General features: G+C 37.9%; 2 protein-coding genes across 2 annotated transcripts; both read right to left on the minus strand.

Moving 5' to 3' along the window:
* Positions 1-40,549: 40,549 nt before the first annotated feature.
* On the minus strand, positions 40,550-83,705 carry LOC149828797 (TOM1-like protein 9). The gene is made up of 10 exons (XM_090017733.1): positions 83,389-83,705; positions 69,497-69,575; positions 66,487-66,585; positions 66,281-66,394; positions 65,818-65,978; positions 47,139-47,220; positions 46,871-46,956; positions 45,777-45,962; positions 41,125-41,843; positions 40,550-41,020 (listed from the first exon to the last, which is right to left on the minus strand). Exons 1-10 carry the CDS (start codon positions 83,487-83,489, stop codon positions 40,686-40,688), a joined length of 1,962 nt encoding a protein of 653 aa, XP_089873859.1. The 5' UTR covers positions 83,490-83,705; the 3' UTR covers positions 40,550-40,685.
* An 18,300-nt stretch (positions 83,706-102,005) lies between these two features.
* Positions 102,006-187,887, minus strand: LOC149828798 (D-amino-acid transaminase, chloroplastic-like). The gene is made up of 5 exons (XM_090017734.1): positions 187,632-187,887; positions 186,855-186,910; positions 135,735-135,913; positions 103,465-104,138; positions 102,006-102,452 (listed from the first exon to the last, which is right to left on the minus strand). The coding sequence occupies exons 1-5, from the start codon at positions 187,813-187,815 to the stop codon at positions 102,358-102,360; spliced, it is 1,188 nt and encodes a 395-aa protein (XP_089873860.1). The 5' UTR covers positions 187,816-187,887; the 3' UTR covers positions 102,006-102,357.
* Positions 187,888-288,358: the final 100,471 nt, after the last annotated feature.

Consider the following 288,358-nt stretch of genomic DNA (forward strand, 5'->3'; position numbering starts at 1 on the left):
TCGGATCTTCGATAATCCGATACGATCATTAAATATCGAATCACGAACCTTAATTTGAAAATTTAATAATCAATTTTCAGTCAAGGATATTTTTATTATTGTATGTGTTATTTGTAATTGGATATCGAATATTTTGTTTGTATCTTCAATATCGGATTCATAATATCATGTTTGGATTTTCGATATTCCATTTGGATCATAGATGTTGGATCACAAAATTTGATATTTAATAATTGTTAGGTCAAATGGATTTGTATCTCTGGTTTTGGACCCTCATTATGAGGATCAAATTTGATATTGGATCCAAGATGAATGAAGCGGATCAACGAAGTTTAAATCAGACTTTTTGTGAAGAAATTGCTATAGCGGATCCATATCAATTAGGGTCCATACATATATATATATATAGGTATAATATCATATACATATATTTGAAAAAAATAATAATAATAATATAATAGTAATATAATAATAATCATATACTAAAGATATATATATATGTATAATTTTAATGTGTGGATCCATAGTTGGAATCCATATGGATCCAACATGCGGATCCACACCGCAAGAGAACTACGGATCCACCTTACTGCTGGATCCCGGGTCTCGGACCCGGACCCAAGCCAAGCCCCCGAGCATGCTACGTGAAAAAAAAAAACAAACCTTGATCAGATCCGGACCCGACCCAAACCCGTTAGGGTTAAAGCTGAGAGGCAAGAGTGCTTCTCCCCTCTCATGCACCGCACTCTCCTTTTACAAAAAAAATAGGGAAAACCCTTTTTCGGGTTTCCTGAAATACACCCCCTGTGTCTTAAAAACACGCAGGGGAGAGGAGGCCTCACCTCGCAGCCCCTCTCCTCCTCCCTCACTTTCTCTTTCTCCTCCTGCACTCTCTACCTCCCTATTTCTTCCTTTTCTCTCAGTCTACCTGCGTGCAGCAACCTCGACCATCGCCGACGCCGGTCAATGCTGCCGGCGACCTTGCACGATAGCCGAACCTGCCTCTCCTCTCGTCTCCCTGTTCCTCTCGATCGTGCTCGATAGTGGAGCCGTGAACGCCGGCGAAACCTCCCTCTCGCAGCATCAACCACCATCACGCTGGAAAAAGGTAGGTCTTACTGATATTTTTACTTGTTTTGGGTATTGGGTGTGTTCGAGCAGTCGATGTGGGTTTGCCGAAAATCCCAGACCTTCAATTTGGGGATTTCAGACTTCGATTAGTAGGGTTTTTTTTACAGTTGGCAGGGTACCTTGTGTGAAGCTTGCAGTGTGCACTCTGTCCAACTTTTCCTTCTCCCTTTTTGATTGTTCTGGGATTCGTTCGTTGCTTATGTTGTTTACCTGGATGTAGGGAGGACGAATCAGCTGAACTGGCCTATCTAGGACACAACCATATTCTTCAGGTTTAGCCTGGCTATCCAAAAATATGGACCCAATTAAGTTTTGCGTTGTTATTGGACGTAGCAGTTCTATTCCATTCCAAAAATCAATTGACCTTGCCGAGGGCTGTGGTAATGCAGCTACTTAATGTGTCAATTCTGAAAACTGAAAAAAAAATATGTATGTTAGGGTTAACTTGTGAAATAGCTGGCGATAATGATGTTTGAAAAAAAAAAAAACTTAATACACTTATGGTGTCAGAAATGGCAGGGCAAAATACGAGGCACCTGGTAGGCATTTGTTAAATAGATTTTCTCATAGCTTTTGTGCCTGGATACACAGGGAACCATAATGCCTCCCATGTTGACATGGGTACAGATCTGGGTGGTACCATGGAGAATTTTTTTTTTAGACAGCAACCAAATGGATACATGCACATAGGGTGCAGAGTGCAAATCAACTACTTATGTTATATTAATATCATAGGATTGTCAATCACTAGTTCATACTTTTCAGGTGGCAATACAGGATTATATTTATGAGCTTTGAGATATGAACTTTGTTCATAAATATTTCTTTACACTGCTCTTTTACATGTACACGTTTCAGTTATGTCAACATGCTCTAGTTGAACAAAGTTTCCATGCATAACTCATACTGGTGTGTATCTCCATGTCCACGTGCCATATGTTTTCTTCAATAACATGAAATTTTGTGTTGCTGACCAACTTTTTGACAAGATCTGTGGAGATTGTTTTCCAAGTATGTTTCATGAGTTGTGTCTGCAGGATGCCCCACTTGCATTTACTGTCTACGGCATTTATTTAACGAATCTCTTGGATGTCATGAACCACTGATGGTATCTTTTTAAAAAAAAAAAAAGGGGGTTTGGCTGAGCTAATCCTACCAAGCATAGCCTCTAGGGCTTCAGTTGCAACCAAATTTGAATGACGATTAGTCTTAATGATATTGGTGTTAACACCGCTTGTAATACGGTGGTTAACTCTCATTTAATTTCCTTTAGAATTATAACAGTCGTTCTGTTCTGTTGACCCTGGTGGTCATACACTGAAGTCAGGAATCTGTTTACTGCTTTCAAAATGTTTTGCTATTATTTGATGTGCACTAGAAACCGTTGTATTCTATTATTTAATCTGGTTAGCAATTGACATTGTATCCAATTAGATGGTAGAAAGTAGAATGTTGATAACAATAGTTACTTGCTCTAGAATGCATCAAAATTTGTGTCCAATCTTCAATTGTATCCATATTGTATTTGTGCAGTGCACTCACAGTTGGTATGCATGTTGCTGCATACATTACTGTGCACCCACAGAAATATGTATACATTTTCTGTTGTGACATTAGTGAAGAATGAACTCCGCCTTGGATATGTTCTGCTGCACACACATAGAAAATTTAATGTGTGATTCCCATTGCTGTCATGACTATACATGTGCCCATACCCTACACATGGGAGCCGAACCCTTTCTTAGGAAGTTGACCCCTAGTGCATCATGTCATACCTGGAAGACCAGAGAGTCGACCCTGGCATAACATGAGTCAGTCCTTGGTTGCCGTGTTCGGGCATTATGCTTATAGCAAAAATCGAGTGATATTATACATCAGTGAAAAATTGTGTCTAGATTTTTACTGTCATTAAGAATTGTGATTCACTTTGAAAATGGCATATGAACCTTCTACTAGTAGTTGTAAATATATGATGCTACCTATTTGTGAAACACTATGTTTTATTTGTAACTTGATATACAAATGGTATGATGTGCAATTTGTTTATATATGAAATTATGGCATGTAAGCTGCTGACATTCAAATATGGAAATGTCTGAGTTTGACTGTTTTCTGTAAGAGAGTTGTGAGACATATTAAAGAAATGTCAATGTTTGTTGCATGCAGTCAAGTTATGTGAATTGTTTTTTTTTCTTGTCCACTGTGAAGTCAAAATAAATGATAGGGAGTTTGGGAATCTTGCCTAATTGGGCAATATGAATTGGGTACCTAATGCATGTACTTTGGTTAATGAGCTTGCACTCAATGTTAATAACATTAGTGAGAAAATTCAAGGTTTATTTCTGTGAGCCTGACTGGTTTAAAGATACCAGGGCATTTGTGTCCGATTGGTTTAAAGGTACCAAAGCGCTTTGGGTAATAACCATAACATTGATGAGAAACTTAAATTTAATTTCTATGGCCTGACTGGTTTAAAGGTACCGAGGCTTGTGTGCTTGACTGGTTTAAAGGCACCGGAGCACTCTGAGTGGGTTTAAGCAATCAATATGGAGAAAAGATTTGGATGATTCATGCACCTTGGTAAAATGACTAAGGTTGGAATTTTACTGTTATGATAGTAGAAGGAAGTTGGGAAAATACCCCATACTTCGGAAAAATAATTAAATGAAAAGATTAACTCACTCAGATTCGGGCTTACCTTGGAGAGGGTAGGTGGTACAAAACTCCGGGGACATGTTTATTTGTTCGAGCGTAAAGCGACTCATTGGTCCCCAGTCCTCGGAGTTGGGGGACTCGGACTACCAATATGTCCTAGGTGGTAGCTCTTTGCTCTTCTGCAGAAGTTAGGGATGCATCCTGTTTTGGTTTTGGCCTTTGGGAGGTTCTCTCGGTCACTGACCGCTCCCTTGGGATTTCAGTCTCAGTTAGAATGTTCGGGTTAATAAAACAACTTTGAATAATATACCCCCGAACGTTCTCTTCTGTGATGGTTGCCTCGGCCCGTGTGTACCCGCGGGATAAGAAAAGATAAACATCAATAAGAACATTTTAGGTATCACAGTGAGTGGTGTACTAGGGAGACATGTTTATATTCTTCCAGTATGTTCTGAGCTTGTGATGAAATGACATCCTGAAATGTGTAGATATGAGATAATCAAATTCATATTGGGATTGCTACATGAATGTTATGCATGACTGTTATTGTTGTTGCAGAATATGATTTAATTGTTTAATGCCTTACTTGCTTAATTGTTGTCTTTGCGTAAAATGCTGTAATTGCTTAATTATAATTGCTGCATAATTTGTATGCCTGATTAGATACATGTCTGTTACTGCTGTTACATAACCTTCTTTATGTGAGTCTTAATAGGCTGAAAGATCACACACGACACTCACATCACATACTTGACACATGATATACCTGCAAGAAAAAAAATTACAGTTTTTCCTACTTAGACGTGGTAGTCTAATTCCAATCAATTTACTATTTTTCAGGTAAAGAATAGGGTTTATGAGCGGTTGCGGGATGAGGCATCGGATCGAGATTTTTGAATTTATTGTTCTAGGGATAGTTTGAGTTCCTTTTATGATTTTAACTCTGATGGTTTTCATTGATAAATGGAATGAAATAAATGTATTGGGTTTTCTCTCTACCGTAATGTCTCGAAATACTTAACCCCATATTATTTCTTGTTTCTGCTATTATAAAAAAAAATCCTCTTAAATTTGGGTTAAAATTTTGGGGCCTTACAGAAACTGCAAGAGACGAGAGAGAGACTGCGAGTTAAATTGAGAAATTAGGGTCCCTGGCCCTAATTAGGGTCGGGGCCCTGATTTAATAACATCTAACTTTTGGTCAAATGGGGGCTTTGACTCCTATTTGACCAACAAAAAGAGGCGCATACGCCTCACATTGAGGCGCATTTCGCCCCGAGGCGTACGCCTCAAGGCATGCGAGGCTTACGCCTCGAGGCTTTTACGCTTTATACCAGCGCTTCAAGGCACAAAGGCCCTCGCCTTGAGGCGAGGCACGCTTTTTGCGCCTTTAGGCGCGTTTTTAATAACACTGGTTCATGTGTTTTCATTTATGTTATTTTGATCATATGTGATTTGTGTTTCTCGTTGAAGATTGCTTGAAAGTTGCAATAGAAGTCTTTTATGTTACAGAGTGATTCTATTGTTCACAAATATCCAGTTTTATTGGCTATTATAGAACTCGGATTTTTCTGTCAAAACTCGGATTCCCGAATCCTGAGTTGTAAAAAATGTCTCCAAAGAATCAATCGTATCAGGCTCGATACTGTTCAGTTTTTGGTGTTCTTTAGCTTCCCGGAAAGCTAAGACATTTTTCTACAACTTTGTAGTTGATGCCATTTCGTGAATCAGCCGTTTGAGTCCCTGAAAGTGTTGTCAAAGTCTCGGACTGACAGGACTCCATTGTCACCAATTTGGTTAAGAACACTTCTAGTGGTGTTTGGTATTTTTTCGTTATTTGGAGATTCCCTGCATGAAAATCCGATTTGTTTGATTCTGTGGAAAGCTAGAACCTAGATCTACAATTTTTATGTTTTGAGTTTTAATTGAATCTTCGTTTAAGTACCTCAAAAATATAAATCTTTGCTGCTATCGAATAGTAGAAAATTTAGTTCTGATATTAATAACTCACACAATTTTTCAGAATTCAAAAATTCGTAGAGCCTTATAGAAAACTCAGAAAATTCTGAATTTTAGCTTGTTGGAAAGGTCTGGATCTGACTTTTGACTTCTCAGTTGGTAGTTTTCGCAAACTCCACTGCTTGCAGGGTCGAAAACCCTGTCGAACAAACTGTCCGTAGAATTCGGAAGTTTGTCATAACCTTGTTCGTCAGTTCCCGTTTCGAGTCCGTAGAACAGACACTGTTGACCTGAATCCAGTGTTTTCGGATTTGTTAGAAAGTTGTGCGAGTCGGGCACAACTTTTATTTGGACCGCCTCTGTCAAAACAGAGTACACGGGTCCCAAAAATCCATTTTCCCGAATCCTGTTCAGACTCATTGTCGTATAAGCTTCCGTACATGACGAGATCTATTTGGATCGTGGATCGGTGTTCACTGAGTCTACATCGTGTTATTGCATCATTTTGGTATCAGAGCGAAGGTTGCCGAATTTTTTAGTTCGACACGATTCCTAGTGTAGTGGGAAGGTCAAAAAAAATTTTAGGATCCTTGCGCCATGTCTGGGCGAACATGCTATAGGAGTCCTAGCAAGTACAACTCTGAAAATGAAATCTGTGACCTTAGGTATGGAACTCAAAATCTGCGGCATAAAATCAAAGATCTAAGTCATAGGATGGAAGATTTTACCAGGGAACGGGAGAGAGCCTCTCAGCGAAGCCAGTGCGGTTCTCGATGAATGCGTAAAACACTTTCTTATGACTCTGATAATGAATTTGAGTCAGAACGGGATAAGAAAATGAGGTTTTTGCAAAGTCAATTACTTGTTGAACAAACTCGGATGGCAAGAATAAAATCTAGATTTTATGAACTGGAATTAGAGGAAGAGCTTCATCACAGATCGGATTTGCTTCGATCCTTGAGGGCGTATGGGTGGTCCGACTCCGTTCGTGGGTCAGACCCACATCAGTACTCGTATGCGGGTAGAAAGATGGATCCGCCTAGGCGATCGAATCGGGAGTCTAGTACTCCAAATCTGAAGGTCTATTATGTGAATTTTTCACAAAGAGAATCGAGCTGAGTCCTCATTCGCCTGTCTCATCCTTTAGGCCTCGACCCAACCCCACCTCATTTAAATCTGATAATTCTAGGGTTAGGTTTGAGGAAATCTCGTGTGTAAGTTGCGAGGATGAAGAAAGTTTTGATTCTTCTGACTTAGGATCTCAATAATTCGAAGAAGTCATAATAGAAAATGAGGATTGGGATAGCAAAGAAGAGTCACAATGCGAAGAAATTAATCGCACTCTTGTTATTTTTACAAAGGATCTTCACGAGTAGCCTTTTTGTGAAATGGTTGATGGACCGATATTCGATGAGGAAACCGAGAAGGAAACCTCACCTGAACTTGAGGATGTTCCTATGAGTGTGTTCATTTTTGATCCAGTCTTTTAAGAGATAAATGCAAAACCTACCCTCGTTAGAGAGACCGATGAGTTGTCTGATCTGTCTTCGCTTTCTGACATAGAAGATCATGAAGAGTTGTCTCACGTCATTTTTGACAACCCTTTATTCATGGAGAATCCTAAAGGTTGTTCAAGCTGGTTTGAGGACAACTTTATCTTTGATAATCCGCTCTATAGCGATGCTGATGAAAACATCAAAGATGAAGAAGCGTTTGCGTGTGAGGATGTCATCGATGACTTCACACTTATCATTAATAATCCTATTTTTGAGGTCAATGTCGAAATTGAAAGGCTCAATTTTAGTATTAGAGAGTCTGTGGAAATTCATGTCAATGAATCCTTAGAAATTGAAAATTCTTTCAGTGAACCATTAGAAAGTTTTGTGCCTCGTGTAAACCCTAGATGCGATATGGGTAAAGCTGAAAAGACAATCATGCATACCCCAAATTTATTTTGGAAACATCAGGATTTAGTTGATAATGTTGATTCTGTATCCTTCATAAATCCTCCTAGTAAGTTTGAATTATTGCTACATTGTCTTGCTTGTGACTTGCCTTATAATTGCCAAAATTTTAGTGAAAATTTTGAAATATTGAAAAACATGATAAATAAGCAAATTTTATATGTGGTTGACCCAAATTTTGTTATTATCTGCAACATGTTGATGCAAGGTAAGATTATTAAATATAATGTCTTAGATGCTTTTGAGATTCAATTCCATTGTTCTGCTTTGACTTTATCTGAATTACATTTTATAGAGCATATTGCATTACATTTCATTAAATATTCTTGTTATTCTTATATAAAATTTCCTGCCTTGTTTAGTTCTCTTTTATTTGCCTTAACAAATTCTGTGTTAATTACATTTTGAATGTGTGCAGGGATTATAGAGTGATGTTTGAGCAGAAACAGGCTCCGAGGACGAAGCCTTTTGACCCAGGAGGGAATGATGCAGAGCATCCTGAAGATCTGAGCATTGAAGACGAATTTGATCCATATCCGATTCTCAAGATCCAATCCAGGATGCGATCCAAGGCAGATCCAATCATGCAGGACTATCAGGGTCCAATTGGATCTCTGTCAACCCAGACCCATTTTGATTATCATGCTATAATATCTGAGTTATTTTGCATCTTTCTCAGAGATTGTAATTTTATGTTTCGATTCCATTTTGTCATATTACGGAATCACATTAAATTTGTTTTTATTTTTTATTTTTATTTTTTAAGTACCAGATTCTACAAATCCGGATAGTTCTGGTACCCCGTAGGATTGTTTTGTGGTACTAGAGGGTGTATGAGGAACGTGGGTAATTTTTTTTTTTTATTTGCATTTTCTAATGTGTTTTTGGTGCAGGATCCAATTCGTTGTACGATCCGGATCTTGATCTGGATCTCGATCCATCTCAGTGGAGCCCTAGTTGGCACCACTTTGGGGTAGACCAATTTGGGCATGGTTCAAATTCAGTTTTGACTATTTCAAGTCAAAAATAGTTGTTGGCCCTTGTTAATGCTGATGGCCAAAAATAGGCTAGTCAAGCTCGTTTTTGGAGCTTGGCTTGGGAAGGCCATTTGGCTCTTTAATGAGGCCCTTTCCCAAACCTCAAGCCTTTTAATGTGTGGAGGTCGACCAAAGGGGGAAGGAGCTTCTTCATTTTCGTTTTTGGTGTGTGGCTGGTTCTAAAGAGAGAAAACATTTTGTTTTGGTGGCTGGTTTTGAGAAAAAAAACTCTCTTGGTGAAGGTGGAACCGAAAGTCATTTTTTTGTGTGTGAAGTTGATCTTGTCAAGATCGACCTTGCGAGTTGATGCAAATGTTCGTGGTTCGAGTTGGTGGCTGATTCAAGTGGCTGTTCGTGAATCGTCATTCCGGTGTTGGTTGCTTCCCAGCGACATCCATTGTCTTCTTCATCCGGATATTATTCACTGGTTCATGTGTTTTCATTTATGTTATTTTGATCATATGTGATTTGTATTTCTCGTTGAAGATTGCTTGAAAGTTGCAATAGATTATGTGTTGTTTTTCTAGTGAATGAATAAAAGTCTTTTATGTTACGGAGTGATTCTATTGTTCACAAATATCCAGTTTTATTTGTTATTATATAACTCAGATTTTTCTGTCAAAACTCGGATTGCCGAATCCTGAGTTGTCAAAAACGTCTCTAAAGAATCGATCGTATCGGGCTCGATACTGATTGGTTTTTGGTGTTCTTTAGCTTCTCGGAAAGCTAAGGCATTTTTCTACAACTTTGTAGCTGAGGTCATTTCGTGAATCAGCCGTTTGAGTCCCTGAAAAGTGTTGTCAAAGTATCGGACTGACAAGACTCCATTGTCACTAATTTGGTTCAGAACACTCCTAGTGGTGTTTGGTATTTTTTCGTTATCTGGAGATTCTCTGCATGAAAATCCAATTTGTTTGATTCTGTGAAAAGCTAGAACTTAGATCTACAATTTTTATGTTTTAAGTTTTAATTGAATCTTCGTTTAAGTACCTCAAAAATATCAATCGAATACTAGAAAATTTAGTTTTGTTATTAATAACTTACACCATTTTCCAGAATTCAAAAATTCGTAGAGCCTTATAGAAAACTCAGAAAATTCTGAATTTTAGTTTGTTGGAAAGGCCTGGATCTGACTTTCGACTTCTCAGTTGGTAGTTTTCGCAAACTTCACTGTTTGCAAGGTCGAAAACCCTGTCGAACAGACTGTCTGCAAAATCCGGAAGTCTGTCATAACCTTGTTCATCAGTTCCCGTTTCGAGTCCGTAGAACAGACACCGTTGACCCGAATCCAGTGTTTTTGGATTTGTTGGAAAGTTGTGCGAGTCGTGCACAACTTTTATTTGAACCGCCTCTGTCGAAACAGAATACTCGGGTCCCGAAAATCCATTTTCCTGAGTCCTGTTCAGACTCATTGTCGTATAAGCTTCCGCACGTGACGAGATCCATTTGGATCGTGGATTGGTGTTCACTGAGTCCACATCGTGTTATTGCATCAGAAATCCTTTACATAGTGCTCTATTTGGGAACCACATTTGAGTTGGATATAGGAGGGGGAGATGGGGATTCATTGAATCCCCCATACACCATGCTGTATGGTAGCCCGGATTTTAGGGATTGAAGTGGAAATGATAGTTGAGATGGCCTTCCATCTCATTTCAACTTAATCCTCAAAAGGATATAGTTGATAAGTCCACTCTCATCACCCGTTTTCCTCTCTCACTCTCATCACCCCTCTTATCCCTGCTCCTACACTGGCTCCCAAACAAAGCCTAATGATGTCACTAATGACCGTGTTATCAGGCATAAAATGCTAAGCAGAGTTTAAACCTGAGGTGAAGATCTAGGGCCTGTAAGGCTATATCATCTTGTAGAGTGGTTTAACTTGTACAGTTGCACTTTCATATGTTTTCCAAATTTTTAAAATTTTGAAGGAAATGATCTAAAATTGCCTTCTGATTGTTGACCTGATCATTGAGGTTGGGGATTCTAAAAGCCACACAATTTGCAACAGAGCATACTTTATTGAATGCCACTACGTGAAGCATGGGCAAGTGGACAGCAAAGGGTAGTAGGGTACTTATTCCTCCTAAACAATACAATTTGCAAAGGCATGATTTTTCAATGCCACTGTGTGAAGCAATAGGGAAATGAATACTGAAGGCTGATTTCCCACCTAGACCTCTAACCACTGTGAAATTTACCCTGAGAGGTTTGTAACATCATTTCTTCACTCTTGTAGACACTGGATCGTTTGTTGCTGTTGCATTGGGTGCCCAATATCATGATGGGTTATACTTCTAACATAAAAGGATCCATCTAATCTCCGCCATCAGTAAGTCAAAACATCACCAAATTTAAAGACTACAAGTTACATCACCAACTTTCAGCACTGGTCGGGGGCTTCAACTCTATATGTTACATACAAAATGCATTGGTCATAGTCAATTCAGTCAAATGAGCAATAGTGCATATTTTGGCAGCCAATAAAGTTGCAATGGGCTTTGTGAAAGAAAGTATCAGTCTACTCAAAATATTTTGGCAGCCAATATAGTTGAAGACCCACTAAGTCCTGCATAAAACAATGGTAACAACAAAATTATGTTTAATTGTTAGTTGCACTTAGGAAACTAGGTAACACACTGCATTACCATTTGGAATTGAAAGGGACATGACTGACGTAGATTGGTTCAATTTGATATTCTCCGTGCTGCAGTATTTTCTGTCTAATGACTCTAAATCACATTTAAACAGCTCACTATGATAACAGTGGAATAGATTGTTCGACCTTGTTCTCTGGATCTTGGTTGTGAGGAAGACACATATCTGGAGTAATCATAGACGAGCAGAACAAAAATTATGATGATGTTCACTTGCTGACAACGAGGGCAGTGTCACCTTTATTGCACAGCAATTAGTGGATGCTTCACTGATTAGAATGGTATCTGTGAGCCTGAACTGACATGTATGATTCTAAGCTGGTCATCTGGACCTCGTATTAGTATACATTTTTTCTTTTTGTTTGGTTCCATGGAGATCTTAAGCCAGGGGACATTGAGTTGTGCCGATATTGAGTTATAAACTGTTGGCAAACTGTGCAAAAAAAGGCTAGGGAATAGTTTTGTTATATTGGGCCATGGGCGTCAAGTATTATTACCTGCTCGAGCATCATCTTGAATGATGATTACTGTTTTCTTACACATGATTTAAACATTTTCACTTGCATGCTCAAGCTTTGAACACATTTGCATCTCTATTTTTTGGGGCATTTAATCCTGTTCACATTGCTAGGCTTCTAGTTTTTTTCATCTTATATTGTCTGAGCAATTGTGCCACCACAAGATTTTGAAAGCTCATCGTTTTCATGTTTGCAGGGCTTGCAATGCCTTTATGACCACCAATGGACAGCTATTACACTAACTTTTTACTGGAAGCTCAGTTCCTGAAAGCCTTAAAATGGAAACTTTGGAGAAATTCTGGATGCTTCTTTGGCTTTGTTTTCTTTTCCAGCTGATGTTTCTGATTGTGTATTAGAAAAAAAAAAAAATTGATGCTCTCTCTCTCTCTCTCTCAAATACACACACACACACACACACACTCGCTCGCGTATAAGTTTTTCCATTCCAGAGTAGGTACACTATAAAAGGCATGTATGAAATTGTTTCATGAACTTGATACCAATTTGAAAAAAGGTCCAGACTCCAGAAAACCTAAAACATGCATCTTCTGTATCAGACTATACAAGGACCTGCAAAGCATATCCATCTCTACCCCATTCACGGTGGGAGACAAGGTCGAATATAGCTCTCTCTACTCTCAGAATTCACTGGAGTAAATGAACTGACTTTGTTTGATAGTTTACTGATTTGCAAGATAAAAATGGAAAACCTCCTGTGCATCATCATCTAGCTCTGCTCAAAACACAAGTTATGGGCAGATCTTCAACCTTGAATTTGAAAGCTAGCATCATTGCTTAAATTTCAGCGAGCTTATCCTAATTTTCTTTTCATACTTATCCAACGACAAGAAAAAAATAACATGGGGTAACACGAGAGAGAGAGAGAGAGAGAGAGAGAGAGAGAGAGAGAGAGCATAAGGATATTAGGAACAAAATAAGCAGTTTGCAAAAATAAGATTTAAAGGATCTAATGGCTTCATAGACATTTTAATAAAATGGATTCTTTTGAATCTTGTCATGTATGCAAAGTGGACGTTCTAAAGGTATATTAGAAAGAAAATACAAAAAATGATTGTACTATAAGGATAATTTGACCAGACTTTTTAAAAATCTTACAATTTTTTATATTCTTTTGATATTCAAAATTATAAATATTTGACATCGTTAGGACCCTTTTACCCACTGCAACTGCGAATTTAGGCCTTATTGTAATACAATTGTATTGCTTGCCCTTAAAATTTTAATTCGAATTTTTAGCAAAAAATTTAAATTTTTCTTTTTAACTTTAAACATCAAAAAATGATGTTTTCATGAGGAGGTTGAAAGGTTTTGCATAAAATCAAAGAATTATTTATGAAAACCAAAATAATTTATATTTCTAAAAGTAGTCATTTACAAAATGTAATAAGATGGATAAAAAGGATAGGGTTGCATTTATACAAGCACTTAGGATCAAAATTAAACAAAATTCTAAGTCTAGCTCTTGATTCTCGATCTTGTTTCTCGACACCACTTATGCATCTTGCCATCTACTGTGCAGCATATCAATCACTTGAAATCTATTTAAAGGGCCAGACTTGTGAAAACTTGGTAGGTATGTACCAATTATAGGTAATTACATAACATTAAAATATACGTTTTCATATAAGACATCATAGTTCATCAAGACATTATATAATTTAATATAATTTATCAAAACATGTAATAGTTTAACAAGAAACAATATCGACATGTTTTAAGGTTAACAACCATGAAGAAACATGTAGCTTTATTCAGAATATAACTCTACATTATTAGGGCATATTTTTTATTTCAAAATCGTGTGAATAAGGTCTTTGTTTCTCTTGATTACAGTCTCTTCGAATACACGGAGAAGCGACTACCATCAATAGTCGTGACATTCTAGGGGTATATTATTTATGAGTTGTACTTTACTCGAGTGTTGGACTGAGCAAGACCCAAAGCAGGTAGTCTCTGATCGAGAGAAAAATCCACCATGACATAACATTCAGTATATGATGCATCCTGGACTAGCTATAGTAGTTGAGAATGTCATCTATGACACATTGATAGTTTCGGTCTTCTAACCTCTGAGTGACTAAAGACCATTGAAATAATTTGCTCTCATAAAATATAATATTGTAATATTGTGTATTTTTTCATAGTTTTAAATTTTGAAAATTTAAAATTTTGGCTAATTGTTTTATAAAGTTGATAAAAATATTAGAAAATATTCTCATAGGTAACGTCAGCTGGGTCTGGGTGTGGCCCAAGGCTCATTGACAAGACCAAAATGAGGTGAATAATATTCGAGAAACTTCTTGTTTTTAACCTTTAAAATCAAGCAAAAATTAAGAAACATTTCAGGTTAAATTCATGCAAAATTTGAATGCAAAAATCTGATAAGTATACAGTTAGATGTGTTTTATAATATTGAACACATTGGTGTTTTTCTGAAATGGGGTTACGGTTGGACCAAAAATCGTGTTTTTCAAAAATGACCCACCTTTATTTTTATCATTTTTTGGATTGGATAAGATCGAATCCGATCTATTTAATCTAAGTTGATATGGATCTGGACCTAGTCTAAGATCTATGTTAACTAGGATCTGGTTCAGGTTGGGATTCATATCAATTTGGATCTTGAATCTGAATCTAGATCCAGATCTAAAATCCAAGAGTAACCAATTTAAAGCTTTAAAATTAATTTAAAGGTTTCATTAAGAGTGATTTTACTTTGAGAGGATTTTTAGGAGGGGGCAACACCCTTTAGAATATTCTAAAAATATAAGTATTTAATAATTAAATATTAAATAATTAATAAAAATATTAATTAATAAATTTTCAAAATTTTATTTACTGGATAAGGTATAATTCTGCATTTGGTAGAACTCTACCAAGTAAGGTGTTCTAGAGGGAGCATCACTCTTTAGATGACCTCAAATTAGTTAATAAATAAAAAATAAAATATAGGAGATAAGAAGATAACAAGGAGTAGTTAGAGAGAGATAGCGTTTTACATTTTGTAGAACTCTATCCTCTATAGAAAGAGGACTCTAGAGGGGGTGTCACCATCAAGAGGATCCTATTAAAATATAGAAAACAAATATAAGAAAGAATAAAAAAAATAAATTCTAGAAAGTTTATTTAAGGTTTGGATTTTCATCCAATATTCTAAAGAGAGGGAGAGAGAGAGAGAGAGAGAGAGAGAGAGGGAAAAGAAAGAAAAGAGAGAGAGAGAGAGAGTGGAAGGAAGAAGAAGAAAGGAGGAAGATCCGTCATTTCCACCCAATATCCGATGATTTTTACGATCTATTTTTATTTCTAAACTAAGGTACGGGTTTTTCTCTAAGTTTTTACGGGAAGAAATAGGTAAAAACTTGATTCATGTATGGGTTTGTAGAAAAAAGAAAAATCTAGAATTAAATACAATATATATATATATATATATATATATATATATATATATATATATATATATATATATTGGTTGAATCCTTGGTGGAAATCAATTTTCCTAAGCGTGTAATCTGGAAATACATTTGAAAATGTTTTCAGATTTGTTGGTACTTATGTTTTTAAATTTTTTGAGAAAAATAATTAAGGCAGCATGTAAATAGATTTCTTTTGAAATCTGTTGGCTGATTTATGGAATCATATTTCTTATTGTTCATGGATGTTTTCAGGATTATAATAATGTTGTTTCTTGGACTGTCATTGTTTTCAATTCGTTGGACTGAAAAATCTGACTTTACCATGCTCATATATAGACTGATTTTTCACTTATTATATTTCTCTAACTCATAACTAATTTAACATGTTATTTTAAAGATTGTTATTAAACCCAGTTGTTAGATTAAAAATCAAATTCAGCATGTCATGTCATGGACTATTATTAATGTTTTTATATTCTGGTCGACTGTCACAAATTTGATGTCATGAAACTCTGTTTTTTATGCTACCGTGTGATTGTTATCAGATTTGTGTTAACTAGTTTAGCAACCTGATATATCTATTTTATCTTTAAAAAAGTCACTGAACTTATTCTCATTTCTAGCCTGCTGTCATGAACATGTGATTATCATTAGTTTGACTTCACATTAAAAAAAAATTGAATTTCTGTTTTGACCCGATGGGCTATTATTAGCCCTGGTATTACGTTTTCAAAACTGGTTTTTATAAGGCTGTTAGCAGGCTGAGTTCATGGCTTGCAAAAAAATAATCAAGTTTGATATTGACTCACGGTTGACTGTTAATTATTTGGTCTTATTTTCTAGCCAACTGCCGTATGCCCTGTCATCAGTTGAATTCGCAATTTAACAACTGTTTGATATTATTTTTATGTATAGTTAATTGTGTTACTGATATGTATAACCATCTACTTTACTGCTATACACATTAAAACAAGTTTGTTGTTGTTCACAACAAAACTGTTTCATGCAAACTGTTTTGCTATGACGGCTAGCAAATCTAATTTGCAGAATGGTTACCAAACTCTTTCATTTTTTTGCTTATCAAACTGGTTATTGTTATGCATAACAAAATTATTAGTTGTTATATAAAAGTGTTTTCAATGTTATGCATGCTAATTGTGGTTGTCTTGTCTTTTAATGGTGTTGTTGTATGTATTATAAACTCTATTTTGTCTATGTTGTTTTTGGGATGCCTGGCTGGATGCGGTCTGTTTTCAGCTGTATTTTGCAGCAGATAGGGGCAATAGTGTTGTACCCTGTGTGCAGCCACATGGTGCTAATTCACAGCACCTTGATGTGCACATTGGTAGCTGCAGCATGTAGCTTGCCTTAACACAACAATGACATGCAGTTGATCACATGCCATGTTGCTGGATGAGATAAAATGTATATACATATGTTGAATATTAATTGTGTATGCTAGCAAATGATCATGTCATACGTATTGCAAATTATGAAATTCATTTTGATGTTGGCATGAATATGATCATGTGCATGAATTAAATCATGTTAATGAATGTTGCAAACATCTATTTACATGAGTATGTAAATTGATTTATATATGCATTCTTGTTGTGTGATTGAATGTGCATTGTGAACATATTTTTGGACAAGTGTGCATATTCATTAAATTTTTTGCATAAAATGCATATATCACTTGAGATGCTTATGTAGTCAGTTGTGAACCACTATAGGTCATGTGGGCCCAGAGCATGTGTTGCTTCAAAAAATTATTTTTATGCACTAAATTTTTTTTCTCTTGAATTATTGGCTTTCCAAAATTATTGCACTGTTAAAATGTGATGGGCCAGGGCCCGATTTGGGTTTTGCATATTGATTTGCAAAACAGTTATTGTGTAAATAACTTGAATTTGTTAAAAAGTTAAAAAATACAAACAATGTAATTAATTTTCTTCTGAGATGTCCCTTCTACAGTGTGGGAATCTTGGATGACAATTTTGGGAAAATCGTGAGAATACTAAAACTCTGTGTAAGATTGTGCCCCTGAACCCGATGTGGTGGTTCACCTTTCAGCCATAGTTTTAGGAAAACTTTAGTTACTTTGTCTGAGGGTAGTATTGTTGATACAATTGTTGTTATTGGTATACCAAGAAAGTGGTGTCGGTGGATGTTGATTTTCCTTATGTCCCGACATTAGATGTTTATTTTCAATGTTTCGATAGATGGTGTTGATTCCTGATATCGATTGAAAAACAAGTGTGAAACCTAGTAATAAATTACAAATTGTGTGTTAAGCTATAACTAGGAACCTAACTTGGACTTCGAGAATTGTTGTGCAAATTTTAAGTATCCACGAGTTTAATGAAAAGTGAAACTAAAATTGTGTGTATTTAATAGGGATATGCATACAAAAGAAACTTTTATAATAACTTAATAAGTTATTCATGCATGTGTATTGAATAATGCATCTTTATTATTTTACATTAGTTCATGCATTCATACTTATTCTATCTCGTATAAAAATTATTATTGCATGATACTTGTTTTAAATGCTTGAATGATAAATTGATTGTGAAATTATTGTTGTTATATTCTTCTAAATTTATGCATGAATTTTGTTTATGTCATTTCATTTTTCTTTGAATTTTTAAAGGAATTCGTACAAAGAACTCTGGTTTTACCCTGTATTTCAAAATATTTTTTAGGACTGGGAGCTCAGTGATGGGGTGACTACTAAATGGAGACTGCGAGTTTGTGTGACGTGATTCTGATGTTCTTGACAGAGTGGCTTTATATTACAGACTATTTATTTATTTATGTTCTTATGACATTCATTTTATTGGTTAATAAAGTTGATTATTCCTTCGTTGATTCAATGCACTATCTCTTGTGGTTTGGTAATTTTTAAATCTATGAGACACCAGATCCTTGGGTTTGGTTTCCTCAATTGTTTTAAAAGAAAAGAAAAAAAAATCACTTTTCACAAGGATAAGTTGGGGTTGTTACAAATATTTTCACTCGAGGATTGTACCACCTACCTTTCTAGGTATACTACAAATCAGTATGTGTTATAAGGTTCTTATTATGTTGTTTTATTATTACATGTGCTTCATATCATTAGGCAATTCAGGTTTCAATAACCATAATACCCTTTCAGAGTAATCATGATTCATTTGTAGGTACTCAACCCATTCAGATGTTGCTCGGGCGCTTTTAGCTCATACGAGCACTTCGCCTGTGAAGGTGAACATAACATTATAAGTGTGTGTATTCATGCATCCTTCATGGTACGATGTCACTTTCACACCACATGGGTTCATATCAACCCAAGCTCATGTATGAGCCAACATAAGTACATGCATGCCTATGTTATGTCACATGTCATAACACCACATGCCCAATGACACTATACAAGTTCTTTGAACTCCTGGCTTCAACATGAGCCAACAAACGTGCAAATCATGCATCATTTCATGTGTCAAAAAGAAAAGACATAAGACCATGTTTCACCTGTCCTAACAGGTTTCATGAACCCTGAGCTCCATCAGGAGCTATGCATACATTATGTATCATAGTTATTTAATATTTTAACAGGTGAGCATAGCTAATAGGTCACTTATGGCCCATAGCTCTACTATTTGAGTTTAAACAATTCACTATATCATTATGTGTCATTTCTAAAAGTATATCATCATATGCATTAACATTGTAATACAATTATATGTGAATTATAATCTTTTTCATAAAATGACATACATGAATCCAATCAAATTTTTTTTTATTAATGTATCTTTAAAGTTGGTAAAGACTGTGGAAGCTCGTGAACATGAGAAAGCGCGTAAATAATTTAAAATCTCATAAATATCTCAAAAGTTTATAAATATTTAAAAAACTTATAAAAACTCATGATTTATTCAAAAAGCTTACAAATAAATTTTTTGGCATTTTTTACATTATATATTCTCATAAATATATATATATATATAGATATATATAGATATATAGATATATATAACTAGCATATTTATATACATATAAAAATGAGTATATATATATTCTATAATTATCTAAAAACTAATGTAAGGACCTTACCTCGAGACTTGTGTAGGTTTTCGAGGAGCAAAAAAAGGTTGTCGTGAAGGTGGATGAGGCAGTTTGCGAGCCTTTTTTTGTCTTTCTTTTTTCCTATTTCCTTCGTGGAAGAGAGTGGTGACACCCGAGTGGTGCCACTACTCGGGGTGGTGTCATTGTCACCGAGAAGCAAGAATCGAGAGACTGGGAGAGAGCGAGAGATTAGAGAGACAGAGAGAGAGAATTAAAGAAAGATCGAGAAACTGAGAGAAGAACATAACTTAAGAGAAGGCAGGGAACTGAGAGAGAGAGAGAGAGAGAAAGGACAATTGAGGCCTCCTCCTCCCTCTGCTCTATTTATAGTGGAAGGCGGACGGGGAGAGGTGACCCCCACCGCTTGCCTACAGCGGGTGGCAGAGGAAGTAACCCTCCCCCCCCCCCCCCCCCCCACCTCCTTTACTTTCTATGAGGTGCAGGAGGCAGCGAACGGTGGCCTCCCCTTCATCATCTGTAAAATGGGGGAGGGAATGAACCCCCATCTGTTGGATTTGAATTAGGAAAATCATCTTTCTTGATCCCTAAATTTGCTCATGCTAAATCATTGAAAAGATCAAAACAAATAAAGCATAATGTGTAAGCGTACCCAAATCTATTATTGCACTGGTAGATCTTGATGGGGTTTGATCTTTCAAAACCTCTATTGGTGGCATTTTTTTCTTCTCTAAGCCTAATGAGAGAGGGGCAATTTTCTTTCTTGACAAGGAGGAAAAAGAGAACATCCACTATATATGGTTTTGGGGATCATAACCTAATTGTAACCACCCTATAGTCTTCTTTCCAATTCAATTTATCATAAAATCAAAAAATGACATATGAGGGCACATATGGTATCTACACATTATTATAACCATACTTTATAAGATGTCATATGGCCCAATCGTATAAGATCACTTTAAATGGATCTTCACCTTAGATAATTTATAATGAGTGATTAATTACATATGTAAGCCCACATAAAATATCTAACAATCTCCCACTTGGGCCACATATGTTACCATACAATCACGCATTATATAATAACCTTATGAGCTCAAAAACACTGCCTTACTAGATGACATCTCTAACAATCTGGTCCATTTATCATGTCAACATAGAACCAAAGCGATCTTCATTACATTCATCATAAATAGACCTATCAATGATCACATATATTGACATAACCAACGACATAGATCAAGTATGGATGTGAAGCATAAAAATTACATGTAATGTGATCTAAACATGCCTATTTTCAACTAGTCCTGCCTTATTTTTTAGTGAGGTCACAATAAATGAGTACAGAATGAAACTGAAAACTGAGTTTTATACTGCAGTAATAAAATGAAACTTTATTTTATTTCAGAACATCCAAATACAAACTCCCACTAAACCAATATATCATTAAATGATATAACACCCATTTAAGCAGTACCTGCGTAAAAGACCTTGGGTGGTAAACCTTTGGTAAGCGGATTTGCAATTATGGAGTTTGTGTCAATATGTTTAATAGATATTTAAACATTTTTCACTCTCTTTAACAACAAGGAACTTAATATCTATATGTTTTGACTTTGATGAGCTCCTATTGTTGTTGGAATATAGTACTGCCAAATTATTGTCACAAAACAACTTTAATGGTCTTTCAATGTTATCTAAAATCTGCAACCTAGTGACAAAATTGTGCAACTATATTCCATGATTGGATGCCTCATAACAGAATACAAACTCTGTCGCCATAGCGAAAGATACAATGAGTGTCTACTTAGCACTCCTCCAAGAAATAACTCCTCCATCCAACAGATAAATATAACTCGATGTGGATCTATGACTGTCTTGGCACCCAACAAAGTCAGAATCAGAATACCCAATGATCTCTAACTGATTTGACTTTCTGTATGTGAGCATGTAATCTTTTATTCTTTGAAAGTACTGTATAACCCGTTGGACTACTTTTCAATGATTAATTCTTGGGTTACTCAAATATCTGCCTAACATCCCAATAATGTATACTATATTCGGATATGTACACACTTGAGCATACATAAGACTCCCTGCAACAGATGCATATGGAATATTTTTCATATCCTTAACTTCAAACTGGTGTTTGGGGCACTGAGTGAAACTAAACTTGTCTCCCTTAGCAACAGGGGCGTGATCTGATTTACAACCCTTCATGTCAAATCTATCAAGAATCCTTTTGATATAGCTCTTTTGTGATAATCTAAGAATACCTCGAGAATGATCTTGATGTACATGAATTTTTAATACAAAAGTCATGTCATAAAGATCTTTTAATTCAATTTTCTTTGTCAGAAATCTCTTGGTTTCATACAATAAGCCTATATCATTTTTGGCAAGTAGTATGTCATCAACATATAAAATTAGGAAAATGTATTTACCTCCACTAAATTTATGATATATGCATTCATCAACCACATTCATCTCAAAACCAAATGAGAGGACAACTTGATGAAATTTATGATATCATTAACGGGAAGCCTGCTTAAGTTCATAAATGAATTTCTTTAATTTGCAAACCATTTTCTTTATATCACCTAAGATAAAATATTCTGGTTGCACCATATATATTGTCTCATCAATGTCACTATTAAGGAATGCAGTCTTTATAACCATCTCATGTAGTTTCAAATCAAAATATGTCACAAGTGCCATCATTATTCTGGAAGAGTCTTTCATAAAAACTAAAGAGAAAGTATCTGTATAGTCAATGCCTACCATTTGAGTAAACTTTTTTGCAATAAGATGTGCCTTATATCTTTTCAAATCACCCTTCAAATCCTTCTTGGTTTTAAATATTCATTTGCAACCAATGAGTTTCATACCTTTAGGTAATGAGATAAGATCCCATACATCATTTTCTTTCATAGATTTAAACTCTTCATGCATAACATCTATTCACTTTTGAGAGTTAGAACTCTGTATAGCTTGATAGAAGTTGATTGGATCATCTTCCTTTAAGCCAGTATCACTCTTATGTTCTTGGAGAAAAACAATATAATCATATAAAATTTCCCTTCTCCTCTCTCTAGTGGATTTTCTCAATATCACTTATTCTTGAGTTACTTGAGGACTTATTCACAGGGTCATAAAATTTATAACCCCAAGACCTTTTAGAATATCCAAAAAAATAGCAGATAACCAATCTTGAGTCCAGTTTATTTTCATGTGGCCTATATGTCCTTGCCTCAGCTGGACATCCCCATATATGAAAATGCTTCATAATAAGCCTTTTGTATGTCCACATTTCATATGGGGTTTTGGTTATTTCTTTAATTGGTACTTTGTTCAGTATATAAGTTGCAATCTTTAGTGCCTCTCCCCAAAGGGATTCTGGTAAAGTAGAATGACAAATCATACTCCTTACCATATCCTTTAATGTCATGTTTCGTCTCTCAGCAATACCATTCTTGCAAGAACTGTCTAGCATGGTGTATTGTGAAACGATACCATATTCCTCTAGAAATTTAGCAAATGGTCTTGGACTTTGTTCACCAAATCCATCATATCTACCACAGTATTCACCATCACAGTAAGATCTAACAGCTTTAATCCTTTTGTTAAGTTGAGTTTCAACTTCAACCTTAAATGATTTGAACACATCTAGTGACTGAGACTTTTTATGAATCAAATATAAGTAGCTATAGCGTGAATAATCATCTATGAATATAATAAAATATTATTGATCATTCTAAGAAGTTGTAGGGAATAACCCATAAATATCTGTATGAATAAGTTCTAAGAAGTTTGTTCTTTTGTTGGCACCAGTTTTTTTATGTTTGTTCATTTTCCTTTTATGCACTCAACACAAACCTCAAAGTCAATGAAATTAAGAGAATCAAGAATTTCACTTGTCGCAAGCCTTTTTATTCTTTGTTTAGAAATGTGACCTAAGCACTTGTGCCATAAGATAGCAGAATTCTCATTGGCTAATTTTTATTTTGTACCTCATGAACTTGCATGCAAGGTTTTATGATATGAGGCAACCGTATCAAGTAAATATAGGTTACCAACCACAGATAAAGAACCGGTTCCAATAAGATTTGTATTAAGAAACAACTTAAATTAACTATTTTTAAATAAACAAGAACAACCAAATTTGTATAATGCAAAAATAGAAACCAAATTTTGTCTAAATAACAGTACAATGTATGTTTCTTTCAAATCTAAATAACTAGTCTTTAATAATAACCTAAAAATCTCTATTGCCTCAACTTGAACTGATATGTCATCGCCCCACATAGATAAATCTTTCAACATCAATTGGTGTTCGACAACTTAGGCAACCCTGCATAGACACACTTATGTGAGTGGTAGCACCAGAATCCATCCACCAAGTGTGCTTGAGTATAAAAGTTAAATTAACCTCAAAACAAACAAAAGTAAGTAGGTACCTTTCTTTTCATGCCAAGCATGATATTTGGTACAATCCTTCTTCATGTGACCCTCACTCTTGTAAAAGAAACAACTGAACTTTATATCCTAAGGTTTCTTCTATTATTTTTTTTATTGAGGGTCTATTGCAACTTCCTTATCCTTTTTTCTTTTTTTATATTTGTCCTTAGAGATAACTGCCAAGTGAGCACTTTCTATCTTTTATTTTCTTATTCTTTCCTCTTCTTACATACAATGAGAAATGAGCTCATTTAGAGTTTATTTATCCTTTTGGCAGTTATAACTGACCTTATATTGACTGTATTGTGCAGGAAGAGATATCAGAACTAAAGTCCTCAGACAACTCTAACTTTAGTGTCTTTAGTTTTGAAGCAAGATGTGACATTTTTATAATGTACTCTCTTATGTTCCATTTACCTTTATACCTTATTGAAACAAGACTCAAAAGGAGAGTGTTTGTCTCAGCCTTTTCATTTTTAGCAAAACGTTTTTCAATTTCTCAAGAAACTTCTTGGCATTAACCTCTTCAGACATAGCGCCCTTGAAGGTTTTCAGAATTGCACATTTCATGATCATATGATCCTACTTCTCATGGTTCCTTTTATCCTCAGCGAAACTCCTATATGTGAGAGTAGGTGGTTGATTCTCTTGAAGTGCAAGATCCAAATTCATACACCCGAGAACAATCATAACGTTCTCTTTTCAGTTTTTAAAGTTTGTCCCATTCAAAACATGGATTGAATTGATATTTATAGATATTGTAGAAGTAAAAGAATTTACTGAATCAAGAACAAAACAAATCATAACAAACTCACAATCAATATACATATTCACATACATTAATTGACATATTTAAATTATGGTGAACCCCATCACAAGATACACAACACAACATTGACATTTAGTCTTTGGACAAAAATGTCAACTTGTAAGTGGCACTGTTATTATAGTAATCAAACATGAACAATTAATCATGTCAAACAACAACCTTTTCTTTGAACTGACTAATTGTTTACATGAAAAACTTGATAATCATCTCATATTTATTATTGAATGTATATTTAAACTCAACCAAATAGTAATTTCTCTTTGGGTTGATCTCTATTCGCATGAATTTCAAATATACAAACATCTTAATATTTCAAACAAGTCAATCTTCATAAAAGAGGTTACTTTGGTAGCATGTTGTTTCAATCAACTCATTTTAGAATATTATACCTTTATACTAAAGTTTGAATATTATATATAAAAGCATGCATATGTATATAAAAAAATAATAATAAAAAACATAATCCAAATCTGGTAAAAAATATCTGATGTCAACCCTCCAAAGTGACTCAAATGGCATACATGATGGCTTGGACACAATAAAAAATTAATTAAATTTTTTTTTAGTCCAAAACACATACGTCAAGGGTCTAGGGCCATCGGGTCAGGTCAGACCAGACCCAACCCGCAGGCTAGGTTAGACCTGACCCGACCCAGGTTAGACCTAACCTGTCCTGGGCCTGTCCCCGCAAAACCCGACGAGTGGCCGAACCTGCCCCCGCCCGCTGTTGGATCTCGGTCGCCCTTGTCGAATGTTGGGCCAGTGTTCAACCTATCAAGGGCGATCTGATGAGGGCCAAACAACCCTCCCAATTGCAGGGGAAGGGTTGATCGACCCTCCTCTAGCCATGCATAGTCTGACAACGTGGGGAGGGTCGTTCGGCTCTGCTTCGCCTATTGTAAACACCTCAAAATTTTTAAGTTTGTTTCAGATATCTCCTTTCACAGATGCCAAACCCCTGCAGGGTAGTGTCGAGTCTCACCCCTAAGTTTATCCCGGTTTAGAGATCAGTCTACCCTCATTTTGTAAATAAAATTACTATTTTACTCCTGAGTCACCCTTAGCTCTTTGTCAGTCAAACCTAGCCAAGCTCATTCTAAGTTTAGAGAAGTTAGAATATCAGTCATTTCTAGCTCGACTAAGCTCACGACAAGTTGTGTTAGTTCATTCTGACTAAATTTAGTTCATTCTAGGCGAAATGAGCTCATTTTTAGCTCGAATTTTAGTCAAACGATCCTTGAGTTAGTCAAACCTGGTAGATCCAATCCCCATGAGTCTGATGTGAGTTTATTAGGAGTTTGAATAGTTCCGTTCAGAGTCACTCTCTATATTCCGGGACCTTCATTCTAGCTCATTTCAACTCATTTTAGCTCGTTTGAGCTCAATTCAATCCAAATTGAGCTAACCCCAGCTGGTTGAGCTAGTTTCTTAGCTTCGAATTTAGTTCACCTTAGTATAATTGGCTTCTAATTCAGTTCACTCCAATCCTATTCAGTTCAAATTAGTTTAGACTAGTCTAGTACCGTGTTTCTACCCCTGCAGGGCAAAAATAAAAAATTTAAAAAATTACTCAGGACACTATTTGTATCAAAATTTTAAACTGGGACAAGTCCCAATTTAGACTTGAATCAATTCCTTCATCTGATATTTTATCAATATCCAAGATCCAATCCATTTTAACTCGGATAGTAGATTCAATGTTGGATCTGGTGTCTAATTTTCATCCCAGACCTGGATCTTTCGTCTGATTTATTCTATAATTTATATCCAGAGTCCAAATTATTCATTAAACTTGGAATATCCCATCAGATATCCAGTATCCAATTAATCATTTCAGATCCATTTCCATTTGGATTCACCTTTTGACCCAATCAGAAGGATAATTGAATCGATTTCTGAACAGAGACTCACATCCACTTCATTGTCTGATATCTGAGACCCGATTTCATTTCTTGGATTCTAATCCAGATCCAAGATCCAATTTCATTTCTGGGCTTGACCCAATATTAAATCCAAGATCCAAATGTCAGCATAAGCTTAGATTTTTCACATTCAATTTATTTCATATTCAGGATTCGATTACCAATTTGAATCAATTCCTTCAATCGAGATCCAGATTCAATTTTTATTCAAAACTTTGGATCCAGATCCTTTTTAAAACTCAATTTTTATTATAATTTCAAAATCAATTCTTGGATTTCAAATTTAATAATTTATAAATTCTTTTGAAAATACCCTGGATCCGATTTATAATTCAATTTGGATTTTGAAATACCAAACTCGATCCAGATCCAAGTTTAAAATCCAATCTTTTTTCAATTTTTAAAATTAATTCTCGAATTTCAAATTCAAATTCATTATTTTTATAAAATCTTTTGAAAATTAAGTTGGATCCAATCTTTAATTCAATTTAGATTTTGAAAAAAATCCAAATGGATCTTAGATCCAAATGAAATCCATTATTTGATTTTCAAATCTCCCTTTAATTTCATCTTTTATTTTCACTTTTTTTCTCAAACCTTTCATTTTTTTATCTTTAAATCAAAAAGAAAAAAATATTTCTTTCCTAAAGGGGGCGCCACTTGGCATTTTTCTCTCAAATTCAAAATTGATTTTTACTTCGAACTTTTCTTTAGTTTAAACACTTTATTTTTAACTTGTTTTTAAAACCACCCTTGAAAAGGGTGCCACATGTCCTCTTTTGGCAAAAATACCCATTAGGCCCATTTAGAATTTTTCAAAAAGACCCACATGGGCACCCACTTGCAAAGGGGTGCCATGTGTCAAAGTTTTGGCAAAGTTCCAACTTTGCCCATTTAAAAAAATGGGAAATTCCCACATGCCCCTTGAGATATTTTCTAAAATTTTATGCCTAAACTACCCCCAATCTCAACTATAAATTGACCCCTTAAGGGGGTCTATTTTCATAACTTGAAATTTTTTTTAGAACTCCCGTGAAAGGTAAGAGTTCTCCTCCTCTCTCTCTCCTCTCTCCTTGGAGTTGGCACCACCTTTGGAGCTCTTCCTCTCCTTCTTCCCCATTAGGTGCAAGGTAATTTTCTTCTTCTTTGTTCTGATTTTATTTACGTTATATAATTTTGATTTTCATTCTAGCCATTAGAATTATGAGATTTGATCTTCAATAGATCAAATCTCATTTTCAATTAACTAAATCAATTTCAATTTATGCCCCCAATGCTTTCAATTTGTTTTTTAGATATTTTGATTCTATTTTTGCATCATTTTTATCATCATACATGATCCAAAATGATAGATCTCATGCTTGATCAATAGATCAATTGATTAATGAGGTTCTATCCCATTCAATCATATTTAGATGATATTTTTAATTTTGTTTCGATTTTAATTCCATCAATTCGCATATAATTAGGCATCATTTTAATCTGATTTTTTAACTATATCTTCATTCATATGTTTTCGAAATCTCCACCAAAAATCAGATCAATCTAAGTTGATTGGCCCCTTTTAAAAATCGAGATTCAGACCCTATCATTTTACTTCATCTGGATTTGACCCGAAATAACACCAACTTACCGGAGTGATTTTTCCCTAACTAGAGATGATCTCTTCTATTCGTAAAAAGTGATGTATTTGGCATTGAATCTAGTTTGTTTGCCAAATTTTAGCAATTTATATGGTGTTTTCATACCTGATTTTGGTCAAAAACCATGACCCTATCACACTATATCATTTTAATAGCCCAGATTTTACTCCATTTTGTCAGAGTCAGATCTCCCTAATAGAAGATAATTTTTTAGATCTATAAAAAGGAACTTTTTCATCTACATGTTTGATTCATTTTTGTAAAATTTCAGTAATTTTTATGGTAGATTTCTATTTCTTTTGTATTTAAAACCAAGACTCTTTCTGTTTGCAATCTCAGTCATTGTTGAGATCCAGGATCGACTTGTTGCATTCATGTCTCCCTAATGGGAAATCATTTTTCAGATCTGTAAAAAAAAGTTTCCTTCTTAAAATGTCTAGTTTATGCATGCTAATTTTCATAAATTTTTATTTTCTTTTCATAGGCCATTTAGATAAAAAAATCAAAACCCTATCATTTTTCTTTGTCAGGCTTTACACAGTTTTTGGGTCAACTTGATTGGATCGGATCTCCCCAATGGAAGATCATTTTAAGATCTGTAAAAAGGATTTTTCTCCTCTGCATGTCTAGTTTATCTCTGTAAATTTTTATCAATTTCTATGGATATTTCATATTTGATTCTGATAAAAAATCAGAACCCTTACATTTTGTCTCATTAAGCATTACTTAAATCTTATCTCATTTTGTTTAGATTGGCTCTCTCTAATAAAAAAGGATTTTTCTCAATTTTATGTCTAGTTTATTCATGTTAAATTTCATAAACTTTCATATTAATTTAATATTCTAATTTTGCCAAAAACCGGGACTGGTTATAGAACCTCATAGCCGAATGGTGTTCGACAATTCACCCGATGCCGTCAGTGGCCTGCGGCCACCAAAAGGGTGTGCCACCTCTTTCGGTTGTTCGTCGGTCTCATTAGCTCTCCAACGACGTCGTCGACTGTGACAATAAATTTTTTTTTATAAACAATCTCTAATGCCGACAGTCAAATGTAAAAAACTGAATCCGATGGGATTTTGGTGACCCAAAAGAAATATATAGCGACAAAATCAAATATTTTAATGATTTAACAAGAACAGGAGACTTTGATACCAATTGTTGGATTTGATTTAGGAAAATCATCTTTTTTTATCCCTAAATTTGTTCATGCTAAATCATTGAAAAGATCAAAATAAATAAAGCATAATGCAGAAGTATACCTGAATCCATCGTTGCACCGGTAGATTTTGATGGGGTTTGATCTTCCAAAACCTTTATTGGTGGCCTTTCCTTCTTCTCTAAACCTAATGAGAGAGTGAGAGTTTTTTTTTCTTGATGGAGAGAAAAAAGAGAACAGTCACTAATATATGGTTTTGGGGACCATAACCTAATTGTAACCACCGTATAGTCTTCTTTCCAATTCAGCCCATCATGAAATCGCAAATTGACATATGAGGGCATAAGGTATCTATGCAGTATTATAACCATACTTTATAAGATGTCATATGGCCCAACCGTATAAGATTACTTTAAATGGGCTATCACATTAGATATTTTATAATGAGTGATTAATTGCATATATCGGCTCGGATAAAATATCTAACACCATCCCGTTAGGTACAACATAGGGTCGTCCAGTGGGTCAGGTTGTGGCTCAGACCACGACAGTGACCGTGGCCCTAGCTACGACAATGACCTGCGTGACACCGTGTCGACGACATAGTGGTGGGCCTTGTTGTCTAGGGTGCCATCATGCTGGTGGCATGGTGGTGGTCGACGTGCCACTGCGCCAGCGGCACAATGGTGATGGCACAGTGGTGACGGTGATGACCCACTGAAATATACGGTGGAGGAGGGCATCAGGTTGGAGTGGGAGAAGGAAAAAAAACTTTTAAAACTTAGCGGATGATTTTATTTTTGTATGGTTTGAAATAAAATAAAAAAAAGGTTTTGGGTTTGGATTGGGTGTGGGTCCGATTGGATCCCAACCCAATCAAAGTGTTTTGGGACCTTGTGTTGGATTTGGTGAGACCCATTCGGGTCTCATCAAATCCAAACCCAATTCCTTATATATATATACACATTGGATTCATTTAGGTCCTAAATGGACCCAAAATCCTTTCTTATTTAAATGGGATCTGTTTGGGACTTTAAATGGATCCATACTTTTATTTTCTTTAGTAGGGTCCATTTGGGTCTTCCAAATGGATTCAAACGTTATTTTGCTCAGTGAGTTCTATTTGGGTCTCAAAATAGATCCAAAATACTTTTTTTAGAGGGTGATTTATTTGGGTTTTAGGTGAATTCAAACAATTGTTTTACTGTAATGAGATCCATTTGGGTCTCAAATGGGTCTAGAAACTTTATTCACTTAGAGGGATCCAATTGGGTCCCAAGTGGATCCAATATTTTATTTTCTTAGCAAAATCCATTTGGATTTCCAAATGGATCCAAAATACTTTTTATTTAGTAGGATCCATTAGAGTTTCCAAATGTATCCAAAATACCCTTTTCTTAGTGAGATTCATTTGGGTCTTGCAAATAGATTCAAATCTCTCCTATGCCTGGTTTAAACCCTTTTATGGGTCTAAACCTTACTCAAATCCATTTGGGTTGACCCAACTCATTCAGAGATCCAAATGGTGTAGGTCGAAGTCTCGTAAACCAATACAAATTTGTTTGAGTTCAGACCCCCTCCTAGGTCCAAACTCAATGGTTCAAACTCAGATTCGGTGACAAACCCGATCACATGGATTGATCAATTTGGATATCCATTGAGATCCAGTTCTAGGTGCTCTATTCAAAACCTCGTAAATCTCTAATTGAATGCTTAAATAAAGGGAGCAAATAATAAACCACTAATTTACTAGTGTACACTATTTTCAAATGGTAAATTCCCCAATAATATATTAAAATATTTGCAAAAAATCTCAGATATTGCATCCTACCCCTCTTAAAAGAATTTCATTCTCAAAATTTTACTCAAGGATTTTTTGAATAATTCGAGGTATGTTGCCCTCATACTGGATTTTGGTTCCTATGTGTGCTACAGTCAGCTTTCTAACCTAGCACACTAGCTGATAGCAAATTGAAGACTTCATTTGCCTTGGATGTACCCCTTCCCACAACATTGGATGCAAAAATCTCTGTCAAGTACATATTTAGTTGTCGTACTCAAATTCCAAAATTTTGCTAACTCTCATCCCTCTGATTACCACAATCAAGTAATTTAGGTAAAGCAAACTCAAATACTGCAGGAAGTCTAGAAAGGTCTAGTTCCTACAATCTTCATAATTGTAGGCTCTATCAACTTAGGAGATGTCAACATCATTAACTACTGTGCATGTGCTTAATCTAATAATAAAATCACATAAACTAATTTTGTAGTCAAATGAGAGTCAAGTATCAGTTGAATGTTCAATGATCTATTTAATCAGATATCCACGTTATACATCAATCGGGTACACATATTTGATATATTTTGCTCATAATGCATCCCTTTGCACAGTAACTAAGTAGGTGTGATGTATCATTCACTAACATGTTTAACTTATTTAATCATAATTACAAAGTGACTACGTAGGTGTGATGTGTCATTCACTAACATGTTTAACATGTTCAATCATAATTGCAAAGTGACTAGGTGGGCGTGATATATCATTTACCTATATTCATTTCACTCATATCCTTCTATTATAATCTATAATCGATAAGGGTATGGTTCTCATATCTGCAACGATAGCCAAATCCATAGCTTACCAAACAAACTATCTTAACAAGCTCATATGATTAACATAATCCATCATAACCATTTCATTTAACTTGATTATCTTGATAGAGATTGTTCTCTAGAGAGCAGTTTCTCAACGGGTTACCTGTCCTTGGAACTTATCAAGTGCATTTTATCATCATACATGCATAAACACAGTTGACCATACATAGGGTTGATGACTACCAATTCGGGCACAAGCATGCATAATTTCAATTAACATAAGATTATTGACCACCACTTTGGGGCACACATTTCAATTCAGATGACAAATCACAAAGTCATGAGCCACATGTCTAGGCTCGAACATTCAATCGATCTCAAAAGATCTATCACATATTTCATCATGAATCATTCATGCAATCATACATTTAGTATAACCAACAAGGTTTCATGAACCATAGCTCAATGCTGAGCTTAGACATTTATCGCATGCAATCATAACTCTATATCATCTAGCAACATATCATAACATTGGATTTTATAATATTCATACGTTCGTAAACTGAACCTCGAAGCATGTGCATGAATATCCAAAACATGCATATTCGATACGTCAAATCAATTATATTTCATAACATGCGTATATAATTCCAAACATATGTATTTCATAATACGAAACACCTGAACCTTAACACATGTAAATATATACCTATATTTATAAAACCACGCATGTGAACATATATACATATTTTATTTATAAAACAACGCATGTAAGCATCTATTTTACTTAATTTAAATCATGCATTAGAATCACACAACTACCAAAATTAGTGTAAATTTACCCTATAAGAAGAAAACAATAAACCTTTCGAATAAATAATGTTCTCAGTTTCTAAATCCATGCCTTTGCGTAGATATTTTCTTCTCCACTTATGTTTTTTTGCAACAGTTTTAGGAGCTTTTGCATCACCTTTTCTTTGTTTAGCGTATAATTGTGTATCATAACACTTCATGCATCGTATCGTTGTGGTTTCGGTATCTTGGCTGAGAAACAATTACCTCTATATAAATGACATACAACCAACAAAGCAATGTACCCTTCAGGTACTGACACCTAAGGCAAAAAGCTCACAATATCCCTTTGGTACGAGCTATAAGGACCAAACATCTTAATGTTCGTGTACACTCAAGTACGGACAATAAGGTAACACAGCACATACAATGACACAAAGATTAACTTAAGATACCCGCTCAGTACCACGGACTAACATCCAACATAAATCATATACACCTAGGTCAACACTTGATAACATGAACTTATGCTCATCAATACTGATAATCCCTTTGATGTTGTGGATCTTGCTCCTTGTTCTCGGAACATGTCAAGCTATCATAAATGAATTATACTTGTGAATTAGTTCAAGGTGAAGAGTCGTACTAGAATAAAAAGCAATGTGTCTACAGTATAGATTAAAAAACATAGATTGGTCATAACCTTTTCCTTATATTTTAACAATGGTACTTGTCCAAAAACCCAATATTACTTGTTCAACTATGCAAAATAAAACTAACTATTAGGAGTATATTAGCTTGACTCCTACCTTACTTATATATAGTATGGTTTGTTGTTGCGGCATTGGTTGAACCTTCTCAAAATGTCGGGACAGATCTACATTGGGTAGTTTAAAAAATGTTGAACCAAATCCACATTGTTTTGTAGGTTTTGGAAATCCTTGGAGCTTGAGGCTTTGTCAGCGCAGGTCTCTGTCGATGTTCACCTCCTGTCATCGGGCCTCTTTCCTACGATACTCTTTGATGAAATGACCCATATTTCTACAATAGAGGCAAGCGGCTCTCTCACGAGGGCACAAATGTCTTCCATGGTGACAATGGCATTTTAAGCAATATCAACCTTGCTTCGACTGGGGTTGAACTCCCCTGACCATCTGTCTCTGCTGCTTTGCAGCCTTATTGCGATACTCAAGGGCGTAATGGATCATCTTTTCCTAATCGAGACAGCCTCTCGTGTCACGGGAACATGGATACTGCTTATGGTCATGGTTGCACTTCTGGCATATCTGATTCGGCTATTGTTGTAGGAGTCGATCCACTGCTTGTGGTTTTTTCTTCTTGGTAGGAGGGGTGACCCATTCTCGAATTATCTATTGCATGAGGTTTGCATTCTTTGTATTTGTGTTGCTTGCCACTACATGACTCAAGTCAGGTCTTTCAAAGCATCAATGTCATTGTAGTTGTCTCTCCATATCATCTACTTGAATGAGGGATCTGGATAAAACTAGATCCTATGAGCGAGTTCGTTTAAGAGAAAAAAATCTTATCTAAGTTCTTTGGATTTTCTCTAAGTTTTTCAATTGATGACTTGTAGAGTGTTATATATCACACAAAAATTTTTATAGTGATTTGTGAACAATTAAATACCATAAGAGAAAAAAAATTCAAGCTAGAATCATACTTATCGAGACTTGAACCAAAAGTTCTAGACCAAGACTTTCATACCAATTATGTAGCACCATGAAAATCTTAATTAGCAAAAAATTAAAAATTTTATTTTTAACTTTAAACAGTGAAAAACAATATTGGGGTTGAAAGGTTCTGGAGCGGGTTACAAGTATGAATCAACAGCGTAAAATCAGAGAACCATTCACGAATCATTTATAAAAACCAAAATAATTTATATTTCTAAAAATAGTCATTTATAAAATGCAGTAAGATGAATAAAAAGGACATAGTTACAATTACACAAGCACTTAAGATAAAAAATACAATATAATCATAAATCTAGCCTTGGATCCTTAGAGGTCCTGGTTCTCGACGTTGCCCTTGCATCTCGCCATGCATTATACAACATATCAATACCTAAAATCCCTTTAAAGGGTCAGACTCATGAAGGTCGGGTAGGTATACACCAATTCTAGGTAATTACATAACATTAAAATATACATTTTCATAAAAGATTTCATAGCTCATAGATACAATTTAACATAATTTATCAAGGCATAGAATAATTTAACAGGAACCAGTACAATATGTTTCAAGGATAACAACTATAAAAAATATGCAGCTTTATTCAGAATATAACCATGCATCATTAGAGCATATTTTTTAATTCAAAACTATGTGAATAAGGTCTTTGTTTCTCTTGATTATAGTCCTTTCAGGTAAAAGGAAAAACAACCACCTTAAATAGTCAAAACATTTTAGGAATATATTATTCATGATTTGTACTTTACCTGGGTATCAAACTAAGCAAGACCCAAAGCAGGCAGTCTGTGACTGAAAGAAAAACCCGTTATGGTGTAACATTCGATATAGGATGCATCTTGGACTATCTGCAGTAGTTGAAAATCTATCACTTAGGACACATTGATAGCCCCGATCTCCTAATCTCTGAGTGACTAAAGACCATTGGGATGCCTTGCTCCTATAAAATATAATATTGTCACTTGAGGCATGTACCATCTACCTCTCCAGTTAAACCACAAATCTGAATGGTTACAAGATACTTATTATGGGATTTTGTTATTACATGTGCCTTATATCATTAGGCAATTCAAGGCTCAATAACCCTAGTACCCTTAAGGGTAATCATGATTAATTTGTAGGTATCCAACCCATTCAGATGTTGCTCGGATGTTTTTAGCTCATACAAGCACTTAGCCTATGAAGGCGAACATAACCTTATAATTGTGTGTGTATTCATGTATCCCTCATGATACGGTATCCCTTTCATGCCTCATGGGTTCGTATCAACCTAAGATCGTGTATGAGCTAACATAAGTATATGCATGCCTATATTATATCACATGTCATACACATCACATGCTCAATGGCATTATACAAGTTCTTTGAAACTCCCAGCTCTAACATGAGCCAACATACGTGTAAATCGTGTGTCATTTCATGTGTTGAAAAAAAATGACATAAAATCATGTTTCACCTATCTTGATAGGTTTCATGAACCCTGAGCTCCACCAGGAGCTATGCATACATCATGTATCATAGTTATTTAATATTTTAACATGTGATCATAGCTAGCAAGGCTCTTGTGACCTATAACTCTACTATTTGAGTTTAAACAATTCACTATATGCATGCATCATTACGTGTCAATTCTAAAAGCATATTGTTACATGCATTGACATTGTAATACAATTATATGTGAATTATAATCTACCTCATAAAATGACATGTGAATCCAATCATAAGAAAATTTATACATGTATCTTTAAAGTTCATAAAGCCTGCGAAAGCTACCTCGAGACACATGTAGGTTTTCAAGGAGCAGAAAAAGGTTGTTGTGAAGGTGGTGGAAGCATGATTTTTGAAACAGCTATGATAGGGGCAGTGATCTGGTGGCTGCGATCGTAGGGCCCACCCGATCTGGTAGAGGTGGCAGTTCGCAGGCCTCCTTTTTTTTTTCCTTTTTACTGCTTCCTTCATGGCACAGTTAGAGTGGGGTGGCACTGGGGTGATGTCGCTGCTCAGGCAAGGTGGTGGCACTGCGGCAGTGCCGCTGTCACCTGAAAGACAGAACCGAGAGATTGAAAGAGAGAGAGAGATTAGAGAGACAAAGAGATATTGAGAGAGAGAGAATTGATAGAGAACTAAGAGAGAGAGAGAGAGAATGAGCATGAAAAACGTTGAACGCTCATATTTTTTGCTTTGGATGTGGTTCCCTCTCTACCCACTTCTGCACACTAAGCCATGCTTCCAAATTACCAAGATGACCCAATTCATAGTTTTTTATTGGCTTTTGTTATTGTGCTACAACAATAGAAGATGATGTGGGTGTAGACCCCTTCATTGTCTTCTTCTTGTTGGTCATATTCTATTAATAAATAGATCCAAATTTACCTATAATAACCAGACGTAGAATATTGAACAAGCATTACAAAAAACAAACAAACTATTTGTGTTTCAAAAAGCATTGCAAAAAAAGAAAACATTGTGCTTACTGGAAAGATTGAAAACACGTTTCATTTTAAAAACAAAAACAAAAGGGAACACTATTTGATTTAGTCGTTAAACAAAAGAGAGCTTTGTTTGAGTTAGCTATTAAACAAAAGAGAACATTGTGCTTATCAAAAAAATATGTCATCGATGGTTCAAAAGTGATGAAGTGTCTCCTATGAATAGTTGACAAAAATAATTGTCAAAAATAGTTGTCGAAAGGGAAGCAAGTTGGGAACCATTGGAGACAAAAGACAATAAAAAACCTAGATTATATAAAAATAATCAGGTTGGGAACCACGACAGGTTTATATATGATTCGAGAAAATATTTTACAAAAAATAAAAAATATCACATATTTGTCATAATTGCACAAATATTTAAGTGTGATATAAGGCGATTTACAAATTACTTTATGCAAGATCATGTAGTATATGTGAATAAGATATTTGTGAATTTAGTGATAAGTAGAGTTTTTTTGATAAATTTATGTGATTCCTGAAAGTATATAGGAAAATGTAGGATATTTGCAAATTTAATGGTAAGTAGAGTTTCGCAGATAAATTTATGCGATTTTGAAAAGTATATGGAAAACAATAGGATATTTGCAAATTTAGTGTAAGTGAAGTTTCACACATAAATTTATGTGATTTCGTGAAAGATATGCGAAAACATAAGATATTTGCAATTTTGGTGGTTTCAGTTTCACCAAAAAATCACAAATAAATTTAAGCGAGTTTGTGAGGTTTACATAAAAAACCTGTGATTCTGGATTTAAGTGGGAGTTTGACCTAGCCAACGGATGGTACAATTTTATCGCAATAAGGCCTCAATTTGTAGTTATGAAAGGTAAAAGGGTCCTAATGATGTTGAATATTTATAGTTTTGGACATCGAAAGAATATAAAAAATTGTAGGGTTTGTAGAAAATCGGGTCAAATTACCCGTACAATAGTCATTTTTCGAAGAAAAATAATCAGCACAGCCTGGACTTGCTTTTACTCGCCTATGACTTCAGAAAATTTCATCCTTGATCTTTCTTACAAGCTTTTGCCTGAGAGATATTGTACAAAAGATTGAAGCAAAGGCGTAGCTAGTTAAAACAAATTTTTTTTTTTTAAAAGCCCAATCCTAGCCCAGCCCTGATTCCATATGAAATAGATTTTTATCCATTTTTGTAGTCCAGCCCAGTCCTAGCCCAGCCCTGACTGCAGCAAATAGTTTGATTCGTCCATATGAAATAGATTTTTATTAATAATTATAGCCATTTTTTATTTTATCTCAAAAAAAAAATTCGGGGGCGCTGCACCCCGAACCCCCGACTATCACACAATTTTTTTTTTTTTGCTACACCCCTGTTTGCCCCCCCCTCACATGAATCCTAGCTACGCCACTGGATTGAAACATCATTATTTAGCATGGACTGATCCAAAGCTCGAAGTTCCTCAACTATGGCAGCCAAGGACTATTTAGGCGACCAGAATTTCATTTAGAAAATTCTCTATGGACATGTCAACTAGTTCTTGTGAACTGATGTAAGTGCAATGTGTCCTTACATAAAAAAAAGTGTGATCCAAGGTACCATCCTTAGCAAACATGGGCCATTTAGGCACTCAATGTGGTCAGGTAAAAAAAGTCACTAAATCTGACAACGTTTGGAAGTGAGAAACAATCTCATAGGAAAAGAAAATTTTACATATGAAAACTTCTCTATATAAAAAAAATCTCTCGTTTGTCACATGAGAAAACCAAGTTGAAAAAATATGATAAATGTGATAATATTGTGTATCCACTTGTCAAAACTCAAAATGCTTGTTGAGACATTCATAAACAAGTGGTAGGCAACAACCCTTCTTCATCATCCTAATCAGATGGATAATATTATCATCTGATCATAAAAATCAGCTACATGTTTTGAAAGTCCAGTCCATCCATCGCTAATGGCAGGGAGGATTCAATAATGGTTTCCATAAGCTTGACCAATAATTCATTATTGATCCATTTGAAGCAGTTAGAGAAAGAGTATACAATGGCAATCTCCACGGATGGAATTCGTAATTGCAGAACCTAAGGTGAGCATCAACAAACCGTGGAAGCAACTCATGGATAAAAGGGCCAACAAACCCAATCTTTATGCAAGTTCCCCACCACAGCTACATATTGATGAAAATGACACTGTTATTGCAAGAGAGAGAGAAATGGAGGAGATGAAGATAGACAAAGGCAGCGGAGTGGCAGCTGACGGAATGAGATGCTTTGAGGGTGAGGGGTTGCCATAATGCAAAAAGAAAAATTTTGATAGGAAAATTTCCTCAAACCCCTTTGGTGGAGAAACTTTTCCTATCAAAATTCTGAGTTTTCAGAAAATTTCTCTCGTTTGGAACAGATAAAAAAAGTTTCCATTTTTTCTTTCCTATTTTTACACTTGCTGCTTCCAAACATGTTGGTATTGCCATTTTCCTTCCAAATCCGAATCTGATTAGTCAGAATTTCAATAAATCCTCCATCTAAACCAAATCCGACCTGTTATATATATATATATATATATATATATATATATATATATATATATATATATCAGGGACACCGTAAGTACATGGCTTTCTGGTTTCTAAGAGGCTCACAGAAACAGTTGAAGCACGTATACTTGCTACTGTAGTTTATACCTGGAGTGGACATGGCCATAGTGACAAATCTCGCGAAAATATAGCGAGAAATTACCCGAAAGTCAAAAACAACAATTCCTCACAAATTTTGTCAGAAATATAAAATATTGTGTTTTAAGCACGATATTTAAGTTTTTATGGGCTATTTTTCATAGAAAAATCGTGTGTTTTTATTTTTATATTGCCAAAAAATGCGAGATTTACATTTTTCTTTTGTGAGTTTTTAGCTGCCAAGATTTTGGTGTTTTTTTAATTTTGTCATGGGCCAGACTCGGGTCAGGTCCTCAAGAGGTCAGCATGATTGGGGGAATGGGCATGGTCCGTTCAGGCCAAGGCCCCCATAACTTTGGCCTGTTTACTTGTAATCCAGCATCCATTCAGTTAAATTGAGGCTACAATGGCACATTCCAGGCCAAGAGCAGGAAAGATACCCCAGTCTATGGGCCTGTAATATGACCAAACCATGGAATATCACCCACTAAACGTACAAAATTCAGTTACTACTAAATCTACTATTTGGTAAGATCTGAAAACGTCCACCAAATTACAGATCGATAATATCTAACAAAGTTTGTTTGATGTTAAATTTAAGAATTTCGGTATAGAACTGAGAATTGTCAACTTGTACCTTGTTTCCTTTAAGATCCACTTTGACTGTACCGAACTACATACATAAGCAGCGATCCATGGACCAAAGTTTAACCAAGATTGGTAGTGTAGCACTGGCAATTCCGTGATTGCAAGAGGCTGAACCAAGCTCGACCTGACTAACTCACCGCCAAGTCTCAACTTTGATCGCGAGGGGAGATGACGGTATTACAGCAACGCATGTTTTGAACCAAACATGCACGTACGCCAACTTGAACAAATGAAGAAAAACTCACACTTATTTTACAGAGATTCATCATCACAGTAACATAGATGGAAAAAGAATGTACATGATTATAATAAGAAAATCAAAATAAGAATGAGAGCCAAAATAAAGCATTAGAGCTATGAATGAGAAGCTACATCATTCAAAACCATTACAAGGTTCCTACTGCACTAACAGAAGTAGAAGGCTTGGACTTTGTTTTTGCTATGTCTACAAGATCTCCGAAAAGTTTGTCCTCAGGCTTAGATGGCTTCTTGGGCTGCAAATAAGCTTCAGATGTCTGGTAAGGACTCGTATATCTGTTATCTTGGAGGGAAAGGCCATGTGTCTTTTGAGATATATCTTCTGTTGCAAAGGAGTAGGCATCCCTTCTCTGATCGAGAAACTGCACCTCTGGCTGCTGGGCATAAGCAAAGCCCAGAGGCTGAGGAGTCTGCATGGGCTGGATTTCCCAGGGTGCCGGTGGAAGTCTCGGTGGGGTTTCCCCTGCAAAATAGGAACCAAAATAATTCAAAATCTGTAGACGAAAATCATCGGATTTGTAGGATAGCAGAACTAAAAGTTGAAAAGAGATGAAAAAAATGTCATACCATAAACGAGATTCTGCTGCTGTTGATTCAAGTTTGCAACTTGACCGCCCCAGGCAGGATGGATTTGATTTGTGTGCATGCCCTGCAAGTAAGCTGCCTGTTCATATTGAGGTGGTCCCATGCTTGGGATGCTTCCACGGGGATATAGTACAGGCTGCATCTGCAGCTGCTGTTGTTGAGGTGCTCCCATGGCAGGAACAACTCCATTTGCATACAGTGCAGGCTGCATCTGCTGCTGCAACTGTTGGGGTACTCCCGAGGCCGGGACACCTCCGTTTGAGTACAGCACATGCTGCATCTGCTGCTGAGGCTCTCCAATGTTTGGAATGCTTTCATTTGAATATAATATGGGATGTATTTGCTGCTGCTGTTGTGGTGTTGGTTGTGGCAGACTCTGAATATGGGAGGTAGACCTTGATGTTGGTAGAGTCATCTGAGAATTGAGAGAATCGGCAGGTGAATTTTGAGAAAATGGGTCTGAAAGAACTATCAAGTTCTGCTCCTGCAGCCGTGGTTGCGGCTGAGACCCACTGACAGATGGTTCACCAACAGGAACTAGAGCTAGAAGATTATTGCTGGTTGGTGACCGGTATTCGTCACCGCTAAGAAGGTCCAGCTTAGGATCAACTCTAGTGGTAGGAGCTGTGACAGTTGCTGGCGGTGCAAGTAGCAGTAGTTGCTGCAAAGGAGGCTGATTTGCAGTACTGCTCGATGTGGACCTACATAGAATGACATCACTTTCAAAACTCCAGCATGCCACATCTAATGAAAATAATTAAATCATTAATGATAAAAAAAAGCATTTCAAAATGGTATGCAACTTTTGGAAAAATAAAAGATAAAATTGATCTTTGAAAATTTTCAGAAAGCACCACAGTTTTTGTTTATGTACATCAAAAAAGAATCTTCTTAAAATTAACTGCATTTACTACTAACTTATCTTAGATTAGTACAAAGATATTACCATTTTACCCTCCAAAAAAATTTAAAGTATATGCCAACCTAGGTTTGTGATGCTTATGAATTAGGTGGGTTTTGATTTCATAACTTCCTCCAATTTTGAATTTGTTGCCTTTTATTTATGCTTATTATGTATTGACATCTAGATCACCATCATCTTCACGCCACAACAAATTGTTCGACTTATAGAAAAGAGAGTTCAATATTTGGAGAAAGAGAGAGAAAAAAATAATCAATAAATTTTTAAAGGTCAAATTTGAGATGCTAAAACTTCCATGAGTTATTTGATCAACCATAACAAATTTTAGGTGGGTTCTCAAAATATTCAAAACATCAGGTAAATTTTTCAGTTTTGTTAAAAACTTAGGTGCCCGTTTGAAAATTAGTGTGAAAGAAACTCGCTATTATCTCACAGAAGTCTCCAGTTCAACTCTCCAAAGCATGTCAGGTCAGAACTTCTAAAATAGGACAAATACTGTTTGCCTGCGACAAAATTTGCTAGCTTGCTAGATTTATTTCCTATTTAGACCATAAGATCGTTTGTCACTATATTCATCAACTCAACCATTTACTGTTGATGAGAACTAGTATGATTTCACCAGTAAATTATTCTTTATAACCCAAAAACTACTGGTTTTAGTGGGACATAAGGGCAGCAAATGAATCCTAAATCACTCCAAGCTGACAGGGTGAGCTGGTGTATGTTACAGTTACGTCTTGATATGAGTTACATATGAACTATTATAAGGCTAATCAAGTTATCAACCAACACTACTGGATTTTCTTTTGACCTAATCCTGAATACCACAGATTCTTGAAAACAGAAAGTCAGTGTCACCTATTATTATGGCATTCTCGTAAATGAGCCGAGGGCTTTGGCTCGTTAAGGGTAAACCCCTGCTCTGGCTCGGGTTGTGAGATCGTCAATAGCCAAGCCCGAGTTCGTCACAAGCCAAGCTCCAATCATGAACTGGCTCATTTTCCAAAAAAAAAGTTTTAAGTATTTTTTTTATTTTGTTTATATATATACATAAAAGAGCCTACTGAGTGAGCCAAACAAGGAGCTGCTCGTCTCGTTTCCTAGCCCTAATTATGCATCAACAGATCGTTAGACTTCACTCGGAGTTTGAATCAAACATGTAGTGCCATATATGATCCAAAAGCCATGTTACCTTGACACTTCTAGAGGGCCAACATGTCAGTGTCTGACAATTGGACATCGCCATGGACACCAACACTCCTAGCTACTTTATGGACACTTCACTTTTCAACATATAAGTGTTCAAGAAAACAAAACGGACACTTGATTTCGCAAGTCCAACACCTTTTGAGTGTCTTAGACACAAAGAGCCCGATATCGAACACTTTGTGTCAACGTTGTTTAAACACTATTTTCTCTCCATATATTTTATTGCAGCCTAACTACACGAAAATGAGTAAACATGCCTCTTTACCATACAAAAAGCTCTCTCTTTCTATCTCACAGTTGATGGAGTCAAGGTAGTTGGTAAAAAACTTTCGCTGTTACAGCAGTCAAGCCTCTATCAGTCCCATTTGATGCATTGCATGGTGAACATAGAGAGAAGAAAGAAACGAGGATGTCTCATTTTTTTTTGAAATAGTTCTTTTATTATTTACTTAATTATATATATATATATAGCCGCGTCCACATATCTAACTTTTCAAAATACTCCGTGTCTGACACTTTGCACCCATGTCCGAAAGCAACACCCGTGTCAATGTCCAAGTAACATAATCCAAAGGCATCTACAGTATCAAATAATTCAAGTTAGTCAACTTTAGCTGATGCAATAACTCCTGAACCTTGTTGAGCCTCAAAAATAGCATAACATGTTGAGTGATTCCTATGCTTTCGGCGACCTATCTTTTCATGCAATCTGGATCAGACAGTAATCGGGATAGGTTAGATCCATATCCAAGTACATGACTGCATTGAATAACCAAGATATGTTAAAACAAATCAAGTTATCAACTCAGACTTGATAGAGAAAATTTGAATTTTGTGATTTTTGCAAGGTTGTAAGTATTGTATCATTACCCGTATTGGTTGGACCCAAAATAAGATATGTATCATATCATAAAAAATCATAAATTTTTAATACAAATATTCCAAAAATTCCAAAAAAATCATGAAAAATAAAAAAAAATAGAAAAAATCATAACACATGAAACAATGATGAATTGCACAAAATAAAACCATAAAATCACATATGAAGCATTTATGTCTCTATGAACTGCATGAGACATCATCAAACATCAACTATCTCACAAGAACAATACAAAATATTAAATATTTTGCAATTAAGAACATGCTACAAGACTCATACTTTCATATTACATAAACAAAAATATTATGACAATAGTTGCACTCGGTTTTCACTCATTACTTGAGTGCCTTATTGCTACGCCAGATCATCTTATGCCATCTTTGTTGGAAGAGTGTGGAGCCTAATTTCTACCTTAATATAAATACCTAATTTCTGTGGATCCAACTTCGTGGTAAGTTGATAGGAGGTTGCAGAGAGGCAGCACCCCCTATCTGTAATGTGAGGGTTCGGGGGCATGAGCGCCCCCCCCCCCCTCGAGACAAAATTTCTTTGGAGGGTATTTTGTAATTTTACTTAGAATAGATAAATTTTACCTAAACCCACTTTCTTGAGCAGAAAAATGGTGGAAATGCACTCTTACTTGAGAAAACAACAAAAGCCCTTTCCTTTGCACACAGATCAGCCCCCAAATTGCTCTTATGACCCATAGGTGCATGGATACCCCCTCTCATGGCTTCCACACAAATGAGGAAGTTGGCCCTCAAGAGGTCTTTAAAACCCAAAAAATAAAAAACAAGTTTCAAATCTTTTTAAAGTGCATCGAACGTCTGTATCGTACGATACGGCATGATATAGGGTTGTATCGTACGATACACACTCGTATCGCGATATGAGTGTACATCATATCGTTATTTTCCAAAGTAACGATACGTATCATATTGTACGGTACAGTACTTACAACATTGGATTTTTTACTTGAATATGGGTGGTTTGACTTGCAAGGCAGGTCACAAACTTCACACTCTGTCAATTGCACCATGCTCAGCTCATTAATCAACCTAAACTTCCACATTTTTATCTATGTAGTTAAAATCTTGCCTAGGCTATGTAGGTGCAAGCCTGCCGCCTAAGAACACCTAGATGCATAGGTGAGTAACAAGGTGAGGGCACACCAAGGTTAATTTTTTATAATGTTTAAACATTATAATCGTTTTTTGCCTATATATCTTGAAACATTTAAGCTTTTAAGTATTTTTTATATTATTATTTTAAATAATTATATTGTTTTGTAATTTTTTAGACACAACCGAACAAATATTTGTTTAAATGGATTTGAATTTTAGAAATGTAATCATGTTTTAATTGTTTAGCTTTATTCATTAATTATGTGTTTGTTTTAGTTTTAGTTTAAAATTCTCTTCTTCTTTTTTCATCCCAACTAGGTCGACTGGTCCCACCTAGGCTTTTGACTACTCAGATTTTTATAATGACTAAAGAATTGCAACTAAACTACATATAAGATACTCCAACTAAATTGTTGCAGAAAACAGAATTGAAAGTAAAAAACATTCTTATAAGAGGAAAACTGAAAAAGCCCAGGAGATTCAAGGATTATCATATTACCCATGACCCACATTTGTTGAACTAGTTTGAGTAGCATCTGAACCACCACGAACATCTAAAAGGACTGGAGGAGGTTTTTTCTTCTCTGAATGAACTGCAATACCTGAAGCAATTGCATCATGCTTAGAGAGTAGCCTTTGCAAATCATCGTTCAGTGATAAGCCTCGAGAAAGCAATTCCTCATCCCTGTAAATGGAAACAAATAACATCAACAAGAGTGTAGGAGCCACAATGGGACCATCTGAAAGAGGGAGAAAGTGTTGTCATTGTGGACAAAAACCCACAGCCACAAAAGAAATAGTTTTGAAAAGAATGTCTACAATTATCAAGAAATTGCAGTTTCACAACTATGTCACATAGGTGCAGATGCGGGTGCGGGTGCGGGTGCGGGTACGGGTGCGGGTACGGATGCGGATGCGGATGCGGATGCGGATGCGGATGCGGATGCGGATGCGGATGCGGCACTTTAAAAAAACTTGGGTGCGGGGAGTATATATATATAATTTTTAACAGTTTTAAGTTAACACTGTATTTGTGTGCATTTATGTATTTATACATATAATATAGATAAAAATGGACTTGTATAGGGTTAACTGAATCTACTTTTGGATAGAAATGGACCTCAATGTGGTTGACTTCACCTAACATAAGGAAGCTATGTCCAAGTGTCACACCCGCCTGGGTGCAGGTGCGACGTGGGTGCGGTGCCCTGTTAGAAGAGTCCGTGTGACATAGTTTCACAATCATGTTTATAATTGATATTTATCAGTCACAAAACCTTTTTTTAGGCTAGGCCAAGGGAAACCACCCTCCCACCTCGCCCTTGACCCACCCACCACCCCCCACCTCCCACCCCCAACCAAAAAACGAAAAAGAAAAATCCCCGATTGCTCATTGACAGGCCTCTGGTTGGTAAAAAGTTCGACCTTGCAGGAAGGGACACCCCCTGTGAGTTTCGAATCATGGTCATCCCATGTAAGGTGACAAACTAAGGTTGTCCCTAGCCAAGAAGGCGGAGCCCTTGTGGGATTTATCAGGAATCACAATTGTCAAGCCTATCGTTAACAAATTAAAGAAAAGGTTAAAATCCTTACGAAGTAGTATTGACAAGCTGAACAACTCTCTGCTTATAAGAACGGCACTGTTCAACAAGGTCTATAATTACCTCTTGTTTGAGACCCTGCAAGTGAAAATAAAATTTCAGCATTCTGCAAAGTTGACAAGTGAATTTTCATAATTCATTAAATGTTGACATGATTACTGCACATCTTTCCAGTGTCAACTGTTAAATACTATTCAGTTCAGAAAACATCTTGTCTGAAGCATCTAAGAAATATACCGCCACACATTCTACCATATTACCTCCTTGTTTCCTGGCTCCAGAGCATTTAGCATCTCGGCAAGAACATCCATGATACCACTGGCATTCTGGATTTCACTCAGGCTACCAAAGAAAGAAAGAAAGAAGATGACAAAAGGAGGAAAAAAAAGAACTCATATGGTTCAATCACACACATAACAATCCACTTGTCAACTGATTCGCTATCAATCTAGATGACGATGAAGCAAGATGTGCATGATGAAATGGAACTAGCTTGACAACATCAATTCAAATTTATATAAAAAATAAATGTAAAGTATCTCCAAAACATATTTCTTGTAATATTATCATATGATATTACTAGAAGGAAATTAAAGTTACAGAAAAAAATCACTTTTCAGTTAAAAAAATTCTCTTCTACAAAAGAATAATTTTCTTGAGAAAGAGCACACAGTTTTCATTCTATACCAAAAAGAGCTTGCTGATATTATCATAAGATTGATACCTATGCATAAGTGTGTGCATGTGGTTGTCAGTGGCTTAACGCCCAGGGCATTTAGTGGACACTAAATAGATATCGATAAATTTTTTGTCCCCCCCCACACACACACACATATATAGGCAGTATATTTTCTTCTCCAGATTGAATTTTGAGATTTACCTTGTTATTTTTACAGTTACAGTAGTTATTATTTAAAATACACAGGTATAATGGTTCATAAAAAGTATCTTAAGACTCCCCATTTTCCTGTTCTTTGCTCTCTCTCTCATATGTGTGCATGTCACAGCTGGTGCAAACACATGGGCAATTAAACAGTACTAGATATTTAATGGCCTGCCCATATGGCCAGGCCTAGATAAATCATGTTCACACTAATCTTTTATGACAAATAAATAAATAAAGGCACACAAATATGTATACGTTTAAAACACATTATAACTTATTTTTAGAATATACAACTAAATAACTAAAGAAAATAAATACCCTTTTATATGGCTTAATATATATTTAAATTAAAAGATAATGACCCATCCATATGGATGGGCCTAGATTATGTTATTTTTTTATGCTAAATAAGATGAATAAACACAGAAAAAATCTATGCATTTCAAACACATTTTGTTGATAACATTACGCATGGGGCTGGCCAACCCCATGCTAAGTTTTTTTTAATGGCCTATGAGAAAGGAGAGAGGAGTGATTTATGGATAAATTTTAGGGGGGAGAGTGTAATGCCAGTGAAAAAAAAATCGTGTCTGACTCTTGTCAGACACGTGCCCTGCACGTGTCGGACACGTGTCGGGGGTCCGGGCCACTTTGTCGGGCCCGGATCCAGGTCCGAACCGGACCCGGGTTCTCGAATCCTCGAGAACCTGCGTCTTTTAAAAGACGCAGGCGTCTCGGGCGAGGGTTCAAAACCCTCGCCACTTCTCTCTCACCTGCTCCGTCTCTCTCGCAGCTGCCACCGGCGACTGGAGACGCCGCCGAGCAGCTTCGTCTGGCAACCTCTCAGTTCGGCGACCTTCGAGCAACTCCGTCTGACAGACCTCCCGGCGACATTCGAGCCGATGCCGGCAACTCGCTGCCGACCCTCCACCTTTGCTGCTGCCGGCGATCGAAGTCCTCGGCATCCCTTCACCCATTGGCGATCTTCGGTTGCCGACGATCAACGCAGGCGGCCACCACCTCTTCGCTTCCTCCCCTTCCGCCGCCAACTAGCGTCGCCACCATTGTCTCCTCTCTTCACCAGCCTCCTGTCGCCGGTGAGCCTGAGAGTTTCGTCGGCGATCTTCTGCAGCCGACATCCTCGGCCATCGACGGCGACCTTCGACAGCCGACATCCTCAGCCACCGACGACGTCTTAGCTCTGGCTTCCCTGCTCGCCACCCTCCACCTCCCGACTGGCAGTCGGTTGCATCAGAACTCCCCTCCTCTTCGTCCCGTGTGCTGCAGGAGGCCAACCACCTATTCGTCTCCTGTTTCCCTGACGCCCTCGTATCCTCGACGGCACCTGCATCATCGTTGTTGACCCGAGAACTCCTTCGACTCCCCTCGTTGCGGTCTTCCGAGGTATAAACCTCTTCTCCCCTCTCTTCTTCTGTGTTGGTTTGGTCGACAGGGGGCTGAGCCCCTGTCGACACCTCTAGTCGGCAGGGGGGTTAACCCCTCCCCTGCCTCCTTTTTGTTTGGAGTCTGTCGACAGGGGGCTCCACCCCCTGCCTCCTTCTGTCTCGACAGGGGGCTCTGTCCCCCTGTCCTTGTGCCTGCCGGCAGGGGGCGAGGCCCCCCTGTCGTTGCTCTTGTTTTTCGGCAGGGGGCTTCTCCCCCTGCCTTATGTTGTTGTCGCGGCAGGGGGCGGAGCCCCCCTGCTCGCCTGTTGTTTCTCGGCAGGGGGTTCTGTCCCCCTGCCTCCTGCGTTGTGCCAGCAGGGGGCGAAGCCCCCCTGCTTTCCTGTTTTTGAGCAGGGGCTTGCCCCCTGCATCTCTGTTGTTTTCCGGCAAGGGGCTTTGCCCCCTTGCCTTGTTCTTGCTGCCGGCAGGGGGCTGCGCCCCTGTCTCGTGTTCTGACAGGGGGTGTCCCCCCCCCTGCCTTGTTGTGGCAGACGTGGCAGGGAGCTTCTGCTCCCTCCCCTGCCTTTCTTTGTGCTAGCAAACAGGGAGCTCCTGCTCCCTGCTCCCTGCTGTTATTGCCAAGCAGGGTTGAGGCCCCTGCCTTTGGCACCCTTGTCTACAGGATGCAGAGTTCCTGCATCTGTCTTCTGCAGGCAGGGAGCCTTGCTGCGCTTGTTGCTTCTCGTTTATTTTACGGCTTATACTAACGTTCTAAGCTCTCCAGGTTGAACGGTGGATCCAGCTCGCCCTCTGTGGCTCGAGCTCTTGTTTGCCTACGCTGCATGCGTACAAGGACCCGCAACCCCTTAAGGTAGGGGATTCTTGCGTGAAAGGACAATGAATTGATAAATGCTAAAATAAGAAAAGATAACTAAAAGAGAATGATATATGTATATGTTAAAATGTAAACTGTAATATATATATATATATATATATATATATATATATTATTTAATATTATTATATTTTATTTTATTATTTCTTTTTCTATTTTTCTTTATTTTCTTTTTTAACATCTAGTTCAATAAAAACTAGATATTTGATCCAGTCAAGTTCCTGTTGGAACTTGACTGTGCAAATAGCTGTTGGACCGTAGTCCAACAGCTATAATAAATGTTGTTGGACTATAGTCCAACAGCTATAATAATAAATGTTGTTGGACTGTAGTCCAACAGCTATATTAAGAGACGTTGGAATCCAACGTCTCTTTTGGAGAGCTCAAAATAAGCTCTCCTCTCCCACTTTTTTGTATATATAGGGGTGAACCCCTTCAATGTAAATAACCATGCTTCTTAAGCATTTTGTTCATGAATAAAGTATTATTTATTTTTTGAGTGTTCTTCCTTTTATACCCTTTCAAGGGTCATGCTTGTAGTGTCTCCAATAGACACTTGTTTGTGAGTTATTTGTGCATTTGTTGAAGACCACAATTTCATTACATGGTATCAGAGCTACGAAATCCTTAGATCTTGAAGTGCTTCCGCCTCGATTTCTGTGCCACATTTACAAAAGGTGTTTCATCACCTTGTTCTTGGCTCAACAAGATTTGTTTGAAGAAAGGCGAACTTGTGCTACAAAAAAAAATTGGTTTTGTATCCTCTCTTATTCTTTTGTCTACTCTTTTTTCTTTTCTTTTTATTTTTCTCTCTCTCTCCTCCTATTTATTCCTCTCTTAACCTTGTAAAAGATGGATGACAATGATAAGATCACCATCATTCCTATGAAGCTAAATGATACTAACTATGTAATGTGGGCTTCGATTATGAAGCACCACATTTGGGGAAAAGGTTTATGGGGTATAGTGGATGGTTCCGATTTGGAACTTAAACTATCTCTTACCAAGAAAGAGGGTGATAAAGAGGTTCCTCTGACGGAAGAACAGAAGAGTAAGGCGTTAGCCACTTATGAAAAGAAATGGAAAGAATGGAGGATAGGGCATGCAAAAATTATGTCATGGCTCATCAATAGCATAGACATTAAAAAATGCTCTAGTCTAGCTAAGTTTGAGCATGCTGATAAGGCTTGGGAATACCTCAAAAACATGTATTCCCTTAAAGATATTGCACATGTATGCAATTTACAAGATAAAGTTCGGACAATGACTCAAAAAGATAAAACTATTCGAGAATATTATAATGAGTTGTCCAAACTTTGGGAAGAGTTGGCTCTTCATGAGCCCAAATGGCATTGTGCCGAAGACATCGAGCTTCGCCAAAAGCAACTCGATATGGAACATTTCTATCAATTTGTGAATGGTCTAAGGCCGGAGTTTGAATCCACCAAATCGGCCCTTTTACATCGTGGAAAAATTCCTTCTATTGTTGATACTATAGAAGAGCTCACTATGGAGGAAAATAGACTTAGAAAAAGTACTCCAAAAGTTGATGATGACTCCGTTTTAGCTGTATCTATACCGGGGAATCATACTCGTACTTACAAGCCGCCTCATTTTGGAAGGCAAAACGACGACTTTGATAAAAGAAAAGTTATGTGTCATCATTGTCATGAACCGGGGCACTATAGGCCTCAATCTCCAAAGTTAAAAAGAAAAGAAGAAAAAAGAGTTGTATCTGTTGAATCTGAGTCAAAAGATCAAAATGCACTTGTGTCTATGACTCAACTGATGGAAATCCTTCAACCTCTTCTCAAAAGGGTATCCTCCTCAACCGAAGCCTCAACTGGAGCGGCAGTTGCATCTTTCTCCGGTCCAGGTAACTTTCCTTGGCTTTTAGATTCTGGTGCTTCTTTTCATATGACCCCAAATGTTAATAGTCTATCCGAATGTCTTAAAAGTAATTCAAGTGTGTCAAAGGTTTTTACAGCCGATGGCACATCTCTCGAAGTAAAAGGAATAGGATGTTTTGAAAATCTTCAAAAATCCAAAAGATTTTTTATCCCAGAAGTTAGATATATCCCTAAACCTAATTTGAATCTCTTATCTGTCTCGCAAATATCTGATTATGGATGTAATATCTCATTCTCTTCTAATGGTTGTTGGGTACAGGATCGCCAGTCAGGGAAGGTGATTGGGGAAGGCCATAGAGAAGGAGGACTTTATCACATGGACTTTTTGGAATTACCCAAGAATGCATTTTGTTATAATATTCAGAAATTAGAATTGGATTTATGGCACAAAAGGCTTGGCCATCCTCATATGTCTAAAATTCAATATTTTCCAAGTTTGGAAAAATTTTGTAATTCTGAAAATTTTTCTTGTAAAGACTGCATTCTTGGCAAAATGAAAAGGTTACCATTTCTTAGTAGAACTTTTGTTTCTTCACGACCACTTGAGTTAATACATTCGGATGTTTGGGGCCCCGCACCAGTTATTTCCAAAGGTGGTTATACATATTATGTCATTTTTGTTGATGACTTTTCTAGACATACTTGGATTTATTTTCTTAAACATAAATCTGATGTCTTTGCTAACTGCCAAATATTTCATAAAATGGTTAAAAATAAGTTTCAAAATGATATTTCTATTTTTCGCACTGATTCAGGGAGAGAATTTATGTCCAACGAATTCAAAGATTATCTCAATTTACATGGTATTACACATCAAAGATCATGTTCACACACTCCACAACAGAATGGCCTAGCCGAACGCAAACATCGGCACATTATGGAAACTACTAGGACATTGCTAATTGCAAATCAAGTTCCAAAAAGTTTTTGGGCTGAAGCGGTCCTAACTGCCACCTACCTCATTAATAGGATGTCATCTTCCTCATTAAAGAATACAACTCCAATAGAAAAGCTTGTTAACTTAACTCCAGATTATTCTAGATTAAGAGTCTTTGGATGCAAATGTTTTGTTTTCACCAACAGAAATGACAAACTCTCTCCTCGTGCAATCCCATGTGCCTTTTTAGGATATGTTGATAATAAAAAAGGCTACAGGTGTTTCGATTTTCAAAATGACAAATTATATGTGTCAAGAAATGTATCTTTTTTGGAAAAAGAAAGCTTCTTTGAATTTGAAAAATCCAAGGATGTCATTGAATACTCGTTTTTAATTGATCCAACTTCAAAATCCAATGAATGTGATGTTGGATGTGACCTTGACAATGATCAAAGTCCTATTGTTGTTGAAAATGATGATAATGAAGAGCAAATCCATAGGGATGTTAGTCTACAATATTCAAGACGTAGAGAGCAAAATCTTTCATGTGCATTACAAAAATACTTTGAAGTCTCACCTAGAAGAACGTCTAGAATCTCTAAACCTCCAGAAAAATTTGTGTCTTATGAATCTTTTTCACCCACGTATAGGGCCGTCATTACATTAATACAATCATATGTTGAACCATCATCCTATTCTCAAGCAAAAAATCATATAGAATGGATAGAAGCCATGAAAATAGAATTGGATGCACTAGAAAAGGCCAATACTTGGACGATACAAGATATTCCTCCGGGTAAGAAACCTATAGGTTGTAGGTGGGTATACAAAGTCAAAACCAAAAGTGATGGGACCCTGGAAAGATATAAGGCCCGTTTAGTAGCAAAAGGATATGCCCAAGAGTATGGCATCGATTATGAAGAAACATTTGCTCCTGTGGCCCGTATGACCACTGTTAGAACTTTAATAGCCTTGGCCTCCATTAGAACATGGCCTATCTTTCAATTAGATGTCAAAAATGCTTTCCTGAATGGGAATCTCGTTGAAGAAGTATACATGGAAGCCCCACCTGGTATTAGTATCCCTAAGGGTAAAGCTCTTCGTCTAGAAAAAACTCTTTATGGTCTTAAACAGGCTTCAAAAGCCTGATATGACCGATTTAGTCATGTTATGTTTGATATTGGTTTTTAACCTTGTTTAACTGACACTGCTTTGTTTGTTAAGAAATCTGATGCAGGCATTATTATTCTTCTTCTCTATGTGGACGATATGATTATCACCGGAGGCGACAAACAGGGAGTTGCAAATATCAAATCTCTTCTTAAAACTCAATTTGAAATGACTGACTTAGGTTTATTAAGATACTTTTTAGGCATTGAAGTTGCTTATTCCCCTCGGGGGTATTTGATATCTCAATCTAAATTTGCTCTTGATATCGTTTCCAGGTCTGGAATTACAGATGATAAGAAAGTAGACACTCTAGAAGTTGTCAATGTTAAAATGAAAATTGATGATGGAGAACTTCTTGATGATCCTACTCCTTATAGACAGCTTGTTGGAGCTCTTTCTTATCTTTCCATTACTAGGCCAGATATAACTCATGCGGTTCATACAGTCAGTCAGTTTCAGCTGAAATAAAATGGGGATCTTCGAAACACGAGCTTAGATTAACAAGAGCAAGTGTCAAGAATGACACTAAAGCATAACCCTTAAAAAGGGTATAACTAGAAACAAAATAAAAATAAAAATGTATTCTTTATTTATATGAAAAACCAATTGCTTAAGAAGCATTGGAGTAAAATAAAGAGGGGTTGCACCCCTTTATATACACAGCTGAAAGAGGACTCAATAAAGCTGTTGGGCACAGTCCAACAGCTCTATTTAGAGTTGTTGGAATGTGTCAGTCCAACAGCTCTATTGCTAGTCAAGTCTGGACAGGACTTGACTAGCAACAGTCATTCTAGTTCAAACTGAACTAGATGACATAAAGACAAAAATAAAAATAAAGGAAAAAAATTACAGAAAAGAAAGAAATGAAAAATGTATTTATATATATATATAATAATATAATATTATTATATATACATATATGTACAGTTTTACATTTTAACACTCCCCCTCAAACTTACGGTACAATGAGCGAAAGTTTGTCTAAGAGAAAGTGAAATCGGGGAGCAGCGAGAGGCTTTGTAAAGAAGTCTGCTAACTGATATTCTGAAGTGACATATGGCAGATCAATTATCCCGTGTAGATATTCCTCTCTGACGTAGTGACAATCCATTTCGATGTGTTTGGTGCGTTCGTGGAATGTTCTGTTACTGGCAATGTAGATCGCACTTTTGTTGTCACAACACATTTATGAAGTCTTTGTTGCTTCAACTCCCATGTCAGCAAGCAGTCGTCGGAGCCAAACTACTTCCATGGTCGTGGTTGCCATGGCTCTGTATTCAGCTTCGGTGGATGAGAGAGATACCTTCTGCTGCTTTTTACACCTCCACGAGATTAATGATTCTCCTAAAAAGACACAAAAGCCAGTGGTTGAGTGTCTGTTATTGGGATCACCTCCCCAATCAGCATCAGTATATGCAATTAAATCAAGAGAAGAGGAGAAAGATAAGAAAAGTCCTCGTGAAAGAGAGGACTTGATGTATCTGATAATACGCATGACTGCTCCCATATGAACAGAAGTAGGAGCATGTTGAAATTGACTTGCTGTATGAACAGCATGTGCTATATCTGGTCTGGTAATGGATAGATAGGAAAGTGCCCCGACAAGCTGTCTGTAAGGAGTAGGGTCTGCAAGAAGTTCTCCATCATCAATTTTCATTTTAACATTAACTTCTGGAATGTCGACTTTCTTATCATCAGTAATACCAGACCTGAAAACAATATCAAAAGCAAATTTAGTTTGAGATAATAAATATCCTCTAGGAGAATAAGCAACTTCAATGCCTAAAAAATATCTCAACAAGCCCAAATCAGTCATTTCAAAATGAGATTTAAGAAGTGTTTTGATTGTTTTAACTCCCTGTTTATTGCTTCCGGTGATGATCATATCATCCACATAGAGAAGAAGCACAATGATCCCTGCATCAGAATTCTTAATAAACAAAGCAGTGTCAGTTAAACAGAATTGAAAACCAATATCAATCATAACACGACTAAACCTATCATACCAAGCTTTTGGTGCTTGTTTAAGTCCATAAAGAGCTTTTTCTAAGCGAAGGACTTTACCCTTAGGAATACTTAGACCAGGAGGGGGTTCCATATATACTTCTTCAACTAGCTTTCCATTTAAAAAAGCATTTTTGACATCCATTTGAAAAATAGACCATTTTTTATAGAAGCTAAGGCAATTAAGGTTCGGACAGTAGTCATACGAGCCACCGGAGCAAAGGTTTCTTCATAATCAATCCCATATTCTTGGGCATAACCTTTGGCTACTAAACGGGCTTTATATCTTTCAAGAGTACAATCACTCTTGGTTTTAATTTTATAAACCCATCGACATCCTATAGTTTTCTTCCCTGGAGGAAGATCTAGAATATTCCATGTAGAAGCCTTTTCAAGTGCATCTAATTCAGCTTTCATGGCTTCTATCCATTTGATATCATTTTTTGCTTGAAAATATGTGGATGGTTCTTCATATGAGTGAATTAATGCAATAACTGCCCTATATGTGGGTGAGAAAGACTCGTATGATACAAACTTTCCTGGAGGCCTCGAGATTCGGGTTGATTGTCTAGTTGGAATGTTAGAATATTTCTCAAGTGCACATGGAGGATTAGACTCTTGTCGCCTGGAATATTGAATACTAGTATCTCTATGAACTTCTTCATTTTCAACATTAAGATCAATAATTCTTTGATCATCATCAAAGTTACAGTCAAGGTCATATTCATCAGATGTTGATGTTAGATCTAGCAAAAAGGAGTACTCAGTGACGTCTTTTAATTTTCTAAAATCAAAGAAGCTCTCATTTTCAAGAAAAGAAACATTTCTAGACACATATAGTTTATTATTTTTGAAGTCAAAACATCTATAACCTTTCTGGTTTTCAGCATATCCTAAAAAGGCACAGAGAATCGCACGAGGGGAAAGTTTATCATTTTTGTCAGTAAATATGAAACATTTGCACCCAAATATTCTTAGTCTATAGTAGTCTGGAGAAATGTTCATAAGTTTTTCAATGGCAGTGATATTTTGTAACGAAGAAGATGGCATCCTATTAATGAGATATGTGGCAATTAAGGCAGCTTCTGCCCAAAAGTCTTTCGGGACTTGATTTGCTATTAATAAAGTCCTAGTGGTTTCTATAATATGGCGATGTTTTCGTTCTGCCAGTCCATTTTGTTGAGGTGTATAAGGACAAGATCTTTGATGTGTGATGCCATGCAATTTAAGATAATTTTGAAAATCTGTGGATAAAAACTCTCCCCCTGAATCTGTGCGAAAAATAGTAATATCATTTTGAAACTTGTTTTTAACCATATTATGAAAAGTTTGAAAGTATGAAAATACTTCAGACTTATGTTTGAGAAAGTACATCCACGTATGTCGGGAGAAATCATCGACAAAAATAACATAGTAAACAAATCCTCCTTTAGAAATTACTGGTGCAGGACCCCAAACATCCGAGTGTATTAATTCAAGTGATCTTGAAGAGAAAAAAGTTCTGTTCTGAAATGGTAATCTTTTCATTTTGCCGAGAATACAATCTTTATAATCAAATGATTCAGAGTTACAAAATTTCCCTAGATTTGGAAAATGTTGGATTTTGGCTATATGTGGGTGACCAAGTCTCTTATGCCACAGTTCCAACTCTATTTTTTGAATATTATAACAAAAAGCTTTCTTCGGCATTTCCAAAAAATCCATGTAATAGAATCCTTCTCTATGGCCTTCCCCAATCAGCTTGCCTGACTGGCGATCCTGTACCCAACAACCATGAGAAGAAAAAGAAATATTACACCCATAATCAGAAATTTGAGATACAGATAAAAGATTTAAATTTAATTTGGGAACATGTCTAATTTCTGGAATAAAAAAAATTTTGTTTTATAATTTTTTTCAAAATTTCCTATTCCTTCTATTTCAAGAGAAGTCCCATCAGCAGTAAAGACCTTTGACACACTTGTTTTATTTTTAACACATTTGGATAGACTTTGATTATTTGGGGTCATATGAAAAGATGCACCAGAGTCAAGAAGCCAAGAAATTTTACCTAGATCAGAAAAAGATGAGGTTGCTGCGCCGGTTGAAGCTTCAGATGAGGAAGAGGCACCTTTGATGAGAGGCTGAAGAATCTCCATTAGTTGGGCCAGGGAAACTGGTGCATCCTGATCTTTAGGCTCCGATACAGCAATTGCAGCTCTTTTTTCTCTCAGCTCCTTAAGTTTGGGACATTGTGGCCTGTAGTGTCTCGGTTCATGACAGTGATGACAAATAACTTTCTTCTTATCATAGTCACCATTTTGTCGGTGAAAGTGAGGAGGCCTATATGATCGAACATGATTCCCTGGTCTAGACACGGCTAAAACAGAATCATCTTCAGTTTTTAAAGAACCTTTTCGGAGACGATTTTCTTCCATTGTTAACTCTTCAATAGTTTCAACAATAGAAGGAATTTTTCCCCGGTGAAGTAGGGCCGATTTAGTGGTTTCAAATTCCGGCCTTAATCCATTGATAAACTGGTAAAAATGTTCGGCATCGAGTTGTTTCTGACGAAGCTCGATGTCTTCGGCACAATGCCACTTTGGTTCTAAAAGGGAAAGTTCTTCCCAAAGTTCGAACAACCCATTGTAATATTCACGAATAGTTTTGTCTCCTTGTGTCATCATTCGAACTTTTTCTTGGAGGTTGCACACGTGTGCAATATCTTTAAGGGAATACATATTCTTAAGGTATTCCCATGCCTTATCGGCATGATCAAATTTGGCAAGACTTGAGCATTTTTTAATGTCAACGCTATTGATAAGCCATGACATTATCTTCGCATGAGATATTCTCCATTCTTTCCATTTCTTCTCGTATGAGGCAATAGCCTTGATTTTCTCTTCTTCCGATAGAGGGACCTCTTTATCTCCCTCCTTTTTAGTAAGAGATAGCTTAGGTTCCGAATCGGAACCATCCACAATCCCCCATAAGCCTTTTCCCCATATATGGTGCTTCATGATTGAAGCCCATGTTACATTGTTCGTATCGCTTAGTTTCATAGGCATGATGGTGACTTTATATGTATATATAATAATATTATATTATTATATATATATAAATACATTTTTCATTTTAACATCAGCATGCTCCCACCTCCGTGCACATGGGAGCGATTTTGAGTATTATTAGATACTTAAAACCTCTCTTTCACGAGGACTCTTCTTGTCTGCTTCATCTTCATTAAATTTAATTGCATATACTGATGCTGACTGGGGAGGTGATCCCAATAATAGACACTCAACTACTGGTTTTTGTGTGTTCCTAGGTGAAACCTTAATTTCGTGGAGGTGCAAGAAGCAACAGAAAGTATCTCTTTCCTCCACCGAAGTTGAATACAGAGCCATGGCAACCACCACTATGGAGGTTGCTTGGCTCAGACGATTGCTAGAGAATATGGGAGCTAAAGCAACGCAAGCTTCAAAGATGTGTTGTGACAACAAAAGTGCGATCTACATTGCAAGCAACCGGACATTCCATGAGCGCACTAAACACATTGAGATGGACTGTCACTATGTCAGAGAGGAATACTTATATGGAACCATTGATCTTCCATATGTTACATCAGAATATCAATTAGCAGACTTCTTCACCAAGCCTCTCGCTGCTCCCAAATTTCACTTCCTCTTAGACAAACTTTCGCTCATTGTACCGTAAGTTTGAGGGGGAGTGTTAAAATGTAAACTGTAATATATATATATATATATATATATATATATATATATATATATATTATATTATTATATTTTATTTTATTATTTTCTTTTTCTATTTTTCTTTATTTTCTTTTTTAACATCTAGTTCAATAAAAACTAGATATTTGATCCAGTCAAGTTCCTGTTGGAACTTGATTGTGCAAATAGTTGTTGGACTGTAGTCCAACAGCTATAATAAATGTTGTTGGACTACAGTCCAACAGCTATAATAATAAATGTTGGACTGTAGTCCAACAGCTATATTAAGAGACATTGGAATCCAACGTCTCTTTTGGAGAGCTCAAAATAAGCTCTCCTCTCCCACTTTTTTGTATATATAGGGGTGAACCCCTTCAATGTAAATAACCATGCTTCTTAAGCATTTTGTTCATGAATAAAGTATTATTTATTTTTCAAGTGTTCTTCCTTTTATACCCTTTCAAGGGTCATGCTTGTAGTGTCTCCAATAGACACTTGTTTGTGAGTTATTTGTGCATTTGTTGAAGACCACCATTTCATTACAGTATACGTATACTATATATATGTATGTCTTTACCTTCAAGGACGCGGTTTCGCGATCCTTGTCCTCTTTACTTTCTCGCACTTTCCTTTCTGTCGCCGTCGCGCTATATGTGCCTAGGCTTTCCATTCATGTCTTTTAACTCAAGAACGCGGTTTCGCGATCCTTATCCTCTTTACTTTCCCGCACTTTACTTTCTTGTTGCCTCGCGCTTTGCGCCCTGGCATTTACTTGCTTATGTCTGCTTTGTTCTCCAGGATGCAAATCTTGGTCCTCCTTTACGTTCTTGCACTTTACTTCCTGCATTTACTTGTTGCCCCGCGTTTTATGCGCCATGGCCTTGCTTCTGCTTTACTTTTTGTACTTTACTTTCTTGTGCTGTCGTGCTTGCTCTTGCACTTACCTTTTGTATGTGTCCGTCTTTACCTTGTTGTCGCACTTCGTGCATATGCCTTGCTCATGCATGTATTATATCTTTGTCGTATGCTCTTTTACTTGCTTACGCTTATCGATCTATCAAGGTGCAACCCCATGCCTCGTGAGTCGTCATTTACACCTGCGTAGTCAGTATAGGATCTCGTACCAAACGAGTTGCTTGCGTAGTTGCCTGCTTGTGCGTTACGATGATCGATGTATGACCTCATACCTCGTGTGTAGCCCTAGCGTTCTACCCTCGCGGTGCAGCTTCGCCCAACGAGTCTTGCCCCTCGATTTGCTTTTGTATTAGTATGTGCACGGGTTTATCCCTTGTCAGCTTGCACTCCCTGAGTGCAGCTTCGGGTGTATGGTGTATCTCGTTTCACTTGTCTTATAAGGTCACGACACATACTTATGCACTTCGGTTCTCCAAAGATGATGGTCTTAGGTACGAACCTACTTTCAAGGATGTATAGCTTTGTAAAGCAGTGATAGCGGCCGGATCTCCCAAATCGATGTATTTGGGAGAGGTGTGTTACAACCTCAGTTCGCCTATCCGATACGACTCAAATGGCCTTGTTTAGAAGTATGTGCACGAGTAGGGTGGGGATCCTAGCGAGGTACTTGCGCCATCGCTAGATCGACGTTACCTCGCCTCTGATGTGAGACCTAGTTTCTAGGCTTTCTGGTTCAACCAAGATTATAGCGCCTTCCTTCCTTCGTGAAGGTATTGTTGGATCTCTTACAAAGGATCCATATTTCTCCTCTTGTAGTTGTACCCTTAGTCACGTACGATATGTTTGGACTACGAAGAGCAGGACGAAAGGTCTATAGTAACCTCTAAGCGTGTATTGACACATTAAGCTAAATCCTGTTATGTTGATATTTGCCTAATAGGCAAATTGTTTGCGATTGTCTAAAGGACCCGAGCACGATCAGTTGGAACCTGAATGAGTTCACTGTGGGCTTCTGTAAAGCAGAAGTGTTGGGATTTCCTGCGAGAGATCCATACCCCTCTCATCGTGGTTGTACTTTTGAACATGTACGTTGCGTAGTACGATGAGTAGGATGAGAGGTCTATGTCTGCCTCGAACATGCAATGGCATGTGTTTGAGATCACAAGAGTGATGTTTTTACCCTCACTATGGATTGACCCTGATCATCATAATTGTACATTTGAATAGGTACGATGCATACTGCGGTGAGTAGGATGAGAATTGTGTGGTTGTCTCGAACGCGCAATGGCGCGTATAACTCACCTAAATAATAATCATGCGCCTTCACAGGCAAGATGCTCGATTGGGTTGAAAGACCAGAGCATGTAGAGTGGGACGGCGGTTAAGAAACCCTCCATCGTGCTCATTCGGGACGGTTCATCAAGAGAGAGGATGGATGGTACAAAACTCCGATGGACAGTCATTAATGACAATCTCGGGCAAAGATCCGACTTTCCCCAGTCATCGGAGGTTAGGGGAAATCCTTCAGGCCACTTCTGCAGAAGTTCGGATGTGCATCCATTGGGCCTTTGTTTGCCTTTGGGGATTTACTCTCTTGGTCACAGACCGTCCCCTTAGGAGCGGACTCGGTCAGTCATTCGGGGTATAATAATATACATAGCATAATGGACCCCCGAATCGATCTCGACTGTTTCTACGTTTTGCCTTGTGAGTACCCACAACGGCCTGCTCAATAATGAGACAAGATATAACTTATACACATGATCATGAGATATGCATGTTGTGACGTGCATTGCTTGCTTGCTTGTTAGCTCGGTAGTTCGGTATGCTACTTGTTGAGCTAGGTACGCCTGCCGAGGCGTTACCCTGGTTGGTTAAACTGCTTGCGCAGTTCTGCTAAGGAATGACTAGCTTCTCATACTAGTCAATTACTTATACTAGTAGTGTTATGCTAGTTATTACCTTTGTAATATAGTTGCTACCGTATGATTGCTTATCATATGTAGCTTATGAATTGCTTGTGATGCAATAGCTTGTGCCTTACGATTAATGTAGCTACTTGTCGATAGACTGAGCCATCCAATGGTACTTGTATGTTTTGCGAGCATCCTTATGAATGTTCGTCTTATTCAATTGCTTTGCTTGCCTAGTGGATAAAGTTAGTTACTCTTCACCTATTATATCTGTGGGAATGCTATAGTTGTTTGTTTAGCACTATAATCCTTATTACTCTTGTACGTAGTTGTTTGCCTTACTAGAGTCTTGCTTACTCTACAGCATATTTGGTTAGATCTGTTAGTCTTGCTTGTTCCTGCTTGAGCTAGCGTTTATCTTACTTATTGCAGCTTTTGTTCTTTCTTGTCCTTTGCACCCCTACTAGTCTGTTGTGAGACTGACCTATTTCATGGGCAGGTGCTGGACAGGTTGAGACAGTTTGCGATGGCACGATGACGCGATGCATTCAAAGCAATGCCCTTTCCTGACGTTGCGCTCCTGGGGACCCTTTTTGATAGATGTGGTATAAAGTTTCTTTGAAAACATCTCTTTTGATTAGAACTCTGGATTTCTAAAACTGCATTACCAAAACTTGGTTCTTCATTTCATTTCAATAAAATATATATTTGAACTGCAAATCGGTTTGTAAGAGGAAGTCTGCATTTATGTTGTAATGCGCCCAAGGTCTAGAGACTTGCCGTTTTGAATCTGATCTTCCGCTGAACTTTTGTTTTAAACTCTGATAAATGATTGATTTCAAAGCTTTCAACCTTTTCCATAAAAGGTTAAGTCCACGATTTTGGGGCATTACAGAGAAAGAGAGAGTTGTATATATGCTAGTTCAAGAGTTTTTGAAAAATTACAAGATGCCATGTAAGACCTTTTTTTGGAAAAATATATAAGGGCAAACAAATTTTTAATGGCATTGTCAGAAAACATGGCAAATATGTCAATTTAGAAAAAGTAATGAAGCATCCCATTTTTGACACCTACTACCCTTACTTTTGCTTTTATAATATTTAGGATATATGAAGATTTGTCATTTATCCCAATCCAAAATCTTTATCGGATATTAGACTATGCAGAACCATTGATTGCAAACAGTACACATAAAGATGTTCCAATAAGGATGACCAACCATAAAGTTTAAGCATTACAAACAGGTCTACTAGCCTTTTTCTTTTTGTCTCAATCAGAAGTAAAAATTCATTAGCTTTTCAACACCAAGCCATGCAGTGAAGGCAACAAACTTTTGAGCAATCAAATCTATAAAACATATACAATAAAAAGAAAAGAAATACACTGTACAAGCATTTTTATGCCAGAAAGTGCTTTTATAACCAAATAGGAACTCTCTCCTTTGCTTCTTCCAAATCAATTCATTGGTAATGCAATTTTATGTAGTCAAAAGTGCCGACTAGTCCTCCTAGTCGGCCTAGGCGCAAGTAAAACACCTAGACTTTGCAATTCTTAAGTGGGTACCTTAACAGGTACTAATTTTGCCGACTAGTCGTCGACTAGGATGCCTAGTCAGCGACTAAGCTACCCTCACTTAGGCAGAAGAGCAGTTCGGTCATTTTTTATTATTATAATCTTTTTAGCATATGAAGGAAGGGGGTTAATTTTAAATGATTATGTTATATATATATATATATATATATATATATATATATATATATATATATATATGTGCGTGTGTGTCAATTTGTTTCTGATGATTTTTTCTGTTAAAGGCTGAAAGTGATATATATATATGTGTGTGTGTGTGTGTGTGTGTGTGTGTGTAAAATATTTTATAAAAGCCTGAAGGCAAAAATTTTTTGTATATATATATACTGATTATGCTATGAACAAAATAAGTGTGTGTTACAAACAATTTTCCTGTGAAAGGGTGAAACCATATTTTGTTGATTATACTGAATATGTCATGAATATTTGAATATATATATATATGTGTGTGTGTGTTTTGGTTAGATATATTTTGTGAAAGCATGTATGATTGTATACTTGTCTGATGAAAACATCTTATTACCAAAATAACTAAACATATTTTTGTGTATATTTTGTGCATTTTTTTTTTAATCGGGTACCAACTAGTCTGACTAGTCCCACCTAGTTCCTGACTAGTCTTTTTAGGATCCTACCGACTAGGCACCGCCTAGCACTTTTGACTACATAGAATGCATTACACAATCAAATAATTTGGTATAGCTTCCAACCAGGCCTCCATTCCTCACTTCTTCCAAGCTGTTGCAGTACCAATGGAATGGGCCCACTCTTTTTATCATAAAAGGAGGTAAAAAGAAAGAAATATCATCTAAATATCCCAACACAACCCAAAAAAATTTCCCCTTTTTTTGTAGCAAGCTTGGGAATGGTGGAGATCAAACCAAAGAATCGCTGATTATGATAGTGACACTTCCTATAGATATTTTCTCCTTTTCCTCGAGCTATGTTTCGGAAAAGAATATAAGAAAAACACAAAATAAAGGGCAATTTTCATTGAAAAAGTGAATAAAAAAGAAACATGTTAAAAATAAAAATGAGCCAACATAATCTGAGCAAAATGGCAGTATATTAATCCATTAAAACTAAAAAAAATCACAAAAAATACCATGTTGTCATACTATAAATTCTTAAGGATTGCAAAAAAATTTATTAGTAATGTTTTCAGAGCGATAATAGATTTTTGAGTTTTCTTCATTCAGAAAACGCCATACTGTCTAGAGACTAGATCTCATTCAGATACCTACTGCTATTCCCAAACAATAAAGTTTTTGTTTTTTTTTTTTGAGGCCAGGATCAAGGTTTAGGTTGAGCAATGGTCATGAACAAAACCTCCATAATAATATGTTCCATACTAGCAACATCAAGTCAATAACATATTAACAAAGAAAGGCACTAATTTTTATCTTGTATTTTCTATAAACAAAAAGTCGGGTAATTTGGGCTCAAATTCTCTTTGATTCATATAGGCCATCATTTGGATTATATTTCCAAAGAATATAAATAACCAGTTTCTGAGTATTGACTTAATAACAGAAAGCCGCAGAAGGAAACCAAGCATTTAGGTGGAGCCATGGTAAAACATATAAAGAACATGCAAGCCACTTTAATTAAATGGAATTATGAATAAAAAACGTATCCAGTCCCAATATATGTGAAACATAAAGCACACGCTATATATACCTCAAACTTGGAAAGTCTGAACCCATTGATGATGCAGGGGCTTCTCGCTGGTAATCTGGGCTGGCCAAGGATTGAGGATAATTTGATAAAGGCTGTGTCTGAGGAGGAGTGAATATGGGAGCAGCTCTCTCAGATCTCTGGGGAAACACAGCACCCGCTCTCTGGTACAGAGACAATTTGCAAACTGTGAACGGATCAAAATGCAATATGATACTCTACCCAGTACACACAAATGATGCAATTACATTCATAAATTTATCATAGATTAATCGATTGATCAAATGATTGCCCAAAACAATGCAGCAGCCAGATCAAACTTAGGCTAGTAGCAGCAGCTATCAAATATCATACAGAATGAAAAACAACTAAAATTTAAGCTGATTAACATTACTTCCAGGCATGCTAAATCAACTTCTTAGCGAATCTCTAAAGTTCTGCACCAGAAAAGATAATGATGTCTTACCAACAACTCTTGGTACACAGCATAGTATTGCGGGTATCTTGCCCTTGGCCCACCAAAAGCTTCTTGCCAGATGTCAATAAGAGTCAATATCTTTTCCCTGACATGCACATCAGGCTGCAAATAAACACAAATTGCTTAGAAGCAAGAAATGGATGGGCAGGAGAGAGAGAGAGAGAGAGAACCACATGGTCAAAAAGCAACATTACCTTCTTTTTAACAATCTTCACCATTTCATGGAGGACATCCTTCTCTGCAACATGCATGTGGACAATGTCACCACAATTCTTTATCAATGTCTCAAGAAGCTGCAATAACAAAGTAATAAGTCAACAGTAGAAAAAGTAGGGATATAACTTGTCAATAGGTGCTCTAGTCGAGAACTTTCCCAACCAGAAAAATAAAAGCCAGCTAAAAAGACCTGTTTCTGCCTTTTATTGTTTTTTCAGAAAGAATCCCTTGTTTATTGGAGTAACCAATAAAGCAAAACATACAAATGTTCAAGACCAAAACTTCAAGAGAAAATTACCTATGCACTATATAACAATGAGCACTGGTAGAATTTTCTGAACAGGGATAGAGAGATGAGAGGAACTAGTAGAACTTAAGAATCAATTTTTTTAACAAAACAACGGAGGCAATCATGACAACAGCTGAAGGAAAAGAATACAGTCTGCTACTCATCCTTTGGGAAACTTTCAGTACCTCCATTCGTAAGATGGTTCTTTGTCAAGACCCCTAACCATGGGCAATCACCTATGCTTGGTTGGTCATGAACCATAGCCACAAACTACAAGTGATCTATAAAAAAGAGGTCATATTTAGTTGGATATTACTCATTTATGTCTTCAAATTGAAGGTTTGGTTCATGGCAGAAGATTGTTTCCAGTCTTGAGGAAGCTATTCGCTTTAGAATGGCCTGAACAAGAGGACATTCCGTCTTGCGTGTACCACATAGGGAGCAAATATTGAAATAAGGGATGTAGTCAGAGCAAAGAACAGTACTTAGTGCAGAAGCATTGGTATCTTCCATCGTCTCATGGAAAGCTTAACCAGCCCTCAGAAGAAATTGGTGCTCACTCAATATGAGGTTGTATTCACTTTTCAAAAATATGTGCTCATATTCAGAGGGAGTGACACTTGTCCAACATTAAAAGGCTGTGTTACACCAGTTGGATCAGCTTTCATATAGGAGGAATGGGGTTCTCCCCAGACTAACTACTATGCTAACCATTTTATTGTTGGTCTGTTACACATATCCATTTCATCTCTTACTATAAATAAAGTATTGGTATTTCGACCTTTCAAAAATAAAAAGGGCCACCATATGGACATCTTCAGTTCACATGCTACTGAAGATTTCGTCTTGATTAATAATTTAAGAACTCATAAAAAAATTTAAATGTGTTAATGCAAAAGGAAAACTGTTAATCGGTAACATATTTGTTAATCAGCATACATCTCCAGCAAGGGTCTGAATCCCACTGGAGCAGCCCCCTAGCTTGATTATCAAAAGTAAAAAGGCTCCACCAAGGGGCAGCACTCAACATCTTAGGATCATTGAATCAGGTCCAGATGTGCAGTCAACACAGTTAGTAACTCAGTTATCTAATGGTGACAGTTAATAGACTAAGTTCATGAAGCAGACAGGAAACATCTTCAAATCACATGGTGACGAGCACAGCAGTTGCCTCATTTAGCAAAAAACCCTACATCAAGTGCTCATGAGTAGCTTGCTCGGCTTGTACATGTTTTCTAGTAAAAAAATCAAGGTTGAGCCAAGTTTTCCAACCTGGTTGACAAGTCAGCAGAACCCAAGCTTGCATGGGCTTACATCAACTTGGCTCCAACTCAATTATGCTTGAGAAAGAAGTAAAATGCACATGCTTGCAATTTCAACAAAATATTTGACATAAAAAAAGGTGCTGGAGTAGTGACACTCTCTGGTGTTAGCATGTGATGTGATAACAGGATTAATTCCCATTCCTCTCTCCATCTCTCTTCCTACATATGTTTATACATACATAATACACATGCTCGTATGTGTGCACACACACACACACATATGCACACATGCTTGTTTATTTATTATTCATTTATTTAAAAATGTTACCAGAGTCGAGTTCAAGCTTTGCTAGAGTTCAACTGAAATGAGCATGGTTGTCCAAGCTCGGCCTAAGATCAAGTTCGAGCCTAGCACAAGCACTAGTGACAGAAGTTTGAGCAGCTCGGGCTCAAGTTTGGCTAAGCTTGCATACACCCCTAAGATTATCATCAGTATTGAACTGAGTTTTTGGTTAATACTAATGCAATCAGAGGCAGTGGCATGCCCAGGTATTAGGCCTTGCCTGGTATCCTGGTTCACTTGGGCCCACCAACACTTTGACTGGAACTACACTACAATGAGAAAAAGCAACACACACACACAAAAAAAGACAACTCCTAGGTTGACTAGATCTGTTGTCTAAGCCACACCTGGCTTCTAGTGGCTAGTCAAGCATCGCCCAGTAATAGTCAGCGCTTCATCAACTAGACAAAGCCGCATCACACTTTCCATTACATAGTGCTGATAACTATCAAACTTTTAGACTTTGGCTAGGTTCACGCTCTTTACTACATAGGCTTAATAACATGGTCGTGTTTTAAACTATTTAGAGTTTGGTTAGGCCAGTGGAAGCAGCTAAATGACGAATTTTTACAACCTTGAGCTATTTAAAATATCATTTAAGAAGGTTGCAATGACCAAACGCTCAAGATAGCTGAAATTTCTTTAGACTTCTTTTACAACAGGATTGCACCTCTTGCTTTTGGAAAAATAAAGGGTGTGATCCTCTAATCATCTGGCTGCATTGGGATGTCCAATCACAACTTACAAATATAAGTTGTAAACTGAATTTTGTAACGTAGGATTGCCTTGACCATAATCAATAGGATTGACTTTCCACAGTCATGCATAAAGAAAGAAAAGAGCAAAGGATAATTAGAACATAATAATTTGTAGAGTTCTATTTCAAGTATCACCCATGTACACCTGACTTCTACCTTCAACACATACTGTCAACAAGCAAGGAACTTCATCAGAATTATTGGTACACGTCACAACTAAGTTACAATATCAGGGCATCTTTAACTGCTTGAGTCTAGAAAACAGGTAACCAAGTACCAGATTAGAATTATTGATAGGAGTGAAAACTGAAGACAAGCTTAAGATCTACTTACCGTGAGAGCAAGAAGCTGGATTTTAGGGTTTTTATTTCCAAGGCGTCTCTTAGCTCCTTTCACAACATCCTTTGCCTGCCTGTTCTTATAAGTAAAATATATCAGCATATTTAACAGTGTCATAAATAACTTCAGCAGGCAGAAGAGTATTTATCTTTTTTGGTAGGCAATTCTACTTTAGCAACATTAGACAACTAGCAACAAAGAAAGGCATCACTTTTACTTTTTTAAACCCAAAAGCAAAAATTTTGAACATCCAAACTTGACCATAAAATATATGACAAAAATAGAATTAACTACAAGAAACATGGATAAGTTAACGAAGGAAGATAAGGTGAGAAGAAACTTCCAAACTTGACCATCAAATATATGACAAAAATAGAATTAACCACAAGTCAAGGATAAGTTAACAAAGGGACAACAAAGGTGAGAGGAATAGATGATTGCCTGGGCAAACTAACATGTCTGGAAACATCTAATACTAAGATGCACAATTATCTAAATAGTTCAGACTCTGGGGCTTCCCATATTACAAAGTAACTTATTATCTATGTCACATGGATACTTCATTTTGGCCCCGTGTCACATCCCCTATATATACCAACATATTGGAAACTTCATAAAATGGTTACAACCCGGTACCCGCAGCCATATCCATGTGACATAAGTTATTATGTTTCCAGAAAAAAGCCAGAAAAGACGCAAGTATACTAACATACAGAAACAGTATAAAGCAGCTAAGAAAAGATGAATGGAAAGTTTCCACCAAGGTTGTAAGTATTGTATTGTTACCCGTATTGGTCGATCCCAAAATAAGATATGTATTGTATAGTAAAAAAATCATAATTTTTTAATAAAAAAATTCCAAATATTTCAAAAAAAAACATGAAAAACAGAAAAAATAGCAAAAATTCTAAAAAAAATCACAACACATGAAACAATGATGAACTACACAAAATATAATCGTGAAATCACATATGAAACATTTATGTTTCTATGAGCTGCATAAGACATCATCAAACATCAAGTATCTAACAAAAACATGAAAAATATTAAATATTTTTTATGCTATGCTAGGGCGATTGGATCAGAAGTAGGGAGCTCATCTTCGTCATTCCAAGGATGTACATGCCCCATTTCTACCTCACTCGTATCTTTTTCTAGGGGTTTTTTCAAACTAATGAGTAATTGTTGGCATTGCCATTTGACGGCATCCGGCAAATTCCTTGACATGCAGGGGGTAACATTGAGATGTGTCCCGGCTAAATGATGCTTCAACCGAAAGATACTGAAATGAAGTGAATAACAATCACAATGAAATGCCACCAAAGGGCTACAAGAGATTGCAAACACACAAATACCACTATTGGGTTAAATACAATCTCACAAAGGATTCACACAAAAAAACAATCTCACAAGAGCACAATGAAAATAAATATTTTCTTATAGCACCACAAATATGCTTGTGAAAAGCATATCTTTACATGAGGTAGTAAGGCACTATTTATAAAACCACACATACAATATAGTGAGGCAGTCCAATAGTCGTTGGACTGCCTCCCAAGAGTCATCTTTTGACTAAAATACAAAAAAACAGAAAAAATAAATAAAATAAAAAAGACTATACAGTCTCTATTGGACTATATTTATTACAGGATAGGAAAAGACCAAAATGCCCCGGATGTACGTATATTGTATAAATATACATATATTAGACATATACAATGTATTTTAACACTCCTCAAACTTACGGTGAGATCACCGAAAGTTTGTTAAGAAAAAACAAAAATAATGGTAGAAGAAGAGCTTTGGTAAAGAAGTCCGTAATTTGAAACTCGGACTGAACATATGGTAAAATAATTGTCCCCTTGAAGTATTCTTCTTAAACATAGTAGCAATCTATCTCGATATGCTTCATTCTTTCATGAAATGTGTGATTGTTGGCACTCTTGTTATCGCAGCACAATTTTAAAGGTTCTGAAACATCAACACTCATATCAGAAAGTAAGGATCTTATTCACATGACCTCGGTTGTTGTTGTAGTCATCGCCCTATATTCAATTTTCATGGAAGATAAAGTCACTTTCTGCTGCTTTTTACATCTCCAAGAAATGAGAAAATCACTTACAAACACACAAAAACCTGTGGTTGAGTGTCGGTTATTGGGATCTCCTCCCCAATCAGAATCACTATAAGCAATAAGATTTAAGATGAAAAAGATGATAAGAATAGACCTTTAGATATAGTCTTCTTGATGTATCGAACTATTCTTAACATTGCACTCATGTGAACTGATATAGGCGCATGCTAAAACTGACTAGCAGTATGTTATCCAATCTAGTAATAGATAAATACATTAGTGATCCGATAAGTTGCCTATAAGGAGTTGGATCATCTAATAAGACTCTGTCTTCAACTCGTATTTTAGCATTTATTACTTTGAGTATCAACATATTTTGTATTTGTGATTCCCGAACACGCAACAATATCAGCTGCAAACTTTATTTGAGACAAAATATATCTTCTTGGTGAATATGTTAATTTCATACCTAAAAAATATCTCAAAACCCCAAGCTCAGTCATATCAAAGGATTTCTTAAGCATAATTTCAATTTCTTTCTGATCATTTTTAGTGATGATCATATCATCAACATATAAGAGCAAAATGATGTGTGAAATACCGATATATCTTATAAAAAGAGCAGTGTCAGTATAACAGGATTTAAATCCAAAATTTATCATAGTTCTACTAAATCGATCATACCATGCTTTAAGGGCTTGTTTAAGCCCATATAAAGTCTTTCAAAGATGAAGAACCATACCATTTTCAATAGTTAGACTAGGGGAAGAATCCATATAAATTTCTTCATTTAAATTTTCATTTAAGAAAACATCCTTAACATCTAACTGATATATAGGTCATTTTTTAATTGATGATACTGCAACTAGAGTCCTAAATGTGGTCATGCGAGATAATGGGGCAAAGGTTTCCTCATAATCTATATCATATTCCTAGGAATACCCTTTCGCAACTAATCTTATTTTATATCTTTCTAAAGATCCATCACTCTTTGTTTTGACTTTAAATACTCATCTACATCCTATTGTCTTCTTTTCATTAGGTAAATGTTGGACTTCCCAAGTATGGGCCTTATGTAAAGCATCTAATTATATTTTCATAGCTTCGACACATTCTTTTATATCTTTGGCCTCTCTATAGTTGGATGGTTCGTGATATGAGTGAATTGCTAGAACACATGCCCTATAATTTGGAGAAAATGATTTATATGAAACAAACCTACTTGGAATTCTAGGTATTCGCTCAGATCTTATAACACTAGGTTCTTCTACATTGAGTGATCGACTATATTTTTCAAAAGTACATGGATGCTCCCTATTGTCACCTCTAGAGTATTGTATAAGGTTATGAGTCGATTTTCTTTCTTTTCTTGGTACATTGTTTTGCTCAATATTATCACTAACTTCATCATCATTATTGAACTTAGGCAATAAGTCAAACAAAAAGGCATACTCGGATTATTCCTTAGGTTTTTCAAGATCAAATCATTTTTCTTCTTTAAGAAATACAGCATTTCTAGATACATAAAGCTTATTATTTTTTAATCACAACATCGATAACCTTTTTTATTATCGGCATATCCAATAAAAACTATCCTATGGATCTTCTAACATTAGAGGAATCTATATCTTGATTTTGAGAATATCTTTCTAAAGTGCATGGAGGATGGTCATCGGTGCCTTTAGTATAGATTTGAATTTCATTATGAGGTAGGTCTATATTATCAAGACCCTCATTCGCATTCCTATGTGCACCATGAGTGTCCTCATTGTCACTCATGCACATCATAAATGTCATCACAACTGAGATGCTCATGGCAAGGTAAAAAAGAAATGAATAATCATAATGCTTTTGGATTTTATCTTTACAAAATTCATTTTCATTTTCAAGAAAAGTGACATTTCTTGAGACATATAGCTTGTTCTTTTTAATTTCATAACATTTGCGTAAGCATGATAAGTCAAAATATATTTTGGGCATGTTAGTAAATTATGTGAAATCATAGTGTGATCATATGCATATCTTACGTGTTCCTTCATAATATTTTGTATCTTTAAAGTTATTATATTATTGCATATACATGAATTTTGATCTCTTTGTGAATATCTATGAATAGTTGTACTTGTGTATACTCTTGGTTTTTCATATCATTTTTTTAAAAATCTCTGTGTTTTTTGCCATCTTTAATGTTGTATGTCATTGTCGTCTCATAGTAGACTTGCTTATATTGACCATGCATATAATTGCATATGATGGTATCATTTGATATTTTGCTGTGTATATGATTGCACTATACTCATTCTAAAGTTTTCATCTACCTTTATTGGATTTGATTTGAAATTTTGTTTTTTCAAATTGGTTCTTATAAAGGAACTCACTTATTTGAAAACTGATTTTCGTTAGTTTGTATTGCCTCCTTATGGCAGTTGTTTTGTCCATCACAGATTTTTATATGATACCTCATTTATTTTTAGCCTTGTTAAACCCAGAGTTACCAGTCGAGGAAGCGGGAGCGGGAAGCGATACGGGAAGCGGGAGCGGGAAGCGAGGCACTTTAAAAAATTTAGGAAGCGGGGAAGCGTGGGACCACTTAGAAGAAAATTCCGAACCGTCTCGGAAACGACCTAGGAAGCGAACCGGAAGCGACCTAGGAAGCGAACCGGAAGCGAGGGGAAGCGAAAAAAATGAAAAAAATGGGAAAGCGAGGGGGAAGCGAGGGGGAAGCGAGGGGGAAGCGTGGGGGAAGCGTGGGGGAAACGTGGGGGAAGCGTGGGGGAAGCGCGCTTCCCATTTATGGGAAGCGCGTTTCCCATAAAAGGGGGACGCGCTTCCCATAAAAGGGAAGCGCGCTTCCCAAAAAAGGGGGACGCTTCCCCTCACGCTTCGGAAGCGCGACGTTTCGCGCTTCGGGGAAGCGCGCTTCCCCTTTTGCCTAGGCGCTTCCGGTAACTCTGGTTAAACCAGAGTTGTTTATTGGGGTGACTTGTGTGTACCTTAATTTTTTGTCAGTTTAGATTGTCGGTTTATAGTTTGGCTAGAACTAACCGTTGTTTGATCTCTGGTTTTGTGGGTGTGTTCTATCACTCATTTGTTTATTCAGTTATTGTTATTATGGATGCTTATAATTATGTTTATATGTAATGGCTATCTATTTTGAAACCATGGTGTTTCGAAAGATTATTAAAATTGTTAATCTTATTCTTCTTGATGACATTAGTTTGTTTTCATTACAAGCTCGCTTACCTCATGTATTTCTCCTATTGTACCTTTCATTTAAGTGTCATTATATGTAGATAAGAGATGTTTGTTCACACCTTCGTGTGTGTTTTTAACCCATTGTTGGCATTGTGATTATACTCTTGATCTAGTCGCTATTACACTTGATTTTTTAGTGTCATTATATGTAGACAAAAAATATTTATTCACATCTTCGTGTGTGATTTTAGCCTATTGTTGACATTGTGATTATGCTCTTGTTCTAGTCGTTGATACACTTGTTTTGAATGTCATTATATGTAAACAAGATATGTTTATACACACCGTGTGTGTCTTTGGCCATTTAGTAGCATTATGTCTATGCTCTTGTTCTAGTCGCTGATACATTTGATTTTTTAGATTTGGAGGTCAAGTGAAGCGATTGCTTATGGTGGTCGAACTATAGTTGAGATTTGCAAAATATCATTTCTTGATATTTGTGGGATTTTTAAATCTTTTCATATCTTTCACAAATTGGTGTTGATTTGCATATATCATTTCCTTTGTTAAATGGGATTATTTAAAATCTTTTATGAATTTTTAAACTTTTACTACTTGTTTTTCCTTGTATGGAAAAATGCTTATCGATAAAATTTCATGCATTTCATTGATAATATATATATATATATATATATATATATATATATATGTTTTAAAATTGTTATTTGGTCCTTTGTACTTAAACTCATTCTAGGATGTATGAATGAATTTTAATGGGTTGTGATTAAGGGATTGCTCTCATTCATTAGTATGTGCATTATTAAATATATTGCATATATATATATATATATATATGTTTTCAATTGATTATTTTGTTCACATTTTTTTATGCATAAATTTAATTAACTCCTCTTTTCTTGAGGGTTATTTTTTGAAGTGTAATACTTTATATGCTTGTTGGTTTTAGTATAAATTGATGAGTTTTTCTATTTAAAGTGTTTTTCTAAAAAAATGGGATATTATTAATACATGATTGTTTATCTCTTCTTGATAAGTAAAATGTTCTTTAAGTGATTAAATTCTCTTGTACTCAATATTTATGTTTTCTTGAAAAATATGTTGATTATGGGTTTGTGCTTGTCTAAAATTGTTTTTATAAATATTATATTTGAGGTATGCTCCTCTTATCTTGCTTGAATTGCTACTAATGTTTTTAAAAATCTTAAAATTATTACTTTGTTCTACTTAGTGTTATTCTTGTTCAAAATATACATACTAGTTTTTTTTTTTTAAACGATATAACTATTTGGTTAGGATATCTTCTTTTTGTGTAGTTAGAATCTATATTTTGTTATCTCTGCAGGCTCATGAACGCGGAAATAAGAAGGAGGTGGAACGTTCATCTAGAGCCTAGGCTTTTTGAATGACTACCAGAACTAACCTATACGAGCGCGGGAGAATAGAGAGGGGGAATGATACTGGGATGCTATCGGATCTTCTTTGGGAAGATGGAACCATGTCAACGAACACCTACGCCTTCCTATGAAAAGGGCGCTACTTCCATTCAAGTCAAGCGCAAGCCCCACGGAGATTTAGTTATAATAAGTGGGGCTTGCATACAAAGGGCTTGGGACGGAAGTAGGGTGAACAACATTTTGTTGTACTACTAACACATCACCAATGAAGATATTCAAAGACATATTTGCAAAATTCTTTGATATGTCATAAAGAGGAGACTCTCAATGAAGACACTTGAAGACTTAGATCCTTCCCATTTATTTTTTTATATTTCCAAACTTTCAGTATATCACACCGTAAGTTTGAGGGGGAGTGTTAAGTTGTATATATATGTGTGTGTATTACCATACATATATATTTGTTTCATATTTTACATATATATTCATATATATATATATATATATATATATATATATATATATGTATATGTTTTTTATTTATAATGATGTAATAAGTAATACCCTCTAGGGGTATTTTTGTTATTTCACAACATTGTAATAGGTTGTTCCCATTAGGGATACTTTAGTTCTTTTACTTTATTTTGTTCTTTTTATTCTTTTTGTCCTTTTCTGTTTTTATAAGGACTATTTGGTCAAAGACCAAATAGAGTTGTTGGGTTCTCTTTGGACTAGTCAATAGAGTTGTCGGTAAAGTCAAACAGCTCTATTTGAGACTATCTCTTGTGTATAAATAGGAGTGAACCCCCCTTCTTGTTCTTTGATGCTCTTTTAAAGCATTCTAACTCACTTTGTGAGTATATTATGAATAAAATGTTATTTATTTTATTTTTGCTTTTGTGTTTTAATGCATGGTATTGCCCTTAGTAGTTGCTTGTATTGCCTATGTTGGCACCTTGAATTATCCCATGGTGGACTTGTGAATGTACACATTCTGTTTGTGCTATTGTAAGTCCTTTGTGGCTCTTGCTTTTGTTTTTCCGCATATTTCGCGACAGACCTTGCAACCATAATCAGAAATTTCAGAAACCGAAAGAAGGTTTAGATCAAGTTTTGGAATAAGTCTAACATAACTTTGCAAAAATTTCATATACTTTTAACTTTTAAAGGAGTACCATCAACCGTTGACACACGAAAAATATGAATTAGGGCAATCAAATAGTAAAGACTCATTATGTGTCATATGAAAAGAGACTCCCGAATCCAAAATACAAGACTTACCTGAAGGAGAAGAGGAAGAGACGGCGGTACAGGATGTGGAGGGAGTGGCTTTTAGGATTTGTAAAACGGCCTCTGCAATTTGAGTAATCGTCGAATCATTGAAGTTTTTTTCTTGTTTCTTCATGTATTGAAGACTTTTTACTCACCGCGGCCACTTTTTTGAGTTTGGGACAATCCGGCCTTATATGCCCGGTTCTTTACAATAGTGACAACTAATTTTACTACCCTATATCCTCCCCAAGTGTATCCACCCCTATTATATCCTTCTCCATTGTATTTTTTCTCAAAGTGAGGAGGTTTATAAGTCTTTACAAAGCTTTCAGGTCTTGATACGGCAAGCACCTCAACACTAGACTTGTGCATTCCAAGCAGTGTTATTAAAAGAGCGCCTCAAGGTGCAAAAAGCATGTCTCGCCTCAAGGCGAGGGCCTTTGTGCCTTGAGGCGCAGGTATAAAGTGTAAAGGCCCCAAGGGGTACGCCTCAGGGTGAGGCGCGCCTCGAGGTGAGGTGTATGCACCTCATTTTTTTGGTCAAATGGGGGTCAAAGCCCCCATTTGACCAAATTTTAGGATTGCTAATCAGGGCCCCCGACCCTAATTAGGGTCGGGGGGGCTCATTCTCTCCTTCATTTGCTCTCTCTCGTCTCTCCCTCATTTGCTCTCTCTCGTCTGCTCTCTCTCATCTCTCCCTGGTCTCTCTGCTCTCTCTCATCTCTCCCTGGTCTCTCTGCTCTCTCCCACCTCTCGTCTCGGTCTCTCCCACCTCTCTCTGTCTCGTCATCAATCTAACCCGAACTTTCGAAAGTTGGCCTTTCAGGGTTGGTCTCGATGTTGCATGAGAGTTGTAATGAATTGTAGCCCTAAAAAGAACATTTTTTCACCTCATTTCAATTTATCCTCTTTCTGTTGTTATGTTTGTTTTTCACATATACTAGTTCTTTATGTATGATGTATGGTTTTTAGTTATTTGAGGTTATGCTTATTTCCTCCCTTGATCTATGATGTATCTACATGATTCTGGAACCACTCCACTCATTCTTTTTGTTTTGTCTGCTGACTATATATCTAATCCACTTGAACATTTATGAGTAGTTTTTTGTCCGAGTTTATGAAACTTTTCAGCTTCAGGTTGACAAGTTCTTCTATAGCCTTAAAGGTGATTGGTATGTTGAATGCTCGTATACTGTTTCAAATTTTCTACAATGTAGAACTTCTACTGGCTGTAAGCATTCCTCATAACCATGAGTCATTTTGATCATATTTTTCTTGAAATTAGTTATAAGGCACTTGTTCTGCAGTTCATGAAGGATCATGTAGCTTTCCACTATGACTTGTACAGGTCCTCTTGAAAGCTGGATACCTGAACTTGTATTGCTCATAGAATTGCTTTTGATTTCTGTCCTGAAGAGGAGCTTGAGGCTTAAGTTTCTTTGGTTTGCCCTTCATTGAGGCAAAGAGAGGAAAACTTTAGGTGATCAATGCAAATAACTAATATTATGAAATTAGCAAACTCTGCAGATGTCAACATAACATGGTTATTGAATAGGAAAAAGAATTTCTTATTTTTTCATTCAATGGAAAGATGATAGACTTGAACCAACACCACACACCAGCAACCTGTAAGGATGGTTCCCTCAAGAAACCATCTTCCTAAATGTCCTATGTCCTTCCAATAAGAAGACGAGTCACTAGCTCGGTCCCCTTGGTAAATGAGCCAAGCCCAAACATGATCTTTTTATTATTTTTTGGCTATTATTGTATAAGTATAAAGCGTAATTCCTTCATCAATAAAGTATTTTTTATTTAATTATAATTTTAGATATTTTTTATAATTTTTTTAGTTTTCAAAAAAAAAATTGAGGCTTACGCTCGCCTTAGATTTTGGTGGAGCGCCTCGCTACGTCTCAACGCTTTTCACAACACTGATTCCAAGTCTAGTTTCTTCTTGACATATTTAAGCAAGAGCATCACTAATAGAAGAAGCCGAGGTCTTATGAAGTAAAGAGGACCTAACTTGCTCAAAATTCTAGTCGAAGACCACATAGGAAAGAGAAAATATTTTCTCTTTCAAATTGTTATTTTCTCATCACAATAGCCGAACCTTCCTATTTTGGTTTTAACATAACCAACTCATCCCAAATAGGAAATAAGAAACCATAGAAATCTCTTACACTCTTATCCCTTACGTACCTTGTCTTGGAGATAATATAGCCTAGCCATATACTTTTGAATGAATGTGCTCTTTAAGAAAATCCATGCACCGCATGCCTTTTTTAAACTTGATGATGTTGGTGGCAATCTTGAACTCCATGGTATTCATAAACCATAAGAGTATTTGAGCGTTATTAGCCTCCTAATCTTCCATTTTGTCTTGATATTCTTGCAAAGTCTTCTCATTTTCTTCTTCGGAGAGAACTTTGATTTGATCTTTTTCTCTTCTCGTTAACTTTAGTTGGGGTTCATTAGTGGTTCCACTAACAAAACCCCAAAGCTTTTTACCCTTGATGTAGTTTTCCATTGCAATAGCCCACATCAAATAGTTGCTTTCGTTGAGCTTGTAGGAGATACGAAAGTGGATTCTCTTTCACCCATATTGAAGAAATAAGCTTGAAGTTGAAGAACCAAGCTTGAAGACGACCACGACAAAAAGAGTACACCCAAGATTATTTTCACCACTATAAGAGCTCAAGGCTCTGATACCATGAAATGAAATGAATAACAATCACAATGAAATGCCACCAAGGGGCTACAAGAGATCACAAATACACAAAGACCATTATTGGGTCAAATACAATCTCACAAAGGAGTCGCACAAGAACACAATCACATAAGAGCACAATGAAAATAAATATTTTCTTATAGCACCACAAATATGCTTGTGAAAAGCATATCTTTACATGAGGTAGTGGGGCTCTATTTATAAAGCCACGTATACAATAGAGGGAGGCAGTCCAATAGTCGTCGGACTGCCCCCAACAGTCATTCCAATGACTAGTTGGACTGCCTCCTAATAGTCATCTTTTGACTAAAATACAAAAAACAGAAAAAAATAAATAAAATAAAAAAGACTATACAGTCCCTATTGGATTGTATTTATTACAAGAAAGAAAAATACCAAAATGCCCTTGATATACGTATATTGTATAAATATATGTATTACAATATACGTATATCATATATATACAATGTATTTTAATAGATACCACCCAAAAAATATTATGGCAATTGTTGCACTCGATTTTCACTCATTACTTGAGTGCCCTATTTTCATGTCAGATCATTTGATGCCATCTTCCCACAAAAAAGCTCAATAAGAACCAAATAATAGGGTTTTTTTATCTTAACCCACTTCCTTGAGTGAAAATTTGTGGACATGGACTCTTAATTGAGCAAACCACAAAAGTCATCTCCCTTGCACACAGATTGACCACCAAATCGCTATCACGACTCCTAGGGTGCATGGATACCCCTCTAATGGACTCTACACAAATGAGGGAATCGACCCTCAAGAGGACTTTAAAACCCAAAAAATAAAAATTACGATTTGGCCCTTTTTAAGGTGCACCGAAGGTGTATCGTACAATACGGTATGATACATGGTTTTATTGTATGATACATACGATACACACTCGTATCGTGTGTATCGTATCGTTATTTTCCATAGTAATGATATGTATCATATCGTACCGTACGATATGGTACAATACTTACAACATTGGTTTTCCCTACCAACAAACGAACTACACATATCAAAACAACAGTTAGCTTTGATCTCCTCATACAAGAAACAAAAATCGCATAATTGAAGGAACAAAAAGACACATGTTCAATCAAAGCTATCATATTCACCAAACAGTTTTTTCCAGCCAAAAACTATGAAGGAAACCTCAAGTTCAACTTGACACAAATAATCAACAATCAAGAAACCAACCTAGTACCATGTGGAGAAAATCCTAGACCAAAAGCTTATTTAACCTTATCACTCTTTGTAGTTTGATGGTTACTTCTGGCTTACCACTTGTCATAAAACATTTTGTTAGATTATTTATGATTTTCTGTTATATATCATCATTTATTAACATTATGACTTAACTGCTCTCAAAAACACAATGAATAATTTTTTTTTGTCTACTATTTTTTACAAGTTCCTATTTTCTATAACATGGCCCTCTATTATTCTATTATTTTGGCAATAATTTCCAATAAGAGACCTACGTTGACAATCACAGCATGATACAGAACATTGGTAAGTTACTGGTGAAATTAGATTTGATAGAGGCAAGACCAAGGTCAAACCAGAAAGTGCCACAATTTAGACCTACTAGTTTATGGACATGCACCTCTTAGAACTATGTTAGACAATGGCCGATGACAGTGCAACCAAAAAGAGGTACTAGGATCTAGACACATGACTCGTGTACACAAATCAGAAGAAAAGAAATTAGTGGTGAAGATAAAGGCGCTTGACATGATATAGATTACCAATGTTACCATCCTACTTTAGGGATGACAGATTTATTTTGGTAAATTTATAATACAGAGTGACCCTATGGATGTAAATGATTCGGATTCGGATCGGATGTGGCCAATACCATATTCGACTAATCGGATGTTGACTAAATGGATTTGAATTCGGATTTGGACTCAGATGGTGAAAAGCTCATATCAAATCATGTTTTTACATGTAATTGGAATAGAATATCAGTCAAATTCAGGTATTTTTCAGATTTGGTAGCAAAAAAAATCTAAACCATATCTGCATCCAGTTATAATAGGATGTGGTTTTGGCTTACGGTCGGATATTGGATAAAATCCAATTCATTGACATTCCTAAGTAACCTGAATAAAACATGCATCTTTGAAAGATAAAACTAAAATCCAGGTGGTCTCACTTCTAACACACAAAAATCATAGTGCCTCCCACAGCACTAGTTCTATCCTTGGTGATCTCCTAAGCTTCTCAGAAATAGAAATATCTTTTGAGCAAAGATTTTGATTAAGGTTTTTGAAGTTGACAATGCAGGACTTGAAATCAGCCCAAATATTGTTCTTGCATCCCAAAGTGTACCCCTATAGACGTCCCGTACTCTGGGGAGGAAAAGGATACAGAGAAAAATATGCACAAAGATGAAACTATGTACTTCGCGTTATGGGAAGCTTTTTGTCAGTCCACAGAAAATACTTCAATACACAAACGCAAAATTGAAAAAGGTAGAATGCTCAATATTCTAAACTTTCTGTGTAATCACAATATTCCTCTTCACCCAAACATCATTCCATAAAACCTTACAGTGCCTAAAGTTGTTAATGATCATCCAAGAGTTTATTCCACTGGCGGAATAAAAGCATTATTATATGGTATAATGCTTATTATCGGTATCGAAAACTACATTTCCATCCAACCATCGATGTCCAAGAATAAACTGTCTGTTATCTAGACCTTCTCTTCTCATTTCCTTACAAGTAATCAGGTCAAGGCATGTACTTATCATACCAAGACGCTAAACAGCACGAAATGACGACTAACTACTGTGGTGAAAAAGCATTGAAGCCCAGAAAACAATTTCCCACCGCCGAAACAATCAGAATAACTAAAATAATCAGTTTGTAGGTCTATTTCAACAAAAGCTTCTCAACCACGTATAAAACGATAAATTTCCAACAAATAGAAAAAAGTCGCTGGAAAAAATTCAGCACGAATACACACAACCAAGCCATCAATTACGCAATAGAACAACGCCGAATTCAACCGCATCGAGACACCAAGCAATCGAACTTCATATCAAAATTCAACCCAACCACGATAAAAATCGACACAAAACAACCAAAAATCGATAGCAAAATTCATCAAATAAGATAAGATGGAATCGGAACGGGAAAAAATCGAAGAAAGGAAAGAGAGAAAAGGGCGGGAAAGGTACCCGGGGTCGTGATTGATGATATCGCAGATCTCGATGTTCATGGCCCAATCGGGGCCGATGAGCATGTCGCTCGTCGCCCTCTCCACCAACGAATTCACCATGTCGCCCCCGATCGAATTTCTCCACCGAAATCAAGGGAACGGCGACGAGACCACCCTAGATGCCGTCGGGAAACTTTTCCGGTGAAGGAAAACCGATGGCCCGACGATTCTAGGGTGTAAGATAAACCCCTAGAAGACCGACTCACCGGAAAACTTGCGCCCGAGAGAGAGAGAGAGAGAGAGTTCAATTGGTGATAATAAAAAGGAAAGAAGGGTGGGTAGTGGATGACTGTGAATCTTTTGAATGGGGAAGGCTTTTCTTGCCTTTTTTTTCTTAATTTTTTTTCATTTTTATTTGGAACTTCTTCGCGTGCGGCGCCGCCGACCAACTACGCTGAACCGCCTATCAAAAGCGATGGCCTGTCAGGCTGTCACACGCGTGCACACGTGTCCACTATCTCTCCTTCTTTCACCTAATTTCTGGATATACTGAGATAAGTTAGGCTATATTACACTATGGAAACATAAAACAAAGTTCTCATTTTTATCTGAGTTTCTTGGATAAGCTGTTTTTCCCGTAAAAGGAAGGTATGTTGGGAAACTGAGTTATTAAGCATAATGCTGGAAGAGAGCTCCGCGGCAGCCTTTCCGCGGAGGTCGTTTCTGGGGAAAATGTTAAAAACGAGCTTCTCTTTTCTGAGGAAAAGAGGAGCTCGTGTTTGCGTCACGGTGGTTGGCTCCAGGAAAATGCACGGGGTTGCGTGCGTTACCACGGAAAGCCTCTTTTTTCGTGACAGGAAAAGAGCCCAAAGAGTAAGAAATACTACCCTTTATTAAAAAAGTACCTTTTTGCAGAGTTCATGCCTGATGGTGGGGACTGGGGAGCAGTTTGGTTAGGTTGGAACGAACCTGACCCGTTTGGGTAGGGATCAGTTAGGTTAGGGTTTTATGGGTTTTATTATATATAGTGATAAGATATGCACCCATTCGGGGCGATCCAGTCACAGCGGGCCTGAGGAGAAGGTTGCTGATCCCTTTGTCCCAGGTTTGACTCTCACCGGGTATGCTTGGCAAGAACAACAGTGTTTGTCTTCGCTCGGCTCATAGAAGCTCGTTTAAGTAAGTAGTAATATATATGTTTTAGACATCATGTAGTGTAATGCGAATAAACAGTTCAAGGATTTTGGTTTGCAAACAATAAGGTTTAGATTTCAAATTCGATTGATTCCAGATATGAAACAATGCACTTTCTTGCAAATGAGTCAGCTTAAAGTTTACTCAATGGGTCCAAAGTTCAAATCCTGATACTTTCAACTTTGAAATAGTGTATTTTTTTAATGTGCCCGCTTATATTTATGAAAAATAATCTAATTTGATGTGATTTTTTAAAACTCTATAATTTTTTATATTTTTTTGATGACAAAAATCGCAAATATTCAACGTCGTTAAGACACTTTTATGCTTCGCAATGGCAGATTTATGCATTTTTGCTATAAAAATTGTATCACCCATTGAATATGTCCAATATCCACTTAAATTCAAAATCGCTGGTTTTTTTATGCGACTTTAGACCTCATGAACTTGTACAAATTTATTTGCAAAATCTCCGTGAAACTAAAACCACCAAAATCACAAATATCATATTCTTTCGCATATAATAAATATTTTTGCATAAAAATATTTGTGAAACATCTCTCAAATAACATATTTTTGCATATATCTTGAAAACGCATAAATTTATGTGCAAAATACTTACCACTAATTTTGTAAATAGCTTACATTTTTTTATATATTGCACGCTCTTGCATAAAGTTATTTGTGAATCTCCGGATATCACAAATATCACACTTAAATATTTGTGAAACTATGACAAATGTGCAATATTTCTTATTTTTTATGAATTTCTTGAATCATATAGAAACCTGTTGTGGTCTCCAACATGCTTATTTTGCATAATCTAGGGCTTTTTTTGTCTTTTCTCCCCAACTAGGGGTCCACAACCTGCTTTCCTTTTGGCTACTAATTTTGAAAACTATTGTCAACTCATTTGCGTATATTATACTTGTTAGCATATATGTTCTAAAATCTCGTGAAGTATATTTGTGAAAATCCTATTGATAAGCAAAAATTAGATAGTTTTGCAAAATTGTTTCTCCATTAACTATTGCAAATATACAAAAATCAATATGATTAACATAAAACTAAATACAGATGGTTAGTACGAAATTAGATAACTTGAAGTTTAACAATTACAAAGTTGCATTCAATACATAGGATTCATTACAAAGTTATAGTCAAAGTTTAACTTGATACATTCAATTACAAAGTTTAACTTGATCCATCCAATTATAAATGTAAGTTTAACTTGATCTATTACAAAGGTGCATAGTTGTCCATAACTCAGCTAGCTGGATAAACTCTTTTAACACCCCTCTAACTAATGTCTCTGCATTTTCATTATCTTTTGCATATTTGAAAGCTCTTTCCTTCATGTGCTTGTAGAACTTGATCATACGATTCCTTATATCTATGACATCTTGCCGAAAATAATCATTTATTAGCAAACAAATAACTACAACAAACATTTCAAACTATTTAACAATTGACATATAAACACATACTTGCGTAAAGTTCAATTTTCAGTTTCTGCTCAAGTACTGCATATACTGTATGATAAATATACCACAATAATACATGTAAAACAAAGAAATATCAAGTGAAATATATATATATATATATGAAATGAATTAACAAATAAATGCAAAGTAATTATTTGTTTTCTTATTAAAGAATATTGTTCTTCCTCTGTGTCGTCCAATCTTTATAACAGTCAAACCCAAATTGTGTTAAAAAAATGAACTCGCAATACATGCACAAAAAAGAGATAACATACATACACAAAAAGGATATAACAAATATACAAAAAAAGTGGGTATATTATTGAGTAAATTGTGTTATTGTACTATTTGTTTGAGGTTTTTATCTGCTAAATATGTGTTTGGCATAGAATTGTACAGCCTGAAGTCTTTTTTCTTCATGTCTATTTCTTAAATAACTCAGTGCTTATTGCATTAGTTGAAAGAAATTAAAAGATACAACATAAATCTAGTGTAACATCGTTGTGCACATAAAAATTTATTTGTAAGTATGCAAAGTTATGTAAAAACATATATTGTCAGCATCAAAGAAATGATACGATAAGTCGTTGCTCTCAAAGCAGTCGATTGCCACACCTTGCTGCCCTTTAGTTGCGATCATTTGTTATGATCAAGCAAGGTTTACCAATTAGTTTTTATTAATCGATAGTAAAACAATATAAATATCATTTTTATAACTCACAGAGAAGTACATGGTAAGGTAAAGGGTCTTTGACAAGTTATTTTTCATATCCTCGTTGTGAGCAACTTGGATTCTTTTAACGAATCTTGCTAGATGTTATATAGTAAATTCAACATGTTTATAAAAGAACAAAAAAAATTATGTGCAAACATAACAAAAAAATAAACAAATTAACATGCAAAACTACACTTACGTCATTTGCCAAGAGAGTTTCTTTGCTAAATTCATAATCCTTCGGCTACGAGGCATTCTCTTTTATAGCTTTTTATTTCTCATTAACTTATTTTTTACAACAAAATAAATTGCATACGATTAATATCAAATATACACACATGATTCGGGATATTGCTTATACCTCATATACGGCTGGTTGTTCTCTTCAAAACTCGGGACTCTTTGAATCTCTTTCTTTTGTAAGATTGTATACGATCATACATCTCGAACAAACTAGATACATATATAAAGAAGCAACTAATTAAAAAACACTAATATACATACAAAGAAATAATTAATTAAAAAATACAGGATATGCACACAAAGAAGCAATTTATTAAACAACACTGGATATATATACATACTCTTATTCGTGGTATTGCATGTTGTGGCCAACCTCACCACATATACTATACTCGTATGACATATTTCTGTGTTATATTTTTCGTCTATTAACCTTAGGTCACCTTGCTTTGCGAACAACTTTTGGTAAATAGATAGCTATAAGAGTAGGTGGAGCGATGTGTGAGACATTATTCATCATCGAAAAGAATGAATATTGATTATATACAACTCAATACGATTCAACTTTGAACCACTTGTCACAGTAATCATCTGGTAGGTTGCTCTCATACAAAATGCATATGATCATATATTTGCAAGGAATCTCGCTAACCTGACACTCTTTATAAGAGCACAAGTGCCTTTAAAAATCAACACTATAATAATGAGATTGGTTGTGGGCTTCGTACCGTTGTTGGAGGCAATGCACTACTTGCAAACGTATTTGTTGTGCATTTTTTCAATTTCTTTAGCTTTTTTTTACCTTAGGCACCACAACGTCTGTCATATGCTTCTCCGCAATCTTTCTTTTCTCAAAAAGTTTCATTAGCATGAGACAAAGCTTTTCAATAAGTAGAATGAGAGGCTTGTCATGTATGGTGAGAATCCATGAATTGAAGTTTTTCGCTATATTAGATGTTAAGCAACCATATTATTTCGCTTGAAAGTGAAAGTTAGCTCAATGTTTCAGATCCACGTCACTGACAATATAATTGTATGTATTTGTATTTTGTTCCTTAACTTTGCCAAGAAAATAATTGCATTATTGTTTTGTGGCTGCTTGAGCTGCACTCCACCAAAGTGCACTGAGTGATAAACAATTTTTTTTTGAAAAATTCCTCGTTAAATGCTTCATACAAAATCCAATATGACATATAGGACATATATAGGGGACAACATACTTTGAACTTAGATACCTATCTGAGATAACGGTCAATACTCCTCTCTTTAAACTCATCGAAGTGTATGAATTTAAGCTTTAATACCTCTAAAAATCATGATCATGAATCTTTAGACTCCTTATCGATAACTGCAAATGCTACCAAAAATATCTCATCACAATGATCAATACTATGAGCAAACAACAATATACTCACATATCTTTCTTTTAGGAATGTATCATCTACCATAAAATCTGGAGGACATCCTTTCAAAAACTGTTGATGCTTAGCCAAAAGGATAAGAACATGTACTTAAATCGATCTTTCCGATCGATCTTAATATACACAAGCAATCCTCGGTTAGCATACATCAAATGATCTAAATAGGCGAAAAACATCTTAAAGGATTGTTCAAATAAACCATATAATACAACCTTAGTGTGTTTTTATCCACGCCATGCTTGTTTGCAAGTAACTTTCACACCTTCCTCACGACTGATGTTATTTATGATTTTTCTTATAATTATCTTCGAGTTATCATGTATGCGTTCGTGAATAATGCTTGAAATTCACTTGGAATACACTTTTTCCACTACAAGGTTGCCCAATGATCCACCACATATATGCTCACTATCATACCTTTTCACTTGAAATAAAACCCGCTCTATGTAGCTTTGTGCAATGAATCTTCCTGGGGCAATCAACCATCATATGAGTGTTCTTCCTCATGCATACGACAATGATTATGTTGTTGTAGATCTTTAAAAATTTTGCTTTATAGTTATTTTTTATCATATAATTTTTCAAAAACTCGTGACAGTACTGGAGATTATTAAACATTTTACCCAAAACAATTTCTTGATCATTTGAGTGTATTGATACCTATTGAAATTGTTCATAATCATTAAGTCTTTCATTATACAATTGCTCAAACAAATCAAATGTCTTTGCTTCAATGATTCTCAATTGCTCTTCATTGTATGAGAACCCATTGAATGAGAATTAAGGATTCACATTTTCTAATGCCATTGGTGTATCACTTTCACCCTCCTTTATTGACATTGTATACTCATCATCATCGATATCATTTGATTCTGCAATGTTAACATGATCGTTGCTATCACTAATTGACTATTTAATTTCATCAACTATATCAAAATTCATTGTACATTTCACTTCATTTGCTTCTATGCATACATCATTTTTGCATTTTCAACATTCAAGATTAACTATTAAAATATCACATTCATCATCACACTTATATCTCAACCATAAATTATATCAAAATTATAACTTGTACCTAGCATTATTGTATGCCCAAGAAGAATGCATGTCATTCAGATTATTGTGATGAAGATCACTAGCATTGGTTTTACTATGCGGTTTCATATCCTTTGCAGTGATCCATTCATCGTGTACAACATCAATATCGTCTATTGTTTGAGACAATTGGATAATTAGCAAATGACTCATATCGATAAATGGTGCCTCAGATAGATGCACATTCTTCACAAGATTTATATCATTCCATTGATCAGCTACTCCTTATTTGACTGTTCATTCATTAACTTTGCATATTTCCAAGTAAACATTACCACTAAATAGTATTGATTCTACATCATCATCATCCTTAACATCTATCCATATTTCTTGGTTATTTAAGTTTAGAGAATAACTATATCAGAGGCTCAATAAATCTGCCACATATTCAATTTTACGAGACATCAAAGTCACAAATTTCTTAAAAATAATATTTTTGGAGACCACTATATATTTTCAATTAGTGTAATCAGACCTACGATAGTATACCTTAGCCATTTCAGAAGCCGTCATTGATTGCTTACAACAATGATAATGTACTTTAGCCCTTTTAATGCTTGTGCACAGTGAACCCTAGTCCCATTATACCAACACAAGAACAACAAATATTAACTAAATGATAAATAAATAATCATAAATCATCTACAATAATATATATTTCTACAAAAAAATCATAAACATAATAAACCTTAAATGGAAGTCGATCACAAGGATGATACCACAATCTCTTAAGAAATACACATGGAGATACACATGTATATATTGTATGAAACTCACCTTTGGAAGCTATAGATGGGGAAGTCGATCATAAGGATGATACCGCGACCTCCTCGAAATGCAGGAATCACCACAAGGATTCTACACAAAAGTTCTTTGCAAACACAAACGAGAAGAAGAAACCCTAAAGCAAAAATGAGTATATATATAATTCGACAAAATCACAACTATTAAGAAAAATTGCATATAATAAAAAAATCACAAATAAGTAGCATATTTGCTATTTTGTTGGTTTCCTTTAAGTGGAGTTCCACACATAAATTTATGTAAGTTTAGGACATATGCGAAAGTATGTTATTTGCGAGAGATGTTTCACAAATATTTTTATGCAAAATTTTTTATTATATACGAAAGAGTATGATATTTGCAATTACGGTGGTTTCAGTTTTATTGAGATTTTATAAATAAATTTATATGAGTTCATGAGCTCTAAATTCATATAAAAAAAACTGCAATTCTTGATTTAAGTGGGTGTTGGACATATTCGACAGACGATACAATTTTATAGCAAAAATGCATAAATTCACAGTTGTAAAGGGTAAAAGTGTCCTAACAATATCAGATATTTGTGATTTTGAACCTCGAAAGAATATTAAAAAGTGTAAGGTTTTTAAGAAATCACGTCAAATTAGCCATACAGTATGGTTATTTTTCATTATGTTTAAATAATTTAGCTCGAGTTTAGCTTGACTCGTCGCAACAAGAGAAGCAACGTTTAGCTTGCTCAGCTCATTTACCAGCCATAAATTAGGGATGTAAACAAGTCAGACCCATCAGGAGGCTATATAGCTAGACCTAACTGATACAAATGATCATTAACAGGTGGGCAGTCCAAATTTGGCATATAAACTTTACCATGTTCACAAATCTAGCCATTACTAATTGGACTTAATTACCCTATCAAATTTGGCTTTGAATTTGGAGTGAAATAGGAAAGAATAATACCTAATCCAGATCCAATTAGCTAATCATGTATATTTTATATATGATTGGGTTAAGATTATCCATAGGATTTGGATATGCAATCCGAATTTGAAAATTAGTCGGATTCTACCTGCCTTAACAAATCCTACTAATTGGATTCAGATTCGATTGGATGTCCATCAGAAATACCATCCATTAACGTTACCTATACCAACAGACATTTCATCGACTTTTTTTACTTTTCTTCTATTATTATTATTATTTCACAGATTGAGTCGGTGGTTGGACTGCTTTTATCCAAGATGACTTTGATTTTAGACCTGAATTGCCTTTGAAATGCCAAGAAACCACAGAAAGACCTATTGGATCTCTCTCTCTCTCTCTCTCTCTCTCTCTCTCTTTGTTTTTAAATGTACAATCCATTCGAAATCGCGTGGAAATGAAAGCTGTGGTCTCTATGGTATAGGATGTAGGGATATCAACGGCCTGGGTCTGGGTCGGATATCTGGCTGACCCAAATCCATTTACAACCGGATCTGATTGCTAATCAGACTCAGATTCAGTTGTAAGATTTTTACATCCAAGTCTTTATCAGAATCCGACCTGAAGTCCAACCCGATTATATGTATGTCAGATCTATTAGGGCAGCTACAATATGAGAAGAGAAGTACGTTGTGCACTAGGCATTTTCTGACATTTTGTTTTTTGCAAATCAGACCAAGCAGATGTGTTCAGCCTGGTGAATTTGTTAGGAAAATACTGTTGGATTGAGTATTTTTTTTATGAAATTTATGAATTTTAAGTGCTTGAATATTTATGAAAATTCTTAGCTGTTGTTTTTTCAAGCCTTAAAAAGTCTTGCTTATGCATCATAGATAGATTCAAGAGCCGGTTCTTATAAGACGAAACATGTAGATCACATCTGTATAGTCAGATTTAAGTGAAAAGAATAAAAAAACCATGAAAATCTCGGTTCACATGGTAGTTGTCATATTTTCTGTTCTCATATTCTAGTGGCCCTTAGGGAATATACTTTAATTAGACTTGAGTTTGGTATAAGCTCCACGCATCGGAGTCCCAATCCGATAATCAAAGGTCCGAACAGATTCAAAACCATTTACATCCCTAATTGGATGCGTAATCGATGAAATACTGGGGAAAGTAATGCATGGTAACATGACATGCTGGAGAAAACCAGATTAGCAGGTCTTCAATTGTTAATGTTTGATGTATCCAAATCCAACTTACAAGGATTGGATCCATTCAGTTGCAATTGGGCATGAACCAGGTCCTATAACGTACCCAACTCCTACTCTCACTCAGTTAGGCACCCAAATGAAATACCAGAACAGCATTCATTTACCAGTTACTTTTACAGTACCCAACTCAGCTCTTCAAGATCTGATCTCACCAAGAGCCCTGTAACCAGGGGTCACATCCAGAAAGTTTATTTAATTGTCTGCCTGTCATCACCCTGATTACAAAGAGATGAATAAAAAATGAAAACACCATCATATCTTCAACTAATCCACTTTTTATATTATATATGAATGCTACAAGCTAGTCTAGTATTCTAGAAATAAATAAAACAAGTTGACTAGGAAAAATAAACAAGTTCAAATTATAGACACATCTAAGTAACTAATTTTATTTTTTGTTTACTTATCGTTATACACCTAACAAACAAGAAAATGAACCACCTTCTAATGGAACTTTTGCATACATGGCCATCCACAGAGAACCTGAAGATCAGCACCAAGACGGATAAGGTGCACACTGATGTCCAAAGTATAGGCCCAAACCAATGACTTGTACGTTCAGGTTCTACAAGGGCTCGTTTGAATCACGGGAAGCACCTGAGAGGGGACTGACTGGTCCCTGCCTGGGTGCCGGAACCAACTGGTCCGGTGGGGAGCCGTTAGTTCCCACCGCTTTGTTTTTAACATGGGCGGGAGGGAACATGGGTGCCACTCACATGTCCTAGACAAATGCCACCTGGTGTGTCCAAGTGGTGTTTGTCCAGTGAGTCAAACACCCCCAAGAGTACAATTGAAATGCAGGACAAATCTCACCTGGGAACCGCTTTGTCCCCGCGGTGTTTGAAACATACAGGGCACAGGGATAAAACAAACTTGTAGGGGCCGTTTTATCTCACAAAAAGCTAGAACCCTAGAGGCCCGACTTTTAGGTTCTGGATAAATTGCATTAGGTGGCTTTTGCTCCGAAGCAGGTTATATGTTCCCCCCCGGAACACGCAGGTGCGTGTTCTTGGGTCTGAATGAGTGCCACATATGTTAGCACGTGGGGCTCATTTCTCCGTGTGTGTTGGCATCACTTAGCATCGGAGTCCGGTGTGTTTGCAAAGACTTAAGTACCTTTTTCGCCATTAGCGCCATAAAATGATGTTTTGAGTAAAGGACAAAAATGTCCTTCTGCCAGAAAGGGTTAAAATCATCATCGTTTTCGCCCTAAGGAGTAAACTCCTCTGCTTTAACATGAGCTCCTCACAATATGTCGCCCTAAACATTCTGGATCACCCTTTGACGATGCACCATCTGTTGTAACAGGAGCTCCCTTTGACGATACACCCTTTGTCATCGTCTGCTGCCACCAGAGCACCCTTTATCGTCGTCTGCTGTCGCCGGAGCACCCTTTACCATCGTCTACTACCGTCAGAGCACCCTTTGCCGTTACCATCGTCTATTATCATCGGAGCACCATTTGTCATCGTCTGTTCGTGAGAAATAGTTGAACTACCAGAGGAATCAACATTCTGTCTATTGTTCATCATGATACCAGAGTGCACGCATTGAACTGAGTAGACAGAGAAGAGCAATTTACACCAGAGATAATGGTGGCAGCGTCGAACTGAGTAGAGTAGCGATTTATAGTAGAAATCAGATAAGAGAATAGCGATTTACAATAGAAATTAGATAAGAGAGTAGCGATTTATAGTAGAAATCAGATTAGAGAATAGCGATTTACAATAAAAATCAGACAAAAGAGTAGCGATTTACAGTAGAAATTAAATCAGAGAGTAGTGATTTATAGTAGAAATCAGATCAGAGAGTAGCGATTTATAGTAGAAATCAGATAAGAAAGTAATGATTTACAGTAGAAATAAGATAAGAGAGTAGTAATTTACAGTAGAAATCAAATCAAAGAGTAGCGATTTATAGTAGAAATCAGATAAGAGAGTAGCGATTTACAGTAGAAATCAAATAAGAGAGTAGCGATTTATAGTAGAAATCAAATCAGAAAGTAGCGATTTACAGTAGAAATCAGACGAGAGAGTAGCAATTTACAGTAGAAATCAGATCAGAGAGTAGCGATTTATAATAGAAATCAGATTAGAGAGTAGCAATTTATAATAGAAATCAGATAAGAGAGTACGATTTATAATATAAATCAAATCAGAGAGTAGCGATTTATAGTAGAAATCATATCAGAGAGTAGCAATTTATAGTAGAAATCAAATAAGAGAGTAGTGATTTACAGTAAAAATCAAATTAGAGAGTAGCAATTTATAGTAGAAATCAGATCAGAGAGTAACGATTTACAATAGAAATCAAATTAGAGAGTAGCGATTTACAGTATAAATCAAATTTCTATTGTAAATCGCTACTCTCTGATCTGATTTGTACTGTAAATCGCTACTCTTTGATCTGATTTATACTGTAAATCGCTACTCTCTAATTTGATTTCTATTATAAATCGCTACTTTCTTATCTGATTTCTACTGTAAATCGCTACTCTCTGATCTAATTTCTATTGTAAATCGCTACTCTCTGATCTGATTTCTATACAAGACAGTGTTAGGAAATGCTCAAGCAAGAAAATGAAGAAACAAGAACAATCAAACCACAAAGAAGATGGACACACAAATTTACGTGGAAAAAACCTCCCCTCCAACTAGAGAGAATAAAAAAACAATGGCCGCCGAGAGAAAAATCTTATTGCTCTTTTCAACAGTTACAAGAGAGAAAGAAAAGAAAGAATTTATACAAGGCAAGGGCGACAACCCTAAACCTAAACAAGTCGGGTCCAAGAAAAATTTGTTCTGGGGGGCGCTTTCCCCCATAGACCCCCGCTAGGGGCACCCCCCTGGACCCCCGCCCGTTGACTGCGCAGCGGGACCCGTGCCGGGGGAAAGCCCCATAACCCCCTTCTATAAGGAAAAAAACTATGAATCAGGTTCCACAACTCATCAGACAGGAACGAGAAAGCGACCTTGTGTTGTAACACAAGCTAAAAACAAAGGCGGAATATGCAAATCTATTAACAAGGAGCGGGAGGACATTTTTGTCCAACGCATATCTATCTTATAGGAGGACATTTCTGTTAAAAGCATATCTACCTTTTTTATATGTTATTTCATTATAAAGTCATCGTGGGCAACATTGACATATGAATTATCACGGGTCCCAAGATATTCCTCCGTACACACCGAAACACGCGAATTTGTGTTCCGAAAAGAACACACAACACCCTCTCCTTTTGCTCATTGATAAAAACAACCCGAGCGGGCTCGCACAAGGGCTAGGGCTAGTCAATAAATTATTCAGATTCCATTATGGATGTAAACAGGTCGGATGTAGTCCCCGACATCCAACCCGAATCTGAATCCGATCTGAATTTGGCATTGATTTTTGGATCTGAATTTGGCATTGATTTTTGCATCTGAATTGGAATCCAAATCTGATTGTATGGAAATATTAGATTTTAAGCTAATTGGATCCAAATTTCATTTTGTCTAATCTCATTGGACTCCAAATCCAATTATGTCAGATCCCATTAGGTCGGACTGAGTAATGCCTAATGCCACCTGTTTAGATCCCTATATTGGATGGTTAGCAATAAAAAAATATTTTTCGGTAGGCACCTAACCAATGTTGTCAGTATTGGTCTGAACCAGTTAATTTTTAAATAAATCAAAAAATTATTTATTTATTTTTAAAAAAATTTGACACATGTCATTCTCAAGTTAAAAGTTGGGTGATACAAATCTATTGCACTCTAAATCGGTATCGCCAGGGCCCAACACAATACCGACAACATTGGAGAGGGTGTTGTGTGTTCTCCCCGGAACACAAATTCGCATGTTTCAGTGTGTATGGAGGAATATCTTGGGACCCGCAATAATTCATATGCCAATGTTGCCCACGATGACTTTATAATAAAATAACATATAAAAAAAATAGATATGCTTTTGACTCAAATGTCCTCCCGTAAGATAGATATGCGTTGGATGAAAATGTCCTCCGGCTCCCTGTAAATAGTTTGCACGTTCCGCCTTTGTTTTTAGCTTGTGTTACAACACATGGCTGCCTTCTCGTTCCTGCCTTGTGTTAGATAGAAATTTTTTTCGGGTTCGTTCCTACCTCGTGGAGATAACTATAAATCGAACGACTGGTTCGATAATTGGTGGGCGTCATAGGGAGATTTGTCGGCCATCTCTTTTTACAGTCTTCTCTTCTTCTTCGTTTTTGTTAGGCAGTATGAAAAAAAGCAATGACACACAAACATTCCAATAAGTGCCATTAGAGCTCATTTTGAAGTTTTAAAATTGTTTTTGAAAATTCAAGTGGGGCCCACTGGGGGTGGCACCATATTTGATAAAGTCAGGGTTAGACTAGGGTTAGTCATAGTTCTAGTTAGATTAGAGATTTAGAAGAGTCAAAAATGATTTTGAAAATCTATTTTAACTTTGACTTTTAACTATTAGTTTTTAAAAGTTTTAATTAAAGCTTTAAAAAACCGATGTGGGCCCACAGAGAGTGGCGCCACATTTAGAGTCATTTTAATAGGATTAGGAGTCTTAGGTTAGTTAGGGGTCTAATTAGGAAGGTCAAGAGTCAAATCAAATTAGGAAAAATTGCCCCCCACTAATTAATTAAGATAGGTTTTAAAAAGGGGTAAATTTGGAATTAAGTAAAAGCCCTAATTAAGACCTAATTCTTCCTATTTAAAGAGGCTAGAAGGGAGGTCGACCCCTAAGGCTTTCTTAGCAGTTTCATGGACCTTCTCTCTCCTACCAGCTGCTCCCTCCATTGCTGCACCATCCAAGGTAGGATTCCTTAGTGATTTTTGATAGTTTTTATTATGTTTTTGATGTTTTACAATAGATTTCTCCATTGGCGTCCCCTCTTTCATGGTTTTAACCACGGATTCTCATCCAATAACCCTAAAATCGACCCAAAAAAGTGATCTAACTCAATTTGGGGATATTTTTCAGGATTTTAATCCGTTAGAATCGATGAGAGGTATGTTTTCTACGTTCTTAACCAATGAAATATGCGATTTACCCATTAAATGGGTTAAATCCATGATTTCAAAGGTAAAATTAATTCTAGCCATGGATTCTCTATTTTCTTTTTAATTTTTTTAGCATATTAGTGTTTATTGCATATGTTTCAATATTAAAATAGATTTTGTTTTGCTTTTTAGGTATTCTTTACTATTTTTCATTTTTAAATCATGCTTTCTTTAATGTTTTCTTAGGTTTTCATATGTTTTAATTCTAAATCTGTAAAAAGCATATTATTTTGCACTTAAATATTTGTTAGAAATTGCTGATTTTTTTATATGTGATACACGGATATGTTATTGAGTCTCTGTAAAAAAATCAGAGGCTTTGGGATTCGGGAACCCTGTTGGAAAAATACAAAGTCGAATCGGGATTTTTGTTGATTAAAATCATTGTTCAGATTCAAGTATAAGTTGTAGATGTGATATTTCTTTCATCAGATATCCGATTCAAGATCCGTAAAGTGAGTGGCTTCGTGTTAATGTCATCTATTTACTGTAAAATTTTCATAATTTTTTGTCACTTTTTGGTTATTTTCCTCTGTCAGAAAGTCGGATCCATGTTTTAAAACTCGTTATGATTTACTAAAACCCTAATTCAACTTGTGTTGATCCTAGATCCTTAACCGTGGATCTGATTTATGATCTGTAAAAAAGGAAGTTGATTATTTATTTGTCTATTATTCACTTATAAAATCTCAAAAATTTTGGATAAAATCTGCTATTTTCTCCTGTATTTGCAACCGAAAGTGCCTGTTTTGATCAATTTTATATTCGTTAAATTCAAGTACAGATTGTCGGAACGTTATCTCCCCAACCGGAGTTGATTTTTCTGATCTGTAAAAAGGATATTCTTTGTTTTTCTATCTATTTTGTCTCTGTAAAATTTCAGGAATTTTCATAGTGAATTGTCCCCTGATTCGGGTCTGACACTGAAAATGATACGTGACCGCGGGTAAAAATAGCATATTTTAGAGTTTTAATGCAATTCTCAAATTGGAATAATGGCAAAAATATATTTTTATGATTCCAATCTAATTTTAGGGTGATAATAAGTGCAGGTGCCAATTTTTATGAATTTTGGAACTCATTTGATGCTTTGATGAGTCAAATTGCAAAACAGAGTGCCCGCAGGATCCCGAAACACTACCAAAATCATGTTTTTCATGATATTTTTGAATTTTCATGTATAAGTTCAGGTTTTTAGGGTTGGTTCATATTTAGAATCATGTTATGACACTTCATGATCGATTTGGTTGTTATTTGATTTTATTTAAATCCTAAACCCAAAGTTTTTACCCAAATATTTTATGAAAACCTTGATTTCAAGGCCATAGTCTTGCTATCAGAAGTAATTTGGTCATTTGAACTCATTTTCGAAATTTCTAACTTGAATTTTCTTAGTTTTAATCATACCACATCACCTTATGTTTGATTTATTTTCATTTGAATTCTAAAACCTCATTTTTAAAAAATATCTTTCTGAAAACCCTGATTTAAAGGCCATAGTCTTGCTATCAGGGGTATTTTGGTCATTTTGACTCCAATTTCGAATTTTCAAATCTCATTTTCATATTTCTTCAATTTTATTTTCTATTTCATTATGTTTATCTCAGAAAATCATGGAAAAAGGCTTATATCTAGCAAAATCCAGTAATTTCTAGATATTACTAGATAAATTTAGAAAAGCCAACATATTTTCACTAACAAGTTTTCTAGTTTTGCATGGATATTGAAGACTTTATTTTCCTTTATTTAAATTCAATTAGTGATGTAAATTAAATGTAAACTTTGGAATAATAATTTCAATTTCTGTTTAGATTAGGATTTGCATTGCATATAGTTTGAACTTTGATATATAACTGTTATGCTTGTCATTCGTGTGCATATTTCTACAAATCCACCATGGTCTACACGAATGGCACATGCACTAGCTCTTAAGAAGTTGACAAACTCGGTGGAATTCGTATTTATGGTCATAGTCAGAATACGAATGAGACCCAGATTTGTGATCTTCGTATTAGCCACATTCAGCCTACACTCTTAGGCTAACTTCAAAATGCACTGCATTTTTCAAAACTCAAAAGGATTTTCTCAATTCCTCAAAGAAATATTTTTCAAATCCATGTCCATTCATTCAATTTGCATCATTTTCTTAATTCAAATTCCAATTTCAATTCAGAGAAATCGATTTTCTTAAAAAAATTTAAGTCTTACTCAGAATCGATTTTCTCAAAACTCTGAGCTTTCAAATGGTGTTTCAAGTATTGATCAAGTTTAAATCATAATTTTCTAGGTCATGTTCTTTATTTCAAAGTTCAAATTCAAAGAAATCAATCTTCTCTTAGTCATTTCATGTTTTCTCAGAAATCGATTTTCACAAAACCTCTAGATTCTCTAGAAATCGATTTTCATTTTCCTCAGAAATATTCTCTCACCATGATTCACGATTTTCAAAGTGCCATATTCTTCAAGAATTTTCAAGTATTTCAAATATTTAAAGCAAACATCATGTTTTCAAATCTGTATTTTCTGAAAATTCCTAGCACATGTTTGTGCATTTAGAAAATAGAATACGATTTAGGCAAGTTGAGCAAAGCTAAGCACACATTTGATCCTTGGTTCGATTACCCCTGGTAAAGGCGGCAGGAACGGTTGAACCTCGTACCGACAAGCGAGTCCCATTCTTCGAAATTATCCCGCATTTTAAAAACGAAGGCGAGTTATTTTCAAAATTTTTTCAAAGGTCAGTTTGGCTTGTAAAAGTAAAATTTTGCGATGATAACATTAAGTCTTTGCAAACGCATCAGACTCCGATGCTAAGTGATGCCGACATGCGAAAAAATGAGCCTTACTTGCTTATATATGTGACGCTCATTCAGACCCGAGAACACACACCAGGGGAAACATATAACTTACTTCGACAACATTGGACCTAACTGATTATATTATTCTGATTTCTTAGTAATTAAGAAATGAACACATTCTTCTTTTTTAAATTTATAACCCAAAGAATCGCACCAAGACCTGGTTGCACGGGCTCAGCCTGCCATACCTGGTCATCATGCCAGCAGCGTAAAACTCTGAGACTAGGACCCCTGCCCCAGGGCCTCTGCTACGCATTGGCTTGCACAAAGGGACGGCACCCATGCTAATCGAAACTTGACTGCCCATCAAGCAGCCAATGCCCCACCCCCTCTACGCCTACCCCTCTTGGCGCGGAAGCACTGTCCTTGCGTGTCTAACTTATCAAAATTAAAAGTATCCGAGTAGTTTGCCTCTTTAAAGTCAACTGCAATTTCCATACATATTAGGGCACGCTGATATGATATTGACCTGAATTGGTTATTTTTCAATAAATATAAAAGATATTTAAAATTAATTTTTAATATTATTTTAATGTTTTAACACATGCCACGTTTTGATTGATACAAAATAATTGTTTTTATTATTTTTAGCCGATTCAGAGCGATTCACTTGAGAATTGGTATCCGCCGATTCACCTGTATAGTTGGCCAAACATTCAGGGATATTGACCATTGCAGACTCCAGAGGGATAAAAAAGAAAAAACCAAAAATCAAGTGGCAAAAAAACCAAAACCAAAACCAAAACCAAAACCACGAGCAATGGATTCTCATGCAAATCGGTTCTCCTCGTTCCCTGTGTCGTCCTTATATTGGATTTAATTGATGATCAAATAGGACCCAATAGATGTCATCTACATCAGTCATTTAGTGAAGATCCAACTTGTGTGCAGAACTTTTTGGCGGTTCAAAAATCAACTGTTGTCAAAACACAAAATCTTGTGATTTAAAAAATCAGTTTTTTTTCTCAAAATAATATGATCCAGAGGTTGATTCTTATTAAATTTACCATGTTAATCCATCTAATATGTCAGATTTGATCAAAACAACTTGCATCATCTTATAAGATTTAAGAAGGGGATGAAGACAAGGGGATGACATAGGGGACGAATTGAACCGAACTGATTTTCATTGCGACATTTACCTGCTAATGTAAATTACTAAGAGGACATGATTTCACCTCCGGTAGCTTATAAGACTGTGTTCGGGAGCTGACATTGGAGCAGAGATGAGAGAGGGGTGATGGGAGTGAAGATGAAAATGGGTGATGCGAGTGGAGTTGTAAACTGCATCCTCAAATGGGAAGATGGGAGGCCATCTTGACTGGAGATCAATTACTGTCATAATGTATATAACTCATCGTTTGTTATATCCAATCCCCACCACATATCTCGTTTGGGAACCTTGAGATATGTGAGCAGGATCCATGCATACCTCTATCAAGTGAGATGAGCGGTTGTGATGGAAATACAACATATACAATACGATGGTAACCAGCAACTCACCATTCCATCTCCCATACCCAGTCTCCCAAACAGCAGCGGGTTTATGGGATTTAGTGAATCTCCTTTCCCATCTCCCTCTGAATCCAGCTCCCAAACAGAGCCTAAGAAGAGCAACTAATAACCTTTCAGAAAGAAACTACAACAGTAACCAAGAGGCCCAAAAGAGGCATGATCAAACAATTACAACACACAAATCTAAAGACAGTCCAACCTTTCCATGGTGACTGCCTGGTCCATGTTGGGTAACACCAATTCGATTGGTGAACAAAGACAAACATGCTACTTCATGATGCAGTGATGCTCCAAAAAGCCACCACTAATTAAGGTCTTTCACGTACCAGTATCCTCACCTCCAAAGCTTCATTGATGGTAGGTTCTAACACCGTAGGAAGCATGAAAGCATTTGAACACAAGAAACACTAGCATACAATTTTGTGAGAAGTGAAGCTACTCAACTCAATACGGAACTGGTATGCGAAATGAAGCAGGAGAGTTTTTCATATCATCCAGCAGAAGATCAAGGAGTGCAGAGGCTACAGGCCCTTCTTTCCCTGCAGACAAAAAAAAAAATTCCATCAACAGCTTTGAAAGTCACAAAATACGTATGTTTCTACCTAGAGAAAGCATCCACATAAGCACATAAGATTCAGGCAACGACACTTCCTAATACTGCAGTATAATCAAACATAAATCTGCAGTCTAATAATCAATCACAAGATACAGACATTTCTTACATGGAAAAACCAATAAAATCATCCGCACATAAAATGAAAACCCAGAGAAGACAAGTCAGAAACAAATGGGAAAATTGCTAACAGCAGTTAATCACCTAGATATACTGCAAACTCGATGAGCACAGATCATGACTACGATCTGCAATGGGACAACTTGGACTAAACCCTTAGTCAGAGCAAAACCCAGATTTGGTAACCTGACAAAGCTGATAGAGGACACCTGAAGCAACTCAATTCAAACCATTGGCGAGTTAATTGATTTTAAATGCACCTCCCAGTATGTGCAGGGGCGTAGCTAGGGGGGGGCAGGACTGGGCTGTAGCCCAGTCCTGCCTCTCGAAACAGTTAATTTTTTTTTTTTTTTTTTTGAAAGCCCAGTCCTGATTCCATATGAAATAGATTTTTATCCATTTTTGTAGCCCATCCCAGTCCTAGCCCAGCCCTGACTGCAGCAAATAGTTTGATTTGTCCACATGAAATAGATTTTTATTAATAATTGTAGTCATTTTTTATTTTATCTAAAAAAAAATTTTCGGGGGCGCTGCCCCCGAACCCCCGATTATCGCACAAATAAATTTTTTTTTTGCTACACCCCTGTTTGCCCCCCCCCCCCCCTCACATGAATCCTAGCTACGCCCCTGAGTATGTGGTCATGTTAAAACATCTTTTGACTATACAAATGACAGAAAAATCAGATTCACAGGCAAGGCCAAGCCCTTCCCCATTTCTTCCTAACACTCACGAAAGGCTTTGGTAATAGAAAACTCAAAAAGAAAATTAAACATAATTAATAAATAAATGAATTTGGAGAAAAGCAATACAAGATTACCATTGCCTATGACTTGTTCATCCCATTGTATCACAGACCGTACAAGGGTCCCACTGCCAATGAGCATCATTTCTGAGGCAGCCTTCCCCTCTTGCACTGTAACATTTGCTAATTTAACTCCAGAGAGTTTTCCTTTTTTCACCAGCCTCTCTGCAAGAACTAAAATTCTTTTTGCCGTGCACCCGCTGAGAATTTTATCAAATCGTGGCATCAGAAGCTCTTTGCCTTCTGTAACAAATGCAACATTAATATTTGGACCTTCTGCAACAAAGCCTTCGTCATCTAACCAAATTGCAGCATATGCTCCTTGATCTTCTGCTTCCATCTTTGATAGCACATTGGGCAGGTAATTTACACTTTTCATGGTTGCAAATTGTGGAGATTTTATGGGTATGCTTGATGTTACAACTTTAACACCTTCATGATTGGGCAAAGACTGATCTTGGATCACGATCGCATAGAGAGCAGGATTTTCACAGCCAGATGGAGACAAAAGAAAATCACCAGATCCTGAAGAAAGCCAGTATCTTAGTGACCCGTTCCTACATTGAGAAGCGCCCACAGTTTGTATGAATATGCTTCTCATGGTCGGTAAATCAAAGGGCAGTCTAATTCTTGCCATTGTTGCAGACTTCAAGAAGCGTTCAAGGTGTGGATCCAACTCATAGAGAAACCTAGCAATCAGGATTAAAGGAAAGAACATTAGCCCTGAAGAAAATAGATTTCTATTTCAATAGACTTGCCAGCGGAGCAGCAAGCAAAAGCATTTGACTAGAACTAGGCCGACAGGAAATAAGTGAGTAGAACAGATAGGAGAGATGAATCAAGATAGATGGTACATTGAAGTTATGGGCATGCTGACACCATAATCATAAACACAGTCTTCAAACCACATAAGTCTCAAAAGCTCTGGAGGATATCCCAAAATAAAAGGACATGGATAATTTGATTGCAGGACCATTTTTCCTAAGACATACACACACAGCATTTGGTCACCATAGGTGCAAACATTATTCGCTCAATCTCAGTCATTAGACGTGTTCAACATGGTTTTTTTAGTAGAAAACAAACTTTGGATAGAGTCATTTTGACTAAACATCAACTTTTTACTTGTGAAATTTCAATGAATTGTATTCGTTGATTTTTGAAGCTCTTGAAAAACCTATTTAAACCAGAGTTGTCAGTCGAGGAAGCGGGAGCGGGAAGCGATACGGAAGCGGAAGCGGGAAGCGAGGCACTTCTAAAATTTTAGGAAGCGGGAAGCATGGGACGACTTAGGAGCCAACCAGGAAGCTGTTAAAATACATGTAACTCATATATATATATATATTGTCTAAAATACCCATTTCACAAGTACCCGATAGGGGTACTTGTTTCTTTTCATTTATTTTTTGTAATTTTTTTTTTTGTATTTTTTGCTCACTAAAAAGGAGCCCCACCATGGAGTCAATGGGGCCCCCAACGGTCACATTTGTGACCGTTAGGGGCTCCCAACGACTCCATGGGGAGCCCCTAGGTGACTCTCCTTTTTAGGCCATAAGGCCATCCCTCCTCTCCTTCTTTTGTGTATAAATAAGGGTGAGCCCCTCTTGTATTTTTCACTCTTGAGAGCTCTATCTCTTTTTCAATAAGAGACATTTATATTTTTATGTTGTGTTGTCTCTTGTGGGTTTGGGTGTTACCTCTTTTGTTTGTTCATTTGTGGGTATTGTAAGTGTTTATCGCACTCTTTGTTTTTTCGCATATTTCATTACATGGTATCAGAGCCTTGTGTATGCTCTTCTTCTTAATATAGCTAGTTGAGTAGTTATATTATTGTTTTTTTGTATCTCTCTTCGTTTGTTCTCTTGTGAGTAATTAAATGGAAGGGGAACAAAAGATTGATCTCTCCTTCAAGTTCAATGGCTCCAACTACATGATGTGGGCCGCCGCCATGGAGAACAACCTCAAAGGAAAAAAACTTTGGGGATACGTTATGGGCACCATTCCGAAACCACAACTCTAACTCACTAAGATGGATGGTGATCAAGAGAAAGCTCTTGAAGGAAATGCACGCATGAAGGCCATTGAAGATCACCAATCTAAAGTGGAAGATTGGGAAAGTAAGCATGCGAAGATTCTTGCTTGGTTCATGAACAATGTGGAGCTCAAGATTTGCGCCAACATTGCTAAGTTTCGGATAGCTAATGAAGCATGGTTCTTTATGAAAGGTATGTTTACTCAAAAAGACCTTGCTCATCAATTCTTTCTTCAAGAAAAAGTCCGGACTATCAAGCAAGGATAAATGAGTGTAAGGGATTACTATAACACTCTTGGACCCTTATGGGATGAGCTATCTTTACTAGAACCAAAGTGGGTTTCTAGTGTGGATGTGGAACTAAGAAGAGAACAAATGGAAAAAGAACACTTTTTTCAATTTCTACATGGGCTTAGGCCCGAATATGAACAAGTTAGATCTTCCCTTCTTCATAGATCTAAGCCTCTTCCCTTGGAAGATGCCATAACCAAAATACGCCAAGAAGAAACTTGTCTTGGCATGATTAAAGGAGGAGATGATGTTTTGGCCGTATCTAAACCCGGCAACCATGTAAAAGCCTATAAGCCTCCACACTTTGGAAGGCAAAATAATTATAATGGCAACTATAGAAAAGCCATTTGCCATCATTGCCAAGAACCGGGTCACATAAGACCTAATTGCCCTAAGTTGAATGAAGCACCTAAAAACAAGGTTGCCTCCGTTGAAGAAGCTACTCAAAAGAAGGAGGAAACTATCAAAGGGAAGGAGTCTTTTTCTCTTGCTCAACTATCGGAAGCACTACAAACTCTACTCAAGATTCCATCAACCTTGGGTGCCGCCATAGCTTCTTCCTCTCCTCCAGGTATGTCTTCTTGGATCCTTGATTCTGGAGCTTCCTTTCATATGACCCCTCTTGAAAATGAGCTTTCCGATTTGTGTAATAACTCTAAAAACTCCTATGTGTCAACTGCCGATGGTACATCTTTACAAGTAAAAAGTTTTGGAACCTTAAATTTTTCTAAAGATTTCTTTATGCCAAATGTGAGAGTGGTACCTCAACTTAATTTAAATCTCCTCTCTGTTGCTCAAATATGTGATCATGGATGTGAAATCTCCTTCTCAACTACGGATTGCTCTATACAGAATCTCCGGTCCGGGAAGTAGATTGGGCAAGGCCATAGGAGGGGAGATCTCTATTACATGATCAACTTGAAACTTCCCACTAACTCTTTTTGTAACCATGTCCAAGATAAAAATATTGAAATTTGGCATCAAAGACTTGGACATCCAAGTTTCTCAAAAATGTACTCCTTTCCATTTGGAAAAAAAAATTTATAATGAAAAACATTTTGTTTGCAAGAGTTGTATTTTTGACAAAATGAAATCCACCTCTTTTCCAAATCGAACCTTTGTGTCCAAAAGACTTTTTGAGTTAGTCCATTCGGACGTTTGGGGTCCTTCCCCAGTCATATCTAAAGCAGGATACTCCTATTACGTTACTTTCATTGATGACTACACTAGATATGTGTGGATCTACTTTTTCAATTTAAAATCCGAAGTATTTGACTTCTTCAAGAAATTTCATATACAACAACAACAACAACAACTACGCCTTCATCCCAAAACAATTGGGGTCAGCGATATGAACCAAAAAAGAAATTCATTTTGGGTCTTCCACATGAATCCTTTTCCTCCAATCATTTCTATCCAACGCCATGTCCTCGGTGAGGTTCAAAGCATTCATATCCTTTCCTATCATCTCCATCCAAGTCTTCCTAGGCCTACCCCGACCTCTTTTAACTAATATATTTTCCCATTTCTCCAACCTTCTAACTGGAGCATCATTAGGCCTTCGCCGAATATGTCCAAACCACCGTAAACGATTCTCTCGCATCATATGATAGTCAAAAATCAATTTTCAAGTAATATCTCTACTCTTAGATCCGATTCAGGTGGAGAATATCTATCAAATGAATTTCAAAATTATTTAGAAATAAATGGAATTTGTCATCAAAGATCGTGTCCTAGGACTCCTCAACAAAATGGTTTAGCAGAAAGAAAGCATAAACACATCATGGAAACCACTAGGACACTCTTTATTTCCAAAGAAATTCCAAAAAGTTTTTGGGCCGAAGCGGCCTTAACCTCAACTTACTTGATAAATAGAATGATATCCTCATCCTTACAGAATACATCTCTATATGAAAAACTATTTGAAAGAACACCCGATTTCAATAGATTAAGAATTTTTGGGTGTAAATGTTTTGTCCTTACACATAAAAGAGACAAATTATCTTCTAAAGCTATTAAATGTGTCTTCTTAGGATATGGAGAAAACCAAAAGGGTTTTAGATATTTTGACTTGAAAAATAACAAACTCTATGTATCCAAAGATGTAACCTTTTTGGAAAATGAAAATGGTTTTATGAAAACTAAAGATATCGACGAAAGTGAATATGCTTTCTTATTTGATCTTCTCTCCCAAGAAGATGAGACTCTTCAAGAAGAGGAAATCTCTAATGAGTCGTTGAATGACCTAGAGGATATTCCTCTTGACAATGTTGAAGATGAAAGTGATAGACCAATCCAAACCTATGTTCGGCGTGGTCAACAAGCTCAAATGAGCGCCTTAGAAAAATACTCTCAAGGGTCCAACATAGAAGAAACTTCTTTAAGGAGATCCGGCCGAATCTCCAATCCTCCTAATAGGTTCGTTTCCTATGAGTCTCTAACTCCAAGGTATAGAGCATGTCTAATTGCATTACACTCATTTCATGAACCTTCACATTATAATGAAGCCAAAAATATTCCCCAATGGGTTGAAGCCATGAACTTAGAACTTAGTGCCCTTGAAAAGGCAAAAGCTTGGGAAATAACTTCATTACCTACTGGAAAGAGATCGATTGGATGCAGATGGGTCTTCAAAATTAAAACTAAAAGTGATGGTTCATTAGAACGTTATAAAGCTCGATTAGTAGAAAAAGGAAATGCTCAGGAATACGGTATAGATTATGAAGAAACTTTTGCACCCGTAGCTAGGATGACCAGCGTTAGGACTCTTATCGCCGTGGCGTCAGTCAAAAAATGGCCTATCTATCAACTAGATGTTAATAATGCATTCCTAAATGGTGAATTAAATGAAGAAGTTTACATGGATCCTCCACCAAGAGTATGTATTGGTAAAGATAAAATTCTCAAACTTAAAAAGACATTATATGGTTTGAAACAGGCCCCAAAGGCTTGGCATGATAGATTTAGTAATGTAATGATAAGTTTGAATTTTCGTTCATGTTATACTGACACTGCTTTGTTTGTGAAAAGTGCAGGGTCTTCAGTAGTTATTTTACTACTTTATGTTGATGATATGATCATCACTAGAAGTGATGAGCAAGGAATTTATGATATTAAGAAAGTTTTAAAAGAACATTTTGACATGTCTGACCTTGGTTTCTTAAGATATTTTTTAGGGATTGAAGTGGCGTACTCTCCTCGAGGGTACATTCTCTCTCAGATGAAACTTGCTGCTGACATTTGTTCCAAATCTGGTATCTCCGATGATAAGAAGACAGAAACCCCTGAAGTCATCAATGCAAAATTAAGGTTGGAAGATGGAACACCTCTCGAGGATCCTACTCCCTACCGGCAACTTGTTGGGTCTCTAACCTACTTATCCATCACTCGGCCAGACATAGCTCATGCCGTCTACTCTGTCATTCAGTTTCAACATGCACCTACAACCGTGCATATGAGTGCAGTCTTAAGGATCGTCAGATATATCAAAAACACCATAACTAAGGGAGTTTTTCTTTCCTCCTCCTTATCACTTGATTTAATTGCTTATACTGATGCTGATTGGGGAGGAAATCCCAATGACCGAGTCTCAACTACGGGATTTTGTGTTTTCTTAGGTGACTCTATGATTTCTTGGAGATGCAAGAAGCAACACAAAGTATCATTGTCCTCAACGGAAGCGGAATATCGTGCTATGGCCACTACAACCATGGAACTTGTATGGCTAAGAAGTCTCCTCAGTGATATGGGCATTGTCATCTCTACCCCTTCGAAGATGTGTTGTGACAACAAAAGCGCAATTTATATTGCAAGCAATCACACCTTCCATGAGCGTACTAAGCATATTGAGATGGACTGCCATTACGTACATGATGAATACCTAAGAGGAACCATAGCACTACCTTACGTCACATCTGAGTACCAGTTGGCGGACTTCTTCACTAAGGCCCTTGCTGCTCCTCGTTTTTTGTTTCTCCTTAACAAGCTTTCGGTTATATCCCCGTAAAGCTTGAGGGAGGGTGTTAAAATACATGTAACTCATATATATATATATATGTTTATATATATATATTGTCTAAAATACCTAATAGGGGTATTTTAGTCATTTCACAAGTACCTGATAGGGGTACTTGTTTCTTTTCATTTATTTTTTGTAAATTCTTTTTTTTTTTTGTATTTTTTGCTCACTAAAAAGGGGCCCCACCATGGAGTCGATGGGGCCCCCAACGATCACATTTGTGACCGTTGGGGGCTCCCAACGACTCCATGGGGAGCCCCTAGGTGGCTCTCCTTTTTAGGCCATAAGGCCATCCCTCCTCTCCTTCTTTTGTGTATAAATAGGGGTGAACCCCTCTTGTATTTTTCACTCTTGAGAGCTCTCTCTCTTGTTCAATAAGAGACATTTATATTTTTATGTTGTGTTGTCTCTTGTGGGTTTGGGTGTCACCTATTTTTGTTTGTTCATTAGTGGGTATTGTAAGTGCTTATCGCACTCTTTGTTTTTTCGCATATTTCATTACAGAAGCGACCTAAGAAGCTTCTCGGAAGCGAACCGGAAGCCACCTAAGAAGCGAAGAAGGAAGCGAAATAGGATTCGAGTGAGAAGCGAATAAGAATCGAAAGGGAAGCGAAAATATAATTATATATTTTTATTTTATCAAAAAATAAGATTTATGTCATTATTAACAAAGTAAAACATGTATTTAAGACAATAAATAATATAAGTTGCAATTATCTAACAAATGCATCATATTGAAACTGTCAAACATTTACAAAATAATACATCAAGAGAAATCATAATTCACATTCTTATTGTAACCATTTAACAAATGCATGCAAGCACTAAATAATGCATTAAGAAAATAAATAAATTTGATTAAAAAGCGTACCTTTTTCAATGAAAGAATCAAATGACTTCTTATTTGATGTTGTGATTGTTGTAAATCTTGTGATCTGCAACATAGAAAATGAGAAATCTCGGGCCGGTTTGCCATGAACTCATTCATGAGCGGTTTGTATAGCTGGCAAGCCAAGCCATGAGCAGTTCATTCAGCTAAACAAGTTGAGCCCGAACATAAAGTGTTCAGCCACTCTTATATATATATATTCTCTAACATCTGACCGTGTATTGATAATGTCATCATTGGCAGCCATGTTGGGGGCCATTGATATCCAGAATGGATGGTTGATGGTGGGGATGTTAGAGCATTTTCCCGTGGTGATTTGGCATAGCATCTGATATGCTCTCATTTTGTAATGTTTTTTGTTTCCTTGAATCATGTTGCTTTTATTTCTGCAACCTTCTTCCTAAGTAAATTATATTTTATGATTAAATTGGGCTATTAATAGCCTTTTGGCATATTAAGAGCTAAGAAGTATGAAATATATTAGCAAGTGTCGTACTGGACTTCAGAGAACAGTGTGCAAAAAGTGGAACTTTGCTACCAATGGGGGTTCTGCTTGTTTGGTAGTAGCAGCAGCTAGTGCATGTCACCTTGTGTTGGGACGTTGCATGTTCAAAACCCAATGGTATAATTGTATAATTGGTAGGGTTCTCCCAGCTTGCCTTAAGAAAAAAACAAACAACTAGAACTTCGCTTAGGGATGAACCCAGAAACTTTTTTTGGGGGCAAAACATAAACCAATTTGTTTTTTCTTAAGGGGGTGGAATTTTTTTTTGGGTGGGCGCAGAATTTTTTTTTTACCTATGTTGAAAGCAGCCAAATAAAGGCTCTAATATAAGTTTTAAAGGGGGCAGGACCCCCAGTCCTAATGTAGGTCTGTCTCTGACTTTGCTCCTCTGACAAAATGAGAACCTCCTGTGAAGCGGGTTGTCTCTTTTGTGATTGAAATTCGATTAAACAAGTTGTCTAAAAGATCATGGGTGACATGCACTAGTGTTTTAGCTTTTCACTTTTCAGGTTGTCTAAAAGATCGTGGGTGTGCAGGAATATAAACAGTGGATCTTGAGAAGGATAGAAGATGTCTGGAATTTTGAGAAAAACTTCACTGCACTTTGGGAACAACATAAAGGGGCCAAGTGATGCGTATCTTCCGGGAATATATAACATCAGTTGTTTGTGCAACAAAAGTACATGAAATATTTGTTTCATGATACTTTTGCCTTAAAAAACAAAAACAAAAGCAAAAAAAATTATGAGGGCTTACTTTCTCACCCCAGAGAGTCGCCAACTCGCCATGCTTGGCTTGTGTTGCAGTCGTGCGAGAGAGCGTGAGAGAAATGGAGAGAATTGAGATAGAGAGAGTAAGAGAAGAGCGTATCTGAACAGATTCATCGCGACGAGGTCGCCGAAAATGGGTGGCCGAAAACTCGAGAGAGAGAGAGAGAGAGAGAGAGAGAGAGAGAGAGAGAGAGAGAGAGAGGAGTCGGATGCGAAAAATAAAACCCTAAGCCCCCTTTTAGGTTTTCACGGGTTTTGTACAATGTCCATTTTACCCCCTTATTAATAAAATTTTTCCTTAAGTTTTTTGTTTTCATGAGTTAATTTTTTTTAAAGGGCAAACTCGTCTTTCTTTTAAGCGTCCCCCTTTAAAGGGGGTACGCGTCCCCATTAAATAGAAACCCCTATTAAAGGGGGACGCGTACCCCTTTAAAGGGGGACGCGTACCCCTTTAAAGGGGGACACACTTCCTAAATTTAAAATGTGTTTCCCCATGCGTTTCGGAAGCACCGCGTTACACTCTTCCGAAGCGCGTACTTCCCCTATTGCAACCACATGATCCCAAATAATTTTCTTGCTAGACAAGCTATGCAGATCATATCTGAAAGGCTTGATCCACAAAACACTCAACATTTAAAATCAGTAGGATCTATTAGATGGTATTGCACTAATGACCTGATCATATATATATATATATATATATATATAGGTGTTTCTATGGAGGTACACACTTGATTTACATAGATCTAAGCTCCAAAAGTAAAATCTAACTGTTGGATTATGTTTAACATATTATATTTATTAATTTTATGAGTTAACATTGACTCAAATATGACGTTTTATATCACTTTTAAACTGTCCTTATTTTCATGAATTGTGAGCCATTGATTTTCACCATCTCAAAATGATGTAAAACACATGGCTTGGAAATTTCTAGAGAATCAAGATAAGTCCAAGATGGGGTCAAAGTCCAAGTCTTAGAGTTATGGTTTAAGTAGGAAAGTGCAAAGAATCTTTTAAGGTAGCAGAGTCTCAATAGGATTTTACTTTCTAGAGAAGTCTTGGATAAGGATGGATGTCTCAGTGTCCTTTAAGAGTTTTAACTTTCAAGTAGGGATTCTTGGGTCCAAAAATAGGGGGGGGGGCATCCTTTGCTTTGTATTCAGTTTTTTTCAATAAAGTGACTTTTCTTTTGGGTATTTACCCCTTCCTCTTCCTTGTGGATTCAAGGATCTCTTTGAGCTATATGCTTTTTTCCTTGTCTAAGTGGACTTAAGGAAACCCTCATGGATTCAAGGGATCATAGCTTTCCCTTTGGGAATCCGGAGAGGGATTTGTGAATTCAAGATCAACTCTTTTAAGAAAATGGTATTATTCTTTATTCACGCTTCTGACTACATTAGTTGGTATCAGAGACTAGTTCTTTCTTGATTTAATGGCTAATGATGGGTCTGAAGACCGCAACTCTGAGGATGGTACTCCTAAAGATCAACCTGTAACCATGATCGAGTTTAGAAATCTTCAAAGAATGGTAGAAAAATTGGTGGTAGCAGTGCAACAATTGCAACCCCAAGGACATGGGCATACTAAGGGGGGACCTCAGAGACATGGGTACAATGGGGGAGGGGGCACTGATCAATGAAGGTGCTCATGATACCCATAGGCATATGCCTCTGTCCTATTCAAGCTATGAAGATATTGAAAATTTGATCATTGGAGAAGCGAGGGAGGTTTCTAATAGAGATCGACATCAGAGAGACTACAAGATAAAAGTAAACATTCTTACTTCTAATGGTCAATTGCATATTGAGGACTACTTAGACTGGATCTTAGAAGTAGAAAGATTTTTCGACTATATGGATATCCGAGAAGATAAGAAGGTTAAACTTGTTGCTTACAAGCTTAAGAGAAGAGCTTCAACTTGGTGGGAGTACTTACAATTAAACAGAACTCGCCAAGGCAAAGCACTTGTCAAGTCCTCGCAAAAGATGAAACAATTATTGAGGGCCAGATTTCTACCATCTGATTAAGATAAAGTATTATTCTAGCAATACCAAAAAAGCAAGCAAAGAGATCATACAAAAAGGTTACAAGAGAGTATACTAAAGAAATTTATCGTCTCTCTTCTCATAATGATTTGTTTGAAACTGAGTCATAACAAGTGGTATGATTTATCGGGGGTCTATGTTGAGATATCCAAACTAAGATCTTGTTGCAACCTATTTGGACTCTAGTAGACACATAAAAATTGGCAATTTTGTCAACCTAAACCAAGACGTTAATAGCAGCAAGGGTCAAGGCAAATCAACTAAAGAAAATCCTTATGCACCCCCTCAACCTATTAAGTGCTATCAGTGTGGGGAAGTTGGACATAGGTCCAACCAACGTCCCAAGAAAAGGACTATAAATATTACAGAGAAAGAAATTGATGAACTTGTAGAAGCGCAAGAAACTGATTCAGAAGAAGATGAGGATGTGGCAAGCATATGAAGGGGCTTCTTTGGTCATGAGGAGATTGATGTACGTTCCAAAATAAGAAGAAGATACTCAACACCATACTAATTTTAAAACCTGGTACACAGTTAATCAAAGAGTATGTGATCATTATCATTGATAGTGGCAACAACGAGAACATGGTGTCAAAAAATATGGTGGATAAATTGAAACTCAAGACTGAACCACATCCAACTCCTTATAAAATTGGATGGATCAAGAAAGTGGATGACGTAAAGGTAATTGAACAATGTCGAATTCATTTTTCAATTGAAAAGCATTATAAGGATAAAGTAATATATGACGTAGTCGATATTGATGCTTGTCACATATATGCTACTTCGTAGGCCTTGAAAATTTGATTTAGATGCCACTCATAGAGGAAAAGAAAATGCATATATCTTTTTGAAGGATGGAAAGAAGATCACAATGAAACCTATGAAAGAAGTAATTCCACCCAAAACTTCTAAAGTAGAGAGGAAGCTTTTTCTTATAGTTAGTGACCTTGAAAAAGAGATTAAAGAATCTGGAGAATTATATGCCTTGATAGTAAAAGGACCATAAGTTAAACCTACAAGCATCTTTGCTAAATTAGTACCTTTAATGAAAAAATTGAAGAGATCACTCTAGAAGATCTACCAGATGGGTTACCCCGTTTAAGGAACATTCAACATCATATCGATCTCGTCCCAAGTGCAAGCTTACCAAACCTTTCACATTATTGTATGAGTCCCCAAGAGAATGAATTTTGCAAATTAAAGTAGAAGACTTGCTCAAGAAGGTCCACATCAGAGAAAGCACGAGTCCATTGTCAGAACTTGAGTTTACACTAAATCTGATCTGCAAAAGGAGAAAAAGGTAGAAGAAAAGGGAGACGCTGAGTTGATTTTGGCTGCACAGGTTCACGATTTTCTTAATGCATACGTGACCTGATTCTTTGTATTTATTTATTAGGTTACAAGTAAACTTGATTATGGACATGGCTGTCCTACAATAAACATGATATTACAAATGTTCCCTAGTAGGCACGTCAATCACGCAATTCCAGTTTGGGTCTGGATCAGACCCAACTGGTCCAGTTCATTTCATGATACTTAATACCCTCCCTCAAGTTGTGCATGGTCTTGTACCATGGACAACTTGTTCTTCAAGAACCAAAATCTGTTTTTCGTCAAACCCTTTGTAAATAAATCTGCCACCTGGTCTTCCGTAGGTATGAAATGAGGTTCAATCTCTTTGTCTTCAACCTTCTGTCGAATGAAGTGCTGATCTATTTCAATATGTTTTGTCTTACTGTGGAAAATAGGATTAAAAGATATTTTAATGGCACTTTGATTATCACACAATAAGATAGATTTTGAGATCCGTTCCTCCAATTCATTCAACAAGTGCCTTGTCCAAGTAGCTTCAACAGTTGCAACGACCATTGATCGGTATTCAGTCTCAGTACTTGATCTAGCTATTGCCTTTTGTTTTCTACTACTCCAGGATACTAGGTTTTCTCCAAGAAAGATGCAATACCTAGAAACCGACCTCCTTTCATCAGGATCTCCTGCCCAGTCCGCATCACTGTAGACCGTGACACCATGCACGTCCCCTCCTTTTCAACTTTTCTTATATACCAACCCATCTCCGATGGTACCTTTTGTTAAAACTGCTTGGATTGGCAGTTCTATCGTGAATACCGAGAAGTAGGAGTGGGAAGAGAGGAGAGGGGATTTCCTTGGAATCGGCAGCCACTTCAATCCCTGCGTGCTGCACTAAACAACATTAATGTAGAATAGGTTTACAATAATATTTTACAATGGCAAGATTGCCCTTGGTTAGTAATGTAAAATACATTATGATGTATCAAACCACGTGAGGCAGGCTATTCTATATGGATATGGATCCAGTACTGGATCCATATCCAATCTATATTCTAATACCCTCCCTCAAGTTGTACATGGGATTGAACCATGTGCAACTTGTTCTTCAGATACCAAAAGCGGTTACTTGTGAGACCTTTTGTGAACATATTAGCAACTTGGTCTTCTGAAGGCACATAGACTGGTTCAATCTCTTTGTCTGCTATCTTTTGTCTGATGAAATGTTGGTCAATCTCAATATGTTTGGTCCGACCGTGATGAACAGGATTGAAAGCAATTTGTACAGCACTTCTATTATCACACATGAGGGTTGAACTTGAGATACTCTCTCCCATTTCTGTAAGGAGATGCCTAACCCAGGTTACTTCTGCTGTGGTAGCTGCCATAGATCTATATTCTGCCTCCGTGCTAGACCTTGCCACAACTTTCTGTTTTCTGCTACTTCATAAGATAAGATTGCTTCCAATGAAAACACAGTATCCTGAAACCGACCTTCTTTCATCTGGGTCTCCTGCCCAGTCTGCATCTGTATAGGCCAATATGTCATGTTTCGGTGTTGCCCATGAAGATTGAGCATATTTGAGTCCATCACCCACCGTGCCTTTTAGATATCGGAGAATACGCTTGACGGCATCCATATGACCAGTCTTTGGTTCATGCATAAACTGAGATACTTGATTTACAGAATATACAATATCTGGTCTAGTAAAAGTAAGATACTGTAACATGCCCACTAAACTGCGATACTTGGTTGCATCAGGATACAACTCGCCATCACAAATGCTGAGTTTTTGATTGACAACGCTGGGTGTAGGCACAGGTTTGCAATCTGTCATTCCTGCTTTGGCCAAAAGATCAAGAGTGTATTTGTGTTGGGTTAATGACATTTCTCCATCCTGTCTGTCCACCTCTACACCAAGAAAATACCTTAGCTTTCCAAGATCTTTCATCTTAAATCACATACTCAGCAAAACTTTAATTTGTTGAATATGTTCTGGAGCATTTCCAGTGACCACTATATCATCAACATATATAAGTAAGAAAACTACAGTGGTTCCATCCCTGTATATGAATAAAGAATGGTCTAGTTGGGAACGAATAAAACCATGGTTCTGAATCTCTGAGGAGAAGCTTTCAAACCATGACCGGGAGGCTTGCTTTAAACCATACAATGCTCTGGTTAATTTACATACATATGCTTTTGGGTCTCCCTCTGCATAACCTTGAGGTTGCTCCATATAGACCTCTTCTTTTAAGTCCCCATGAAGGAATGCATTTTTGACATCAAGCTGACTAAGGCTCCACCCATGCTCAATGGCCAGGCCGAGGATAATGCGAATGGTTCCCATTTTCACTACTGGACTGAAGGTCTCATCGTAATCTTCACCATATTCTTGGGTGAACCCTTTGGCAACAAGACGTGCCTTGTATCGTTCAATGCTCTCATCCGGTTTATATTTAATCCTATACACCCATTTTGAGCCAACAACATTCTTATCGGGGGGACGACCAACTATCTCCCATGTTCGACACTCATGAAGTGCCTCTATTTCCTCATTCATCACCTCAATCCATTTGTCAGATTGAACAGCTTGACAAAATCCAAGTGGTTCTTCATGTTTTTCAACCTTGGATAGGAAAATCTGAAAATCCATAGAAAAGTTATCGTAACTTACCCATTTTTCAATTGGATGCCTTATCCTGCTTGATTTTCTTGGTGCCTCCACATTATTGGGGAATGTCATGTGTTCTCCAACAGGTGCATCTGTTTGGGCTTTGGGTCTTCTTGTGTAGACATTCCCTTTGTATCTCTGACATTCTGTTTCCGACACCTTATCTGAAACCGTCTCATCATGTATGTTTTCAGGAGCCAAAGCGGTACATTCAGCAGCATGTGAGATAAGTTCAGCACTGAGCCATGGATTATACCAATTATCAGCCATATCCCCATGTTCACGACCATAGTTGGCTTTATTTTCTGAAAAGCTATTTTCATCAAAGACAACATTTCTGGAAATTCTGATCTTCTTATTGATAGGGTCATAACACCTGTACCCTTTGTGTTCATCTGCATAACCTACAAATTGGCATATAGAGGCTTTGTCCTGAAATTTGTTTCTCATGGATTTGTCAACATGTACATAACATGTGCACCCAAAAACTCGTAACTCATCATAATTAGGCTGTATACCAAAGAGAACATAATAGGGAGACTGATTTTCAAGGATAGGCATAGGAAGACGATTTATCACATGAGTGGCAGTATGAAAAGCTTCTGTCCAAAGGTTGATGGGCAAATTACAACCATGCATCATACTCATTGCACTCTCCACAATATGTCTGTGTTTACGTTCAACAATTCCATTTTGCTGTGGAGTATACGGGCAAGAAACTCTACAATGTATCCCATTATCTTGGAGGAAGTCTAAAAACTCTTTGGAGGAATACTCACCACCTCCATCACATTGGAGAATTTGAATATTTTGGGAGAATTGATTTTTAACATAGGCATGAAAGTGACGAAAAATAAGAAAAACCTCTGATTTGTGTTTCATGAAGAATATCCAGGTAAAACGAGAGAAACTGTCAATGAAGGATACATAATATTTACTTCCAGAAGAAGAAGCATTGGGAGCTGGACCCCAAACATCAGAACATATTACCTCAAAAGGAATAGAAGATCTTTTATTTATTTGATGAAAAGGAAGTACATGACTCTTGCAAACTTGACAACTGGAACACATTTTATTCTTTAATGAAAATGAAACAGACTTTGAAAGAAAACCATTGGGCACTAACTTTTCAATAAAGACTTGACTACAATGACCAAGACGAGAATGCCAGAGATCTGGCTTATTACATTTGGATAAACTTAGGACGTTTTCAGAGACATGATCAGACTTGGGCTTCAAGACACTGGAGGCTGGATCTTCATTGAAGACACATGTTTTCACGTCGTTCTCCTTTAGCGAACATCTCCTTCGTTTGAAGATCCTTGACAAAGACAGAAGTAGGAGTAAATTCCACAGATGAATTGGTAGAGTCAACAAGTTTAGATACAGAGACAATGTTTTTCTTTATATTTGGTGCATGAACGACATCAGATAAAGAAATAGATGACTCAGACAAAGGAATAAGGACATTGCCTATGTTAGAAATAGGGTGGTGAGTCCCATCTCCAGTTACAATATTTGATTTTCCAGAATAAGGAACCAAAGTAGAGAATTTACCTGCATTGCCAGTAACATGAGTCGCTGCCCCGGAGTCAACATACCATATTCCATCATCATTATCTTTCAAGTTCAAGTTGGCCATTGCAGATAAGAGAAGATCCTTAGCATCATCACTGACCCGAAAGGTACCTGCAGTTCCTGGTGTAGCAATATTTCTATTATTTTGCGCTCTGTTTCGATTCTGCGGGTTGAACCAACAGTTGGCTTTGATGTGACCCCGTTTATTACACTGATAGCATGTGGGAACATTCCTTGAAAAACTGGCTGTGGAATTTGGTGTGGGTAATAATCCGCGTCCACCCTGGATGGCAGTTCCCCTGCCTCTGCCACGTCCTCCTCGTGCTCGATCAATATCATTCCTGTGGCAAGAACCTCATGCGTAGATGATTGTCCAGCTGAAGTATCAGACATGCTCTTCAGAGTCATTTCGTATTGAAGCAGTTTGGCGCGTAATTCCTCAAAACTGAGTAATGTAGGTAAGCACAATAAGGAGGTCACAAGGACATGATATTCGGATCCCAAGGCATTCAATGTTTGTTGCACCTTTTCTTTATCTGATACTGGATATCCAACCATGGCTAACTGGTCCGTAATGCTTTTAACTTGATTTAAGAATTCAATAATGCTCATTGTCCCCTTTCTTAACATCTGAAATTCGCGTTTGAGAAACAACACTTTAGCCTCTGATATCTGAGAATATGTCTGAGCTAAAACCTCCCACAAAACTTTGGATGTGCAATCATCGGGAATGGAAATCAATATCTCTTGAGATAATGTGGAAGTGATGTATGCAACAAGAGCTTGATCGCGCTTCATCCAGGAAACAAATGCAGGATTGCGAATAGTATTCGGCAATCCTCCATCTTCTTTGGTTTCGGTTATGATAAATTCTGGAGGTATAGGAGTAGATCCATCCAAGTGACCTGAAAGGTCTTGACTACGAATAAAAGGAGCAATTTGCCTTTTCCAAGTCAGGTAGTTGTTGGTAGTCAATTTTTCTGAAACTAGTTGTCCAAGGAAGTTGGAAGAAAGACCCGAATTGCCTGAAGTATCCATTGGTAGCTGGTTGACAAGGAGAAGATACGACTTGCCTGAAGTATTAGTGATTGAAACTGAAATGAAAACTCTAGTGGCTGAAGCAATAAAACGACAGAGCAATTTCAAGATAAAAGGTTAAGTAGAAGATGTTCAGAATTGATGGAGAAGAAAACAGAAAATAACGACAGCGTGGGAAAGGATTTTCAGGCGATGAATGGGAATGAAGCTGTTTCAAACTCGGTTGAAGGCTCGGCTGAAGAGGATGAAGAGCAGAAGACTCGGCTGAAGGCTCGGCTGAAGGAGATGAAGAGCAGAAGACTCGGCTGAATAGGAGGAACTCGGCTGTTCTGAAGAGGAGGATGAGAAGACTCAGCTCGTCTGTGAAACTCGACTGAATAGAAGACTCAGCTCGTCTGTGATGGACTGTTCACGATCGCTGATGAGGGAAAATATCTCGGCTGAAGGCTTGGCAGGAAAAGGCTCACGGTAGGTCACGGCTGATGAGGGACTGTTCACGATTGCTGATGAGAAAAAAAAAATCTCGGCTGAATGAGGGAAAAATTTCGGCTGAAGGCTTGGCAGGAAAAGGTTCACGGTAGGTCTCGGCTGTGCTTGGCAGGAAAAGGTTCACGGTAGGTCTCGGCTGTTGAGGGACTGCTCACGATCGCTGATGAGGGAAAAATCTCGGCTGAAGGCTTGGCACTTTCACGATCCCTCACGAGAGCACTGTTATGCCCAGATTAATCGGCTGCTCTGATACCATGTTAAAACTGCTTGGATTGGCAGTTCTATCGTGAATACCGAGAAGTAGGAGTGGGAAGAGAGGAGAGAGGAGAGAGGAGAGAGGAGAGGGGATTTCCTTGGAATCGGCAGCCACTTCAATCCCTACGTGCTGCACTAAACAACATTAATGTAGAATAGGTTTACAATAATATTTTACAATGGCAAGATTGCCCTTGGTTAGTAATGTAAAATACATTATGATGTATCAAACCACGTGAGGCTATTCTATATGGATATGGATCCAGTACTGGATCCATATCCAATCTATATTCTAATACCTTTTAAATACCTCAACACTCTCTTGACAGCATCCATGTGTCATGTTCTTGGTTTATGCATGAACTGCGACACTTGATTGACAGAATAAACAATGTCAAGACGAGTAAAGGTAAGAAAGCATACCGACTACACTTCGATATCTTGTAGGATCTGGGTACAAATCTCCATCCTATGAACTAAGCTTTTGATGTAAGACACTCGGTGTAGACAAAGGCTTGCAATCTTGCATACCAAATTTCTTCAATAAATCTAGTGTATTTATGTTGTGTCAATGTCAGGCAACCATCCTTCTTGTCTACCTCGACTCCAAGGAAATAACGCAAATCTCCTAAGTCTTTCATCTTAAACCTTTGACTTAAGAGTCGTTTTATTTCTTCAATGTGGCTCATCGAGTTCCCTGTAACAATAATATCATCAACATGTATCAACAACATGGTGGTGATGCCTTTACCCTTGATTATGAACAATGAGTGGTCCAAGAGAGATCGACAAAACCCATGTTTTTGTATTTTTAAGGAGAAACTTTCAAACCACGAGCGTGAGGCCTGCTTCAAACCATATATGGCTCTTTTTAGTCTGCATACATGTGTGCTTGTGTCTCCCTCAGCATATCCTGGAGGTTGTTCCATGTAAACTTCTTCCTTCAAGTCCCCATGAAGAAAGACATTTTTCACATCTAACTGACTTAATGTCCATTCATATTTGACAGTTAAAGACAATATAATTCTTATTGTCCCCATTTTGACCACAGAACTAAAGGTCTCATTATAATCTTGGCCATATTCCTGTGTAAATCCCTTTGCAACAAGTCTTGCTTTGTATCGTTCTATGGTGCCATCAGGTTTGTACTTAATTTTATAAACCCACTTGGAATCAACATTTTTGTTAGGAGGTCTGGAAACAACTTCCCACGTCTGGCATTCATGAAGCGCTTCCACTTCTTCATTCATGGCCTCAATCCATTTGTTTGATTTCACAACTTGATGAAACCCTACGGGTTCATCATGCTTATCAACCTGAGATAAAAAGAGTTGAAGATCCATAGAAAAATTGTTGTAGCTGACCCACCTATCAATAGGGTGTCTGATTCTATTTGAACTCCTCAGGTTTCCAACAGGCACATAATTATCTGGTTCAATGTGAGCAGGAGAAGCGCCTTTTTCTCTTCGCACATACACATACCCTTTAAATTTATCAATAGGATGTCGTTGTGGGCCTGCCCCTTCTTCGGCATATGAAGCTCCACCAACCTGATCACATATTAAGGTAAGCATGCTTGCCCTGAGTCAATGTCATCTTTGTCAGCCAACTGTGTTTCTCAAGTACACTGAGGTGAGCAATCACCATAATCACCTGCAAATAATTCTGCACTCATCCATGGATGCTAAACCTCTTCTCTGGGAATTCTTTGATAGGTATTAAACGATACATCTCCAAGATTATTCTCATCAAACACAACATTCCTGGAAATTTTAACACGTTTAGTCGTAGGGTCATAATACTGATAACATTTGTAATCATCAGCATATCCCACGAATCTGAACTTGGAAGCCTTTGGTTGGAATTTATTCCTGAGAGAATCATCAATATGAACGTAGCAAGTGCATCCAAATACATGCAGAGTATCATAATCAGGTTGAATGCCGAAAAGAGAAAAGTATGGTGAACTATTTTGTAAAGCTGTCATAGACAGACGATTTATAATATAGACTGCTGAATGGAATGCTTTTGTCCACATACTAATAGGAAGATTACTATCATGCATCATGCTCATGACCGTTTCAACAATATGCCGATGCTTTCTCTCAGCAATCCCATTTTGTTGTGGCGTATGTGGGCAAGACACTCTACGCTTTATTCCATTACTTTGGAGAAAATAAGTAAAATCCTTTGATGTATACTCACCACCTCCATCACAATAAAAATGCAGAATATTGGTAGAGAAATGGTTTCGAACAAAGGCATAAAAGCATGGTTTTAAAACTCGCTGAGTCAACTCGGTGACTCGGCTCGGCTCGGCCCTCCAGCGAGTCAACCCAGCAGGGTGAACTCGGCTTGCCTTGACTCGGCCTTACTCGGTCTGACTCGGCCGAGTTCTGGGATATTTGAAATTTGATTTTTTGGGTATTTCAAAATAACAGTTTAATAATAAATAATAAATTACAAGACAAACCAGTTCAAAGATACAATAATCTATCAATCTTTATGTGTTGATTAAACATATTGGCAAAAAAAATGATTCAAAGATCTAACAAAAAAGTGAAGCATACACATATTGGTGCTTGTACTTCATGTTCTGGTGTTGGGTGCCTTTGAGTGTTGTTTTATGAACACATATCATATCCTTCATTGTATATAAAAATACATTTTTGTACAAAGTCTGTATTACACCTGTGCATAACAATCTATACCCTGTCATCAATCTATACCCTGTCATCCTTATTTTTTGACAGAAACACCCATATCATTCCAGTTGTGCTGATCTTGTACAGTATGCTTGTACATGTATCCATGTGACAGCATTTCCCTTGGTCATAATTGGAATTTCTTCTGGTGATTCATTCTCTTATTGTTGTTTTACCTTGTTGCAACTAATTCAATCTGGCTTTTTATGCAAGATGATGTGTTGCTGTTCTCAATGAGGTGAGATCACTAGAAAGGAAAGCTAACAAAATCTAGGGTGTCTTCTGGAGAAGTTTAGCTGAAATTCCTAAACCATTCTATTTAGAAACTTGAGTTTAAGTATGTTTCTAGACTCAGTTACATGGGGCCTTCATTGAATACCAAAGACATGCTTGTTATGAAGAAGTTTCTTCATGTAACTTGATCTTTCCATGTGACCTTGTTATGAAGAAGTTTGTACTTTTTCTACTCTGAACTTGCAATTTTTTATTGTCAACTCTTTAGACTATATGTTTACTGAAAAACATGGTTTGAGACAAATTATATATTGTTTTTCTTTTAAAATCAAAAGTTAACAAAACCCGGTCCGAGTCACCGAGTTGACCCGCCGAGTCACGAGTCAATAAAGAACGAGTCGAGTTCCGAGTCACGGGTTTTAAAACCTTGCATAAAAGTTGCGAAATATGTGAAAAGAGAAATGGTTTTGTGTTTGCTCTTTTGACTCCTAAAAAGGATAAAAGTTGGCGTATGTGCGTTAATAGCTGGGCCATAAATAAGATAGCTGTGAAATACTGATTTTCTATTGTAATACCCGACAACTTTTTAGAGATTTTTGTTTGAATATAAATATCTAAGGTAATGAATATTTTTAGCAACCTATTTTATGATTTTTGAATTCATGGTTGCGACCACATCAAAATTCTGAAAAGAACGCAAGTGATTTCGTCGAAATCGGAGCTCGCAAAACTAGCCCGACAACCTCAAGAGAAAAATCATAATTTTGAAGGTCGATTTTATGAGTTTTGAACACTTGGTTGCATTTGTATCGAAAAACTAAGAAAAATGGTTTTGATTTCATCGAAATCGGAGTTAAAATACATTTGAAACATGCTCGGCAAGTTTCAAGGGCAAGATCATAATTTTGAAGGTCGGGTTTATGAGTTTTGAACACTTGGTTGCATTCGTATAGAAAATCCAAGAAGAACGGTCTTGATTTTTTCGAAATCTGAGTTCATACAAGCTCAGAACATGCTTTACAAGAATAAGGGCATATTGGTAATTTTTTACCTAAGGAAGGGCATAACCGAAATATGTGAAATATATAGGAGAAGATTTAAACAAGATTATAATATATATATATAACAAAATAGTTTCCTTTAGAAATCAAGGTTGGTTCCTAACTAATAGTAAAAAGGTAACTAACTAAAAGTCTAGAACTAACTAAAGGCCAACCAGATTTAATCTGGTTGGATCTTATGGATATGGGTCTGGATCTTATCCAAGATCCAGATCTACCTCTTTACACCCCAAGAAGGGCGCACATGGTTTTAATCCCATTGTTTTTTAAATAGCCTCACACGTAGAAAGCCCCCTTAACACATGGGAAAAGGGGCTTACCACGTTTTGGCTCAAGCATTGCCATTTGGCAATGCTTGGCCTGCTCTCCTGCCCTATTTAAGGGGCTCCTCCTTCCCATTTTTCTTCACTCAACCCAGCAGCTCCTTCTTCCACACACGGTGGTGCTGCACCACCTACCCACCACCTGCACTACCCAGCCACCATCACCATGTTTTCAGCCCCCTATTCACCTGCACAGCACTCTACACCACCTACCCACCACCAGCATTAGCTGCACTACCCAGCCACCATCACCATCGGCTGAGCCCCTTATTCACCTACACAGCACTTCGCTCCACCGAACCTAGCCACCTGCTGGATTGCATCCAGCCACTGTCCTAACCACTTCTGACTACCTCGGTGTAGACGACCCTCCACCTGGTGCCATTCGGCTCCAGCCAGCCTACCCAGCCTGAACCGACCTGCCTTGCGCCCAGACCTACTTGTTTCTGCACAGCACCTTACCACCACCCAACCGAGCCAGCTGCACCCAGCTAGCCTGGACTGCACCCACGCCTATTCCCCCTCACTAAGCTCGGCATCTCCGAACCCAGCTCAGTCCGGCACCCTTTCGACCACTCAATTCGGTCCAAACCTAGCTAGGTCTTGTCCTCGCCTAAGCCCAGTCCACGTTCCAGCCACTCACCTCACTGTTTTGAGTTCTCCCGGCCTGCATACCGAACTCACCTCCCTTATATAGCCGATTGACCTCTCCCATTTTGGTGACTTGATTCAGTCGGAGTGCGACCATTGCCACCTAGACTCGGGTTAACTTCGCCAACACGGTCGGCTTCACCTTCGCACATAAAAGGGATTTTTGGGAATTTTCTGTTTCTTATCGTCGCGCCCTACAAAGTAAGCTCTATCCAAATGCGTGTGGATTCCAAATATTTAATATATTTTGGAAGCATACATGTTTGCTTATATTATGCATGACATATTCATTTTGTCTCATGAATATAATATATATATATATATATATATATATATATATATATACATTGGATTTCGAATAAAGTAGTTCGATATGTGTCACACTTCAAATAAAATAGATATATTTCAAATAAAATAATAAGTTTTGGATATATCCTACTTGAGATAAAATAATCATACTTGAAATAAAATAATAGTTTTTGTATGTACCATACTTTGAGGAAAAAGGATTTTATCTCAAATAAAATAGTAGTTTTTTAATGCATTATACTCTGAATAAAATATTATAAAGATGCATGCATATATTTTGAATAAAATAATATTTTTTGCTTATATTCTGCTTTGTAAAAATAAAATATTGGAAGCATGCATAGAACAATGTGCATCTCTGCTTATCTCAAGAATAGAGCTCTGGGTTCAATGAACCCTACTGACAATGGAATAATCCACTCTAAATAAAAAGGAAAAGAAAATAGTTGCGGTCCAAAAGAGGCCAAAATCCTAGAGACTTTTCCGGTACACAATAGTGTATAAGGTATACTTCCGGTTTAGGATTAACTCGTGTACGAGCTTGAAATAGATTAACTCTCAAAGTGCGAAACAAAGCACTATTTGATAAATAAAACATGCCTACACACAAAACTTAAGATATTGATCCATCACATTGGCAAAATGCTCATAAATACAAAGCAAGTACTGATTGGATCAGGTACACATACGTGACTTTGGTTATTACCCAAAAAACGGGAACTTGGATTACTGAACCCCCATTCTAGCCTACACAGTGTAAGGCACTTAAAATAATCCCAGTAATAAAGATAACCCTTGTGACCCATTATGTTTTGATATCTACTTTGGAGAAGGTAAATGGTACAACCTCGAGTGATTCTGTTCTGATTTTTGGGAGCGAGGCGTCCTAGTGGTCTCCACTCACTCGTAGGTCTACGGAGGACAAGAGGGCTATCCATGTGTCCTAGGTGATAAATCTCCAACTACTGCAATAGTCCAGGATGCATCCTACTTTATGCTTTGCCTTAGCAGTGATTCTTTCTGTCACAGACTGCTCGCTTTGGGTCCGCTACAGTCAGGTATCCGATATTAAAACATCTGAGAATAATACACTCCCGGAATACCTCGGTTGTTTGCAATGGTCTTCCCCCACGTACCAGGGTGGATGGTTAATTATCGAAACAAAGACCCTTTTTAATCACAATTTAAAATAAAAATATGCTCTAATTATACAAACAGTTTTGTTCTGTATTTTGTCTTATTTATCAGTAAAAATGCTTTATTTAAATTGACTGAATATGTTTAATATTCTAAATTACCAGAATTAGTATAGACTTACCAGACTGTCAGAAGTTTGACCCTTTAATGAATGCAGTGGGACATAAGTGGCATCAAGGAATTAGTACTCTCTTGAGGATCCAAGGACCAACTTGGGACTTTTGTTCATAATATTTTGTATTCCCAAGTTTTGAACTATCTGTACATTTTGTCAAAAAATGATGTAAATAATATTTTGGTTTTCACTCTAATAATAGCTTTGTCTTATTTCACCCCTGTGGCTCGCTCGAAATTTTCAAAATTGAACTCAATATTAAATCATTTTTCATTGCTAGTATTTAAAAAGATTTTTTTTTTAAATTTTTGGTAAAACTTTGGGGCATCACACCTATACCTCGATTAGATGATATATTGGACATGATAAAGGGTTTAAGTGCGTTTTCAAAGATTGATTTAAGAAATGGGTATAACCAAATTCGGATTAGACCTGGAGATGAATGGAAATCTGCATTTAAAACCAAAGATGGGTTATATGAGTAGTTAGTGATGTCTTTTGGGTTAACTAATGCCCCTATTACCTTCATGAGGTTGATGAATCAAGTACTTAAACCTTTTATTGGCCACTTCATAGTTGTTTATTTTGATGACATACTCATCTACAACAAATCCGAAGATGAACATGTTCGGCATTTAAGAGAAATGTTGATTACATCAATTTAAAGTACAGTTTTATGACCAATACCCTGATATTTTTGGGTTATGCAGTGTAAGGAAATATGCGGAAAAGCAAAGAGTGCACTAGGCACTTACAACATCCACTAATGAACAAACAACATGGGCTAATACCCAAACCCACAAGAGACAACACAACATAAAAATATAAATGTCTCTTATTGAAAGAGAGAGAGCTCTCAAGAGTGAAAAATACAAGAGGGGTTCACCCCTATTTATACACAAGAGAAGGAGAGGGGAAGGGCCAAGAGGCCTTAAAAGGAGAGCCACATAGGGGGCTCCCCATGTAGTCGTTGGGAGCCCCCAACGGTCACAAATGTGACCGTTGGGGGCCCCATCGACTACATGGTGGGGCCCCTTTTGTGTGAGCAAAAATCAAAAAAATAAAAAATATGATTTACAAAAATTAAAGAGAAAAATAAAATAAGAAAAACAAGTACCCCTATCGGGTACTTGTGAAATGACAAAAATACCCCTATCGGGTATTATATATATATAAATATATATATATATATGAATTACATGTATTTTAACACCCTCCCTCAAGCTTTACGGGGATATAACCGAAAGCTTGTTAAGAAGAAACAAAAACCGAGGAGCCGCAAGAGCCTTAGTGAAGAAGTCCGCCAACTGGTACTCTGATGTGACGTAAGGTAGTGCTATAGTTCCTCTTAGGTATTCATCACGAACGTAATGGCAGTCCATCTCAATATGCTTAGTACGCTCATGGAAGGTGTGATTGCTTGCAATATAGATTGCGCTTTTGTTGTCGCAACACATCTTTGAAGGAGTAGAGATGACAATGCCCATATCACTGAGGAGGCTTCTTAGCCACACAAGTTCCATGGTTGTAGTGGTCATAGCACGATATTCTGCTTCCGTTGAGGACAAGGATACTTTGTGTTGCTTCTTGCATCTCCACGAAATCATAAAGTCACCTAAGAAAACACAAAATCCCGTAGTTGAGACTCGGTCATTGGGATTTCCTCCCCAATCTGCATCAGTATAAGCAATTAAATTAAGTGACGAGGCAGAAGAAAGAAAAACTCCCTTAGTTATGGTATTTTTGATATATCTGACAATCCTTAAGACTGCACTCATGTGCACGGTTGTAGGTGCATGTTGAAACTGACTGACAGAGTGGACGGCATGAGCAATGTCTGGCCGTGTGATGGATAAGTAGGTTAGAGACCCAACAAGTTGCCGGTAGGGAGTAGGATCCTCGAGAGGTGTTCCATCTTCCAACCTTAATTTTGCATTGATGACTTCTGGGGTTTCTGTCTTCTTATCATCGGAGATACCGGATTTGGAACAGATGTCAGCAGCAAGTTTCATCTGAGAGAGAATGTACCCTCGAGGAGAGTACGCCACTTCAATCCCTAAAAAATATCTTAAGAAATCAAGGTCAGACATATCAAAATTTTCTTTCAAAACCTTTTTAATATCATTAATGCCTTGCTCATCACTTCCTGTGATGATCATATCATCAACATAAAGTAGTAGAATAACTACTGAAGACCCTGCACTTTTCACAAACAAAGCAGTGTCAGTATAACATGAACGAAAATTCAAACTTGTCATTACATTACTAAATCTATCATGCCAAGCCTTTGGGGCTTGTTTTAAACCATATAATGCCTTTTTAAGTTTGAGAATCTTATTTTTACCAATACATACTCCAGGTGGGGGATCCATGTAAACTTCTTCATTTAATTCGTCATTTAGAAATGCATTTTTAACATCGAGTTGATAGATAGGCCATTTTTTCACTGACGCAATAGCAATAAGAGTCCTAACACTAGTCATTCTAGCAACAGGTGCGAAGGTTTCTTCATAATCTATTCCATATTCCTGAGCATATCCTTTAGCTACTAATCGTGCTTTATAACGTTCTAATGAACCATCACCCTTGGTTTTAATTTTGAAAACCCATCTACATCCTATTGATTTCTTTCCAGTGGGTAACGAAGTTATTTCCCAAGTTTTTGCTTTTTCAAGGGCACTAAGCTCTAAGTTCATGGCTTCAACCCATTGGGGAATATCTTTGGCCTCATTATAGTGTGAGGGTTCATGAAATGAATGCAACGCAATTAGACATGCTCTATATCTTGGAGTTAGGGACTCATAGGAAACAAACCTATTAGGAGGATTGGAGATCCGACTGGATCTCCTTAAAGAGGTTTCTTCTATGTTGGATCCTTGAGAGTATTTTTCTAAGGCGCTTATCTGAGATTGTTGACCACGCCTAACATATGTTTGGATTGGTCTATTATTCTCATCTATAACATTATCAAGAGGAATTTCCTCTAGATCATTCAAAGACACATTAGAGATTTCCTCTTCTTGAGGAGTCTCATCTTCTTGAGATAGAAGATCAAATAAAAAAGTATATTCACTTTCGTCAATATCTTTAGTTTTCACAAAACCATTTTCATTTTCCAAAAATGTTACATCTTTGGATACATAGAGTTTGTTATTTTTCAAGTCATAACATCTAAAACCCTTTTGATTTTCTCCATAACCCAAGAAAACGCACTCAATAGCTTTAGGAGATAATTTGTCCCGTTTATGAGTAAGGACAAAACATTTACATCCAAAGACTCTTAATCTATTGAAGTCGGGTGTTCTTTCAAATAGTTTTTCGTATGGAGATGTATTTTGTAAGGATGAAGATATCATTATATTTATTAAGTAAGTTGAGGTTAAGGCCGCTTCGGCCCAAAAATTCTTTGGAATTTCTTTGGAAATAAAGAGTGTCCTAGTGGTTTCCATGATGTGTCTATGCTTTCTTTCGGCCAAGCCGTTTTGTTGGAGAGTCCTAGGACACGATCTTTGATGACAAATTCCATTTACCTCTAAATAGTTTTGAAATTCATTTGACAAATATTCTTCACCCGAATCGGATCTAAGAGTAGAGATATTACTTGAAAACTGATTTTTAACTATCATATGAAATTTTTTGAAAAATTCAAAGACTTCGGATTTTAAATTGAGAAAGTAGATCCATACATACCTAGTGTAGTCATCGATGAAAGTGACGTAATATGAGTACCCTCCTTTAGACATGACGGGAGAAGGACCCCAAACATTCGAATGGACTAACTCAAAAGGTCTTTTGGACACAAAGGTTCGGTTTGGAAAAGGAGTAGATTTCATTTTGCCAAAAATACAATTCTTGCAAACAAAATGTTTCTCATTACAAAATTTCTTTCCAAATGGAAAGGAGTACATTTTTAAGAAACTTGGGTGTCCAAGTCTTTGATGCCAAATATCAATATTTTTATCTTGGACATGGTTACAAAAAGAGTTAGTGGGGAGTTTCAAGTTGCTCATGTAAAAGAGATCTCCCCTCCTATGGCCTTGCCCAATCAGCTTCCCGGACCGGAGATCCTGTATAGAGCAATCCTTAGTAGAGAAGGAGATTTTACATCCATGATCACATATTTGAGCAACAGAGAGGAGATTTAAATTAAGTTGAGGTACAACTCTCACGTTTGGCACAAAGAAATCTTTTGAAAAGTTTAAGGTTCCAAAACTTTTTACTTGTAAAGATGTTCCATCGGCAGTTGAAACATAGGAGTTTTTATAATTATTACATAAATCGGAAAGCTCATTTTCAAGAGGGGTCATATGAAAGGAAGCTTCAGAGTCAAGGATCCAAGACGACATACCTGGAGGAGAGGAGGAAGCTACGGCGGCACCTGAAGTTGATGGAATTTTGAATAGAGTTTGTAGTGCTTCCGATAGTTGAGCAAGAGAAAAAGAGTCATTTCCTTTGATTGCTTCCTCTTTCTTTTGAGTAGCTTCTTCAACGGAAGCAACCTTATTTTTCGGTGCTTCATTCAACTTAGAGCAATTAGGTCTTATATGACCCGGTTCTTGACAATGATGGCAAATGGCTTTTCTATAATTGCCATTATAGTTATTTTGTCTTCCAAAATGTGGAGGTTTGTAAGTTTTCATGTGGTTGCTGGGTTTTGATACGGCCAAAACATCATCTCCTCCTTTAATCATGCCAAGACGGGTTTCTTCTTGGCATATTTCGGCTATGGTATCTTCCAAGGGAAGAGGCTTTGATCTATGTAAGAGGGAGGATCTAACTTGCTCATATTCGGGCCTAAGCCCATGTAAAAATTGGAAAAAGTGTTCTTTTTCCATTTGTTCTCTCCTTAATTCCACATCTATACTAGAAACACATTTTGGTTCTAGTAAAGATAGCTCATCCCATAGAGGGCAAAGAGTGCTAAAGTAGTCCCTAACACTCATTTCTCCTTGCTTGATAGTCCGGATTTTTTCTTGAAGAAAGAATTGACGAGCAAGGTCTTTTTGGGTAAACATACCTTTCATGAAGAACCATGCTTCATTTGCCATCCGAAATTTGGCAATGTTGGCGCAAATCTTGAGCTCCACATTGTTCATGAACCAAGCAAGAATCTTGGCATGCTTACTTTCCCAATCTTCTATTTTAGATTGGTGATCTTCAATGGCCTTCATGCGGGCATCTCCTTCAAGAGCTTTCTCTTGATCACCTTCCATCTTAGTTAGTTGAAGTTGCGGTTCCGGAATAGTGCCCATAACGTATCCCCAAAGCTTTTTCCCCTTGAGGTTGTTTTCCATGGCGGCGGCCCACATCATGTAGTTGGAGCCATTGAGCTTGAAGGAGAGATCAATCTTTTGTTCTCCTTCCATAATAATAACTTACAAGAGGATAAAAGGAAGAGAGATATAACAAGAAAAAAATATAGCTACACAACTAGCTATATTAAGAAGAAGAGCATACACAAGGCTCTGATACCATGTAAGAAAATATGCGGAAAAGCAAAGAGTGCACTAGGCACTTACAACATCCACTAATGAACAAACAACAAGGGATAATACCCAAACCCACAAGAGACAACACAACATAAAAATATAAATGTCTCTTATTGAAAGAGAGAGAGCTCTCAAGAGTGAAAAATACAAGAGGGGTTCACCCCTATTTATACACAAGAGAAGGAGAGGGGAAGGGCCAAGAGGCCTTAAAAGGAGAGCCACATAGGGGGCTCCCCATGTAGTCGTTGGGAGCCCCCAACGGTCACAAATGTGACCGTTGGGGGCCCCATCGACTACATGGTGGGGCCCCTTTTGTGTGAGCAAAAATAAAAAAAATAAAAAATATGATTTACAAAAATTAAAGAGAAAAATAAAATAAGAAAAACAAGTACCCCTATCGGGTACTTGTGAAATGACAAAAATACCCCTATCGGGTATTATATATATATATATATATATATATATATATATATGAATTACATGTATTTTAACATGCAGTGAGTGTTGAAGACATCAAGGTTGATGAAGAAAAGGTTAAATCAATTAGGGAATGGCCTACACCTAAATCTGTTCATGATGTTCAAAGTTTCCATGGATTAACTACTTTTTACCAAAGATTCATAAGAAAATTCAGTTTGATAGTGGTTCAAATAACCGGTTGCATGAAGAAAGGCAAGTTTCAGTGGAGTGAAGAGGTAAAAAAGAGTTTTGCTTTGATTAAAGAGAAATTATCTACTGCACCAGTCCTAGGTTTGCCAAATTTTGAAAAGTTGCTTGAGATAAAGAGACAGTTGAACAAACAAGTAGAATTTGCCTAATAACAACATGGTGAACAAATTGACATACAAGTCACCATTTCGGATTGTTTATGAAAGGGTTCCTAAGCATACTTTAGATCCTGTAAAGTTGCCGAATCTTCCTAGAATGAGTGTAGCAACAGAGAATATGACAGATATAATTCAATTAGTGCATGCAGATGTAAAGAGACAATTGAAAGAATCAAATGATAAGTACAAGGAAGATGCAGACAAACATAGACAGTTGAAGGCATTGGAACAAGGAGACATGGTAATGGTTCATCTCTAAAAAGAGTGTTTCCCTACAGGAACATAAAACAAGCTCAAGAATAGTAACTATGGGCCTTATCAGCTTATCAAGAGCATTAATAATAATTAAGAAGATTAATAATAATGCAATATGTTATCGATCTTCCACAATACATAAACATTTCTCCAAATTTTAATATAGCCGACTTATATGCATACCATCATCGTCTACCCAAACATCAACTTGAGGGCGAGTTTGCTACAAGTGGAGGGAACTGATGTAGAACACACGGCTTGGAACTTTTTAGAGAATCAAGATAAGTCCAAGATGGGGTCAAAGTCCAAGTCTTACAGTTATGGTTTACGCAGGAAAGTGCAAAGAATCTTTTAAGGTACGCGAGTCTCAATAGGATTTTACCTTCTAGATAAGTCTTGGATAAGGGTGGATGTCTTAGAGTCCTTAAAGAGTTTGGACTTTCAAGTAGGGGTTCTTGGGTCCATAAACAAGGGGCACCTCCTTTGCATTGTATTCAGTTTTTTCAATAAGGTGATTTTTGTTTTGGGTATTTGCCCCTTTCTCTTTCTTGTGGATTCAAGGATCTCTTTGTGCTATGTGCTTTTTTACTTGTCCAAGTGGATTTAAAGAAGCCCTTGTGGATTCAAGGGATTATAGCTTTCCCTTTCGAATTCGGAGAGGGTCTTGTGAATTCAAGATGAACTCTTCTAAGGAGACAGTGAATTCATATTTTTTTTCTATGTTAAAAAAAAAATCTTATGACATATTAAACATGTTAAAACCTTCTAATATAGTAAATAAACCATGCAAAACACCAGTACCGTTGGATTTCTATGCAAAAAAAAAGTGTGTACCACTGTATGGTATCATGGTACAAAACCACTATATACAGTACAAAAAATGTTTGGAATATGAATACCAGTCTAAGGACAAGTTTAATTTTACAAACTTTTGGAGGCAGAAACCAAAGTAACTAGTTTATATGAGTGCAAGGCAATCATTCTATATAAAAACTTATGCAAGAATCACTAGCAACTTGCAAAATGGCAGTTTGAATGATCACTAAAGTGTTCTTGAAAGGGGAACACAACAACATACATGCAGACTATACAACACGATGGTGATGAAGGATATCAAACGTTAGGAATTCAAAGCCTAATGTTGATAATACAGGAGCTTTGCAGTATCAAATAAACATATTATTAGATCAAAATTTTGAGTACACAAAATAATTTCTCACCCATCAATTATAGCTGCTGTATCAAAAACACCATGGCCTCTATGGACCATGTGATCATCCAATGGAATTACCATGACAGCTGGATCAGTAGTTATACCTCCAAAAATGCTGGAGTACATGGCCAAAAACTGTTGTTTTGAGTGTCTGGTCCATTGTTTTGCTTTCAATCTATCAATGACCTTGGAACCAGGAAAGGCCAAGAGATTAACAAAATCATTTATATTTAAGAACCACAGAAAAATTCATCTCCACAATAAATTAAAGGTTGCAATTTCCATATGCTAACATGCATCAAGTAACCAAAACTAAAAGAAATAATGTGCCAAAAGTTCTGCATTCATAAAGATATTCAGAATACGCAAGGTAAACAAGGATGCATCTTGGTTGTATAACTTTAACTTGGAAATATGTAGGCACTATGCACATCAAGCACAAACGTTAGAAACTTGTGTCATTTTGAAAAGAAAGTTTGGAAAGAAAACATTCTTAATGGATGGTTCATTTAACACATTACGTTTTGATATAAAAATTATAATGCATGGCTAGCTAATGGAAATCTCAAATATTTTCCCATGCTAATGGGTTTTTTGGCCATATTCCCAGTGTTAAAATACATGTAATCAATATATTTATATATAAATATATATATAGGTATATTCATCCATACCCGATAAGGGGTATTTCTGTAAATTCGCCCAATAGGGGGCATTGTAGTCTTTTTTACCTTTTTCCTTTTATTTTTCCTTTTTCTTATTTTTTATTTTTCTTTTTTTGTTTTTTGTGCATTAAATGCACCCACATTGGGGGGCCTAACAAAGAGTGGTTGGGCCCCCCAACGGTCACAATTGTGACCGTTGGGAGCCCAACGACACCCTGTTGAGACTCTCAATGGTGCCTCTCTCTCTCCCTTTTCTAACTCTCTCTCACTCCTCTCTTGCCTATAAATAAGTGGGGTCTCCCCCTTTGTAATACATGGCTTCTTGAAGCCCTCTTGTGCTTTTATAAGATTTTATGCTTTCAAGCCATTGTTGGCTTTTGTGTATGTCCTCTTTTGAACTTGTTCTTTGCTTCCTATGTGTGAACATCCATTGTAGGACATATATTTCTTTTCCGCATATTTCATTACATGGTATCAGAGCAAAGTTATGCTCTTGATTCTTATATCTAGTTGACTAGTTATACTCCTTTTTTTGTTTTCTCTCTCTCTTGGTTTGTCCTCCTTTCTTGAGTCTAAAATGGAAGGAGAACAAAAGATTGATCTCTCCTTCAAGCTTAATGGTACCAACTACATGATGTGGGCCGTCGTCATGGAAAACAACCTCAAGGGTAAAAAGCTTTGAGGATATGTTAAGGGCACCATTGGGAAACCTCAACTTCAACTTACAAAGATGGATGGTGATTAAGAAAAAGCTCTGGAAGGAAATGCTTGCATGAAGGCTATTGAAGATCACCAATCTAAGGTTGAAGATTGGGAAAGTAAGCATGCAAAAATTCTTGCATGGTTCACGAACAACGTGGAGCTCAAATTTTGGGCCAACATTGCTAAATTCTGCCTAGCAAATGAAGCATGGTTCTTTATGAAAGGTATGTATACTCAAAAGGACCTTGCTCGTCAATTCTTTCTCCAAGAAAAAATCTGTACCATTAAGCAAGGTGAAATGGGTGTAAGAGATTACTATAGCACTCTTGGACCTTTATGGGATGAGTTATCCCTACTAGAACCAAAATGGGTGTCTAGTGAAAATGTGGAACTAAGAAGAGAACAAATGAAAAAAGAACATTTTTTCTAATTTTTATATGGGCTTAGACCCGAATATGAACAAGTTAGATCCTCTCTTCTTCATAGATCTAAACTTCTTCCATTGGAAGATGCCATAGCCGAAATATGCCAAGAAGAAACTCGTCTTGGCATGATTAAGGGAGGAGATGGAGTTCTAGCCGTGTCTAAACCTGGCAATCATGTGAAAGTATATAAGTCTCCACACTTTGGGAGACAAAATAACTATAATGGCAATTATAGAAAAGTCATTTGCCATCTTTGCCAAGAACCAGGTCATATAAGACATAATTTCCCTAAGTTAAATGAACCTCCAAAAGGTAAGGTTGCCTCTATTGAAGAAATCACACAAAAGAAGGAGGAGCCAATAAAAGGGAAGGAGTCCTTTTCCCTTGCTCAACTATCCGAAGCGCTTCAAATTTTACTCAAATCGCCATCAACTTCGGGAGCCGCCATAGCCTCTTCTTCTCCTCCAGGTATGTCTTCTTGGATTCTTGATTCTGGAGCTTCCTTTCATATGACCCCTCTTGAAAATGGACTATCAAATTTATTTAACTCCAAAAATTCTTTTGTTTCCACCGCCAATGGTACATCTTTACAAGTTAAAATTTTTGGAACTTTAGATTTTTCAAAGGATTTCTTTGTGCCAAACGTAAGGATGGTACCTCAACTTAATTTAAACCTATTGGCTGTCTCTCAAATATGTGATCATGGATGTGAAATCTCCTTCTCAACTAAGGATTGCTCTATACATGATCTCCAGTCCGGGAAGCGGATTGGGCAAGGCCATAGGAGGGGAGATCTTTACTACACGAACAACTTGAAACTTCCCACTAACTCATTTTGTAATCATGTCCAAGATAAAAATATTGAAACTTGGCATCAAAGACTTGGACATCCAAGTTTCTCAAAAATGTACTCCTTTCCTTTTGGAATGAAATTTTATAATGAGAAACATTTTGTTTGCAAGAATTGTATTTTTGGAAAAATGAAATCCACTCATTTTCCAAATAGAACATTTGTGTCCAAAAGACCTTTTGAATTAGTCCATTCGGATGTTTGGGGTCCTTTTCCGGTCATATCAAAAGGAGGATACTCCTATTATGTTACTTTCATTGATGACTACACTCGATATGTGTGGATCTATTTTCTCAATCTAAAATCCGAAGTCTTTAATTTCTTTAAAAAATTTCATATGATAGTCAAAAATCAATTTTCAAGTAATATCTCCATTCTTCGATCTGATTCAGGTGGAGAATATCTATCAAATGAATTTCAAGAATACTTGGAAACAAATGACATTTGTCATCAAAGGTCATGTCCTATGACTCCTCAACAAAACAGTCTAGCCGAAAGAAAGCATAGACACATTTTGGAAACCACTAGGACTCTTCTCATTTCCAAAGAAATTCCAAAGTGCTATTGGGCCGAAGTCGCCTTAACTTCAACCTATTTGATAAATAGAATGATATCCTCATCCCTACAAAATACATCAACATATGAAAAACTATTTGAAAGAACACCCGATTTTAATAAATTAAGATTTTTTGGGTGTAAATGTTTTGTCCTTACACGTAAAAGAGATAAGTTATCTCCTAAAGCTATTGAATGTGTGTTCTTAAGATACGGAGAAAATAAAAAAGGTTTTAGATGCTTCGACCTTAAAAACAACAAGCTATATGTATCTAAAGATGTTACATTTTTAGAAAATGAAAACGGTTTTGAGAAAAATAAAGATATTGATGAAAGCGAATATGCTTTCTTATTTGATCTTCTCTCTCAAGAAGATGTGACTCCTCACGAAGAGGAAGTTTCTAATGATTTAGAGGATATTCCTCTTAATAATGTTGAAAATGAAAGTAATGATTTTGAAAATAGATCAATTCAAACCTATGTTAGGCGTGGTCAACATCTATAAAAATACTCTCAAGGTTCCAACATAGAAGAAACCTCTTTAAGGAGATCCGGCCGAATCTCCAATCCTCCCAATAGGTTTGTTTCCTATGAGTCTCTTGTTAAAATATGTATATATATATATATATACATATACTTATATATAAGTATATATATACATATATGTATATATATACATATTCTCTTTTAGTGAAATACCCGATAGGGGTATTCTTGTAAAACAACCAATGTACTTTTTATTTTTTACCTTTTTCTTTTTTCCTTTTTCCTTTTTACTTTTTTTCTTTTTATTTTTTTACTTTTGTATGACCACAAGGGGCCCCACTCTTGTAGTCGTTGGGGCCCCAACGGTCAGATTTCTGACCGTTGGGGCTCCCAACGACTACAAGGGAGTCCCCTTGTGGTCCCTTCTTTGAGCCTCCCTCCTCTATAAATAGAGGAGGTGTTCTCCTCTTGTAAGCATGGGTTTTTCACCCTTCTCTTCCTTTCTTCAATAATATCCAACTTATGACTTTAAGTCATTTTCTATATTTGAGAGTTTTGTGTGTGCACATTTGGTGTTTGTGTTCGTGGCTCTAGTGGTCACTCTTAAAGAGTGACTTTTGCTCTATTGGTGCTTCCGCCTCTTTTCATTACATGGTATCAGAGCTCGGTTGGTGATTGGGCTTTTCTTTGGAACGTGTGCCTCTCAATTTTTTGAAGAAAGGAAGGACTTTTGGTGCCGATGGAACGTGACTCTAAAGTGGTCTTCGCCCGGAATTTGAACATTTTTTCCAATTTCTTCATGGTCTTCGCCCGGAATTTGAACAAGTAAGGGCATCTCTTCTCCATAGAAGCAAAACCCTACCTATTGAAGATGCCCTTGCCGAGATATGTCAAGAAGAAACTCGACTTGGCTTGAGCATTAATAGTGATGAAGTTTTGGTCGTTACTAGGCCCGGATCGAATGTTAAAGCATATAAACCTCCCCATTTTAACAAAAATAGTAATGGGCCTAGAAAGGGAATACTATGCCATTATTGTAATGAACCGGGACACATTAGACCGGTTTGTCCAAAACTCAAAGGAAAGGTAGCCGCGGTTGGGAAAAATTCTCCAAAGAAGGAAGAAAGTACCAAAGAAGGAGATATCAAAGAAACTCTAAATCACATCTCCGAAGTTCTCCAACATCTTCTTAAAACTTCTCCTTCAACATCCGGAGCCGCCATCGCCTACTCTTCATCACCTCCAGGTATGTGGATACTAGACTCCGGTGCTTCTTTTCATATGACATCTCATAAAAACTCTCTTTCAAATGTTTTTTCTGAACCCATATCCTCTAGTGTTTCAACGGCCGATGGTACATCATTAAAAATTGAAAGTATTGGAACACTTGATTTTAAAAACTTTTTCGTTCCTAAAGTAAGAATCGTTCCTAAAATTAATTTAAACCTTTTTTCCGTTTCTCAAATCACCGATCATGGATGCCAAGTCTCTTTCTCACCTAAAGATTGCACCGTGCAGGATCTCCAGTCAAGGAAGCTGATTGGGCAAGGCCATAGAAGGGGTGACCTCTACTTTATGGATTTTTTGACTCTTCCATCTAAGTCATCTTGCAATCTTGTAAAAGACAAAAGTATTGGAATATGGCATGAGAGACTTGGCCATCCAAATTTTGTAAAAATGTCTCTTTTTCCGTTTTTGAACAATACTTGTAAAGACAATTACATGACTTGTAAAGATTGCATTTTTGGAAAATCTAAAGCTACTCCATTTTCTCAAAGAAGTTACTTTACCACTCGGCCATTTGAACTTATTCATTCCGATGTGTGGGGACCTTCCCTTATTTTGTCTAAAAGAGGTTTTTCGTATTACGTGGTCTTTATAGATGACTTCACTCGATTTACGTGGATTTACTCCCTAAGTTGCAAATCCGAAGTTTTCTCCTTCTTTAAAGAATTTCATGCAATGGTCAAAAATCAATTTTTGGGAAATCTATCTATTCTTAGGTCCGATTCGGGAGGCGAATATATGTCCAATGATTTTCAAAGCTATTTAAAAGAAAATGGAATTTGTCACCAACGTTCTTGCCCCAACACTCCGCAACAAAATGGTCTTGCGGAAAGAAAGCATAGACACATAATAGAAACTACAAGAACGTTATTAATTTCAAGAAATATTCCAAAATCCTTTTGAGCCGAACAACAAGGTTATCGATGTTTTGACATACTTAAGAACAAACTTTATATCTCTAAAGATGTCACATTCCTTGAAGAGGAAAATGGTTTTTCGCACCAACCAAATGAAAATATTGATTATTCCTTTCTATTTGACTTGTTGCCTCAAGAAAACATCATAGATGATCATATTGATCCTAGTGAATCCCTTTGCGAAGATCATTTTGAACATCCAAGTGATGATCAAAACTTAGAAGAAAATGTTTCAAGACAAATTCAAGTCTACTCTAGAAGGAATGAAAGAAATCCTCCTTGTGCCCTTGAAAAATTTTCCCAAAGTGAGTCAATCGAAGAGACCTCTCAAAGAAGATCAAATCGGATTTCCAAAATACCAAATAGATTTGTTTCGTATGATTCCTTTTCTCCTAACTTTCGAGCATGCCTACTTGCTCTTCACTCCTTTCATGAACCATCTCATTACAATGATGCTAAGCAATATGCTCATTGGAATGAAGCTATGGAACTTGAACTTAATGCTCTTAAAAAGGCACAAACTTGGGAAATCATTGATCCTCCCAATGGCAAGAAACCCATTGGATGTAGATGGGTTTTTAAAGTAAAAACTAAGAGTGATGGTTCATTGGAAAGATATAAGGCTAGGTTGGTTGCCAAGGGATATGCCCAAGAGTATGGGGTAGATTATGATGAAACTTTTTCCCCAGTTGCTCGAATGACTAGTGTTCGAGCTCTTATTGCTATAGCCTCAGTTAAAAAATGGCCAATCTTTCAACTTGATGTCAAAAATGTCTTTTTGAATGGTAATTTAAATGAAGAAGTTTATATGGAACCGCCTCCAGGTATGAACTTAAATGGAAAAATTTTGAAATTAAAAAAGGCTTTATATGGACTTAAGCAAGCTCCTAAAGCTTGGTATGATAGGTTTAGTAACGTATTAATCAATTTAGGATTTTCTTCTTGCTATACTAATACTGCTCTTTTTGTTAAAAGGACAGGTGACTCCATTATTATGCTTCTACTGTATGTTGATGATATGATCATTACTGAGAATGACAAAAAGGGAGTAAATGATGTAAAGTCGATGTTAAAAGAAACTTTTGATATGTCTGACCTTGGTTATTTGAGATATTTTTTAGGGATTGAAGTGACTTATTCCCCGCGAAGATACATCCTATCTCAAATGAAATTAGCTGCAGAAATTTGTACCAAATCAGGAATATCTGATGAAAAGAAAGTTGAGACTCCCGAAGTTATTAATGCAAAACTGAGACTTGGAGATGGTGTTCTTCTTGAGAATCCAACCCCCTACCGTCAATTAATCGGATCTCTCACCTATCTATCCATCACACGTCCAGACATAGCTCATGCGGTTCATGCAGCAAGCCAGTTTCAGCATGCACCTACTTCAGTTCATATGGCAGCCGTAATGAGGATTGTGCGATATATCAAAAATACTATATCCAAGGGACTCTTCTTATCCTCTTCCTCATCTCTTGACTTAACTGCTTTTACTGATGCTGACTGGGGAGGAAATCCCAATGATCGTATCTCAATAACGGGTCTGTATTTTTTTAGGTGAATCCCTCATTTCGTGGAGATGCAAGAAGCAGCAGAAGGTTCACTGTCATCCATTGAAGCTGAATATCGGGCCATGGCAATGACAACTATGGAAATCGTATGGCTCAGAAGTCTCCTTGCTGACACGGGCGTCCCCATTTCCACTCCCACCAAGCTCTGCTGTGATAACAAAAGTGCGATATACATTGCCATCAATCACACCTTTCATGAGCGGACCAAGCATATCGAAATGGATTGCCATTATGTTTGAGACGAATACCTCAGAGGGACTATCTCATTACCATATGTTACTTCAGAGTATCAACTAGCTGACTTCTTCACCAAGGCGCTCCCAACTCCACGATTTATGTTTCTCCTTAGCAAACTTTCGGTCTTCTCCCCGTAAAGTTTGAGGGGGCGTGTTAAAATATGTATATATATATACATATACTTATATATATATATACATCTGTATATATATAAGTATATATATACATATATGTATATATATACATATTCTCTTTTAGTGAAATACCTGATAGAGGTATTCTTGTAAAACAACCAATGTACTTTTTATTTTTTACCTTTTTCCTTTTTCCTTTTTTTCTTTTTATTTTTTTACTTTTGTATGACCACAAGGGGCCCCACTCCAACGGTCAGATTTCTGACCGTTGGGGCTCCCAACGACTACAAGGGAGCCCCCTTGTGGTCCCTTCTTTGAGCCTCCCTCCTCTATAAATAGAGGAGGTGTTCTCCTCTTGTAAGCATGGGTTTTTCACCCTTCTCTTCCTTTCTTCAATAATATCCAACTTATGACTTTAAGTCATTTTCTATATTTGAGAGTTTTGTGTGTGCACATTTGGTGTTTGTGTTCGTGGCTCTAGTGGTCACTCTTAAAGAGTGACTTTTGCTCTATTGGTGCTTCCACCTCTTTTCATTACATCTCTAACACCTAAGTATAAGGCATGTCTAATTGCACTACACTCTTATAATGAATCGTCACATTATAATGAAGCCAAAAACATTCCTCAGTGGTTGAAGCCATGAAACTGGAACTTAGTGCCCTTGAAAAGGCTAAAACTTGGGAAATAACCTCATTACCCATTGGAAAAAATCTATTGGATGTAGATGGGCCTTCAAAATTAAAACTAAAAGTGATGGGTCATTAGAACGTTATAAAGCTAGGTTGGTAGCCAAAGGATATGCTCAAGAATACGGTATAGACTATGAAGAAACCTTCGCTCCCGTAGCTAGAATGACTAGTGTTAAGACTCTTATTGTGATTGCATCTGTCAAAAACTGGCATATCTATCAATTAGCTGTTAAGAATGCATTTCTTAATGGTGAGTTAAATGAAGAGGTCTATATGGATCCTCCTCCAGGAGTATGTATTGGTGAAAATAAAATTCTCAAACTTAAAAAGACACTATATGGTTTAAAGCAAGCTCCAAAGGCTTGGCATGACAGATTTAGCAATGTAATGACAAGCTTAAATTTTCGTTCATGTTATACTAACACTGCGTTGTTTGTGAAAAGTGCAAGGTCTTCAGTAGTTATTCTACTACTTTATGTTGATGATATGATCATCACTAGAAATGATGAGCAAGGAATCAATGATATTAAGAAAGTTTTAAAAGAAAATTTTGACATGTCTAACCTTGGTTTCTTAAGATATTTTTTAGGTATTGAAGTAGCATACTCTCCGAGGGTTCATTCTCTCTCAGATGAAACTTGCTGCTGACATTTGTTCCAAGTCTGGCATTTCAGAAGATAAGAAGACAGAAACCCCTGAGGTTATCAATGCAAAGTTAAGGTTGGAAGATAGAACACTTCTCGAGGATCCTACTCCCTACCGCCAACTTGTTGGGTCTCTGACATACTTATCCATCACTCAGCCAGACGTAGCTTATGCAGTTCACTCCGTCAGTCAGTTTCAATATGCACCTACAACTGTGCACATGAGTGTAATCTTAAGAATAGTCAAATACATTAAAAACACCATAACTAAGGGAGTTTTTCTTTCCTCTTCATCATCTCTGGATTTAATTGCTTATACTGATGTTGATTGGGTAGAAAATCCCAATGATAGAGTCTCAACTACTGGTTTTTGTGTTTTCTTAGGAGACTATGATTTCTTGGAGATGCAAGAAGCAACACAAAGTGTCGTTGTCCTCAACAGAAGCGGAGTATCGTGCAATGACCACTACAACCATGGAGCTTGTGTGGCTTAAAAGTCTCCTCACTGATATAGGCGTAATCATCTCTACTCCTTCGAAGATGTGTTGTGATAACAAGAGCGCCATTTATATTGCAAGCAATCACACCTTCCATGAGCGTACTAAACACATAGAGATGGACTGCCACTATGTTCGAGATGAATACCTAAAAGGAAACATAGCACTGTCTTATGTCACATCCGAGTACCAGTTGGCGGACTTCTTCACTAAAGCCCTTGCTGCTCCTCGTTTTATGTTTCTTCTCAACAAGCTTTCGGTTATATCCCCGTAAAGCTCGAGGGAGGGTGTTAAAATACATGTAATCAATATATTTATATATATATATATAAGTATATTCATCCATACCCGATAAGGGGTATTTCTGTAAATTCGCCCAATAGGGGCATTGTAGTCTTTTTTACCTTTTTTCTTTTATTTTTCCTTTTTCTTATTTTTTATTTTTCTTATTTTGTTTTTTGTGCATTAAATGCACCCACATTGGGGGGGCCAACAAAGAGTCGTTGGGCCCCCAACGGTCACAATTGTGACCGTTGGGAGCCCAACGACACCTTGTTGGGACTCCCAATGGTGCCTCTCTCTCTCCCTTTTCTAACTCTCTCTCACTCCTCTCTTGCCTATAAATAAGTGGGGTCTCCCCTTTTGTAATACATGGCTTCTTGAAGCCCTCTTGTGCTTTTATAAGATTTTATGCTTTCAAGTCATTGTTGGCTTTTGTGTATGTCCTCTTTTGGACTTGTTCTTTGCTTCCTATGTGTGAACATCCATTGTAGGACATATGTTTCTTTTTCGCATATTTCATTACACCCAGTCCATGGTTGTTCTGGTTAAAACCTAAAAATGTTGCAGAGAACTCGTAGTCTACACTGCTTGTTTGTAGAGTAGGTTATTTTGACCAAGGTTGTCTGTATTGTTACTTTTGGCCTTTATGATATGATACACACAAATATCGCGATATGAGTGTATTGTACTCGTATTGAGTGTATCGTACGATACACCCCCGTATCATGTCATATTGTATGATACAAGATGTATCATACGATACGGGTCTGGCGCACTTAAAAATGACTCGAAAGTTGATTTTTTTTGCTTTGGGTTTAAAAGATCGATTTGGGGGCTGATTCATGCACAAGGGAGAGGGCTTTTGTGATTTTCTCAAGTAAGAGTGCATTTTCACTCAAGGAAGTGGGTTAAGGTAAAAAATCTTTATTCTTTGTTTTTTAAGTAATCTTTATTCTTTGCTTCTTATTGAGTTTTTTAATTAGTTATGTTTTATTCTAGATCATTTGATGTCGTCTTCATGTTCATGTCATAGAGATGATCCCGCATGGCAATACTGTAGAAGCTGATGATGTACCAAGACTAGGGTCACCATTGAATTTGAGATGTTTGTTTTGTGGTACTATTATTAGAGGTGGGTTGTATTGAAAGTCCATGTAATATAGTATAGCATAAAGTTATGTAAAGTATCTTTATTAGGCCATTATGTACAACCCTATAATAAAAGGGGTATACTAGTCTTCTTAGGCTTTTTGTTTTGAAGTCTCAAGGGGGTCGACCCTTTTAATGTGTAGAAGGATCCTCATTCATTATATTGAACATACAAACATTGGTTTCTCTCTCCTTTTGTTGAGTATCCTCTAACCCTAATCTCTCTCACTCTTTCTCTATTGGATTTCTAACATGATGTCAGAGCCACGAGCCACGAAGAAGGAGATTAAAGAAGACTTGTGAAAGTGAATCAAGCATCATTTTGGTTTGCACTGAAGGTTGCGTAGAGGGCTGCTGACATCATCATTGTCCGTACAATCTTGCTGCTTTGGTGCATCTAAAGATTTGGGTTGGTAGCTCTTGATTTTAGATGTTCATAAAATCAAGAATCACCATCACCGACTGTTTTGATTTTTTGAGCATATCAGTCACATCGGTCGGTTTTAAACCCTATGTTTAGACTCTTTTGTATCATTTTTGTATTGGAAATCTCCTATAAGTGGTCTAATACAAGTATTTGTTATATTGGGTGAGATCTATTGACTCTTTTGGAAGTCTCTCTTTGGCGGTAACTAGTTTTTCATACACTAGTTACATTGTTTTCAGTTCTGGGCATCGATCTTGGCTGCAGATCAGTGACAGTGATCAGATATCATTACTTTCAGCTGTGTGCAAGAAATTTCTGTAGTGCTGGTTGTGATTTGCAGTATTGGGTGTAAATCTATCATGTCTACTGTATATTTTGGTAGTTGTTCAGTAAGTGTTTGAAGGTTTTGGATGCTTAGTCGTGCGATTAGAGGTCTTGCTGCTATCTTTTTGTGTTGCTCTTGGAAGAATCTCTATAGTCTCCTAGATTATTACTTTTCTTGATAGTCTTTTTGGTTTGGTTGCTTCTATATTGTCAATCTTGCAGGAAATATTCTTGGGTGTGAAGAATATTTGGGCTTGTTGTATGCATCCGTGTGGTGATTTCTTGAGATCCACTGCTGGTTATATGCTACAATAGTAGTTCTTAAGTGTGGAACTTGTTTTTTATCAGATACCCTGTTGTGGAACCCATTGGGTTCTATTTTTCTGCTGTGGATTTGTATTGTATGCAGGTTGAATTGTAGTTTGGGGGTTGTGTGAGTCATGGAAAATGAGAAGATCCAAATTGTTCCGGTAAAGTTGAATAAAACTAATTATGCATATTAGGCTGATTTTCTGGAAGCAGTAATTATAGGGAAAGATTTGGAAGGTTCCTTGGATGGTTCAAAGTCAAAACCCAAGGTCTCTGATGAAGGCGTTGACAAGTCTATAGAGGAATGAGTTATAAACAATGCAAAAGTCAAGGCATGGATTCACGAGTCTGTGGAACAGAGAATTTCCATGAATATTTTCAAATTTTGTGAGGCAAAAGAAGCTTGGGTGTATCTCAAGCAAGTCTATAAATAAGAGAATTGGGCAAGGCATTATCAACTCATTCAAGAGTTGAGAAGTATGAGCCAAGGAAACAAATCCATTGAAGAATTTTATTCTGATATGCAGAGAAACTGGGATGCTCCTGTTCTTATGGAGGCTCAGAAAAAGTGTGAAAAGTGTATTAAGTGTGAGTCTTGTACATCATGACAAACCTGTCAGGGGCTTCTTGATCAGTACAAAGAGACTAACAGAGTTATAGAGTTCCTTATGGGTCTTAAACCTGAGTTTGATGGAACAATAAATACCATTTTGCATCGCTCACACTTACCATCTCTAACTTAGATCATTGCACAATTAATTGCAAAAGAGACCAAGATAAAGTCTCTTGGATCATTTCCCTCTAGGGATAAGTTGTGGTAGGACCGGAGGACAAGGGGCGATAGGATTTGGTGGAAGAGGTGACCTTAGTTTTGTTCAGTGTCACTATTGCAAGGGCTTTAGTCATATGAAGAACTACTGTCTCATTCTCAAGAAAAAGAAAGGTGGTGCATATGCAGTTTCAACTGAGAGTGAGGATGTAATGCCTAAGGATGAGCAATTAAGCGGTTCTCCATCAGTTGGCAGTGAAGTGATGGGTAGTGGGGCAGATTCAGAGACTAGAGCAGGTACAACAAAAGATTCAACATCAGATCCAGCAATTGCAGCTTCTTGCTCAATTAGTTGTTGGTCCTTCTACCCCTGTCACTCCTGTCTCCTCCTATGATATTGCTTTCTTAGGTATCTCTGATCTTTCCTCTGGTTGGCTAATAGATTCTAGGGCTTTGTGTCATATGACCCCTCATGAGTCTATCCTAGACAATAGTCATCCTTGCAGTGACATTTTTTGCATTGTTGGTTCTTTTATATCCTTCTCCAAAGTAGGTTCAATTACTTATGACTCTTATCCTGGTAGTAAAATTAATCTTTTTCAAGTTTATCATGTTCCATCTCTTGCTATAAACCTTATTTCTGTTGGTCAAATTACCAAACTTAACTGTAATATTATCTTATTCTATGTTGGTTGTGTTGTTCAGGATCAATTGTCAAGATTGGGATTGACCATAGGAATGAGATCTATATTACCTGAATTGGATCAATATGAGAAAGCAGAAGAAAGTTAGAATCAGATATGGAGTTTCAGTTTTGGATGAGTCTATTTTGTGGCACTAGAGACAAGTATATTTTCAGCTCTAGGTTGCAAAATTTAGTGTCCTCAGGAACTTTTAAAAAATTCAAGCTAGTTGTGTCAAATCAGGTTAAAGATTGTGTGAGCTGTAAATTGGCCAAAAATCATGCTCTGTCATTCAAGTCTAGTGATAGGGAGTCAAAAAGTCCTTTTAATCCGGTAGATTCAGATGTGTGAGGTCCTTCTTCTGTTGTGTCAAAAGAAAGATCATCTTATTTTGTGACTTTCATAGATGATTATACAATGTTTACTTGGATATACTTTATGAATAATAGAAGTGATCTTTTTGAAAATTTTAAGAGCTTTTGTGCCATAGTTGAAAGTCAATTTGCAGCTAAGATTAAAACTTTGTGTACTGACTCTGGTGGTGAATACATTAGTTATGTTTTTGAAAGATTCTTGCAAGAGAGAGGTCTGGTTCACTAAAATTTTTGTCCGTACACTCCTGAAAAAAATGGTGTAGCTAAGAGGAAAAACAGGCATATCTTGTAAACAATAAGAGCTCTTCTGTTTGGAGAAGTATCTAAAGGGTTTTGGGCATATGCAGTAAAATTGAGCATTTATCGGTTAAATCGTATGCCTTATGGAGTACTTAAAGGTATATCTCCCTTTAAAAAATTGTATGGAAAAGTTTTAAACTATAATATGTTGAAGCCTTGAAGGTGTTTGGTTGTGTATGCTTTATTTTGCTAGCTGACATATACAAAGACAAGTTATCTCCTAAAGTTGTCAAATGTTGCTTTCTTGGTTTTTTCAAAAGCCAAAAATGATACAAGTGTTATGATCCGGTTGGAAAGAAAGTATAGGTATTCAAGCACATTGTGTTTCAAGAAAAGGTGTTATACTTTTAGTCAGTTTGGAGAAAAGACAGAAAATGAGTATGACTTGTCCTTTTTTGTTCCTTTTAAAGAAAGGAAAGATGGGAGAGAGAGGGTGGAGAGTCAAGAAGAATAAGTTATAGTTCGAGGAGACAGGTTTGGTGAGACCTACCCAAGGAGACATGAAGGTGTGATTGAAATATCATTTTTAAATCAAGTAAAAGAGCAGGGAAGTGAAGGGGCCAATCTTGATCTCATGCGACAATTGATCCTGCACAACAACAACAAAATCTAGAGTTACTATCATTTTCTTCTTCTGGTTAGGTACGTAAAAGTCTTAGATCCTCCTGTCTCGTTTTGTGTCAAATGTGACTTTTGTACTTCACCATCGTACTTTCTTAGCCTTAATCCATTCCTGTATTGAGCCTGAGTCCTATGCAAAAGCAGTAGGAAATGAAGAGTGACAAAGAGCCATGGTTGATGAAATGAATGCACTTGAAAGAATGCAGGCATGAGATCTAGTAAAACTTTCTCCAAAGAAAAATATTATTGGCAGCAAATGGGTGTACAAGGTAAAAACAAAGGCAGATGGGTATGTGGAAAGATATAAAGCCAGATTGGTAGATAAGGGATCTTACATTAACCATCAACCAAACCAAATAACTTTATTCATCAGTAATTCAAGTTTAAGAACAACGATCAAATAAATATCAATAAAAATGAAACCACACTATCCCAAAGTAAAATGTCAAGCTGTCGCGTAGGTCTCGTAGGCTCCTTATGACAGTTGGTCTCATCACTGGCCTTTATAAGCTGTGAAAAACATAAAAAGCACAGGGCCAAAATCATAGATCCTGCATACGAATTCCTCTAACAATTCAAATAGGAAAGAAAAGCATAAATCAAATTCATGTAACATTTTTATAAGAACATAACTACAACAATTTCATAATTCAAATAACCATTCATGCATTTAAGAACAATTATCATGCAACAATCAATATATCAGATGTAAAAGAACAGGTAAGGATGCATGAACTAAAGCAGAAGAGTAAATATACATGATATCAATGCACATGCATGAGTAACTTATTAAATTCTAATCAGAGTTTTCTTTTATATGCATTTTCCTACTAAATGCACACAAATTTAGTTCTACTTTTCATTAAAACCCGCAGATACTCAAAACGGGCACAACAATTTTCGAAGTTCAAGATAGGTTTCCAGTTGTAGCTTAACACACAATTTGTATTTTATTACTGGGTTCCACACTTTGCCCTTGACTGATATCAAGAATCAACACCATCCATCGAAACATTAGAAATCAATATCTAATGTCGGGAAAGCAGATAAATCAACATCCACTGATGTCACTTTCGTGGTATACCAATAACAATAGCTGTGTCTACACACCAACCTCAGGCAAAGTGGCGGAAACTCCTTAAAACCGTGGTCGGGAGGTGAACTACCATATCGGATTTAAGGGCACAATCGCACACGGAGTTTTAGTATCCTCACGGTTCCCTAAAACCGTCATCCAGGATTCCCACAATGTGGAAGGAATATTAATTACATCGTTTTGATCTCTTTTATCTTTTTATCAAAAAAAATATTCTTTACACAATATTCGTTTTACAAATCAATATGCAAAACACAACAAGGGACCTTGGCCCATTACGGTATTTAACAATATAATTAATTTAGAAAGCCAATAAATTTTATAGATTTTGCAATGCATTCAATAAAGCTTAAAGCAACACTTGCTCGCGGTCCACATGGCCTACAGTGGTTCACATTAGACCACTGATGCACCTTATACAAAAACCACCATGAGCATGCAACTTATGTAATCATTCAAGATGCTCACAAATGCACATTCATGCACACATAATAGGAATGTACATATATAACAATTACATATGCATATGAACACATACTTGAAAAATACATTTCATTCTCATGTTTTGTCTCATGCATTTCATTCAAGCATGCATTGTTTATTGATGATCCATCGGTAAACTTCAACAATTTAAGTGTTCATAATATGCATATCCCTGCCATTATTGTATTAACTCTCATGTTAATTTCTGCATACGTATGATGACCCTTTTACAACACTAGAGCACATACTCTTAGTACAATTTCAATGCTCATGAACAGCCACATAGTATGCATAGTAGTCACATAAAAGCATGCCTAACAGTTCCATGAAAATATGAATATTGGTCACATGAAAGCATGCATGACAGTCCGATCATACGTAAAAATACATAATCTGGACCTAGGCAGACACATGAATCTGAATATTTAACATCCTGAACATTTCACTTGCATAAATCTGAGCACTTATCATGTAAAAATCTACACATTGAACATGTATAAACCTAAGCAATTAACATGTGAAAATCTGCACATTAACATGTACAAACCTAAGCATTTGACATGTAAAAATCTGTACATTTAGTGTGGGATATATATAGTTTTTCTTTTCATTTTTTTTAAACGGTACCAGTTTGTGAATCTGCCCAGCCGACTGCAGTCAGCTGGGCTCAACAGTCTTGGAAACTACCCAGACTTTGCAACTTATAGTCGTAACTCTGTGTTAACCGTCAGCTAATATTTGTCGGATCATGGCATCATGATTTTCTTACATGTCCAGCTTTTAAACAGTTTTGGCATGTCATTGCTTATTATCTCACCTGAAGTGTTTTCCCACCTTGTTCGCCACTGCCTAATGAGTTCATAATTCTTTTTCCTGGATGCTCAATGCCTATCTCATGCAACATCTGATATTGTTTGATTAAAGCATAATCAGTTGCCACCAAGAGTAAATCTAGTCCCAGGCCAATGAAGATGTTTGCGCACAAGCATAGCAGCCCCGATACTGTGTTGATGGACGATTTAACTAGAGACTGGTTTACCTGTTGGGTGGTCAATTCAGGAAGCTCATGCATATCAACGTAGATCTGGCCTGTTCTCTGATTCAAAACCCCAATTACCAGGTCCACTGTGGTTCATATTGCTAAATTGGATTTGGGTGTCATTACGTGAAACGTGAACAGAGCTGCATCATTCATGAACAGTCCGGAAAGAAATACGACTAATAACAGTCTTTAATATATATGACATGGTCAGACCTGTGACAGGCCTGGTTTGGGTCAGATCTTTGTCGCGGGTTAAGGGTAAGCCTGGCCGAACCCCACTCACATATATATATATATATATATATATATATATATATATATATATATATATATATATATATATGTGTGTGGGATATCGTGGCAGACTCGGTTTGGGTTGAATCTGGCCCAAACCGTGGCTGCATCTCACCTTAGCCGAGTATTATATATATATATATATATATATATATATATATATATATATATATATATATATATATATATATAAGATGCTGCAGCAGATTCTCATGAACAGAGTATTGTATGGTATGTATACATGTCCATACATATATATACATGTGTTTTGACGCACATTATATATATATATATATATATATATATATATATATATATACACATATGTGCATAGTCATATATAGGGCATGCTCTTATTACGAAATCAAGATTTAAATCAGAAATACTTATCACCAAACATGCACATAACGATTTTCATGAGTTGAACATGTACAACAAAGAATCAGATTCATGGCTTCCTTCAAAAATCCCACCTAAACTTGATTTAAGCTATTCTCTCTCATTCGAATCAAGAGAGAGGAACCCATACCTTTTTTGAAGCTTGAAATTGGCCGAAAAAACTCGGATGACCGGAGAGGAAGAAGGTTTCCCCTTCTTTTCCTCTCTTCCTCTCCCACGTTTTCCTCTCTCTCTCTCTTTCTTTTTCTCACTTTTTTTCTTTCCTTCTTTTTTTTTGAAGTTTTATAATGAAGAGAGCTCTAGAGGGTGATGCCCCCTCTAGGGTTTCTCATATGAAGGCTGGAGATAGAGTTTTCATATGAAATTCTATCTCCAAATCCTACTTTCCTAATTTTTCTCAACTTCTTCTTTTTGACTTTTTCAACTTCTACTTTTATTCTAATTACCTATCTTTTTATCTCACAGTAACTAATGGATTCTTCTAAAGGGTAACGCCCCCTCCAGAAACCCTAATTACTCTTATCTAAAATTTCGAAATTTATTAATTTTAATAATAAAGTAATTATTTATTAATTAATAAATATCCTAAAAAAGTCGAAATTAGGGTAACGCCTTATCCCTTTGGGAGTCTTTTTAACTTTAAATTCCCTTAAATTAAACCTTTATACTGAATCTAAAACTTTAATTTTGTGGGACCTAGATTTCAGATCTAGATTTGGATCCAAGATCCAAATCCATATTCAAAATCCATATGGATCGTAAGTTGAATCGAATCCTAATTAATATGGGTCTTAGACTGAGTCCAGATCCACATTAACTTAGATCATATGGATCAAATCCGGTCCGATCAAATCCAGACCCGATCCTATCGAGGCGAGCCTTTTTTGAAAAAATAGGCTTTCCGAGCCAACCGTAGCCCAAATTCAAAAAAATAAAATATCGTTGAACTCGAAATTTTGAGACGCATCTAATGATATATAAATCAAATTTTGCCTCCAAATTTCACCTAAATTTAATCCGAATTTCGCTTGCTTTTAAAGGTTAAAAATAAAAGTTTTTATCATATCTTATTTGGCTCGTTTAGGTCTTGTCAATGAGACTTGGGCCAAGCCAAGATTCAATTGACGCCACCTAATATCGAGTATTTATCGATTTTTTTACAACAATTAGCCAAAATCTCAAAATCTTGGAATTTAACTAAGTGTAAAAACACACGATATTACACTAACTAACTGGGCCAAGATCCAACACAGCATAAACACAATCACTTTGTGAACCAAATCCAACTGGATATCCATATTCCGCCCATTTATAAGGATACATTTTTCTTGTTAAATTCCAACAAATTTTATGTTTGTCATAGAAAGGTTTTCCTGCATCACTATCACCAGGACTTGCACCATCACTATCACCTAAAGAAGCATATATTGATATAAAATTGCAGATATAATCACTGCATGGTGAAAATTAATAGAGAGACAATAGAGCCAAATAGAAGGATCAAATACATGAACAAGGATATCATGTGTTCGATAAGACTAGAGAGGTAGTGAGCTTGAGGAGAAGGTGCTGACCCTTTCATTCCAGGTTTGACTCTCACCATGTATACATGTGTCTTTCATTGGTGGGCTTCATAAAGGCTTGGGTGTCGGTGACCCCACCCATAGATTACCTGCTTCTACATCGAAGGGAACTTTGTCATCAAACTTACTTTTGGTGCAATGCAAAATGTGCCGCTGCACCTGACTGCCTGCCATCTGTCCAATACAACCTGTGGGCCCCAGATGCTTTAACTTCTCTCTCTCTCTCTCTCTCTCTCTCTCTGTAACAACCCGTTAAAAAAAAAAATGGTTAGGATTCGGGTCGGATCCGGACCCGGACCCGACCCGGACCCAATGGAGGCACCGCCTCCCTCGTGCCTTTAAAAAGATAAGGCAGGGGGGGTTTCAAATACGAAACCCTCCCCCTCGCTGTCTCTTCTCCCTCACCGCCTCCCGACTCTCCCTCGCTCGTCTGCTGCCGCCATTTGCGACCTCTCTCCGCCGCCGCCGCCGACCACCAGGTACGTTCTCCCTCCTCTTCTTCTCCCTTTTTTTTCCGTCTCTCTCTCTCTCTCTCTCTCTCTCTCTCCCATTCCTCCCCCCCCTCGGTTCTTCGTTGCACAGGGAGGGGAGGGCTGAGCCTCCTCCCTGCTTTCGTACGGCAGGCGAGGGGCGGAGCCCCCTCCCTACTTCCGTACGGCAGGGGAGGGGCTGGGCCCCTCTTCCCTGCTCTCTGCTACGGCAGGGGAGGGGTCGAGCCCCTCCTCCCTGCCCCTTTTTGTTGCGCCAGCAGGGGCCATCGGCCCCTGCCTTTCATTTGCCAGCAGGGGCCCATGGCCCCTGCCTTTCTTTTACACCAGCAGGGGGGCCATCGGCCCCTGCCTTTCATTTGCCAGCAGGGGCCTATGGCCCCTGCCTTTCTTTCGTCAGCAGGGGCATAGGCCCCTGCCTTTTGTTTGCCAGCAGGGGCCTATGGCCCCTGCCTTTCTTTGGTCAGCAGGGGCATAGGCCCCTGCCTTTTGTTTGCCAGCAGGGGCCTATGGCCCCTGCCTTTCTTTGGTCAGCAGGGGCATAGGCCCCTGCCTTTCGTTTGCCAGCAGGGGCCATCGGCCTTTGCCTTTCTGTGTGCCAGCAGGGGCCATTGGCCCCTGCCTTTCTGTTTGCTAACAGGGGCCATCGGCCCCTGCCTTTTTGTTTGCCAGTAGGGGCCGATCCCCTGCCCCTTTTGTGCGCAAGCCTATACCCTTGGTCGACAGACCCGGGGAATCTTTGGAAGCTACATCGTAATGGGGACAGATTATTACAATTGTTGATCTCCAGCGAGGAATTCCTAGTGAACGTGAGTCATCTGCTCACATTGACTACATCCCTCTTTGGGCGGCAAGGCTCATTTGGCCCTGCCCCATCCTTTTTGGTTTTGAGTCATTTGGGACCGTTGGCCCCAACTCTATGTATTGGAGAAGTTGAGTCTTTGCCTTGCTTTTGCTTTGTCGGGGCTTGCATGTTAATATCGCATATTCGCAGCTACGACGGATCTCATTCGCGCTCCGCGACCCGAGCCGTCAATTGTGTACGTCCGCAGACGTCGGCAAGCTCGTAACCCTCCAAGGTAGGGGAAGATTGTACGAAAGACTTGGATAATTGAATTAAGTTCAATTAAACTAAAAACGATCAATAAAATGAATATATATATATACAAATATATATATATATATATATATATATATATTTATACGAGTATGCACTTAACTCAAGGACGCGGTTTCACGATCCTTGCCCTTTACCTTATGTCAGTCTATACTTACCATCGTGTATCACGTCGAGATCTCGTGTTGCATTCTTGCTTATGGTTTGTATGTGCCGTCACGCATCGTGGCGAGGTTCAGTGTCGCACTTCTGCTTACCGCCTTTACCTTGTCGCCGCGCTTTGCGCCTAGGCTCTTGTTTTTGTATGTATTATTACTGCTTTGCTATTGCAGATGCCGCACAGGTTTTTGCTCTTTGCATATGCCTTAAAGGCATCCTCAGGCATTCACCTCTCTCTCTTGCGACGAGAGTTGAGATGGGAGCTAGCGTTACATCCTCGTCTAAGGAGGGGGATACCTTGCAAGGATCCTGACTCCTTAAGTATGCAGTCCTGCAGACGAGTTGGAGGTTCTGTTGAGAAACATGTATCCCGTCTATCGAGGCCGGTGTCGAGTCATGCGAGGCATGTAGATACCCCGATAGCGGATGAGGTTCTAGAAAATCGCAGGCATAATGTTGGCACAAGGTACTGCTGTTTCAAAGGATATAGTAAAGTTGATAAACTTTACATCCTTGTGAAACACTCCTGTTGAGGCTTCTTTTGAGGAGCTATACCCCCTTCATCCTAGAGTACTTGTAGTCGTGCACGACACGTCTAGTACTGCGATGATCGGATGAGACGGTCGTGCGACCACGAACAGTGCGAAATGCACAATGCTGAAATCACATAAATGGCCTCACATTCGCCTTCACAGGCAAGATGCTTGAGTGGTTTAAAGACTACAGCATAGAGTGGGTCGTTAGTTAAGCAACCCCTAACGTACCTGTTCGTTTCAAGTGGTCTGTCAAGGGAGAGGACAGGACGGTACAAACTCCAATGGACAGGTTGTTAACAACCACCCTACGGGCAATGATCCGGCCTCCCCAGTCATTGGAGTTAGGGGAAAGGGGCTACAATAGTTAGCTCAAAACTTCTGCAGAAGTTGGATGCATCCGTGGCACTGCCTCCTTCGGGAAATCCTCTCTCGGCTAAAGCCGTCCCTCTGGAGCGGACTCAACTAGCTTTTCGGGTTATTCAAATACATAGAATAACAGACGCCCGAACTAGTCTCAGTTGTTTCTACGTTTTGCCTGCGCGTACCCGCGGGCCAGTAATATCGAAACATAAAGTCTGTTCACACTGGTTGTTGAGTAGTGAGACTCACTTGCACTCGCTTGCACTACTGACTCACTTGGACTCACTTGCACTCGCTTGCACTACTGACTCACTTGGACTCACTTGCACTCGCTTGCACTACTGACTCACTTGGACTCGCTTGCACTCGCTTGCACTCGCTTGCACTATTGACTCGCTTGCACTACTGATTCGCTTGCACTACATACGCGTTTGCACTATTTATCTGCTTGCATTGCTTACCTGTTTAACTGCTTATCTACTTTAAACTGCGTAACCTACTGAATGAAATGTACATAATTCAGTTTCCTTGTAGTCTATCTTGTGCACCTACTAGTTTCTTTAGCGAAACTAACCCAGTCTATGGGTACAGGTGATGAATAGGCACTTCACGGGCGATGGCGCGATGGCAAGATGGTTTCAAGACTCTCTTCTTCCTGCTCTTAGCTCGCGTCCTGATGTTTTTGGGTCTTGTAATGGATTTTCCTTGGGACATCCGAATTTTGTACTTTTGGAACCTTCTTTTAATGAAAGTGCCTTTTTCAAGTAGCATGGGTTGTATGTTTTGGTTCTTCAGCTAACGTGCCCAAAGTGGTCAACTTGCCTTTCTAAAATTAACAAAAGGATGGGCTTCCGCTTATTTCTTAAACCAACTCTGAAATAAAGAGATTCTTTTAGTCTCTTGCCTGTTTTATGAAAGGTTTGAAAGTTGAAATTTTGGGGCGTTACATCTTGGTATCAGAGCTAAGGGAAGTAAGGATTCTTGACCATTGAGCATCCGCATCGCGCTGTGAGTATACCTTTCTTTTTGCTTAGTAGGTGTTTTTTTTGCATTGTTAAGCTAAGAGGCTTGACGCGTTCTGCTTATGTACCAGCATTGCTGGGTTTTCCTAAACTACTCATGTTAAACATGAATAGTACTTATGTTTCTGGCTTATTTCGAGCCTCCTGAAAATTCTAATTATTGGTATTCCTTGTTTACTCCAAGGATGGCAAGAAACTCGAATGAAGGGTCTGCTGACGATTGGTCAGATCAGCGGGGATTCGTGTTGGATTCCATAAGTTCCCTAGCAGCGGCTATGCGAGACCAGATTCGTTCTCAAAGGGAACCAGCGCCCGTTTCTGAGCCGAAGCCGCATACCGCAGTGACGTATGAGAAATTCCTGAAGCTTGACCCCCCGACCTTCGATGGCAAGCCCGACCCAGACATGGCCGATAACTGGGTGAAGGAGGTGGAACGAGTGTTCGAGGTCTTGTCAGTGCCCGATGACAAGAAGACGTTATTCGGGACCTTTAGGCTGAAGGAGAATGCCCGCAGTTGGTGGGACATGGCCCGGAGTATGCAGTTTTCGGGAATTTCGCCCATTCCTTGGAAAGCTTTTAGAAAGGCTTTCTTGGGGAACTACTTCCCGCCTCATGCGAGGGAGAAGAAGAAGGTGGAGTTCTTGGAGCTCAGCCAAGGCAATTCGAGTTTGACGGATTATATCGCCAAATTCCAGCGCTTAGAACCCTATTGTCCCAACCTGTTCGCGGATGATCGCGAGCGAGCAGGAAAGTTTGTTCGGGGGCTAAAGGAGGGGCTCATGCATCGGGTCCTAACCAGCATGCCCTCGACCTTCTCTGCGGCAGTTGCTGCTGCCACCCTCCTGAGTGAGGCCTGGGAGCGCACTAAGAGTACACAGGGCAGGAGGCCACCCGCTACGGGTGGTGAGCCGAAGACACCTTCCGGTGACCCAGGCAAACGATCGTTCCTTCCTGTGAAGAGCGAAGGAGGAAGGAGACGATATCCTCCTTCGAAGCGTCAGCGGCCTCAGGGCAACCCTCCAGCCAGGCAGCAGACGAGCAATGTGTGCCCCAGGTGCGGTCGATCCCACATCGGGCAGGCGTGCCCGCTCGACACAGGCGGATGCCTGTATTGTGGCAAGATGGGCCACTACGCGCGCGACTGTCGCAAAAAGGCGGCTGACGACGCCAGGCAGACCAGCGGAGCACCTCTGCTCCCTCGGCCACCACAGTCCCAACAGCAGTATCAGACGCCGCAACCGCAGGCGAGCGGTCAAAGGAGGGCACCGGGACGCGTCTACTCAGCCAAGGCCGAGCAGCTGACCAAGGGCGACCTAGTGCAAGGTACCCTTTTTGTCGCTAACCAAGCGGCTTTTGTGCTTTTTGATTGTGGTGCCACACACTCTTTTATTTCGGTAAATTTTGCCGAGTTTTTGCGCGTACCTGTAAAACCCTTACATAATACCCTTGAAGTGTATAACCCGATTGGAAAAAATACTGTTTGTGCGACCTACGTACCAGAGTTGGACGTAGTCCTGGCAGATTGGCATTTACCGGTTTGTGCTATCCTGCTAGTGATGACGGAATTTGACGTCATCCTAGGCATGGATTGGCTGCACAAGTATCATGCCAAGATTTTTTGCAGAGATAGCAAGATTGTTTTGTCTCCCCCGGGAATGCCCAAGGTGGAATTCAAGATCGTGAAACCTGTTCGGGCAAGCAAGTTGATTTCGTCGCTGAAGGCGCAAAGCTACCTCAGGAAGGGATGCACTGCCTTTCTGGTTAGTGTCGTCCAGTCCGAGCCGACGCGAGTCTCGATGGGAGACTTGGAGGTTGTGCGAGATTTTCCAGACGTCTTCCCGGAGGAACTGCCAGGCCTTCCTCCACCTCGTGAGGTGCAGTTCAACATCGAGTTGCTGCCGGGTACTGCGCCAATTTCTAAGGCTCCATATCGGATGGCACCAGCCGAGCTCGAAGAGCTCAAGAAGCAGTTGCAGGAGTTGATGGATCAGGGATTCATCCGCCCCAGCGTCTCGCCTTGGGGAGCTCCTGTCTTGTTTGTGAAGAAGAAAGACGGATCTTTGCGATTGTGCATCGACTATCGGATGCTCAACCAGGCGACAATAAAGAATAAGTACCCGTTGCCACGCATCGAGGATCTGTTCGATCAGTTGCAGAGGGCCAAGATCTTCTCAAAGATCGACCTTAGATCTGGGTATCATCAACTCAGAATTAAGGGAGATGATATCTCCAAGACGGCCTTCCGGACCAGGTATGGGCATTACGAATTTACGGTCATGCCCTTCGGACTCACTAACGCTCCTGCAGCGTTCATGGATCTCATGAATAGGGTGTTCAAACCCTTCTTGGACACCTTCGTGATCGTGTTCATTGACGACATCTTGGTGTATTCCGATAGCTGGGAGCAACATCGTGAGCACTTGAGAGTTATTCTCGAAACTTTGCGAAAGGAGCGTTTGTACGCTAAGTACTCTAAGTGCGAGTTTTGGCTCGAGGAGATCATGTTTTTGGGACATGTCATCTCCAAGGAAGGTGTGTCCGTGGATCCAGCGAAAGTCGAGGCTGTACTCAGTTGGCAGCAACCGAGGAATGTTCGTGACATTCGGAGTTTTCTTGGATTAGCTGGGTATTATCGAAGATTTATCCAGGACTTTTCTAAGATCTCTCTACCCTTGACGCAACTCCTGAAGAAAGAAGCTAGGTTCGTGTGGGACGACATGTGCGAGAACAGTTTTCTGATGTTGAAGGAACGTCTTACGACTGCTCCTATTTTGGCCTTACCTTCGGGTCAAGGCGGCTTCGTGATTTACACCGACGCTTCCGGGACAGGCTTGGGTTGCGTCTTAATGCAGAACGATAGAGTGATCGCCTATGCATCGCGCCAACTTAAAATACATGAGAAGAATTATCCGACTCATGATTTGGAGTTAGCAGCGGTGGTCTTCGCATTGAAGATATGGCGGCACTATTTGTATGGGGAGCGGTTCGAGGCTTTTACAGATCATAAGAGCCTAAAATATTTGTTCTCACAGAAGGAGCTGAATATGAGGCAGCGGCGTTGGCTGGAATTCCTCAAGGATTACGACTTTACCTTGTCCTACCACCCGGGAAAAGCGAACGTTGTGGCCGACGCTCTGAGCCGCAAGTCTCCCAGCGTTTCCGTTAATTTGTTATTTGCGGGGTGGAAGCTGATCGAGGATTTGATATCGTGGGAACCGTTTGCAGTCACTCCAGTTTCGATCAGTCTTTCCAGCATGGTAGCTCAACCTGAGCTATTATCTAGGATCTTTGTTAGTCAAAAGAGCGATGAGCAGTACGAAAAGCTGAAGGCTCTAGCGCAGCGGGCCGATACCCCCTTTCGTCTGAGTGAGGAAGGAGGTGTATGGCGTAAGGATCGTCTCTGGGTGCCAAAAGACCCTATTTTGAGAGATGAGATTCTCGCTGAAGCCCACAAGTCCAGGTACACGATTCACCCGGGCGGCACAAAGATGTTCAAAGATTTGCAGCGCAGATATTGGTGGAGTGGAATGAAGCGGGACGTAGCCGAATACGTTTCGAAGTGTTTGACTTGCCAACAGGTTAAGATCGAGCACCAACGACCAGGCGGAGTGATGCAGCAGATGGAGATTCCACAATGGAAGTGGGAGGACATCACGATGGACTTCATCGTCGGTTTGCCAAGGACGCGGAGGAAACACGATGCGATTTGGGTGATCGTGGATCGACTCACTAAATCGGCGCATTTCCTCCCTATTCGGCTCAGTCAGTCCCTGGACAGCTTGGCAGATCTCTATGTCAGGGAGATTGTGAGATTGCACGGTGTTCCTGTGTCAATCATCTCCGATCGTGACCCGAGGTTCACCTCCAGGTTTTGGGGACAACTGCAGTTGGCCTTGGGCACGAAACTGAAATTCAGCACCGCTTTCCACCCTTAGACCGACGGACAATCTGAACGCACGATTCAGACTTTGGAGGACATGCTGCGAGCGTGCATGTTAGACTGGAAGGGAGAATGGGACTCTCATACCGGGTTGGCAGAATTCGCGTACAATAATAGTTATCATGCGAGTATCGGTATGGCCCCGTACGAAGCTTTGTACGGGAAGCCTTGTCGATCACCTGTTTACTGGGATGAGGTTGGTGAGCGGATGTTAGATTCACCTATAGTGCTACAGCACTATACTCAGCAAGTGCAGATGATCAGGGAACGTTTGCGTACCGCGCAGAGTCGGCAGAAGTGTTACGTTGATCGTCGACGTAGAGAGCTGGAGTTCTCAACAGGAGATATGGTTTTTGTTAAGGTATCTCCTACAAAGAGCGTTTTCCGTTTTGGGAAGAAAGGAAAGCTGAGTCCCCGGTTCGTCGGACCTTTTGAGATCCTGGATCGGATCGGTGAGGCGGCTTATCGTGTTGCGCTGCCTCCTCAGTACGCTCAGATCCACGACGTCTTCCACGTATCTATGCTGAGAAGATACGTTCACGACCCATCACACATCATTCATTATGATGATGTGGATATCCAAAAGGACTTGACGTTCGAGGAAAGACCAGTGGCAATCGTTGACCGTCGAGACCAAGTGCTCAGATCGAAGACGATTTCTCTTGTAAAAGTACGTTGGCAACACCATGGAATAAATGAATGTACATGGGAGCCCGAGTCGGATATCAGGGAAAAATACCCTGACTTGTATTTTGACCAGTGTAAGGAATAAAAATTTCGCGGACGAAATTATTTTTAAGGAGGGTAGGATGTAACAACCCGTTAAAAAAAAAAAAAATGGTTAGGATTCGGGTCGGATCCGGACCCGGACCCGATCCGGACCCAATGGAGGCACCGCCTCCCTCGTGCCTTTAAAAAGATAAGGCAGGGGGGGTTTCAAATACGAAACCCTCCCCCTCGCTGTCTCTTCTCCCTCACCGCCTCCTGACTCTCCCTCGCTCGTCTGCTGCCGCCATTTGCGACCTCTCTCCGCCGCCGCCGCCGACCACCAGGTACGTTCTCCCTCCTCTTCTTCTCCCTTTTTTTTCCGTCTCTCTCTCTCTCTCTCTCTCTCTCTCTCTCTCTCTCCCATTCCTCCCCCCCCTCGGTTCTTCGTTGCACAGGGAGGGGAGGGCTGAGCCTCCTCCCTGCTTTCGTACGGCAGGCGAGGGGCGGAGCCCCCTCCCTACTTCCGTACGGCAGGGGAGGGGCTGGGCCCCTCTTCCCTGCTCTCTGCTACGGCAGGGGAGGGGTCGAGCCCCTCCTCCCTGCCCCTTTTTGTTGCGCCAGCAGGGGCCATCGGCCCCTGCCTTTCTTTTACACCAGCAGGGGGCCATCGGCCCCTGCCTTTCATTTGCCAGCAGGGGCCTATGGCCCCTGCCTTTCTTTCGTCAGCAGGGGCATAGGCCCCTGCCTTTTGTTTGCCAGCAGGGGCCTATGGCCCCTGCCTTTCTTTGGTCAGCAGGGGCATAGGCCCCTGCCTTTTGTTTGCCAGCAGGGGCCTATGGCCCCTGCCTTTCTTTGGTCAGCAGGGGCATAGGCCCCTGCCTTTCGTTTGCCAGCAGGGGCCATCGGCCTTTGCCTTTCTGTGTGCCAGCAGGGGCCATTGGCCCCTGCCTTTCTGTTTGCTAACAGGGGCCATCGGCCCCTGCCTTTTTGTTTGCCAGTAGGGGCCGATCCCCTGCCCCTTTTGTGCGCAAGCCTATACCCTTGGTCGACAGACCCGGGGAATCTTTGGAAGCTACATCGTAATGGGGACAGATTATTACAATTGTTGATCTCCAGCGAGGAATTCCTAGTGAACGTGAGTCATCTGCTCACATTGACTACATCCCTCTTTGGGCGGCAAGGCTCATTTGGCCCTGCCCCATCCTTTTTGGTTTTGAGTCATTTGGGACCGTTGGCCCCAACTCTATGTATTGGAGAAGTTGAGTCTTTGCCTTGCTTTTGCTTTGTCGGGGCTTGCATGTTAATATCGCATATTCGCAGCTACGACGGATCTCATTCGCGCTCCGCGACCCGAGCCGTCAATTGTGTACGTCCGCAGACGTCGGCAAGCTCGTAACCCTCCAAGGTAGGGGAAGATTGTACGAAAGACTTGGATAATTGAATTAAGTTCAATTAAACTAAAAACGATCAATAAAATGAATATATATATATACAAATATATATATATATATATATATTTATACGAGTATGCACTTAACTCAAGGACGCGGTTTCACGATCCTTGCCCTTTACCTTATGTCAGTCTATACTTACCATCGTGTATCACGTCGAGATCTCGTGTTGCATTCTTGCTTATGGTTTGTATGTGCCGTCACGCATCGTGGCGAGGTTCAGTGTCGCACTTCTGCTTACCGCCTTTACCTTGTCGCCGCGCTTTGCGCCTAGGCTCTTGTTTTTGTATGTATTATTACTGCTTTGCTATTGCAGATGCCGCACAGGTTTTTGCTCTTTGCATATGCCTTAAAGGCATCCTCAGGCATTCACCTCTCTCTCTTGCGACGAGAGTTGAGATGGGAGCTAGCGTTACATCCTCGTCTAAGGAGGGGGATACCTTGCAAGGATCCTGACTCCTTAAGTATGCAGTCCTGCAGACGAGTTGGAGGTTCTGTTGAGAAACATGTATCCCGTCTATCGAGGCCGGTGTCGAGTCATGCGAGGCATGTAGATACCCCGATAGCGGATGAGGTTCTAGAAAATCGCAGGCATAATGTTGGCACAAGGTACTGCTGTTTCAAAGGATATAGTAAAGTTGATAAACTTTACATCCTTGTGAAACACTCCTGTTGAGGCTTCTTTTGAGGAGCTATACCCCCTTCATCCTAGAGTACTTGTAGTCGTGCACGACACGTCTAGTACTGCGATGATCGGATGAGACGGTCGTGCGACCACGAACAGTGCGAAATGCACAATGCTGAAATCACATAAATGGCCTCACATTCGCCTTCACAGGCAAGATGCTTGAGTGGTTTAAAGACTACAGCATAGAGTGGGTCGTTAGTTAAGCAACCCCTAACGTACCTGTTCGTTTCAAGTGGTCTGTCAAGGGAGAGGACAGGACGGTACAAACTCCAATGGACAGGTTGTTAACAACCACCCTACGGGCAATGATCCGGCCTCCCCAGTCATTGGAGTTAGGGGAAAGGGGCTACAATAGTTAGCTCAAAACTTCTGCAGAAGTTGGATGCATCCGTGGCACTGCCTCCTTCGGGAAATCCTCTCTCGGCTAAAGCCGTCCCTCTGGAGCGGACTCAACTAGCTTTTCGGGTTATTCAAATACATAGAATAACAGACGCCCGAACTAGTCTCAGTTGTTTCTACGTTTTGCCTGCGCGTACCCGCGGGCCAGTAATATCGAAACATAAAGTCTGTTCACACTGGTTGTTGAGTAGTGAGACTCACTTGCACTCGCTTGCACTACTGACTCACTTGGACTCACTTGCACTCGCTTGCACTACTGACTCACTTGGACTCACTTGCACTCGCTTGCACTACTGACTCACTTGGACTCGCTTGCACTCGCTTGCACTCGCTTGCACTATTGACTCGCTTGCACTACTGATTCGCTTGCACTACATACGCGTTTGCACTATTTATCTGCTTGCATTGCTTACCTGTTTAACTGCTTATCTACTTTAAACTGCGTAACCTACTGAATGAAATGTACATAATTCAGTTTCCTTGTAGTCTATCTTGTGCACCTACTAGTTTCTTTAGCGAAACTAACCCAGTCTATGGGTACAGGTGATGAATAGGCACTTCACGGGCGATGGCGCGATGGCAAGATGGTTTCAAGACTCTCTTCTTCCTGCTCTTAGCTCGCGTCCTGATGTTTTTGGGTCTTGTAATGGATTTTCCTTGGGACATCCGAATTTTGTACTTTTGGAACCTTCTTTTAATGAAAGTGCCTTTTTCAAGTAGCATGGGTTGTATGTTTTGGTTCTTCAGCTAACGTGCCCAAAGTGGTCAACTTGCCTTTCTAAAATTAACAAAAGGATGGGCTTCCGCTTATTTCTTAAACCAACTCTGAAATAAAGAGATTCTTTTAGTCTCTTGCCTGTTTTATGAAAGGTTTGAAAGTTGAAATTTTGGGGCGTTACACTCTCTCTCTCTCTCTCTCTCTCTCTCTCTATATATATATATATATACATAGTCACTAGAACATGAGAACTCTATGAGCATTTCCAACACTCTTTTTGCAAATCCAACTATGTGGATGTGCTTGGCATGTTGAATTTGCTAGGAATCAACCATTGGTGAGTGTATTTTCTATGAAAAAATATAATTTTTGACTGCTTGAATATTTATGAAGATTATGAGGCATTGATTTTAAAACCTTAAAAAAATCATGTTTATGCATCAAAATCTGATGACTCAAGAGTGGGTTCTTATAAATATCACTTAGCCAAAATCTCAATTGACACCACCTAATATCGAGTATTTATCGATTTTTCTACAACACTTAGCCAAAATCTCAAAAATCTCTGAATTTAACTAAGTGTAAAAACACACAATATTACAACCCTACCCCTTTAAAAGAATTTTGTCTGCAAAATTAGAACGTATCGAATAAGTGTGGGTAGTGCTCACGCATATCGGCTTCGGACTCCCAAGTACACTCAAGGTTGTCAAACTAGGAAGCGAAAGTGGGAAACGATACGGGAAGCGAAAGCGAGAAGCGAGGCATTTTAAAATTTATACGAAGCGGGAAGCGAAGTTTCAATTTAAAAGCGAAATATGAATAAAAAATGAAGCAATATGGAATCAAACAAGAAACAAATAAAAACTAAAATAAAATTGATCATTCTTATATTTCATGATTTTGCTGTAAAAGAGTTAAATTTTTGTTAAAATCTAACAATGATGGTTACCAATTTAAAGAAAGTACATGAAAAGTGAGTGAAAGCGTGAGACAAAATATATAAAAAAGATGAAAAGAAACGTGAGAAAAGTATATAGTATGCATAAACCATGTATATGAGAAGCATAGAAGAAGCGTGGGGGAATCGAGCTTCCCATGAAGTTTCAGAAGCGAGGAGTATCGCACTTCCGAAGCGAGTTTCCAGGAAGCGAGCTTCCCACCTACCTAAGAAGCTTCCGGTAACTCTGGGTGCACTAGTCCAGTTCGTTATGCTGCCAACACACCTTCACGAACAGGATTGTCCTACTACGCAGTGTCCTCTCCTGGCGATCCACAATCTCCACCGGCCTCTCTTCTGTCGTCAAGTCAGGTTGTACCTCAACCGCATCGTAGTAGATCACATATGAGGGGTCAGGCACATACTTCCTTAGCATTGAGACGTGGAAGACGTGAATTTGAGAAAACTGAGGAAGTGTCACACGGTACACGGTCTCTCCAACACGCTTAAGGATCTTGAAGGGTCCAACATACCGAGAACTTAGCATCTCTTTCTTCCCGAACCAGAAGACACTCTTCGTAGGCAAGATTCGTACAAACACATGATTGCCCACAGCAAAGCTGAACTCTCTGCGCCTCTGATCGGCATAGCTTTTCTGCCTACTTTGTGATGCGACCAACCTCTGTCGGATCAACCACACCTGGTCCGAGTAGTGATGGATGACCTATAGAGACTCAACTGCTCGCACTCCAACTTCATCCCAGCACACTGGAGATCTGCATGGTCTGCCATGCAGAGCTTCGTACGGAGCCATACCAATACTAGCATGGTAACTATTGTTATACGAAAACTTTGCAAGCTTTACATGCCTATCTCACTCTTTTGCCCAGTCCAACGCGCACGCTCTAAGCATATCCTCAAGCGTCTGTATCGTGTGCTCTGTCTGCCTGTCAGTCTATGGGTGAAATGTCGTGCTGAACTTCAACGTGGTACCAAGGGCCTTTTGTAACTAGAGCTAGAAACGAGATGTGAAGCGATCTGCTAGACTCTCCAAGCTCTGACTAATCCTGATTGGCAGAAAATGTGCACTCTTCGTCAATCTGTCCACTACCACACAGATGACATCGTGCTGACGATGGGTCCTCGGCAACCTTATGATGAAGTCCATCGAGATGTCATCCTACTTCCACTCTTGAATGTCTAGTGGTTGAAGAAGTCCACTAGGTCTCTGATGCTCGATCTTCACCTGCTGACAGGTGAGGCACCGAGATACGAACTTTGAGACATCCTGTTTCATCCCGTTCCACCAATAAGTCCTCTGGAAATCCTTAAACATCCTGGTAGAACCAGGGTGAACAGAATACCTTGACCTGTGGGCCTCACTCATCAGCTCCTCTTGCAGTGCCTCCGGAACCCACCATCTATCCCTGAACATGATGGTCCTGTCCTCCTCACAACGAAATCGTGCATTAGGTTTCTGGGCGCTCACGCACAACCTCTCAAAATCCAGATTGACTGACTGCAACTCCTTAATACAGTCTATAATCTAAGGTCGTGCCTGCATCCCAGCACAAAGGATGTGTCTGAAATCGTCTGCAAACGACTGTCATCTAACAAACTCCTTGATCAGATCCCAAGAGCTCCCTATCAAACTGGCTGCCATGACTAATGTCTTCCTGTTGAGCGCGTCGACTACCACGTTCGCCTTACCAAGGTGGTAGGCGAAGGAGAACTCATAGTCCTTCAGGAACTCCAACCATCTGCGCTGCCTCAAATTTAAATTACGTTGTGAGAATATGTACTTGAGGCTTTTATGATCAGAGAGGACCTCGAACTGTTCCCCATACAGGTAGTGATGTCAGATCTTCAGCGCGAAGACAACTGCCGCTAACTCCAAGTCATGCATGGGATAATTCTTTTCGTGCACCTTTAGCTGTCGAGAAGCGTACGCGATGACCTTTCCGTGTTGCATCAAGACACAACCCAGTCTAGTCTGCAAAGTATCACTGTACACTACGAATCAACCTGTCCCAGAAGGCAAAGTCAAAACCAGGGTCGTGGTCAACCTCCTCTTCAGCTCCTGAAAGCTCTCATCGCACTGAAGTGACCAATCAAACTTCACCCCCTTCTGCAGTAGCTGAGTCATTGGAGCAGCTATACGAGAGAAGTCTTGTATGAATCGACGATAATAGCCCACCAATCCCAAGAAACTTCTAATCTCTGACATTGTCTTCGGTTACTCCCAAGACAATACTGCCTCCACCTTGGCTGGATCAACCTCAACGCCCTTCTCGGAGATCACATGGCTGAGAAACATCACATTGTCGAGCCAAAACTCACACTTCGAGAACTTAGCATAAAGATGATGTTCTCTCAGCGTCTGCAACACAATTCGCAGATGCCTCATCGTACTTCACCCGTCGCAGGGTGTCCCACCATTTCTTGGCATCGCCCTTCAGCCGATACATGCCAAAATTAGTCTGCCTGTCCTCGGGCACAAGCAGGACGCAGAATGCTCTCTCAATCTCCTAGACCTACCTCTCGGTTGCCTCTGGGTCGACCTTCCCGGAGAAGGTTGACAGATCCAACCTAAAAAACTTCTCGTATGTGACAACGTCGGGGTTCGGGGTAACCTGTACGGAATGGACACACGTGGTCTGTTGCGTCGCTTGTGCCTGGACGTGTGTGGTCACTGTCGTTGTCAAAGTATTGAGGGCATTCAGCATAAAATCCCTCTGCTCATGCCAATCAGCGTGAGCACCAAAAGTCGAAGTTCATGAATGGGTACACATCTAAAACATGAAAAATAGTTAAAAAATTTATACCCTGATCAAACCTTACCCCTTAGGATTGATCCCCGCACGAATACAACAATATAATCATAACAAATTCCTAATTTACATAAAAAACAATTAAGTTAATCCATTCTCACGGTCTATCATATAAAATTTAAACAAATCCATATTACTAACAAAAATATCAGGTAGCCCTTACCAGCAATGGAGACTGCTCTTGAGTACGAGTCATAACTTTCTGACATAATTGGACAAAACTCAATTACCAAAAGAAAAAAATTTGTACAAAAAAAAGGTTAAAATGTAAGACTTTGTGGTACCAAATCTATAACGACTCCAACTCATCCTCGTTGAAAAGTACATTTTTTTTAAACAATTGCGAAAACCATACCCAGAGATCTGAAGCCTTACAAACATAATACAATCCAGACCACAAGGGATCTTACATTAATCATCAACCAAACCAAATAACTTTATTCATCAATAATTCAAGTTTAAGAACAATGATCAAATAAATATCAATAAAAAATAGAACCACACTGTCCCAAAGAAAAATGCCAAGCCGTCACGCAGGTCTCGTAAGCTTCCTATGGCAGTTGGTCTCATCACTAGGCTTTAGAGGCTGTGAAAAACATAAAGAGCATAGAATCAGAATCATAAATCCTGCGTACGAATTCCTCTAACAATTCAAATAGGAAAGAAAAGCATAAATCAAATTCATTTAGCATTTTTAGAGGAACATAAATACAACATTTTCATAATTCAACTAACTATTCATGCATTTAAGAACAATTATCATGCAACAATCAATATATCACATGTAAGAGAATAGGTAAGGATGTATGAACTAATGCAAAAGAATAAATATGCATGATATCAATGCACATGCATGAGTAACTTATTAAATTCTTATCAGAGTTTTCTTTTGTATGTATGTTCCTATTAAATACACACAAATTTAGTTTCACTTTTCATTAAAACCTGCGGATACTCAAAACGGGCACAACAATTCCCGAAGTTCAAGATATGTTCTCAATTGTAGCTTAACATACAATTTGTATTTTATTACTAGATTCTACACTTGGCCCTCAACCGATATCAAGAATCAACGTCATCCATCGGAACATTAGAAATCAATATCTAATGTCGAGACACCAAGGAAATCAACATCCACTGATGCCACTTTCTTACTATACCAATAACAACAATTGTGTCTACACACCACTCTCAGGCAAAGTGGCGGAAACTCCCGAAAACCGTAGTCAGAAGATTAACCACCATTTCGGGTTTAATGGCATAATCGCATACGGAGTTTTAGTATCCTCACGGTTCCCAAAAACCGTCATCCAGGATTCCCACACTATGGAAGAAACATCTCGGACGAAACATTAATTATATTGTTTTGGTCTCTTTTATCTTTTTATCAAAAGAAAGATTCTTTACACAATATTCTTTTTGCAAATCAACATGCAAAACACATGGGACCTTGGCCCATTACGATATTTAACAATATAATTAATTTAGAAAACCAATAAATTTTATAGATTTTGCAATGCATTCAACAAAGCTTAAAGCAACACCTGCTCACGGTCCACATGACCTACAGTGGTTCACATTAGACATTTGATGCACCTTATGCAAAAACCACCATGAGCATGCAACTTATGCAATCATTCAAGATGCTCACAAATGCACATTCATGCACACATAATAAGACATTCATTCAAGATGTCAATTTCTGCATACGTATGATGACCCTTTTACAACACTAGAGCACATACTCTTAGTGAAATTTCAATGCTCATGAACAGCCACATAGTATGCATGGTAGTCACATAAAAGCATGCATATTGGTCACATGAAAACATGCATGACAGTCCGATCATATGTAAAAATACATAATTTGGACCTAGGCAGACACATGAATTGAATATTTAACATACATAAACCTGAACATTTCACTTGAATAAATCTGAGCACTTATCATGTAAAAATATGCACATTGAACATGTATAAACCTAAGCAATTAACATGTGAAAATCTGCACATTAACATGTACAAACCTAAGCATTTGATATGTAAAAATCTGTACATTGAGTGTGGGATATATATATATATATAGTTTTTCTTTTCATTTTTTTTTTAAATTGAACCAGTTTGTAAATCTGCCCAGCCGACAGTCTTAGAAACTACCCAGACTTTGCAAATTATAGTCGTAACTCTGTGTTAGCCGTCAGCTAATATTTGCCGGATCATGGCATCACGTTTTTCTTACATGTCCAGCTTTTAAACAGTTTTGGCATGTCATTGCTTATTATCTCACCAGAACTGTTTTCCCACCTTGTTCGCCACTGCCTAATGAGTCCATAATTCTTTTTCCTGGATGCTCAATGCCTATCTCATGCAACATCTGATATTGTTTGATTAAAACATAATCAGTTGCCACCAAGAGTAAATCTAGTCCTAGGCCAATCAAGATGTTTGCGCACAAGCATAGCAGCCCCGATACTGTGTTGATGGACGATTTAACTAGAGACTGGTTTACCTGTTGGGTGGCCAATTCAGGAAGCTCATGCATATCAACGCAGATCTAGCATGTTCTCTGATTCAAAACCCCAATTACCAGGTCCACTGTGGTTCATATTGTTAAGTGAAACGTGAGGAGAGTTGCATCATACATGAACAGTCCGGAAAGAAATACTACTAATAACAATCTTTAATATATATAATATGGTCAGACATGTGACAGGCCTGGTTTGGGTCAGACCTGATCCCAAACCAGTCCGTCGCGGGTTAAGGGTAAGCCTGGCCTGTAATAACTGCAAATTTTTCCATTAAAAATTTTAAATGTTTTATGCGTAAAATAGGTTGAATTGGGCACGGATCCAAGTTTCGGATCCAGAACCATACTTAAGTGATACCCTTATACATATAAACCTATTAAATATCTATATATACGTAAATAAGAAAATAAATAATATATATATATATAAATAGATTATTAGGTGGGATTTGGACCCAACTATGGGTCCACATCTTTAAATAAGACCCGGATCCAACACGTGGTTGGATCCCGAGTGCGGGTCGCGGGTCGGACCCGGACCCGACCCACACCCTGTAAAAAGGGAAAACAGGAACAGGGTTAAAAAGGAGGGGCAACCCGATAAAAAGAAAAAAAAAAACAACAAAGGGGGGGGAAAAACCCCTCCCCCGATAAATCACCTGTTAGGGTTCAATGGAACCCTAACACGCAAGGAGTCTGGGAGTTGGGGGAGATCGCAGCCGCCGGGGGAAGGAGCTTCCTTCCTTTTCGGGTGGCCACCCTCCTACAAAAGGGGACCCCCGAACCTCTTTCTCTCTCAATCCCACTCTCTCTCTCTCTTTCTTTCTCTCTCTCTCGTTCGAATCGCCTCCGAGCTCGGGCCTGTTGTTCGAAACATTTGCCGGGAGAAGCCGACCGACCCCCTCTCGTGGATGCTGCAACACCCTCGTCGGATAATGGTAGGGTTTTTGTGATTGTTTTTCCGGTTAATCATGGGTTTTGGTCGGGTGCGGGTTGTCTAAAACCCAAATCGATTGGTTTAAGGGAGGGGAGTGCGTATAATAAAGTGTGAGGGACTGCGAATGGGATAAAATTTTGTCTGAGTCCTGTCAGGGGATTCTCGAATCCCTAAATAGTTGTATATGTGCATTGTGGTTCAAGGGGATTCCCAATTTGGGGTCGTCTGTCGACCCCAAACCGAAAGCCCCAAATCTGCGATTTGGGGGTTTCATATTATTATGAAAAAAAAAGACTTTCATGCAGTTAGGGGGAAATCATGATCTGTCCCTTTTAAAAAAAAATATATTTATTTTATGGGTTATTACCTGCGTATGTCTCTGGGAATTTCATGATTTAGTGGATACCTTATTGAAATTTATGATTTCAGTGGTATACACATTCCTCTGAAATTTCTGATATATGTATATATCCATATAAATATGTATATATACATTCCTGTAAATTTATGATTTAGCGTCGTATATAACCTTTGGGACTGCATGACTTGGCTGGGACTATATTTTCTTGAATTTTAGAATCTAGGTTGTGCAAATCCTTTGTGTTGAATAGGAAATTTGGTGTTTTATGTTTTTAGAAAATTCCCGGTAACAAAATTGATACTGCTGGTAATTTCATGCAAAAGAGTCGATGCTTGATCCGTTATCACCAATGTATTTCATGTTTGAGTCTGGTATAGGTCCAGTAGCTGTTTCTGTTTGTTGGTTCTGCATAATACGACATGCGGTTTAATACTTAATAATCCTGTAAAATGCAGTAGAATGGCTGAAATCATTGTTTGATGTATATGCTGTATGATGGCTGAACTGAAAAAAAAATGTGTTTAGTTCATGCGGCTGAATGAATTCCGGTTCTGCCTTTTAGATTTCTGTGTAACCCAGCGTGTTGTGCATCACTTAGTTAACTTGTGGGATACAGTAGAATGACTGAGTGGTTCATGTTGGATTTTAGAATTTCAGTATGCTAGCTGATTAATACCTAGTTGTCACTTCTCTTGTGCACGAACTTTCTTGTGTTTGTATTACTGAATTAGGCTGAATGGGTTTTTCAGTCTTTGTTATTTTTAGCCTAGATTCCACATAAAACTGCAAGTTCTCTTACATTCCAACTTCTACCTTAGAGTAGCAGTTGTACACCAATGATAGTTTTAAATTCTTAAGGTAATTCCTTGATCTTTTCATATAGAAAATGAGTGAGACATATCAAGGAAATGTTATGTATTGACATTGTATATTGCCCGTACTCAGAGTATGTGAATTTCTTTTCCTTGGAGCATTGTGAACAAAAATAAAATAATCTAGTGGTAACCTAAATGGGTAAATGATTAAGTCATGGTTATCCCTTTCTACTAGGGGGGGGGGGGGGTTGTTGTTTGGGAAACCTTGCTCAATGGGCGATATGGGTTAGGTACCTAATGTAGGTACGTGGTTGGATTCAAATATATTAGTGAGAAAATTAAATATTAACTTTTGTGTTTGAATGGTTTAAAGGCACCGGAGCACTCTGAGTGAGTTTATGAAAACAATATGGAAATTGATGGGGTTGATTCATACACTTGGGTAAAATGACTAAGGTTGGGAATCTACTACTGTGGTAGTAGCAGGGTTTGGGGAAAAATGCCCTACACCCTGAGAGGTTAACTAAATGAAAAGATTTACTCACTCAGATTCGGGCTTACCTTGGAGAGGGTAAGTGGTACAAAACTCTGGGGACATAATTTTTAGTTTCGAGCTAAAGTGACTCGTTGGTCCCTAGTCCTCGGAGTCGGGGGACCCGGACTACCAAATGTGTCCTAGGTGGTAGTTCCATGTTTTTCTGCAGAAGTTAGGGATGCATCCTGTTTTGGTTTTGGCCTTTGGGAGTTTCTCTCGGTCACTGGCCGCTCCCTTGGGATTTCAGTCTCAGTTAGAATGTTCGGGTTAATAAAATACCCTTAATAATATACCCCCGAACGTTTTCTTCTAAGATGGTTGCCTTGGCCCGCGTGTACCCGTGGGATAAGAAAAGATAAACATCAGCTAGAACAATTAGGTATCACTGTGTTGGAGTTATTAAAGAGACATTTGCATATTCTTTCAACATGCTTTATATTCAGTGCTTATGATGAAACGGCATCCTAAATTGTGCATATATTAGCTAATTGAACTCATATTATGGATATTATATAGATGTTATTCATGTTAGTGTAAGTTCTGACTTAATTGCTTAATACCTTGCTTAATTATTGAAGTTGCATAAAATGCTTTTTGTGCTTAAGTATCACTGTTACATAATCTACCCTTTCTATTCAGATATATGTCTATTATTGCTATTGCATCGAATTCCTTATATGTTTATGTTTAGACTGAAATTTAAACACGACACCCACATCACACCTGACACATGATCTACTTGCAAGAATAATTACAGTTTTCCTACTTAGACGTGGTAGTCTAATTCCTATAATTTCTATTATTTTCAGGAGAAGAGTAGTTCTATGAGCGATACGGGATGAGGCGCTGACCGAGACTTGATCCATTTGTTCCCTGGCGGTTCTGCTTACTTTCAGATTGAGATTTTTGTTTTGAGACTAAATGTGAAAACTCTGATGTTGGATTTTATTATTATTAAAGTGGAAATAAATGGTGTGATTTGCTTTTACCTTCCTGTATCGTTCTGAAATGCTTAACCCGAGAATTATTAGTTGTTTCCGCTTTTAAAAAAAAAAAATCCTTAAAAAAAAAATTTTTTGGGTTAAATTTCGGGGCGTTACAGTTATGGTATCAGAGCCTGAGAACAATAAATCAAGGATCACGGTCATGCCACATCCTGAGATCGCTCTGTGAGTATATTTTTATCATTCTTACTTTATTAGGCCTGATAATTGCATTGTTTTCTATATAAGTTTAGATATATACTTGTGATGATTTTAGGGACACTACAATTCAAAGATAGTAAAACTGTGTGTATAAAAATGGTTATTAGATGTACCGTCGATCCCAAGCTAGTTCGAGCACGGCAAACGAATGGCAGGACCAAAGGGGTTTCGTGATGGAAACTCTCGGTAATCTGGCTCAAACCATGGACACTCAAATGCGCCATCAGGCGGAGTTAGCCGCAGCCATAAGTGAAAGGCATAATACAAACACAATCACCTATGAGAAGTTCTTGAAGTTGAACCCGCCTACCTTCTCAGGCAAGGCTGATCCTGAATTAGCTGAGAGTTGGATTGCCGAGACAGAACGAGCTTTTCGGGTTCTGTCTGTTCCTGATGATAAGCAAACGGACTTCGGCACATACCGCTTGACGGAAGATGCACAGAAATGGTGGGACACAACCCGAACCATCCACTTTGCTGGAGTGGATACTATTCCATGGGAAGATTTCAAACGAACATTTCTCGAGACATATTTCCCCCAGTACGCTCGTGATCAGAAGCATCAGGAGTTCTTGGAGCTTACACAAGGAAATATGAATTTGGTGGAATACACTACCAAATTTCGGACCTTGGAGCGTTATTGCCCAAATTTGTTCGCGAATGATAAAGCCAGAGCAACTAGGTATGTCCGCGGACTCAAGGACGGATTGCGACCACGAGTGATGATAAATCTGCCATCCACCCTCGCACAAGCCATTGAAGTGGCTACTATGCTGAACGAGGAATGGGAGCGGTCAAGGAAGAGTCAAAAAGACACACCAGGGAAACGGGGAGCCGGTCCGCCGCAGCACCACGGTGGTAAGAAGTACCAGCCACCTTACAAGAAGCAGAAGTACAACGGTGGAAATCGTCCTCCACAGCAACAAGGACAAAATCGGGTGTGCCAGAAGTGCAACCGGTCCCACTATGGACAACCTTGCCCTAGAGACACAGGAGCATGTCTTTACTGTGGAAAGATGGGTCACTATGCCCGTCAGTGCCACAAGAAGATGGCGGATATGCAGAAATGAAATGCCGGGGGAGGACAGCAACACCAACCATCTCAGCCGCAGCAAACACCGCAGCAAAATGCACAGAAGAGGGTGCCGGGACGAGTATATGCCACCACTGCGGAAGAGTTGGAGAAAGGAAATCTGATACAAGGTACTGTATTTGTCAATGGCTGTGCTGCACTTGTTCTATTTGACTGTGGTGCTACACATTCGTTCATATCCGTAGAATTTGCAAAATTACTTGGTGCACATACTGAATCTCTGAAACATGAATTATATGTGTACAATCCGATAGGATATAATTCGATATGTGTAAACTACATCCCTAATGTCATAATTGTACTTGAAGGGCAGAACTTACCTGCTGACCTAATCTTGCTCGATATGACTGAATATGATGTCATTTTGGGGATGGATTGGTTATATGAACATTATGCCAACGTTCTCTGTCGACAAGGGAAAGTGGTTTCGTCCCGACCAGGATTGCCAAAGGTTGAGTTTCGACTCTCTAGACCTACAGTGAAGGGCCGAATTGTATCGATATTAAAGGTTCAGAAGTATATGCGACAGGGGTGCCGAGCATTCCTAGTAAATGTATTCTCCTGCGAGTCGAAAGTCACACCATTAGAAGAACTTGAAGTGGTTCGTGAATTCCCGGAAGTGTTTCCGGATGAGTTGCCTGGACTACCTCCACCGCGTGAGGTGGATTTTCATATCGAGTTGGTGCCTGGGACGACACCGATCTCGAAAGCGCCTTATCGTATGGCCCCAGTAGAGTTGGAGGAGCTGAAGAAACAACTCCAGGAGTTGATGGAGCAAGGTTTCATTAGACCGAGCGTATCACCATGGGGAGCACCAGTTCTTTTTGTGAAAAAGAAAGATGGTTCTATGAGGCTGTGTATAGACTATCGGATGTTGAATCAAGCAACAGTCAAAAATAAGTATCCCCTACCTCGTATTGAAGACTTGTTCGACCAATTGCAAAAGGCTAAAGTGTTTTCAAAAATCGATCTTAGATCTGGTTATCACCAACTTCGGATCAAGGACGATGATATTCCTAAGACAGCCTTTAGAACAAGGTACGGTCACTACGAGTTCGTAGTTATGCCATTCGGACTGACAAATGCTCCCGCAGCATTCATGGACTTGATGAATCGAGTATTCAGAGCATACTTGGATACGTTTGTAATTGTCTTTATTGATGATATACTCATATACTCAGAAAGCATAGAGCAACATCGTGAACATTTGAGGATCGTATTGGGGACTCTCAAGGAACACCAGTTGTTCGCCAAATTCTCCAAGTGCGAATTCTGGCTCGAGAAGGTCATGTTCTTGGGTCATGTCATATCGCGAGACGGAGTCGCTGTAGACCCGGCTAAGGTTGAAGCTGTATTAAATTGGGGTCAACCGAAGAATATCAGTGATATCAGGAGTTTTCTGGGATTAGCAGGCTATTATAGAAGATTCATTCAGGACTTTTCACGGATTGCTATGCCCATGACCAAGCTCCTGAGGAAAGGAATCAAGTTCGAATGGACGGATAAGTGTGAGGAGAGTTTCCAAATCTTAAAGAAGAAGCTTACCACCGCACCAGTGTTGGCTTTACCTTCAGGTCATGGTGGTTTTGTGGTCTACTCCGACGCATCAGGTACTGGGTTGGGATGTGTTTTAATGCAAAATGGTAAGGTGATAGCTTATGCCTCTCGCCAATTAAAGACTCATGAACGAAACTACCCAACTCATGATCTCGAATTGGCAGCCGTGGTGTTCGCGTTGAAAATATGGCGACATTACCTGTATGGGGAACAATTCGAGGTATTTACTGATCACAAAAGTCTCAAGTACCTGTTTTCCCAGAAAGAGTTGAACATGCGACAACGACGATGGTTGGAGTTTATAAAGGATTACGATTTTACCATTTCCTATCACCCAGGAAAGGCAAATGTGGTAGCTGACTCTCTCAGCCGAAAAGCTGGTTGCAGTTTGTCTAGTCTTTTGACAAAAAGGTGGAATTTGGTGGAGGAATTCATTGATTGGAAACCGTTCGCTGAGATAGTGGGAAGTATTAAATTATCTAATTTGTCTGTTCACCCGGAGATCCTTACAAAGATTATTGAAGGTCAGAAAGAGGATCCCCAATATGAGAAATTGAAGTCACTAGCACAACAAGAGAAGTCACATTTCTCACTCAGGAAAGATGGCAGTATCTGGATGAAAAAGCGACTTTGGGTCCCTAGTGATCCCAAGTTGAAGGAAGAACTATTGGGTGAAGCACATAGGTCCAAGTACACCATACACCCGGGGGGCACAAAAATGTTTAAAGATTTACAAGGAGGGTATTGGTGGAATGGAATGAAGCGTGAGGTCGCAAGTTATGTCTCGAAGTGTTTGACTTGTCAGCAAGTCAAGGTAGAACATCAGAAACCTGGTGGAATGATGCAGCAAATGGAGATTCCACAGTGGAAATGGGAAGAAATCACCATGGACTTCGTGGTGGGTTTGCCCAAAACACGGAAACAACATGACGCTATATGGGTAATAGTGGATCGACTGACCAAATCGGCCCACTTTCTACCCATACGAATAAGTCAATCCCTCGAGAGCCTAGCAGACTTATACATCAGAGAGGTTGTTCGACTGCATGGAGTACCAGTTTCTATTATATCAGATCGAGATCCTCGATTTACTTCGCGATTTTGGGGTCAGTTGCAACAGGCCTTGGGTACGAAACTGAAGCTGAGTACCGCTTTTCATCCCCAGACTGACGGACAATCAGAGAGAACTATCCAGACACTAGAAGATATGTTGCGAGCATGTATGCTGGATTGGAAAGGTGAGTGGGACAAGCATGTTATTTTAGCCGAATATGCTTACAACAATAGTTACCATGCGAGTATTGGCATGGCTCCCTTCGAAACTCTGTACGGGAGACCATGTAGATCACCTGTGTATTGGGATGAAATTGGAGAACGGTCGGTAGAATCACCAATCGTGTTACAACATTACACCCAACAGATAAAGACGATAAGAGATAGACTGCTCACAGCCCAGAGTCGACAAAAGAGTTATGCAGATCAAAGGCGCAGGGAACTCACTTTTGATGTGGGGGATAGGGTCTTTGTGAAAGTATCACCCACCAAAAGTGTGTTTCGTTTTGGTAAGAAAGGAAAATTGAGTCCCAGATATGTCGGACCTTTTGAGATTTTGGAACGGATTGGAGAAACGGCCTATCGTATAGCCCTACCTCCCCAGTATGCTCAGATACATAACGTATTCCATGTATCTATGTTAAGAAAATATCTTCAAGACCCGTCACATGTCATCCAGTATGAGGACGTAGATATAAGGGAAGACCTAACGATAGGAGAAAAACCAGTAGAGATATTGGAACGAAGCGAGCGTGTCTTGAGATCAAAGACCATTCCTCTCGTCAAGGTGAGATGGCAACACCATGGCATCGATGAAAGCACGTGGGAACCGGAGGCTAATATGCGGGAGAAGTACCCCAACCTTTTCGAGTAAGCAACCACAGGTAAATTTCGAGGACGAAATTTCTTTAAGGGGGAAAGAATGTAATAACTGCAAATTTTTCCATTAAAAATTTTAAATGTTTTATGCGTAAAATAGGTTGAATTGGGCACGGATCCAAGTTTCGGATCCAGAACCATACTTAAGTGATACCCTTATACATATAAACCTATTAAATATCTATATATACGTAAATAAGAAAATAAATAATATATATATATATAAATAGATTATTAGGTGGGATTTGGACCCAACTATGGGTCCACATCTTTAAATAAGACCCGGATCCAACACGTGGTTGGATCCCGAGTGCGGGTCGCGGGTCGGACCCGGACCCGACCCACACCCTGTAAAAAGGGAAAACAGGAACAGGGTTAAAAAGGAGGGGCAACCCGATAAAAAGAAAAAAAAAACAACAAAGGGGGGGGAAAAACCCCTCCCCCGATAAATCACCTGTTAGGGTTCAATGGAACCCTAACACGCAAGGAGTCTGGGAGTTGGGGGAGATCGCAGCCGCCGGGGGAAGGAGCTTCCTTCCTTTTCGGGTGGCCACCCTCCTACAAAAGGGGACCCCCGAACCTCTTTCTCTCTCAATCCCACTCTCTCTCTCTTTCTTTCTCTCTCTCTCGTTCGAATCGCCTCCGAGCTCGGGCCTGTTGTTCGAAACATTTGCCGGGAGAAGCCGACCGACCCCCTCTCGTGGATGCTGCAACACCCTCGCCGGATAATGGTAGGGTTTTTGTGATTGTTTTTCCGGTTAATCATGGGTTTTGGTCGGGTGCGGGTTGTCTAAAACCCAAATCGATTGGTTTAAGGGAGGGGAGTGCGTATAATAAAGTGTGAGGGACTGCGAATGGGATAAAATTTTGGCTGAGTCCTGTCAGGGGATTCTCGAATCCCTAAATAGTTGTATATGTGCATTGTGGTTCAAGGGGATTCCCAATTTGGGGTCGTCTGTCGACCCCAAACCGAAAGCCCCAAATCTGCGATTTGGGGGTTTCATATTATTATGAAAAAAAAAGACTTTTATGCAGTTAGGGGGAAATCATGATCTGTCCCTTTTAAAAAAAAAAAATTATTTTATGGGTTATTACCTGCGTATGTCTCTGGGAATTTCATGATTTAGTGGATCTACCTTATTGAAATTTATGATTTCAGTGGTATACACATTCCTCTGAAATTTCTGATATATGTATATATCCATATAAATATGTATATATACATTCCTGTAAATTTATGATTTAGCGTCGTATATAACCTTTGGGACTGCATGACTTGGCTGGGACTATATTTTCTTGAATTTTAGAATCTAGGTTGTGCAAATCCTTTGTGTTGAATAGGAAATTTGGTGTTTTATGTTTTTAGAAAATTCCCGGTAACAAAATTGATACTGCTGGTAATTTCATGCAAAAGAGCCGATGCTTGATCCGTTATCACCAATGTATTTCATGTTTGAGTCTGGTATAGGTCCAGTAGCTGTTTCTGTTTGTTGGTTCTGCATAATACGACATGCGGTTTAATACTTAATAATCCTGTAAAATGCAGTAGAATGGCTGAAATCATTGTTTGATGTATATGTTGTATGATGGCTGAACTGAAAAAAAAATGTGTTTAGTTCATGCGGCTGAATGAATTCCGGTTCTGTCTTTTAGATTTCTGTGTAACCCAGCGTGCTGTGCATCACTTAGTTAACTTGTGGGATACAGTAGAATGACTGAGTGGTTCATGTTGGATTTTAGAATTTCAGTATGCTAGCTGATTAATACCTAGTTGTCACTTCTCTTGTGCACGAACTTTCTTGTGTTTGTATTACTGAATTAGGCTGAATGGGTTTTTCAGTCTTTGTTATTTTTAGCCTAGATTCCACATAAAACTGCAAGTTCTCTTACATTCCAACTTCTACCTTAGAGTAGCAGTTGTACACCAATGATAGTTTTAAATTCTTAAGGTAATTCCTTGATCTTTTCATATAGAAAATGAGTGAGACATATCAAGGAAATGTTATGTATTGACATTGTATATTGCCCGTACTTAGAGTATGTGAATTTCTTTTCCTTGGAGCATTGTGAACAAAAATAAAATAATCTAGTGGTAACCTAAATGGGTAAATGATTAAGTAAGTCATGGTTATCCCTTTCTACTAGGGGGGGGGGGGGGGGGGGGGGTTGTTGTTTGGGAAACCTTGCTCAATGGGCGATATGGGTTAGGTACCTAATGTAGGTACGTGGTTGGATTCAAATATATTAGTGAGAAAATTAAATATTAACTTTTGTGTTTGAATGGTTTAAAGGCACCGGAGCACTCTGAGTGAGTTTATGAAAACAATATGGAAATTGATGGGGTTGATTCATACACTTGGGTAAAATGACTAAGGTTGGGAATCTACTACTGTGGTAGTAGCGGGGTTTGGGGAAAAATGCCCTACACCCTGAGAGGTTAACTAAATGAAAAGATTTACTCACTCAGATTCGGGCTTACCTTGGAGAGGGTAAGTGGTACAAAACTCTGGGGACATAATTTTTAGTTTCGAGCTAAAGTGACTCGTTGGTCCCTAGTCCTCGGAGTCGGGGGACCCGGACTACCAAATGTGTCCTAGGTGGTAGTTCCATGTTTTTCTGCAGAAGTTAGGGATGCATCCTGTTTTGGTTTTGGCCTTTGGGAGTTTCTCTCGGTCACTGGCCGCTCCCTTGGGATTTCAGTCTCAGTTAGAATGTTCGGGTTAATAAAATACCCTTAATAATATACCCCCGAACGTTTTCTTCTAAGATGGTTGCCTTGGCCCGCGTGTACCCGTGGGATAAGAAAAGATAAACATCAGCTAGAACAATTAGGTATCACTGTGTTGGAGTTATTAAAGAGACATTTGCATATTCTTTCAACATGCTTTATATTCAGTGCTTATGATGAAACGGCATCCTAAATTGTGCATATATTAGCTAATTGAACTCATATTATGGATATTATATAGATGTTATTCATGTTAGTGTAAGTTCTGACTTAATTGCTTAATACCTTGCTTAATTATTGAAGTTGCATAAAATGCTTTTTGTGCTTAAGTATCACTGTTACATAATCTACCCTTTCTATTCAGATATATGTCTATTATTGCTATTGCATCGAATTCCTTATATGTTTATGTTTAGACTGAAATTTAAACACGACACCCACATCACACCTGACACATGATCTACTTGCAAGAATAATTACAGTTTTCCTACTTAGACGTGGTAGTCTAATTCATATAATTTCTATTATTTTCAGGAGAAGAGTAGTTCTATGAGCGATACGGGATGAGGCGCTGACCGAGACTTGATCCATTTGTTCCCTGGCGGTTCTGCTTACTTTCAGATTGAGATTTTTGTTTTGAGACTAAATGTGAAAACTCTGATGTTGGATTTTATTATTATTAAAGTGGAAATAAATGGTGTGGTTTGCTTTTACCTTCCTGTATCGTTCTGAAATGCTTAACCCGAGAATTATTAGTTGTTTCCGCTTTTAAAAAAAAAAAATCCTTAAAAAAAAAAAAAATTGGATTAAATTTCGGGGCGTTACATGGCCGAACACCCCCCCCCCCCCCCCCACACACACACACACACACACACACATATATATATATATATATATATATATATATATATATATAGTCATGCATAGGGTATGCTCTTATTACAAAATTAAGATTTAAATCAAAAATACCTATCACCAAACATGCACATAACGATTTCCATGGGTTGAACATGCACAACAAAGAATCATATTCATGGCTTCCTTCAAAAACCCCACCTAAATCTGATTTAAGCTATTATCTCCCATTCGAATCAAGATAGAGGAACCATACCCTTTTCGAAGCTTGAAATTGACCGAAAAACCTTGGATGACTAGAGAGGAAGGAGTTCCTCCTTCTCTCTCTCTCTCTCTTTTTCTTTCCTTCTTTCTTTTTTTTGAAGTTTTATAACGAAGAAAGTCTTTTTAACTTTAAATTCCCTTAAATTAAACCTTTATACTAAATTTAAAGCTTTAATTTCGTGGGACCTGGATTTTGGATTTGGATCCAAATCCAAAATCCATATGGATCTTGAGCTGAATCGGATCCTAATTAATATGGGTTTTGGACTGAGTCCAGATCCATATTAACTTGGATCATATGGATCGGATACAGTCTGATCTAATTCAAACCCGAGCAGACATTTTTTGAAAAAATACGATTTTCGAACCAACCGTAGCTCGAATTTAGAAAAATAAAATATCGTTGAACGCAAAATTTTGAGGCACATCTAACGATATATAACTTGAATTTTGCCTCCATATTTTGCCTAAATTTAACCCGAATTTCACTTGATTTTAAAGGTTAAAATTAAAAGTTTTATCATATCTTATTTGGCTCGTTTAGGTCTTGTCAATGAGACCTGGGCCAAGCCCAGATTCAATTGACGCCACCTAATATCGAGTATTTATCGATTTTTCTACAACAATTAGCCAAAATCTCAAAAATCTTTGAATTTAACTAAGTGTAAAAACACACAATATTGCATTAACTAACTGGGCCAAGATCCAACACAGCATAAACACAATCACTTTGTGAACCAAATCCAACTGGATATCCATATTCCGCCCATTTATAAGGATACATTTTTCTTGTTAAATTCCAACAAATTTCATGTTTGTCACAAAAAGGTTTTCCTGCTTCACTATCACCAGGACCTGCACCATCACTATCACCGAAAGAAGCATATATTGATATGAAATTGCAGATATAATCACTGCATGGTGAAAATTAATAGAGAGACAGTAGAGCCAACTAGAAGGATCAAATACATGAACAGAGGTATCATGTGTTCGATAAGACTAGAGAGGAAATCACAAAAAGGATGAATTGATCTAGAAGAATGAAGCAATATCATGAACCATTTATGCTACTGCCAAACAACTGTTGATAAAAAACAAAAAAGGGAAAGGAAAGTAAACAAAAAAAAATTGTAGATGCAGAAGAAGATGCACACGAACAATACCTCTGAGCATGAAAGAAGAGGAACACTGTATGCAGGAGAATTGATACTTGACTGAACTGCAAAAAATACAACCAACACTTTGGAGGTTAAGTAATTAGATGTTTTTTTCCATGAATAATATCTGTATTACTCATCCAAAACATCAAAATGCAAGCAATCAAATCAATTTTAATTTCGATGTGGATATGATGGCCAGATGGTTCTCGATTTCAAGTTCATAAAAGTAAAAAAATGAAACAGAAAAACCATTTTGATATCTAGGAAATCCTTGAATACTCTGTGACCCCATAAGTGGAGAACTGCTATCTCTACTCTCCGCCCTTAAAAGGGGTAGATTCCCAACACAGCATTATAGGGTAATTAAGAAGTTGGCAATAGTGCTCCACAATTCTATACTCCAACTTATCCCATGCTCTGGACAAGTGGATGTGCTACTGCCTCAGGAGGCGTTTGTGAGCACCCACCTGTGCATGAAAGTGGGATAAGCTTCGGGAGTCTGCATTCTTCTCTGCAACAAAATATCCGGACACATCTTACTTCCATGGATAATTCGGTGCATGAAGACCCACCCTGATGCAGCCACTTGTCAGAAAAACAGGATAAGCGGAGAACCCGCTGTGTACACAACCCAAATCCCTCAATCATGGGGCATTTCAGGATAAGTGGGCACGCTCAAACATTCCCTCGTTCGGGAAAATCCCAGACAATTAGCACAAAGAAGAACAACCAACCAAATAGGAAAAATAGAGCGCAATCAATTGGGTTGAAATGTTGAACCTGGGATAGCTTCCGTACGAGCAGAATCCCCAATTGCGCACCGAACCCCGCCGTGAATCACACCGCCTCTCAATCGAAGATCGCCAAAAGAACGGGCTGGAAAGCAATTTCTCTCACCTGTTTGAATCTGTTGGCACGATCGCTTTCCGACGATCGGAGAGCAGACGGCTGCCATGGCAACCATGGCTCGCACAAGCACAGAAACGGGGAAAACGAGAAGCAGAAGAACGCTATTATACGAGCAATTGAATGAAATATATATGATTCACCAAATGCAAACTGAAATATATACTGTTAACGAACCCAACTCATACGTGAAAAAGTGAAATATTTTTTTTAAATAATTACATAAATAATTCTAGAGGCAAAAGAGTCTTGCCGTTATAAGACATCCACAACCAAACTGAAAAAAAAAAATCTTACACCATCATTATTAAACTAAAATCACTTTATTCATAAATAAAATTCAAAGACAATAAGTAAAGCAAAACAAAATAGAGAGTCCCTCTGTCCTAAAGTAGAATGTTAATCACTGTCCTCGTAGCTCTCTATAGCAATTCATCTCATCAGTGAGCATCAGAGGCTATGAAAAACATAAAAAATACGGTGTCAAAACTATAAATCATGCATGTAAGAATTCCTCTAATAATCAAACAGGAAAGAATAACATAAATCAAATTTATGTAATATTTTAAAAAAATGCAACAATAATTACAAGATTTAAAATAATCATTCATGCATTAGCAACATTTATCATGCAATAATACTACATCAGAGTTAAGAGAAGATGTAAACATGCATGATCTAATGCAAAATAGGATTATGCATGATATCAATACAGATGCATGAATAACTTATTATATTTTATCAAAGTTTTCTTTTATATGCATGTCTCTATTAATTACACACAATTTTAGTTTCACTTTTCATTAAAACCTGCAGATACTTAAAAACAGACACAACAATTCACGATTTCAAGTTAGGTTCTTATTTGTAACTTAACACACAATTTTATATTTTATTATCGAGTGTCATACTTGACCCTCAACCGATATCAGGAATCAACATAATTCATCAGAACATTAGAAATCAATATCTAATGTCGGGATACCAGAAAAATCAACATTCATTAATGTCACTTTCTTAGTATATCAATAACAACAGATTTGTCTACACACCACCCCAAGACAAAGTGATGAAATTTTCCTAAAACCGTGATCAAGAGGTGAACCACCTAATTGTTTCAAAGGCACAATTGCATACAAAGTTTTAGCATCCTCACGGCTCTCCAAAACTGCAAATACAAGATTCTCACACTATGGAAGGGACATCTATGAAGAAACATTAATCACACTGTTTGATCTCTTTTATTTTTTTATCAAAAGACGAGTTCTTTACAAAAGTTTCATTTTGCAAATCAACATGCAAAATACAACACGGGACATTTGCCCATTATAAAATTTAACAGTGTAATTATTTTAAAAAACCAATAGATTTTTATGGATTTGCAATGCATTCAACACAGACTTAGAGCAACACCTGCTCATGGCTCACATGACCTACAATGGTTCACATTAGACCACTGATGCATTTTATACAAAACCCACAATAAGCATGTCACTTATGCAATCATTCAACATGTTTTCACATGCACATTCATACTCACAAATTAAGAACATACATAAATAAATTTTATATGCATATGAACACATCATGTTTTATCTCATGCATGTCATTCAAGTATGCACATGACTATGTCGATGCAACATTCAAGTAACTTCATAATTCATGCGTTCATGATATGTAAATATATGCCAATATGATATTCAATTTCATGATCATGCATAACCAATAAATATCTTTGCATGCATATTCATGAGTATAAAACATGCAAATCAAAACATGCATATCAACATGAACTTTTGATCATATTTATAATTTTGCACTTATGTATAAACTTGCACATATGGGTAAATCTACACGTACAAATGAATCTCATCATATATGTGAATCTGGATACGTATGAACCTTTAAATCTGTACATACATAACTCTGTCAATCAGGCCATGATCCTAAACATGCAATGTATGCAAGTTCGGGGCAGACCTATGCATAATTACATTTTTTTTAATAGGGACTCAGCCCTAGCTGAACCAGTCGGCTAGAATAGAACAACACACTGTCTTGCCCAGCCGACTGTGTCAGCTGGGGCTGGACAACATACTGTTATGTCCAACAATAACATTTTTTTGATGAATTTGTCTACCCGACAATTCTCTTTTTTTTATTTCTCGCTTTTCAAACTGCGCCTAAAACCAACACATTAATAAACACCAAGGACATTGGCGTGAACGGACAGGGTGTGGCCGGCTTCTGGCCATGCCAAGGTCAAACATTAATAATTTTTAAGAAACCCCCTTTTGAGATGAGATATGGTTTGACAATGGTGATCTGTATCTTTGGTTCTTTTTTCAGGCTATTGATGATTTAAAATGTTTGGTAGCACTTAGCATAAATAAATCTGATATACTTAAATGGAGCCTTGTGCAATACCTGTTTTGGACAACACAGAAAATTCTATTATATATATATATATATATATATATATATATATATATATATATAGATAAGGAGTCTACCCAGCCAACTCCTCGAACTACAACTCGGTGTATGGGAGAATCGGGTTGACAGACCTATGTCATGTCTGGTTTGGATTTGATCTAATCCAAACCAGATCATTAATGGTTAGAGTAACCCTGGCCGATTTTCCCTACACATATACCTAGGTAAAAATATTTAGGATATATGATACCACTGCAGTCTCGCGAATTGGTATCATGTCACGGTTCACATATTTTTATTTGGCACTAATTTGCAATTTGGTTCACAAAAACAAATACCCAGATTTATTAACTGAACCCAATTTTGCAACATGTTTAATATAAGGACTGCAACCCCATAACATCTCAGATTTTCGAATCTAGATTTGTCAAGAATAAAAAAAAAACAGATTACAACATTGTATATATATATTCAAATAAAAGTAAAAGTTTTCTTTTTTCTTCTGTTATTCTTTTCTTACTACCAAAAAATAACATTGCATGAACCTAATCCATGCTAATCCTACCCATTTGAATCAAGAGAGAATATCTGTACCTTTTTTAAAGCTTGAAGAATGATCAAAAAATAAATTTTGGATATTCGGAGAGGAAGAAGGCTTCTCCCTTTTTCTTCTTCCTTCTTCTTCTCTTTTCTTTTCCTCCTGTCACTCCCACGATTTCTCCTCTCTCTCTCTCTCTCTCTCTCTCTCTCTCTCTCTCTCTCTCTCTCTCTTTTCCTTTATTTCTTTCCCCCCATTTTTTTTATTATATAAAGACTTATAGGGGGTGACCCCCCCCCCCCCTCTTTCTAGCTCTTTCAAAAGAGGGCTGGAGATTGGACTTCTCATATAGGAGTACATCTATAACTCTTCTTTTCTAATTTCCTAAAACTCTTCTTGTTGACTTTTTCAATTTTTTTTCAACTCTATTAGAGTTATTTTGTTCTCCTACCTTATGCCTTTCTCATAACTATTATGGACTCTTCTAGAGTTCCCACCATTTAGCAACTTTTGAAATTCAGAATTAAATAATATTTAATAAAAAAATTATTATTTATTAATAAATAAATATCCAAAAACTTTTAGAGGGTGCCTTATCCCTCTCGGAGTCTTTTTAACTTTAAGAATCCTTTAATTTAAACCTATATATTGAATTTAAAGTTTTTAATTCATTGGATCTAGATCTAGATCTAAGATCCATATCCAAAATCTATATGAATTTTGAGCTGGATCAGATCCTAATTAATATGGGTCTTGGACTGAGTCTAAATCCATATTAATTTGGATTATATGGATCGTATACAGTCTGATCCAATCTAGACCCGGTTCCATTGAGTCTGGCCTTTTTAGAAAAAAATGTGATTTTTGGGCCAATCATAGCCTAAAATTAAGAAAGTAACATATTATTAAACTCAGAAGTTTGACGTGCATCTAACGGTATATAATTCGAATTTTGTCTTTGAAATTTGCCTGAATTTAACTTGAATTTTGCCTGAATTTCACTTGATTTTAAAAGTTGAAAATAAAACCTTTTATCACTTTTTAAATGGGCTCATTTCGGTCTTGTCTATGAGACATGGGCTATGCCCAGACTCAATTATCATATCCTAATGTCGAGTGTTTTACTTATATTTCTACAACACTTAGCCAAAATTTCAACAGTTTATGAATTCAACTAAGTACGAAAATACACGATTTTGCATCCCTACCCCCTTAAAAAAAATTCGTCCACGAAATTAGAACGTACCGAATAAGTGTAGGTAGTGCTAACGCATATCAGTCTCAGGCTCCCAGGTGCAATCATCCAATCTGTGATGCTGTCAACGCACATTCTCAAACAAGATCGTCCTAATACGCAATGTCCTCTCATGACGATCCATAATTTCCACCGGTCTTTTCTTTGTCATCAAGTCAGGTTGTACCTCGATCGTCTCATAGTGGATCATATGTGAGGGGTCAGGTACATACTTCCTCAACATCAAAACATGAAAGACATTGTGAATCTGCGAGAACTGAGGAAGAAGTGTCATCCAGTACGCGGTCTCCCCAACACGCTCAAGGATCTCGAAGGGTCCCACATACTGAGGACTCAACTTCCCCTTCTTCTTGAACTAAAAGACACTCTTTATAGGAAAAATATGTACGAACACGTGATCGCCCATATCAAAGCTGAGCTCCCTACGTCACTGATCGACATAGCTCTTCTGTGTGCTCTGTGCTGCAACCAACCTCTGTCGAATCAACCGCACCACGTCCGAGTAGTGCTGGATGACCTATGAAAACTCCACTGCTCTCACTCTAACCTCGTCCCAGCATACTGGGGATCTTTATGGTCTGCCATACAGAGCTCGTACAAGGCCATACCGATACTGACATCATAATTGTTATTGTACGAGAACTCTACAAGCTTCACATGCCTATCCTAGTCTCTTTCCTAATCCAATAAGCACACTCTAAGCATATCCTCTAATGTTTGTATAGTGCTCTTTGTCTGTCTGTATGTCTGTGGATGAAAGGTCGTGCTGAACTTCAACGTGGTATCAAGGGCCTTCTATAACTGGTGCCAGAATCGAGACATAAAATAAGGGTCTCGATCCGACATCGCAACACCCCATGAAGTCGGATTATCTTATCCACGTACAGGTCTGCTAAGCTCTTCAAGCTCTGACTAATCCTGTGCCACCCTTCTTCTATGATCCACCCTTGAACCTCTTCCACTCCTCATTCAGGATGAATGTAGACTCTATAACATCACTGAGGATAGTGGGGCAACTCATCATCACGCGAACTCGGAGTTCGTCCTTCAATCCACTAGCATATTTAGTTGCCATTTCCTTGTCCTCAGCAAAAAGGTTTGAACAATAGCGCTCCCAACTTCTGAATTTGGGGGTGTAGTCCACCAAACTCATGTTCTCCTGAGTCAGCTCAAGTAACTGTTGTTGCATACGTTTCCATGCATAAGCAGGGAAAATATGCGTCTAAGAACTCTCTGAAGGTCTCCCAAGGAATGACCTCCACTCCGTCTTACTTCACCCATTGCAGGGTGTCCCACCCTTTCTTGGCATCGCCCTTCAGTCGGTACGTGCCAAAGTTCATCTGTCGGTCATCGGACACAGGCAAGATATAGAAAGCCCCCTCGGTCTCCTAGACCCTGCTCTCTGCACCCTCTGGGTCGGCCTTCCCAAAAAAAGTTGGTGGATCCAGCTTTAGGAACTTCTCATATGTGACTATGCTGGAGTTCAAAGTGACCTCAGTGGGATGGACACACATGGGTGCATGCGCCTCCTACACCTAGACGTGTGTAGTCATAGTCGCAGTCAAGGTATTGAGAGCATTCAACATGAAATCCCTCTACTCTTGCCAGTCTGCGGGAGCACCAGAAGTCTATGCTCGAGTATGGTGATACATCTAAAACATGAACATTATTAAAAAGTTATCGCCAGGTCAACTTACCCCCTTAGGATTGCTCCTAGCACCATTTTATAACAATATAATCATATCAAAATTCCTAATTTACATAAAAAAGAAATTAGATTGAACTATTCTTAAATGCCATCATACAAAATTCAAACATTCACATAAGAAGTATATAACAACCTTACCAGTGATGAAGACTGCTCTGGAGCATGAGACGTAACTTACTAACATTTTTAGATGGGACTCAACTTACCAAAAAGGAGATTTTGGTATACACAAATGGTTAAAGTGTAAGATTTTGTGATATGCTCTGATACCAAAACTGTAACGACCCCAACTCACACCTGTAGAAAAAGTAAAAAAAAAAATTATTTTAATTTTTTTAAAAACAATTGCGAAAACAATCCTAAAGAACCTGGAGACTTACAGTCATAACACATCAACAACTACAAGGGATCTTATACCATCGGTATCTAAACTAGAATCACTTTATTCATCAATCAATAAAGTTCAAGGACAACAAGTAAAGGAAAGACAAGCAAAACAAAATATAGAGTCACTCTGTCCTAAAGTAAAATGTCAAGTAGTCATGCCGTCCTCGTAGCTCTCTATAACAGTCTGTATCATCACTGGGCATCAGTGGCTGTGAAAAATACAAAAAATACAGTGTCATAATTATAGATCTTGCGTATAAATTCCTTTAATGAATCAAACAAACAAGAATAACATAAATCAAATTTATGCAATATTTTAGAAGAAATACAACAACAACAATTTTAAGATTTAAAATAATCATTCTTGTATTAGCAACACTTATCATGCAATAATACTATATCACAATTAAGAGAACAGGTAAACATGCATGATCTAATGCAGAATTATGCATGATATCAATGCAGATGGATGAGTGACTTATTATTTTTTATCAGAGTTTTCTTTTGTATGCATATCCTTATTAATTGCACACATCTTTTGTTTCACTTCTCATTAAAACCCGAGGATACTAAAAAATGAGTACAATAATTCCCGAGTTCAAGTTAGGTTCTCAGTTGTAACTTAACACAAAAATTTATATTTTATTACTGGGTTCTACACTTGGCCCTCGACTGATATCAGGAATCAATACCATCTATTGAAACATTAAAAATCAACATCTAATGTTGAGACACCAGGTAAATCAACATCCATTGATGCCACTTTATTGGTATACCAATAACAACTGTATCTAAACACCACCCTTGGAAAAGTTGCAGAATCTTCTTAAAATTGTAGTAGGGAGGTGAACCACCTAGTTTAGTTCAGGGGCATAATTGCATACAAAGTTTTAGTATCCTCATGGTACCCCAAAACTGTAAATTCAGAATTCTCACACTGTTAAAAGGACATACAGAAAGAAACATTAATTATATTGTTTTATCTCTTTTATCTTTTAATCAAAAGACAGGTTCTTTACAAAAGTTTCATTTTGCAAATCAACATGCAAAACACAACACGAGACCTTTGCCCTTTACAAAATTTAACAGTGTAATTAGTTTAAAAAACTAATAGATTTTTATGAATTTGCAATGCATTCAACACAAACTTAGAGCAACACCTGCTCGTAGCCCACATGGCCTACAATGGTTCACATTACACCACTGATGTATTTTATACAAAAACCACAATGAGCATGCCACTTATGCAATCATTCAACATGCTCTCACATGCATATGTATACTCACAAATTAAGAACGCACATGAATAAATTTCATATGCATATGAACATATCATGTTTTATCTCATACATCTCATTCAAGTATGCACATGACTATGTCGATGCAACATTTAAGTAACTTTAGAATTTATGCTTTCATGATATGCACATATATGCCAATATGATATTCAATTTCATGATCATGCATAACCAATAAACATCTTTGCATGCATATTGATGAGTGTAAACCATGCAAATCAAAATATGCATATCAATATGAACTTCTGATCATATTTGTAATTCTGCACTTATGTATAAACTTGCACATATGCATAAATCTGCGTGTACATATGAATCTGGTCATATATTTGAATGTGGATACATATGAACCTTTAAATCAGTACATACATAACCCTGTCAATCAGACCATGATCCTAAACATGCAACGTATGCAAGTTCGGGGCAAACCTATGCATAATTACATTTTTTTTCTTGACAGAGACTCAGCCGCAACCGAACCAGTCAGTTGGAACTAAACAACCCACTGTCCTGCCTAGCCGACTATGTCAGTTGGGGCTGGACAACATGTTGTTCTGTTCAACAATAACATTTTTTTGATAAATCTGTCTAGCCGATAGTTCTATTTTTTTTTTCTCGCTTTTCAAACTGCGCCTAAGACCAACACATTAATAAACACCAAGGACATCTACGTGAATGAGCATGATATTGCTAGCTTCTGGCTATGCCAAGGTCAAACCTTAATAGTGGTTAAGAAACCCCCTTTTATGAGATATAGTTTGACAATGGTGATTTGTATCTTTGATTTCTTTTTTTTGAGACTATTGATGATTTAAAATGTTTGGTAGCATTTAGCATAAACAAATCTGATATGCTTAAATGGAGTCTTGTTCAGTACCTGTTACGAAAAACACAAAATTCTATTATATATATATTAACAGATAAGGAGTTTGCCCAGCCAACTCCTTGAACTACAACTCAGTGTATGGGAGAATCGGCTTGACAGACCTGTGTTATGTCTGGTTTGGATCTGATTTGATCCAAACAAGATCATTATGGGTTAGAGTAACCTTGACTGATTTTCCCCACTCATATACTTAGGTAAAAGTATTCAGGATATGGGGTACCATTGCAGTCTCACAAACTGATATCACATCACGGTTCACAGATTTTTATTTGGCACTGATTTGCAAACTCGTTTCGCAAAAACAAATACCCAGATTTATTAACCGAACCCAGTTTTGCAACAGGTTTAATATAGGGATTGCAACCCCATAACATCTCAGATTTTCGAATATAGATTTATTAAGAACAAAAAAAAAACATTTTACAATATTGTATATATATATGTATATTTAAATAAAAGTAAAATTTTCCCCTTTTCTTCTATTATTCTTTTCTTACTACCAAAAAATAACATTGCATGAACCTAATCCATGCTAATCCTACCCATTTGAATTAAGAGAGAAAATCCATACATTTTTCAAAGCTTAAAGAATGACCAAAAAATAAATTTTGGATATTCAGAGGGAGAAGAAGGCTTCTCTCTTCTTCTTCTCTTTTCTTTTTCTCCTCTTACTCCCATGATTTCTCTTTTCTCCCTCTCTTTCTCTCTTTTCCTTTCTTTCTTTCCCCTTTTTTTTATTATATAAAGGCTTCTAGGGGGTGACGCCCCCCGGCAAAGTGGCAGAATCTTCCTAAAATCATGACCGGGAGGTGAACTACCTAGTTGGGTTCAGGGGCATAATTGCATACAAAGTTTTAGTATCCTCATGGTTCTTCAAAACTGTAAATCCAGGACTCTCACACTGTGGAAGGCACATACAGAAAGAAACATTAATTACATTGTTTTATCTCTTTTATCTTTTTATAAAAAGACAGGTTCTTTACAAAAGTTTTATTTTGCAAATCAACATGCAAAACACAACACGAGACCTTTGCTCGTTACAAAATTTAACAGTGTAATTAGTTTAGAAAACCAATAGATTTTTAAGAATTTGTAATGCATTCAACACAAACTTAGAGCAACACTTGTTCGTGGCCCACATGGCCTATAGTGGTTCACATTAGACCACTGATGCATTTTATGCAAAAACCACAATGAGCATGCCACTTATGCAATCATTCAACATGCTCTCACATGTACATGCATACTCACAAATTAAGAACGTACATGAATAAATTTCATATGCATATGAACATATCATGTTTTATCTCATGCATGTCATTCAAGTATGCACATGACTATGTCGATGCAACATTCAAGTAACTTCAAAATTGACGCATTCATGATATGCACATATATGCCAATATGATATTCAATTTTATGATCATGCATAACCAATAAACATCTTTGTATGGATATTGATGAGTATAAACCATGCAAATCAAAACATGCATATCAATATGAACTTCTGATCATATTTGTAATTCTGCACTTATGTATAAACTTGCACATATGCATAAATATGTGCGTACATATGAATCTAGTCATATATGTGAATCTGGATACGTATGAACCTTTAAATTTGTGCATAAATAACCCTGTCAATCAGACCATGATCCTAAACATGCAACATACGCAAGTTTGGGGCAGACCTATGCATAATTACATATTTTTTTCTTGATAGGGACTCAGCCCCAACCGGACCAGTCGGCCCAACACACTGTCCTGCCTAGCCGACTGTGTCAGCTGGGGCTGGACAACATATTGTTCTATCCAACAATAACATTTTTTTGATGAATCTGTCTAGCCGATAGTTCTATTTTTTTCTCGCTTTTCAAACTGCACCTAAGACCAACACATTAATAAACACCAAGGACATCTACATGAATGGGCATGGTGTTGCTGGCTTCTGGCCATGCCAAGGTCAAACATTAACAGTGGTTAAGAAACCCCCTTTTATGAGATATAGTTTGACAATGGTGATCTGTATCTTTGATTTCTTTTTTTTTTCAGGCTACTGATTATTTAAAATGTTTGGTAGCACTTAGCATAAACAAATCTGATATGCTTAAATGGAATCTTGTTCAGTATCTGTTATGGACAACACATGAAATTCTATTATATATATATATATATTAACAGATAAGGAGTTTGCCCAACCAACTCATCGAACTACAACTCAGTGTATGGGTGAATCGACTTGACAGACCTGTGTCATGTCTGGTTTGGATCTGATCTGATCGAAACCAGACCATTATGGGTTAGAGTAACCCTGGCCGATTTTCCCCACTCATATAGTTAGGTAAAAATATTCAGGATATGGGGTACTGCTGCAGTCTCGCTAACTGGTATCACATCACGGTTCACAAATTTTTATTTGGCACTGATTTGCAAACTGGTTTGCAAAAACAAATACCCAGATTTATTAACCGAACCCAGTTTTGCAACAGGTTTAATATAGGGATTGCAACCCCATAACATCTTTGATTTTTGAATATAGATTTGTTAAGAACACAAAAAAACATTTTACAACATTGTATATATATATATATATATATATTTAAATAAAAGTAAAATTTTCTTCTTTTCTAATATTATTCTTTTCTTACTACCAAAAAATAACATTGCATGAACCTAATCCATGCTAATCCTACCCATTTGAATTAAGATAGAAAATCCATACCTTTTTCCAAGCTTGAAGAACGACCGAAAAATAAATTTTGGATATTCGGAGAGGAAGAAGGCTTCTCCCTTCTTCTTCTCTTTTTTTTTCCTCCTCTTACTCCCACGATTTCTCTTTTCTCCCTCTCTTTCTCCCTTTTCCTTTCTTTCTTTCCCCCTTTTTTTATTATATAAAGGATTCTAGGGGGTGACGCCCCCCCTCCTTTCTAGCTCTTTCAAAAGAGAGCTAGAGATTGGACTTTCCATATAGGAGTCCATCTCTAACTCTTCTTTTCCAATTTCCTAAAACTCTTCTTGTTAACTTTTTCAGTTCTTTCTTTTTTTTTCAACTCTATTAGAGTTGTTTTATTCTCCTACCTTATGCCATTCTCATAACTATTATGGATTCTTCTAGAGTTCTCACCATTTAGCAACTTCTGAAATTTAGAATCAAATAATATTTATTATTAATTTTATTATTTATTAATAAATAAATATCCAAAAACTTTTAGAGGGTGCATTATCCCTCTGAGAGTCTTTTAACTTTCAGAATCCTTTAATTTAAACCTATATATTGAATTTGAAGTTTTTAATTTATTGGATCTAGATTTGGATCCATGATCTAAATCCATATGGACCCTAAGCTGGATCAGATCATAATTAATATGGGTCTTGGAGTGGGTCCAGATCCATATTAATTTGGATCATATGGATCAGATCCGGTCTAATCCAATCCAGACCCGGTCCCATCGAGACAGGCCTTTTTTGAAAAAATGTGATTTTTAGGCCAACCGTAGCCCGAAATTGAAAAAGTAACATATTGTTAAACTTAGAATTTTGAGGCGCATCTAACGGTATATAATTTGAATTTTGCCTTCGAAGTTTTTTTGAATTTAACTTAAATTTTGCTTGATTTTAAAAGTTGAAAAAAAACTTTTTATCACCTTTTAAATGGGTTCATTTCGATCTTGTCAATGAGACCTGGGCCATGCCCAGACTCAATTATCATATCCTAATGTCGAGTGTTTTACCAATATTTTTATAACACTTAGCCAAAATTTTAACAATTTATGAATTCAACTAAGTATGAAAATACATGATATTACATATACAAAACAAGGAACTGTCTTTTACCAAATGGAGTTGAGATCTGATGAAAGGGCGATCCACATTTTCTTCTTCTTGTTCATTCTCTTTGTTGTGGTTCGCCCACAACTTTAATGGTGCTTACGTTGCTGACAATAAAATGTATTTGGAAAAGTTTGTTTTGAACAATTTAGAAATGCATCACTTTTTTGTGTGTATTTTATAAATCATGCTTAACTTCTGGGAAATTACATTTAACTGCTTTAGGTTGGTTGATCTTCATCACACTGGTGCTCTTTGGTAAAAAATAGTCAGATTATGGTTAGCCATATTGAATGACCACTTTACCCTTTAATAACCATCTAGGTCTGGGTGTGGGGGTGTTGACGGAGACGAATACGATCTTGGCATTGCTACATGGGTCTTGATCTGATCCATTCAACTATAGATAGGGGTGTCAATGGATCAGGTTTGACCTGGACTCAACTAGTACTAAGCCCTATAGAGTCAAGGTTTGGTGATAAATAAGAAGGCTTGATTAGAATTTGGGTCAGACCTAAGATGTGTGATTAATATATGGAGCCCAGTATGGTTTGTGAAAGTTTATACCAGTCATAGGCCCACCTGACTAAGTTCTGCAAATTTTTAATGTAAAAAAAAAGACAAAAAATATTATTTGACTGGGTATGGTCTAGGTTCATATAATCTTGATGGGATCTGGGTACGATCTAGGCTCATACTACCAAAAAATAACATTGCTTTAACTTAATCCATACTAATCCTACCCATTTGAATTAAGAGAGAAAATCCATACCTTTTTCGAAGCTTGAAGAACGATCGAAAAATAAATTTTGGATATTTGGAGAGGAAGAAGGCTTCTCCCTTCTTCTTCTCTTTTCTTTTCCTCCTCTTACTCCCACGATTTCTCCTTTCTCCCTCTCTCTCTTTTTCTTTCTTTCCTCATTTTTTTTATTATATAAAGGCTTCTAGGGGGTGACGCCCCCCCTTTCTAACTCTTTTAAAAGAGGGCTAGAGATTGGACTTGCCATATAGGAGTCCATCTCCAACTCTTCTTTTCTATTTTCCTAAAACTCTTCTTGTTGACTTTTCTAATTCTTTCTTTTCTTTTTCCAACTCTATTAGAGTTCTTTTATTCTCCTACCTTATGCCTTTCTTATAACTATTATGGATTCTTCTAGAGTTCTCTCCATTTAGCAACTTATGAAATTTAGAATTAAATAATATTTAATATTAATTTGATTATTTTTTAATAAATAAATATCTAAAAACTTTCAGAGGGTGCATTATCCCTCTGAGAGTCTTTTTAACTTTAAGAATCCTTTAATTTAAACTTAAATATTAAATTTAAAGTTTTTAATTCAATAGATCTGGATTCAGATCTAAGATCCAAATCTATATCTAAAATCCATATGGATCCTTAGCTGGATCAGATCTTAATTAATATGGGTATTCGATTGAGTCCAGATCCATATTAATTTGGATCATATGGATCAGATTCAGTCCGATCCAATCCAGACTCAGTTCCATTGAGATAGGCTTTTTTGAAAAAATGCGATTTTTGGGCAACCCATAGCCTGCAATTGAAAAAGTAACATACCATTAAACTCAAAATTTCGAGGTGCATCTAACAATATATAATTTGAATTTTGCTTGAATTTAACTCAAATTTTGCTTGATTTTAAAAGTTAAAAAAACATTTTATCACATTTTAAATGAGTTCATTTTTGTTTTGTCTTAATGTCGAGTGTCTCAATTATCATATCTTAATGTTGAGTGTTTTACCAATATTTTTACAACACTTAGCCAAAATTTCAACAGTTTATGAATTTAACTAAGTATAAAAATACACCATATTACATATACAAAACAAGCAACTGTCTTTTACCAAATGGAGTTGAGATATGATGAAAGGGAGAGCCCCCATTTTCTTCTTCTTCTTCGTTCTCTTTATTGTGGTTCGCCCACAGCTTTAACAGTGCTTACGTTGCTGACAATAAACTGTATTTTGAACAATTTAGAAACGCATCACTTTTTTGTGTGTTTTACAAATCACGCTTAACTTCTGGGAAATTACGTTTAACTGCTTCAGGTTGGTTGATCTTCATCACACCGACGCTCTTTGGTAAAAAATAGTCAGATTATGGTTAGCCATATTGAATGACCACTTTACCCTTTAATAACCATCTAGGTCTGGGTGTGGGGGTGTTGACGGAGATGAATATGATCTTGGCATTGCTACATGGGTCTCAATCTGATCCCTTCAACTAGAGATAGGGGTGTCAATGGATCAGGTTTGACCTGGACTCAACGGCTACTAAGCCCTATAGAGTAAAGGTTTGGTGATAAATAAGAAGGCTTGATTAGAATTTGGGTCAGACCCAAGATGTCTAATTAATATATGGAGCCCAGTATGGTTTGTGAAATTTTATACAAGGCCCGATCTGCAAATGTTTAATGTAAAAAAAAAGGCAAAAAAATATTATTTGACTGGTTACGGTCTAGGTTCATATAATTTTGATAGGATCTGGGTATGGTTTCTCTTATGATGTGTTTGATTGGACTGGAGTCCATCATATCAAATCATGTCTGAGTGTGGTTTCACCTAGGTTGGAATCAAACCCGACCCGTTGGCACTCCTAATGAGAGAGAGAGAGTGGTCTAAGCTCTCAGCCAGTGCCTTTTTATTTGTCATTTTCTCACTTGATCGCTGTCCATGTAGTAACAATGTTGGACGGTAAAAAGTAAAAAGAAAGGCTTTGATATTTCATAGTGTAAGGACAAAATGGTAAAATTGATGTGACAAATGAGCATTTCCATCATTTATCATCAGCCAAGCAGTCATTTTTAAAAAAAATCTATAACCTGAAGAAACAGCACCTGGAGACCTGGTTGCACTGGCTCAGCCTGCCATACCTACTATCGTCATGCCGGCAGCGTAAAACTCCGAAGCTAGGACCTCTGCCCCCGGGGCCTATGCTACTCATTGGCTTGCGCAGAGGGGAAACACCCATAAGAATCGAACCTTGACTGCCTATCTAGCAGCCAAGGGCTCACCCCGCTAAGCCAACCCCTTGGGTTCCAAGCAGACATTTAAAATTAAATTTATCAATAACTTCTCAAAGGTTAGGCATGTCTTTGCAAATATATGAAAATTTAGGAGTGCATTTGTAGCTCGAAAAATTAATCTTTCATTTTAAAGAATTAAAAAGACCAAGTGGAAAATATTCAAAGGAGTACAACACTAATCTACAAATCTCGTCATATTATTATAAATGTTTCTGACCAGCTACATTTTTGTTTACCAATAGTTAATAGGCTCAGCCATAACCGCTGACGATACAAACAGTATCAAAGAATCCAACGAAACAATAAAAAAACATCAACTGACAGTCTCTCACGCACTAATCCCTCGAGGCAATGTTGTCAATATCGTTTGTGAATTGGCTTGAATCACCCTATTTGTATTTGTATTGTATCAGTCAGAAATCGAAACGAAACTAAGCTGATTCAACTTATTTCTAAATATTTTTAAAATAATATAAAATAATTTTTAGTATTATTTTCATATTTTGTGCAATGCTGGTTAAACATTGGTGGATTCAGTTCAGATTCAAAATCGGAAATCGGCCAATTCCCTGAATCATTTTGAAAATCGATGTAGGGCCTGTTTGAAACCTAGGAACTGCGATTGGAGTTGATGCATTTGGCAAAAAATTGATCAAACTACCACCTGCTGGCTGTTTGGAAACTGGTAGCTGAGATGGGAGTTAATGCATTTGGCATGGGAAGTGGCATTGCATTTACATTAAACCATGGAATTGACAGCTACCACCTCTCGATTTGGCAGCAGACACTTCCTGAAATGCCACTTCCCATCTCAGCTACTAGTTTCCAAACAGGGTCTTAGAGCTGTCAACGATTCTGACAACATTGCCTCAAGGGATATCAACAAGGGGGCTTACCCTTCCATATTCTGTCTATTCCAACCCGACCCATTTTTAGCCTTACTATTGGTCATGAAGCCGTGAGAGAAATGACTCCAAGTCTCCAACCAACTTTCATCTCCAAACTCCATAATTTATGAATCAGAATTTGCAGATCTGGTCTCATTTTATGATGTGTTTTTTATGGTTTCATGCTTTCTATGACGTTTGTTTATGATATGTTCGTCTGACTTTGGGAGTGGTCTGACTTGTGGACCTCACACTGGGTCGATTTAAGAAAGATCCAGTTGGTTTTGTCAAGTCTTCTGTAGGTAGGGATGGGAAATGGGGGCTAGACAATTTGGCTGGCAAAGTCGACTTCACTCATCGTGAGCTGGGTTTAGGTCAGGATTTTAAGCTTTAATCTGAAACCCAGCCCGTTATAAAATGGGCTGGGCTGAAGTTGGCTCATGGGCTATTGGACAACCTAAGGGGCTGAGTTATGCAATTAGTTGTTTTTTTTTTTTTAAAGCTACGTTGCATAGTTGGTGAAACTATATGAAATGATTGAAGAAACTGTGAGCAATAAGATTTTAGAGTGTTTACATTCGTTGTGGGTCTCTTGAATTCTAGATCTGCTCCGATTCATGACCCTTGTTACGTTTCTAGTGAGCCCACGGTAAGTTTGGGTTTGAACCTAGGTCGGGTAAGTCAAAACAGGGTCAGGTTTAGGGCTGGTTTTGTTTGAATTTGATAGATTTTAGGAGAAATGATTTCTCTCAAATGGTTGAACAAAAAGGGTTATTTTTTTAGGAGAAACTTTTAGACACGTTGAGGAAGGTTCTGTTAAAATCTCAGGGCTTAACTCTATGGGGTTTTGGAGTTATGAGCTCGAGAACAGGCTGTAGGGTACTAGGTTCAGATTGGGTTTGGACTGAGTTTCAGGTTGGGCATGGTTCAGTAAAAAGTTATCTTCTTTCTATTGGGTTATAATCTAAAATTGATTTTTGAAGGGTTGGTTGGAGACACGAGGAAACACCTATGATTAAAATTTGAGGTTTAGACCAGGTCGGGTTAGGGAGATCCGACTCATGAAAGTTAGGTCAAATTTTGCAATTCACAGCAAACAGAATAGTTTGGGTTTTTGAAACTGGTTTGAGTCTAAGGAGTGCAAACATGTGTTTGGGCTTAGGTTAAGGATGGTTTGATTCATTGGAACTTAGAGGGGAATCTTGAGAGGGTTTTCTATAGGTTAGGAGGTTAAGGAGGTCATCTTGGCGCAGAATAGTGCAACAAGGATTCGGCCACCACTGAGCTCGAATGCACCATTCACCTTAACTTGGGCTAAGGTACCGAGGGTCAAACCAAGGAGGGTTTGAGCTTGACGCAACAGGCTTGTAGAGGACGAGAGAGAGAGAGAGAGAGAGAGAGAGAGAGAGAGAGAGAGAGAGAGAGAGACAATTTCAATCCAATTCATTTCTTAAGCTTTAAATCACAATACAAGAGGTTATATATAGGCTGTAGATGAGGTATTTACACTTATCTACAAGTTCTCAGCATAATTTAAAAGAGACTAAAAAAATAAAAGTTTCCTTGACCAAAACTTAAATATAAGTAACACGTCACAAGCTCTTTGTCAAGAATAAGTAAAACCTTGTTGACCTAAAATTAGGGACACCAATTTTTAGCCCTACATTTCTTCCTTTAAACACCCACCAAGGCACCTCTCAAAGGAGAGGTCTACCTCCATTTGGGCCCCACTAGGGCCAGCTGGCCCTTTCGAGTCTTTCTTAGACTTGGGTCCTTCCAAGGTAATGTCGGGTCCTTCTTGATCAGCTCTGTCCACTGCTACTTCAAATATGAGTTCCTTTGAACTTGCTCCAATCATTGCCAATGCAGGTTTGAATTCTTTAAAGTCTATACCAATTATTGCTAACGTGGATCCAGATTCAATTGGAACCATATCAAAACACTTAGAAAATATTTTGGTGGCCGTACAATGGGATTTTCAATGGGGGTTTGTGGTGTAGTTTTGTAATTTTTTCTTTTGTATTGGCTAGGGTTTCATATCTTTTGTGATACATATAACCACCTCATTTTTGCGAGTAGGGTATGAGAGTAGGGCTGGTAATCGAGCTGAACAAACCGAACATAAGGTGTTCAAACTCAGCTCTTGTATGACTCGAACTCGGCTCTTGTATGTCTCGAACTCGGCTCATGTTCACACGAGCTTAACTCGGCTCGTTCTATCACAAACATCATGTGTTCATACTTGTCTCATGAACAGTTCGATCAACTAAACAAGCCGAGTTTCTGCTCGGCTCAAGTTCGAACTCACAAGATCATAAACATTATTCAGCCCAGAAGATCATATGATCTCGACTCTAACTAGCGAGATCATATATAAATCAAAACAAGCAGCTATTTGATACAATTAAATTGCATAAAAAAAGAAAATATATTTTGCTGCACGATATATATATATAGACAATTAAAAATAATTATTTATTTTTATAAAACTGTTTTACAATTAGAATACACCGTCTCTTTTGTGCATCAGATGGTTGCTCTTATGCGTGCCCTGTTTTCACTGCCAAAGAATGGGATGGATACTAAAGATAATTTATATGCTAAATATGCCCAAATGCTGCTGCAATTTTATGAAAGTCCTTGTTGTGGATGTCTGAACTCTGTGCATGTTGCTGATGTTGGTCCCAAGAGCTGGTGTTCTCGCTGCCAAAATGGTCCTTCGATTTAATTTCACCAAATAACGCCTGATTCTGATTAGGAAGAGTTGCAGGCAACATATTGCATAGTTGAATCTGGATTTTTGTGAGGTTGCACCTTGCAAGAAGTTCAAGGAATGTCGATACAGCCAAGCAACCACCAAGCAATAAACCTAAACAAGTAACATTTCCATTGTGTATCATGCGATATCATCTAGAGACGCATGGCCAACATCATGGTAGTTTAGCAATCAAGTGAAGCAACTATCAGTTTTGAATAAGAGTTCATCATTATTTACCAAAAACAACTTTGCTTCAGAAAAGTAACGATACATTTTTAATTTAATGAAAAAATAAAAGAGTGCAGATGAAAAACCACTAATATAGATGAAGCCAGTATTTTTTCTAAGTGGATATTCTGAAGGTGATTTTCAAAAGGGTACTTTAATAAATTTATTATAACCATAGGTTAAGCTATAAAATCCTGAGTTAGGATGGACTAGGTCACTTAGAAAGTGGATCTTTTTCTGGTATATAAGATAAAAGTCAGGTTCTTAGTTGGAAATTTTCCTTCAAAATAGCAATTGGCAGTGCCAATCAAATGCACAACCCTTGTACTTCAAAGAACTTAGGGGAAGAAAAACTTGCAGAATCTGCTGACCTCCACCAAGGCAGGGCAAGTGCCAAAAGAGCTTTGTTCATCAACCAATTGACCGTTGTTACATATGAGCACAGAACGAATGTTTGCTTCCTCAAATAGTTCCAATACCTGGATAGAAAAGCATGAAATATGAGTTGGGACCACATAGTTGAGGCATTAATAATTCTCTCTTTTGGAAGACTAAATGGGTCTCTACGCACCTTGAAAAACTTAAATCACTTGCAAGTGGGTGAGGAAAGTTGGCAACTGGTGGTGGCTTATGTGCACCTATGACAGCACAAAGTAACACTAAGAAAAAATGCAACAATTCAATTAAAAAATAAAATCAAGCATGTTCTTTTCCAAACTTTAGACATGCAGATGAGAACAAGTTATTATATAAACACTAATGCAGTTCCCTAGGTTATCTTGGGTAAAAGGGGGCATATCACCCTTTGCTATTAAAATAATATAGAAATCACTGAAGGGAGGAAGAAATGAAATGTAGTGGGCGACGTGATCTTCACTCAAAAAAGACAGTATATCAAATAAGGCATGACCACAGGTATATGCCCTTCAAGATGCACCCACATTAACACCACCACCTAACTTGTCTGCCATGCTTCTTGTGACCCTTGAGGCCATTAAGGATGTAACAAGTACAAAGCCCAAAGATTTTCTAATGGACAAGAGAAGCTAGGCAGCAGCCAAGGCAGGAAAGACAAATTTGAAATGCTCCTCTCTCAAGGAGCTCATCAATGGCCACCCCATCAAGCAATACCAACCACAAAAGAATACACCCTAAATGTGTAAAAAGCACTCCATGGTTTTCCAGGGAAAAAAATCTCATTTATTTCACAAATGAGCACACCAGCCATTTTCGAATGCTATATATTCATTAAACAAATCAATCAGTAAGATATATGGTGACCCAAAAAAAATGAAAATATCAAGTCAGTCAAATTTCTGTTATCAGTCGAACAAACCTAAGCAGTGCTTTGGAAATTAGGTAATCAGTTGTCAAGATTACCTTTTCGAACCAGCATCTGCGTTATGCTTTGAACCAAATAATGCAAGAAAATTTTGCAATGAAGGAATTGAATCCATAAATAGAACATAGGGAGATATTCTCCTACAACATAACAAAAACCATAATTCATGAGGTAAACAAGCTGATCATTATGCTCGTGTGATGTTTGATTCGGGTGCTACCCATAACTTTATATATGCTTCATTTGCGAGCTTGCTTGATATTGTGCCATCTAACATCGAGAAGGCTCTTGATATGATATCCCTGATGGGTACATCCTCTTCTTGCAGAAAATACTTTCCTGCAGTTTGTGTGGTTATCGAGGGATATGAGTTATCCGCCGACCTGGTCATCCTAGATATGACTTTTTATGATGTCATTCTAGGTATGAACTGGTTGTCCAGAGACAATGATACCCTCTAGTGTCAAAGAAAGAAAGTTCGGTTAGAGCAACCCAATTTATCGGCTTTGGTGTTCCCAACGACTAGACCAGCTAGTGAGGTGAAGAGAGTCTCAGCATTGAAGATCTTCAAATACCACAAGCAGGGTTGCATGGTGTTCTTGGCCAGTGTGTCTTAGAAAGATAGTCAGGCGACACTCTTGGAGCAGTTAGACGTAGTTCGAGAGTTTTTAGATGTCTTTTCCGAAGACTTGCCAGGTTTGCAACCTCACAGAGAGATCGAGTTAGTGCCCGACATGATACCAATCTTCTGAGAACCGTACCACATGGTGTAACACCAATGATTTTGATGTAGTTTAACTTTTAAATTCGGGTTAAATTCAGAAAAAATCAAGATTTTAAGTTGAACTAGGACTATAGTTAGATCCATTATGAGTCGTAGATCTCGTAGGAGATCCGATTAAGCAATTTTAGATTTTGGTTTGTTTAAAAAATGCAATTTCTTGGTTTTCTTGAAATTCTTGATTTCGAGTTATTATAAAATTAAGACTCAAGTTATAAAGAATATTTCAAGAATAATTATAGAATTTAAAATATGTAGCTTAAACAAGAGAATAAATGATTTTTTTATACATTCGTATTATGGATCGTGGATTGAATTAGGTTTGAATCCAAACCTAAGTTGGATCCAGTGTTGTTTTGGATTTGGTGTTTGAATATGGTTTTTTATGGTGTTATTCATGTATTAATCCATATTAAGTTAGATCAAACAAAAAATAATCAAATTCTAAAGGTTTTATAATCTAAAAAAAGGTTTTTACAAAATCATTTTCTGAAAAATCTAAAGCTATGATGCCTGATATATATTTTTTTCAATTAGTTTTAGAAATAAATCTATAACTCTATGAATACCAATTCGAAAAATCTAAATAAAATCACTACGATCATCTACACATCTTGATCTTGAATTTAAAATATTGTTTTGCTCATTTTGGATCTGTATTGATGCAAATATGCCTATTTTAACATAACCCTAATTTTTAGCCATGTTTACAAGATGATTTCGACCCATCTTTGATAAACATTATAAACACCTATGAAAAATATCTCTAAATATTTTATAAAAATTTTGGGTGAATATGAACCAATATGAGAATTTCGTTGAGGCGTTCCCTACTGAGTGACGCGTTGTACTCTATAGGCCCGGAGGCAGTGATAAATGGGCAAGGGTTGCTAGGTCGTCGCCCGGAAGCGACGCGTCACACCGGCGCTCGGGTGTGGTGTCAAATAGGCAAGGGTTCCCTCACTTTGTTGGACGGGTGGGGGTAAAGAAGTTAGTCCAAGACCATAAAATTAGGTTAGCCACTTGGAACATAGGATCTTTAACTGGTAAGTTGGTAGAGTTAGTAGATGTTATGTGTATGAGAAAGATTGATATTTTATATTTACAAGAGACCAAATGGGTAGGTGAGAAAGCAAAAGTGATAGAACCTTGGGGATATAAGATTTGGTATACAAGAATAAATAGGAATAAAAATGGAGTAGGGATTGTTATGAGTCGTGAGTTTATAGATAATGTAGTTGAGGTCCGTAGGAAGGGTGATAGAATTTTACTTATTAAATTAGTATTAGGTTTGGAGATTATTAATATTATTAGTGTTTATGCACCTCAAGTAGGTTTAGATGATTCCATTAAGCGTCAATTTTGGGAAGATTTAGATGAAGTAGTACAAGGGATATCTTATGGAGAAAGGCTTTTCATCGGCGGTGACCTTAATGGGCATGTAGGCATTAGTAGGGATGGATTTGAGAGTATCCATGGAGGCTATGGTATAGGAGAAAGAAACGAAAGTGGAGAAAGGATTTTAGATTTTGGTTTGTCCTATGATATGATCTAGGAAACACTTGGTTTAGGAATGGAGAGTCTCACCTAGTAACATTTAAAAGTGGGGTTAATACGAGTCAGATAGATTTTTTCCTACTTAGAAAAAGAGATAGGGGTTATTGCATCGATTGTAAGGTTATACCGGGAGAAAGTGTAGCTACACAACATAGAGTCTTAATTTTAGATCTTAGAATTAGACAATGCCGCAAAAGGTATAGACATAGGATAGATCCTAGAATTAAGTGGTGGGCACTGAAAGGAGCTAAACAAGGAATGTTTGTAGAGCAGGTAGTTAAGTAAGCTGATTGGTGTCTCGAGAAGGATTCATAATCAATGTGGAATAAGATAGCGGGTGGCATGAGAAAGGTGGCTAAGGAGGTATTGGGTGAGTCTAAAGGTGGTGCACCGCTAGGTAAGGATACATCGTAGTGGAATGAGGATGTCAAATTAGCTATTAAGATTAAAAGAGAGTGTTATAGAAATCTAAGTAAGAGTCATGATAATGAGAATTTGAAGAAGTATTTGATAGCAAAGAAGGAAGCTAAAAAAGTAGTTTGGAACGCGAGGGATAAGGTATATAAGAAGGTTTATGACAAGTTGGATACCAAAGAAGGCGAGAAGGATATTTATAGGTTTGCAAAGATGAGCGATAGGAAATCGAGGGATCTGGGTATGGTTAGATGTATCAAAGATGAAACACAAATGGTTTTAGTCAAGGATGAGGAGATTAAGGAGAGATGGAAAGATTATTTTGATAAGCTATTTAATGAAAGTCATGCTCAAGATCTTGGAGACTTGTCCATTCCTTTTCATGAAATGAATCGTGACTTCATGCGCAAGATTCAAAAGAAAGAAATTGCAGAGACTTTGAAGAAAATGAAATCAAGAAGGGCAGTTGGCCCAGATGGTATACCTATCAAGGCTTGGAAATGCTTGGGAGAGAAAGGTTTAGAATGGTTGACAAATCTTTTTAACAAGATTTGGCGGACAAATAAGATGCCTAATGAGTGGAGGAAGAGTACTTTGGTGCCTCTATATAAGAATAAGGGTGATATACAAGATTGCACAAACTATCGTGGTATAAAACTCATGAGTCATACTATGAACTTTGGGAGAGGGTGATTGAGTCTAGTTTGAGGAAGATTGTCATGATATCGGAGAATCAATTTTGTTTTATGCCTGGAAGATCAACTATGGAAGCTATACATCTTCTTAGACAACTTATAGAGAGAAATAGAGAGAGGAACAAAGATTTGCATATGGTTTTTATTGATTTGGAGAAGGCATACGATAGAGTACCTAGGGACGTTCTCTGGTGGACAATGATGAAGAAAGGTGTTTCTCTCAAGTACATTAGTATAATTAAGGATATGTATGAAGGAGTAGTAACCAATGTCCGCACTTGTGGAGGGGTGACAATCAATTTTCCTACAACGGTTGGGTTACATCAAGGATCTGCTTTAAGCCCTTTCCTATTTGCTATAGTGATGGATGAGCTTACGAGATCAATTCAAGAAAATGTGTCGTGGTGTATGTTGTTTGCTGATGATATTGTTTTGATTGATGAGTCTAGAGCTGGGGTTAATGCTAAGTTAGAATTATGGAGACAGACATTGGAAGCAAGAGGTTTTAAGTTAAGTAAGAGTAAGACAGAATACATGGAATGTCGGTTTAGTAAGCAACGAAGTAGTGATGGGAGTGTAGTGAAGCTTGGTGAGCAAGAAATACATGTGGATGATTGTTTCAAATATTTGGGATCTATCATTCAAAAGTATGGAGAAATTGATGGAGATGTAAATCATAGGATAAAGGTTGGGTGGATGAAATGGAAAAGTGCAACTGGAGTATTGTGCGATCGTAGAATGCCATTGCGATTGAAGGGAAAGTTTTATAGGACGACTATTAGGACCGCTTTACTATATGGTACGGAATGTTGGGCTGCCAAGAGACATCATATTCAAAAAATGAGTGTAGCGGAGATGCGTATGCTGAGATGGATGTGTGGAAATACAATAAAAGATAAGATTCAGAACGAGGAGATACGTAAGAAAGTAGGTGTTGCACCCATTGAAAATAAGATGAGAGAGAATCGTTTACGATGGTTTGGACATATTCGGCGAAGGCCTAATGATGCTCCAGTTAGAAGGATGGAGAAATGGGAAAATATATTAGTTAAAAGAGGTCGGGGTAGGCATAGGAAGACATAGATGGAGGTGATAGGAAAGGATATGAATGCTTTGAACCTCACCGAGGACATGGCATTGAATAGAAATGATTGGAGGAGAAGGATTCATGTGGAAGACCCAAAATGATTTTCTTTTTTGGTTCATATCGCCGACCCCAATTGTTTTGGGATGAAGGCGTAGTTGTTGTTTGTTGTTTGTTTGGGTGAATCTTAATACCTAATATCAGACTGCATAAAAAGGGTTTTGTCAAAAAAAATTTAAATTTTTTTAAGAAATACCTTAATTGGATTAAAATATTGTAGATTACATATTCTGGATCAAAACTCTGTCAAGATAGGGTTTTGTAAACAATTTTTAAATATTTTTATATTTATTATTTTAAAACGGTCTATTGGGTTGTATTCTTAATAGGTACAAGTAATCACAGTTAAAATCTTGTGATTTTATAAGCATTTTACTATTCTTGACAGATTTTATAAAATAGGGTCACCAGAAATCTGAATTTGTCTTGTAAACTTATACTTATTTTTAATTGCTTAATTAATTAAAAAAATTAGCTAGAATAAACTTAGATTAGGACTCATAGGGATCAGTTCTAGCGAGTTTTGGCTAGGATGGAACTCCAAGTATGGGGATGCCCCCCTCCCTTGGTGGATTTTTATTATATATAAAAAAAAGAAAAAGAAAAAAGAATTCTCTCTTATTCTTATTTTCAACTATTTTCTTCTTCTTCTTATTCCTCTTTCTTCTTCTTCTTTCTTGAACCTTTTCCAGCAGCCATTGAAGTTCTACTAAGGTTCTAACACGAGATACAAAAGGCCGATCTATAGTTAGAAACTCGATTAAGGTAGGTACATCAATCACGTCGACACTAATTTTTTCAAACACATGAAATATGCATAGGATGATTTTCAGATCTGAATCAATAATGGATTAGACCTAGAAACACCTCTCTAAGGTTGTTTTTCAGTCTAGAGAATATGTTTTTATGGATCTATTTTATTAAAGAATAGAAAAAGAAAAGCAGTTTTTGAAATAGGACGATTTACAGGCTTATATAGAAAAAAAATAATTTTGAGATAGGTTCTTCAATATTTTCGTTAGATCTTATTATTTCAGTATGATTAATAAATTTAATATGTTAATCTTAGTTTATATTGATGAAATATAGGTTTTATATGATCTAGAAATTTGTTACATGCTTGAATCCATGTTCTTGTATGTGAAAGATCATTTTAATAAAGTTTTTTGCAAAAAATGTTTTTAGGGCTTTGCTGTTTTTGATAAAGAAAGTTGATCTAAGCATGTATGATGGATTACTTCATGTTTAGCATGATTAAACTGCATGTTAATGTATAAAAAATCTATGTTTTTATGATGGATTAGGGTTTATTGTAATTCTTAAATAGATAAAACCTTATTCGAGCTATTTCTTGATGGTTTTACGATTCTTGAATGATGTATGTTATTTTTTTTTGGCAAGATTAACATGAATATGAGCAAATAATTATTGTATGATGATATAAACATGATTAGAGCATCAAAAAGTCATGACTGTATAGATCTTTACCCTGATTCTTGTTCTTTCTTGATGGACCTTGCAAGATTTTGGATCTTGGTTTTCTGCCCTCATTTTTTATCTCGACCTATTTAAGAAACAAATTACTAACTCATTGAAAACCAAGTAAATAAATTAAAATAAAAATTCTAGAGTATTCTACACATCTAGGACTTGAATTTAAACTCTTGAATCACTTCATTTAGAATTATATTGAGGCCAAAACGTCCTTCACAACAAAGCACTAGTTTTTTGCTCAGTCTGTCGAACTGTTTCGACTCACGATTTTGTTGATTTTAAATACCCAATAAAAACTGATCAAAATAAATTAGAAAAAATCTGAAAGAAAGGTAATAAGTATAAAAAGATCTTATAAAAAGGGTTTTGTAAAATGCTTTTTCTGTAAGCCTGGAGAATTCCCCCAAACTAGGATAAATCCTGCAGATGACAGGATTTGGTTTATGTTTTTCATATAAAGGGTTCAATCCAGGAATTTTCATGATTTTTATACAATGAATTTTTAGGTTTTGTTTCTTGGACTATTTTCATAAGACATAAAAGCATTATCAATAAAATTAGAAAAGTGTAATTTGGTATTTGAAATTTTCAGTGGGTTTTCCAAAAATGGGTTAATAGGGTCCCAAATTTATACATGAGGCCATGTATGATTGATTGAATGTATTTTATATTATGCAGCATGGTTATGGATGCTATCTTAAAATTTGAGCTGATATGCATGCAAACTAAATATATTTCATGTTACCCTTGTTTTATAATAATTCATATAATATGCATGTTGATGCATATTGAATATTATAAGGCATGATTAGTGTAAAGATCATGAATTGCCTCTAGTTGCAACCTTTATTTATGCACATGAGTATATGATATGGTGATAATGATGTGTGATATGAGCATGTGTACGGGGCTCGGTTTGAGCCAGGGTTCAGTAAAACCTATGGATGCCTGTGGTGCACCAGAGACAAAAAAAGTTATCTATGAACATAATTACATAATTGCCCCATGAATACCAGGCTCATAGCTTAAACTGTGAGATTAAGATAAATAAAAAACAAACTTGCTTATGAAATCTCTAGTGGAGAGATTGCGCTGGTGAGCCCGGGTGTGTGTTCGGTGTGCACATGTAATTTAATTTATTGGCCTAATAATTAAATAACACCCATGACCCACTCGGAACAGGTTCTTTGGACTGAGTTTTTATTTTGGAGAGCGACAACGTCTCTTGGTCACCTATCGTCGGTCATAGGGGGGCCAAATTATCATGTCTTAGGTGGTAGGTCCAAAATCTCTGCAGAGTAGGACTCGATTTCGCGCTGGACCACTGAAAGTTCTTTTGGTTACATACCACTCTAGTGGGACCTCGAGGTGAGGTTGCAGTTTTTTTCTGTTTAATGAGATTAATAAAATGTATGGCATAATATACCTCTCATTAGATTAAATGAATCGAAGTTAGGAACCCGAGAGTGTACCTTTAGGTGTGAGAAAAAGTGGCACATAAGAAATTAGAATGAAATCATTGTAATATTCAGTTTGTGCATAAATTATTATTTCATCGGCATATTTATATCTAAAATATGAATGCAAGCATGATTAGTTGTGTAGTTGTAAATTATGCTTAATTTTGATATTGTATGATTTAGATGATATCTGAAAATATGTCAATGCCTATTTTTGTGATTGGAATATTTGTGTTCATGTGTTTGGTGATTACCTAGTGAGGCAGTGGACTTATGCCTATATTTTTAATATTTTAGGTAATGAGTAGGCCAATAGATGATAACCGTAGGCTTGGAGTGGTGCCACGAAGGTCACAATTCTTTATAGTTTCGAGAGGACTTAATATTTTGATATTTGTTTATTTGATTAAGTCCTATTAACTCTGATAAAGTTTGAGACTTGTATTTAATTTATTAAATGCATGGTTTGATTTAATTATTCTAGATTCATACGTGTGTGTGGTGTCTGTAACCCGCCTAAGGCTTGAACCATATTTAAAAAGAGTTTTCACTGTATTTCTTGAAAAGTAATAATTTAAGAATTTTGTCATTTGGATGCCTTAATTTCAAACTTGGTTCTACGAAGCTATTAAACGCTGATGCATGCGTAGACTGACTCCCTCGAGCTAAATTCGGTTAAGGCAAAGCTAATGATAAAATACTGGTTTTAAAGAATTTTTTATATGTAATGGTTTAATCAAATTCGTTGACGATGGTTTCGTACTGGACCTGGTACCAGGAGGCTAAGACATGCTCGTGCTTGCGCTTAGGCCACCGTCTAGTACTTGGTACGGTTGAAATGAGTATGTTGATGAGACCAATGCATTATTACATTAAAGAAAGAAAAAATAAATTTCCTGAAATTTTTGGTTTAAAAAATTGGGGCATTATAGCCTTGGTATCAGAGCTAAGTTAAAAAATTTATGACTCTTGGCCCATCGAGTACACAATCATCAGTGTAAGTATGATCCAGTTTAAATTATTTCTCATTTGCTTGTTGTTGCTTGGAAAACTGTAGTGTAATACGAGAACCTAGAAACATGATAGGGACCTCACATGACAGACCTAATTGCAGGGTCTTGAAACTTATATAAATATTTATTTTTTTAATAGATAAGTATTAATATTTAAAGATAAATATTTTATCAGAGTGCGCAGTGAAAGCTTGATGAACTATATTTTTGTGGTTCTTTTGTTTAATGTTTATATCAAATTTTGCAGACGAAATTTCTTTAAGGGGGGTAGAATGTACCACCTGCGATTTTGATGTAGTTTAACTTTTAAATTCAGGTTAAATTCAGACAAAATTCAAGAGTTTAAGTTGAACTAGGACTCTAATTAGATCTGTTATGAGCTGTAGATCTCGTAAGAGATCTGATTAAGTGATTTTGGATTTTGATTTGTTTAAAAATGCAATTTCTTGGTTTCCTTGAAATTCTTGAATTTCTTGATTTTCTTGATTTTGAATTATTATAAAATTAAAACTCACATTATGAAAAATATTTCAAGAATAATTATAAAATTTAAAATATATAGCTTAAATAAGAGAATAAATGATTTTTTTATTATACATTCGTATTATGGATCTTGGATTGAACTAGGTTCGGATCCAAACCTGAGTTGGATCCAGTGTTATTTTGGATTGGTGTTTGAATATGATTCTTTATAGCGTTATTCATGTATTAATTCATATTAAGTTAGATCAAATAAAAAATAGTCAAATTTTAAAGGTTTATAATCTTAAAAAGGGTTTTTATAAAATCATTTTCTGAAAAACCTAAAGCTATGATGCCTGATATATTTTTTCTGACCAGTTTCAGAAATAAATCGATAACTCTATGAATATCAATTTGAAAAATCTAAATAAAATCACTATGATCATCTACACATCTTGATCTTGAATTTAAAATCTTGTTTCGCTCATTTTAGGTCTATATTGATACATATATGCTTGTTTAACAGAGCCCTAATTTCTGACCATATTTATAGGATGATTTCGACCCGTCTTTGATAAACACGGTAAACGCCTATGAAAAATGACTCCAAATATTTTATAAAAAATTTGATACCAAATATCAGATTGTGTAAAAAGAGTTTTGTCAAAAATATTTTATAAAAATTTCAAAAAATACCTTAATCGGATTAAAATCTTGCAGATTACAGATTCTGGATCGAAACTTTGCCAGGATAGGGTTTCATAATTTTTTTTAATTATTTTTATATTCATTATTTTTGTAAATGGTCTATTGGGTTGCATTCTTGATTAGTACAAGCAACCACGGTTAAAATCTCATGATTTTATAAGTATTCTACTATTCTTGACAGATTTTATAAAATAGGGTCGCCAAAAATCGGAATTTGTCCGGTAAACTTATACTTATTTTTAATTGCTTAATTAATTAAGGAAATTAGCTAGAATAAACTTAAATTAGGACTCATAGGGATCAACCCTAGAGAGTTTTGGTTGGGATGAAACTCCAAGTATGGGGATGCCCCCTCCTTTGGTGGATTTTTATTATATATAAAAAAAAGAAAAAGAAAAAGAAAAAGAAAAAGAAAAAGAAAAAGAAAAAGAAAAAGAAAAAGAAAAAGAAAAAGAAAAGAGAGTTCTCTCTTATTTTTATTTTCAACTCTTTTCTTCTTCTTCTTTCTTGGACCTTTTTAAGCAGCCATTGGAGTTCTACCAAGGTTCTAACACGGGAGATGAAGGCCGATCTATGGTTAGAAACTCGATTAAGGTAGGTACATCAATCGCACAGACACCGATTTTTTCAAACACAAGAAATATGCATTGTATGATTTTTAGATTTGAATTGATAATGGATTAGACCTTAAAACACCTTTCTGAGGTTGATTTTCAGTCTAGAGAACAAGTTTTTATAAATCCATGTTATTAAAAAATAGAAAACAAAACAATTTTTAAAATAGGACAATTTACGGGATTATAGAGAAAGAGTGGGATCTTGATATCATCGATCATCATGCCATCACCTGCCATTTTAACCTAATCATCACTTGTACCCCATAAAACAGGTCAGACTTATAAAAATCTGGTAAGTGCATAGATATCAAAATTCAGAACAAGACTATCATATGCATTGTTCCTCTCACGATGTGCAATGTATAATAAGTAAAATCAGCATGATAATCTTGTTTCGATATTAACTGTCTTAAGGGTACACACAGGAGAAACATAAAAATAACTAAGATTGCATGGGGGTTTATTATTCTACATGTTTTGATATCCCAGACAACTAGCTGAGTCCGCTCCTAAGGAGACGGCCAGTGACCGAGAGAGAATTCTCTAGAGCCATACATGGCAAGGGATGCATCTAAATTCTACAAAAGTCCATAGGATCTACCACCTAGGATAATTTTTTATAGCCTCGTCCCCTAACTCCGATGACCGAAGACACCAAGTCAATTGCTACTCGAGGAGCGTAGTTGTTAACAACCTATTCATCAAAGTTTTTGAACCATCACATCCTCTCTCTTGATGAAACCAAAGAAACGAATGAGTATGTCAGGTTCTTTTAACTGATGACTCATTCTACACGTTCTGGTCTTTCAAACCAAATCGAGCATCTTGCCTGTGAAGGTGAATCATTAATATTTATATGACTTTCTTTTAATCATTGTGCAATTTTACACTATGAGGTTACCATAAACCTCTCATCCAATCATCGTAGTACTAACATGTCGTGCATGTCTGATAGTACCACTACGATGAAGGGGATATCAGTTTCTCAAAAAAGAAACCCCAACATTATTTATAAATTTCTAAAGGCCCGTGCTTTAGGCCAAAAATATTCGAGTCATTTCGGATACCAACTGAAGGACTTAACATATGTACCACTTAGGGCTATGTAGTCGAAGCCTTTCCATTATGCAGGTTTAAGAGGAAGTCTCGGTCGCAAATACGCAAGCACCAAATACTTGTTTTTTCTTTTCGAGACAACGAATATTATGAGCTTTAAGATCTCGCATGTGAAAACTCTTTTAAAAATAAAGACTTGGCGATGATACGCAAATCTGCGTCTTTAATGTAAGCATAACACAAGGTAGGTAGGAGTACACAAAACTATGCACTTTAGCAAGTTATATATATATATATATATATATATATATATATGTATCTAGAATACATATATATTAAAGCATAAATATATGTACATTACACTGCGGCGACAAAGTAAATGATATAAAGCAAGACCCGATATGCAAAACCGCACATCAAGCTAAATAAACTACGTAAGTGATGCACGATATACGAAACCAGACATCGGCTAATTAAACTATATAAGTGATGCACGATGTACAAAACCATACATTGGCTAAATAAAATAGCATAAGCAGTAACCTTTACACATTACAACGCAACAAGAAAGTAAATGCCATTAAGCAAGACCGAATATACAAAATCACACATCGAGCTAAATAAATTACGTAAGTGATACATGACATACGAAACCATATATCAGCTAAATAAATAGCGTAAGAAATAAAATATGCACATTATAGCGCAACAACAAGGTAATTGACATAATTTAAATAGACAAGAATATGCAAAACTGCATCCTTGAGTTAAAAGCACACATATATATATATATAATTCATATATTATATATAAGCTAGAAGTATTCCATCATTTGTTCTTGTATATAACTTTTCCTTACCTCAGAGATGGTTGGACCCACTGATGATTATGAGCATAGGTTTTTAAAGGCTCGTGCCTTGGTAAGCATGTCGTGTCTATTTTGCTGGCGTGGAGTGCTAAAAAGATTATGTTGCGCTGTAAAAAGGATGGTATTAAAACCTTATCATGATGATGGTTGCATCACAAGGGTCAAACCCGAACCCAGTTCAAACTGATCAGGCTGAGCCGATCGGACCGCGCCAGGCTTAGCAAAAGAGGCGGGGGTAAAGTTCGACCAAGCCAGGCTCAATTTGCTAACTGAGTCAGCTCGGTCTGAAAGTGGAGACCAAGTTGAGCTTGGTTCTCAGCCGAGCTTAGCTCGGTTGGCTATGCGGCCAATGGGAGGGGGTGGGCTAGATGGTCAGGCTGAGCCTGGCCTAGTCCCAGTCTTGTAACAACAAGGGGTGGGGGCGGACATGGGCTACAAGGGAGTTACGGGGGAGTCGACTATCCCGATAAGGAAAAAAAAATGGGGAAGGGTGCTTGGCACCCTCCCTTTAGGCGAGGAGGAGCCACCGTCGTAGGTGGCTCTGGCTTGCCTACTGTAAAGGAAAAAGAGAAGGTGAGGGGCGAGAGGGAGCAATAATCATTCGGCTGCTGCTGCCTTCAGGAAAACAGAGGAAGAGGGGTGCAACGACACCCATATGGTGTTTCTACTCTTGGTAGGGTTGTAGCATGAGGCAGTGCTGCCGCCACCACCAAGAGAGAGAGAGAGAGAGAGAGAGAGAGAGGAGGGCAGAAGGGCTGCCCTCCTATCATCAATAGAGATAAGAGAAAGAGGGGCAGGAGGGCGGTGCCCTCTTGCTGGCAATAGTCGAGAGAGAGAGAGGGGTAGGAGGGTGATGCCCTCTTGCTGGCAGCAGATGAGAGCAAGAGAGGGGCAGGAGGGCAGCACCCTCCTGCCGACAATAGACGAGAGCAAGAGAGGAGAAAAGAGAGCAAGAGGAGGTTGCGTACCTAAGGGAGGCGACCCTGGTCCGGGTGTGCCAACCATAGGAGAGGAAGACAAAGGGAGAAAGAAGAGGGAGGAGAGAGGTGAGAGGTATCAGAGCTTAGGTGAGTAGTCCAGAGAGGAAAGAGTCGAGGTGCAGGAGGGAGTTTATGATTTCGTAAAGAGAACCGCCCTCCCTGCCAGGGTTTAAATAGGCCGCAGTATGCATGGCTATGACCCAAATCGAGGTTGGATCCAACTTGGATCTGAATAAATTTTTTTTTTCAAATACTTGAATCTTATATCCTACCGCTCTTAAATTAATTTTGTCCTCAAAATTTTACAGAAGTTAAAACTTAAGGAACAACTAAGGGTATTTCTCCCTAATGTTGACTTCTGGTTCCCATACGCATTCCTCGATTCTATGATGCTGCCAATGAACCTTGACTAGAGAGATGGTTTTTTATCTTAGCACCTAGTTTCATTTATCCATGATCTCCACTGTTTTTTCTTTAAAGGTTAAGTCTTCTCGAATGTCCATGTTATCATATTGAATAATATGCGACGGGTTGTGAACATACTTTCTTAGCATGGATACGTAAAAGATGTTGTGGATTTGTGTATACTAAGGAGGCAATGCCACATAGTGTGTTGCATCATTGATCCGATCCAAGATTTTGAATGGTTCGACGTATCTAAGACTTAGCTTACCCTTTTTCCAGAAATTGAAAAACACTTTTGGTTGGGGATACCTTGGCAAAAACCTTATCCCTGATCGAAAAAGTGAGTTTGTGATGCCATTGATCAGTGCAACTCTTTTGCTGACTCTAAGCAATCTGCATCCTTTCTCGGATCAAAAGAACTTGTTGAGTATAATATTGTAGTATAATTGGTAAATCCATTGTCTGTTCTCTAATTTCATCCCAGTAGATCAGCGATTGACAAGGCGAGTATCTCAGGTTGAATAGTGAGATTTGACAATCTGATTGATCCTTGCATGCTTGTAAACGACTTCCATGCGACTAAGTCCTCTACTAGTTTTCATCCTGTGCATAAAAAGTTGGTCAAAGTGCTTGAAGTCTTTCAACCGAGGGTGTCAGCTATGATGTTCGCTTTTTTTGGGTGGTAGGAGAGGGTGAAGTCATAGTCTTTGAGAAATTTCAGCTAGTGTCGTTGTCTTATATTCAATTTCTTTTAAGAGAACAAGTACTTGAGGCTCTTGTGATTGGTAAAAGCTTCAAATTATTCCCCATACAAATAGTGTTACCAAATTTTTAATGCAAACACTATCGTAGCTAACTCTAAATTATGAGTCAGATAATTTTTCACATGTGTTTTAAGTTGGTGCAAGGCATAAGTGATCACTTTCCCGTTCTGCATCAATACACAACCTAAGCTCATCCCTAAGACATCAGAGTAAATAACAAACCTACCTTGACCAGAGGGTAAGGCTAAAATAGGAGCAGTCATGAGTCTCCTCTTCAACATCTGAAAGCTATCCTCATATTTATCATTTCATTCAAACTTAGTTTCCTTCTTTAAAAGTTTAGTCATTGGTTGAGCGATCTTGGAAAAGTCTTGGATAAATCTTTGATAGTATCCAGCTAATCTAAGAAAACTCCTGATATCACGCACATTCTTTGGTTGCTCCCAACTCAGCACGACGTCTACCTTGGCAGGATCCATGGACACTCCATCTTTAAAAATAACATGCCCCAAGAATATAACTTCTTTGAGTCAAAACTCGCACTTGAAGAACTTGGCGAACAAATGGTGCTTCAATAAGGTCTCCAGGACAATGCTTAAGTGCTCATGATGTTGTTTCAGACTTTCATAATACACTAGAATATTATCGATGAACGCGATCACAAAGTGTCCAAATATGGCTTGAACACCTTATTCATCAAATCCATGAAAGTTGTTGGCGCATTGGTGAATCCGAAAGGCATGACGATAAACTCATAGTGCATGTATCTGGTTCGAAAGGTCATCTTCGAAATGTTATCACCCTTAATTCTGAGTTGATACCTAGATATAAGGTTGATTTAAAAAAAAACTTTAGCTCTTTGTAGCTGATCGAACAAATCCTCGATACGAGATAGCAAATACTTATTCTTGATTGTGGCCTAGTTGAGCATCCAGTAATCTATACATAGCCGCAATGATATGTCTTTCTTTTTCATGAACAATACTGGTGCTCCCTAGGGCGATACACTGGGCCGAATGAATCCTTGATCCATCAGTTCTTATAACTGCTTCTTGAGCTCCTCGAGCTCTGCTAGCATCATCCGATATGGTACTTTAGAGATTGGTGAGGTACCAAGTAACAACTCGATGTTGAATTCTATTTTACGATACAGAGGAAGTCCTGACAGCTCTTCCAGGAATACATCAAGAAACTCTTGGACTACTTCCACATCTTTGATTGGTATAAACATTGGTTCTAACAAGATGACACTGACTAGGAAGGCAGTGCATTTACTCCTCAAGAAATTTCGTGCTTTTATTGATGATATAATTCGATCCGTAAGGACATGCTTTGTAAGTTTTGAATTTCACCTTAGAAACACCTAGCTGAGACAATACAACCTTCCCATTGTAGCATAAAACCTTGGCATGATACTTATGTAACCAATCCATACCTAATATGACGTTAAACTCAGTCATATCAAGCAGAATTGTACAAGCAGGCAGATGCTGGTCTGCCAAGACTACATCCAGATCTGACATGTAAGTAGCACAAAATATGTTCTTCCTGATCGGGTTGTACACATCCAAAACGTTGTTAAGAGCTTTTACAAGTATTTGCAATTGGTTAATAAATTTAACAGAAATGAATGAATGTGTGGTACCACAATAAAAATGTACTAAAGTCGCTTGGTTAGCGACTAGAATGGTACCTTGAACGAGTTCTCTCTTGGTTAACTGTTCGACTATGGTGGCATAAACTTATTCGATCACCCTCTTCTGGGTATTGAGCTGCTGCTGCTGAAGAGTTCAAGGGGGCTGAGGTCCTCTGATATCTCTCTTGAGGTCATTTGCTTCTTTTTTGTGGCACTCTTGTATGTAATGGCCCAGCTTAACAGAGTATAATCATCTTCCTGTCTCATAGGGGGCATGCTTGCCTGTTATGCATCTGTCTGTATTTAGAGCAGACATCATTGGATTGTTGCCTAGGTTGAGGACCCCCTTGTGGTCTTTGCCTTTTGATCAGAGGAACGTGCTTCTTTCCTATAAGCTATGTCACACGGACTCGGCTAGGGAGGCGCCGCACCCGAGTTGACACGCCCCGACACGGGTGCGGACACGGACTCGGCCCAGACTCGGTCAACGCCGAGTCAGACTCGGTCAAAGAGTCAAGGCCGAGTCCGTCCACATTTTGGACTCGGTCAACTTTGACCGAGTCCAAAAATGTCCATTTTTAAGACGAAAAACAAAAAAAATCATTTTTTATATAACTTTTTTAAAAAAACATATATATAACCAGACTGCAATGCAGTTGCACAGTCATAGAGTGTGCAACTGCAACTGCACAGTCTGTGACTGTGCATAGTCACAGACTGCATTGCACAGTCTATGCAACTGCAGTCCACTTGATTGGGGATGTGTGATCTTTAAGGGGAAGCGTGATTCCTCCAACGAAGGGTGAGCTGCCTACTAGAAAGTTGCTTTGAAATATCTTTCAATTTATCAATTTAAAGGAATATAAATACAATACAACCAGGATTTAGCCAGAGCAAAGGTAACTGAAACATGAATGTGCCCTCTTCCTGTAAGATGTATATTTTCATATGCAAGTCATATTTTCTCTACTGAAAAACTTGATATTTTTATATATTCATGTACTGATAAATGACAATGAAATTGCTAATACATTTTTCTGTTGCTATGTTATTGCTTCTATATATATATATATATATATATATATATATATATATATATATATATATATATATATATATATATATATATATATATATATATATATATATATATATATATATATATATAGCCGAGTCCCCATGTCCAAAATTTTTGAAATTGCGCCGCACCTGTGTCGCACCCGCATCCGCACCCGCACCCATGTGACATAGCCTATAAGGTGGCTACTTAACTTGGCCACCTAAGGAAACCCTCTTCTAATCGCCACCAGTGGCATATGGTTTCTTGTTCAGGACATTCTTTGAACGTTCCCAATCATCGCTTAAAAGAGTGGTTGCCGCAACAACCACAGAGAAGGTCGAAGGCATACTGGTCATGACCCGATGTCGGAGCCCTTTCTTCAGTCCTCAAACAAATTTTTTGGCCCGCTCGCGATCATCTGCTAATAGGCTAGAGCAATATCATTCCAAGTTCTGAAACTTCGTGGTGTAATCCACCAAGCTTGAGTTACTTGACATAACTCCAAAAAATTGACCTTCTTTTTGTCTTGTGCATGTGGGGGAAAGTAGTTCACTAGAAAAGTACCATGAAAAGCTTCCTAAGGAATAACTATGGCTCTCAAAAATTGGATGCCCCATATTGTATCCCACCATTTGCGGGCATTATCCTTAAGCCAATATTTGCCAAAAACTGTCTTTTTCTCCTCTAGTATTGACAACACTAGAAACACGCGCTCGGTCTCCTCGACCCAATTCTCGGTGAGCTCATGATCAGCCTTGCCAACGAAGGTCGAGGGATCAAGTTTCAAGAATTTTTTATAGGTGATGGAATTATGGCGGTTTGAATCTGAAGATGCCACCTGATCCCTTTGTGCATGAACTTAACTCTAGATAGCATTGGTTAGGGTGCTGAGGGAATCCATGTTGAATCCCCGTTATTCAGACCATTCGTTAGTCGATTCGCCGTTCGTGCTACGCGTTATCCTTTATTCATAACAAAGGATGGTCAAGTTAAGATTTAAAGAACTTGAAGTAACAAGGACAAAATTCACACACACACACACACACACACACACACACACACATATATATATATATATATATATATATATATATATATATATATATATATATATTACGAAACATCATACAAAAACCCAGCACCGCTGGTTGATAAAGCAGAAAGAAAACCTTGTCACAACAATAAAAAGAGTTTGCAGACTCTTAAATAAAATTACAAGTACAAACTGCCCTCAGGGACGGTTTGAGTAGTATCTAACATAGTTCCTCGTGTTGCCGGTGCACCTAACTCTGCGCAGAGGAGAGGGGCGTTGGTTGATCTTTTTGCAATAGCATTTTTAAAAGATATTTTTCAATAAATGATTTGAAAAATCGTTAACCAAAGATATAAAAACCGACTTTCCACAAATGTGGCAAGTACAGGTCGAATCCTCAGGAAATAGGAGAATATTCAAATTAATTCTAAAAATTTCAATTCATTAATATCATAAAAGTTTACAACTACAGTTAAGTTATAGAATAAAATTTAAGCAAAACAAATCCTAAACTAAGTTGATCAAGCTTCTCCAAATCGCCAGGGGCATTTCTATCATTTCACCACTTCTGCATTTCTCGTGCTTGACAAAATTAACCTTATAACCTGTAGCTGCTTGTCAACCTAAACCACAAAAATAACAAGCCAGTATACAATTATGATAAGTAATTCTAAAAATTATACTAAAACTAATTCTAAAAGCAATTACTGAATTTAAAATTGCAATTAAACTAAAAGTAAAATAAAATGCAATATCGAATTAAACTAACTAATTATATTAATTCTAACCAAGTTTACTATTGTAATTATACTAACTAATATGCAGAAAAATAAGAAAAACTATCTAAAACTAGCTATTTAACAAAATAACTGTTTTGCCCTTGATATAGTGCAAAATTAAAATCTGACAGGTTTTCAAAATTAGACTGTTTTGAGAGGAAAACAAAGTCCAAATTTACTGATTTTTCTTCTGTTCTATTTCTGACAGATTCAAGAATCTGTCAAACTTTAGAGAGTTGAAAAATTCATCCGGAAACTCTGCATATAAGCGTTTCAAATCTGATAAAATCCTCGAAATTGTTTGTCCCAAAATTTAAAAACCTGTTTTTGAAAAACGCTTAAAAATCAGACCAAATCAACTCCAATTGACCTGGTTTTTGGTTAGTTGACGGTTAACACGCCAATGAAGAGAATAGAAGAGCCTTTCGTGAATGTTAGGAAGAAATGGGGAAGGGCTTGGCCTTTCCTGTGAATCTGATTTTTCTGTCATCTGTATAGTCAAAAGATGTTTTAACATGACCACATATTGGGAGGTGCATTTGAAATCAATTAACTCGGCCAATGGTTTGAGTTGCTTCAGGTGTCCTCTATCAGCTTTGGCAGGTCACCAAATCTGGGTTTTGCTCTGACTAGGGGTTTAGTCCAAGTTGTCCCATTGCAGATCGTGGTCATGATCTGTGCTCATCCAGTTTGCAGTATATCTAGGCGATTAGCTGCTGTTAGCAATTTTCCCATTTGTTTCTGACTTGTCTTCTCTGGGTTTTCATTTTATGTGGGAATGATTTTATTGGTTTTTCCATGGAAGAAATGTCTGTATCTTGTGATTGATTATTAGACTGCAGATTTATGTTTGACTATACTGCAATATTAGAAAGTGTCATTGCCTGAATCTTATGATGCTTTCTCTGGGTAGAAACATACCTAATTCGTGACTTTCAAAACGGTGGATAGAATCCTTTTTTTTGTCTGCAGAGAAAGAAAGGCCTGTAGCCTCTGCACTCCTTGATCTTCTGCCGGATGATATGAAAAACTCTCCTGTTTCGTTTCGCATACCAGTTCCTTATTGAGTTGAGTAGCTTCACTTCTCACAAAATTGTATGCTAGTGTTTCTTGTGTTCCATTTCAAGCACGCAGTTGAATCTATGAAAATGCTTTCATGCTTCCTACGGTGTTAGAACCATCAATGAAGCTTTGTAGGCGAGGATACTGGTACGTGAAAAACCTTTATTAGAGGTGGCTTTTTGGAGCAGCACTGCATCATGAAGTAGCATGTTTGTCTTTGTTCACCAATAGAATTGGTGTTACCCAACATGGTAGGGATGTCAATGGACCGGGGCGGGGGACAAGGTCTCCACCCCCGCCCCATCTCAAAATCCGAACCTCCATCCTCGCCTCCATCCCCGCACGCGGATGGATTTTAACCTACACCCCCGCCTCCATCCCCGTTTCATGTCCTCCATCCTCGGTCCAAACGGGGGCGAGGCGGGGCCCCGTTTCCCCTTGGTCTATTGTCATCCCTAAGAAGGATTGGGGATGGAGCGGGGCGGGGCCAAGGCGGGGATCGGGACGGGGATGGGGCGGGGGAAAGCTTAAGTCCATCCTCGCCTCCATCTCCGCATGGGGATGGATTTTAACCTTCATCCCCGTTTCATGCCCTTCATCCCCAGTCCAAACGGGGCGAGGCGGGGCTCCGCTTTCCCCCGGTCCACTGCCATCCCTAAACATGGATCAGGCAATCACCATGGAAAGGTTGGACTGTGCAAAGAAAAAGAACACAGTAGAAAACACCAAATATAACGTGGTACATTCACAACAAAAAAGAAGTTTTCGCTCTCTCTTAGTTTTGTGCCTAAGATGAGAGGTTTTATTCATATGGATAATTTTGTAGAGTTGTTTTGAGGTTCCTTATCTCCTACCACATTCATAGGAACCAAAGATTTACAAATATCATTTGGTTTCACCAGCTCAGTATTTTTCTGTTTTGCCAACTCATAATGATCTTCATTTGCAGTCCTGTCGATATAATGAGATGCAATCTGTTGAGACCCTTCAGCAGTTAGTTGATGTCGTCCATATTTATCCTTATCAGCCCCCCTCAAGTTCAACTCACTGGAGAGAGTGTTGAGCTTGTCTCTAAGTAAAGTGAATCAAGAGGTTGAAAGAGGCTTGGTGATTAGATCAACAAGCTGATTATGTGTTGATACATATTAAACCTCAAGGTGATGTTTAGCTATGTGATCTTGTACAAAATGCACATCAATCTCGATGTGCTTGCTCCGACTATGAAAAATTGGATTGGCAGATAGATATGTTGCCCCAATGTTATCACACCAAATGCGAGGAGTGCTTTCAAGGGGTACTCAAAGTTCTTTGAGTAAGTAAGTGAGCCATAAAACTTCAATAGCCGTATTTGATAGTGCACGGTACTTGGCTTCCATACTAGACCTCACGATCGTGTGTTGTTTTCTAGCAGACCATGCGATGAGAGAATGGCCAAGAAAAATGACATAACCCCCTGTTGACTTCTAATCATTAATGTTTCTAGCCCAATCAGCATCAGAGTAGTCATCAATTTGAAGCTTGCTAGTAGGTCGAATGAGAATTCCATACGAGATGGTGTGCTCGACATATCTCAGGATGCGTCAGCCCAATGAGAAGTCATTGGTTGGTGCATATATTGGCATACTTTGTTGATAGCAAGGGCTAGATCAGGATGTGTGATCTTTAGATACTATAGGGTGCCAACCACTTAACAATAGTGTATGGGATCTGTAAGGGGTTCGCCATCCTGGATAGACAAATGTATAGAGGCATCCATGGGAGTTGTGACGGGTTTGGCCTCAAGCATATTAGTGCGTCGTAGTAGCTCAAACATATATTTTGGTTGTGACAGAAATAAGCCTTGAGAGCTAAAAGATGCCTTGATGCCAAGAAAATAATGAAGAGTACTAAGGTCCTTAATGGAGAATTCTTGATTACGCTGCTGAATAACATAAGATACTTGAGCCGGATCACTTATTGTTATCACTATATCATCCACATAAATGAGTAGATAAAGAATAGTGTGATTTGCAAAACACATGAATAAAGATGTATCTACTTGAGATCTAAAGAAACCAAGATGTAAAAGAAAATTGCTCAACCAATGAAACCATGCACAAGGAGATTGTTTAAGGTCACAAATTGCCTTATGAAGCTTACATACATGATTAGGGAATCACTGACAACAAAACCCGGGGGTTGGGCCATATATACTTCTTCATGTAGAAGTCTATGGAGAAACACATTATGGACATCGAGTTGCCAAATGTGCCATCCATGAGCCACTGCTAAAGTAAGAATAGTGCGAACAATTGGAGGTTTAACGATGAGACTAAATGTCTCAAAGTAATCAATCCCAACCTCTTGTGTGTACCCCTTTGCGACTAACTGTGCTTTATATCTCTCAAGTGTGCCATCGAACGTTCTTTTGATTTTAAAAATCCATTTGCAGCCGACCACATTTGTAGAGGATGGTGAAGGAACTAAAGACCAAGTGTTATTCTTGAGAAGGGCATGAAACTCGTCTTGTATAGCAGCCCGACAATGTGTAGGCTTATTGGCTTGAGAAAAGCTGGGGGGTTCGGATTCAAGGGTAGACTCCATGAGATAGGCAGTGGGAATGGGGTATCTAGAAGTGAGAAAAAATTTTGGTTTAAGGGAACCGGTTTGTGATCGCTCGTGACCATAGGATAAACACGAGTGGGTTCGAGTGGAGGGGGGGCAGATGCCTCTATAACTGGGGAATTAGGCACCTCTATAATTGGGGAATTAGGTGGTGGAGTTTCAAGAGAAGAGGGACTAATGAGCTCAACAAGAGGGGTGGTAGATGGCAACGACATGTGATCATGAGTTAGAGAGGGGGCGGTGGGGGTTACACTATAGGGCACATTGGGTGGATACAGTATAGTGATATCAATATGATGTTGGGTTATAGGTTTCTCGGGTTTAGATATTTTGAAGGGAAACATGTCCTCATCAAAAACAATATGGCAGCTAATGATGATTTTTTCTTATTCCATATCAAGACAAAATTACCTTTTATGATGCATGCTATATTCAAGAAACACACACTGTTTGCTTCGAAATTGTAGTTTGTGTGTGTTAAACTCTCGTAAACAAGAGTAACAAGCACATCTGAATACCTTTAAAATTTTGTAGTCAAAACTACTTTTGAATAACACTTGAAAAGAAGACTTTATATTGAGCACGCTAGATGGCATGCGATTTATTAAATACATGACAACAAGAAAGGCAAAATCCCAATATTTATATGGAAAACCGGCTTGGGCAAGGTGAGTCAGCCCGATTTTAACGATGTGTCGATATTTTCGTTCAACAATATGTGTGCGGGCAGGTGACTCGATGATCAATGCCATTCAATTTTAAACAAATTGAAACAGGTCTATATCCCCCCCCCCCCCCCCAATCACTTTGAAGAGCTTTTATTTTCCTCTCAAACTATTTTCCACTTGCCTTTGAAAAGTTTGAAAAATTGAAAGCACCTCAAACTTGTGTTGAATGATGTAGATCCATGAAAAATGAAAGAATACATCTACGAAATTCGTATAAGATAAATGTCCTGAAGTAGATGGGACAACAACTAGTCCCCACACATAAGAGAAAAGTAAATCAAGAGGTTCAGATACTTTGTGAGATGAGGGTTTAAATGGTAATTTATGGCTTTTCCCTAGTTGACATGCCTCACACACATTGGTATGCTTTCTATGAGAAACAGGAAAATTAAATTTATTAAGCACATATACTACTTTAAAATATGGATGCCCCATGCGCTTATGCCATGCTTCAATTGTCACTTTCTCTCCCATGAAAGCGGCAGCTTTATGAAAATCTCTAAAGGTTCTTGCATTATTGATGTTGATATCTATCTGATAGAGTCCGCTATTTCTGCCCACCAGAAGAACTCTCTCCATTTTGCAGTCCTTAACATAACAACAATTAGCATGGAATTCAAAAATGACATTATTATCTTGAGAGAATTTCTGCACAGATAACAGATTGCGAGAAATAGAGGGAACATGCAATATGTTCTTCATAATAAATAGCGAATATGAACCTTGAAAAATAGAGTTACCGATATTCTTAATTTGAAGGTCGGCTCCATTTCCAATTTGAACTTGATCTGAACCATGGTATTCTGATTGCACGGACAGGTTGTTGAAGTTTATCGTTACGTGGTGAGTGGCCCCAGAATCTGCATACCACCCTCTATCTTCAAGTTGTGGGGATGATTCAATGTGATACGCTTCAAGTGAATATGAGTCTCTTTGAAACCGATATGCTTTGCATTGCAACGCTCCATGGCCTTGCTTTCGACAAGCTTGATAGGTGGTTCGACATTGAGCAGCAATGTGGCCTTGATTGCCACAAGCATGACATGTGATGGATAGTTGTGATTCACTTCTGTTATTAGAGCGGTTGAAGTTTCCACTTCTCTAGTTTGATGGCCTAGATTGATTTCCTTTATTACTCTGATTTCCATATGCTGAAAATTGGGCAAGTTTTTTAACCAGATTCACTAATGGTTCTTCTATTGGCTTCATGTATGAGGAGCATACTTAGGAGGTCCTCAAGCTTATCAGGATCTACTCGAGTGATCAAGGACGTCCTGAAAGCCCCGTACTCATTCATTGACAACTCAGCTAAGACGTACATGACTAAACCTTCTTCATCGACTGGTTTTGAGGCCATAGGTAGCTGATGTGCTATGCCTCTTGCTCTATGAAAGTAAGTTGTTATGGTGTCACTCTCTTTCCTCAGATTTTGGAGCTAAGATTTCAATTGTTGAATTCTAGATAAAAAATGTGTTGCATACATTCTCTTAAGGGTTGTCCAAACACTGTAAGATGTATTTAAGCCAACTACTTGGCTATGGATGGTATCTCTTAAGGAGGATAAGATCCAACTTAGCAAAAGTTGATTCATCCTCTGCCATTAGGTGAAGGCAAGATTTCTTGTAGCTTCCTTCCCTGGTTCAACTGAGAGAAACTCATTGGGACAAGGATTGGACTCGTCAATATACCCTATCATGTTGTAACTTTTAAGTAATAGGATAAGTTGAGATTTCTATAACAGAAAATTATACTGATAAGAAGTACTGTAAGCTTGTAGGAGCTGGTAGAACAGGAAAAGATGAATTCAGACTTATAACAAGATTTTTGCTTGAATTGGGTACCATGTTGTTGATGTCGTTGGTGCTTCTGCCTTCAGCCATTCGTGATAGACTGCAACTGGTAGAGAAGAGAAGGTTCAGGACGATCGCTTTGATACCATATAAAGGAAAAGAACACAGTAAAAGGCATCAAACGTAACGTGGTTGGACTCTGTGAGTCTACGTCCACGACATAAAGGATGCTTTCTCTCTCTTAGTTATGCCCCTAAGACGAGAGGTTTTATTCTATATGGATAATTCTGTACAGTTGTTTTGAAGTTCCTTATCTCCTATCACATTCATAGGAACCAAAGTTTTACAAATATCTTTTGGTTTCACCAACTCAGTATTTTTCCATTTTGCCAACACAGAATGATCTCCATTTGCAGCCCTATCGATAGGATGAAATGCAGTCTGTTGAGACCCTTCAGCAGTTAGTTGATGTTGTCTATGTTTATCCTTATCAGATTGTGTTTTTGGATGTGTATTATAATTGTTTGCTCATGCATCTTTTGAGCTTCTTGGTTACTGTTTTAGTTTCTTTCTGAAAGGTTATACTTGCTCTTCTTAAGCTCTGGTTGAGAGCTGGATACAGAGGGAGATGGGAAAGGAGATTTACTGAATCCCATAAACCCGCTATTGTTTGGGAGACTGGGTATGAGAGATGGAGTGGAGAGTTGCTGGTTACCGTCGTATTGTATATGTTGTATTTCCATCACAACCGCCATCTCACTTGATAGAGGTATGCATGGATCCTGCTCTCACATATCTCAAGGTTCCCAAACGAGATATGTGGTGGGGATTGGATATAACAAACGATGAGTTATATACATTATGACAGTAATTGATCTCCAGTCAATATGGCCTCCCATTTGAGGATTGTCACTCGCATCACCCATTTTCATAATCTTCACTCCCATCACCCCTCTCTCATCTCTGCTCCGATATCAGCTCCCGAACACAGTCTTATAAGCTACCGGAGCTGCAATCATGTCCTCTTACAGTAATTTACATTAGCAGGTAAAATGTTGCAATGAAAATTAATTGGGTTTCGCTCGTCCCCTATGTCATCCCCCATCTTCATACCCTTCTTAAATCTTATGATGTCAAATCTGACATTAGATGGATTCAACATGGTAAATTTAATAAGAATCAACCTTTGTATCATATTATTTTGAAAAAAAAAATCTGATTTTTTAAATCACAAAATTTTGTGTTTTTGACAACAGTTGTTTTTTTGAACAGCCAAAAAGTTTGGTAAACAAGTTGGATCTTCACTTAATGACTGATGTAAATCACGTCTATAAGTCCTATTTGATCAAAACAACTTGCATCAATGAAATCCAAGATAAGGACGACAGAGGGGACGAGGTGAACCGATTTGCATGAGAATACATTGATCGTGTTTTGGTTTTTTTTGCCACTTGATTTTTGGTTTTTTCTTTTTTATCCCTCTCGAGTCTGCAATGGTCAGTATCCCTGAATCATTTAGCCAACTATTAAGGTGAATCGCCCGATACCGATTTTCAAGTGGATCGCCCCTCTGAATCGGCTAAAAATAATAAGAACAATTATTTTGTATCAATCAAAACGTGGCACGTGTTAAAACATTAAAATAATATTAAAAATTAATTCTAAATAATTTTTATATTTATTAAAAAATAACTAATTCAGGTCGGTATCGTATCAATTTTCTGCCAATAAGATACGTATCTGCGGATACGCACCAATACTGACAACATTGTCCCTGTCCCTGCTGGTTAAAGAAAGAGCTCGCCCTAATATGTACGGAAATTGCACTTGACTTTAAAGAGGCAAACTACTCGGATACTTTTAATTTTTGATAAGTTAGTCACGCATATGGACAGTGCTTCAGGGCCAAGATAAAGAGGTTCCCAGGTGGGATTTGTCCTGCATTTCAATTGTACTCTTGGGGGTGTTTGACTCACTGGACAAACACCACTTGGACACACCAGGTGGCATTTGTCTAGGACATGTGAGTCGCACCCATGTTCCCACCCGCCCATGTTAAAAACAAAGCGGTTGGGAACTAACGGCTCCCCACCGGACCAGTTGGTTCCGGCACCCAGGCAGGGACCAGTCAGTCCCCTCTCAGGTGCTTCCCTTGATTCAGTGTGCATCTTATCCGTCTTGGTGCTGATCTTGGGGTTCTCTGGGGATGGCCATGTATGCAAAAGTTCCATTAAAAGGTGGTTCATTTTCTTGTTTGTTAGGTGTATAACGATAAGTAAACAAAAAATAAAATTAGTTACTTAGATGTGCCTAGAATTTGAACTTGTTTATTTTTCCTAGTCAACTTGTTTTATTTATTTCTAGAATAATAGACTAGCTTGTAGCATTCATATATAATATAAAAAGTGGATTATTTGAAGATATAATGGTGTTTTCATTTCTTATTCATATCTTTGTAATCAGGATGATGACAGGCAGACTATTAAATCAACTTTCTGGATGTGACCCCTGGTTACAGGGCTCTTGGAGAGATCAGATCTTGAAGAGATGAGTTGGGTACAGTAAAAGTAACTGGTAAATGAATGCTGTTCTGGTATTTCATTTTGGTGCCTAACTGAGTGAGAGTAGGAGTTGGGTACGTTAGGTTCATGCCCAATTGCAACTGAATAGATCCAAATCCAGCCATATCTGGACCTAGCTAAAGATCCTTGTAAGTTGGATTTGGATACATCAAGCATTAGATAACAATTGAAGACCTGCTAATCTGGTTTTCTCCAGCATGTCATGTTACCATGCATTCCTTTCCCCAGTATCTCATCGATTACACATCGAATTAGGGATGTAAAAGGGTTGGACTCTGGTCGGATCTTGTCGGACCTTTGATAATTGGATTGGGATTCGGATGCCTAGAGCTTATACCAAACTCAAGTCTAATTAGAGTATATTCCCTAAGGGCCACTAGAATATGAGAACTACCATGTGAACCGAGATTTTCATGGTTTTTTTATTCTTTTTTACTTAAGTCTGACGTGATCTACATGCTTAGTCTTATAAGAACCGGATTTTGAAATTATGATGCATAAGTGAGATTTTTTAAGGGTTGAAAAAACAACAGCTAAGAATTTTCATAAATATTCAAGCACTTAAAACTCATAAATTTCATAAAAATTACACAATCCAACAGTCTTTCCCTAACAAATTCACCAGGCTGAACACATCTACAAGGTCGGATTTGCAAAAAACAAAATGTCAGAAAATGCCTAGTACATATGGTAGTTCTCTTCTCATATTGTAGCTGCCCTATGCCCTAATAGATCTGACTTATACATATAATCCGGTTGGATCTTATTGGACTTTAGGTCGGATTCTGATAAAGACTCAAATGTGAAAATCCTACAACTGAATCTGAGTCTGATTAGCAATCAGATCCTGTTGTAAATGGATTTGGGTCAGCCAGATATCCAACCCAGACCCAGGCCATTGATATCCCTACATCCTATGCCATAGAGACCAAAGCTTTCATTTCCACGCGATTTCGAATGGGAAAGCGTTGATTTAGTTGTACATTTAAAAACAGAGAGAGAGAGAGAGAGAGAGAGAGAGAGAGAGAGAGAGAGAGAGAGGGAGAGATCCAATAGGTCTTTCTGTGGTTTCTTGACATTTCAAAGGCAATTCAGGTCTAAAATCAAAGTCAACTTGAATAAAAGCAGTCCAATCACTCAATCTGTGAAAAAAAAATTAGTAGTAATAATAATAGACGAAAAGTAAAGAAAAGTCAATGCAATGTCTGTTGGTATAGGTAGGATGTTAATGGATCGTGTTTCTTATTGACATCCAATCGAATCTGAATCCAATTAGTAGGATTTGTTAAGGCAGGTAGAATCCGACCAATTTTCAAATTCGGAATGCATATCCAAATCCTATGGATAATCTTAACCCAATCATATATAAAATATACCTGATTAGCTAATTGGATCTGGATTAGGTATTACTTTTTTCCTATTTCACTCCAAATTCAAAGCCAAATTTGATAGGGTATATCTTATCAAGTCCAGTTAGTAATGGTCAGATTTGAGAACATCTTTCTATCTATAGTTATCTCCATAAAGTTTATATGCCAAATTGGTACTGCCCACCTGTTAATGATCATTTGTATAAGTTAGGTCTAGCTACATAGCCTCCTAATGGGTTTGTTTACCTCCCATATTCTTCCAATCCAAGATCGCAAATATCTAATATCGTTAGGACACTTTTACCCTTCACAACTATAAATGTATACATTTTTGCTATAAAATTGTACCGCCCATCAAATATGTTCAACACCCACTTCAATCCAGAATCACAGATTTTTTATACGAATTTAGACCTCACAAACTCACATAAATTTATTTACGAAATCTTGGTGAAACTGAAACTATCAAAATGGCAAATATCATACTCTTTCGCATATAATAAATATTTTTTCATAAAAATATTTGTAAAACATCTCTCGCAAATAACATACTTTCGCATATATCCTAAAATGGCATATGATAGTTTGTTATCTTTTTCGCAATCTTATGCGATAAGGCACTTGTTGTCTTTCGTCTGACCTCACTCATCAATGACTTTTTGCTCACTAAATCGAGTTTGATAGAAAACCCTTGTGTGAAACAAGGTTTTTTCTTAGTCTTTGGCCTGACCTTGCTCGATAAGACCTCTCTGTTTATATGAATATGCATCACAGAGTGACCCTTGTATTAGGCTATGTACATGCCTTTAGCTATAAAATGCACAAATTTGTCATCATGTCTTTGTCTTTTCACAAGAATTTTTCAAAAAAATTATGGTCAGAGCCAATCTTTTATCTTCCAAAATCAATGTGTCTACTTTCTTTTCTATTGTCTGAGCTTCACACACTTGGAAACAAAGAGGAGTAATTTGTAAACACCCAAATTTTGACCAATTCATTTTATGCCAAAGCTCAATGTTTTTGGCTCATTTTAAGGGTTTTCTTATTTCCACTCCTTTTTTAACCTTTAAAATAGAATCCTTAAGTTTTTTGCCCAAAAGATTAATTGAATTAGAAAATTCTAGATTTTAAGCAAGACAAATATCAAGACAATCTAATATTTTAAGCAAAAGTTATGACCAAAATATGGTGTCTTGTTTAACTAAAAACCTTATTTTTGGCCCTATTTGAATTTCATAACACATTTTTATCATTAAAATTGAGAATTTTGGGTTTTTATCCTAAAGACAAATTCAAATTGAGGATATTAGCTTTCTAAGGCACCAAAAATCACACAAAATGGATGTCTAGTTGAAAAGTTTTAGCAAAAACAACACTACAAGAATTCTGCAGATTAGCGACGAACCCTATCTGACGATAATCCATCGCTAATATGTTTAGCGATGGATTGGCGATGACTTAGCGATTGATAGCGTCCATCGTAATTTCTTGTCGCTAATTAGCGACATAACTTATTTATCGCTAATTCACGACGGATTAACGAATGTCATGATCTGTCACTAAATAAAGACTGATTTAGTTTTACGACAGATACATATCCGTCTCTAAATTTCGTCGCCAATTTATCGACAGATTCGCGACGGATTACATTCTGTCACAAAACAATGGTTGATTCAGTTTTTGAGACAGATAAATATTTGTCCCTAATTCATTGCTAAATTCACGGCAGATATTATCTATCGTGAATCCATCGATTTATATATATATATATATATATATATATATATATATATATATATATATATATATATATATATATATATATATATATTTGAAATATAAATATCAAAAAAAAATTTCTTGTTATACAATTTATATAACCTGTATATAAAAAATAAAGTACACATAAAAAATACATATACAAAGCAGGTGAAAAAAATTTAGCATAAGTTATAAGTGAAACAAATTTAACAACCCACTGTAATCCTCGCCAAGTTCTAATTAGTTACAAGTGAACATATACAAAGAGTTTTGTTTGAAACAACAAGTACATGAAACAAATTCAACACATGAATCTAATCATCGCCAAGATTTGAAGCATCATCCTTTTTATTGTCTTGATTTGCCCCTTCATCCATGCCTCCATCAGCTCCACTACGCTGATCATCTCCAACATCCTATAAGAGAACCGAAATGTTAGTATTGATAAACAAAATATAATAAAATAAATTATATGCAATGCACATAATCTAAGGCAATCAAAGTAACATGGCTGAATGACACATAGACTAGCAATAAAGTGAAAGACATTAACAGAATTCAGATATGTCTTCTAAGGCTGACAAAAAAAATTCATAGTGATTCAATCATGCAAATATGTGTTCTAAGGTTGTCAAAAAAATGTCATAGTGATTCAAGTATGCATATATGGTTTATAAGGCTATCAAATAAATATGTTATGTATCACAATTATGCATATATGTGTTATAAGGCAGTCAAAAAACTTTCATAGTGATGAAATCATGCTTATATGTGTTCTAAAATTGTCAAAAAACTTTCATGGTGATTCAATCATGCATATATGTGTTATAAGGCAGTCAAAAAAACTTTTATAGTGATGAAATCATGCTTATATGTGTTCTAAGGTTGTCAAAAAACTTTCATAGTGATTCAATCATGCATATATGTGTTATAAGGCAGTTAAAAAACTTTCATAGTGATGAAATCATGCTTATATGTATTCTAAGGTTGTGAAAAAACTTTCATAGTAATTCAATCATGCATATATGTGTTATAAGCCAGTCAAAAAACTTTCATAGTGATGAAATCATGCTTATATGTGTTCTAAGGTTGTCAAAAAACTTTCATAGTGATTCAATCATGCATATATGTGTTATAAGGCAGTCAAAAAACTTTCATAGTGATGAAATCATGCTTATATGTGTTCTAAGGTTGTGAAAAAACTTTTATAGTAATTCAATCATGCATATATGTGTTATAAGGCAGTCAAAAAACTTTCATAGTGATGAAATCATGCTTATATTTGTTTTGAGGTTGTCCAAAAACTTTTATAGTGATTCAATCATGCATATATGTGTTATAAGGCAGTCAAAAAAACTTCATAGTAATGAAATCATGCATACATGTGTTCTAATGCTAGCAATAAAAATTCATAGTGATTCAATCATGCATATATGTGTTTTAAGGCAGTCAATTTTTTTTATAGTGATTCAATCATGCATATATGTGTTCTAATGCTAGGAATAAAAATTCATAGTGATTCAATCATTCATACCTGATGGGCATCAGAGCTCATGTTGAATGCAGACGAAGTTCTCTTGTCCCGAAAAAAGTTGCATAACTCATTATGGAAAAGCTTGGGAATGACTTCATGTAAAAAGTCACGCATTGTGTTCTGAAGAAGCTGACGAACACCATCCCAAGAAATAACAGGGTTAATCGGACGGTGGGAGTTGATGCTGACGAGAGAACTCTGAGAGCCCTGACTGCAGGAGGCAACGACTGGTGTGGTGTTCATGTTACTCCCAAACCCAAACACACGACCCTTTTTGGGTTCATCCGTTGCAGTGACCCATGCTGCAGGATCAAAAGGTGGATGCTGAGTGGAGTCATCGTCATATCACTCTACCATTTGTTGCTCGTATGACTCCTACAAAGTAATGATTACAGTATGAATTAATAATTAAGAATTATAATGTTTATGATAATGTAATTCATGGTAACTTGTATATTATAATATTTATTAATACAATAAATACATACCGGTGTCGCTCTCGCCTTCTTTGATACGAACTCTCTCATGGTCTTACGTTTATGTGTTTCAACAAACACATCCTTGTAAGGTACAATGCCTCATTTTTTGGCTTCCTACAAGGTTAAATGATAAAAAAATCAATTAGAAAGTACGCAAAAATACTTATAAATTTGACAATATATATATAATGAGTTACCATTTTCTTCTGGTGGCTCCCAAAAGTCCTAGAACCACCTGTGTGTAGATGGGCATCAAGCATTTTTGCTCGATTTTATGCAGCTTTTGCTGAGCGGTTTCAAAATTCATGGTTCACTCACTTGTCGCACATTGCATCCCAATAATCTGTCCTAATAGTAGAAGGGTCATGGCCCTTCCACTATAGTGGATAATCTATCCCACCATCTGCTTTTACTATTGCAGTCTTGATATTATGTAGCATATCAACAAATCGATTGACAACCACCTTCTGCCACACTATCTTCGCGTCCTGCTCCTCCTTCGCAGTCGCGAAGCGATTCAAAGCCTACAAATAATTTCAGAAAGTTAGTACACATGACTATAAAAAAAAATTAAATATGAAACACATTAGCTATGATAAACGATTGTATACCATGAATGAGGACCATAATCTTTCCAACACCTCCTTCGGGTACTCTTTTCATTGAGCGATCAGTCCTAATAGATGCTGAAGTATTGACTTTCTAATTTCTCATATTACTTCTTATGGCTCGAACCTCGCATTGCACATGAATTGGTACATATTAACAATCGACTATCGATATACACTATTTATAAGATAAGTATTAGACAAGTGACAATGTAATACTTACGGTCGACTATCGATATAAACTATTTGAATGAGTCATCATGTGTTAGACTGAGAAGACTCTGCATCCGGCGTTGTCTCATGGTGTGTATGAGTAGATGGTGCAAGTGGGTCATGTGCAGGAAAAACATCATCTACAGAACAATGAGTTAGAAATATACACAATGCACATATAAATTAATCAACTGTACATTTATTTAAATGATATACCTATTGATGCATTACGTGAAGACGAAGGTTGAGACTGACTATCACTGAGCTGAGATCCTATAAAGACGATTAACAAGTAACATTTTTTATATCAACATATAAGTAAAAACATAGTGAATTCTTATATTTAAATATAACACAAAGACATTTACCTAATGATGTCCCACAACCTCCACTTGGTCCTCGACCACTGAGTGCTTGACCACTGTGACCTCCATGAACCATATTCTAACAAATATAAATGTTATTTGGATCAATTACATAACTCTTGATCTTAGCATGAATATGACATATGCATAAAATGTAAAGATTTAAAGGTTCTACATGAATCAGTTTTATAACTATGCATAAATTGTGCATGTACATGCTAAGTATGTATACAATATAACATGATATGCAATTCCATGAACATGGATACATAATCAAATAAAAAATAACTTCATGCAAGCATGGATACAGTCACGTCAAACATTACAATACATTCAAATCATTTATATCACAACAATGTCAAACATGTACCTGCAGTAAACACACTCAAATACCCCGCTAACTACAACTATGACTAGCACGGTCTCCAAAATAGAAACATAAGAGCATATAAGAAAGTGATGTGGTATGTATTACAAGATGTATTTCACTAGCTCGAGTATGCTTCCTCATCACTTGTTTGACTTTCATATTCTTCTTCTTCTTCCTCTTCTTCTTCGTCTTCTTCTTCATTGGGCACCCATCCACTTGGTATATCATTTGGATCATATTCTTTCATACGTGTGCCATCGAACAATGGAGATGTGACATGTAAACCATGTGTGACATCGTGACCATAAGAGAAGCCATACATATTATCTGATTGATAGTAATCATCCTCTTTAGTAATCTTGTCTTTCTGTAACTGATCATACTCGGGGTATAGTTTAGACTTCACCTTGCAAACCTCCCATCATTCATTTCTATCTGACTTCCTTGTATTTGGATATGAAGTATAGTAAACTTGTTGAGCTTGTGAGGCAAATATGAATGATTCAAATGTTGCAAATCTTGATTTATGATTCACCTCCACAATGCCTGAGGCTTTGTCGACTCTTGTTGTCTTGTGATCAAACCAATGACACTTGAATAAAGTTACCATGTTATTTATGCCTAAGTAATTCAACTCTATTATTTCTTCAATAATACCGTAGTAGTCAAGTTCATTTTTACCGTAACTGCTACCCTTGACACACATGTCATTATTTATCATTGACTTATTTACACCATAGACTTTTATATGAAATTGATAACCATTTACAATGTACCTGTTGTAACATTACACAACTTTGGTCGGACCATTTTGTAAATCACATATTCCTTGATCATTAGCATCACCATGATGGACCTATAAGCATAAACAATAACTGTAATCATGACCAATTAAGTAACATATTATTGTTTACACGGAAAGAATGCATGTCATCATCCTTACCAACTCTTTGAACCATGCCTTAAACTTATTTTCATATTCTTTCTGTACTTCTGAATCAGTGAGATGTGAAAGTTCTCTTCGTAACTTCAGATCAAATCGTCTGTACTTAATAAATATTTATATTACCGAACCATGTACGCATGTAGAGAACTTAGTATTATATATTAAGTATACTTACTCGATGTAGGGGTCGATCACTGAGCAATTAAAAAGGATATAGATTTGTGTTGCGTCTTGCTCTCGATCTTCCAAGAGTCTTGACCGGCAACTGCCAAAGGCATGCCCAAGTGGTTTAAATATCCATAGTTTGTCAGCCACAGTAACTTGTTCTTCATCATCATTACGAGGTGGGCAAGTGTAATGTGTTGAAATATGAGGTTCAAAGTATATAGATGAGAAATTTGAAATCTCTTTTAAAGTGTATGCCTCACAAATTGAGCCCTCCACTCTTGCTTTATTCCGAACCTTTTTTTTAGGTCAAACATGCATCTATTAACAATATACATCTCGTAATACAATAAATTCCCAATAGTATTAGAGAAAAAAGTATAAATAAAAATATACCTTTCAAATGGGTACATCCACCAATATTGCACAGGACTACCAACCCTAAGTTCATATGGCAAATGTATGATCACATATTCTATAACATCAAAAAATGTTGGCAAAAATATCTTCTCTAGCTGGCAAATAGTAGTGACAACAGAATCCTTGAGATTCTTTACCTCAGTTACTACAACTTTCGATGCACATAATATTCTAAAAAATCTACTCAACTCGGATAATACCCCCCATATAGGTTTGTCTAATATATCATGAAATGTTAGGCGAATCAACCGTTGTATAATGACATGACAATCATGGCTCTTCAACCCATATAATTGTCCTTCATCTATCTTCACAGCCTGAGCAATGTTAGAGATGTATCTATCTGAAAATCTCAATTGTCTCAACCACTGACATACCTGCTTTACTTGATCAGGTCCAAACACGTATCTTGCCTTTGGTTTCAGTACTTTGTCATTGTACTCTTAGAGTTCTAATTCTGGTATGTTACATATTAGTTTTAAATCCATACGGGCCTTCGAATTATCCTTCATTTTTCCTTTGACATTCATTACCGTATTGAACACATTATCAAATACATTTTTCTTCACATGCATCATATCCAAATTATGTCGTATCAATAAGGTTGACTAATATGGTAGTTCCTAAAATATAAATTTCTTTGTCCAATTATGATCCTTCCCAAATCCAAGGAAGGGCATCAGACTAAGGGCATCTGTCAGACCATATAGAAAGTATCACAATCATCTTAAAATCTCTATGCCAGACAACCGTGTAGGTGGACATTCTATTTTAGTTATGACTGCTCATAACGCATTCCTTTGTCGTCAGAATGGATGGTCGTTAGGTAAAAATCGATGGTGATAATCAAACCAGCACGGCTTCCTTCCATGCGTCAATCTAAAAGATTTTGTATCCTCCATGCAGTACGAACATGCCAACCTCTCATGTGTGCTCAAACCAGATAACATATCATACGTCACTAATTATCCATAGAACAACAACCTTCACATTAAAGTTTAATTTTTTGTAGGCATCATACGTGAGAACACCGTCATCCCACAGTATTTTCAGTTCATCAATCAATGGCCTTAAATATACATCAAGATTTTGGCTCGGAGAAGTCGGACTAGAGATCAATAGAGACAAGAAAAGATTTTGATGCTTCATACACAAGCTTGGAGGAAGGTTGTATGAGGTGACAAATACTAGCAACATGAGTATGGGGTTGATCTACCCCCAAATAGATTAAATTCATCTGTACATAAATTGAGCTTAACATTTCTCACTTCTATTGCAAAGGTCTGATGAGTATGATCAAAGTGCTTTCAAGCTTCTGCGTCAATAGGATGAGTGATTTTGTCTTCATTATGTCAAACTTTATTTGCATGCCATCTCATATGTTTAGTTTTCATCGAAGACATATACAATCGTTACAATCTAGGGGTGAGAGGGAAGTAACAAAGTGACTTGTATGGCACTTGTTTTGACATCGTGCTAGCCTTGCCTCTTGTCTTTGGCTTGAACCGAGGATGCCCACATGATGGACATGATCTGCTATTTTCTTGATCTTTGAAATACAACATGCAGTGATTTGGACAAACATCTATCTTTTGATACCCCATAGCTAGAGAGTTGACTATAACCTTCGCACAATAGAAATTTTATGATAATTTCTCATCTTTGGGCAACATAGTCTTCACAATAGAGCATAGACGGTCAAAACATGATTGACTCAAATTATACTCTGATTTCAAATTCAGTAGTTGAAGAACTGAAGACAAGATAGTGTGACTCTCACAACCATTTCATAGTGACTCATCAATATCTCTAAGTAAGTCATAAAATCTACTAGTTGCATCGTTTGTTGCTTCTTCTTCTACCCCAATTTGTACATCACTAGTATCCATAGCATAACTCAATTCTGGTCCTGCAGTATCAAATATCAAATCTATATATGGATTATCATGCACCACATCTACCCATACATCAAAATTGTTTCAAAATTCTTCACCATGAAGCATTCAATTCTGATAACCACTCATAAAATCCTTCTTTTATAGGTGATGTCTAACGCCATGAGGTTTTACAAATCTATTATTCTTACACATCATGCAGGGGCACCTGATCCGACCGATGGGATCCACTATATTGACACTTGCCATTGCAAATTCAATAAAACTGTCAACATCATCCATATATTCAAGCAACACCTCATTATCAACTATCCTATGGTACATCTATTCATGGTTTGCAGCCATTTTATCTTATAATGTTACAGATATTATCTTCACCAATTAAAAGAGAATCATAATAATGCATCAATGAAAAAAATATCAAATTTATCATGCATTATTGGTGGATATAATGATTTGATATATATATATATATATGTGTGTGTGTGTGTGTGTGTGTGTGTATGTGTGTATCACAAAGATATTTAGAAAGATGAAAATACATTCATAAACACGATACATTAAATTTAAGCATGTTTTCATAATACAATTTCACATGAAAGGCATAATTAATTCGAAAGTAACTTCATGCAAGCATGGATACAGTCACGTCAAATATTGCAATACATTCAATCATTCATATCACAACAATGTCAAACATGTATGTGCAACAAACACACTCCAATATCTCGCTAACTACTACCATGACTAGCATGGACTCCGAACTACAAAAATAAGAGTACTTGTATTTCCATACATTCAAATCATGCTCAGCATGATCTCCGAACTCCAGCAAAGCAGTTCTAAATATCTATAACTAAGTGAGTATATGAACAGGAAAGTGTTGCATCCAAGAAAGTAAATAACATGTGATGCGCTTGCATCACTTACTCACCATGGGTATTTACCCGATTTGCATGTTTTTGCCTTTGCATTTTTTTTCTTATTTCTTTTTGTATTACATTTTTAGCCGCATGCGATGCTTAGTACTAAACATCGAGCAATTAGCTCAGCTACGTACCTGCAAAGCACAAATATACAAAATAATACAATACAAAATGATCTACTCGTCCCTCTCACAAGGAGAGAACGCTACAACTGCACACACACATAACGACCAGCTTATCCTCACCCGAATAGACCTTCACGATTGGTGGATACAGGTCAGAGGCCTGATGAGATGGATAGAGCTCGACTGGTACATGATCGCTCGCCGCTATTCCCGCATGAACAAGGGCAGAAAAGAAAAAGAAGAAAAAAATAAAGAAGGGCCAATGGGAAATCCGGTACCGACCGATGAGAACCGCGACAGTGGAGGGCCTCCGGGACAGCACTCATCAGGGCGACAAAGTGGGTCCCAACGACAACAGTGGTACATGGTGGAGAAATGAAAGGAGGGAAAGAAAAGAGGGGATGGGAGGTCGGCAATGGCGCCGCTCCTGCGGCCTATGGATGGGGTAGGAAGGAGGTGAGGAGAGGACTCGAGGAGAGGGAGGAAGAAGAGAAGTTCGGCGATGGCATCGCTCCAACAGCCTGCGGATGGGGAAGGAAGGATGTGAGGAGAGGACTCGGGGAGGAGGAGGAAGAAGAGGAGGTCGGCAATGGTGCCGCTCTGACGGCCTGCGAATGAGGAAGGAAGGAGGTGAGGAGAGGACTCGGGGAGGGAGAGGAAGAAGAGGAGGTCGGCGATGGCGCCGCTCCGGCGGTCTGCAGATGGGAGAAGGAAGGAGTGAGGAGAAGACTCAGAGAGGGGAAGGAAGAAGAGGAGGTTGGCAATGGCACCACTCTGGAGGCTGGAGGTCAGATGGGAGAGGAGAGAGGGTCAAGAGGGACGAGGGCTACGGTGAGAGGGGAGCCGTAGTGCCCTTTCGATCGGCGAAAGAGGGGAGAGCGAGAGAGATCAGAGTAAATTTTATGCCCTAGCTGCATCGTTTTACATCAAAATGTAGTGATAGAAAAATTTTGTCTCAAAATCCATCGCTAATTAGCGATGGATGAGCAACGAAAAAAATTTGTCGCGAAGTTACGCTGGAGTTTGAGATGAAACATTTTTATCGCTAATTAGTGATGGATTTTGAGACAAAATTTTTCTGTCACAAATTTTGAAACTAATTCCAATTTTAGGGATGACTAATTTTCTCTCGCTAATCCATCGCAAAATTGCGATGGATTATTTTCTTCACTACTTAACGTTTTTCTTGTAGTATAAATTAACACATCATTGACTACAAATCAACTATTGTTAGCAGTGTTAGAATTATCATCAAGGTAAAATGAATTGTCGTTATTATTGATCGCAAAGTATAGTTGTTGTCATCATTGCTTGACTTGTCATTCAAATGGGTTTTCCACCATTTGGTCGACATTTGCACGAAGAATCTAGATAAACCTCTAGAAATCTCTTGCCTCTATAACAAAAATTCATCTTCTTTGTTCACTCATGAAGTATATCTTCTCATCCTACAACCTTAGCTCTTAAGCTAAAAAACCTTCAACCAATATAAAGGAATCATACTAACAAGCATCCAATCAGATCTTTCCACATCATTTATGGATAGATCTAAATCCTCGGATCTCAAATATACAGAATTATGATCCATATCCACCTAAATAACTATAAATAGAGACCTAATCTCCCTAACCTAGTATCTTAAATCTAAAACCTAGGAGCACCATTACTCTGCTTCATTTCCTACTCAAACTACCCTCATAGAGCCTAGCACCCAGACTCTGCTCAAGTATTTCTAATTTTGCTGAACTCACTTAGCCTAGTTTAGATTCAGATCCCCTATTCCATATAGTCTCTTAAAGCCCACGCCTAACTGAAGTGTTGTTGGAGTCTCTACACACTCATTTACGTCATAGGAAAGAGTTATCTAAGCATGTGGTGAGGTTCAGTTCTTTTATGCTTTTATTTCTTTCATTTATTATTAGAAGTGCGATTTTTTTTAACATTTAGTGTACTCATTGTGTTTTCATACTTTTTTTGAGCCTTAATGGTGGCTCACAACATCAAGCTCACCTTTTATAGGATCCACGCATGATGTATGAATTCCCTTGCAAGTTAATGCTTAGATATTGAAGATTTTGAGTTCTTGGTGCAGTTGATCCCTGCTCGATGGAAGAGAAAAAGGCACACAACTTGAAGAGAGGGCCCCACACCTTTCTTTGTTTCTTATTTTATATTCAGACTCAGTGTTCGAAATACCCACATTTTGGTTTTCAAATTTTGGGGATCCACCACTACAAGGATGAGGGTCAATAGGGACAACTCAATAATGGCGACAACAAAAGTCGTTGCTATTGATCAATCACTAACGACGAAATTTTTATGCCTGCTACTTGCTAGGTAATAGTCGTGACATAAATATCGCACCCTTATTAATCTACTATGGCCATGAATCTCATCATTATTGATGATCAATAACGGTGAGATAGACTACGTCGTAAATGTGTTGTCCCTACACACATGTTACCATTATAGATATATTTTTAATGATGACATTATGCTGCCATTAAATATTGTTGTTAAAACACTTTAGTGGCAATATTTAATGACTAGATAATTCCATCGATAAAGATAAATAACTGCGATATATAAATGTTGACATTATAGGGTTTACTCTGTAACGATGACTTTGTATATTGCCGTTGAAGATATATCTTTAACGGTGACATATGTGGCCATTAAATATTATTGTTAAAATACTTTTAAAATAATATTTAACGTCCATTGAATAACGATGACGTATCAGTGTCGTCGTTATAGGGCTTACTCTATAACAGTGCCATCAAATATAGTTGTTATATGTTTTACTCTATAATAATGACTTTTATATCTCCATTATATGTTTTACTCTATAACGACGACATTTATGTCACCGTTATAGAGTCTATAATTAGGGCCCGATGGGCCCTTTTTATTTTTTATTTTTCTCTCTCTCTCTATCTATCTCTCTCTGCTCCTCCCTACTTCCTGCTAGAGTGGCCACCGGACCGCCTCCTCCCTCCTCCTTGCTTGGGTGACCACCACACTGGCTTCTCATTCCTCCCTGCTCAGGTGATGTCACCAGACCAAGGCTCGATCCTCTCTCTCTTTATTTCTCACTCTCACTCAGCTTGTTTTTTTTTCTCTCTCTCGATTCCCACTAAATTAAACATGATAAACACATCTAATGGTTTAAATCTATCATAAAACACTACAAAACCATGGGGCAAAATGAGATACGTACTGATAATACTAGAAGACAGGGGAAGAGGGGAGGAAAGAGAGAGAAAGAATGAGAGAGAGAGTGAGAGAGGAGAGGGAGCAAGAGGTAACTCTTTCACCTCTTTGTTCTTTGTGTTCATCCTTCGCCCCTCCTTCCAAGAGAGAGAGAGAGGGGGGGGGGGCGAACTTGGCCAAACTTGAGGTGTTGTATTTAATGTGTGATTCATTAAGGGGATTGCTTGATTATATGGGTAACCTGAAAAACCTAGCCAAACTTAAACTCTGTCCTAAAAGCATTGAGGAGTTTCTTGGTTCTATTGGAAACCTTCAGATGCTCAGATATTTGATCTTAATGGATTGTGAACAACTGACAACTTTACCAGATTTAATTGGGAGGCTAAACAAACTTCAAAACTTAGTTGTGCAACATTGCAAGTCCATAAGAAGATTGCCCAGCTCTATTAATTACATGGAAAACCTATCTCAGATTGACATCTCTAGATCTAACATTGAAATTCTTCCCAACTCCATTGGATCACTTAAGAAGCTGGAGAATATATATAGGGGAATGAGAACCTCCCCATTTAATGAAATTTTTTTGATGTTTTTTCAAAATTCTGATCATACAGATGTGTTCAACATGATTGATTTACATAAATCAACACTTGGATCATGAATTTTGAATAGAAAAAATGGTATTTGGAACTGTAAGCCATTTATCTTAAAACTTATAAAAACCTATCCATGCATCAGAATCAAATTCTAATTCCTATAAAAACAAGCATATAGATCACATCTGTAAGGTCTATATATTGCCCCCCCCCCTTTCTCTAAGTATATTGCCCCACTTTTCTCTCTCTCTCTCTATATATATATACATATATATATATATGTGTGTGTATTGTTTCAGAGTTATACAAGTAATTTTTGCATATTTTCTGAAAAAAAAATCATTTATTATCACAAGATGTCAATGATGTGGGTAAACAAAGTTTATGTTAATTAGTAACATCCTTCATATACATTATCATTTTATGAAGATTCTAGTAGAAATATGCTTTTTTTGTTTAAGTACTAAAACTTAGATGTACATATTGTTTTATCATGCGAATGATGTGTGATATTGATATACAATCATATATATATATAGATGTGTTAAATGAGTTTTAGAAATTTGAGTTTTTATTTGTAAATGCCACTGATCAAAAATTCTCTTGTTGAATATAGTGTGGTCGCCGATTGTGAATATAGATCAATCGTGGATACACATTTATGACAAAAGTTTTAAATATTCTATATCTTGAATTGATCGATTCATTGAAGCGTCACGTGCACGTGTCAATTCCACTAGTAGAATGTGATACCCATGTCAGGGCTGCAAGAATAAAAAATTTCAGCTTCTACCACTGATCAAACTACACTTGATTGGACGTGGTTCTACCATGAAATATATTTAGTCCTATGTGAGTGTGACCCAAACCCACATAAATGCAGTGCATGTATATCATGATGAGAGTGAGGATACGACAGAGATTCATGATCGAGTTGAAGAAATGTTGAATGACGTTATTATAGGAACAACATTGAATCCAACTCTAGACAATGATGTTGAATGCAAGCCACTTTAAGACTTGATGGGTGATGCTCGGAGCAATCTATATCTAGGTTGTACAAAGTTAACAAAACTATCTTTCATTCTTAAGTTGTTATATATCAAATCAATGAACAATTGGAGTAACAAATCGTTCGACATGCTGATTGATTTGTTGAAGGAGGCATTGCTCGAGTGAAAAATATTGTCAAATTCTTACTATGAAGTAAAAAAATTTGTGAATCATACCGACTTTGATTACGTGAAGATAGATGCATGCGTGAATGACAATGTGCTTTTCTAAGAGGAGCATAAGAAGAAACTTTTTCAAAGTATAATGCTTCAAGATGAAAATCACACAAAGTGAAAGGAATGAAAGTTCCTCAAAATGTGTTACGATATTTTTTCATAAGGTCGAAGTTGTAGCGCTTGTTCATGACAACGAAAATAACATCAAATATGAGAGCCACTCGATGTGCAAGCGATGAGAACATACTAATCCATCCATCAGATTCTACAGCATGGAAGAAGTTTGACAGAGAACATATATCATTTGTGGTAGAACCTCAAAATGTTCATCTCGGCTTGGTAAGCGACGATTTCAATCCATTAAAAAATATGAGCATGTTATACAACATGTGACACATAATATTATTATCGTATAATCTGCCTCCATGAATATGTATGAAAGATCTTTTCATACAACTTTTTCTACTCATCCCTTGACCAAAGGCACCTAAAAATGAAATAAATGTTTATATGCAACTGTTAATAAAAAATTTACAATATTTATGGGATGAAGGCATTACCACGTTCGACGCATCAACTAAAAAGATATTTTATATACGAGTGGCGGTAATGTGGACTATCAATGAATTTTCAACATGTGTCAACTTATCAGGGTGGCCTACAAAGGGGAAGCTTGTGTAATCAGTTTACAACATCGATACAAGGTTTGATAGCTTAAAGTTTGACATGGCATGAATCACCATATTGGAGTGTCACAGAGTGTCAGTGAGTGGTCAACGGTGGAGAAATCATAAGCAGTTGGCTACCATAGTTTTGGGAGCGACTAATGGTGCCTTCGAAGGAGAAAGGTTGAAGTTAGCATGGTTGAGGAATTACCATGACCCCATAATGGTGAGGATGATGAAGGATAAACTACCGTGTGCTGGAAGGAAGACTGATAGTACCTGGGAGAAGGATCTGAGAGTAATCTTGCTCTACTTCTTCGGCATATGCCTATTCATTGACAGTGGTGGGAAGTCAATCCATAGTTCTTATGTTTATTTGGTTGCAATCTTGGATCGCATCGACGAATACGCATAAAGAGCAACTACGCTTGCACACCTTTATGCCTCTTTGATGACATTATCTTACTATGTTGATGACACTATCAACTACGCAAGTTGTAGTGCAAAGTAAATTATACAACGTAAAGTCTTTCGCCTTCAGGTCCATTTGCCAAAGAATCCAATAATTGTTGTTCCAGTTGGCAGAAAATAAGAGCTGCAAAATAAATCGGGATTAAAAAACAACTTGGGCACCTAGAATTTCAGTTTGGAGATACCTTGTCACCTTCAAACCAAATATAAGGCAAGGATTCATCATCGAAGCATGTAATTGTCCCCTCTTTATGTCCGAGAGTTGTGAGCAATTGTTGTGACCAGTCAATGTATACACGTTAGCTTTTTTATTTTTAGTAGTAATACAACATAAACAAAAGGTTGTGCTTACAAAGAAATAATGAGTAAGATAAATCATCTTTGACTGATTTTCTCTCTTTCTTATGAGGTGAGTGTGTTTTACTCGAAGTCTTTCTATGAATCTTGCTAAATGCTAGATATGTGGTCCATGCACGTTATATTCGAATACGTATACATACAAAAGAACAAACAAACGAACATTGAAAACTTCACACTTGCATCACTTGTCATCTAAGTTTCTTCATCAAAATCAATTTTTTTTTCTCTCTGCCAATTTCATGCACATCCTGCATATCCTATACCTCGGGCACAACAGCTACCGCTGGGGATGGGGCGTTGTACGGTTCACGTCTGCCACGTCTACCTTTCTCTTTCGTTGTCCTTGTATTCATTGCAAACTACCTAAGATATACATACAACACATAAGACATTGGAGTTATTCATTAACAAATAATATATAAATACAAAGAAACAAAATCCATTATAGAAAAAACTAATGAATACAGATAACATAATAAACTAATGAATAAATGTACGATTTAATATGCATCTACCTGTTGTGGTCAAGCTCACCACAGATACTGCACTTGTGTTTCCAAATTACTAGGATGCAGATCATTAGAACTGGGGTGCCCAAGTGGTTCCACGTCCTCTCTAATAATCCTTTGTTGATGTACACCCTCAATTATTCGTGAAAGTTCTTCATTGTCTGCAAGTCCAACATCTATAGTCCTAATCAGTTTGAGCAAGTGCATGCAATCCATTTGTACAACGTTACTATCATTGATTATTTGGGACAATAGTTTGTTCGGTTCATCAACATCATTCACTGCTTATGACAATTTGATATTTGACAACACACTGACCTCGATAGATTGTTCTACATCCCTTTCAACTGCTTTTTGTTGCACTATACCAAGCACTAAGTAAACGTTGTCACTAAATAACATTTCATTTACATAATCAGCATAAAAAACATCTACTTAGCCTGTTTCATCACCTAGGGACAACGATTATGTATACGGGAGGCCGATCAACTCTTCTCTCAGTCTTGTTTTTTGAGACAACCTAGCCACTAATTCATTAAAGCTAATATTTTTTGGGACCACTAAAGATCTCCAACTACGATCATCAACGATACAATAGTGTACTTTAACATATACTTAAGTTATCTTAATTACCTACACCAACCATATGAAATATACAATATCTATTGATAATAGAATATATACAACCACTATGCAAAACCAACTACCCACATTAATGCCTTATGCACGATCAACCCAAGCCCCATTATACATACACAAAAAAATAAAAAAAATATAATAATGGATAAGCATCTTCAAAGAAGCAAAAATATTATTTTTTTATGCAATAAAGCATTTTCAAAGCAAACACAAATCTTTAAAACAAATATATTATAATCTTTCAGAAAAAAGCCCAAAATTATATATGCGGAGGGGATTTTGGGGTCTACAGGTTGGTGACCACAAAAAAACTCACCTTACGATCTAACAAGAGAAGTCGATAAGATGAATGTTGCAACGTCGTTGGAATCACTGGAAAAGTCATCGGAGATAAGAAAAACTCAAAAGTTGAGCGAAGGGGATTTTGGGGACCACGAAGAACCTTAGATTTTGTTATTAAAAAGAAGTAAAAATTTTATGATTTTTTTATACAAAGTAACTCGAGTATTTGCGATATTTGGAATCTTGAGTTTAAAAGAAAGTCCCCGCTCGCACATATTTTATGCAATGTTATTACATTTTTTATGCAAAGTAACTCAAGTATTTGCGATCATTGATGGTTCAATTTTAAAAAAAAAAGTACAGATTTTTTATGCAGTGTTATTACATGTTTTATGCAAGGTAACTCAATTATTTGTGATGTTTGTCGATTAGAGTTTTTAAAAAAATTACAGATTTTTTATGCAATGTTATTACATTTTTTATGTGAGGTAACTAAAGTATTTGCGATATTTGTCAGTTAGAGTTAAAAAGAATTCACATATTTTTTATGTGATGTTATTACATTTTTTATGTGAGGCAACTCAAGTATTTGTGATGTTTATCGGTTCGAGTTAAAAAAATATATTTGCATATTTTTTATGCGACGTTATTATATTTTTTATGTGAGATAACTCAGGTATTTATAATGTTTGTAAATTCGAGTTAAGAAAAAAATTACAATTTTTTATGAGAATTTAGAAATTTTTTATGTGAAGTAACTCGAGTATTTATGATGTTTGTTTGTTCTAGTTTAAAAGAAAGTTTGTTCATACTTATTTTATACGCACTTTGGTAAATTTTTAATGTGTGAGAGCTCAAGTATTTGCAAGGTTAGAGTTTTCAATGAAAACGAAAAAAAATCGCATATAGATAAAATATATACCAAAAATAATAAGTACTAAGGCTAAAAAAGGTCATAAAAATAATAATATTTACGCTTTTGAACGATAAATTTATAATTTTTTAAGGCTTTTCAAAAAATGTATTATTTTTGTTGTCCAAAACATTTTTTATTTTTTTATAGAAAAGCTAAGGTACGAACCATTGGGTTTTGAACTTGCAACGTCTAAAAACAAGGTGACGTGCACTGACAAAATAGCAGCTCAGCTGATCGGACCATTGCTTCATCCCACAATTGCCCTTGTGTACATTGCGGACCGTAAGGATGTCAAATCACTTTTCAGACCTGCTATCGGCTGACAGCTTCAACCAAACAAGCGTAGTCCCGTTGGTAAAAAATATTATTTTTACCTATGAAATTTTGTTGTAGTACGGACCATTGATTTTTGAAACTCTTATTTCTATTCAAATTGCATGTTTTGACTAAACAAACTAGTTATTATCAGATCCACAGGTCTTGATTCACACAATGACAAAAAGAACATTGTTTGCTGGGAAAGATGAACTTTCACATTGACCTGCCTAAGTACATTAACTAGCTAAGAAAACCTAATTACCTTCCTTCTTTGACTTTGGAGTTTGGACCGCGGGAATAGGAATGCCAACTATGTCACAGGACACGTTATTTAGGCTCCGTATCTAGGTGTGACACGACAAACAGACATCCACGTGACATGCATGCTTCACATTATTTTAATATTATTTTGATATTATTTTTAGTAACATTTTCAGTGATTTACCTTCTATTAAATAAAAGTACGAAAATCCATGTCCTTATGAGTAGGGATGCACACTGAACCGAGCTGGCTTGGGCTCGGCTCTGTTAAAGTTCGTCTCAGTTTCATCTGCTTCGTAAATGAGCCGAGCTTGAACTGGTATATGAAGCTTGGACGAGCTATATCAAGCAGAGCTTAAATGACCTGTTGAGCCCGATAAGGCTTGACTGACTCGGTTTATTGCAAACCCTATATATATATATAATATCTTTGCAAAAAAATTCAAAACTGCATGCTTAGTAGTAGGTCCTTTGGTTGACATTAAGGGAGGTTGGGGGATCAAATCCCTCCACAAATTTTCTTTTTAAAATCTTGTTTAAGCTCGGCTTGACTCGAGCTCGAAACAGAGCTGAGTTTGGACAACACCTTACAAGCTTGGCTCCGAGCTTCAGCCAAGCTTGGACAAAGTGATTTTGAACCGAGCCGAGTTCGAACAGCCCAGGCTTGTGTGCATCCCTACTTATGACCTAGTTTAAAAATAAAAGGGTATTCATGTCTGTATGGAGTCCATGGATCGTGTCCTTACAACATAGGATGGTATTGTTTGGATTCTGGTTGGATATCCAACCGGCTTAAATACATTTAGTTGGATTTGCTAAATACATCTAGAGGATTTACATACAAAATCATATTATATTAGTCAAAGAGATTATCAGATATGAGATTTTGAACATCAAATCAGAATTTGAATCCAAATCTGAATCCAATTATATATGTCGGATTTGGCAAAATCCTTATACATGTCGGGTATGAAAACTGCTACACTGACCCATTTAAACAAGTGCAGATCATCATTATTAGTTGATGTGGTTATGCTGCATAAACCTACATGCAAAATTAAGGTAGGTCCATGGCTTGCATCATAGCCTCATTGTTCAATATTGGTGGTTTCTCATCAGTTCTATCAGAGGCCAAGAATGAAGAGCCATCAATAATTGTGTACCATATTACTCTTATGTAGGGGTCTCAACGGGCCAGGTTTGGTTCAGACTCAGGTGAAATCAGACCCAAACCTGATTTGAGATATGGTATCGAGTTTGGACTAAGGTCTAATCAGACCCACTGTAAGAGAAATCATACCCGGATCTTATAAAAATTACATGAACCAGAACTGGACCATACTTGATAAAATCATATTTTTTTATCATTTTTGCATTGAAACATTGCGGATCTTAATCAAAACTCAGGTCGAGCCTGGGTCTGGTATGAAATTTCGCAAACCATACCCAGCTTCATACATTAATCAGACCCTTCAGGACAGAACTGGATTCTAATTGGGCCTTCTTATTTATCACCAAACCCTAACCCTATAGGGTTTGGTACGGTAGTGGCCGGGTCAAACAGGACCCATTGACACTCCCTACTCTTGTGGTGTCCACATCCTCGTTATTGATATTTCAGGCTTTAATTAATACACGAAAACTACCAATCAAATCATGTGAGCATGAGGTCTATGAAAACAGACAACTTGCTGCTATCTGCCCTTCTCAACTGCCATTCACTCTATAACAAAATTCGGGACTCAAAAGTGATGAATGGTAGAGCCAAGTGCATTCTATTGTTGCAAAAAAGATTAACATGTATGGAAAAAAATGATCTGTCAAAATGTAGATTCTTCACCAAAGTTTGTGGTCAATTGCTGTTTTTTTATCATCATGATCTTGTTTGTTTGATACTTTGGTTTTTGTACAAGTTTTTTTTTTTTTTTTTTAAGTGCAAGGAGAAATCACACTCAGGATCAGAGACCTGGTCGCACTAGTCTTAGCCTGCGAGCTGCGTAAAACTCAGTGGGCACCACCCTTGACCCCCAGGAGTTAAAAGCTTCATTCAATTTTCATAATCTTCTACTTTTATTTGTTCACCATTTTTCCTTAATAAAAAAATTCATTTATGTATGGGCCATCGGGTACCCTTAAACTTTTTTTTTAGTTGGAAAATCCAAGGAAAAAACCCTGCCATCACCGACCATACATTGTCTGGCCTCCTCCCTTGAGGTCCCTTTTTATTTTAAAGTTTGGGTAATGAAAGGCATCCTATAGAAAAAAAAGGAAAAATTACTATTGATCACATGGTCGAATATGCGAAACACAAATTCTCTTTTATATATATATATATATATATAGTGTGTGTGTGTGTGTGTGAATAATGCGTTCCTTCTGCCCATTTTATAGTTCTGCCCAGTTAGGCCCCTTCAAAAAGCATTGTTTTTTATATTTTTTCTCACATTCAATACCATAGATGTGATCTATAGATTTTGCTTAGTGGAAACCGGCTTTTGGACCATGGGAATCTGACCTGTATAAAGGTTTCTCAGATTATCCAAAATCAATGGTTACGAAGGCATCAATTTTTTCTGACTCATAAAAATACATTTTTTCATCGAAAAACATGAACCAAGAGTCTATTCCCACTAAATCGAGAATGTTAAACACATCTAACTGTTCATATCTACCATAACACACTTCAAACTATGGGGCCTAACGAGAAAATGGTGCCTAATATGTTCAATTATATATATATATATATATATATATATATATATATATATATATATATATATATATATATATATGAAAAATTTTATTATGGTTTTATACCATTATATCATATGATAAATCTTGTTCACATAGATACAGCCACCAAATGATAAATCTAACCATACTTGTGTTTAGCATGATTTATTTATCATATTAAAAGGTTTTATCATGTTTAATATTCTATTTGCGAAAAATCAATGGCTCGCAATTCAATATAATAAGGGTGGTTTAAAAATGATATAAAATACGATATTTATGTCAACTTTAGTAAATAAAAATAATAAAAGCAAAAATTCTCTTTTATATATATAAGAAAATTTATTATGGTTCTATACCATGACACTACAAGAAATCTGTGGATTAGCGATGGGCGTAATCCATCCCTAAAAAGTTTAGGGATGGATAACTTTCACCACAATTTCCTAGTCACTAATTAGCGATGAAACATATATGTTGTTACTTTCGTCGCTAATTTGCGACGGATTAACGAATGCCATGATTCGTCGCGAGGTCATCGCTAATCCATAGAGATTTGGTTTTGCAACAGATACACATTTGTTGCTAATTTCGTCGCTATTGTAGCGAATGATTACAATCCATCACAAAACATCAGCCGATTCAGTTTTACAATGGATAAATATCCGTCCCTAATCCGTCACTAAATTGGATGCCAATACTAATTAGCGATGGATATTATCCGTTGCTAATTTGTCACAAAAAATTTAAAAAATTTGTTTAAAATATAAATATCGAGAACAATTTTCTCGTTATACAATTTATATATCCTGTGTATAAAAAACAAAGTACACATAAAAAATACATATACAAAACAACTGAAACAATCTATCGATCCACTATAATCCTCGCCAAGTTCTAATTATTTACAAGTGAACATTTACAAAGAGTTTCTTTTGAAACAACAAGAAGGTACAACAAATTCAACACATGAATCTAATCATCGCCAAGATTCTAAGCATCATCTTCTTTATTGTCTCGATCTGCCCCTTCATCCATGCCTCCATTAGCTCCTCTACGATGATCATCTCCAGCATCCTATAAGAGAACCAAAACGTTAGTATTGATAAACAAAATATAATAAAATAAATTATATGCAATGCACCTAATCTAAGACAATCAAAGTAACATGGTTGAATGACACATAGACTAGCAATAAAGTGAAAGACATTAACAGAATTCAGATATGTGTTCTAAGGCTGACAGAAAAAATTCATAGTGATTCAATCATGCAGATATGTGTTCTAAGGTTGTCAAAAAAATATCATAGCGATTCAAGCATGCATATATGTGTTATAAGGCTGTCAAATAAATGTCTTATGTATTACAATCATGCTTATATGTGTTCTAATGTTGTCAAAAAACTCTCATAGTGATTCAATTATGCATATATGTGTTCTAAGGTTGTCAAAAAACTTTTATAGTGATTCAAGCATGCATATATGTGTTCTAAGGCAGTCAAACAATTTCATAGTGATGAAATCATGCTTATATATGTGTTATAAGGTAGTCAAAAAACTTTCATAGTGATGAAATCATGCTTATATGTGTTCTAATGTTGTCAAAAAACTTTCATAGTGATTCAAAAAAAAGGGAGGGGGGGGGGGGCACAGGGACCGAAGGCCCATACGGCTTTTGAAAAGGAGGAGGCAACCCTCGCAGGACGAGAAAAACAGTTGGGGTCAGCCCCAACCAAGCCTACAAGGCGATGCAGAAGGCAACCCTGTCGTCTGCCGGAAAGAGAAAGGAGAAACAAAGAAAGAAGAGAAATAAGGATTTTACTTGAGAACCGCTAGCTTGGGGGTTCTATCGATGGTTGTTCTGACAAAAGCGATGAGAACAACTCTGGTTGATCGAAGGATACAAGGAAGAAGGATCGGAAGGTCGGCGTCTGCTTTCGTCAGTCGCACTAGTCGGTGGTGGTAGTAGAGAGGAAAAAAGGAGGGAAGAAGGTAGGCAGCGAGGGACTACCGGCGATGGTCGGAGGTCGCCGACGGCTACAGCATGGCGAAAGGGGAAACAAGGGGGCGACGATGGCAGAGAGCCTGATTTGGGGGTGGCCTTCGGTGAGGCAAGGATTGGGGCTCAGGGAAGGGAGCAGCGGCGGGGTGGCTTCAGCATGGGTTGCTGGCGGCAGAGAGGGTCGCCGAAGGCAAAGGGGCGAGTGGCAGAGGGTTGTGGTTCTCTGTCTGAGAACCCAATTTTGGGGTAATCAGAGAGAGAGAGAGAGATAATTTCACGTCTTAGATGGGCTTACATCGAAAATTAGCGACAGATTAGCGATGAAAAAATGTCGTCGCAAATTAGCGATGAAAAAATTTCGTTGCTCATCCGTCGCTAAGTTGGGATGGAATGTAATTCATCGCTAATTTACGACAGAATTTTTTCGTCGTTAATCCCGCGTTTAATTTCAATTTTAGCGATGGTTTGTTTTCTCTAGCTATTCCGTCACTAATTTGCGGCAGAAAAAATCCATCGCAAATTTTCGTCGCTAATTAATATTTTTTTTGTAGTGTGATATCACATGGTGGTACACAGTCTTGTTTACATAGATGCAACCATCAAATGATAAATCTAACCATACAGATGTGGTTAACATGATTTATTTACTATATTAAAAGGTTTTATTATGCTTAATATTTCATTTGTGAGACAGCTCACAATTCATGAAAATAAGGGTTATAAACATGATATTTAAGTCAACTTTAGGACATGAAAATAATAAATAAAATAAGCTAAACATGATCAAGTGGTTAGATTTTGCTTTTAGAGCGTGGATCTATGTAAATAATGTGTATACCACAGTAAGCTATGGTGGTAAAGTCCCACCATAAAAGTGCCATATATATATATATATATATATATATATATATATATATATATATATATATATATATATATATATATATATCAACAAAGTAACTTAACCGTGTAAACTGAAAATATGTGAACTTTCATGTTGACCAAGATTTTCACTTTTTTTTAACTGACTTGTTATGTATATGATTCACATGCTTGGTTATATAGGAACCAGCTCTTGAATTGTCCGATTATAACAAGAAAGATCTTTTAAAACTTGAAAATCAACAGCCTAAAATTTTGTAAATATTTAAGCATCCAAAAGTCATGTTTTTTCATCCAAAACACATGATCCAAGAGTAACAATTGATTTTTCACCATCTCAAAAATGAATATTGTGGTGTATTAAACATGCTAAAACCTTCTAACATAGTAAGTAAACCATATTAAACACATCTCTATGGTTAGATCTATCATTTAGTGGCTTGATCCATACAAGTAGTAAATTGTAAATAGAACACACTAATTAAACATCATTCAAAGGCTAGATTTCGCTTTTGGAGCTTAAATCTATGTAAATAAAGTATGTACCAATCACCATGTAAGCACTATATATGCGGAGTTTTCAGGCTTATTTTATTTTATTTTTAAACTCTAACCATACAGATATAATCTGTGATCAATTTCATAGAGATCAGCTCTTGGAGCGTTTGATTCCAACATGTGAGTGGGTTTTTATAAAAAATTAAAAAATCAATGGTCCAATTTTTTTTATCATCGAGAACACATGATCTGTGTGTCAATTTCTAGTAAATTGAGCATGACAAATGCATTTATGGGGTTAGAATCATGAAAAAAACATTGAAAAAGCCAAAAAATCCATTTAGTGTGTTTGTATCACTATATATATAGAGCGAGATTGGTAAATATTTACTACTAATGAAGGTACAAAAATATTTAGTTCAGAATCAATAAAATATGAAAAGAATGTGATTTCACTAAATAGGTATGTATCTTGATTAGTAGGAAACATTTTACCACACACACACACACATATATATATATATATATATATATATATATATATATATATATATATATATATATATATATATATATATATATATATATATATATAGTGATGTGTATCTTCCTGACTATTTACCACAAAAATCGTCCCAACCCCTTTTAAAAAACCAAGTGATGTTTTTTGTTTATCTAAACTCATAGATGTAATTTCTATGCTTTATTTCATAAAAAACATGTATTACACTATAAGGAAAAACTCTTTTAATGACACGTCCCCCCTGACGCACCAGTAAAAGCGTATTTTCACAGGCACTATTTTACTTAGCTTTAATGAAAAAGTGGGTTATACTGGCGCTAGAAGTACTGAGCAAGTATAATAAAAAAAATGGTGCACATACGAAGTGCAAAAGTATAATGAATTTTTTTAGTGCAACAAAGAAATGCACCAGTAAAAAAATTGGCACACATAGAAAGTAAGCCAGTAAAAAAACTCCTTTTCACTCGTTCGCAGGCTCTCTCTGTCTCTTGGCCACCACCTCCGGCCACAATGGATCCTCAACTTTTAAAAGCAAAAATAAAGGTTTTCCACCAAAATTATTTTAGAAAATGGATCTAAGATCTGAGAATTGTCCTTTAAGACCTCACGCATGTTCTCTTCTATTGAGCATGGATCAGCTGGACCAAGAACTTAAGATCATTGTTGTTGGGATGGCTACATTGTATGGTACATACCTCATACTAGATCCTACAAAAAAGATGAGTTTGATGGCGGGAGCCATCAAAACTCGGGAAAAATATAAAGACACGAATAATATACAAATATTAATACAACTAAAACTTAAAAAAATTATAAGACAAATAAAATATAATTTCAATTAACCAAATCACACATTGGGCTTATGGAGATCTTTCTATATTCGATGAGCATGAGGGAGCATGGATGACACTTTGGCTATGTTTGATCTCAAAATAGAGGGGGGTGAGATAGGGTGGTCTAGACCCTAGGCTAGATTATGTAGGCTAGGTCGTGTAGAGAATTTATATAATGCTCTGAGATTTCTAACCCTTTTTTAAACCTGTAAAAATTAAAATTGTTTTCTTATTATTAAAATCCACAGCAGAAACATTTTTGACCAGGATTCAAAACCTCAGGCAGGTTACATTCCAAACAATAATAACAACATTGAATTCGAATATCAAAATATCTAAATTCAGCTCTGAAAAAAGAAAATTGATTGGCTCATGACAATATCATCGTAGCATCCTGCATCCATTCCAGTAATCGATTCCATACTTATGTTTTTGTAAGGGTCAGAACAATCCTTTACTAGGAATACAATAACAAATCAAGCATGCATAGATACATGCATACATGAACCATATTTTTTTCATGCATTTACTATAATTGATTCATTAATAGCACATAACATGTTACCCAATAATTGTAACATCATTTTAAATCATATTCATGTCTTAACAGAGAAATTACAACATCGTACATATCATGGATAACTTACAATTCTTTTATCTACCTTCCTTCTTTAAATGATGCATGTCTTGATTCAGTATATGTGCATTCACTTTTGTTTTTCTTTCATAATGCTTTGTAGGTATGACACAGACACACCATGAATTAGAGGCACAACCCAGTAGTATATTCAATCAATTAGTATCTTATTATCTTGGCATCCTCTCTCATCCCAAGAGAGGGCAAAACTATCTAGAGAGAAACTCCAACACCCTTAAACCTGATATATCAGTTTTTTTTGTATAAGTTTTACTACTACCTCGCAGCATAAGTGGTAGCTATCCCCTCTCTACATGGCTAAGAAAGCAACCTTCTCTGCTATACAATATCCCACAAAGCTAATTGTATTGCTTACTCTCTCATTGTAGGCCCAAGTGAATGTTTATACATATCACTTATTATTTGATATGTGCTTAAATAATAATTACTGTTTTATAATTTCAATAGTCTCTATTGAGCACCTGCACGTATGTTTTCAATTAACCCATCATAAGGATTACCAGCCACCCATTTGGGGCACTATTACTTTTCAATTCGGTTGACCATACAAAAGGTCATGAGCACCCATCTAGGCTCAAATCACACATCTTTTCAATACAATATCTATGGACATACTATGCATGCTATAATATCGTGCCTAAGCACAAGCAACACTTCCATAAGCATGATTCATCAATATGCATTCGTATATTATCCATTCGCATGGTATCAATCTCATGTATACACATTTTTGATATCATGCAAGGTATATAATTAGTGTTAGGCATTGCATATTTTAATATTGTGTAGTAGAGTGTCATGCACTTGCATATTTTCAGTTCTATCAACAAACATAATATGATTACATTCATTTCTTGTGCATTACAATGCAAAACAATCCATCTTTGGACTATTAGGCACTTAATAATGCATCATTAACAAAGTTATAATAAAAATAGGTCTCTGGCTTATTTCTAGGGTGATTCATTTGAATCCCCAGCTTGACAGCCTTTATCCGAGTTCATAACATCAAGAACTCATACCCAGATACTCAAGAGTTGACTCTTCGAGGACCAGGGGTCGACTCATCTAAGTTAGTTACAAAATAGTACAAACATGTCATTTTTCACAACAGGGATCAACTCTTTGAACTTAGAAAGTTGACTCACTATGTTCTGGGGTCAATCCCACTTAACAAGGGTTGGTGTCGACTCTATGAATACAGAGGGTAGACTCACTGTGTTTCAAAGTCAAAATCAACAAAAACAGGATTGGGGTTCGACTCAAAATCTCCAAGGGTTATCTCTTATTATGCAAGAGTTGACTCTTCTCTCTGCAAAAGTTGACTTTGCCAAACAACAGAGGATTATGCCTTTTGGCTCAACAAGAGTCGACTCATCCCTTTGGAGGGTCAATTCTTCTATTGTCAGGGGCTTTTACCCAGATCAACACGATGGTAGACTATGCTAAAATAAAGGGTCGACTTTTGGACCTTCAACACAGGGGTTGTACACAACATGGAGTCAACTTTTCTTACAAAGGGTCAACTCTTGTGTGTTACAGGTTTTCTTTAACACGATTTTGTTTAGTTTCGTACACCAAAACTCTATGAAAATAAACATACGGGTTGCATATACCTTCACAATAGTATTAAGTAATGAAACAATAGTTCATTTAAAAAGGAAACACAACATAGTCCATTTAAAAAAAATATGTTTCAGTTTCTAAAAATATATACATTTACAATGTAAAAAAAATTCTTTTCGTAATATTTTTCATACGTAACACAGTTTATACTTATGCATAAAGCATGAAGAGCCTAACACTCACACAGTTTATACTTATGCATACAAGTTTGGTCAAGGTAAACCTACCTTGATTAATGCTTAGTTCTTTTCATTCTCAATGCAAACAACACCACCAAGCTCGTTGGAGCTTCACACGGAAGTTGTGGTGGCTGCGGTTCAAAGAAGAAGAACAAACCAAAAATGTGGGAGGTCATGGCTGGTTTAGCAAGCCTTTGGGGAGCTTCCAAACCAAGAAAAATAGAGGGTGGGAAGGTATCCTCCAACCACCGGTTCCTAATAGAAAAGAAGAGCGAGGAGAGAAAGAAGAGAAGGGCAATAAATTGTTATCATCTTCTGTCTAGCTAATGCAACAAATAAAAAGAAGAGTTGTTGAAGTGAGAGGGGTTGTTGCCCCATTTATAAGCGGAGAAACTTGGAGAGGAAGCAACCTGAACAAAAAATGGAGGGTGGGATGTGTAAACATAATCTAGGAGGAAGAGGTTTTGGTGATAAGGTGACGATGAAAAGAGCATAGGGGAGAGGCGCTAGGCAGGGGGTGATGATGATAATCAAAACCCAAAACCCAAAACCCTTAGAGGTTTAAGAAAAATGGTGGGAGTGAGGTTGAGGTGTCAAACCAACACACATACACATGCACACGGTAGGGAGGTTGACTCTTATGGGCAATAAGTCGACCTTTGTGGACCCTTATGCCCTACAACATCAAAACAACAAAGATGTCAACTCTCTTTACAAAGCGTGGACCTTCAGGGTCATTTTCAAGCAAGGGGTCGACTCTGTCTATAGAGGGCTGACCCTTTTTGTTTAAATGTCCCCTAAAACTTGTCGGGAGTGCTCCGAACTCATTTTAACTTTGATTTTGACAAAACAAAGATTGTTTTCTTCAAAATTTTGATGTGAATGCAACCGCATACTCAAAATTATAAAACATGCTTCAAAATTTCTATAATATCTCATTTAACTATTTAAGCAAAAATTTGTTAGTATTATATCCTACCCCCTTAAAAAACATTTGACTGTGAAATTCAATTTGGGTTACTTGTCGAATAACTTTGTGCCTCAAACCATGTTTAACAAGAATTCAGCGAAAATTTCTTTTCTATTTTCATTATCAAACTTATTAGGTTATAAGTGTTAGGGGTTACACTATACTAACGTTATGATATTGTTTTCTATAATTTATTAAAATATCTTAACAAAGTACCTAATACCTAGTCCTCTTCTAGCAGTTGTATTATGGTGATGCTACAAACATGTCTTGTTGCTCAATTCTCTCTTGGTTGTTGCTGGCCTTTAGGTATTGTATTTTGTGTACCCTGATCCACCCTTTTGGGACATCCCTTGATGAAGTGTCCTATCTCTCCACAGTATATGCACGCGCTAGTGTTCTAGCGACAAGGGCCTTTCTGGGGCTTCTTTCACCTTGAACATATCTCTGTAGGTATTGAGAACAAGGTTTCTTGGCGGGCGGGGCACTGCTCTGACCTATGGTAGAGTTTTGAGGCATCTTCTTGCTATCTTCAGTCTTAGTCGGTTGGGACTTCCTGAAAGAATCTCAGTTTGCCTAAAATCGTGCGGCCATCTCGATGGCCTGGTTTAGGTTCTGAGGTCTACTGATGAGTACTCTTGACCTCAGACCATAACGAATCTCATACACATACTTTTGGGCACGTTCTTCATCGGTCGTGTATGCATGTTGATAGTACTTTTCTAGGTGTATGAACCTAGTAGTGTACTTCGCAATGGTACTGATGCCTTGCTTTAGTTCCAAGAACTTCAGCTTCTTCTAATCTTTCGCATGGCAAAGAAAATGGGTGTTGAGGAACACCTCCAAAAATTGGGCCCACATCAGAGCGTACAACCAATCTAGTGTGTAACTAACCTCTCGAATGATCTGCCACCAACTTTTTGCATCTTCCTTCAACTGGTATGCACTAAATGCTACTTTTTGGTCCGCAACTATCTTTAGTATCTAGAATATTCACTGATCACCTGGATCCACTCATTTGTTGTATCAGGGTCTTCCCTTCCAAAGAAGAATGGAGGACGTATATCCATAAAGCGCTTGTAACTGACTCCATGATTGTCATTCAAGATACCTCCTTAGTTTCCCATGTTCTTTCTGTTACTCTGGCCATTACCATTGCCTCTATCATTGGCAAGGTTTTGGCATGTTTCGATTAACGTATTGAGAACTTCAAGCAGAAAGTTTCTCTAAGCAGCCTAATTCTCAGGCTAATATCCAACCATCTAATACATAGAAATTCTATATAAGTTCTTTGTTTTTTTAACGCTAATTTCATATGAAGTTTCTAGCATTTCATCTAGGTTCTTATGTGCACAAAAATTAAATTATCATAACAATTATCACTTTCAGATTACAATTAGTTAGAACTCACTTATCGAGTGATGTCGGTCTGCTGGACATATCAAAAGCCATTATTTTCTTTCCGCTCTAATACTAGCTATAATGCTCTGATCAGATTTCTAACCCTTTTTGAAACATATCAAAATTAAAACTTTTTTCTTCTTATTAAAATCAACAATGCAAACATTTTTTACTAGCGTTCAAAACTTCAGAAAGGTTATACTTCAAACAACAATAACAACAAGACTGAATTCAAATAGTAATGTATCTAAATTTAGTTCACGAGAAAGAAAAATGATTGGCTCTTGATGTCGCCGCAGTATTCTGCATCCATTACAATATTCTATTCCATATATGTGTTTTTGTAGGGTGTCAAAAAACGCTCTGCTAAGAATACAATGACAAAACATGCATGTATAGATACATGTATTTCTTTTCATGCATTCACTATAACTGAATCATTAACAACACATAACACATTACCCAATAATTGTAACACCATTCTAAATCACATGCATGTCTTAATAGAGAAATTGTAGCATCTTATATGTCATGAATAACTTACAATTCTTTTATCTATATTTTTTCTTTAATTGATGTGTGTTCTGATTCAGTATATGCACATTCACTTTTGTTTTTCTTTCACAATGCTCTGTGGGTATGACACATACACATCTCGGATTAGAGGCATGACCCAAAAGTATAATCAATTAATTAGTGTCTTATTACTCTGGCCTTGCACATCCTCTCTGTTCATGGGTGAGGGTGAGACTATTGAGAGAGAAACTCCAACACACTTAAATCTGATATATTAGTTTTTTCGTATAAGTTTCACTACCACCCTGTGGTAAAGAAAATTGGAATAAGGAAAAATTACTATTGATCACATGGTCGAATACAAAAGGCACAAATTCTCTTATATATATATATATATGAGAAATTTTATTATGGTTCTATACCATGATATCATATGGTGGTAGACAGTCTTGTTCACATAGATGCAGCCATCAAATGATAAATCTATCCATAATGTGTTTAGCATGATTTATTTATTATATTAAAAGGTTTTATCATGTTTAATATTTCATTTGTGAGACAATGAAAATCAATGGCTCACAATTCATGAAAATAAAGGTAGTTTAAAAATGATATAAAACATAATATTTAAGTCAACTTTAGTACATGAAAATAATAAATAAAATATGTTAAACATGATCCAATGGTTAGATTTTGCTTTTAGAGTGTGGATCTATGTAAATCATGTGTATACCACCATTATCACAATAAAAGTGTCATATATATATATATATATATATATATATATATATATATATATATATAGAGAGAGAGAGAGAGAGAGAGAGAGAGAAAAGGGGAAAACATGGTAGGGACATGCAAAAACATGTGGTATCCTTTTGTGAAATATTGGGCTTTACTAAGACATCATGATGGAACCACTTATCTAACATTCTACTGCCACCAACCAAACTGTCTTTGACATAGTACCATTCAACCCCGTTGTTTATGTATAAGAGTTGAAAGAATGGAATAGCGTATGTGCAATGGAGCGTGTGCACATAAAATGTGCAAGACAAATTACAACTAACTATTTCATGCGGAAATTAAACACAAAAACGTGCTCATCCCTTAGACTTCATTTACTGTATGTGGCCATTATTCAGTAATTAGATCCTGATTTATGCTCATTATTGGTGTGTTATGACAATTGCATTTTGTCATTTTAAATAAACCAATTGTGACAGGCGCACTAGTTTTTTATTTTTTAAGGAGTGAATATCAGGTCAGAGTGATCTCTGACGGGTTAGATTAAAAATAAACGGCTGGAAACAGAGTTCAGCCATGGTATTTTGGATGCCATTCATCTCATGGGCCGTCAGAGGTCACTCTGATGCCGTTTATCCATGAGATGAATGTCATCCAAAATGTCATGGCTGAACTGTGTTTTCAGCCGTTCATTTTGCAAACTCCAAAAGCCATTCATCTAGGGCATCACCGGTTTGGAGTGAGTCTCTACATAGTTAAAAGATTTTCTTTTATGACGAGGAAAACCCTGGGTGGGGCCTCACGACCACCCTACCTTAGGTGGCCCACCTCTAAAAGCTATGGACACACCTGTGCACTAACAGGATTTGACCTGGTACCTTCATCTCAGCACCCTCATAACCACCTTGCTGACCAACGTAGTTAAAAGTTTTATGAGGATGGATTAGTTTAGTATTATAAAGTACCTATTAAGATAATCAAAGCCAAGAACTGACTAAAAAAAGAGCTGATATTTTTGGTAAAAACAATAAATTTTTTTTACTTGATCTTAAGGGATGTCCGCCCGTTCCAGTGCCCACCTCTACTTACATCTTTAGTCAACAGTTTCTCATATATATATATATATATATATATATATATATATATATATATATATATATATATATATATATATATATATATATATATATATCCACAAGATAAGATTTCCAATCTGGAGGTAGGGATGGCAGTGGAACGGGGGACAACGGCCCCGCCCTGCCTCACCCTCTTTGGACCGGGGATGAAGGGCATTTAACGAGGATGGAGGCGGGGATGAAGGTTAAAATCTATCCTCGTGTGGGGATGGAGGTGGGGGTCTGGACTTACACTTTCCCCCACCCCGCTCCGTCCCCGTCCCAATCCTCACCTTGCACTGCCTTGCTCCGTCCCCAATCCTTCAAGGGATGACTATAGACAAAGGAGAAACGGCCCCCCGCCCTGCCTCACCCCCTTTGGACCAGGGATGAAGGGTATGAAACAAGGATGGAGATGGGGATGAAGGTTAAAATCTATCCTCGTGCGGGGATGGAGGTGAGGGTTTGGACTTACGTTTTCCCCCGCCCCGCTTCATCCCTGTCCCAATCCCCACCTTGCACCGCCCTACCCTGTCTCCAATCCTTCAAGGGATGACTATAGACCGAGGAGAAACGGGGCCCCACCCTGCCTCACCCCTTTTGAACTGGGGATGAAGGGCATGAAACGAGGATGGAGGCGGGGATGGAGGTGGGGGTCTGGACTTAGGCTTTCCCCCGCCCCGCTCCGTCCCCGTCCCAATCCCTACCTTGCACCGCCCTGCCCCGTCCCCAATCCTTCAAGGGATCACTATAGATCGAGGAGAAATGGGGGTCTGCTCTGCCTCACCCCCTTTGGACCGGGGATGAAGGGCATGAAACGAGGATGGAGGTGGGGGTCTGGACTTACGCTTTCCCCTGCCCCGCTCCGTCCCCATTCCAATCCCCACCTTGCACCGTCCTGCCCCATCCCCAATCCTTCAAGGGATGACTATAGATCGAGGAGAAACGGGACCCCACCCCGCCTCACCCCCGTTTGGATCGGGGATGGAGGACTTGAAATGGGGATGGAGGTGGTGGTGGAGGTTAAAATCCATCCCCGTGCGGGAATGGAGGCAGGGATGGAGGTTCGGATTTTGAGACGGGGCAGGGTGGAGACCTTGTCCCCCGCCCCACCCCGATCCACTGCCATCCCTATCTGGAGGTCTATCTTTCAAGATGAACCCTAAGCTTACCATATCTAACAAAGGCAAAGGCCTTACATACACCAAAGCTGAACTCATACTAGTGAAATTGAATCTTGTGAAAGAATAAGATACATCTGGCAGCTATGTAGGTAGGTTTAAGGCATTCAGGTTAAAAGGATATCAAGAGTTCAATATTTGGGGTGCAAGTTCTTTATTTTCAGGCCAAAACAGCAAGTTCCATGGTCGGCAAAGGAGGTAGCATTTGTTTGAAAAGGGTTGTTAATGTCACACGCTTAAAAGGCCTGCTTTTCGTGTTTGTGACTACCCGAAGCTAAGTTGCAAGAGCTTTTGCTTCTAAGCCCGTGACAGTTAAAAGAAGTTCAACATGAGTGGGGGGAAGACGTAAGTCTAGGGGTTATCATATGACAAGCAAATGTCGGATGTGTGGCTTTTCGAGGACTGCTAGTTTATAAAGGATTAAAAAAAAATTGGTAGAAGCAACGACTCCTTTGGAGACCTTCTCTTGGCACACAACTTTCTTGGGAGAGGGCTTAAGATGGCTGTTAACAGCATCGCGTTAGGTATGGTTGGAAAGGTAACAGTAGATGCAAACAGATGTCAGACATACTCGATATGATTCAGTGAGAAGTGAGACAGCGCTGCAAGCTTAAATGGCCAGATTCAGATCTGATCTGGCTAAATTTACCAGGGTTTGAGTTCATGTCGATGCTATGAACTGGTTTATTTTAATTTGACAATCTGTAAATTATCTGCTTCTTCGTTGGCATTAGGGTATCACCTCTTCTCCTACGTATGTAACTCACTGCTTTGACATGTCTTGAATGTTTTCTCTCAAGCAAAAAAAAGTGGGAAAGACGTTGGTGTAGGTCAAAGCAACATGGAGAACCAAAATATATTGAATCAAGCCATAGTTAATCTGAACGAAGCTTGTGTAGATGCGGATGTTCGGCGTTCTCTTCAACCTATCGACACCCACGATGAGCTCAGGCTGTCGGGTCGAAAGGTGAGCAAGACCTTGAACCCAAATAAGAGAAAGCTCCTTGGTTACACTCATCAAGCAACCATGCATAGCATTCATGCATGTGAACCCTTCACATTTCCTTATTGAATGTGAACAAATCACATTCACCTGCTCTCTTCTTTGCCTTTTGAGTGACTTGTGTCAAACGGGGTCATCTTAGATTGGACCCGATCTGAAATATCAACAGGTGGTGCTCCTATTTTCACCTCTCTTTTTTAGCATTTTTACATCTTTTCCAAAGTGTATGATTCCATACCTTTTTTGTTTTCTATTTTTTATTGTGTAGCAGAGAAATAACCATGGTGGCCGAGGTTCAGATCTGACATCTTTTTGGTTATGATAATGCAATCTCATTCAGCTAACATCTTTTTGGTTATGACAATGAGGCTTAACCATCCAGCTATCTCATTCAACCCTCACATGATTCCATTCTTAATTCTAAATTTTTTTTTTGGATAAAATCACTTCTTTCATAGTGGCAGACATGTTCTCTGTAAGTCCATGGTTGTAGGTATGAAACGTGGGTCACCTCATGGGTCTAGGGCATTGAAAGATGGACAAGAATTGATAGGCCTTGTCAATTACTATCTTGCATATCCAAGGGCCCCCGAGAGCTCTGCTCGTCTGGTAGGTGTAACCAGGGGCGTAGCTAGGATTCATGTGAGGGGGGGGGGGGTTGATGGGGGGCAAACAGGGGTGTAGCAAAAAAAAAATATTTGGTGTGATAGGCTGGGGGGAAGGGGGCAGTGCCCCCGATTTTTTTTTTAGATAAAATAAAAAATGGCTACAATTATTAATAAAAATCTATTTCATATGGACAAATCAAACTATTTGCAGCAGTCAGGGCTGGGCTGGGCTGGGCTAGAACTGGGCTACAAAAATAGATAAAAATCTATTTCATATGGAATCAGGGCTGGGCTAGGACTGGGCTTTAAAAAAATAATAATAATAATTAACTGGGCCGGGAGGCAGGACTGGGCTACAGCCCAGTTCTGCCCCCCTCCCCCCCCCCCCGCTCCACCTGTAAGACCCGCAATTTTTCAGAAAATATCTGAATAAAATTCATGAGGCATTTACCGGTAAAAATAGCATTTTTTCTCAGAATGCGAAACGAATCAATTCCTGCGAGCCAGTTATAGTTAGGATATTCGTCGAATCGCGAATATATGCTCAAACACTCTGGAAGCCATAACTTCCTATCTGAACAAAATCAAAGGATTCCTGCGAGCCAACTTTCTTAGTGGCATCAATACGAAGATAATGGCGTACACAGAATTTTTTGGAAAAAAAATCGCTGAAAACCCGAAATTCTTGCGGGACCCACAGAAATATGGGTGGGACCCACAGAAATATTTCTCAGAAAATATTCTAGAATATTCTAGAATATTCCAGCACCTTCCAGCATCTTTCAGAGACTTTCATCTCCTTCCAGCACCTTCCATGGAAGGGATTTCTGAAAAGCCAAGGGGTAAAGAGGGAATTCTGAACCTTGGGGCCCAAGTTTCAGAACCTATAAATAGAGGAGCCCCCCCTCTCTTTAAAAATCGCCAACCCCTCTCTCTCTCCTCCTTTCCCAAACCTCCCCTACCTAGCCTAGCCCACCTGACCTGGTCTGAGCCTGCCTGACTTAGCCTGAGCCTGCTTGACATGGTCTGAGCCTGCCTGACCTGGTCCTAACCCACCTGACCTAGGTCTGAACCTACTTGACCTAAGTCTGAACCCAGTTGACTTGACCTGAACCTGGTTTGGTTCAAAGTCAAAGTCCAAGTCCTTTTTCGTCCGAAGTTCGAAGTTGATCCTTTTTTGAAGTCGAGCCTCGTTCGAAGCGTTTGAAGCAATCGGAGTCGTTTCTTCCACGATTCGAAGTAAGTTCGCTTCATTAAACCATCTCTCTCAAGTATTTGATTGTTTGTATATAGCATATACTTTCTGAAGTAGTATCTTGCTTTAATTCTTGGTTGAGCCCTCTAGGACGCTTCGGTGTTCACGCGCTCGCCTCGTAACTATCGTCGGATATATATATTCGAATACGCAGTATATGCGTGCTTCAAAATAGTATCTCACCCTAGTTCTTGGTTGAGCCCTCTAGGACACTTCGGTGTTCACTCTCTCGCCTCGTAACTATCGTTGGATATAGATCTAGGTGTATATCTGCTGATTCTGTCGACGCGTCTTATATCGCACAGGCTATGTAATTTACCTTTGCCGTCGCGTCGTATGATGCCAAGGCTCCCTGCTTTCTGTACTTCCGATTACTGCACTTCCGATTATGCATTTACTTACGCCGTCGCGTCGAACGATGCCAAGGCTTCTGCTTTGTTATATATGTAGAATATTTCGTTCAGTTACACACCCTGAACAATAGTATATGCATTTCCTTTACGCCGCCGTTGTATAAAGCACAGGCTTCTGCTTATATTACATATATGGCGCGTAAGTGAGCGTTCAAATGGAGATCAACTCCAAAATCGCTCATGCGATTCCCTTACCGCTCCTCGTGCAAGATTCTGCTTGACGAATGAAGCCCCTATTGGAAAGGCTTCGCCTTTTGGCAAAATGCTCTTTACGTAAAGACTAAATCAATTACGTATGGCCTGGCTATGGCCCAAGGTTCCTGCAACCTTGATGGATGCAAAGTACGCACAACGGTGCGCATCCATTTTCCGAGTTAAGCGTAGCGATTTCCCACCAAAGAGGGGAGATGCCGCTGAAATGGATAAAAGAAAACGCACGCTTTCTCCGTTAAAGAGAGAAAGTGCTGCTGAAATTCCTGAAGGAGCTAAAGAATGGCTCAGAAAGAACATAGCAGAAGTGTTACCCAGTTATGGAACGCCTTCTACGATGTAGAAAGGTTCGTCGCACCACTGCCGGTAGAGCAGAGAAGGTGTTGACAAAATGGTTGGCGGAAGAGCTGCCAGAGCCAGTTAAGTGGCACAATGATGCCCTTTATTGGAACGATGTCAGAATGACTGGTCTCCCTGGCACCTGCAAGGGCACCATACTTGTAAGGGCCGTTGCGCCAAAGTAGTGGTAGCACCTTGACGAGGTCCTGAGCTCGTTGCGTAAAAATACGCCGAGTAGCCGATCCGTAGAGATCGAGTCATGTGCATGCTCATTGAGAATTATCAGACAACCAGACTCGTAAGGGCCGCTGAGCCGGAGTGTGTTGTTTCCACCGAAAGAGGTGAAGTGCTCGTCAAGGCCGAAGTGCCGAGAGCAGAGTTAAGCATGCATATGAATAAAACCTTTGTTCCACGGTGAAAACCGTGTGGTTGATTGGGGTCGGGTACATACTTCTTAAAGGCTGCCCTATAGGCATGCAATGTTCGTCAAGTAATTGTAAGACCGACAGGCCCCTTTCAGAATTTCTCACCGAGGAAGACGGTGATGGCGCAGCCTTGAGTGACATATATTTCACCCGAACCTGATAGAGTTCATTGATGGCCTTCGTCACTCAGAGGTATGGAGGTCGTGGTTATCCTTAAATATCTAAGGATTGAACCCAACTACTGCAGTAGCAGAATGCATTCGGATACCTAGTAAGGATCTCTTCCGGTATGCTGTACCGTCCTACTAGGGGGATGGGGTCAACAGGCCTCTGGGGTATCTAAAATACATAGAATAATCAACCCCCAGATCGTCGTGTTGTCGCCCAGATATGAGTCCCCTAAGCCCAGGGGGAGGTGCAATTATCGAAACAAAGCATTAGCTTAGGTACAGCGCTACTTTGAATGTATGAGTGGATGACGTTGTTGAGTCAGTCCTGCATAACCTTTGTGAAGGTGTCATGGTTGGTATATTACTGTACCGATTGGGAAAGAACCCCATTGATATCCGTATGACTAAGTGAAGCTCGGAGAGCTGTCCTTAGATTCATAGGATATGGATGTGCCAAGCATAAAGGCTTGAGCTAGACATCCATTCGTGACTCTGTGGAAGTCAAGGCTAAGTCGTAGAGACTTAAGCGGTTATTCTAACTCACAGCCCTGAAGAGGCTTATGCGAAGTCATGAAGACTTGCGTGAATGTTCAACTCATAGCCCTGATGAGGCTTTTGCGATATACGCTAAGTCATGGAGGCTTGAGCGTCGTATTACGAACTGCGACCCTGAGTGGTCTATGCATTTACTCGAGTTGAATAGATAGGTGTTTGCCTACTTACCAGACCATCAGTGATTCTGACCCCGTTTAATAGGGATTTCAGGTGTTGAATCTGCGTGGCGATATGCGGAGCAAGGCGGCATCGAGTTTCAGGGTTTCTCTAGACAGAGTTGTACTGCTTCTATTTTATTGAACCTTCACTGCTTTTCTAAGCAGTAGTGTTGTAATAAACATATGTTTTCGATAAAATGGAATACTTTGGTGGTCAATGAGTTGCTTGGCCACATACCTGCAACGTGCTCGGAGTTTTCTAAAACCGACGACTCATTATCGTCTTATTCCGCTGCTAAAAGTTTTTCTAAGTTCCGCTACAAAGAAAAAAAAATTCATGAAAATTTTAACTTAGCTTTGTTTTGGAAATCCGGGGCGTTACAGAATTGGTATCAAAGCAAGAGTCTGAGAAACCTGGTTCGAGATCTGTCTTGTCCACCATATCGCACTGTAAGTATATTTTGTACTTCTTGTTTTGATCTGGGTGCATCTTTGTATAGATGGCAACTCACGACTCCCGAGGATATTGCTATCGTTGCGGGATCATGCACGATGAGTGGGTATGCCCATATGAAGTCCAAGACTGCCAGTATTGTGGCGAAGAAGGGCATTCCGTCAACGAATGCCAAATGAAGCATACCGCCGATATGGGTCGGCGGGCATCGCTTGGTCTTAGGGATGAGACCTCGCATGTTAGTGGGCCACATTACTTCAGTAGAAGGAGTAGCCGTACTCCAGCAACTTCTGATGAACTACCGTCTCTGGTAGGATTTGACTTGAACTTCCTTGAGGGATTTGGTCAATCGCAAGGCTATCAACAGGCATCATGTACGCCTAGCTTGCACAGTTGAGAGGAGGGATGCAACAACTCCTTCTATAATCCCATTATGATTTCAGATTCCTCGAATCAAAGTACTATTATATGGGGGAACAGAGCGGCTTCACCAACGCCGAGTCTGAATGGCCAGGAAGAGGGATACAACCTATATCATCCCGTTATGGTCTCGGATTCCCCGAGCCATGATGCCACTGAATGGGCAAGTGGACCGGCATCACTGATCTATCCACAAGAGTCGCTTGAGAGTGCGGAAGTGCCGCCCAAGTCAAAGCTAGTTGTGCCTGCACCAAGGCAATGTGAAAGTAAACGATACTTCGGGTTCTTTGGGTCAAGAAAGAAATCCAGTTCCTAGAAGAGACTGGTAGTGTTTTGGAGTCAATAGACTCATGTACCTAGTTTCTCAACGCCTAAAAGTCTGCCAGTGTGGCATGACGTTTTGTTTAAGGCGATGCTGGTGTAAATGTGATGTATATTAAGTAAATAAAACTTTGCTTCGATATATACATTGTGAAACTAAAACACGTTGTTTGTATGTGGTAGATAAATGGCTCCTACGACGAGGAGAACCATACTCAAGGATTTCTGCTGGAAACACTCAACAATTTGGTTACTGTCATTCGAGAAACAAGGCCAGAACCAGTCGCACCTCGAAGCGAAAACCTTGGTGGAATAACCTATGAAAAATTCCTCAAGCTCGATCCACCAGTCTTCGTCGGTAGAGCCGATCCTGAACTGGCAGAAAGTTGGGTCAAAGAGACCAAACGTGCCTTCCTGGCGCTGGGAGTACCAGAAGAAAAGAAGACCAACTTTGGCACGTACAGGCTGAAAGACAACGCACGGAAGTGGTGGGATACCACTAAGATTATCCAGTTCTCGGAAGTTGAAGTCATTCCTTGGACTGACTTCCGGAGAGCTTTCATGGATAATTACTTTCCATTACACTCCAGAAACAAGAAGAAGATGGAGTTTCTGGAATTGGAGCAGGGTGGCATGAATCTGATTGACTATACCACCAAATTTCAAAATCTTGAACGGTACTGCTCCCGGTTATTTGAGACCGACCAAGAAAGGGCCGACAAGTACATCAATGGACTGCGAGAAGGGCTAAGGTCACGGGTTATCACCAGCATGCCCCAAACATTTCAAACGGCTGTGGCAGCAGCTTCAAAAATACAAGTGGATTGGGAGCGATCAAAAGTGATCATAGCAAAAAGACCCATAGTTGATGGTGGGAGCAAGAAGAGAATGTTTCCAAGTGGCCAGAGTTCACGACAACCCTTTCAGAAGAAAAGGTTCCAAGGTGGGAACAACACTCAACAAGTTGTAAGGCCAAGGCAGAACATGGCTCCAAACAACCTGCAGTCCAACCCAAACTGCCATGTTAATCACGCAAGAGAACCATGTCCACGTGACACAGGTGGATGCTTCTACTGTGGCAAAGTGGGCCACATTACAAGACAATGCATGAAGAAGCTTATTGATGAGCAGAGGAGGAATGTCGGATCTGTCGGACCCTCTCAACAAGTACCACAACGAACACTAGTCCAACGACCCCCATCTAGAGTAGAACAAAGGCCTGCTGCAGGTCGTGTATACGCTGTAACGACTGAACAAGTCGAAACCGGTGACCTCATTGAAGGCACCGTACCTGTTAATGGACATGCAGCTTACGTCTTGTTTGATTATGGTGCTACTCATACATTTATCTCTGATGATTTCACCGAACAACTCCACGCCTCGGTGCAACCGATTGATAAAATGATCGAAGTATATAACCCGTTGGGTTCACGCACCAAATGTATCCGGTGTGTGAAAAATTTGGATATTGAGATAGCAGGGCAACACTTGCCTACTGACGCCATCCTGATCGATATGATACAGTACGATGTCATTCTGGGAATGAATTGGTTGGCTCAGAATAATGCCAAGATTCTGTGCTGCGAGGGCAGAGTGATTCTATCTCGACCCGGATTACCTAAGATGGAATACCGGTTATCCAAACCAGTTCCACAAAAAAGGCTCATATCAACACTTAAGGTACAAAAATACCTTAGGAAGGGTTGTGTGGCCTTCCTGTTGAGTCTCTCGGTGGAAAAATCCAACGACCAACCCCTTGAGAGTTTGGAAGTAGTGCGGGAGTTTCCCGATCTGTTTCCTGAGGAATTGCCAGGACTTCCGCCACTTCGTGAGGTTGAATTTAGAATTCAATCCTTACCTGAAACAACGCCGATATCCAAAGCCCCTTATCGTATGGCACCAACTGAACTCAGTGAGTTGAAATGTCAGTTGAAAGAACTGATGGAACAAGGGTTCATCCGACCAAGTATGTCACCATGGGAAGCCCCAGTGCTGTTTGTAAAGAAGAAGGATGGATCCCTTCGGTTATGCATCAATTATCGGATGCTTAACCAGGCAACCGTTATAAATAAGTACCCGTTGCCTCGGATTGAGGACTTATTCGATCAGCTCAAAACAACGAGAGTGTTCTCCAAGATCGACCTCAGGTCTGGATACCATCAGCTCAGAGTTAAGGAGGAGGATATACCTAAGACTGCCTTCAGAACGAGATATGGCCATTATGAGTTCGTAGTAATGCCCTTCGGACTTACAAATGCGCCTGCTGTCTTTATGGACCTGATGAACCAAGTGTTCAAGCCATACTTAAACACTTTTGTCATCGTCTTCATTGATGACATTCTCGTGTATTCAGAGAATGAGGAACAACACAAGGAGCACTTGAGAATCGTCTTGAAAACCCTTCAAGATAATCAATTATATGCCAAGTTTTCAAAATGTGAATTCTGGCTAGACAAAGTAATGTTCCTTGGCCATGTGATCTCAAAAGATGGAATCGCAGTAGATCCTGCGAAGGTCGAAGCTGTGATAGACTGGAAGCAGCCAGAAAATATCACTGAGGTCCGAAGCTTCCTTGGACTTGCCGGATATTATCGGAAGTTCATACAGGACTTCTCCTGAATCGCCGTACCAATGACGAAATTACTGAAAAAGGGAGTCAAGTTTGAATGGACTGACCAGTGTAAGGAGTGCTTTGAGGTTCTCAAACAGAGGCTTACCACTGCCCCTGTCCTTACCTTACCTTCTGGTCAGGGAGGCTTCGTTGCTTATACCGATGCCTCGGGAACAGGTCTGGGTTGTGTATTGATGCAGCACGGCAAGGTAATCGCCTATGCGTCACGACAGTTGAGAGTCCATGAGAAAAACTATCCAACCCACGATCTTGAGCTTGCCGCGGTAGTGTTTGCGCTTAAAATCTGGCGACACTACCTGTATGGAGAGAAATTTGAGGTCATGTCGGACCATAAAAGCCTAAAATACCTCTTTTCTCAAAAAGAACTCAATATGCGGCAACGGCGATGGCTGGAATTCCTCAAAGACTATGAATTCACGCTTTTCTATCACCCTGGAAAAGCGAATGTTGTAGCAGATGCCCTTAGTCGCAAGACTGTTGGCACTCTGGCCAGCCTCACCGGACAATGGAAGCTGATGGAGGATTTTGTCAGTTGGAAGCCATTCCTGGCTGACCCAGGAAAGATTCGATTGTCATGCCTGACAATCCATATCGAGATCCTCGATCGCATTGTAGCCGAACAGTTCAAGGACCCCCAGTACTTGGAATTAAAAGCTCGTGCTGAAAAGGATGACACTTTCTTCCATTTGAAAGAAGATGGAGGAATATGGATGGAAGAAAGGATTTGTGTTCCAAATAACCCTGAGCTAAGACAGGAAGTACTCCAGGAGGCTCATAATAGCAAGTACACCATTCACCCTGGGGGTACGAAAATGTTTCGAGACTTACAAAGAAAGTACTGGTGGAGGGGTATGAAACGGGATGTGGCTACATTTGTCTCAAAGTGTTTGATCTGCCAGCAAGTAAAAATCAAGCATCAACGACCTGGTGGAAAAATGCAACGGATCGAGATTCCAGAATGGAAATGAGAAGGCATTACGATGGATTTCATCGTTGGATTGCCTCGATCCAAGAGACAACACGATTCGATATGGGTGATCGTGGACAGACTTACCAAGTCTGCTCACTTCCTGCCAATCAACACTCGATACTCAACTGAACGATTGGCGGAGATCTACATTCGGGACATCGTTAGACTCCATGGAGTGCCGATTTCGATCATATCCGATCGTGACCCGAAATTTACCTCTCACTTTTGGGAGCAGCTTCAGAGAGCCCTGGGGACGAAACTCAAGTTCAGTACAGCATTCCATCCCCAAACAGATGGGCAATCAGAACGAACCATACAGACTCTTGAAGATATGCTAAGAGCCTGTATGCTAGAATGGAAAGGTGATTGGGATTCTCACCTAGCGTTGGTTGAATTTGCTTATAATAATAGCCACCACGCTAGCATTGGGATGGCACCGTATGAAGCCTTGTACGGGCGACCCTGTCGATCACCAATTCATTGGGGTGAAGTGGGTGAACGAACCTTGGACTCGCCTATAGTGTTGCAGCATTATACTGAGCAGGTCCACATGATCAGGAAGAAGCTACTGACTGCTCAGAGTCGACAGAAGAGCTACGCTGATCAGCGGCGTAGGGAACTCACTTTTGTGGTTGGAGATAAGGTTTTTATCAAGGTCTCCCCAACCAAGAGTGTGTTTCGTTTCGGAAAGAAGGGGAAGCTCAGCCCCAGATTCGTTGGTCCCTTCGAGGTTTTGAGCCGGATAGGAGAGACCGCCTACAGAGTAGCATTGCCACCGCAGTATACACAGATACACAACGTATTTCATGTGTCAATGCTTAGAAAATATGCTCACGACCCTTCCCACGTCATCCAACATGAAGATATTGACATCCAGGAGAATATGACGGTGGAAGAAAGGCCAGTAGAAATCATGGACCGACGGGAGCAAGTGCTAAGGACAAAGGTCATTCCACTTGTCAAAGTGAGATGGCAACATCACGGAGTCGATGATTGCACTTGGGAGCCCGAATCGGATATGCGGGATAAATATCCTGAACTCTTCACCTTGTACTCTTAGCTGAATTTCGCGGACGAAATTCCTTTAAGGGGGTAATGATGTAAGACCCGCAATTTTCAGAAAATATCTGAATAAAATTCATGAGGCATTTACCGGTAAAAATAGCATTTTTTCTCAGAATGCGAAACGAATCAATTCCTGCGAGCCAGTTATACTTAGGATATTCGTCGAATCGCGAATATATGCTCAAACACTCTGGAAGCCATAACTTCCTATCTGAACAAAATCAAAGGATTCCTGCGAGCCAACTTTCTTAGTGGCATCAATACGAAGATAATGGCGTACAAAGAATTTTTTGGAAAAAAAATCGCCGAAAACCCGAAATTCTTGCGGGACCCACAGAAATATGGGTGGGACCCACAAAAAAAATTTTCAGAAAATATTCTAGAATATTCTAGAATATTCCAGCACCTTCTAGCATCTTCCAGAGCCTTCCAGCTCCTTCCAGCACCTTCCATGGAAGGGATTTCTGAAAAGCCAAGGGGTAAAGAGGGGATTCTGAAACTTGGGGCCCAAGTTTCAGAACCTATAAATAGAGGAGCCCCCCCTCTCTTTAAAAATCGCCAACCCCTCTCTCTCTCCTCCTTTCCCAAACCTTCCCTACCTAGCCTAGCCCACCTGACCTGGTCTGAGCCTGCCTGACTTAGCCTGAGCCTGCTTGACCTGGTCTGAGCCTGCCTGACCTGGTCCTAACCCACCTGACCTAGGTCTGAACCTACTTGACCTAAGTCTGAACCCAGTTGACTTGACCTGAACCTGGTTTGGTTCAAAGTCAAAGTCCAAGTCCTTTTTCGTCCGAAGTTCGAAGTTGATCCTTTTTCGAAGTCGAGCCTCGTTCGAAGCGTTTGAAGCAATCAGAGTCGTTTCTTCCACGATTCGAAGTAAGTTCGCTTCATTAAACCATCTCTCTCAAGTATTTGATTGTTTGTATATAGCATATACTTTCTGAAGTAGTATCTTGCTTTAGTTCTTGGTTGAGCCCTCTAGGACGCTTCGGTGTTCACGCGCTCGCCTCGTAACTATCGTCGGATATATATATTCGAATACGCAGTATATGAGTTCTTCAAAATAGTATCTCACCCTAGTTCTTGGTTGAGCCCTCTAGGACACTTCGGTGTTCACTCGCTCGCCTCGTAACTATCGTTGGATACAGATCTAGGTGTATATCTGTTGATTCTGCCGACGCGTCTTATATCGCACAGGCTATGTAATTTACCTTTGTCGTCGCGTCGTATGATGCCAAGGCTCCCTGCTTTCTGTACTTCCGATTACTGCACTTCCGATTATGCATTTACTTACGCTGTCGCGTCGAACGATGCCAAGGCTTCTGCTTTCTGCAATGTATTTACTTACGCCGTCGTGTCGAACGATGCCAAGGCTTCTGCTTTGTTATATATGTAGAATATTTCGTTCAGTTACACATCCTGAACAATAGTATATGCATTTCCTTTACGCCGCCGCTGTATAAAGCACAGGCTTCTGCTTATATTACATATATGACGCGTAAGTGAGCGTTCAAATGGAGATCAACTCCAAAATCGCCCATGCGATTCCCTTACCGCTCCTCGTGCAAGATTCTGCTTGACGAATGAAGCCCCTATTGGAAAGGCTTCGCCTTTTGGCAAAATGCTCTTTACGTAAAGACTAAATCAATTACGTATGTCCTGGCTATGGCCCAAGGTTCCTGCAACCTTGATGGATGCAAAGTACGCACAACGGTGCGCATCCATTTCCCGAGTTAAGCGTAGCGATTTCCCACCAAAGAGGGGAGATGCCGCTGAAATGGATAAAAGAAAACGCACGCTTTCTCCGTTAAAGAGAGGAAGTGCTGCTGAAATTCCTGAAGGAGCTAAAGAATGGCTCAGAAAGAACGTAGCAGAAGTGTTACCCAGTTATGGAACGCCTTCTACGATGTAGAAAGGTTCGTCGCACCACTGCCGGTAGAGCAGAGAAGGTGTTGACAAAATGGTTGGCGGAAGAGCTGCCAGAGCCAGTTAAGTGGCACAATGATGCCCTTTGTTGGAACGATGTCAGAATGACTCGTCTCCCTGGCACCTGCAAGGGCACCATACTTGTAAGGGCCGTTGCGCCAAAGTAGTGGTAGCACCTTGACGAGGTCCTGAGCTCGTTGCGTAAAAATACGCCGAGTAGCCGATCCGTAGAGATCGAGTCATGTGCATGCTCATTGAGAATTATCAGACAACCAGACTCGTAAGGGCCGCTGAGCCGGAGTGTGTTGTTTCCACCGAAAGAGGTGAAGTGTTTGTCAAGGCCGAAGTGCCGAGAGCAGAGTTAAGCATGCATATGAATAAAACCTTTGTTCCACGGTGAAAACCGTGTGGTTGATTGGGGTCGGGTACATACTTCTCAAAGGCTGCCCTATAGGCATGCAATGTTCGTCAAGTAATTGTAAGACCGACATGCCCCTTTCAGAATTTCTCACCGAGGAAGACGGTGATGGCGCAGCCTTGAGTGACATATATTTCACCCGAACCTGATAGAGTTCATTGATGGCCTTCGTCACTCAGAGGTATGGAGGTCGTGGTTATCCTTAAATATCTAAGGATTGAACCCAACTACTGCAGTAGCAGAATGCATTCAGATACCTAGTAAGGATCTCTTCCGGTATGCTGTATCGTCCTACTAGGGGGATGGGGTCAACAGGCCTCTGGGGTATCTAAAATATATAGAATAATCAACCCCCAGATCGTCGCGTTGTCGCCCAGATATGAGTCCCCTAAGCCTAGGGGGAGGTGCAATTATCGAAACAAAGCATTAGCTTAGGTACAACGCTACTTTGAATGTATGAGTGGATGACGTTGTTGAGTCAGTCCTGCATAACCTTTGTGAAGGTGTCATGGTCGGTATACTACTGTACCGATTGGGAAAGAACCCTATTGATATTCGTACGACTAAGTGAAGCTCGGAGAGCTGTCCTTAGATTCGTAGGATACGGATGTGCCAAGCATAAAGGCTTGAGCTAGACATTCATTCGTGACTCTGTGAAAGTCAAGGCTAAGTCGTAGAGATTTAAGCGGTTATTCTAACTCACAGTCCTGAAGAGGCTTATGCGAAGTCATGAAGACTTGCGTGGATGTTCAACTCATAACCCTGATGAGGCTTTTGCGATATACGCTAAGTCATGGAGGCTTGAGCATCGTATTACGAACTGCGACCCTGAGTGGTCTATGCATTTACTCGAGTTGAATAGATAGGTGTTTGCCTACTTACCAGACCATCAGTGGTTCTGACCCCGTTTAATGGGGATTTCAGGTGTTGAACCTGCGTGGCGATATGCGGAGCAAGGCGGCATCGAGTTCCAGGGTTTCTCTAGACAGAGTTGTACTGCTTCTATTTTATTGAACCTTCACTGCTTTTCTAAGCAGTAGTGTTGTAATAAACATATGTTTTCGATAAAATGGAATACTTTGATGGTCAATGAGTTGCTTGGCCACATACCTGCAACGTGCTCAGAGTTTTCTAAAACCGACGACTCATTATCGTCTTATTCCGCTGCTAAAAGTTTTTCTAAGTTCCGCTGCAAAGAAAAAAAAAAAAGAAATTCATGAAAATTTTAACTTAGCTTTGTTTTGGAAATCCGGGGCGTTACACCACCTATGGGTGTAACTTATGAATATCACCAAGTTAACGTCACAAGTTCGAAACTCAGTCCCTTTGTTGCAAGGTCAAAGAGGGGTATACTACCTGTGGGCAGGGGTAGGGGTGTCAATGGGTCGGGTTTGGTTTGTAAGAACCAGACTTGGACCAGAATTTCAATTATGATATCTACTATAAGACAAACCATACCTGGACCCATTAAGAATTACATTTAACCAGACCTGGAGCATACATGGTAAAGTAATATTTTTTTATCATTTTTACATTACTAATTTGCAGGTCTTAATCGAAACTCTGTTCGGGTCCTGGCCGGGTTTGGTATCAAATTTCACAAACAATACCCGGGTCCATGTATTAATCGAACTTTCTAGTCCGGACCCAAGTCTTAATCGGGTCTTTCTTATTTGTCACCATACCCAAACCCTATAGGGTTTGGTCCGGGTCAGGTCTGGGTAAAGCCAACCAGTTAACACCCCTAGGCAGGGGAGATCTCAAAAGGTTTTACCAGCCAGAGTCTAGTCAATGTTCAAATTGGGATGGGGGGATTTTCTCTTGAATTATCCAAAAAAAATAGTACACATCCAAGGATAAAAGAAAAAAAAAAGAGAAAGGAGGGGACATGCAAGAGATCACAACCTTTATTGTAAAACCAATGAATCATTTAAACCTTGGACAAATTTAATCAATTTTAGTAAATACTAATTCAATAAATAGCACAATGGGACTTGAAAGAGATCTAGAGAAAGAGAGATTACCTCAAGTTGGGAGTCCGGATCAGGTGCCACCACATGGCACATTGTTTGTGCCTTAAGCACCTGATCGCCCTCCATCAGGTCATGGGCCCCATACCTGACAGGCCTTATATCCAAGGGTGATCAGGTGCTTATGGCACAAAAAATTGTGCCATGTGATGGCACCTGATCTTTTCACTCAAGCTGGTGCATGGTTGAAGCTGGCGGTGTCAGCACCATGCCCGTTAACCATAAATTCCGGTGCTTCTCACATGGACTTATTGGGGATTTCAAGGGTTCAAGCCAACATTAGGGTACAGACGGATCAGACTTGGATCTGGTCAAGGTTCACCTCACACTGGATCCAACTTTCAATAAGTGGGTCTGGCGCCCCCTCAGGAAACCAAAGCTCGGGTTAGTGCTGCATTGGCACCAAATTTCAGCCACCTAAGTAGTTAGCTGAAAAGTTCTA

This window comes from Nuphar pumila, chromosome 9 (genome assembly GCF_984573655.1).
Source record: "Nuphar pumila chromosome 9, dmNupPumi1.hap1.1, whole genome shotgun sequence".
Classification (NCBI taxonomy): Eukaryota; Viridiplantae; Streptophyta; class Magnoliopsida; order Nymphaeales; family Nymphaeaceae; genus Nuphar; species Nuphar pumila.

Coding starts and splice junctions, on each gene's coding strand:
- LOC149828798 (XM_090017734.1), bottom strand. CDS start 187,815: ATGGTTGCCATGGCAGCCGTCTGCTCTCCGATCGTCGGAAAGCGATCG. Junction 135,914..186,854: donor CTCTTCTTTCATGCTCAGAG/GTATTGTTCGTG, acceptor CCTGGTTCCAAG/GTCATTGATAGATTGAAAGC. Junction 104,139..135,734: donor ACAGCAGCTATAATTGATGG/GTGAGAAATTAT, acceptor CCTGATTGCTAG/GTTTCTCTATGAGTTGGATC.
- LOC149828797 (XM_090017733.1), bottom strand. CDS start 83,489: ATGGTGAATTCGTTGGTGGAGAGGGCGACGAGCGACATGCTCATCGGC. Junction 47,221..65,817: donor TCAGACTTTCCAAGTTTGAG/GTATATATAGCG, acceptor TTTCTTTGGTAG/CCTGAGTGAAATCCAGAATG. Junction 41,021..41,124: donor GCAGCAGAATCTCGTTTATG/GTATGACATTTT, acceptor CCTATTTTGCAG/GGGAAACCCCACCGAGACTT.